The sequence below is a fragment of the Miniopterus natalensis genome, chromosome 7, assembly GCF_054644295.1.
Source record: "Miniopterus natalensis isolate mMinNat1 chromosome 7, mMinNat1.hap1, whole genome shotgun sequence".
NCBI classification, from domain to species: domain Eukaryota; kingdom Metazoa; phylum Chordata; class Mammalia; order Chiroptera; family Miniopteridae; genus Miniopterus; species Miniopterus natalensis.
In genome coordinates this window covers 4,176,000-4,464,357 of record NC_142087.1, presented here as the reverse complement: position 1 = coordinate 4,464,357, position 288,358 = coordinate 4,176,000, and the positions used below count along the sequence as shown (strand labels likewise).

General features: G+C 45.8%; 1 protein-coding gene across 2 annotated transcripts; it reads left to right on the top strand.

Annotated features, from left to right (window-relative positions):
• The first annotated feature begins 79,293 nt into the window (after positions 1-79,293).
• Positions 79,294-280,642, top strand: EYA2 (EYA transcriptional coactivator and phosphatase 2). 2 transcript variants are annotated; one of them, XM_087818703.1, is made up of 16 exons: positions 79,294-79,389; positions 148,087-148,202; positions 160,772-160,817; positions 163,671-163,813; positions 168,688-168,804; positions 209,547-209,614; positions 211,345-211,522; positions 216,958-217,100; positions 222,858-222,941; positions 248,851-248,940; positions 261,565-261,623; positions 266,143-266,303; positions 270,173-270,287; positions 270,543-270,664; positions 274,009-274,109; positions 279,826-280,642. In XM_087818703.1, the coding sequence occupies exons 2-16, from the start codon at positions 148,097-148,099 to the stop codon at positions 279,904-279,906; spliced, it is 1,614 nt and encodes a 537-aa protein (XP_087674829.1). In that variant the 5' UTR covers positions 79,294-79,389; positions 148,087-148,096; the 3' UTR covers positions 279,907-280,642. The 2 variants fall into 2 exon arrangements, with proteins under 2 accessions (XP_087674829.1, XP_087674828.1); XM_087818702.1 differs by lacking the exon at positions 279,826-280,642 and having other exon boundaries at positions 274,009-274,370.
• Positions 280,643-288,358: the final 7,716 nt, after the last annotated feature.

The following is a 288,358-nucleotide window of genomic DNA, read 5'->3' as shown; positions in this document are numbered from 1 at the left end:
GGCTGTGCTGTCAGAGCAAGAATTTTGGATTTGGTTTGCCTGGCAGATTTTCCCATCCTTTGCTTGAGATGCTGGCAGGTGCTGGGTTAAGCAAAGCTCAGAAGCCTGAGATTTCCAGTTGGGGGAAAAAAAAAAAATCCTTTGTATATGCTTTCTGCTACAGGATCTAATTTACTATTGATATTCTTGTTAAAAAATAATAATTTCCATTAGACTGAGGCCAGAATGCCCCGAGAAGCCTGGTATGGTTTGCCAATTGATTCACAGAATGAAATCTTATCTAAAATCTTTTTATTTTATGCTATTAAGGACACAGGAGGGAGCAGCCGAGTAAAAAATCTCCCTGCCAGGTTAATGCACAGGGTCAGCTGGAAGTGGCCCCAGGGCTGTCTTAAAGAGATTGTCATTTGCGATTTCCCATTATTTTGTTTCCCGTTACTAGTAATTGAAAAATTATTTTCTTCCCTTTGGGTGAAGTTAGTGGATTGACGTCTCCTTAGGAGCACCTCTGATCCTTACTGGCGACTCCTTCCCAGGGCTGGCATCGCCCCCAGGGCCCGTGGGAGGCCTGGTGGTCAGCGTGGTCTGCTCACATTTCTCTCTGCTCCTCTGGGCAGCAGGCAGTGGAGAGGGGTTGAGGGAAGGAGGGGGTGCAGCCCCAGTCCTGAGACCACAAGCCACACCGCACCAAACCCTTGCAGAGGGGCACTTCTCACACTGACCACGCGATGACCAGGGAAGGGGGCCTTGAAGAGCTGCTCAGGTCTTCCAGAAAGCCCGCTTGTGTAGCAGAGAAGAAAGCCATGCGATGTTCATGGGCCAGAAAAAGGCAATATCTTCCCTCCCTGCCTCCTTTTCAATTCTTTTAAAGATAATGAAGGGCTTTTATTTCTATGATGCAAGTTCTATACTCTCATTAGAGAAAACACAGAAGGGCAGCAAGCTGCTGTCCCCTCGCTGCCTCTGATGCAGCTCAGTGGCCACCTTGGTGTTTTGCACACACTCCCGCACTTGCCGGGAACCTCCTTCTGCCGGGAACCTTCTTCCCCCCAATATCCCCACTCCCTCCTGTCCTCCCAGTCTTGGCTCAGCTGTCACCTTCTCAATGAGGCCTTATCATCACTCTACCTGAACTTACAACCCCCACCCTCAAACCTGGCACTCCCTGTCCCCCTGCTGGCTTTATTTGGTTTTCCCAGGCACCTGTCAATCCCCAAGCTGCTGTACATTTTACTGATTTGGGTGTTTGTCTATCTCTACCCACCAGACAAATTCTCTAGTTGCTGCATTTTTTTTCAGTGCGTAGAACAGCGTCTGGCACACAGTAGATGCTCAATGTATATTTGACAATGAGTGGAAGAAGGGGGTGGGAAAACACACACACACTTTTCCTTCACATTCAACCTCTGGTAGTACTTTGGTACATCTGCTTCTTATTTTTTTCTACATATAAGCTTATGTTTTTATTTCTACAGTGGAGTCATCTTATACACAGGGTTAGGTTATAAAGATAAATGCCTAAGGAGAGAAATTGCAAAAATGCCCAAGAAAGCCTGTTCAATTGCTCCCAAATGGTTTTCTCTACCCAGGGGCACTGGTTTGTGTTTAGGAGGTAAGTCTCGTGGAAGTCATGTATCCCGAGACACAAGAGGTGCTATTTCCTGATGATGTGGTATTTATTTTCTATGCCATTACCAAAACTCTTCATAAATATCATCTCTAAAGGCTACATAATCTGCCATCAGGATATGCCCTCATTTACCTAGCCCATCCCCTATCCTTGTACACTGAGGTTAGTTTCCAATTTTTCATAATAATAAAAAACTCAGGAATGAACACCTTTGTGTGCAGTACTCTTTACTCGATTTTGGGTTCCTTTCTTGTCAAAATCAGGGAGATTTCTGCAAGTGGGGACCCAGGGAATCAGTGTCAGGTTAGCAAAGTGAGTAAAGGCCAAGGAAGAGTTTGTCCTGGAAGTGAGGTTGGGGGTGGCAGCTGGGAACTGCTTTCCAAGGAGAGAGGACTCCAGGATGAACTGGAAGGAGAAGCAACCTGACCACTAGGGGGGCCAGATGGGAGTATGGGTGACAGAGGGATGGTATCAACCAAGGTATAAATTGGAGCAGATGAGAGTGAGCCATCATAATATTAAAAATAATAGTGTCTTACAAAAATAAGATTTTAAAAATCTAAAAAAAAAATAGTGTCTTAATGTACTGAGTACCTGTGAAGTTCCAAGCACTATGCTACTACCATATGACCATCATGTCTAAGCCTCTGACAGCCTTGTAAGGGGGGGAGGTCACTGTCCTCCCTTACTATTGTTACAGAAGTGGAAACTGAGGCTCAGAGAGGCTTGTTGACTCATCTAGCATCACACAGCTAGTGAGCAGCAAAGCCAACATCCCAACCCAGTATGTCGGACCTCAAGGCCCATTTGTATTTCTAAACTGCCTTTCCGGGCTAGAAGGCTCCAAGGTTGTGGCCAGGAAGACACAGGCTGTGACTGATCTAAAGGACAAGATTTGGCTGGCAACACGAGAGTAAATGATTTGGAAACGCTGAGAGGTGACATCGACACAAAGGCTCTTTGCATTTGGCCAAAGGTGGTTGACTCGGTGGCTATGATAACTGCAGGGTGTGACCGTGGCATAGGGGCTTCTGCTCCTGTCTTCCGTTTACCTCCTTCCCTTTTCCCAACACTCTGCCCAAGAGGCTCACCTGGGTGCACTCTAGCGACAGGGTTTTATGGCTGGTGGGTTCTGGGTGGGTTGGGCCAATGGGGACCTTTAGCAGGATTGGAGGGACATGTAAACAATCTTCTGCCTCTGTACCCAAGGTCATGGCTCTGTGAAGTGGCCCCTCCACCTCGCTTTCTACCCAGGTTCCAGTTCCTGCTTTTCCCCTCGGGTCTCCAGGCCTTGGGGTGATAATGGCACCCCTATGTCAGGGGCACTAGTCCTTCTGGTTTCCCTCCACCTTGCCCACGCTTTGTAAATAGAAAACTCCCTTCAGATGACCCCATTTCTTCCTTGGACCCCGACTGGTACAGACCTCCATTAGTTCACATTTATTCACTCCTCAGCTTTCTCAGCCCAGATTGCAAACTAGTGGTCCTCATGGGTTGAATGTGACTGTCACACGTGCTTAATTGATGCATGCAAAGGAGCCTGCAACCTTTGACATGGGGAGAGTTCATGTAAATAGACGTTCACTTCCAAGCTTAGATCTGGCTACACCAGGCCTTTTTCCATGGCAATTCTCAGGCAGCACAGAGGAGCTGACGCTTCCGTTGCCTTTTTAGAAGGTGACCTGAGCTCTCCAGTACCACAAGGCCACCTAACCCACCTTTATATTTACACCACCAGCCCGGCGTTGCGTTTATGACCTCTCGAGTCTTCCAGACCTCAGCTGCCTTTCACCATGAGCTGCTCTTGAGAGAAACCAGGCGAGGATTCCGCCCTTGGGCTGGGGAAAAAGCTCAGGTAGCAGCCAACATCGGAGGTAATGGAAAAGTAGTAACGGCCCATGAGCTCGGCGGCTGGGGGCGGGGGCAGCGAGGCGGGCGCGGTGCAGACCTGCCTGGTGGAGCCACTGTGCTTTGATCGTGGGTGAGGCTACTTAGATTTGGGAATGAAGGGAGCTCTCTCGCAAATTAGCAGCCTCGGCCTCGGAAATTAGCTGGCGGGAAGAGCGGAGAGGGAACCTGAGAGCCTCTCGTGGAAGTGCCTCTCTGTGATATTGAGTTCAGATGAAACCAAGGAAATACAAGGCTCTGCATAAAACGGCACCTTTGCCCTCCTCTGGGGCTTCCTTTGGAGCTCTGGGAACAGGTAAGAGGGAGAAGATCAAGGCCCTTGACCTTCTAATGAGATGCTGCTGCAAATTGCCCCCGGTTCGCTTATCAGGTTTACCAGCTCACACTCACCAAGTGCAAGGTTAGGCCTGGAGAGAGCTCCCTTCATTGTCAATAAGCCAAGAAAGCTTTCTGGATGGTTCCCAACACACAGAGAAAGTGCCCAAGCCCTCTGCAAGAATGCTTAGGGAGAGCACAGAGAGCCTTAGGGCAGGGCAGGCTGGGGGTTGACAGTGCTGGCTCTGAGTCGCCCTCCACAATAGCCTCTTGGGGACACTTTAAAAAAAGTATCTTTATTGTTGAAAGTATTACAGATGTCCCCCTTTTCCCCCCATTGACTCCCTCCTCCCCACTCTTGCCCCCTCCCCAGACTTACACCACACTATTGTCTGTGTCCATGGGCTAAGCATATATGCATATAAGTTCTTTAGTTAACCTCTTCCCACCCTCCTTTCTCACCAGGGACACTTTTACAAGCACCTGAGGGTCAGCTTTCAGCCCTGGGATCTGCAGTCCGCTAGGTGGTCCTTAACATCAATGTTGGCTTTGGGTGTCTGGCAGACTTTAAAACCCAGCCCATCCCTTAAAGCTGGGGGCCTATTGCAATTGCATCAACCTTTCTGATCTGGTTTCACTCAGCTGTAAAATGCACGCGGATCATCGGATCATCTTAGCGGAGTCCATGCAGGTCCCCGTGGGTGAGGACAAGTGGCATCAGATCAGATGGCGTGGGAGCCGATAGACTTGCGGCATCTCTGACCCCACCCCAGACCTGCTGCTCCAGAATCTGTGTTTTGACAAGATCTCCAAGGGATTTGCATGCATGGTCAGTTCTGAGAAGTTCTAGTGGAACTCACAGGGCTTTTATGAGGAGTTCGTGCAATTCATTGATTCCACATATATTTATTGAGCACTTACTATGTGCCAGGCTCTGGGGCAAATGCTGGAAGGACAGCAGAGAACCTGATGGATAAATCCTAACTGTTGAGTTTACCTAATAGGGAGAGACAGAGAAACAGACAAGGTAATTACATAATGCATGGGATATGTTAGATCGTGATAAGTGTGAGGGAGAAAAATAAAGCAATGCTCCCAGACGGGAATGACACGGAGGAGGAGGAGGACCCTTCCTTAGGTAGAATGACAAGAAGGTGACATCTGAGCAAGGGTCTGATGGAGGCGAGGAAAGGTATATTCCAGGTGCCCCGAGAAGCCCATGCTGAGCCCCAGCGGCAGGAGCATGCCCGAGGTGTCTGAAAGATCATCAAGGAGGCCAGCGTGGCTGAAAAAGGGCGAGTGAAGGGAAAGTTCCAGAAGGTGAACTGGGAGAGAAGTGAGGGCAGGGGGCAGACGATGAAGTCACTGAGGACCCTGGCTTCTCCTCCAATGAATGGGGGGCCCCTGGAGAGGTGGGAAAGAAGCAGCCAGCATATGGTAAGTGTGCAACTCAGCAGGGCCACCACTGTTGCTGCCATTAGTCAGAGGTTATGGAAACAGGCGGGACTCACCCTTGAGGTTTCAGCTTCAATGTCCCTTCCCCAGAATTCCTTCCCTGACTGCCCAAGCTGGAGGGGGTGCAGCTGTCCAAGCACCCCGTCTTCTGAAAGCTCTTGGGGAGCTGGCCAGCCCTATTCACAGTCATATCTCAGAGCTCCGCTCCATACTTGGCATGTAATAGGTGCTCAATAAATACTTGTCAGCTGAAGGAATGCATATACACCAAGTCCTGGGATGTGAAAGGGCTGGTGTGCTCAGGAAGGGTGAGCATGTGGCAGGCGAGGAGTGGCAGGGTATTGTTAGAAGCAAACACCTGAGCTTTGTCCATTCATAGCACCCTCTGGAGCCTGACGCCCGGGAACGGGCGTCTCTGGTCACACAGCTGGGAAAGGTGACCCAGAGGCCACAGGGACTCTGTGCCAAGAGATCCTGTTTTCTGTGCCAAACTTGGCATGGCTCTGTTCCTCCAGTCTCTGGGCCACCATGTGCTTCAGCCCAGGCTCCTCCACAAAGCCTTCTCCCCAATGGCAATGCTCGGACACTGCTGGCCAGAGGATGGCCACTCAGAAAGCCAGCCAGCTGCACTCAGAGAAAGTAAGTGTGTGCACACTCTCTGCCAGGGCAACCCACCCCCAGGACCAGAGCCCAGGGAAGTGGTTCTCAACCAGGGCAACCTTGCACTCCAAGGAACACTTGGCAATGTCTGGAGACATTTTTGGTTGTCACAACTGGAGGCATGCAACAGGCATCTAGTGGGTGGAGGCCAGGGATGCTGCTAAATATCTTACAATGCATAGGATGTCCCACAACAGAGAACTATCTGGTCCAAATGTTAATAATCATTGTCCCCGAAGTAGCCTTTTTTGGCATTTTTCCTAATTGCCCCCAGCCAATGAAATTTTAATACCACAGCGGCATTGGACATACATTCCGTGTATCTGTTTTTGTGCTGTGGTTTATACATAAAGCTGCGCTTTATACATTAAAAGAGCACATGCTACAGCATGGATGAACCTGAGGACTATGCTGAGTGAAGTAAGCCGGCCACAGAAAGACAAACGCCGTATGATTCCACTTACGTGAAGTAGCTAGAGCGGCCCAATTCCCAGAGAGAAAGTAGAACGGTGGCTGCCAGGGGCTGGGGGGAGGACGGGGAGTTCTTGTTTCATGACTGCACATGTCAGTTTTGCAAGTGAAAAGAGCTTGCTCTGGAGATGGACGGTGGTGATGTTTGTACAACAATGTGAATGTGCTTAATGCCACTGAAGTGTATGTTTAAAAATGGTTAAGGTGGTGAATTTTGTGCTATGTGTATTTCACCACAATTTTTAAAAGGAGTCATATTTTTCCAGCCCCCAAGAATCAATTCTTGCCCCTCGGGGGCATATCATACGTGTTCAGGATGCATGGTCAAGAGAGGTCCTTGCAAAGGACACACATGTTTGGATGCTCATAGCAGCATGGTCCAAGGAGACAGAAGGTGTGAGTTGTTCTCTGAAGGATGGGGCCCACCTGGCCCTACAGGGTGAGGGCAGAGCTGCTGATGGAAAGACCTCTGGGTCATTGCTCAGAGACAGCCTGTCACAGGTGCTCCGCAATCATACTCTCTAGGTTTTCAGAAAGTCTGTAAACACCCCAAATGATCTTTTGTTTCCTCAACTTGATGACTCAACAACAATCTTAAACTGACCTCTTTGCTAGATGCCAGATAATTCACTTATCACCCCACAAAACACAAGATACCCTGCTTTTTGCAAAATTCTTTCTCAAAAACAAGATTCCCAGTTTCCAGCCTGCAGTTTGCTTTCTTTTCACTCACTTATGCATCCTGGGTTTGCCTCTGTTCCTTGAAAGAGACTAGGAAGTTGAGCCTTCCTTGTGTGAGAATGAAACAGCATGCAAATAACTAACTCGATGTCTCCGGATTATTCTTTGGCAGCAAGTAAAGCATGCCAGGCACCCGCCGAGCAAGTTCCAGGCACTGCCCCAGGTGTGCACACAGCAGTGCCGAGAGGCCTAAGCACACCACGCAGCCCCATTGCACAGAGTCAAACACAGACGCATGCAAAGCAATTAGGCGTGTTTTGCAAAACACATCCCCGTGGAAGGATGCACTCAGACATGCCAATGGGGGGACGGGGAGCGGGGAAGGGAGATTAGAGGAACTAAATAGGTTTCTACAACAATACTGGACCTTGCCTAGCCAAGGGTGACCGTGTGACAGAGAGGGAGATGACAGACTCAGCCCTCTGCACCTGGGGTGAGAAACAAAACAAACAAATCAAAAATAAAGGAAATAGGGACAGTTGTCTATCACATAACGCCATATATGTAATTTTAGAATTCATACACAGGAAGCAACGCTTGCCTATTGTAGGCAGAATTACACAAAGTAGAAGACACACATCTGAGCAGCTGACGGTGGCGGGAGTCGGAAATGGAGGGTAGAATAAAGGGAATGGATATGCAGGTGGACAGATCATCTGAGGGTTGGGGCTTGTCTGGACCAATTATGATAAAATGTCATTACCTGAGGTGTTTGGCTAACACTACTCTCACCACTTAAGGTCCAAAAAAATCCCCAAGTAGGCATAAAGCATCATGTATTAGCTAAGACTGCTAGTTTCAGCTGATGACCACTGAATTGGCTTAAACCCGTGCAGGGCCACTTTCCTGTATAGAAGCCCTGCACTCTCCCAGACTTGAAGGCTGAGAGGCCGGGGTGCTGTGCCAGCCCCAATACAGAGGGAACCAATCTCTGGGGCTTATCTCAGTTTCTCTGAGTTCCTTCTTCTTTCTCCTCCATCTGCAGACTCACTTTCCCTACTTCTACTCTGAGAATAGCCATTCTTTCTGGCACTGACTCGACCCACACCATCATGTCACTTTTGCCAGACTGAATCAGAGCTTTATCAGTTGACCTGCAGAGATTTATATATTTTTGAATAAGAGAAAAAACCAACATGCAGAAAAGAGTATAAAATAGAATCCCATTTTTATAAAACAAAGAATAATTGGAGAGAGAAAAACGGATCCATTTGCATATTTTTGTATGTATCACATAATTATAAACATAGATATAAATATAGGCACAAATGAAAATATTTTGAAAGGATACATTCAGTGCTGTTAATGTGGGTCACCTAGTGCTGAGTTACAGGGATGATGTAGGTGAAAGTGAGAGGAAATAAGAACAACGAAATTAAGTACTGCACTAAAAAATGCATATTATTACATCTATCCATTTATGTAAAATTGTGTGTAGAAAGGAAATTAAGCAGAACAATAAAGAAAGAAACAGAGAGAGCAAAAGAGAAAGACATACAAGTACAGCCAGGCTGAGATTCGAATTCTTAGGTCACATTCCAAATTCCTAGGGAAGGACTCTGATTGGTCAAGTTTGGATCAGAGACCGCCTTTGGGCCAATCAGTTGTGACCAGGAAGCAGAATCATCAGGTATAAATATGCCTGTTCCCACTTTATCTGTGTAGGTGAGGGGATGAGAGGAAAGGTCCAGAAACCCGGGGAGTAGCTAGTCACATAAAACAAGTTTTCTACTAATGTTTATTTTTCCCTATGAGTTCCTAGGAAATTTAAGAGGAAGAACTGGGTGGGGGAAAGGCATGAACCAAGTAAGACCTGGGGGCAGCTTAGGAATTGATCAGGTAAATGAGGCAGGAAAGAACATATGCAAAGGTTCTGGCAAGGCAGAATGTGGAACCTTCGGGGACCTTTCAGTACTCTAGGTGGTGGGAGTAGGAGAAAACAGTGAGAGACAAGGTGACAGTGGAGACGTAAGCAAGGATCACACCATGAAGGACCTTGGTCGCCCCTGGTGAGTGAAGAGGTCAGCAAGTTTAGGGGACAGATCACATAGGGTCTTGGCACCATTGTATGGACTTGGCTTGTCCCTAGAATGAGATGGAAGCCACTGGCGGGCTTTGAATAGAGGTGAGACAGTCTCACAGGAAGAAGGTACCACTGCCATCTGCCCCCAAACTCAGCCAGGCCATAAAACAGGCTGAGGTTTGTTACTCTCTTATCTCGAGTTTCCAAGATGAGAATTTCAGCCAGTTACCCCGAAATACAGTGAGGCCATTAGCCCTCCATCTTAATCAGATCTCTCCTATCCTATTAAGCAATTTGGGGCCGTTTCTAGAGAAGATTTTGTTATTTCCCTAAATCTCCGGCTGCTTCGTTTAGGCCTGGTGTTTAGGCGGAATGCAATTAACACATTCCAAACCTGGTTTCCCCTGAAATCCAATCAATTGTAACTCGTTTTCAAATCACACGCTTTCTCTAATTGTGAGCTGCGCCTCCGCAGGATAGCGATTTAAGTCAATTATTGCATCGCCTGTATGAAAATAATGCTATTTATGTTGGCAGCTCCCCACATTACTGATGAGCCTCCTCGAGCTAATGAAATAATGAAAACACAAAACAGATTTGCCGTTCTTAATAAGAGAAAGAGATAATGAAGGCAAATTAAAACAGAGGCTCCGATCTGCGCAGAGAACAGGTAATGCAGTTTCTCCTTTTAAATTAACACCCGGAGTCTCAAATGCTGCTGGAGGGGAGGCGGGGAGGAACTCAAAACTCTGTTAGATACGGTGTGTCACTTGGGCTCAGTTTCAGTGATCCTGGTCCTCTGTCACACTTCCCAGAGTTTAGTTATGGGACACTGTAGGAGTGCACGGCCCTCCCCAGCTTTCCAGTTTCAGCTCCCTACATGCATTAGGCCATGTAATCCTCCCCAAATGCTATGAGCTTGCTGGTGTTATTATCACCGTTATCACCAGAAAAGGAACGTGGGGTTAAAGAATGTGTCACAGGTTTAAATTTACATGTGCCCTTGACCAGGGTTTCTCAGCTTCAGCCCTCTTGTCGTTCGGGGCCGGGTAACTCTGTGTCGTGTGGGGCTGTCCTGTGCATTGTAGGACTGTTTGGTAGCATTCCTGAGCTTCACTCGCTAGGTACCAATTAGTGTCCCTGCCCCCTCCATTTGTGACAACCAAAATATTTCCTGACATTGCCAAATGTTCTCTGCAGAGCAATCTTGCCCCCCATCGAGACCCACAGGTCTAGGCTCTGGGTGCTCAGCCACCACCCAGCCAGTTTCTCTTGCCAGGAAGAGCAGGAAGCATGGGGCTGGGAACCAGGAGACCTGGGTCTGTAGCCTGCTCCTGCCTCATTGTGGGACCCAGGACAAATCATAGCCCTTTCTGGGCCTGGCTTCCTGACCTGTCAAATGGGTGCAATAACACTGGGGCTCAGAATCTGGCTTGGCTGAAGAAGCTGGCCAAGGTCATGGGAGGCTTGGTCAGTGAGAAGCAATATCAAGGGGGGTCAGAGAGGAGAGCATGAGAGAGTCACCAGGGGCCAGCCAGAGGGTCCAGAGGGCAAGAGCAAGCCAGCTGAGGGCAAGGGTGGGCTGGGGGAAAGGCAGGGCCAGACTCCAGGAGACAGGAGAGATGGACCTCCCTCCCCCCTCTTTTCTTTCTACACTATCCTCTTTCCCTATTCCACCTCTTCTATTCCAGGAACTCAGTGTCTTGGACTCATACCATGACTTTGTATCTCCATTTCATAGAGAAGCACAGAGAGGTGAAGCCAGTTGCCAAGTTTGCCCAGCTAATACGCGGCAGAGCTGTGATTTAAATTCTGGTGATCTGGCTCCAGAGTCTGTGCCCTTGATACCTGCTTCTCAGAGCTGATGGCTGCTCAGTGCACCTAGGGAATCTAGGCCTTGGTTAGAGGGGTCTCTAATCTCAACAAAGGTTTCATGCCCTAACAGTGGCATGAATGACTGGGGTTTCCTGTCCTAAAGGGATCAAGTAGGAACTGGACATCTCATTAAGAGGAAACTGTACTGGTAAGAATGGCCCCCCGTGACTCAACTAACCCAGACCACAGGATATTTGCACAGGACTTAGATGGGAACAGCCAGAGTTAGGCTTTCCCAACCATTCATTGAGATAGCATGTGGCTTGAAGACCAAAAGAGAGTGATAAATAAAACAAGACAAAGCAAAAATATACCTGAGTGTATGGACCAAGAATAACCCAAGAATAACAGTCAGTCAGTAAAAAAAGTGGCCAGTATGGAGGTTGGCCCAGTGAAGGTGCTTAGTAAATTCTTGCCTTCGTGCCATATCACCCCAATAGGGCGCCGACCCTGCAGGCTGGGGGTCTGCTGAGAGTATCTTTTGCCACCTTCCAGCTGCTCCCTGCTATCACTTGCTGCAGATCGCTCTCCCTTGCTGGCTCACCTTTCTTTTCTGAGGCCAACACTGAGCTGTGTGACCTTCAGCAGATTGCTTGACCACTCTGAGCCTCCACTTCCTGAGGGGTTGGGCAGGATCTGTGGACTCCCTTCCAGCTGTAAAATGGTAGGAGTCCTCCCTCTCTCCTCTTTTCCTACCCCCTCCTCCACCTCTACTGTCCTCTTTCCTTCTCTCTATACTCATCTCCACACGCCTGCCTCTGCACACAGCTCCAAGCCTCTGTCTCGATCATTTTTCCCCCAGGGACAGGGGACAAGATAGAGAAGACCCCTCCTTTTCCGAGAGCTTCAGGCTAAATACCAGGGCACTCAGCTTGCCTCGTCAAGAATCTTCTAGCACAGGTAGATCTCAGGTGACGTCTGCTCAACAAGCTAAATGTTTACGAAGCTCCTAAGATTTCCTGCCACATCAAGCCTGTTGCTTTATCTCTTGTCTGCACACAGCTCTCCTCTGTTCACCTTCAGTCAGACATTCACCAGGATCCTCTCGGTTTCAGGCACCATCTCGCAGGAGGGTGATGAAACCATGTCCGCCTCTAATCACTTCCAGTAATAATAATAGTTCCTAACGTTGTATAGGATTTCTCAGAGCACGTTTGTGCACGTTATCTCACTCACTTCTCACAACTGCCCTGTGACTAGGACTTCATTTTGCATCCAGGCCTCACAGCCAGGGCGGGCAGGGCTGCCAGCAGCCTCCCTCATCCCTCCACGGTGGCCGAAGGTCACCCCCCCTGGCCCAGCTCACCTGTGGGCCCAGGACAAGAGTATGAATGGAGACCCACATACCAAATTTCTAATATGTAAAAGCTATAAACAAAGTTAAAAATGGTTTTCCTCCTCCTACCTTGACAACTATATCTGGAAGGTTTGAACTTAGTTTCGCACCGAAATGTTCTAGAAGCCATACTGTGTGTGGCTTTTTTTAGTTTCATGAGCCAATAAATTTTCTTTATGCTTAAGCCAGATTAAGTTTCTGTCACTTATGACTGGATATCCTGATAATACATGGCTGTGGAAGCCAGACTAGGAGACAGGCCCGAGAAGGTCAGAGACCGACGGTAATTTATGACCAGAGCTTTCAGATAAAGGAATAGTAATATAAAGTTGAATCAAAGAAGGGGACCGAGAAAACTCATAGCTCCTTGCACAACATGAACACACACCGCACACTCTTTTCAGGTAAAATCATACAGAAACACTGTAGGCACCTTGAAATTCCCAGCCACAGAGTATCACAGCTCATCTGCTCCAATCTCTTTATTTTACAAATGAGGAAATGAAGGCTCAGAGAGGAAGTCACTTGCTCAGTGTCTTACAGCTAGTGAGTAGGGAGAATCATTAATCAAATCAGCAAATATGTATTGACCACACACCATGTCCAATATCTCATAGTAAGCACTGGGATGCCACAAGGCAGGGGCTGGCAAACTGTGGCCCACTGCCTGTTTTTGCAAATAAAGTTTTATTGAAACACAGCCCTATTTGTTTATGTATTGTCTGTGGTTGCTTTTGTGCTGCAAGGGCAGTGTTGTAACTGCAACAGAGACTGTGTATCATGAGCAAGTTGGGCTCAACCTTGGGTTCTGACCATCTACAAGGTGCTACACCATGTCTTGATGCTTCCATCATCCTCTTTGGAAGACCCAAAGACCCCAGGGCCACAGGGGCAGGCTTTCTGGCTCGTCTCTCCCCCTGGAAGGGGCCAGGGTGGCAATCTTGACTTCAGAATCTTTATTGGAAAATAAACACCATTAATGTTCAAGAAATCCCATCCAAGGGTCCAGTCAAAACATCCCCATGTGGGATTGATGCCATCCTAATATGCTCCAGATGTCCCCCCATATCGGTGTCCCAGTGACCTGAAGGAGAGAGTCAGACCCTGGGGGGAGACATGTGGCTGATTAGGAACCCAAAGAGGTGTCTTTGCCACCCCAGTTTCTTTCTGCATAGGGAAGTTTGCGGGACCCCTTCATTCCCCCCTGCTCAGCTTCACCAGACCCCATCCATCTCTGCCCTCTGTGGTCTCTACAGCCCCCTTCTCGAGTTTATTTGTCCAATCAAAGGAAATGGCCGGCTTTGTGGTTATGATTCTACTTGGAATTGGAGCTGAGGGTGGCTTCCTGCAGGCCAGGCCAAGCTGGCACCCTCATCGTGTCCTGACAGACCAGGTATTTTACTTATTTTCATTTTATGATCTTTCTCCACCCTCTGGGATGTCAGCTTCATGGAGCAGGGGTTCCTGTCTGTTTGGCTTTCTGTGGTACATCCAGTGCCAGGCATACAGGAGATGCCCAACACACCTTTGTTGACTAAATCAATGTCCAAGGGCATTCCATTTTACAGGTGAGCAAATTGAGGACCAGCAGAGTGCGGGGCTTGCCCAAGTCCACGCAGTCAATTAAAATCTGTACTAGTGTCCTACGGCTGCTGAAACAAATTACCACACACTTGGTGGCATAAAATAGGAATTTATTCTCTCACAGTGCTGGAGACCGGAAATATAAGACCAGGGTGTCGGTAGGGCTGCTCTCTCTCCGAAGGCTCTAGGGGAGGACCCTTCTTGCCTCCTCCAGCTGCTGGTGGCCCCCGCAACCTTGGTGTTCCTTGGGTGTAGCTGCATCCCTCCAAGCTCTGCCTTTGTCTTCACAAGGCCTTCTCCCTGAGTCTCTGTGTCTTTCTCCTTCTTAGAGTCATTGGATTTAGGGCCCATCATGAGATTCTTAATTAATTACATCTGCAAAGACCCTATTTCCAAAACGGGTCACATTCTGAGGTTCCAGGTAGGCATGAATTGGGGGAGGGCACTAGTCAACCACTCTGCTGGCAGAACTAAAAACTCAGGTCTCCCTGAAGCCCAGCCCCCAGGGGGCTCCACAGGAACTCTGCTTTGGGAGGTCAAGTTGGCAGCCTACGGCTGTGGCTGTCAGTCTCCCGTGAACTTGTCAAGAAGGAGAGGGAAAAATAAACTCTGGGGTTAATGAAAGCAGGGGGATGATCTCGGCTGATCCCCATAATCCCTGCTCTGAGCTCAGCTTTCCATCTTCAGTTGAGGGTTCTTTCTTTCTTCTTCAGAGTTTCCCCAGAGAAGCACACTTCCAAATTTAATAAACCGCCCCTCCCCCTTCTTTCCCTGAGATAATGTAACAGCAGGATGATTTTTAAACGCCTGTCTTGACCTCGTGATTAATGAACCCCAAGGAGAAAAAAAGGAGTGATGGTGGTAAGCGGGCGAGAATGTGGCTATTTGTGTGTTTGGATCTGTGCCCGAAGTGGATGTGTGAGCAGTCAATGTGTACATGTGTGCAGGAGTGTCAGGCCAGGGACCTGGGGCTGTGTGTGGCGAGTGTGTGGGCAGGCTGATACTGCTGAGTGTGTGTGAGTGAATAGAAATGAGTGTGCCCATGTATTTGGGACTGTGTGTGTGCTAGTGTGCACGAGCACTTGTCATAGAGAATGTGGGCAAGTGTATTGGAATATGCGTACCCAGGCGAAGGATGTAGGCGTGCTTGTGTGGGGAAAAGTGCGGATGTGTGTCCATGTGTGAGTGTGTGTGTTCACGTGTCCATAGGCCAATGTGTATGAGGTCTGACTGGGTATATAAGGGCCTGTGGGAGTTTGGGTATATGCGTGTGATTATGAGTGTGTGTAATTCTTACAGCATGGTGACTATGGTCAACACAACTGTGTACTTAGAAGTTGCTAAGGAGCCTGGCTGGTGTGATTCAGTGGTTGAGTGTCCACCCGTGAACCAAGAGGTGGTCGGTTCGATTCCCATTCAGGGCACAGGCCGGAGTTGCAGGCTCGATTCCCCAGTAGGGGCATGCGGGCTGCAGCTGATTGATGTCTCTCTCTCATCAATGATTCTCTCTCTCTCTCTCCCTTTCTCTCTCTCTAAAATCAATAAAAACGTATATATTTTTTAAAAGTTGCTAAGAGAGTAGAGCCTCAATGTTCTCACCTTAACAACATTGTAATTATGAGGGGTGAAAGATGTGTTAACTAACCTCATTGTGGTAAGCATTTCACAATCTATACATGATCAAATCATCACATGTATGCCTTAAACTTACACAATGCGATATGTCAATCATATCTCAATAAAGCTAGGGGGGGAAATTTATGGGACCAAAAAACTGTGTAACTCCAAACACCATGCTAACATAAATACCCAACCCCCTAGACAGTTTGCCCCCTCCCTCATTTCCTCTCTGACCTTACCTTGTACCCCTCGACCCCTCATGCTCTTCCCTCCAGGCTCACCGGGCTCCATGAACACAGCAGGCTCACACCTGCCTCAGGATATTTGCACATGCTGTTCTCTCTGCCAGGAATGCACTTCCTCTAGAAACCTACATGGCTCCCTCCCTCACCCGTTCCTGGCTCTGCTCCAAAGTCACCTTATTAGAATTTCCTGATGCTGTCACCAGTCATCTCCCAGCACTCCCAATCCTCTGTCCCTGGGGTGGGACAGAAGGACAGACTAGGAAGAGGGGCTGGAGTGGTAGCTAAAGTTGGACAGTGAGTTGGTGATTATAAAAAAATTTTACAGGCTTGACAAGATATCCAAGACAATATAAAATTCTTTGTTGTCAAATTTTGGAAGGGAGGTTTTTTTAGAATGTTTGGCTGGAGGGGAGTTTAAAAATTATCTAGCTTCATGCTTCTTAAATGATTTGTGGTCATGAACTAGTATTAATCCTCTTTGGATAACAAGTGACAAAATATAAATCCTCAGACTGGCTTAAGCCAAAAAGCAAATTCATTGGCTCACATCACTGTAATATCCCCACAAGTAAAACTAGCTTCAAGCTGGGCCGGACCCAGGGACTCACCAATGTTATCAGGACTCCATCTTTTAGCTCTGATTTCCTTGGTTTTGGCTTCAGACCTGGGAGGCCCTCTTTGCATGGTGGCCTCATGTGCCTTGGGTCTTTCATTCAATTAGCTTAGCAACCCAAGTTTATTGCACTGCAGCAAGAATTCTGGGATGACACTTGCTGGCCTGGATGGAGTCATCTGCTCACTCCCGAAAGATGGCTTGAAGTGTAGGGTACAGTGACCGTGTGTTATTTTTGCCAAACAGCAGGCTTTCACCAGATAACATAACCCCTGATTTTCCTCTGGGAAGCCACCTTCTCTGGCTCTCTCAGTCCACAAGCCAAAGGGGTCATCAGTGCCCCTGACCACAGGGATTGGTTCAGGGGATCACATGTGTCTTAGCTCGGGCTATTATAACAACATTCTTTAAACAAAATATATTCTTCACCCTTCTGGAAGTTGAGAAGTCCAAGATCACGATGCCGTCAAATCCAATACCTGATGAGAGCCTACCTCCTGGTTTGCAGCCAGCCATCTTCTCCCCCTCACATGGTAGAGAGCAGTGAAAAAGGAAGCCAGCTGCCTCATGCCTCTTCTTACAAGGGCACTGAACCCAGTGGTGAGGGCTGCACCCTCCTGACCCAATCACTTTCCAAAGGCCCACCTCCTAGCACCATCACGACGGGGGTTCGGTTTCAACAAGTGAATTTGGATGGACGCAAGCATTTAGTCCACAGTGACATGAATTCAGCCAAGCCAGAGAGGCCGATCCAAGCAAATCCCACGGCTTTGGCTTGAGCAGCTGTCAAGGGTGCTTGTCTCTCTCTCCCTCTGGACCTGGTGCTGTGAGAATATCAGGCTGGAGCTCGGTCAGCCATCCTGACAACCCCAAAGGAAGCCCCGCCTCAGGTTCAACTGGAGGAGGCATGAATGAGAACCGAACTGGCGTGAGCACCTGCAATAACCCGCTCACTCTCCTGCTCTTGTTCAGTCCCCAAGGATTCCTCGGGGAGTCACTGGGGAACGGGCACAGAGTTTCTGTTTGGGACGATGGAAATGTTCTGGAAATGGATGTGGTGAGGGCTGCACCACATCGTGAAATGTACTTAATGCCACCGAACTGCACATTTTAAAAATGGTTAAAATGGTAATTTCTATGTTATATATTTTTTACTACAATAAAAAAGTTACCAAAAATACCAATAAATTCCTTTTGTGTTTAAGCCTGTTTGAATTGCATTTTTCTTCGTACCATCGCAAGTCCATGGTAATTCTAGTCACATGCCTTTAGCATATCGAAAAATATCCGTGTCCCATCCCCTCATGGGTTCCTCTGGCAACCAACAGATTCTGGATGAAGATTTTGGCAGGTGCCAACGTGCTTCTCTCTTCTGTGTTGTGTACTTACAGGGTCTCTGGTAGGACAGCTCAAGCCCAAAGGCGTGACTCCAGTGGTGGGCGTTTAAGCACAGCGACACAGAGTGAGGAGGTTTCCCCGAAAATCATTTAACAAACAGCACTTCCTGAGACGCCCTTCCGCGCCGGGCCCCTAGCAGCTGGGCTGCAGGGGTCTCCAGAGGCACCCCACCCCCTGGGAGCAGCCTCTCCTCCCCCTACAGGAGCAGGCCAGGCTCTCCCACTCACCCACTCTGCTCAGCTCTAAGTGCTTCCCCAACCAGATTTTTATTCCTTAAGGTGATTACATGTGATTTCCTGGTGACAGATGCTGTCAGATTTTCAGGCTCTGGTGGGGCAGGCAGTTGGGGGTTCCCCTCTCCTTCTCCCCACCTTGTCTGGCAACCTTCCTCCGCCTCCCAGCCTCCAAACAGTTATGAAAGCAACAAGCAGTACTTCTGGTCCAGCTGCAACATTTCTGAAGGGTTCCTGCTGCCATTCTAGACGGCAGACTCCCCTCTCCTGTCAGGGGCTGGGATAGATCTGCCCCAGACAGTCTCCTCTTGAATTTCTATAGCTCTAAGTCACCTGCTTGTTTTTTCATTCATTCACTCACTCACTCACTCACTCATTCATTCTTCATTCTGGCCACTGCAGCCTCTCTGACCTCATTTCTTACCTGTTGCTTTTATCTGAGGGCTCTGTCACACTCACTCCTCTCTGCTCCTCCAACATGCCCAGCTTTCCCCTTGCCAACCAGCAGCCTTTGCACTAACCGTGCTCTGGGCCTGGAGACCCTTCCCCAGAGCTCGTCGTGGCTGATACCAGCTCAGAGAAGCCTTGCCTGACCACCCTGACTATGTGAGCCTTCCCCCCTCACACATCTTCTAAAGTGTCACTCTGTTTATCTCTTAGCGGCATCAGCATTATCTGTCGATTTTCTTGTTGATTTGCTGGTATGCTTGTTTAGGCCCCAGTTTGGTGCTCAGGACCTTTGAGTGCCTTCGGTTGGGTCTCCCCAGAAGCAGACCCTGAGAAAGGGATTCTAGAGCAAGAAGTGTATTTGGGAAGTATGGGAAACACCAGGAAGGGAGTTGGGGAGTGACATGGGAAGGAAGGTGACCCCCCCCAGGGTGTGGTATACAGCAGGTTTCCACAGTGGGCAATTGGAGTTTAATCGCATTGGGGAGCTCAGGGTGACTGTGTAGCACACTCACCTAAGAGTTAGTAACCTAGTAGCCGCCTTGGTTATCAGATTTGTCATCAGAGAGAGAGAGACCACATAACTTTAATTACAGTATTTGTTATTACAATATTTGTTCTATTTTATTAGTTAATGTTAATCTCATACTGTGCTTAATTTATAAATAAAACTTTATCATAGGTATGTGTTTATAGAAAAAACATAGTATTTATAGGGTTTGGTACCATTCATGGTTTCAGGGATCTACTGGGGGTATCCCCTGGGGATAAGGTGGGGACTAATGCGCGTGTTTCTGCAGAGCCCTATCTCCAACTGCTGGCCCCGCACCTCCACTGGTTATCTAGTAAACATCTCAGATTAACATGTCTGAAAAAAATTCTTCGTTTTGCACTCCCAAACTTGCTTTTCCCACAAAAGTTTTCCCCGTCTCAGTCAATGGCACTTGCACTCAAATGTCACCTGTCAGAGAAGATCCCTCTGCGGCACCTTCTATTTCTGCACCCTACTTTGTTTCTTCCCCGCTGGTATCACCACCTGACCATTGCACATGCTTTCTTACCGTCTGCCCCACGGAAACGTCAGATTCTTAAGAGCATGAACCTTGTTATGTTCCCTGTGATATTTCCAGCCCCTAGATCAGGGTGTAAGACACAGTTAGGGCTTCGTAAATATCTGTTTGAATAAATGAACACACGAACAAAAATATGAACGAGTCATTCTGTCTCTACTACCAGACTTCGAGCTACATGAGGACCAGGACTATGTCTGACTTGTAGCTGAGGCTGCAAAAACCCAAATTCCCAAACGGCAGTGGAGTAAGCGATCTATATAATTATAGCATTTTACAACATTTCTAGAGCAGTCATCCTCAACTATGGATTATTTTGCCCACCAGGAGACATTTGATAATGTCTGTGGAGACTTTTTTTATTGTCATGACAGGAGTATGGGTGCTACTGGCATTTGGTGGGTGGAGACCAGAAATGCTGTTAAATATCCTACAATGCACAAAACAGCCCCCACAACAAAGAATTATCTGCTCCAAAATGTTAATAGTGCTGAGATTGAGAAATCCTGGTCTAAATGAAAGTGGTTTCAAGGTTGGTTCAATCATTCTGCAATGTCAGGACTCAGAGTCTGTGCTTCTGTGATTTTCTTGGGTTCCCCCACCCTATAATATAGTTGCCATGGCTCCGAGCATCACACTCATCATTCTAAGTAGAAACAGCAAAATCTATCAATCATCTATCTATCATCTATCTATCTATCTATCTATCTATCTATCTATCTATCTGTCTATCTATCATCTATCTACCTATTTATCTATCATCTATCTGTCACAGAAATGTCTTTTATTACATGGCCAGTGACACATACACAAGGTCACATGTCCACACATAGTCCAATCACTGTCCAAGGAAGACTGAGTTGCCCTGATTGGCTTGTATCAACTGACTCATACTATGGAAGTGGACCCAGTGCCTCGGAACGAAAGCAGAGTTATGAGAGCTAGAAAGAAGGGGAATGGCTATTGGGTAGTCAATGCAACCAACAGTATCTGCCATTAAAATTATTTAATTTTTACTTCTTATGGATTCTACCCCCAAAATGCAAACCAACCAAACAGGTAAAAATGGCTCGCTCTTTCTTCCCATTACTTCCCACTCGGAACTCCGCTGTTGCTGACCTAGCCCCAGTTCCTCAGCTTGCTGAAGAGAGGAGGGGACTCTTTCCACTCTTCCATCAGACAGCGGATCCTAGATTTGCCTTTGAACCAGTTCAATCGGGCACCCCTTCCAGTGTCCCTTCAACAAAACCAGGACCCCTCTTCTGCAGAAATCTCTCGCTGGCTCAGCAGATCTAGGCTCCTGGTAGCAGTGGCACAAACATCCAAGTTCACCAAAGAGGACTGACCCGAGGAAAGCAGGTGGGAGTTAAGCAGCCTGAGCCGGTCTGCAAATGCCAGACAGCTGTGCACATCCTTGGGGCAGAGACGAAAAACAGATACTTAATGTATCTGGTTAGAAATGAGGATTTTCTGGTTTGGTTATGCCTGTCATTTCTGATGTGTCCCCTCTATTATTTACAGCATTCGCGCACCTGACCTTGTCAATTTCACCCTGAGAAGCAACTTGGTGAGACCCCTCGGGCCCACCCAGCGGCTCCGGGGCTCTCTGCCCAGCCTCAGCGGGACAAGTCTGGGGAAGACGCTCATGCAAGAAAAGGTTTAGGAAGCTGCAGATAATGCATCTCATTGCCGGGCAGAGCCAGAGAGGACTGATTTCTTTTTTTTTTTTTTTTTAAATATATTTTTATTGATTTCAGAGAGAGGAAGAGAGAGGGAGAGAGAGAAATAGAAGCATCAATGATGAGAGAGTCATTGATCTGCTGCCTCCTGCACACCTCCGACTGGGGATCAAGCCCACAACCCGGGCATGTGCCCTGACCGGGAATCGAACCCTGATCTCCTGGATCCCAGGTCAATGCTCAACCGCTGAGCCACGCCCGGCTGGGCCAGACTGATTTCTTGATTCCACCCCCTCTGCCTAAGCCCCAGACCTGTTGACGGCCTCAACATCCAGTCCCACAATCTCAAGGTTATCCTTGTGTCCCTTCCTTCTTTCATACCGCACAGTCTTGCCAGCAGTAAATCATGTTGGCTCTTAATAAAACTTATTTCCCAAAGCCCCGACACCCCTCCTGTGCAAGCGGACGGAAGGAAGAGGTCTAGGGAGGCAGGTAACATGGGCCTCCTCAGCTACACCTCCAAATCCACCCTGAAGGATGACCCATGGAGGGGGGAGGCCCCAGCAGGTGATGGGGGGCAGAAGCAGAGTGAGGGCAGGATTTTTATCCCCCTTACCCCCAGCCAGGCACAAAGGATTCCCTGTGTCCTTCTACTGAGGACCACAGTCTCCCAGTCTGGTCTGGTGACCGCCCCCTCCCTGCATCCCTGTGGCTCACTCTTTACTGCTTTCCCAGCCCCCACACCTTTGTAAATATTTCATTCATTAAACTCCCCCCTATTACTCAGACTGAATGTGCCATCTGTTTACTGCGGGATCTTGACAGACACACAGGGTATCATCTCATTAGTTGTAAAAAGTAAAATTAGCCATGTGTGTAGGCACGGAGAATGGTCTGAAAGCAAACACCAAACTGTCGATGTCATTGCCTGCAGGAGGTAAGATAAGGGTGTTTGTTTGTTTGTTTATTTGTTTGTAATTCATAATGAATATGTATTGTTTTTGTACTTTAGAAAACACAGGACTGGAAACAAAACACCACCAGCCCCTCCAGACCCAGAGTGGCCTGGACTAAGCCCACACTGTCCAGATTGGCAGAGTTGACAAATGTCCTTCTTGGGGAATTCATGTGGAGTTCAAGGATGGTCCGATCCGGGACAGTGCCCGGGTGCATTGAAACACCAGCTTCTAGAAGTAGCTGGAAAGTAGCTCAAGAGAAGCATCCATGGCCAGGTTGCCTGTCCTTCCCCAACACCTGAAGCTTCATTGTAAGGAGACGATGAAAGAGACCAGCCGTACACCGGAAGCTTCAGAGCTCTCTCCTCAAATTTTCCAACAATCGCTATGCTAGGAAACCAGCATTTCCAAAAGTTAAAGCTATTTGCCTTTTATTTTCTAAAATTCCAAATGTCCATTTCTGATTAAAGTTCACCCTTCTACAATGATACATCGGCAACCACTTGGGTGTGTTTCAGATGTCTCTTTGGCTTACATGTGTTCCTACACAATTTGTATTATTTTGCATCGATATATATCTGAAGCTTCTGTAAATGGTGTGGTGCTGTATAGCTCTCACATCTTTCACTCTACACAGGACTAGGTTCTTAGGATGCGGCCATGTGGTGGTGTTTCTGCCTCAGCCGTTGCCTAACGGCTGCTCAGAGCCATGAGCTTCCACCCACATTTTATCCATAATGGACACTCAGGTACCCTCCCTCCCCTCTCCACCACCACCGATGCTGGGATGACATCCTTAATCAGGTGCCCTTATGGACCCCACAGGAATCTGTCTGGGATTGACACCTAGGAGGAGGGTGGGTCCTACCCTTTGGCTCAGCGGTTCCTGTTTACTCTTCAGAATGGCTGCATCAGAGTCCGCTCCCCCCAGAAAACACTGCTTTATCAATTTTTAATTACTTTCAACATTCTGAGCTTTCATTGTTAAGTGCCCCAAAATCCATGACTCCTTTCAGTGGGTTTTCCTCTCGTCCACTTGCGATTTCCCTTTGTCTTTTTCAAAGCTCTTCGCCTTGAATTCTAGTTTGTTGGCCCCAAGGCTTAAGCGCTTCCCAATTTTCCATGCTGCCTTTCTGACTCAAAACTCGTGCCTGCTAATCCTGTGTGATCAGGATTTATGTCAGTGGCCGCAGCTCACGCATGCCCATTGTCAAGATGGGGTAATTCCTCCTGACGGGTTCTTCAAAACAGCAGCCTTTTGTGGACAAAGAAGAGATTGTCTGTCCAAGGGGAGTAACGGACATCTGTTGTTTATGTCTGCTCAGAATCCATTTTTCTTCTTCTGCCCATAGAACCCCCGTTTTCATCTGGGGATCCGTCCCTCCCCCACTCCTAGTCTGTGGGATCCATCTGTCCTCCACTCCAAGTCCTGACCCATTGGAGTAACCCACACTCACTGCCAGTGATGGGCAACTGACCAGGTTATCTGGGAAAACTGTAAGCGGGATAGGAGCTGGAACTTTTCAGGAAGAGGTGTTCTCTTTCTTCTGAGGTTTCCGAGCTTGGAGAATAAAGCGTGGAAGTGCTGGAGGCCACCTTGGCCATGATGTGAGGAAAGCCCACTTGAGAAAGGAAACAGGGAGGAGGGGAGGAGAAGGGAAAGGAGGAGAAGAGGGAGCAGAGGAGAGAGGAGGGGAGGGGAGGGGGACTCACAGATTCATTATTATATCAGCATCTTCTGAGCTGCTGGATTTAACCATGCCTGAAGCCCATTACCTCTGTTGTTTTTGTTTTTGTTGTTTTAGAAACATGATCCAATATATTCCTCAGTTTCAAATAAGACAGCTTGAATTGGATTTCCATCACATACAGCTGAAAAGGGCCCTGACTAGTACAATGAGTGGTAGGCAGTTTACCCCGGTGCCTATGGAAAAAGAAACCCCTGCCTATCAGTCATCTATTAGGCACTGCCCACCTTTTGAACTTCAAATCCTACCTTGCATTCCCTCTCCCACTACAATCCAGCCATTGAAGCTCACCCAGCTTGCTGGGCCTTTGCACTTCCTGTGCCCTCTGCCTCAAGTGCTCTCCTGCCTGATTGTCATACAACAGTTTCCTTCTCATGATTCAGGATTCAGTTCAAATACTGACTCCTCAGAGGGACCATCTTGATGAGCTGAGCTAGATGGTCTCCCATCAGCCTGCTTTTCAGCTTGGCAGGGCAGTCACACCTATGCGATATCTTCTGTTTATTTATTCCTTTACTTGGTTACTACTTGTCTCCCTAGTAGAATTAATCTGTTTTTTCACCATTGTAGCCCTGATGTTTAAAACAATGCCTGGTTCATGCAAAATGCTCAATGAATAATATATTTGAAATAATGAAGGAAGGAAGGTTGGGAGGGAGGAAGGAAATAGGGAAGGAAGGAAGGTTGGGAGGGAGGGAGGAGATAGGGAAGGAAGGAAGGAAGGAAGGAAGGAAGGAAGGAAGGAAGGAAGGAAGGAAGGAAGGAAGGAAGGAAGGAAGGAAGGGAGGGAGGGAGGGAGGGAGGGAGGGAGGGAGGGAGGGAGGGAGGGAGGGAGGGAGGGAGGGAGAAGGGGTGGGGAGGGTGGATTCATACAAAGATTCCAGGTTTAAGAGCCATTGCCTATTTCTGGGTGCAGAACCAAACTCAGAAACAAGAGCCTGTGAAATCCCATCTTGGAATGTCCCTCTAGCCTCCCACTTAATTAAATGACCCCATAATGAAATTTCTCCCCGTTGAGTCTATATTTAATAATTAATTGACCTCTTCAGCCAGCCAGGCTTGGAGTCTCATCAATTATGCATCTCTCTCTTCTGCACTGAACACTCATGTCCTAGGAAAATAGGGCCCAAATTGGAGCAGCTCTGGGTGTTTGGAGGCTAAGAAGGCCCTTCTGGGGGGGTGAATGGCTCCAAAAGTGTTGACCTGCTGGCAATGGATGGGGAGGGGTAGGATAGGTTCTCACTCAGAAGACAACATTGGACAAAGATCTGAAGATTCCAAGCATGTGAATTTCTAAGGAACAGTGTGATAGGCAATGGGAATAGCATATGCAAAGGCCCCAAGAAAGGGCAACTGTGATGATTTTGAAGGACAGAGAGTTAGCCACACTATTATAATTTATTTGTTTCTTGTCTGTCTCTCCCTCTGAAATGCCAGCCTTGTGCAGATGGGACTTTTGGTTGTTTTGTTCACTGCTGTTTTCCAAGAGTTTAGAGCAGTGCCTGGCACTGAGTGGGCACTTTATTGTGGAAGACTGCCCGAATGTAGCAGGATTAATACATATCAAGAAAAAAGAGGTGTCCTCAAGCAAGACCACCCTGACCCATGGGCCATGGTAGGGGTCAAAATTTTATTCTTGTGAATAGGGAATTTTTAGAGGGTTTTCAGCAGTGGGGGGGACAAGCTTTGATTTTCATTTTGAAAAGATCACTCTGACTGCTGCTGGGAGATGCTGCTGCAGGTGAAAACCTGGCACTGTGTCTTTGACACTGAGAATGTGGGTTCCATTCAGCTGGCCCCTGGTGCAGTCTAATGAAGAGGTGTTTTAAGAAGTGAGGGATGGGATCCAGAAGATCCCTTGTCCCTGAGTTGCACTGCTGAGAAGGATCATATCTTGGGTCTTTGGAAATTACATCTAAATGAGCTCTCCTCTCAGTCACAAGGACCAAGGAGCAGCAACTCATGCAAACAGGAGGCTTGCCATAGAGAGGAGCGGCTCACCACCCAACGGGGCACTCTGCCACATTACTGGCCCACCTCTCGGCAAGGCTTACAGACTATAGTTGTACAAATCAGCCCTGTAAACATCTGAGGAAAAAGCACAATTTGATTGCATTCTGATTGGTATTTGGCGGAAAAGGTATGCTCAAAAAGGTTGATGCAGTAAATATAAACGTGTAAAATAGAACAGAATTTCAAAACCCTCCTACAGCATTTCATATACATACGTGAAGTAGCAAAATAAATAAAATATAAATGGAGGGGGTCACTCAGTACCACTGAGAATCTCTTGGGGACATCCCTGGATTGGGAGTCCCCGGTGGCACTGCCACTTGCCGCGTGTCCTTGGGTGTGACGCTGGTCCCACCCGACTTCAATCTTCTCCAATGAGAAAGGTCACAGGAGCTAATGACCTCCTTGGAGATCTAAGGTCCTGGCGGGAGGAGACTCTAGGTGCGACAGAGAGGCTAGGGGTCCCCTCCCCATCCCCTGGCCACCACTTTTCCTTCTATCTTCCTTCCATCGCTCGCTCTCTGGCTCCACCCTCGCCCCCCCTCCGGGCTGGAATGCCCCGGGGAGGCCTCCGCGGTAATGACCCTTCGACAGCTGCTCTTGCACTGAGCAACCACCCCCTCCCGCCCCGCCGCCTCCGGAGACAGGTTCGCACCTGCTTGGGGCCATTTCTCATCAATTAGGCCTTGGCAGCGCTTGAATGGGGCCCGACGAGGGTGCGTCCCGGCGGCCCCTCCCAGCGCCGCCCCCCACCCCCACCCCCAGCCCCAGCCCCACCCCCACCCCAGCCCCAGCCTCCCCCTTGGCCTTGTGCGGGCAGATGGCAGCCAGGGCGCAGCTGCCCCGCCGGGCTCGCGGGGCCACAATCGGCCCAGTGTTCGCAGGCCCAGGTTGGGCAGGGGCGGGCACACCTGCGCGGCACAGATGGCGCCGCCTGCGGCAGCAGGCCCCGAGGGTCCTCCAGGGATCGGGAGGAGGGGCGGAGAGCCCGGCCCCTTCACCGCGAGGAGGCTCCTTCCGGGCTTGGAATCTGAGGAAGGGGCCGCGGAGAAAACGGTACAAGCCGTGGGACCCAGCCACGGCCTCGACCCTTCACCTCGCCCTGCGCCCCGGGCCAAGTGACGTCCCCTGTGCCCTAGCTGCAAACACCGTGAGCCCCTTTTGGTAATCTAAATGCCCCACAACAGATGATTGACTAGAAAACATGCACTACAGTTCTGCAGGGCGCTAGAGAAGACACGCAAGGCACAGAGCAACACAGTATTTGGTATAATCCTGCTCTGGGGACCCAGGTTTGAATTCTGGCCGCAGGGCGTTGGAGCTCAGCAAGCTTGGTCAGGTCCCTGCACCTTTCCCAACATCAGTTTTCTCATCTGTAGAATGGTGTAATAACAGGGCTGCTGGAGAGTTAAGTGCCTTGAAGGTGTCTAGCATAGGACCTGCTATACAGTAAGTACTTAATAAAGTATTTTTCTCATTTCTTCCTTTTAATATATCTTTTATTGATTTCAAAGAGATGAAGGGAGAGGGAGAGAGAGATGGAAACATCAATGATGAGAGAGCCCTCATTGATCTGCTGCCTCCTGAACACCTCTGGCTGGGGAATCGAGCTGCAACTCGGGCATGTGCCCTGACCAGGAATTGAACCGCGATCTCCTGAACTGCTGAGCTTCACCCTGCCGGGCTCATTTCTTCTTATTAAAATAACACATACTCATTATTAAGAATTCACACTTTATCAAATTATATAAGATTCAAAGCTGCCCAGCCGGGCGTGGCTCAGCAGTTGAGCATCGACCTAGGATCCAGGAGATCAGGGTTCGATTCCCGGTCAGGGCACATGCCCAGGTTTCAGGCTGCAGCCAATTGATGACTCTCTCATCATTGATGTTTCTATCTCTCTCTCTCCCTCTCCCTTCCTCTCTCTGAAGTCAATAAAGATATACTTAAAAAAAAAAAAAAAAAGATTCAAAGCTAACGTCTCCTATCTTTCACCTGCATCTGAGATAACCATTAGTAAGAGTTTTGTGTTTGCCCCATGATTTTTTTCTACATTATATGTATATACATAAATATAGACTCCAAAATCAAATGAGAGGTAGTTTAACTTGGCGGTTAAAATCTTGGACTCTGGAGCCAGACTGCCTACATTCAAAAAACCCAATTCTGCTGTTTCCCTGCTGTGTGTCCCTAGGAAAATTACTTAACTTCTCTGGGCCTGGGTTTCCACATCTATAACCTTTTAGGAAGGTTGTGAGTTTCACTGAGCTAATGCACACAAACCATTTCAAACAGTGCAAATAGGAATATTAGCTTTATTGTAGATGTGATTTTGTAACTTTTTTTCTTAATATTTCTTAGACTTTTTCCGTGCTGGAAATGTCAAAGCAATCTTTTTTTTTTCTTTTTTTTTTTTACAGCTGTAGAATATGCCATCTGATAATGGACCATCACATATTAAGCAGCCTTCTCTGGGGGGCTTTGCGATTGGTTCCCCAACACTACAGTGAACAACACTGAATGCACATCTTTGTGCCCTGCGCTGTGAGGTTTTTCTGTAGTGTCAGATCCTAGGGAAGCTCTTTTGGGGTGAGGTTCAGTATGGTTTGGCTCCACCAGGACTGGGACTAGGGTGAGGCAATCAAGGCACTGACCCAGGCACAAAATTTAAGAGGACACCAAAAAAACCTCAGTAATCAAGATAAATCATATTGAATACAATATTTTGAAAAAGCAAAATGAATGTTAAAAACAATCCCCAATGAATAAAATATCGAAATTTTACTGACATAATCCAGCAGCACCATACTGAGCGATATTGGAGCCTGTGGCCAGAGGAAATGTGTGCCTTTCTCTCTCTATTTTTATGTATTCTTTAATGATCATTTTTCCGAGAACATTAAAGTGTTTGAAAAAAAATATTGAAAAGTTGAAAGCTAGGCATATTAAACTCACAGCATTATTTTATATTATTTTATTTATGCCCCAAACAGAATTTATACTTTCCTGGCTTCCATAGAAGCAAACTCATTACTAATATATTCAAAATATTCTTCTGGAAAGAAATTAACTATGAAAAAATTACCCAAAAGCATATATATTAAGGATGCACATTCTTCCTTTGGTCTCAGACTCCAACATGGCTCAACTAGGTTCTGTATATTGTCTGCCTTTTCAAAGGGTGGTAAGAACCACCACTCCCACTGGCAGCGGAATCGGTTTTTCAAGCATCTTTTGGGATTTAGATGTTTTCAGCAAAGGTTCATTATCTTCACATTCAGTCCTTGTCTAAGGGGAGCCAGAAGCTGGCGAGTCTGCCTGGCCTATCTTCGCTCACTGGTGAGAAATATCCAGGCAGCTCTGCCAAAGCCCGGGCAACTCGGGTTACAGGTTCCGCGGGCTCTGCGGCTGCCTTACCTCAGGTCCGCAAGGACCCTGCACTGCACCCTTCATTCTCCGGAAAACCTTTCCACTCTAGGGCAGACAAATTCTAAAAACCCTGGAGCTGCCTTGGGGGCAATGAAAGCAGCTCCTGAATTGATTAGATCTGGGACCCCTGCCGCCATCATCTCATTAATGTTCCCTCACTTGTGGCCAGCAAGAGCTACTCTGCTGGTTCACTTACTTATTCTCGCAGTGGACACGCCGAGCTGCTGCTCTGTGCGGCCCCCAGTCCGGCCCTGGGACCAAGGCGAGTTAGTCACGGTCTCTGGAGCTCAGAGGGGCAGACAGTAGGATAAACAAAGAGTTTCCAAGACCCTTTCATGTCTGTTATTATCTGACCGCACTGCCCCTGGAGAGTTAGAAACACTTGGGCCAGATATAATTGGATGTCAACAGGCATCTCAGTCTTATGTCAAAGCAGTAATAGTAGTAGTAGTAGTAGTAGTAGTAATAATAATAATAATAATAATAATAATAAAGTGATGACGATGATGGTGATGATGACGACGACAGAATGTTTACCACACCAGGACTGTTCTAGGGCTTTACGTATATTAACCCATTCAGTCCTCATCAGCACCTAGTCTTCATTAGTACTTTTTTGTTCCATTATACAGATGAATAAATCGAGGCATCGAGGGCTTTCATCACTTGCCTAAGTTCCTGCAGATGATAAGTAGCAAAGCTAGGATATGAACCCAGGGGCCTGGCTCCAGACTCCGTGCTTTTAACTGCTACACTGCGATCTTCTATTCCTCCTTACTCTCCCACTGTCTTCCACATCTCAGAAAATGGCACCACCAAAAAATAAATAAAAATTTTTTTAAAATCTAGACACCATTTTTATTTCACTCTTACCCAATTCTTTTCTTAACTGACTTCTTCTCATCACTCAAATAGCAGACACCTGACATTTGGACTTCCCCAGAAGCAGTTGCCAAGGCAAAGATTGGAGGGTATGTCGTTTATTTGAGAGATGAGAGGTGAGGACCCAAAGGGAAGCAGGGAATGAGGCAGGAGAGGGAAGCCTCCAGTAGAGCATGCCTTAGCAAGCCAGGGACCACATGGGTGACCGCAGCTCCTCCCTGGGACAAATCCTGGAAAATGGGGCAGAGTACACACCTCAGAATTATTCTCTTACCGAGGGGTAAGGGAGCTGAGCTGTTTATACACTAAATCCTAAGAATCACTGGTTAGTAGCTGCTGGAGGTGCAGTGTTAGCTTGTGGGTCCTTCTTCCTGCCAGCAGCAGGCTTTCCAGGTTCAGAGTATGGCCCTCCCAGGCACAGATGGCGATACTGGCTGTTAGAAGCTACTAAAGCGTCCGGGGACCATTTCCTTGTCCCTCCTGTACTCGTCCCTTCTCTCCTTGTGCATTCGGTATTATGAACTGAACATTTGTAATGCCCCACAAAATTCATATGTTGAAATCTAACCCCCATTGTGATGGTATTTGGAGGTGGAGCCTTTGGGAAGTAATTAGATCGTGAGGGTGGAGGCCTTATGAACGGAATTAGCGCCTTTATGAAAGGGGCTGCAGAGAGCTTATTCTTTCTCTGTGGACAAGTTTGGTGGGGAATGGGGGGGCGGGGAGAGGTAGGGCGGTCACTTTATAAGTTATATAAATGTCTAACCACTGTACTGTACAGCTGAAACTAATATAATATTGAATGTTAACAGTACTTGAAAAAATTTTTTTTAATTTTTCAAAAGATTGTTACTAAGCAAGTTACCACCAGGCAGACATCGTCATCCCACAAGGGCACTCTGGGAGGCAGCACAGAACAGGGTGAGGGAGCAGAGGCACTTATCCTCCGACCCCCCCGCCGCTGGGCAAGGGCTGCTTCTGGGGGCATGAGCTCATGGGCACTCTGGCTTGCCCTAAACATGGGCCAAGCATGCTGCTGCAACCAGAAAAGGAGCCTCGGGTAAAGAGCCACAGGCGTTCGCAGTGCAGTGAGCATCGTTTGGTGAGATGAGGTCAGAGCCAGAGGACGCAGACAGGACACCTACACGCGCAGCTCCACGTGGCTTACTCATCAGAGGAAAACCCGACGCGGCCCCCATTCACCAGGCAGCTACTGTTTGCCTGGCATCGCGCTCCGTGGTTTCCTTGTATAATTTCACTGCCAAACTTGCTCACATGGTCCCATATGTAGATGAAGGAGGCAAAGCTTAGAGGAGTTAGGACTTTGCCTAAAGCCAAGTGCCCAGTTAAACGTGGCAGATTCAGGATGAAAATCAGGTCTGTTCACCAGACCCAATATTTCCCCCTCACGCCCTTTCTCTGGACCCCTCTGCATCTCTGCCGTGCGTGGTTCTCACCAGGCCGGCCCATCAGGGTCCACGTTCCAAAGCTGCTAGGAGTGCCGGAGTGAATAAAATGCTAATCCTCATCAATAGATTAAACTGAGAAATGCTTAACCCAGAAATCTGCCTGCAATAAAAGCAATTGAGTTCTTCCTTTGTAATTTGACTGCTCACATGAGCCCAGGAACCTGCCTTATAGCTTTACAAATCTGTGATAATTTCCTTCAACTTTTCCATTTTATTGCTGCCATTAAAATCCCGTTGTGTTCTTAAAACAAACAAAAAAATGATTAAAACAGATGTGGCTCTTAAAGTTACAATATGAATTTTACAACCCCAGGTTTTATGATACTGAGAGAAATTTCAGCCACCAGGGTCAGAGGCAAGAAAAATGGGACCGGATTTCTGAAATGGGTTTGGGGAGGGGGTGAGAGTGGGGGTAAGGGGTTCAGAATGACAAAGACAGCCAACAGAACTAATTTCCTGACGTTTACTTCTCTCGCCAAACTCTGGGGACCAACTGCAGAATGTCACATTTGCAGCACTCTACAGCTCAAAGCCAAGTCCCCACAGCTACTGAGGTTGGACTAAACTACTTTCCCTCACTCGAGCCTCACTTCCAACCCCCTTGCCCCAAATCATACTTTCCAGGTAAATAGTTTGCAGTAGTCTGTTTTATTTTTCGAGGGAGCGTTTTGTCATGAAAAGAGCGCAGAGATCCAAGTTGTGGCTCCAGATCTTCAACTAACACAGCATTTGATTTGGGCAAATCACCGACCTCTGTGCTTCAGTTTTTTCATCGACAAAACCAAGGACTTGGACCAGATCTCTAGGTTCTGTCCCCGCTCTGCAATTCCATGACCTCATCTGCAGGAGCAGAGTGCCTGGCACAAAGGACGCTCTGAATATTTGTCTCCTGAAGAAATAAATAAATTCCTAAATTCGTTTCCTCTTTTTTGTTTTATAAAGAAAAATAAAGGGGTTATTGACTTCTACTAATGATCAAAAAAAGAATTAAAATAATCTTGAGATTGGTTCCCCTTTTTTAAATAAATAAGCAATCGCCCTGGCCAAGTAACTCAGTTGCTTGGCGCATCATGCCGATGTGCCAGGGTTCGGGGTTCGATCCCCAGTCAGGGCACATGCAGGAGTCAACCAGTGAACGCATGGATGGGTGGAACAACAGACTGATGTTTCTCTCTCTCATTCTCTCTCACCCCCTTCTATCTCTAAAAAAAAAATCAATAAAATAAAAAATAAAAAATAAGCAATCAGACTGGGAAAGAGTTAAAAGAGCCATACACAGTGCTGGCAGAAATATGGCAATATGGGGATTTTTTAAATACTGCTGGTGGGAATGTAAAATGGTATAATTATATCATCTGCCAAGAAAGAGATTAATTTTGCTCCTTTATTTTCAATATTTATGCTATGTATTCCATTTCCTTATATAATTACATTAGCTAGAAACTGAAATAGCAGTGTGGATCGTAGACATCCTGCCTTATTTCTTATTTTACTGGGCCTCAATTTCACGTTTCATTTTATCATAGTATGTCTACTGTTAGTTTGCAGTAATTATTTTTATTCTATTCAAAGTTTCTTTCCATCCTTGGTTTTATGAAGAGTTTTTCCTAGAAATAGCTGTAGAATTTTATCAAATGCTATTCTAGCATATTTCTGTATAACCTCTGGTTTTCCTCTCTGAATTTGCTGATGTATTAACGTAATGAATTATATCGTCAGATCTTCTAATGATGAACCACTCCTGCCTCCCGAAACAGGTGCTATTGGCTCATGATATATTATTCTTTTAATATGCCACTGAATTATATTTGCTAAAGTTTACTGAGAATTTTAACATCTCTGCTCATAAGCGAACATGATCCAGAGCTTTCCTAATTGTACTGGGAATGATAAACCTCGGCATTAAGGTTGTTCTTTGCTTTGATAAATAATAGAGTAAAGGCAGAGAGATAGATATGAGTATAGGAATTGGCTTGTGCGATTAAAGAGGCTGACAAGTCCCACAATTTCAGGGTAAGTTGACAAGCTGGAGACCCAAGAGAGGTGATGGTTTAGCTTCAGTCCAAGTCCGAAGGCCTTAGAACCAGGACAGCCAAAGGTGTCCTTCCAGTCTGAAGGCCAGCAGGCTCAAGCACCAGAAAGAGCCGATATTTCAGTTTGAGTCCAAAGGCAGGAAAAAGCTGATGTCCCAGTTCAAAGCGATTGCACAGGAAGAATTCCCTCTGACTTGGAGGAGGGTCAGCCTTTTTGTTCTAATTCAGGCCTTCGACTGATTGGATGAGGCCTATCTATATTAGGCACAGCAATCTTCTTTACTCTGTCTAACAATTTAAATGTTAATCTTATCCAAAGCTCTGTTATGGAAACATTCAGAATAATGTTTCACCAAATATCTGGGCGCCCTGTGATCCATTCAAATTGACACACAAATTTAACATCACATTAGTCATTATGGGCATCACCTAGCCCAGACTATATACTCCCATAGCATTCTGGGCCTCTCTACCTGAGCACCAATCATACTTTATTTTTATTTCATTTTATTGTATGTTGTTATTTATTTACTATTTTGCAATCAGTCCTCTCCCCTATGTTATGCATATTCCTTGGACAGGTTAAGCTGCAGGAAATAAGCCTTGGTCGCCATTAGGGTCTCACCAGTTCAGCACTTATACATATTACAAATGAACAAATGGCTTTGAACAAATGGATTTTCTACCCTTATCACAATCTGAAGTTTGCCATGATACGCTGTGGATGTGTCTTCCTGAGGGCAGAGGATCATTGTTATTTGTATCTGTATCAATAAGACCAGCTCTGGGACTGGCACATAGTAGGGACTCAAAAGACACTTGTTAAAGTGAATTCGTCTGAAGCCACTGAGTTGGGTTGAGAGTCATTCTCTGTATGGTGGGACAAGCTCTTTCGTATAAAGCAGGATGTTTTCAGATGCAAGGGACAGACTTCATCTCAAAAATGTTTCACTTAGAAATAAAAAGAAGGGGGATATTATTGATTCAAGTAACTAAAAAATATGTATCTAGACATGGAGTTTAGGCAAAGCAGAATTTGGGTATTTCAATGACATCATGAGAACTCATTCTTTCTCTATCTTATAGCAGAGTCCCCATGTTTTAACACCAGCAGTTCTAGGCTTCCAGTGTGAAAGCTTAGCACACTCCATAGAAACAATACCACTTTCTCAAGAGTCATCCTGGAGATGCCTCACATTGGCTCATCCCTGAACCTTTGGCTAAGAAGGTGGAGTGTTCTGGTGACCAAGCCTGAACCACGTGTCCGTTCCTGGAAGCTGGGTACAGGGTCATCCTTTCCTGAACCTGACTGAGAGTGTGAAAGGTGGGGGTGCACTTTACTGGCCATAGCACATGACATGGCATAAGAAACCAAGAGGAGCATTTGAAATCTATATGTAACACATATACATACATGAATTGCTGAAATTGAGAACCATGTCCTATTTACTAAAACATCATCTGGGCAGAAATATCAATCTTCCCTCATGACTCTAACAAATATTTGGAGGTGTAGGGGGGTAATATTTAGCCAAGAATAACTCTTATTTCAATCTTTATGTTCATTCTCCATCACCCTAAGACTCTGCCTCTCAGTTACGTTGTGTCGTACCTGCTCTGGGAGCATGCCCCCCTCTTCTGCTTTGAGAAATTACTCAAATGGCATTGTCCTTTCTCTTCTCTGGACAGCAGTAGGGTGATTTTGCCACCTCTTGGTGGCAGCATACCTGAGAATAAAACTAGCAGAGCAGAGCAGAACCATGCGGTGTTGTGGGCCTGAATTCTTCCCAGACTACTTCCACCTTGGCTCTAAGGCTGAGCATGTGACTCAGGGAGGCCCAAACAGCATAGTTTATTCTCTTGGCCCCAGTGATGGGTTCAGAGATGGATACATGACCAAAGACAATGGAATGAGACTCAATCCTTGGAATTTGTTTCGAATTATTGAGAGGAAAAAAGCTCTCTGTGTATTGGAGTAGTTAAACTAGCAGGAAATAAGCCTGGCGCTCCTGGGGGCCATTTGACCACTACAAGCCTGCTTGAGAATGAAGCCAATGCAGAGGAAAGCAGATCAGAAATACAGAGTGAGAGCAAGTGCTTAGGACCTCCAATGAGCACCTGGATCCAGCCAGGCCTGAACACTTTACTCTTGTACTTACCCATTGTGTGAACCAATAAAAGTCGGTTTTAGTTGAGTTTCTGTCACTTACAACTAAAAGAGAGTAACTCTGAGGAGTAACCTATGTATTCATTAGCAGTCAATTTTTTAACCCAAGGTATTCATCCCCTCTGCTTCCACAGCCTTCAGTGCTTCCATCACTGTGTCGCTGATCACAGGCTATAGTAATGACCTCTTCTCTTGTCTGTCTCCCCCAAAAGACTACAGCTACTTGAGGCTAGAAACCTGCCTTTTTCATTTGTGTGTCCTCTAAGCCCTGTCTAGACTCCAGAACCAACAGTTCCTGGGAGTCTACAATGTGTCAGCTCATTCCCAACATTAATGCTTCCCACCCCCTGAGAAAGTAGGTATCATCATTCTCAAGATAGGGAAACAGAGGGAGAGTGGACACTTTCTTAAGGATTTAATAAGTGACAGACTCCAGATTTCAACCCAGGCCTTTCTGATTTCAAAGTATCATTTGATGAACCCTTGTTGAATGAAAGGATGACTCCACAGGCTGACCTTAACATTGATCTGAATGAAATTTTAGATTGTTCATTAGCACCCACAGATTCTGACACTGTAGAACCTTTGGAACTTTGCCAGGATGTGCCACGGGGTCTGGAGTTTCTGGGACAGCTGGGCCACAGCTGACTTGGGGCCTCCTTCTCATCACTTCTTCTGGGCCCCCAATCTGTGTCTCCCTGAACAGCTGCCTCCTATCCCTCTTTTCCCTAAACACTGGCATGCCTTCCTTCTAAAACAGCTCTTAAGTTTTGTTTTGTTCCTTCTTAAATTCACAAGGCCTTAATGCTACTTTTTGTCCATCTGGGACTCCAGAAGACCGCAGCCTCTGTTCTCTGCAGCCTCTTTTCAACACCACTGTCCTGAGGCCCATGTTCCCTGTCTTCTGTTTGATGCTTCCCTCCTCTGGGTTCCTCAAGCCACAATGAATTTGTTCCAGTCCTCACACAAGGCCATGTCACCTCCCAAACCAAGGTCTTCGCAGATTCCCTGATATCCACCTGAAGTTCTCCTTGACCTTGTGCAGAGAGCTGGCCCAATACACCGCCCCAGGGAATTCTCCATGCACCCCCTACCCAGGTACATCAGAGTCCCCATTTTACCAGCCCTTAATGTTCAGTATTTCTCCTTAATACCATCCAACACACCTATAATCACCCACCTGTCTAATGCATCCACAGCTCTAGGCTGTGCACACCATGGGGACAGAGGCACTGTCCCACTGGTTCTCAGGTCAATCCCCAGCCCTAGAACAAGGCTTGACACACACCAAGAACTTTATCAATACTTACTGACTTGATGAATGAATTAAATAAACTAATTTGTGCTCAGATTTGGAGAATTTTGATGGGTTAATGGGTGGCACCCACTCAGATTATGAACTGATCAGCATGTCATCAGGCATCTCCCAAATCTTCCTCTGGAGCTGGAACAGGGAGCACCACTACTCTATAGTGTGACTTGTCATCTGGCCTGGGTTAGTATAAGCACACCTCCCACTCCCATCCCACCCCTGGCTGTCTTCCCTTCTCTGAGCTGAGGCCACACTTCCTGTTTGTAAAAACTCCCAGTCTAACCTCTGCTCTTTCTCCCCTGAAAATTTCACCCCCTCTCCACCTTTAAAGGAATAATAACAATAATATAAACAAAGATAATAGCAGCGTCCATCATGTCCCAAGTAATATGTGAAGCACTTAGTATATTTCAACTCATTTAATCTTCCTAAAACCCTAAAAGGCAGGGTACAATTATTATCTCTATTTTAGAGACAAGGAAACTGAGGCCCAGAGAGATTAAGTCAGTTACTCAAGGTCACACAGCTGGTAACTGATGGAGCCAGACAGTCTGACCCCAGAAAAACCTCACAGAACCACTAAACTATATAATAATAACTTCTCAACATTTTTGACTGTGACTCATAGTAAAAAATACTTTTTATATCATGACCCAGTTCACACATAGGCACTTACCCACAAAAGACTGAAACAAAAGTTTCATAAAGCAATACTTGCTTTTATTATGTGCTATGCATTCTATTTCCTTAAAAATAAATGATGATCATGACCCAGAGAAACTGTTGGTTGTCCATTTTCAGTAGATTAAAATTAGGTATATACTACATTTGAAAGTACAAAGCTGCTTTTCATTAGGTTTTAAATGAAAATACATGGCACCTTGATTTTAGCCAATAAGATCTGTGTCAGACTTCTATCCTACAGAAGGAAAAGATAATAACTTTCTGTTGTTTTAAGCCACTATATTTGTGGCAATTTGTTATAGCAGCAATGGGACACTAATACACATAAAGAAACTCATAACATTTGTTGCCTCTGGGAAGGGGAAATAGTGAGTTGAGGAGCAGGAGCGGGAAGGTATGGAGTGAAAAGAGTATGCTGTTTGAGTTTTGAACCATGTGAATGTATTATTTCAACATAAAATGTTTTGAATGTTTGGAGATCCCCTTTAAGTCTCCCCTGAACCCAGTCGATAAGCCATTGATCTATCCCAACTTCTTCCCAATAAAATAATTTTAACTTTTCCCACCTAGACTCTGTCCACATGGTTTAGGTAGCCCTGATCCCATGTCCTAGCTCAGGGCTGAGCCTAGCCCAGGCTCAGCCAATCAGAGTATTCTTCACCCAGCCACAGCGATTAGTGCAAGAGTGGACAGCTGACCTAAGCCTAGCCAACGAAAATACTTCCTCTACCTGTACAGGGTGAATGGTTGAGGGACCAGCATGTGATCCAAGGAGAAAGACTGAGAAGAAACAATTGGAGTCAAGCTCAGTGGTTTTGCTATAAGCGTCAGCAAAGGGGGGGATGATGAATTAGTGAGAGGTAAACCTGAAAGTGCTGGGTCCATCTTTGCCACCAACTTGGGGGAAAGCCTACCTGAGAGCAAAATCAGAGCAAGAGAAGAAAAGAGATTTCTGTCGCAGGGACAGGACACCTGGGTCTACTGGTGCCTGAAGCCACATAGATTTCCATAGGCTGATAAAATCCCCTTTGTGGTTTATGCGAGCTTCAGTTGTCGTTGTTTGTTTGTTTTTTGTCACTTGCAACCAAAAGCCACTGATGCACTCCTTATTTTGCAAATAGGGAAACAGAGACCCAGAGAAGGTGCATGACTTGTCCTTTTCGCCAGGGAGCCGGTGGCATGGCTGGAACAGAGTTTGTTCCTGATTCCCTTCTGTTGCTTTTGCCTTCAGACCACAAGTGGCCTTTCACCTGACCCCTCTCCCCTATGCAAACACATAATTCTAGAATCTCATCTTTCCTTCCCTTACCTTGGACCAGATCTCCTTTCCATGGGTAAGGGGAAGAAGTAAGACATGCCCCTCAATGCAAAACAGAAAAAGTTGTACTAGGCACCCCAAATCTCCATCTTCTGGGGGACGATATGGATATAATGTCCCCCAAACCTACCCAGTTCATACTCAGCATGGATGTGAGATCGTAAGCAAAATCGCACTTTGACAACTGTGAAATGTGTTAAAGTGCTTTGCCACGGGCCTGGATGACTCCTAAACTGGCAGGACATGGGCCCTAAGGTGGGGGATGGTTTGCTGGTGACACAGGACCTTCCCAGGGTCCAGAATGTCAGGGATATGAGAGGGTCACCTGCTTAGGAGAACACTTGTAAGCAGGGGAGAGAGCCCCATTGTTTACAAACAAGTACTGGCCAGGCATCGACCAATCAGAACGAATGTAAACAACACACAAACCAATCAGAGCCGTCCCCGGGCAAAACTCACTGACTCGCTAAGCAGAGCTCCAGGTAGAATCCAGGCTCTGGGCCGCTGAGCGCTGAGCGAGTGCCTCCTGTGCCAGGGCAGGCCGGGCGCTCCACGGGCATTAACCCAAACCACCCTCACTCCCGGCAACTCTTGGACTGAGTGTCGGGTTATGCCTCTTTCACAGGTGGAGAAACTGAGTCTCGAAGAGGTGAGTTAATGTGTCTGTGTCAAATATCTGATGGGTAGCAAAGTTAGGTTTCTACTGATAAGCACTGAAGCCCCAGGCTGGACTGGTTACGGGATCGTAGGGCTCGGTGCAAAAAGAAAATGTGGAGTGGAGGGTGGGGGGTGTCCCATTTTAAAATTATTAAGAATTTCAAGATCGTGACAGCAGAGCATTAACCCAAATGCAGGGCCATTCCCAGCACAGGTCCTGTGTGACTGTGTCACGCCTATGAAGCTGAGCCTTATCCATGACCGGCAACGGCTTTCCCTAAAGCCACAGGCCACCCTTCCTTGGAAGAGCACCACGCTGGAGACAGGAGGTGGGGCAGGAAGTGTGCCTTCTCCCGAGGCTGGGGCGTCTGAGAGGAGATCTTGGCGTAACAATAATGTCTAGACCAGCACTGCACCATTTTTCGTTATTGCCTCCCTAAAGAGCCTTTTTAAGACATCTTCCCCCTAATTTCACCTCCCCTCCACGGAATTTTAATACCACAGATGTACTGTATATCTGTGTTTTATGCAGAAAAGAGTAGGATTTTTTTTTTTTTTTTTTACCACCCAAGAACCACTACACAGCGCCTCACTCGGTGGTTGTGAGAATTAAATGAGTGAAAACATTCAAGGCCCTCAGGACAGGGCACCGCACAATGAATGACCAGCTCAATAAAGGTTGCTTGCCTCCACATCTGTGCCTTAGTTCACTTAGACACACCTGGCTGCGTGCTTCTGGAAACCTGGCATCCACGGGTCTAACTCAGGAGGAGGCTGAAGTCAGCCTACTCCTCACAACTGCTCTGGAGGAGAATTTCTCTGTGGTCCCACCCCAGAGGTAGCTGGGCCATGTCTCTGAAAACCCAGGCAGGGCCAGAGAGCAGTGCCCCAGCCCCAGGCAGATGACCCAGGGAACTGAAGTTCAGAGTTGAAGAGTTCAACCCAGCACAGTTCGTGAATGTTCCTGGGCCCCAAAGAGTAACCTGAGAAATTGTTTGTATCAGTGAGGAATGACTTAACTCTTGGCAAATCCTAGAAAACAGCCTCTCTTCCTGTTTCTAGAGGCCTTCCAAAGAAAAGAAACAGTTTAGGTTTTGCTCCGCTCTGTGGTGGACTGCAGGCTCCCACCCATGCGACATGGGGGACCCGTGGGTGAGGTCTTAGCTCCCAGGAGCAGTGGGAGGGAACGTTCAGGGACTACAAACCAGACTGTTTGGTTTTCTCTGGCCAAGGGGGCTCTGAGTCAGCTTCAGAGACCACCAAGGGGTGGAAGGGTCTTCAACACCGATCCCAGAATGTCTATTCTAAACTGCACCTCCAACCAAACAAGGCTGATCTTACCACCCCTGACCCCACCCAATTCCCTTTCCCACCGCCTGGGCTTTGCACATGCTGAGCCACCTTCCTGGAATGCCCTCCCTCCCATGATGAAATAAACCCATCTGAATTTTCAGTACCTAGGTGGAGCTCTCCATCCATCATGTGAAACCTTCCCTGAGAACCACAGTACAACAAAAGCTCTCTTTCTCTCCCTCAACTTGCTACCCTACTTAATTCTTCATTCATTAATTCAACAGATACTTTTTTTTAAAAGCTCTTCTCAAGGCTTTCAGCCTCATGACCCCTTCACACTCCTAACAAGTATAGAGGACCCCAAAGGATTTTTGTCTACATGGATTATAGCTATTGATTTTTACCATATTAGAAACTGAAGCTGAAAAATTTTTGAAATATTTATTAATTTATGTGAAACCCATTACATGTTAATATCAGGGGGATGACATCATCACATGTCATGTAACCTCTGGAAAACTCCACTGCAAGCTTGTGAGAGAATGAGAGTGGCAAAGGCAAGTGACACCTTAGTATTGTTATATCAAACCAAAAATAGTTGTAATCTTGTGGATTCCCTGGTGGATCTGGGGAGCCCAGAGTCACTGAAGCCACTTTGAGCATAGCTGTCTTAGGGTATTTAGACACACTAAGCTCTCTCTCTCTCTCCCTTGCCCCAAACCTTCTTAGCTTTTATCTGTCATTGGTTTGTGGTGTAGCTTCAGTATTTATTTTACTGATCCTGATTAGCATTTTTCAAAATTAACATTTTTCAAAATAGACAAGGATAAGAAAGGGAAGGGAATGAAAGGAAATAATATCTATGTGCAAAGCACAAATTCTTAGTAACAAATGTGCATATTTTCATAAATACTTTTGTTATGCATGGCTCCAGACACAGACAAGGATACAGATATAGGTATAGATATGGATATTTTTGTGGATTTGTATTTGTTACCATAGGTTGTGATCATAAATTTTTGAAAAATAGTGTGTTTCAAGACCTTCTATGGAGGTTCCTCAGTGTAAGACAGTGTTTAGCAAAATGTAGGGCATTTTCCCCTAAGTTATGGGAAATGATGTTTGGATGCTTACAGTACATGGATACAATATTAAATAACATTTTATCACATAGTGATAGCATTAGTAATCCCTGTTCAATTATCTTTCAATCACTCTGGTTACATCCAGGAGAAGTCTCACCTGGGGACTAGGACGTCTTCAACACCCTCTGACATTAATTTCCCTTTGTAACCAAGATAGAGACAGCTTCAAGCTCAGAGCTCTCCGCAGGCCACAGCATCTAGATGAGATTGAACAACATTGTTTTGTTTTCTTTTTAAAATATGTATGTATATATACTGACTTATATATAAAACATTACAGTTACTATCTTTGTGTTATAGTGATGCTGGTTTTCCATTTTGAGTAGAGATGTAACGTGTCTTAAGTAAATTTATTGCAGTAATAAAAATCAGTTGATTTAAAGAAAGACTTTAAGAAAATAATATTGCAGGTGGTATGCATATCTGGCAAAAAGTGAGAGATTAAGGTGGTGGAAACTACAGAAATACTGATGTACTGGAAAGAGCACTAGATGGAGTCAGACATGTGTAGGTTCAAATCCAGGCTTTGCCACTCACTGGCTTTGTGACCTTGAGCAGGTGAGCCAACCAGTCTGGAACTCATTGCTGTTTTGGGCTCTGAATGTTTTCAAGGATCAAAGACATCCTGAGGTGACATCAGATGACCTCAGTTGAGAGAAAGAGCCCAACAACTGTGTCCCACACTCAGTGCTAAATAAACACTTTATGGCCATTCTCTCATTTGGGGCTCACAACAACTTTGAAATAAGGACATTATTTCTACAGTTGAGAAAAGAAAGGCTGAGAGAAAGGTCACACAGCTGGAAAGTATAGTAGCAGGAATTTGAACCAGAGTCCTTTTGGATATGAAATCTGTTTTGTTCCCACTACACTTGCCCATCTTCATGGGGACAGTTACAGAAGCAGGAGTGGCCACCTGGCCAGGACTTCCTCCACTGCGCACTCTTTCTACCTCTTCCTCCACTGGTGCCACTGAACATGGTTGGGAAAGTTGAGATCATTTAAATTACTTCTTCTATAACCAATACTTATTTTTACTTGCTTTAATTTATTAATCACAACTTAATTTATGCATGGAAAAGAGACTAGGAAGATCAGTGAAGTCATTGTCATTGAGTTAAATATTAATAGGTTGGTTTATAAATTCAAACTCAAGGTTACATTAAAAAACATATAGTTGAATTAAATTTTATGAGGACAAGTTATGCATAAATCTGGTAGGAAAGAAGCTCCCCATCCACCCTGCTTATATTTATATGTATGAAGTCTTCAAGGTCTGACTTACAAATGTCTAGCAGCTTCCACCCTTATTTATGACCAAATGCAATGACTGGGTCAATGCTTTGTCATTTGAAGAATTCACATCAACAGTTCAAAATTTCTCTTTCTATTAAGGTGTTATTAAAACTGTGTGACCTCTGATTGTAAATGTTATTTTATTCAAGACTAAATAAAAGAATTTCAGAAGCACCATTTTCATTGCTCCCAACCAAACAATGATCTTAGTTTCAAATTTAACTTCCCCCACGAGAGGATCATGGCTGGGCATGGCTTTGGCATCAGGCCATAGTATAGGGGGAGGAGCATTCAGGCAGAGGGACAAGCAAGGACAAGCAAGGACCAAGGTCTTTAGCTGGGAGTGACCCTACAGTATCTAAGGAGCAGCCAGGAGGCCAGGGTGGCTGGAACCAAGGGGGTTGGAGAACACGGGGTCAGAGAGGTGATAGGAGTTGGGAAGGAAAGGCCATCCACGATAAGGACTTTGGCTTTGACTCTGAATGAGATGGGAAGCAGCTGGAGGGTTCTGTGTGAAGAAACAGAATATTCTGTCTTAGAATAGATCATGATGGGGGAACTAGTGAGGGTTCTATACAGTGAGCCATGTGAGAGAGTATAGCAGCTTGGGTCGGACCAGGACTTAGTCTGGGCAATGCAAAGTTTGAAATGCCCATTAGACACATAACAGCAGATGCTGAGAGGACAGCGAGGGACCAGATCTGGGCTGGAGATAAACACTGGGAGCTGTCACTGTCAAGATTGTATTCAAGGCCCCCAAAGTGTTTACTGAATGACTAAAGGTTGCTGAGGGAAGAAAAATTTTCACTGAAAAGGAAATTTGAACACTAAAAATTCTGCTGTGGACTGAATGTTTGTGTCCTGCCCCCTCCAAACTCATATATTGAAATCCTAGTCCTCAAGGAGATGGTTTTGGGAGGTGGGACCTTGGAAGTTTTGGGATTAGTGCCTTCATAAAAGAAGCCCTCACCCCTTCTGCCATGTGGGCACAGCAAAAGTCACCAGCTATGAACCAGGAAATAGGTTGTCACCAGACACCACATCAGCTGGTGCCATGCTTTTGGACTTCCCAGCCTCCAGAACTGTAAGAAATAAATTTCAATTGTTTATAAGCCACCCATCCTCTGGTATTTTGTTATAGCAGCCTGAACAGACTAAGACAGGCATCTAGGCCAGAGCAAACCATGAGCCCTGGCTACGAATTACACCAGATGTGTCTCCCAGAATTGTAACTGAATCACCAGCCTCTGCCTTTTCTTTAAAGTATTTTCCCTGAGACTCTGCCTGCTTCTGGCTTTCCTATCCCTTTCTATGTCTTTCTTGCCATAGACCCATCAAAAGAGTTCACCTTTCATGGTTGATTATTTAATGTGCACAATTCCTCCCATCCAGCAGGCATGCTCCTTTGCAATGTGACTGCTTCATCTCCCATCCAAAGGTACCATCTATTTCTCCACCCTTTGGAATTTGGGCTTGACCTTGTGACTTGATTTAACCAATATAATGTGGTGAAAATGCCACTGTGTAAGTCCCAGCGCTTGGGTCTTAAGAAACCTTGAAGCTTCTGCTTTCACCTTCTTGGAAATTTGAGACTGTAAAGCAGTCGGTATAGCCTCCTGGGGGATGAGACACTCTGTGAAAGAAAATCGAGGTGCCCCTGTCAGCAGCCAGCCAGACATAGGAGGGAGGCTTTGGTCCTTTTAAGCCCTGTAGTCACATTGGTAAGGCTAGCAAATCAGCAGAGAAACTGCCCAGCTAACCTGAAGAACCATGAGAAAGAAGAAATCACCATTGTTTTAGAACAGTTAATTTAGGGGTGATTTGTTACAAAGCAACAGATCACTGATACACCTTTCTTAGCCTCGTTTTCCTCATCTGTGAAAGGGGGATAGCCATCCCCATCTAATAGAGCTATTTTGCCCAGTAACCAATTTACAGGCTGTAAAAATACTTGCAGTAGCCAAAAAATTCTTAATTATAAGTATGTCCCAAACATTATTAAGAAAAAATTAGCTGAGCAAGCTTTTTTGTTTGGTTAGTGTTTCCTCTCCTGACCACCTTCCCCTAATATTTCAGACATACTTATACTAAACAATTACTTTATCTAAAATTCACATTTAACTGGTCATCTTATATTTTTATTTGTTAAATCTAGCAGCCCCACCTTCAAGATTGTTACCATAACCACACTCTACCTCATATATTTTATGAAAACAAACCAGCTGTTCTAACATTTAGTTAGTATTTTCTTTAAATCCATATCAGATTCTCATTTAGATTAAGTTATTATTAAAAAGAACTTTATGTCACTAATACAAAATGGAAATAGCCCTTTAAAATATAACAGACATAACTGAAAAAATGATATTCAATGACAGCCAAGCGATGTTAATAAACTCTAGCTAAGGACTTTGCTCCCCTCTTTCCCAAGGTCTTTCCTCTCTGTTACAAAAAGAGATGGTCAAAATTAGAAAGGACAGCGTTTAGGACAGACGAGCACCCCAGGGAGACTTTGTCCTTGAAGGACTATAGAAAAATTAAAGATAGAATAAATATCTCTCGTGTGAGTCTATGTTATATAAAGCCAGGTCCATGTACCCAAACTGCTCTCACTTAAAATTATTTTAGCTTCACATACTTCGGGAAATATTGATTTCCAGAACATGAAGAAACATGGCATTTGTGGCTCACCTGAGTTTGTGGCTCACCTGAGTTTATTGGCATTTATTTCTTATGACTGACCAAGTTTAAAAATAATAAAAAGCATTATCTGCACCAGACCCTGTTCTGGGCATTTTACGTGCTTGACCCCACTTTCTCCTCCTGGCCAATCCAGCAAGGAAGGCCTATCATTTCCCCCATTGTTCCAATGCAACAATAGAGATGTCACTTCATAGAATCACCTGGGCGGTAGCAGACTCTGTGATCTCAGCAGCTTGCTTACGTTGCCTGTCTCTCTGAACACACACCCCCTTCCAAGTTACAGCGATACAAGCTAAGAAGTGCCTGAATAAGCCTTTTGGGGCTATTTCACCCATTTCTCTTCCTATTACCCCCCTCCCCACAGCCCTGCTCCCAGATTTTGCTCAAAAAACTCAGAATGTCCTATTCCAAGGCAGTAAAAGTTTCCAGATTTCCCCAGAAGACAAAAGATTTTGATCTGAGTGTTTCCCACAATTTGCAATGATTTGCCTTTTGAGACACTCGAAATTCTTCTCGCTCCTGACAAGTTAGCAAGAGCCAGATCATCTCTCAGGAGTGCTGAGTTTTAACCCGAGGAGAAAACACTTGTGTGTTTTGCAAACACCATCCAACTCAAGCAGAGATGTTCCAATTATTGTTTCAGTCTTTACAAATCCAATCAATTCTTTCCCGGGTTTCGGCACCAAAAAAAAAAAATTCAATCAACTTCTTAATTTGAAATTTTATTTATTAGGACAACTTTAAGCTTCCCATCCCTTAGGGGGAAAATCCAGATCTTCCATCTATTTGCTTAAACATGTATATACATTTCTCTCTAGTCTTGTTTAATCATCATGCATGGACATCATTTGGTGGGGGCAGCGATATAGTTCCAGTTCTGTGGTTTGCTTTTTTACACTTGATAAAATATTGTGCATATCAGAGGTCAGCAAACTTTCTCTGTAAAGGGCCTAATAGTAAATATTTTTAGTCTTTGAAGGCCATACCGTCTCTATTGCAGCCACTCAAGGTTGTTGTACGGTAAAAGCGGCCACAGACAATACTACATAAATGGGTGAGGCTGTGTTCCAATGAAACCCTTTTACAAAGACAAGTGTCCAGTGAATCATAGTTTGCGAATCGCTGGTATATAACTTTTAAGTATGCAACATGGCCACGTGCTTAGGAGCTGAGGTTTGGTACCTGGGAGCCTGAGTTCCCATTTGGGCTGTTCCAGTATGAGTTATAAGATCTAGTTCTGCATAGAACATCTCTCTGCCCTGGTTTCCTCATCTGTATAATAAGGATCGTAATAGCTAGATCACAGTGTTGATGGGATTAAATGAGCTAACGTGTGGACAAGCTCAGCCTGGGCCCTGATGCACCGTAGAATCTGCTGAAGAGGTGGCTGCTATAGTGACTTACTGCCCTGAGCCAGGCTTCTTGTTTGTCTTCCTTCGTCTGCATGTTAGTCCGTTGAATAAATACACTTTAATCTCTTTCATTGTTTCTCCCAGACTGTCTACTTTAAACATCATTCAACACCCTTGAAGAGCTGAGGATGATGGGGGGAGGCTGATTTTCATTTTTGGACTAAATGTCTGAGTAAATGTATGTGTTGGTAGGGGACTGCTTAAAGACACAATCAACAATGAAATGTTTGTGCTTAGGAAGAATTGTCCTCCCCTCCCCCAATCAAGGACACATCTACTAAAAGGTGTGAATGCATTACTGAATTCTTTGAGAGGTGGGTTGGGTTAAGTAGGCTCTTCACTGAAAGTAAGATAAACTTAAATAAAATTGCAGTGGGGTCCTTCTAAACCAAACAAAGAAGTTTGCTACAGGGAATCGGGGTGTCCCAAGGATTCCAAAGTCCAAACATGCAGGCGGGCCTCAGCAGGTACAAGACAAGAATGAAAGTCTATTGGGGGCCAGGCGATGACACCTCTCATTCTGGGCAACACAAGTCTTTCCTCTCTGCAAGTTCCTGCAGAAATAAGAATCTGTTGATTTTGCCCTTTAAATCTTGTTCTATGTACAGTGCCCTTCCTTGGATCCAAGCCTTGAGATTTATCACAGCCTGAGGGCAAGGAATCGCTTGACCAAGACAAGGAGAGAAAAGCAAACATCTTCATTTCCCACCTTGGGTTTTGGCCAGGAGATGGGGGCCTCTCATCAGACAGATGTGAGGAACCTGAGGAAAGAGAACCTCCTGCCTCAATCCCTGGGTAAGGCTCTGGATCCTCTATCTGGCTTTCGCTGGCAACTTGTCTGCACCCAGGGGAAGTCACATGGAAGTGAACTTTGAACTGCAAGTTGGTGAGGCCAAGGGCAGCCTCAGTGCTTTTGCTTTCCCCTGCTGTTCCTGGTTCCTATGTTGTAAGGACGAGGACTGGCAGTCCCTGTGGTTTCGTAAGGTAGGGCTCAGGAGGCAGCTAAGTCTACACCTAGCTCATTTGTCATGCGCCCCAGGTGTGGAGGACAGGGTGACCCATTGCAGAGCCTGGAGTGAAAGGTGGACTGTCCAGGCCAGAGGGCCAGTGGAAGGTGTAGCAGCCACTAGGGGAGGGAGGAGTTTGGCTCAAAGAGTCCCAAAGCTAAGGAGAGAGCAAGTTACTAGTCGAGTCCTGGCCGAGCTGAGAAAGAACAGATGTCCTGCTACATCAGCCATCAGACTCCACTGCAGAGGCCCAAGAACCCCCAGTGACCCGAGCAGGACAAGCTCTGGGTGCAAGGACACTTTCCCTCCAGATCACTCAGGCCACCTGCGCTCACCCTGCCCCCAAACACCTGGAGGTCATCTCAGCAGAGCAGGCACAGAAATGGGGGACCCTATTAACCCAAAGGCTGAGCATTACCTAGAAGAACTATTGTAATTACTGACTCTTTTGTAAGACAGTTTTAAATTTTTTTTCTTCTTTAATGTGATATTTAGGGGTCAGCAAACTTTTTCCATAAAGGGCCAGATAGCAAATATTTTCAGTTTTCCAAGCTACATGGTCTCTGTTGAAGATACTCAGCTCTGCTGCTGCAGAGCAAGAATAGCCGTAGACGTGTTGAATGTGGACAAGTTCCAATAAAACTTATGGACACTGAAATTTCAATTTCATAACATTTTCATGTGTCATAAAATCTTCTTTTGATTTTCTTCAGCCATTTGAAAGTGTAAAAACCATTCTTAGCTTGCAGGTCAGATTTGACCAATGGCGCATGGTTTGCTGGCCCTCTAATATTTGATTCATACAAGTAATCATATACAAAATATATGTTACAGAGCATACTAATAAGTAAAACACCTGTGAACCCAGCACCCAACTTACACTTCAATATATTCCTAATACCACTGACCCTGTACCCTTCTCCCATGACCCTGCCTCCCCTGCCCACACTGCCCCAAGGGGAACACATCAAATTCAAGTCTATGTTTCAGCTTTTTTTTCATAGTTTTATCAAATATGTATGTCTCCCTAAGCAACATTTGTAAAAATTTTGCTTGTGTGGAAGCTTTATAAAAATGATATCATATCATCTATATTTAAAGGGAATTGTTTTTCAAACACATTTTATTGCTAAGATTTATCCATGTTTCACAGAGCTGTGGTTCATTCATTCTCACTAGACAAAGTTTTAACCACATAGAGAGGAATCAATTTTTTTTTCCCCACAGAGGAGGGCTCACGAGGAACCAGTTAATTAGAAAATAAATATAATTTCTCTGCACATCCACACTCATGATCCACCACCTGCCCTACCCACCGCATGAGTCAGAATTAGTTCCTCTTTCACTTCCAGCTATGTTTTCCCTTCCTAGCAGCAAGTGGGCAAGCATGGCCACCTCCAAATCTCCAGCCCATATATCCTCACAACTGACGTCTTGGACAGGATCATTCTGTGTTGTGGCCGTCTTCCTGTGCATTGCAGGATGTTCATCCGCATCCCTGGCCTCCACCCACTAGGTGGCAGTAGCACTGCCCGAGGTGTGATGACCAAACATATCTCCATTGACATTGTTCTGGGAGAGGCAGGGTCATGCCAGGTGAGACCTGCTACTCTGCACAGATGGACTTGTTTTAAATTTGAGCAATAACAGAGACTACTCAGTAATCGTGTCACATATTCTAATTCCCTGGAGAGCAAATCCGATTGGCTCAGTTTGAATCCAGTGAATCAACAATGGCCAAGGAGGGAGGGGTTCATATAGTATACACGTAGCCTCAGGGCTCCATACACATCGGCCATTGTAAGATATTCCCAGCGAATGGGATCAGGGGCTAGGTAGACACCAGGAAAGTGCATGTTACACCAGTTGTCTTTATCCGTAAGTGTCTAATGTCGGATTTCGAAGACGGAATTTAATGCAAGGAATTTATTGCTAAGGTGTTGGAAGGGCTGGAGGGACAAGAGGGGGGGTGTGAGGTTACCAGAGTCCACAAGTACTGTCCCTCTGAGTCTGCTGCTGATCAGAACGAGCTGCCTGAGCAGGACCAGAAGCCTCATGTCACCCCTGCCACCACTGCTGCTGTTGGTGCTGCCACTGTCACCTGTCAGAGGCATCACCAGGAGCTGGGAAAATGGCCTCTCCCCTCTCCCACCTTCCATTAACCCTTCATCGGTAGAACCTGTAGGAAGTCAGCCTGCAGAGAGCTTGGGAATGTGGTTTGCAGCTTTCTAATCCCTGTAGTACCCAAGAGGTCACCTACATCATCCTGCTCATTCACTGATTAAGTTCCTAGGAATTCCTGAAACTTGTTCATTTCATTCTTAGGAATTATTCAACTCTTTCATTAGTACAGTAGCTTGTGTTCGTAAATGCCATGAAATAGCACCTGCGTTGTATGTCAGGGTTCTCCAGGGAAACAGAAGCAGTAGGATAGAGACAGAGATATAGATAGAGAGGTAGAGATAGATAGAGATAGAGATAGAGATAGAGATAGAGATAGAGATAGAGATAGAGATAGAGATAGAGATAGAGATAGAGATAGAGATAGAGATAGAGATAGAGATAGAGAGATAGAGATAGAGAGAGAGAGAGAGAGATGATAGATAGAGAGATAGAGAGATAGATGATAGATAGATAGATGATAGATAGATAGATAGATAGATAGATAGATAGATAGATAGATAGATAGATAGATAGATAGATAGATAGATAGATAGAAACAGGCTTCTGGGGTCCCAATGGGGCTTTCACCTACATTACAGGAAAAAAGCCTCATTTTGCTTATAGGGACTTTCCCGTGATAGGTCATGCTCACAATATTCAAGAAAAGGTAACAAAAAAATCCCTGCCTTTCAACAAGAGCCAGTAAGTCCAGTGATTAAGAGCAGGGGCGCTGGATCCAGGCTGTCAGATCATTCACAGGTTGGGAGACATCACATGGATCATCACCCTCGGGGACTCAATTTTCTAATTTTAAAATTTCTAATAAGTCTTCAATTGCACCTACCTCAGAAATTCACTGTGAGGATTAAATAAGTTAATATATGTCAAGTGCTTAGAACATTGCCAGCTCATGGAAAGTGCTACTTAATTGTTAGCTGTTCTGTGTTATGGCACAGTGTTTAGTTTTATATGTGCCTATTTAGTTTCATCATTAAAAAAATGAAGATTAAAATGCTTCAGGTTAGCAAATGTGGATTTAGCAAGAGGCTATTGAAATGTAGGCATCACTCACATGGTCTCTTTCAAAGCCCTAGGAGGGCCCCTGAAATAAGCTCATGAGATCATGTGTTGCATTTATTGGCAAAAGTAAGACCATTTCTATCTTTACTTTCAAAAAGGACCCCCAACATTATATAAGCTTCAGAATTCACAAAACTGGATCCTTCCCTGGGAGTAGAGATTCTTACCCCGATTTCACAGATGAGAAACAGGTTCACAGAGCTAAGGTGACCTTCCCAAGGTCATACAGCTAGAGAGGAGAGGAGACAAGATGCCAACCCAAGTCTGTCTGTCTAGCATCTGCTCTACTGCACCGCCTGTCTTGAGGTGTGGACAAATTCAGCCACCAGGTCCCTGCCAGACAGGACTTGCTTCCTCTTATCTTTCCTATGTGGGTCTGGCCCAGGTCGCCATTGCAGAGCTTGGCTCCTGGTAGGTGCAAATCAAACATTTTCTGGATGGATGGATGGATGGATGGATGGATGGATGGATGGATGGATGGATGGATGGATGAATGAATGATTTTCTAACCTCTCTTCCCATTTCTTGTCCAAGAACTATGACATTTCCCTCACTGCATGTGTCTTAGGGACTACAGAGGTGTCGTTATTCAGGTGTGACTCTCCTCTGGCCTAAGAGAGGGCATGGGAGTGACCCAAGCTAGGACAACTGGGGACTCCCTCTCTGGAATTTGAGTTCAGAGTGACCACAAGACTAAACACAGGTGAGTTTGTTCCTGCCGCCCTCCAGAGTGTCCTTGGTTCTGCCTGTTTCTCTCCCCAGTTCTGCAGCATTCCTGACAATTCCATGAGCTCCTCCTGATGACTTTACTCTAAAGTCTCATTTACTCAAGATTGCCAAGAGCAGGGTTCCAGGGCTTAAAATCAAGATTGCAATCAAGTGTCCCATGGCCTTTCCCAGCACTTGACGGCTCATCACTTATCTGTATAAGTGATGATTCAGATATTTGACGGGTGCAATTTATCTTAATCGTTCTGCAGCCCACCCTTTGAGGCTTAAATCTCTCCCATAACATCCCCCCACCAAATGGTCATACTGCTCTTTTTAAATCTTTCTAAGGAGTTCATTTTACCTTTGAACAATTCCCTTTGAATGCTTCCTCATATTAGACTAAAATCTATATTCCCTCTTTGCGCTCTCACATTATTTTGCCAATTAATAAATAAAAGAGTCAAATGCTTATCTTGCCTTTTCTGTGTGTATTCTATTTCAGGATTGGAAATCCAGGATGGTGAGTCCAAGAAATCTATATTTCTTTCTTCATTTCTTCCTTCTTCCCTTTCTCCAAATTTCCTTCCCTTTTTTCTTTCTCTTGGGGGAAAACTCACTTGTCTACCCACCAGAATCCAGATGGGTCCTGCATAAGGCAATACAACTACTAAGACATAGGTAGCAAAGTTCTTGCCTTAAACACACACCTGCCCTATGAACTAATCCCATTCTTATTTACCCAAAAGAAATGAAAGCATGTGTCCACACAAAGACTTGTGCATAAAATGTTCATAGCAGCATTATTCACAATAGCATTATTCACAAGTAGAATAACCCAGGTGCCCATCAACTGGTAAATGGACAGAATGTGGTATATCCATACAATGGAATACTACCTAGCAATAAAAAAGTAGGAACTTCCATTCCATGTAATAATATGGATAAATCTCAAAAGCATGCTGAACCTGAGAAGCCAGATACAAAAGAGTTGATATTGTACCATTCCATTTATATGAAACATTGGAAAATACAAATCCAATCTGTGATAACAGAAAGCAGACCACAGTTTCCTGGAACCAGGAATGGGTGTCAGCATTGACTGGCAAGGGGCATAAGAGAAATTTTGGGGTGATGCAAATGTTTTGTATCTTGATTGTGGTGTGACTACACAGGTATAGGCCTCTGTCAAAACGCATCAAACTGTAACTTAAAATGTGTGAATTTTATTGTATGTAAAAGGTACCTCATTAAAGTTGATTTAAAAGAAAAAAAATCACCTGCCTTGACAAGTTCACAATCTGATTAGACTCTTATCTGGGCATCATTCAATGATAAAATAAGTTCTGAATTTTTTAAAATTTTTTTTTTTAACTTCAAGATTACTTCTTTAACTCTAAAGTTTTCCAATAAAATAAAATAATTTATTTGGAAATACCAAGTATTCATAAGTATGTGGAGCAACAGGAGTTGGCACAAGCTGCTGGTGGGAGACCAAACGATTATTATCTGGTTTATTCCAAGGCCTCTCTCCTTGGTTTATATACAGATGTCTTCACAAGGTGTTTTTTTCTGTACCCATCTGTCCAAATTTCCTCTTTTTATAAGGACACCAGTCATACTGGATTGGGGCCCACCCCAATGACCTTATTTTAGCTTAATTACCTCTTTAAAGACCTTATTTCCAAATACAGTCACATTGTGGGACGTTAGAGGTTAAGACTTCAGCATATGGATTGGGGAGGGGGACACAATTCAGCCCATAACAATTGGTTATATAACTATATATTTAAATTTTTATATTAACTTTTAGCTATATTTCTTCACATTATTTTTAGTGATTGCTCTAGGAATTGAAATTTATATCCTTAATTTTCCATAGTCTTGTACTTATAATTAGTCTTATACTACTTCCTATAAAATGTAGAAATATTGTAACCATATAGGTCCACATTCTCCCATCTTTTATGCTAGAATTTTTATATGTATCAAGTCAGCATACATTGTAAACACAATAAGACAGTGCTATATATTTTTTTTGTTTAAACAGTCCTATGTATCAGAGATGATAAGAAAAAAAAGCAAAAACATAGTCTTTGGTATTCATCAGCTACTTAACACTTGCAGTGGTCTTCATTTTTTTCTGAGGCACAAAGTTTCCATCATTTCTGTTCGGCTTGAAGAACTTCAGTCAGCTTTTCTTATAGTGCAGGTCTGCTGGCAAGGCAAATTCTCTTAGTTTTCTTTTACCTGATAATATCCCTCATTCTTAAAGGATATTTTCCCTAGATATAGAATTCTAGGTTAACAGGGTTTATTTCCCTTTTTTTCATCATTTTAAAAATGTTGTTCCACTGTCTTCTGTGTTATGCAGTCTCTCAAGGAGTGTCAAACATTAATCAAATTGTCCCCCGTATGTAACATGTTGTTTTTCTCTTGTTGCTTTCATGATTTTCTCTTTAAGTTGACTTTGGCCTGGCCTTTATCATCTTTATCCTTCCTGGTGTTCTTTGAGCATCCTGAATCTGTGAATTCATGTCTTCCATCAAATTTGAGATATTTTCAGCCATTATTTCTTCAAACATTTTTTTGAGTCATTAGCAGGGTGAGAGATGGGGAAGACTTGTCAAAAACCCAGATTCTTGGGCCCTAACCCAGACCTATTGAATCAAACTCTGGGACTGAGTCCTAGGATTTTGTACTTTAATAAGTCCCTCATGTAATTTTTATGCACAAAAAAAGTTTGAGAATGACTACATAGGATTTTATAGACTTTGAGAGCAGGGCCATATCTTATTTACCTTTATGATGTTCCTTACTTGTTCTACAGTGCCTCACGTCAGGCCTTGTACATAGAGGGAACTTAATATACATGGGGACTTGCATGTAATGTTTGTATAAATCTGTGGGATTTTTGTTCTTTATCATTTAAAAGGCCTTTCTCATGCCAGTCTTCACCTCCACAGGTCTCAAATTGAGGTGGTTGTAGTTCATACCGAGTTAATTAGGACTCAACTGGTTTCTGGCCACAGAAACACAGCCCTAACTGGTTTAAACAAAACAAAGGAAATCTGTTAGACCATGCAACTGAAAAGTCCAGTGGTCATGTCAGCTTTAGTCATGGCTGAATCCGAGGCACTAAAAATATATCACTATTACCTTTTCTCTCCAGCTCTCATCGCTTCTTTCTTTCAGGTTGGTTTTATTTATAGGCAGGCCTCTTCCCATGTTGATAAACTCTGTTGTAAAGTTCTGGGCTCACGTGGTCCTCACACTTGTGTTCCCAGAGTAAATGGAGCAACACTTCCCCAACAGCTCTAAGCAAAGCCCAGAAAGGACCCTTGTTGGCCTGGCTTGATTCATGTGCCCATTCTTGAACCAAGCACTCTAGCCAGGGAGATGGAAAACTGTGATTAGCCCTCCTGAGTCACGTGGTCAGCCCTAAGGTGGGAGAGATGGGCAAGGGAGTAGGTGGTGGCCATGAAACTGACAGCCCCTACATAGGAAGATGAAAGGATGCTGAGCCCACAAACTAACTGGTGTCTCCTACCACAGTCTCAACACAGTGGATGTGAACTCTCGTCAGTGCCTTTCAGCTGAGAAACTTTAGAATCACATTTATGAAATGGGCCCCCTTCTTACTCCAGGGAGGTTAAAACAAATTCCATAAACCAGTCATTCCCAATCCTGGCTGTAAATCAAAATCCCCTTGGCATGCTTCCTAAAAACACAGATTCCTGGACCCCTCCCCAGACCTAAAGCAGCAGAATCCCTGTGGGTATGACCAGGGAGGGTACATAAAATTTGACATGCAGAATGGTAATAAATTTTCCCAGCCAGCAAACATTTCCCTTTCCTCTAGAAACCCAAGTTTTCCTTCTGAAACCCCCTTTACCAAGTCTCAGCCCATGCCATTAGGGACGGGGGTGATGATCCCTCCCCAGTAGCTGAGCACATGACCTAAGCCTGGCCAATCAGAGAATTTGGTCCACTGTGCACAGTGAATGGTCAGGGATGGGCAGTTGATTCGACCTGAGCCAATGAGCCCCAGTCCCAGAATTTTGCTGGAAATCTTGGGAAGGAGAAGTCCTCTCTTTCCTTTGGAAACACTAGCTGTGAAAGTGATGTAAGTCTGCAGAGACAGGGACCACCACCTGGTGAGGATACACCTGAAAGGGAAGCCTTCCACGGGCAAAATCGAGCTGAAGACGGAAAAAGATGTTCTAGAGATTCTCTGGGGGAGCAGCCCAAGAATGGGCCAACATGCAGAAGAAGGCCCAGGGAGCTGAGACTGTCACAGGGACATGAGTACAGAGTCCTGAGAGCATCCACCTGTAGTCTGCCCCACCTCCAGACAGTCTCTAACCTCCCTTGAGAGTAAGGCACTTTGAGTTGTGTTTTTGTTTCCTATAAAACAGAGGTAAGTCTTTCATTAGTGTTCCAAAGCTTATTCATTCATTCAACAACTGTGGTTAAGTGTCTACTATATGCTCAGCACTGTCCTAGACACTGAGGATACAGCAGTGATCAAAACACACAGACTCCCTGTCTTCTTAGAGATGACAGCAAGGAGGGTTGACAGGCAATCAGTATCATCTACTTGCACATACACATAAAAAAATCAGTAAAAATAGCATGTCAGGCACAGAGAATGAAAACAAGGATGGAAGATAGAGAGTGCCAGTGTTGTGGGAGGGATACATAGGGTTGTCAGGGAGGGCCTCACCACCAACGTGACATTTGAGCAGAGACTCACGGAAGTGAAGAAATGAGCAAAGCAGATATTGGCGAAGGGGAGGGGTTCCAGGCTGTGGGAAAAGCCAGTTCAAAGGTCTAGAAATGGGAGCATTTTTTAGGAACAGCAAGGAAGTCACTGTGGCCCAGGGACAGTGGCTAGGGGGATTAGTAGGGCATAAATAAAGAATAAATAGGGGCTCGATTGTGGGCGGCCTTCAGGATGCTTGTCAAGACTTTGGCTTTTCCCAAGATGGGGGCCATGGCAGAACGGCGACCAGAAGAGGCTCACGGTTTTGATGGCCTTGGGCAAGTCACTTCAGCTCTGTGAGCCCCACTTGCCTCATGTACAAAATGAGGGTGAATTTCATTAGGCAAACACTACAGTAATAATTGTTATAGACATGATCCACTCATGAATGCTAAAGTCAGTGGGCGAAAGTTTGCAGGAAAACAGGAGACTCAAATAGCCTTGAAGTATCATATCCGCCCCCCCCCCTCCATGTTTATTAATTACAAAAGGAAACCTGGTAACCTCACAGTAGAGAAGCCCGGCAGATGCCACCTTGACCAAGTGATGCAGGTTTAACATCACCAATAATGACACAATTCACACTGCTAGCCCTCCTGAGGATGCAGTATCGCTTCTGTAGTGTTCTTGCCAAAATGCACAACCTCAATTTAATCATGAGAAAGCATCAGACATTCTTCAAGATAACTGACTTCTGCTTGTCACAAGAGCCGAGGCCATGAAAAAAAAGGCGGATAAAGAAGTTGTCACAGGTTGGAGGAGACTAAGAGACAAAACATTAGCAATGTGGGTTCCCAGGCTGGATTTTGGAATAGACAAAAGGTGAGTGGGAAAACTGGTAAAATTTGATTAAGGTCTATAATTTAGTTGATAGCATTGCACCAATGTTAATTTTGGGGGATTGGAGCTTGATGCTTGTACTATGGTTATGTAAACTGTTAACATTAGCGGAAGCTGGGTGAAGGGTAAATGGGAACTCTCTATACTAGCTCCACAATTTTTCTGAAATTAAAACGATAGCAATTTTTACTGCTAGTGCCTTTCCATCTGTTATCAAACACTTGTGTAGCACCAACATGCTCACCCCTGCTTGATGGCTTCCACTGGCCCCAGCCCTCAGCAGTGACTTCTCTGTTTGGGATTGAGTAAACAGGATTCCGCAGATCAGTCCTAAAAACCAAGAGTTTAAACAAAAGCAAACTGTGCCTTCTGGCTGCCTGCATCCCTGGGATTATGAAATAGAAACCAGAGGCTCCCGAGTGCTGAATGCATCAGGCTAACGACCCCACTCCCCCGCCCCCGGAAGCAGATGGCAGAATTTATTTGAAAAGGTCTAAAAGGAAAATGAAAGAAAGCTTCCACTCTCAGACTGACCTGCCATGGTGCCGATGACAGGGGCCGGCCACGTTTAGTTTTACCCTGGATCACACCCTACCCTAAATCAGGGGTCTCCGAACTTCTGATCAGACATAGTATTTTACAACAGCTCCCTCAATATTTATTTATTTACTTATTTAAGCATACACATATTCTACTGTATTAACATATTCTGTGAATGCTAAAGCATTTGCAAGACAAAAATGTAAAGAGAGTGATAAAGAAGAAATAAATGATATTTTGAAACATTACTCAAACATGTTAAAAAAAAACTTTTACTCACTAAATTATTATTACTATTTGAATACTGAAAACAGTATGACTCGGTATCTATCCTTCATTATTTTTAAATTCTTGGTGTATGATTATATGGTCCAGTTTATACCAACATTTGATTTTAATGGCTGTTGTAAATGAAAAAGTAACCTCGTAAAGATATGGCTTCCAACTGGAAGAAGGGTATCATTTGCTGTATTTTTTTAAAATGATTATTTCCACCCTCCAATTTCATATATCAATTTTTCAAAGGTTTATGTTGAAATTTGTTGGATTGTTTCTCTCCTCCCAGAGGTTAAACATTCTTCTCGAAAACAAATTGAGAAGTGTTGAATCTTTATGCTTCTAACACAAGAGTTTAAAATCCACAGATATACTAGGTTGGGGTGATTTAAATTATATCAGAAAATTCTGTTTCCAGGTCTTTAAATTATGTACAGTTTTGAGCATTTCTATAGGTAATTTACATAATTTTCAATAATGTAAATATGTCAACAGCAACCCTTAACAAGGATACTTCAAACATCTGTTTTCACATTGCTCTCTCCATAGTCCAATTTTCTTTTAAAAAGCAATCCCTTTCTCTCTCATTTTTCAAGCGCCACCTTTACCCTGAAGGCCCGGAGTAAGCGTGTGGCTAACCAGGGGCCTGGAGTGGAGGAACGTGAACTCTGCCCTCTTCCCGTGCTTACATTATTCCTGTCGTCTTCTCCCCAAGGAATCTCTCTGGCCACTTGTCCATTGCCTTTTGGGAAAGGTTGGTTCAATTAAAAGTAGAGTGGCCACTAAGGTCTCCACTGTGCCCTCTTCATGGAGGAGGGGTGAGCAAGGCTCGGGGAGGTGCACATCCACAGTCACACTCAGTCTTTCGGACCATGCACCCTGGGGGCCTGGAATTTCCTTCCAGGGCTGTGTGAGCTTTCTCCCTAGGGTTGACCTCCCAGGAGCAGATTGCATCAGCAAGATACAGGCAGGCCCTGCAGTACCAGGGAAGGCCAAGGGGGTGGGACAGAGCTTGGACATTCAGGCTGGCATGTGCAAACGCATATGCACAGAGCCCCTCATAGTAAGTACTAAGATGGAGCTGGGGATAGAAAAGGCAAGTGGGTTGTGGGCTGGGTGACATTCCAGCCAGAACATGGAGAAGCCCAAGAGTCCTAAACCTGAACCTGGCTCTCCGGGCCATCATGAAGGCACATCTGTAAAAGTAGGAGGCTAGGACATGCTCTGACACTTAGACATATGGTAAGTGGGCCTCCGTTTGTATGACTGACTGTCTTGCAAATCAATAGGGGCAGTTGATTGGGACAAATTGATGTCACTCCGATGCCTCCTTTACATGGGCAGCTCCTTCAGGAGGCCATTTGATGGGGCCCCTCTTTTCCCATAAAAGCACTGGGCACACTCTAACTTGAGCTCTTGTTCCTGAGGTCTCTAGGCAGCTGCTGGCCTGCAACAAGACGGTGTACCAGGATTTATGCTGTCCCAGTTAGAGACCAGGGTGCCAGCCTACTCAGTGAATGGTGGACTGGTGTGGATCTGAAGGTCTAGACTGATCAAAAGGAGGTGATTCTCTTCGGGGAACTGGGAAAGAGAAAAGTTTTAGCTCCTCCCAAAATTGGAAAATCCATTTTAAGGGCCCCTCTAATGACTTCCACTGCCAAGGTGAAAGACTTTCTTAAAAATATGGGTGCGGGGGGGGGGGGGGATGAAAAATTGTCTGAGAATGGAGAGGGCACACACATCATTTCTAAGGAGCATTTGTTAATCTCTAGCATAAATTAATTGACTTACCATCAACACATCACAAGTGTGTTGCTCCCCACCCCTCAGCATTTGGAAAGTTCCAACTCTTCCCTCTGGGTGTCTCAGACATGCCCAGGGACCCAAGACTATTAACACAGCCAGAGGGGGGCACCACTGCCAACTGTAATATTAAGTATTAGTAAAGCTGAATGTCTTTATTATTATTTTAGATTAAAATGATACATTAGAAATAGAACGTCTCCTAGGTCCCATGGATGATCTGGTCTACTCCACTTTGGTGACACTGCCCTAAGTCATGAATTCCAATTAAAGGTCACTGAGGAGCCTCAGAGCAGACTTTCCTCTCCAACAGATGCCAAGCAATTAAAGTGTCTCAAGAAGGAGGGGGAGGAGGAGGAGGAGAGGAAAAGGAAGAGGAAGGAGAAAATTCAATAAAACATTTTAGTCCCATAGTTGGAAAGAAATGTAGGGAATGTGAGCTCCTATTGATGAGTGCGGACGGAGCAAGAGAAGCAGGGCAACAGCAGAAAGAGATCACTGAGAAGTCAAAGAGCACAAACTTCCAGTTAGAAGATAAATAGTTTCTAGAGATCAAATGCCCAGTACTGTGATTACAGTTAATGATACTGCATTATATGCTTGAAAGCTGCTAAGAGAGTAAATCTTAAATGTTCTCACCACAAAAAGAAATGGCAATCATATGACGTAATAGAAGTGTTAGCTAATGTTATAGTGATAATCATATTGTAACATAAGTGTATCAAATCAACACCTTGCATACCTTAAACTTACACAGTGTTATATATGTTAATAGTATCTTAATAAATATGGTGAGGGGAGTAGGGAGACTGGGATCTAGTTCAGTTCAGTCTCTACCTAACTGTGTGATTGCCTCAGTTTTCCACTTGTAAAATGAGAGAGTTAGACTTGATGTTCTCCAAGTTGAAAAGCTTAGCTATGCATCCACTTAAGGGCAGCAAATGCAAATTCCTACAGGGGGCAGTGAGTAAAGATAAATGAATGAAAGAGGCCAAGTATGAGACAATAGGGAGTGGTGGAGACTGCAGTGAACTGGAGAGAATAACCACCACTCAGTATCAGTTGATGCCAGTTAGGCAGGAATATAAGCCTAGAGTTGACGGATGTTACAATTTTTTTTGTTTTCAGGGAAAGCTAGGAATCCAGATATTACATGAGCTTTTCTTGTTATTAATGATGGCATCTAATTAAAACACACACACACACACACACACACACACACACACACACACTCTTTTTTGAAACACTGTGATGGACGAACAAAATCCACCCTGAAGTCAGCTGCTTTAGGACACTTTCACACATAACAACATTTCAGCTTCACTGGCAACATTAGCTGGAAAGTACTTTATTTTGCTCTGTTCTAATACCCTTGATGTTTACTTCTGCTCAAGATGTTTATTCGCCGGGAAGTAGCTCCCTAACAGAAACATTTGTTTTAACGGTTGTGGCAAATCGTTCGTTTGCTGGGAGGCCAAGAAGAACAGCCAAACCTTTCCCCCCACAAACATTTCACTGGGCCAGCTTAGAAAAGCGTTTGCAGATTTGTTTGTTTCTCTCTGTAAAAGAGGCCAAAGTTGTCTAGGGATAGAAGATGCCCGCCTGTACAGAAAGGGTGCGAGTTTACATCTCAGCGCTGCAGATTCAACACCTGATGCCAAGGGGAGGCCTTGATAATCACAATAATCACGGTGGAGTCCGCTTGATCCTAACACACAACTGTCCATGCGAAGATCAGCTCTCCCTTCCTCTTCCTGCCACCCATCTTTATTTCCTGGGCCTGCTCCTTGGCTGACATTGCCATATTTCTCAAAGCATATCAGGTTAATTCCTCTCCTTCTCGCTTCACACAATTCCATGCAAATGATCTCAGCCTCAACACACATTTCAAAGGGACTCGTTTTATTTGATTCTTTCATCTTAACTTTGCCCTCCAAGCATGCCAATCACCCAGTGCTCAATTTTTAATATGATTGTACAAAAAATTATGGGAAAAATGGAATCTAAATGATGGACTTGATTTTTTTTTTTAATATCAGGCAGGAATTAATTTTTCAAAATAATTGTCTAGAGGTGATTCAATTTCACCTGCTCTTTAAATATGCATTTTTCAGTGCTCTATGGCTTGAAGGGACGACTAACAATTAGTGTATATAGGAGGCTCTGAATCATAAATAAAATTTCTAGCAGTAAAGTGTTGTCATCTTTGCTACAGAACTCCACTTTGAAAATAAAATTTCACCTTCCTGATAAACCCCCTCTGTCTTCCCCCTACTCCACTGTCTAGGTAACTTTATCAATGGAAAGACAGAAGATTGTTGTTTTTTAATATTGCAACTCAGAGATGTTGAGGAAGGCAGAATCCTAGGTGGTCCCATGATTTCCACTCCCTGGTGTTATGCCCTGCAGATTGCAAGGGTGGGGGCACTTGTGACTTGCTTCAAGCCAGTAGAATACAGCAAAGGTGACAGAATGTCACGGCCTTAATCAGGTTACATTCTATGGCAAAGGCAAAGGAAGTCATTCCTGTGATTATACACATACACACATACACACACACATATATGTATATTAATGTATTTAACTTGTATATCTTCGAATCACAGGAATTTTATATATAAAAATATATGTAAAGATTGTGTGTATGTGACCCTGTCTTGCTAGCATACGCTAGAGTAAGAGAGATTCTGGCCTATAAAAGTGAACAGCTATGTGTGAACTGACTAAGGTGAGTGTGAACTCCCTGTGGTGAGTGTGAATTGACTAAGGTGAGTGTGAGCTCCCTCTGATGCGTGTGAGCCTCCTATGGTGAGTTGAACTGCCCATGGCGAAGATCACATGGCAAGAAAGTGTAGGCAGCCTCTGGGACCTGAGGGTGGCTTCCAGCCAATGGTCCTCAGTCATACAGCCACAGGAAATGAATTGTGCCAACAACCCAAATGAGCTTGGGAGTGGGTCCTCCCCTAGTTGCTAAGCCTCCAAGTGGAAGTGCAGCCAGGCCACACCTTGACAGCAGCCCGGGGAGACATGCAGAGGACCCAGTGAAGCCGAGCCTGGACTCCTGACCCACAGAAACTGTGAGCTGGTAAATGTGTTGTTTTAAGCCACTTAGTTTGTGATCATTTGTTCCACAGCAATAGAAAACTAATGCAAAATTCATTTGTGTGGACTTTTGCAAAGTGTGTCTAATCACAGCATTTTAATGCTGAGAGAGACTTTAGTCCAACCCCTGCATTTTACGGAGGAGCAACTGGGAATCAGAAATGGGAACAGTAACAGAGCAAATTAGTGACAGAGCCAGGAACCTGGAATCCTGCCTCCTGGGAAACAGATTTTGTCAAAACCCACTGAAGATAGAATAACAATGGCTAGCATTGCATTATGGGCCAGGTCTGTGCTATGCAGTTTGCATATATTATTTCTTTTAACCTTAAAATAATTTCTCTTTTTAAAATGATAGGTTTTACAATTTATTTTTAATTACCCCAGTAATTCATTTAAAAAATCAAAGACTACATCTAAATTGAACTTTCCCTTATTCCTCTAAAACCAATCCCCTTCCCTTTTAAGTAACCACTAGTATTAGCGTTAGGTGGACATTTCCAGAACATATGGATGGGGTGGAAGAGGGAGGGAGAGTTGTGTTTTGTTGGATTTTTTTTTACATAAGTGGGACCATATTTTACATATTTGTTTTGTAATTCCTTTTCATTTGATGATTTATCAGGGGAACATTTTATGAACATACACCTCTGTTGGTTTAACTGGTTTCTAATTTTTTGCTATTATAATATTTTGATAAAGATCCTTATATATGCTTCCTCGTGGTCCCTACATGACTCTTTTTTCTGACATAGGTTAATAGAAGTTGAAAGGTATGCACACTTTAAATTTATATGAATATGTAAAAAATTTTAAATATAAAAGAATATAAATGTATAATTTATAAATATATAAATATATTTTATTGTTGAACTTTCCTCTATAGATGCTGAGTAATTTCTATATCTCCCAATATTTTATGAGCACACCCATTTTCTTACAACTTTACCCAAACTGGTTATTTCTAATCTTTTTCATGTTGACCAATCTGTAGGTACAAAAGAATATTTGAGTGCTTTATTTTGCATATTCCTGATTTTTAATGAAGCTGGGCATCTTTTTCAATGTTTATTGGTCATTTCTACTTCATGGTTTATTAATCACATACTCATACCCTTTATTCACTATTATACTGAATTGTTTGTCTTTTTCTTAGTGATTTGTAGGAACTCCTGATAAATGTATTCTGAACTATTAATAGTTTATCTGTTTTATATTTAGCAAATGTTTCTTCTAAACTGTCCTTTGTTTTTTTCATTTGAAATTTGTTGATGATGGAAGAGAGGTAGGAACTAACCTTTCCACATGGAGAACCGATTGTCCCGACAGCACTGAGCAACACGTGCTTTCCCCATTGCACAGAACACATCTGCACAAACACGTGCTTGTGCCTAGAGTTAAATATTATAACTCCACTACCTGTTTTGATTTTTGCAAAAGCAATTTGTTATTCGTTTTCAAGATGCTCTTATCAGATATTTCCTCTTTCAAGTGAATTATAGAATCAGCTATGACTCTCAGAAGGAATAATGCTATGAGTGTCTGCATGCGTATATGCATCTGTATGTATAGGCGTACATGCGTCTGTGTGTGCATAAGTGTCTGTATCTGTACGTGTATATAGCTCTGGCCACTAAGGGGCCTGAAATCAGAGACACAACAGCAACGCCAGACACACTTAGCATTCAGATCTTAGTTCCTAAAAATTATTTTCCACTAAAAGGAACCAAAGATTTGTGGAGAAATGGCTGATTCCAGGACTGGGTCAAGACAAATAGAAGATGAACCTGAACATCCAGTATTGACAGGAAGGAAGGGCATGGTCACAGAACGACGGGAACATGGCAAATGAGCACAGGAGCCAGCATGTGTCCCCTGGCCCTGTCTGGGGCAGTGTGGATATCAAAATAAGTACGGCAGTAATGGATTATAACCACTGAATAAAACAGTAAAAGCAAGTTAATAAATTGCAAGGTTGATGAGGAACAGGATATACACATAGTCTCAAAATATATCCCCACAAAATACTTATTAATTACAAGGGAAAAGAGTAACTTGATAGTGAAGAAACCTGGCAGACACCACCTTAATTATTAGGGTTAATATCACCATCAATAGGACAAATTGAAAACATGTGCTACGAAGGACACATCATCCCTTCTATGGTATTCTTGCCAAAGATGCACAACCTAAACCTCAGCATGGGAAAACATCAGGTTAACCTAAATGAGGGACATTCTGCACATAACTGCTCTGTTAATAGTATATTATTTAATGTATAATAACACTATATTATAGTATATAGTATCATGCATGTTATATATTGGAATATATAGTTTCTTCAAAAAATACATATTTTAGTTGGAGAAACAAGATGGCGGCGTAGGTCACAGCTGCACCCGCCGCCTCCTGCAACCACATCAAAATCACAACTAAAATACAGAACCACCATCACTCAGAGCCTCCTGAGATCTGGCTGAACAGAAGCCCCACAACCAGGGAGCTGAAGCAGCACCGAGACCGGGAGGAGAGGCGGAGACGCGGGCGGATCGGGGCTGAATCGCGGAGACGCGGCCGCGGGCCCACACTCGGTGCCCCAGGGTAAAACCCGGGAGGGAACCGCGGCGGTGGGGGTTCCTGGAGGAGGGAGGGGTCCCAGCCCCACAGCAGGCCCCCAGCCCAGGGCTCCAGGGCCAGGGAGAGACGTCCCCACAACTCCGGGCTGTGAAACCAGCGGGGACTGTCCCTGAGGGTCGCGGAGGCCGCGGGAGCCCCAGCAGCTCCTCTAAAGGGCCCGGCGCGGACTCACTCGGACCCTCCCTCTGAGCCCAGCGCCGGGCAGCAGCTGAAAGGACCCGGGACACTCGGGGAGGAACTAACCTGCCTGAGATCCGGGCGAGAGGCGGAGGGCGGCTTCCTCCCAGGCAGAAGGGCTGGCGGAGGCCATTGCTGCTTTGGCGAGTCCTCCCCGCACGCAGCCGGGGGGGCAGGCGCCATAGTGGAATCGCCAGCACCTGACTCACCTTCGGCCCCGCCCCGTGATTCCCGGAGGCCCCGCCCCTCCCCACCTGCAGCTCATCCAGGCCATTTCCAGGGGCTTTTCTGTGCAAGGGGCCTCTCGAGCCTCATGCTTAGGACTTTCCTAAAATCTCTCAAACAAGCAGCAGCGGGCCCCATACGGCTTGATAAGCGGCCCCAGGCCTGGCACTAGCGGCAGCTGCATTGGCTCATAGCTTGGCCTCTCCTGGACACCTCCAAGCCCAGCACAAGTAGCAGCCATCTACAGATTGCTGTGTAGCTCATGCTGGGTGGCCCTGGGCAGGGCACTGGCACAGGCTGACTTTGCACCTCCCCAGAGGCCCCAGAGACAGTGCATCTGGTGGTCAGACTCGACCACGCTGGATTACAGCCCTACCACATCCACGAGTGACACACTCAAGGGCGTACTTGGTGAACATCAAAGCTCCACTGAAGTAAATCCTGCTTCACAGGGGTGTCTCCAGCACAGCAGCTCTTTGGCTGTAGTTGTAGCTGGTCCTCACAGCTGATTGGCCTGGGGGTCAGTTCCTCCCAGGGATGCCAACAGCAACCAAGGCTCAACTAGAACAGGACAGTGCACAAAGCCCACACAGGGGAGCACCTAGAAGGCCCAGCTCAGGTGACTGGGGAGGCTGAGCCACTGGACCCTACAGGACAAAGCCACTCTACCAATTCCAGGAGACACAGCAGCTCTGCCTAATACATAGAAACAAACACCTGGAAGCAGCCAAAATGGGGAGGCAAAGAAACATGTCACAAAGGAAAGAACAGAAGAAATCTCTAGAAGAGGAACTAAATGAAATAGATCCAAGCACACTAACAGATACAGAGTTCAGAATTTTGTTTATAAGGATGTTTAAGCAGACTATTAGGGAAATAACTGAGAAAATCGATAACATAATAAAGAACCAATTTGAAATGAAGGCTACACAAACTGGAATGAAGAATAATTTACAGGGAGTCAACAGGAGAGTAGAGGACGCTGAGAATCAAATCAGCAATTTGGAACATGAGGAAACAAAAACACCCAACCAGAAGAGCAAAAAGAAAAAAGAATCCAGAAACATGGAGATAGTATAAGGAGCCTCTGGGACAACTTCAAGAGGCCCAACATTCGTATTACTGGGGTGCCAGAAGGGGGAGAACGAGACCAAGAAATTGAAAACCTATTTGAAAAAATAATTACAGAAAACTTCCCCTTCTTGGGGAAAGAATTAGACTTACAGGTTCAGGAAGCACAGAGGATCCCAAACCAAAGGAACCCAAAGAGGACCACAGCAAGACATATCATAATTAAAATACCCAAGGTTAAAGACAAAGAGAGAATCTTAAAAGCAGCAAGAGAAAAGCAATTAGTTACCTACAAGGAAGCACCCACACAACTGTCAGCTGATTTCCCAACAGAAACGTTGCAGGCCAGAAGGGAGTGGCAAGAAATATTCAAAGTGATGAAAAACATGGAACTACAACCAAGATTGCTCTACCCAGCAAAGCTATCATTTAGAATTGAAGGTCAGATAAAGAGCTTCACAGATAAAAAGCTAAAGGAGTTCATCACCAGCAGACTAGCACTACAGAAAAAGTTGAGGGTCTTCTTTAAGAAGAAGCTAATGAACAGAAGAATCTGACGAACTAAATAGATCCAGAGACATTGATGCATGCAAGAGACGATCATATTTCAGAGGAAAGAGGGAAGGGGGGTGGAGGGTGGGAAGAGATTAACCAAAGAAGTTATATGCATATATGCATAACCTATGGAAACAGTCAATGACGGGGAAAAGGCCTGGGGACGGGGTGGGAGTGAAGTGGAGGGGGTCAATTGGGGGGAAAAATGGGACACCTATAATACTCTCAACAATAAAGATAAATAAAAAATAAAAAATAAAAGATACATATTTTATATGAATATGTTTGTTTTTAAAAATATAAATCTTTCCAGATCTTTTCAATATACGAAAGTTGCAGACAGTTCTGTGAATATTTACACGTACATGTGAGTACACATGTATTCTTTTTAAAATATGTAAACACTGTCACTCATACTGTTTATGACATTCTACAAACTACATTTCCCACACATATAGATTCTTCTCTTTCTCAAGTACTCTCAAATATGGATACGTCAGGTCATTTAGCCATTTCTCTTTGACTGCCATCTATTTACATCTTTTTACTCTTATAAAGAAGACTCAATGAACAGCTTGCCTACGCTCATTGTGTACTACTTTATGTGTGTCTCTAGAAAGAAGAGGGATAATAGAATTCCTGGGTAACACTTTACATTTTAATGGGTATCTCCAAATTTCCCTCTTAAGTAATCACACCAATTCGTGCTTACAGGGAATGTTGCAAAAGAAAAATCACAACGCACACAAGATTCACTGGCATGTAGAGTTTCATGTTGAATGGGCTGAGACTGACAGCCGTCACTCAGTATCGTTCTCCCTTCCTACCATAGTAATCCAGGATTTAGCTTGGCTCTGTCTGTCAGCTTAGATAAAGTTTACATTTCCCATTCTCCCACGCAGCTAAGCATGCTCATATCATTAGGCTCTGGTCAATAGGATGTGAATGGAGGTGATACGTTTAACTTCTGGGCAATTCCTTTAGGATAAAGGAGTGAGCCCTACGGCTCTTTTCCCCCTTCCTGCTGGCTGGAATGCAGATGTGATGACTGGAGCTAGGGCAGTCATCTTGGACTATAAGATGGAAGCCACTTGTTAATGATGGCAGAACAATAGAACAGAAGGACCTTAGATCCTAGATAATTGTGGAGCCACCAAACCAGCCATCGATCACCTACTCAGACTTTTAAATGAGGAAAGCAAAAGCCACTTTTGAGAGATGTCTGTTTGTCACAGCAGCCAAACTGGTATCTTAAATAATACAGTCACTGAATGCTGAAAGGGAAATATCTGGTAAAGGAAGAAATTATCTCAAATTGGAAAGATCATAAAAAGGCTATTTTGTTTTATATCTTCCCAGTATTTCTGTGAGAAGGGAAGTTAATGTATTGGCATTTAGCGGCCATTAATGTTGTAGATTGTTAAAAATGTTTATTGTAAGACTTCTTTAATCCTGTTGGGACTCAGCTCTGCTGAAGAAACCAGGGGGAAATGCTGTCCAAACCAACTGGGGTTTTGGCAATGAATGCACATTTGTTCACTAGTTTAGTATTTGTTTAGATTCCACTGTTTTGAAAAATTAAGTGGTTCGGTAATTTAAATTTGTTCCTAAGCCCAGGGTAACGAGTGACCTTTCTTCTCCTCAGGTCACTGAAAAGAATTTTCTTGTGTTTGTGGCTAATTCCTCAATGGCAGAGGCCCAAATAAGGGGACAGGAGGGACGCATAGGTGAAAAATAAACACGGGATTACAGAAGGATCCTGGATTTCCTGTGGCTCATCCCATTTTCAGTCATCCAACTATATTAAGTGAGTTTGAGAGGGATTTGTAGCAGAATAAGCTGTGTACAAATTCTAGGAAATAATTTGGAATTACTAAAATGACAATTTTCCCAAACCTAGTTTTCCCGATTGAGGTTTTAAGTTTTCTTTTAAATCTATTGCTCCGTTTCTAAGAATAGAAAACCAAAATCAGCCATTGTTCTTAAGGAAGTCATTGATTAATATTTGGCCCCACTTATAAGCTTAGCTAATTCAATGCTTTTAAACATTTTAAACTGCTTTTCTAAATTTGATATTCTGGATTTTCTTTGCAAGCACTTCAAACATCCACTGTTTCTACTTACTCAATCCATTCTTATGAATCCAATAAATCACACTTATACAGCAAATCTTTTCTCTTCAGCATTCCAATGATTGCATATACACTTAGTAAGACTTTAATTTAAAAATTGAGTGTTTAAACAGTGATTCGATTGTATTTTAAATTATACTCAACAAGTCTGACCAATATGTTACATTAATAGTCTTATATCTCTTACACATAAGTCTCTTAAAATATGTAAATTACTAAATATAACAGCTTCCTTCTTAACAAAAGTGTTAATATCAAGATTTTTGACCCTGTCAAATACGTCCACATTTATTTTTGAATCTTATCTCAGTTGAAATATGCTTACTGATAACATTTCTTTCTCATTTTGGACATTTCTATAATTAACTCTAAATATTTCTGGAGTTTAAAGATGCTTACCTTCCAGGGAGATTATTACCTTCAGATAGCTGTGGCATCTTCCAACTAAACTCTTAACCTGGGGTTCATGGATGGAATTCAGGGGTATCTGTAAATGTGGATGGAAAAAAGTACATTTACTTTTTTTACAGATATCCTAAAATATCTTTTATACTCAGCATTATTTCCAAGTTATGGAAGCTATTTGCAGCTAGATCTTGTTTATTTAATGTATTAATAAATTCATATAACTATAACACAATATTTTAATATTTTTATTGAGGTTTAATTGAAGCATACTAAACTTAAAATTTTTAAAGTGTTATATTTTATCATTTTTGACATATATATCATGAAACCATTACCACAATTAAGGCACTGAACTTCTCCACCACACCCGACATTTCTTTGTGTTCCTCTATAATCTATCCTTCTATCACACCCATCCGCCGGTGATCATTGCTTTACTTTCTGTCACTATAAATGAGTTTGCATTTTTGAGAATTTTGCATAAATGAAATCATGCATTATGAATCTTTTTTGAGTGGCTTTCTCACTCAACATAACGATTTTGACACTCATCAATGCTGGTGTGTATCATACAACACTTTTATTCCTTTTTATTGTGAATAGTAATCCGTTGTATAGATAAACCACAATTTATCATTTACCTGCTGATGAACAATTACACTGTTTCTAGTTTTTAGCTGTTACAAATAAACTTGCTATTAACATTTGTATACAAATCTTTGTGTGGACTTATGTTTTTCTTTCTCTTGGGTGTCAAATGTCTGGGTCATATGGTAGGGGAATTTTTAAGAAACTGCCAAATATTTTCCAAAGTGGTTATACCATTTCACATTTCCACCAGCAGCATATGAGAGTCTAGTTGCTCCGCATCCTTGTCAACACTTGCTATAATAAGTCTTTAATTTTAGCCAGTCTAATGGATATGTAATGATATTTCATTACAGTTTAATTTACATTTCCCTGATGCTGATGATGTTGAGCATCTTTTCTGTGCCTATTGACCATCTGTATATATCCCTTCTTGAAGTGACAGTTCAGAAATTTTGCCCTTTTAAAAAACTGAGTCGTTGTATTACTATTGAGTTGTAAAAATTCTTCATGTATTTGTTATATATTTGTTGTATGTTTTTATATCTGTCTGATAGACGTATTGCATTTTTCCCAGCCTGTGGCTTGCCTTTTAGTTTCTTAATTTTGTCTTTTAAAGAACAAAGCTTTTTTTTTTTTTTTTAAATATATCCTTATTGATTTCAGAGAGAGGAAGGGAGAGGGAGAGGGAGAGATAGAAACATCAATGATAAGAGAGTCATTGATCGGCGGCAGCCTGCAACCAGGAATCAAACCCTGATCGCCTGGATCCTAGGTCGACGCTCAACCACTGAGCCATGCCCGGCCAGGCTAAAGAACAAAGCTTAAATTATGTTGAAGTGCAACTTATCAATGTTTCCTTTCATGGTCTGTACCTTTTGTGTTATAAGAAACCTTAACCTACCCCAAGGTGGCAACAATTTTCTCCCATGTTGTTTTCTAGAAAATTTATGGTTTTAGACTTTACCTTTTTAGGTCTGTTGTCCATTCTGGGTTGATTTTGGTGTATACCATGAGGTAAGAATCTATGTTAATTTTTTTCTTATCTACATTCAGTTTTCCTGCACCATGTGTACATTATATGCATTTTTGTGTACTTAGAAACATTGTTTTGAGATGATGTCCTTAGACTTCACCAGACTGCCAAAGAAGTGCCTGGCACATATTCTAGAGATTCCAGCAGAGCAGAATAAGGAACTGCAGATATCCAAGGAAAGTGTTTTCATTGTTCACGTAGGAATCCATTATTTTATCCCATGGGTCTGGGGAGACCATTTCTCAGCGTCATGAGGTTGCATAACAACCAGCGATTTGGTTCAGGGCACTAGAGGATTGTCAGAGATGTGGATGAGATGCCCTGAACCATAACGAGAACTGTTATGTCAATTTCATAGCTGCAAGAAGGGCTGCTCCTGGAAGTTTGCAACTATCTCCCATGTGATTACTTGATTGAATTTGACGTGTCTTTGGTTCTCAGGACGTATCTAAGTCATCAGCTTATGCAGGGTTGCTATCTGTCCTTGTTTGCCTGGGACAGTCCTGGTTTATGCTCTATTATTAATAGTGTCTCTTTCACTCTCAAAATGTTCCTCTCTCAAAAGGTCTCTAGGCCTTTGGTACATGGAGAGCTCAGATTTGGGGCCCACCTGAACCTGCTGCTGGATGGGGAAGAGCTGAACAAAGGAGCAATGGCACTGGGCCACTCTTCTGTTGCCAGAGAGAGCCGCCCTGACCCCTGCCCCTCCACCCCTCACCCTGCAGCTAGTCAATTTAGTTATTTCCCGTATGCTCCTGGCACTTTTCAAGCTGGCACTGGAGCTCAGAGTCAATGAGTCTGTGAACAAACGAGTCTATTGGCAAACTTCTCAAGAAGAAGGCCTGGGACTACAGCAGCCCTCCACCTCACTGGGGTGCAACCTGGCTGTTTTTCGCAGCTACATGTATGAGGACTCCTCTTCCTGGCACTGGTGCCCTGAGCTGGGGAGCCTAGTGCGGGGCTGGGATCCCTCGCTTCTCAGGGGCCCTTGGGCTTTTTAACTGCCACACGTGGATGTGGTACCAGCCCCTTTCAAATCTCTGTCCCTCCTACCAGTTTCAGTGCGGCTTCTCCTTTACATCCTTAGTTACAGGACTTCTGTTCAGCTAGACTTTAGGTGGTTCTCAAGGCAGTTGTCTTATAATTTAATTGCACTTTTGATGTGGTCATGGGAGGAGGTCAGCACAGAGTTTACCTACTTTGCCATCTTGACTGGCAGTCTCTAGATCTTTAAAACTTTGAGACTTCTGTAACCTCTTTGGTGCTCCCTATGTCTTCAGGGCCATAAATTCTTTTAGAATTTAGAACAATATCTGGTTGGATCCTGGAGACCTCTGATGTTTCTCAGTCAGAGTTTCCAAGGTCATTCCCCTGATATATAAAGACCAGTCAGCTTTGTTCACCACTAGACATAATATTTAACTAAAGGCAAAGGTACTTAAAAGCCACCCTATATGCTTTTTCTCCTTATGGAAAAAAGAAAGCAAAAAGTGGCATGTCTTTGAAGGAAATGCCAAAGAGGTAAGGGGTAGAAATTCTGGGGATTAATATTGCAAAGCCAGCTGACCCCAGCTTGGCAGAGAGAACCTACTTGGAGCAGTGTGAGGGCTCTTCACATACAAATCCATTGGAAAGCTGTTCATAACCAGAGGATCTGGGCCATTGCATAGAGGCAGTTGTTCCATTGTTGGATTTTACCATCAACCGGCAAAAGCTTCCTCTCATTCTCCTCTCGTTTGGCAGCTTCTGTTGCCTCCTAAATAGTCCCTGAAGGGAAGAGTGGACTTTAGCCATCTGGGTTACTCTCTGTTTCCCATTTGGATCCTCCAGGTCTTCGCTGAAGAACAAAGAGAAAGAGAGCATAAAAGAAAAAGAGAAGGAAACCTTGACCTTATCTTCAGCTCTTTGTGGTTCTTCAAAGGAATGGGCTTCTCAATCACCTTTATTCCTTTTTATTTACTTCAGGGTGGGCGGTAAAGGAAATTAGAAAGGGCAGCATGACTGTGGTCATTTTGGGCAGAGCAAAAGCCATACCCTTTCATTTGTATTTTGTCTTCATTCATCCACTATTTATTGAGTTCCTCCCTGTGCACCAGGCACTGTTCCAGGCACCGGGGACATAGCAATGAGCAAAACAGTCAAGTCTCTGCCCACATGGAGCTGATATTCTGGTGGGAGAGACAAACAGTGAACAGATAAACATATGTGATGTAGTGTTGTGGAGTGATAAATGCGTGTGCTGGCTGAGGATGCTGTTTTGGACAGAGTGGTCAGGAAGGACTTTTCTGGAGTGGAGACATTTGAGCAGAGACCTGAATGGAGTGAAGGTGAGATCTACAGGACTGAGTCTGGAGGGGTGGTGCGAGCCGAGGGACAGCATGTGTGGGTGTCTCAAACGTCCCTCTCCATATGGGAATAAGTGTCTCCCACTGAACACTGGTGATCCTGAAATTCTGATGCTCTGCCTAAAAATATGTCCAAGAGTTGATTGCTTGTGATTTTAAATGGAAAAAAATTATAATGTATGACACGTCAACCCAAGCCCCCAGATAATTTTCTAGAATGGAAGTAAACACTTAAAATGCCTGCCAAGTGTCAAACTAGCTTGTTAGGATATGAAATGCTTAAAGCACGGCTTCCCGATCACCAGATGATTCTGAAAGTTTTCAACAAATAGTTGATGCACATGCGATGACACGGCCGCATCCGACTGCATGTCCCCTTCTCTGCTTCTTGGTGCATTTTTCCAAATGTGGTCCAGATGTTCTCTCAATAGTCATTGAAAAGTTACTTTCCCTGTGTGTTATTTTGATAAAAATGTTACACTGAGTTTTGGGGATACAGATATAAGTTTTTCTTTATAAATACTGGTCTGAAGATTATGAGAAATGTGCCTTCTATGAAGTTTGGGTATTAAAAACAGAGGCAGTCTATTGGGAATCTGTTTACTAGGGACATATTCAACGTATGCCTGCATTTGTGTTTTTGGGATAGAGAGTATGTGATATAGAAATCAGGCACGTGTATAGAAACAAGGCACGGAGAATACACGTGTGTGCTTGTAGGATGTGTATATGCGTGTTGGATATGTTGCGAAGGCTGTAGTTTTCAAGGTTAGGCTGGTCTCTGGCTTTAGAGGACATTTACTTGGAAGACTCTGGGGGGGAAAAGTGTTCTATTCCAGGTAGGCGTGCCTGTGGTCTATCCTCCAAAGAATCTGCTTCATGGTTTAGCATTTTCAAATTTTGCCTGCAATTATTATACCGGTCATTATAAAATGAGCCCAAGTACTTAACAAGAAGAAATCAAGGGAAAGAGAGACGAAAAGCGGGAGCTCCTGCATAGGAAGGTGGATGGATTTCAAGGTCTTGAATAAGAATTGGGAGCCTTAAGTCTTATCTCAGCTTCCACCTCATCTCCTGTGAATCTGGGGTCAAGTTCTTATTGTCTCAAAGACAGGACAATCTTATTGTCTCAGTCTCTCTCTGCTCCACACTGGAATCACCAGGGAGCTTTAAAAAATACTGATGTCTCAGTCCCTCCCCCAGAGTCTGGTTTAATTGGTCTGGGGTGGGGCCCCAGGGTGGGGACTTTTAAAAGCTCCCCTGGAGATTCTAATGTGCAGCAGGGGTTGAGAATCACTGCCCTAAGAGAAGGAAAAATAAAATTAATAAGCACCTGCCTCCTGTTGATCTCTCAGGAGGTTGGGGTGTGTGGCCGTGATGTATGAGATAATGGGCCAGATTCTGGTGAAGGAGTAAAATGGTTGGACAGAAACTGATTAACTCTTTGTATTCCACAGAGTACCCGTAGTTAATAAATGTTCTTCAACATTGTCTGCATGATCTGCAAGAATAAATACATTTCACATCTTGATCCAGTACACGCACGCACATGCGCGCGCACGCACACACACACACACACACACACACACACACACACACTCTCTTATTGCATGGAATTCATTTGGTATTTTCTATTCCAGTCTTTTCCATTCTATTCCTTCAAGGAAAAAAAAAATCTGTCTACTACCACTGTTTAAACAACATTATATTAAGGTTCATGGGCCAAAATAAATTAAACACCTCTGGAGAGCATTAAGGCGCTCTATTGATAATGACTTGGAGCTTTTTGCAAAGGTGTGATGGGAAGTAACGTTGTATGTGCAGTCATAATATTTGTTGAGCAATTGCTAGTGCCAGTAATAGTCACAGTAGAAAGTGTTTTTAAGAGCATGATCTCAGTGAATTGTCACAATAATAATACAAGATGGCTACCGTCATCTTCATTTTAGAGGTGATAAAATCAAGACCAAGTATCTATGTCTGGTCTGTATCCAGACAGCAGAAGAGTCATCTTCAACCAGAAGCAGCAGGTCTAACCCTTACCCAGCTCCTGGGAGAATGACTGTGCTTACTGAATACATTTGCTTGTCTGAAGTTTTGGGAGTAGAAAGGGGTTGGAATAAGCTATGGGCAGACGTGGATCCAGGTATAGTGGGGCCTGCTGCATACACAATTTGAGATCTTATTTAAGAAAAAGAATATGAAATTTTGAGTCCAAAATTAAGGCACAAAAGTGAATAGCTCTTTGAGTTAATAAAAGAAATCCCAAAAAATTCAGGTTTTAAGAAGCTGAAAGATACCACAACTCCCAAATCAACTTTCCCTTGGCTGGATCCCCAAAATGCCAGTGGCCTCTTCACACCACCCTACTCAAGGTCAAGTGCTACAGTAGGGAATCTAAGCAGAAAGATATGGTGGTTTCTGCTGATTGCTGTTAAATGTCAAAAGTAAATGATTTTTGTTAATTTAACAAACATTTAACTGAACAAGTGACCATGTGAACACATTTCTAGGCCCCTATCCTGGCCTTAGAAAGGGGCCCAGCAAGCGAGGGGGCAGGAGCTTAAGTTTCATCAGCTTCCCGGTAACCCTACAACAGGACTTGAAGGCTGTTATATCATTATCTCAAAATCAAGAGCTTTTGGAGTCAGCTGGATCTGAATTTCAACCCTGGTTCAGCTGCTTTCTGTCTTCTTTGAACTTAAACTTGATCATTTGTAAAAGGGGCAGGCTAACAGCTTCTACCTCTCTGTCTCTTTGGGAGATTAAAGGAAATAAGGAAGGGTGGAGCTTAGAGCTGCCAGATTTAGCAAAGAAAATTAAAATAAGACACCCAGTTAAATTTAACTTCAGAGAAACAATGAATACTTTTTTAGTGTAAGTATGTACCACATATTGCATAGGACATATACTAAATTTTATACTAAAATTCATTCCTTGTTTCTGAGAAATCCAGATTTATCTTGGCATCCTTTATTTTATTGAGTTTAATAAATGACAGTGGTTGGTATTGTCTTCGGACTGAAGCATCCTGGGTGTCTAACAACAGGGTTCATAAACATTAGAAAGTGGGTGGGAGGAAGAAAAACGCTACACAGACTCTGTTCAAGACAGTTTATTGTGGGAAAGATGGAAAGAGGTGGCCATGAAAGGACAAGTCAGTGGTCTGCCTTAATTTGAGGGTGTATGTAGAGGGGATTATACCTCTGACTTTGGGTAAACCTATTAAATTTGGGGGCCTCAGTTTCTCTGTTTGTAAAATGGGTGAAAGGAGATCCCTGAGATATCACCAGCAATGGCACTTTCTCATAATGCAGGTGGCACCTCCCCAGAGCGGTCTTCCCTGACCACACTGGCTAAAATCACTGTCCCTTTGCCACAACACATAATTTCCCCCCTCCACAGTAATTATAACTTTCTGAAATCGTCTTGATTCTTTACTTGTTGTTTGTTTACGGTCTGTGTCTCCGTGTGAACGTAAGTTTTGGGAGGACAGAAAGCGAGTCTAGCTGAATTTCCCAGGTGCCCTACCCCGCACGGTAGACACACACTTTGAATGACTGGGTGGATGAATGAATGAATGAATGAATGAATGAATGAATGAATGAAGTCAGTGTAATTGCTGAGGTTCCTTCCAAGCCGTTTTTCCGTTTTCAGGGGCCGTGCCTGGGCTGCAGGGGGAGGAGGTGTGGGGTGTCGGTGGGTGGGGTGGAGGCTGGGCCCTCGCCTGCCTCGCGGACCCGCAGGAGCGAGCGCGCTCGGCCCGGCTGAGGCGCCGAGAGCAGCGCGGCGGCAGCTGCAGGGCCGGAGCCCCGCGCCCCGCGTCCCGGCGCCGAAGGTGAGCGCCCGCCAAGCCCAGCGCCGCGCCTCGGCGCCCCCACGCGCCCACGCATCGGCGCGGGGACCCGGGCGGGGGCAGAGGGAGGGCCCGGCCCAGGGAGGGGAAGGGGCCGGTCCTCCCGGAGGAGGCAGCCGCGGCAGCCCAGGAGGCGGAGGCAGCGGCGGCGGCAGAGGCGGCAACGTGCCCGCCGCAGTCGCCCAGCCGCTCCGGACCCGCGCCCGCCGGTCTGCCAGCCCGCACCACGCCGGGGCGCTCTCTCCTCTGCGCGCGGTGAGTACCTCCCGCGGCGCCCACCCCGGGCCGCCCGCCGGGATTCGCCCGGCCGGGGTAGACGCGGACCCCCTCGCCCGGCGCCTCTCTGCGGCACTTGCCGGGCCCGGGCCTTCGCAGCTGTCGGGGCGCACGGGCCGAATCGGGGCTCCCAGGGCTCCTCAGGCACAAGGGCAGCCCGAACAGCGGGCAGACCCTCTCCCGAGAAAGTCTGTCCCAGTCCCCGGGCCTCAGTTTCTCCGTGCGCCCGGGGAGCAACGACCCTGAAGTTTGCACTCCCGCGCGCGGGACAAGTGCATGTCGCGCAAGCGGTGTGGACGCCTCTGGACGGGCTGCGTTTGCTTAGTTTTACGGCCCCGGCGGTTCCCTATGAGGGGCGCTCCCCCAATCGGACCAAAGAGGCACCGGGAGCCGGGAAGCCAGCTCGCGCCCTCGGGCACTGTTTGTGGGGCAGCCGAGGAGCAGCCTCCAGGATCCCGGGAGGGGCAGGGACGGCCCCTGAGCCTTCTCCTCGAGGCTGCGTTTTAAAGTTCGTTTGCGCTCGGCCTGCGCTGGTCCAGCTCTCTCCGGGCTTTGTACCGGAGCCGGCGTCCTGGCACTTGCTGAAAGTTGGAGTTGAAACTGAAAAAACTTTACATCCAAAGGATGCTTAGAGGGAGGCGAGGGTTTTGTTGTAATGGGAGAAAGTAGAGAATGGAATTTTTAGTCCTGCAGTCTGGAGGTTAAACGTCCGTGCTGGCCCTAGCTCCTTAAGTATATTTCCTGCCCCCAAATAAATAGTTTATAAGCTCAAGGAATGCTAGGAAAGCTTACTGGTAAAAATGCTCGCATCACAAAATCCCAATGCGCATTTCTCAGCTGTGGAAATTGAGGCGCTTTGGCGGTGCGAGGTCCCTGTCACCCCCAAGCGAAGCCTCGTCTAGGAGTGACAAGAGTGCAGGAGGCTGCGTTCTGAATTATTATTTAAAAAAAAAAAAAAAGACCGATCGCATTTTTATGGGTACTATTTTCTTTTCTTCCCCCTTTCCCCGAAATGCTACGTAATCTTTAATTACTTTTTTTATAACGTGGAGGTATAAATCACTCCTGGTGGAGGTACCTTTTAATTACGAGGTGCAGTGGAATGAGTGAATATCAGAGTGGGGAGCTGTTCGCCAGAGCAGAGGGGAGGTAGAATGATTTACAAACATCAAGTAAGAATTTGAGTGCTGAATTATGTTTGAGTTAGGGAGCTCCCTTCCAAAGGAAATTATGACCAGCGGACAATTGTATTTCAAACCGAATGTATTAATTTCATGAGCCCTTCTTTTCTTGCTTGAGTGAAATTTCTGCTACCAGAGTATGAGTTCTGAGCCAGTAGCCGTATTACCCGTCAATGGCCCATTTGGGGGAAGAGAGAGAGGAGCCTCCTTTTAAAAATAATCTTTGTGGAAAAAAGCTTTCCCCCAACTTTACCCTATTTCCCCCCACTTTTCTCTCCCCATCACTTTAAACCCCTTAAACTTTATACTTCCTTGCATATAGACATCCTCAGACTAAAAAGAGTTAACGAAAATTTTATATAACAAATGAGGATGGTTTGAATCTTGCTTTTGACTACCCATAAAATGGTGTTTGTATTCAAAATCTCCTTAACTTTGGAGAAAACTCCAAATTTTGCAGTTTCAACCAATGCTGGTTACATTTGAAAGGACCTGAACTTTTTGAATGAGTTGATTTATCCCATACATAGTTGATAGTTACTCTGTTTTCCTCTTGGAACTTAAACTTCACAATATTATTATTTTATCTTAAAGGAATTAACATTTTTTCCTCCATCTTGAAATAGCTCACCTAGTGTAGTGGCTGTGGGTATGAGACTACTCTATAAACACTTAAATCTCTTTCCTAAATATTAAATAACCAAAGGAAGCAAAATAAAATAAATAAAACAAAGATGTTATCCCAATACTTTGGGATTTTTAGAAAACAGATGCTTTAATCACTTAAGTTTTAGGATCTTCTTTTCATGCCTTTTGTGTTGTATTAAACATATAAAGAGATATGATTTGTTGACTTGTTATAGGATTACCATTTGGCAAAAAACACCCAAGACTCGCTGTTTCAAATCTGTGGTATCGCTTCTGCTTTCAATTGCATGTAAGAGATTGCAAGCCGTGTTCCAGACGGATAAATTGATAAAATGCTAGCTGCTGTTGGGAAAACGAAAAAGTCCTCAGCAAAAATGCCCTGTGGTGTAGCAAAGTACATTTTGAATTAGGTTTGAGCAAGCTATTGAGATCCCGGCAGCTTGTGAAAAAGTACACACAGTCCAAGCACGTCCACCTTAAGACATTTTTGGTTCCCCCATGACAAGATGACTCCGTTCCCACAAAGAAGAAACCGTTTCCTTATTTTTTCAGTTACTTTTCCAAAGATAACTTGTGTCCGGCGCAGGAGACTGGAGTTATGCAGAAATCCAACCATAACTAGCTCAGAACGAGGACTCCTTCTCGCTCCTTTCACCAGATGTTTTTTAGGTGTCCTCAGCTGAAATGCCCAGTTTGAAACTAATTAGGCCAGCAATAAACTCCTTGTATAATAAAATCACAGGCCGTTATGGTGCATAAGTGGGGTTCCCAGCAGCTCGTGACAGATGCCTCTCTCAGCAGAGAGAGAGCCCGGGGCTGTCAGGAGCAAATGAAGGGAGTGGAGATATCTTGTTTCGATATTTGCTTGTCCCTTAAATATCCACGCACACCATTGGCAGAGCATTAGCTTCTATATGGGGAGGGGTGGGAGTTACAGCTGGGGTTAGGTTTTGCCTTGGCTGGGTAGGCCTCCTCAACGGAGAAATGCTTGGGGGAAAAGGAAAAGGGTCAGTGTCAGGCAGTGGCCGCAGGCCAGAGGTGCATGAGATGTGTGCTTGAGTGCTTGAGTGGTGTGTGTAGGCTGGGTGAGAAGACGTAAATTTCTTAGAAGAGAGGGGACCCTCGTCCCCCAAAGATTTCATATGAAGGAGGAATTCGCCTAGTTACGTAGCCTTATCTGCGGAGTCTGTGGACGTGATGCGGCTGGTATTCAGTTACCTCCAAAGGCTCAACCCTCTGACTCTTGCCAAGTCTGGTTTTGTTAGTGGAAGGAAACTTTTCTCCCAGCTAGCTGCTCTGTGAAAGGAGTTGGTGGACTCCACTCAGAAGGGATCTCTTTAAAGAGAATTAACCCCAGAGTTGAGAAAACACAGCCTGTTGACAGAAAACACACACGTACACTCACACTCCCCACCTTCCTCTCTGCCCCCCTCCCCCAGTATCATAACAGCTTTCTGAATAGCCCACGCCCCCTCACCCCCATCATTTGTGGCAGTTCAAATAGTCCCAAACACACAAAACAAAAAGAAGATTCTGGCAGGGAAACAATTGGTGGAGAGACAATGCTTCATTTTCACTATTTGAAGATCTTAACTGGCCTAATGGCCTTTGGCTAGCACCTCTTCTAATCCGAGGACAACCCCCTTAGTCAGGTGGCAAGTACTTAGTGTAACTGGCTCCGACCCACTTGTCTCCTTGTAAATTAATCAGAAGGGCAGGGACTTGCTCTTTATTGCGTGTGATTTAAAACCAATTTCAAGGTATGAAAGTACCTGCCAGGTGTCTTTAGGGGAAAGAGTATGAAAAAAGCCACAGGCTTTTACATTCATTTTTGCTGCCTTTTTTTTTTTCCTTTTCACTCACTTTCATCATATTGGTGCCTTTGCCATTTCTGTCCATTTGCAAATTATATCCTTGTGGGAATGATCATGATGAAAGTAGCTGCCATTTATTGAGCACTTGTATGCCAGGCCTGAAGTCAACTCTTGGACATGTGTTTTTAGGATGGGTCCTCACAACAACACTTTGAGTTAGGCATTTATTATTATTATTATTATTATTATTGTTCCAACTTTGTTAACGAAAAAACTGAGTCTCAAGTCAAATGGCTCGAGAGAGGCCACAGAGTAAGTGAAACCAGAATCTAGGCCTTCGGACCTCTGCCTTCTCCATGTGCTGTGAACGCTTGGCCCAGAGGACATTTCTGCCCTAGTTCCCCTTGCAGAGAGATGCTGAATTTGGATGGTTTTATGTGCATGGGACACAATTATTTTCTCACTCTGCCCTGAAGTTCTTTGTTGTTTTAAAACAGAAGAAAAATCATATTAAGTATTTGGAAAATACAACTATATGGCTTTGTGAGCCGTGATATTTAGCAGGTTGTGTGTATATGGGTCCGTAAAGGAAAATGACTGCTCATTTACAAGGGTTAATTTGATTTGTCCCTTCAATACTGTAACACCGCACATTTCAGTTCCTAAAAAGAGTCAATAAATTTATCGGCAGTGGCAAGGCCCTAAAATGTTACGGGAGGGAGCCCAAATTGAGTTTACTGGAAGGTGCTGGATTGCTGTGGGCGGGTTGTTGTTTGAGGGTTAGATTATAAACATTTGGAGAGCGAAGAATAATTTGGAACAGGTGGCCCCAAGAGTCAGGTAACTGGAATAATTCCTCTTTGCCACTTTGAAGGTTAAGGGAGGCCATCGGTTGCCTGAATCTGGGACAGGCTGGCTGAGGGTCAGGGGGCGCTGCAAGGGCCCCCACTGTGGGACACAGCCTGGCAGGATGGATGAGAGGATCTCTGCACACAGTCCCGGGGCTGTAGCAGGGGCTTCGTCATCGCTGTCATCGCCCTTCTGATGATACTATTTAGGGCACAGATGTGTGTGCTCAAGCCTCTTTGCAAAGCCTCCCTGTTTCAGATACACACGGAAATTTACAACAGGAACTTCGATGAACAGCTAGGCAGGGAAACAGCTTTATTCTTACCAATTTTCAGAATGTGCCCATGGCCCGACTGTCTTGGCCTGATAATGCTAATTTTAGACATATTTTTAAATGAGCAAAGCATTTAAAAGAGGTTAGAAATTGTTGTCATTTAGTATCAATAGTGTTGTGTCGATAACAGGAAAATGTGTGTGATTTCAACGGCTTTGGATTTCACCGTTTTCTTTGTGAGCACGTAGTAAAGTTAGATTTTAAAACTCTGTGCATTCCCAGATGTAACATATCCGTACATATCTGCTCACAGTCATTCGAGGGACAGTTGTCAATTCTCTGTGCATTTAACTAAAGAAAAATTATAAAATCGACATCTCTTTTCCCCAAAGAATGAGGCACTGGAGAGCCCGACTACTGTGTGTATATAGCAGCTTACTTTTGTCTCACATCGGCTGAATCTGCCAGTTCCCCTTTCTTCTCTAGTCATCTCCCAAGAATCGTCTTTCATGACTGAAATATACAGTGTGTTAGCCAAAAGACATTTTAATTTCGTAAAGAAAAAATCATGCCTGAGACAGCCGAGTCTGTTTCAACCATTATTGTTCCTGAAGCGTGCATTCTTTGGGTTTCATGGTAAGATGTGGGTTTGCCAAGAAAGAAAATTACAGCAAGAAACTATGTTGAAAACATATACACTTCTGTTTAAGAAATGGGAAAAACACGGAAAATTCCGCACGGTAATTGCTTTAACGCGAGTTTTAAATGTCATTGTTTGACTTATGTCAAAAAGTCCCTCTTAGCTAATTCTCACATATGCTGTTACCAAATATCTCACCTTAAAAATGACAAATGTTGGTCTGAACTTTGATGATCTCTGAGGCTTAGGAGATATCCTTAGCCCTAGTGGAAACATTCCAAATTTTTAGATTGTGCAGACCATTTTTTTAAGGGTACTTAGATATCGATTTTATTTTCTTGACCCAAAATAAGAAAACACGGGGAATTCTCAAAAGCTTTTTACAGGCTGCTATTATGAGAAGAGAAGCCAAACCAACATGTATTAGGTCATGGGCTTGAAGTGCATAAATAAGCCCTATGAAGGTCACCAAAACAGGGGGGAAAATCACCAGTTCTCCTTACCTCAGCCAAGTCTAAATTCCTGCCTGATAGACGTGTTTAGTTGAAGTGGACACAGAAAGGGGGTTTCTGAGCCCACGGTTTGAACAATCTCCATTCGATTTGTATTCTGAGGACAAGACATTCTTGGGGTAAAGTGAGATAGGAGGGCTGGAATTTCCATCTCCTTTAATCACCCCTCTTACTGTTCAGGAGAAAAAGCAGGATCAGGGGCCACCCCTCACTCCAAAGCACATGTTTCATTCCTGGTGTTTGGATGCACAGAAGCCAAAGGTCAAAAATGTCTTGTGTTCCTCTGGTCAGTTTCCTCACTTTCCAGCACCTTCCTGTAGTAACGTCATGGTGAAGGTAGTAGTAGTTCCCCAAACAGTTTTTTATTCCTGCGAACATGTACATGTTTTTGCATTTGGGGTGCAACGTATAAGTACCAACCTTTAAGTCTTCGTTGATTGGCAGCTCCCTGAAATACAGAGAGACAGAGAGACTGTTTCTCCACGTAGGGAGAAAACTATTTTTTTAGGAGAGAGAGAAAGGGTGCCCATGCAGAGAGGTTGTTTTCCTTTGTGGGTGTGCGCTATTTGCATGTATAGGGACTTCGGTTACAGTGTGTTCTAGAAGCATTTGTCTCTCTAGCAAAGATCTGAATGTCCTTGGTTGGAAAGGGGGTGGCAGCGAAGGAGTACAGGGGCCAGATTCCCGCACATCTGGCCTTTTGTGTGACTGGTACAGTAGCAGGAAACACCGACTCGGTGCTGGGATGGTGTCATGTGGCATAACAAGTTGTGACTTGCCCCTTGTGTTGTAAACAGAGTTTTGGTCCCATCCAGCCGTGAACAAGAATGGAGCCGAGAAGATTATTCACCTCCGGTCTGCCATGGGCCTGAGCTGTCCTCTGGCTAAAGATACCACGCTCCCTGGAGACATTCATGTTGGGGTGTGGAGGGGAGGGGGAGAGGAGAAAGAATGTCTTAAACTCAGCAGATGGCCGAAACGCTCAGCATGTCTTCAGCATTGCTCTGGCACTGACAAGAAAAGCAAAGTGATAAAAGGACATAGAAGCAGGCTTTTGGGGGGCAAAGAGATTGGGGAGCTTGAGCTAAAGTGGAGAATTTTCTGACACCTTGGGACCCCTGGAATGCCTTGCTGAAGTGTCTTTAGAAAGCTGATTTTGGAAATGTCTTTTCCTGCAGCTTTGCTGCTGTGTGTGTGTGTTAGTGAATTAGGTTTTGTTTTTCAGAGAATACAAGACTTGTTTGGAAATAACAAGTAGCCCATATTTATTGAACACTTATTATGTGCCAGGCATTGTGCGAAGCAAGCACATATATTTTTGTCTCCGAATAGCCTCGGATGGAGCGCGCTCTTATTCTTATCCCCATTTTACAGATGCGACTAGTGAATCTCAGGGAGGTGAAGTAGCTTGTCCAGGGCTATGTGGCTTGTGTCGTAGCCAGGATTGAACCTTGTTTGGATTCCGAAGTGCTAGGATATCCAGCCTGTCACTCTGGTGTTATAAGAGCTAACTTTCCTCTGAATGCTGGCCTTGGAGAGCTGGTTTAGCCTCGGGGATACTAACCAGGTACTAATCAGGTACAAAAGTTGGGCTCAGAAATGAGACATCTGTTGATTTTCACAAAATCTCCAGCCTACCCTTGTAGGAATTAAGGAAAGTGTATAATTGGAGTCCATTGAAATGCTGGTCACTGCAGTTAGCTGGTCTAAGCTGTTTCCTATGGCTGCGTTTGTGCTAAAATAACAGAGTAATTAACTCAACTCAATAACAGAGATCACATGGCTTGCAAAGCCTAAACTGTATTCTGTCTGGCCCTTTACAGAATAAGTTTGCTCACTCCTGAGGTATTGCAGTTTGACAAGACAAATTTTGTTGACAAGGAAAAACATGCTCTTGAGACGTTTCATATACCATTGCACTGATTTATTATTAACCAGGTGCCTCCGACATGCCTGATACATTGCAGGTTATGGGAGAAAATTACAAATGCATTCATTCTTTCACTCATTTTTTTCAACAGTATGTACTGAGCTGTGTTCTAGGCTCTGGGCTAATTACTGGGGATCCAGAGGCAAGAAGGACCCAATCAGGCACCTCTGATAGCAGGATCCCAGTATCTCACTGCCTCGTCTTTCCCACTGAGGTTTCAGAGGGCAGTGATATGATTTCTTGAGCTTTCCAATGTTTAAGCAGCAGGACAGAGGAAAAGACCAACCCTGCTCACCCTCACCCAGTAAAGCAATGCCTGAGTCAGTAAGAGCAGTACACCGGTTTCTGTGCCTAGAACTGTGTCAAGCAACGCCATGATCCACTCCCTGCCTCAGACTGATGACAACCTTCTGCTTTCCTTAAGAGGTGGGAGGGAACAGGTAGGAGTGGGAGGAGTCAGACTGCCCAACTCTGAACCTGGGCTGTGACTTACAGTCTAGAGATGAAGAGCATGAACCCAGGAGCCAGGCTACTTGAGTTCAAATCCCTGCTCAGCATTAACCAACTACTTAACATTGGGCAAGTTACCAAACTTTTCCGTGCCTCGGTTTCTTCATCTGTAAAACAGGTTTTATAATAATATGCCTTCTTCAAAGAGCTATTGTGAAGATCAAGTTAATAAATATAAAATGTTTGGAATAGTATGTGGCAAATAGTATGAATTTTATCAGTGTCGGTTACTGGCTTATATTATCATTATTATTGTTGTTGTTGTTATAAGCTGTGTGACCCTAGAAAAATGACTTAGGCTCTCTGGATCTCTGTTTCCCTTTTATGAAATTAGAATAATATAATAATGATAATAACTGCTTCAAAGGGCCTTCGTGAGCATTTAAATGAGGTAATACATGTAAAACACCTCACTTTGCTACAGTGCCCGTCTACACTGAATGCTCATTAAGCTAGCCACTGTGCTCAAGTGAGCTATTACTACCCTTGAGGTTACAGGCAATTGCATCCTGGGTCAGTGATGTGCCTTTAAGCTATTGGTCAGTAAAGTCCTTTTTCAGTATCAAGAGAATGTATGGCTGTCATTAATAGCACAGATCCTGAACTCAGATCTGCTCTGAGCCTTAAGGCTACCTCTCACTAACTGTGCTGCCTCGGTGGGCTAGGAGTTGACCCTCTCAGCTTCCCAGACAGTGGAGGCAACAGGGCTGCTGTTCACCGGGTGGTTGGGAGGGTTAAAAGAGGTTGCACACATAAAGCACGTAGCGGGGTGTTTGGCACATAGTAAGCACTCAATAAATGGGAGCTTGTATTATTATCACCCCCACTCCTTGCTGCACCCCCACCCCCAAGAAAGTACTGAACATTAGTAAATTTTAATTTGAAAATAAAAGAACACATTTTAAAACTGCCAAACAGATTTAAAATAATATTCATTAAACAAAATTAAAATATTCTATTAAAGCCAGACTTTGGGCTCAGACCAAATTTTTATAACCCAAGCTTAAAGGCCAAGGAGTCCCCCAGCCACAATGGGGACATTGTGATTGAACTTGAGACTTCAACGCAGCTATTGAGCAGGCTTTGAAATGCACGTTTCCCCGTTAAAATAAAAGGGAAGTCATGGGAAGAAAAAAATGAGGCTCTTGCTCACCCCAACGAACCTTAATGAATTGAAAAAGAAAAACAAAAGTTTTCTCATTTTTCTCCTGCTACCTTATCCTGCCAAAGACGCATGGCCCCCACCTAACCCCAGTGTTGAATGGTACCCACTCAGAATGTTCCAGATCTGATATGCTCTACAAGTTAACCTGGTCTAAATCCTGGTCTTCCACAGATTTATAGATGGTGAAGTACATCATTGAGAGCTGGGACTTGGGACCCCCACTGCCAGGGTTCAGATCCTGGCTCTGTCACGCCTAGCTGTGCCTCAATTTCCCTATTCACAGACGGAGATTAAATGTTGCATAGGGCTATGAGAGTGTGTAAGAGTTAGATATCTCTGTGGATGGTCTGATCTTATGTTATTATCTAATGAATGAAACTTCTCCAGACCTCTGGGAGTTTGAAGAATTAAAGTATACCAGTATGCCTTTATCTAAGAGTTTTGAATCAAAATAATCTCAATAATCTCAGGGAGGAGAATTGGAGAGGGAAGGAGTGGATTTAAAAGTCCCCCACGGGAGTTATGATGTCTCAGACACTTTCACAAAGCTCATTTAATCCTATCAACAACCACAACAAAAATCCCATGACATATGTGTCCATTTAACAAATGGGGAAACTGAGGCTGGGCAGGTCAAGTGGCTGCTGTCCAGCGACATTCCATTCCAGGCCTCTCTGACCCAAAGCACAGGCCCGTCCCCCCACACAACCTGCAGACAATTGCAGAGGCCTCTCCCTGACCCACAGTTGGTTATTTACCGTTGATTCTGACATTTCTGTCCTTCATCCTCAGTGAGCCTGATCTGTGTCTTTGTGGACTTTCACCTGCCCCAGCATTGAGAATGAATGGGCTCTTTCTCAAAAAACAAGTGGAAAAAGTGACGGCAGTGCTTGTGACATCTTCCTCTAGGTGACAGTCTTTTTAAGAACCTCTGTGCTTTAAGAACCTCTGTGCAAAAGTGGTGCCCAGATACGGCAGATTTATGAGTGAAGTCTGAGATACACAAGTTTGAAAATGTGACATTTTCCCAAGACCTGTTCATTTAAATGAAATTCTTTGCTTCTAAAGCTCATCCCTGCAAGCTGCTTACATGAATGAATGTCCAAATGACATCCTCCTAACCAGAACTTACTTCTGTCCTCTGTTCTCAGGGAAATAAAATGAAATCAGTGAGGTCTCTCAAGGATGTCGGTAAAGTTGTATCAGGGCACACTAGTGTCTGAATACATTTATCTGTGTCTCATATCTTTAAAAGAAGAGTGACTACCCTTGGATGACTACGATGTTAATAAAAATAACCTCTGAGTGCTTACTTGATGCTAGGATCTGTTCTGAATGAGTATAGGCACCAACTCATTGATTCCTCACAACAGTTCTACAAAGGAAGCGTTATTAGTATTCCCATTTTAGATAAGGAAAGTAAGGCACAGAGAAGTTAAGTCACTTACTCAAGGTCACACAGTGAGTAAGCAGCAGAGCCAGGCTTTGTATGCAAGAGTATGGTTCCAGAGGTTGTCTTTATAACTCCTGCACTCCCTGCCTCTTTAACCACCACAGAAAGAATGAAATCACCCTCTGTTTCACTTTCATTTAACTGGACAATTGATTAACTAATTAGTGATGGGCATGAGAGGGAAAAGATGGTAGCATTTGTCTTAGCAGTAATTCTTCGGTGTTTTACAAGGATGTATCCACGTGTCCTGTTAGCTTCAGGTGCAGCATAATGCAGGGGTTAAGAATTGGTCTGTCCAGGTTCAAATCCAGAATCTACTACTTACTAGCCACATAACCTTGGGTTTATGTAAGTTTTTACAGCCTCAGTTTCCTAATTTATGAAGGGAAACCACATCATAAGAGTTAACAACTCTGACCTGCAGAGAAGAGCACCTGAAAACACGGCAGAAGTGATTGTTAAATGCTGTTGATTACCTGCTGAGGGAAAAGCAGCGATAGAAATCATACTTCTTATGGGGCACAAATGCAGTCTGGTGTGCAAGAGAAGGGAAACGTGCCTGGGACATGAGGCTCAAGCTGGAAAACAGCTCAGGTTTTTCCAGATGACTTAAGACCCAGCCAGAGACCCTGGCTTTTTGCGTCCCCACATGAGACGTTGCCGGGACAAGTCCTCAGTAGGCAGCCTGGAAGTCCCAGCCGTCACAGATTAGAATCTGTGCAGATGAGGACCCTGAGGCCCCCGGGGCAGGGGTTTGCCACAGTCACATGGTCAGTCCGTGACAGAGACCCCCACCCTGTCCCAAGAAGAGTTGGGACTTCGGGTCACGTGGCCCAGAGGTAGAGAAGAACTCTTATCAAAACCCTTGCACTGCAACGCTGCCCTAGGCTCCAGTTTCAGGATTCTCAGTTTTCTTTTCCTTCCCTTTCGTCTTGCGTGGAAAATGTCTTTTTCTCTAGAAGGGTCTGCCTGATTTTCAGTGACTAGGAGGGCAGACTTCCTGGGGTTGCCTCCTTCCACCTTCCTCCACCTCACTCTCCACCTCCATTTCCTCCTGAATATGGAAAACTAACTTTTTCTTTCTTTCTTTCTTTTTTTCTTTCTCTTTCTTTTTTTCTTTCTTTCTTTCTTTCTTTCTTTCTTTCTTTCTTTCTTTCTTTCTTTCTTTCTTTCTTTCTTTCTTTCTTTCTTTCTTTCTTTCTTTCTTTCTCTTCCTTCCTTCCTTCCTTCCTTCCTTCCTTCCTTCCTTCCTTCCTTCCTTCCTTCCTTCCTTCCTTCCTTCCTTCCTTTCTTTCCTTCCTTCCTCTCTCTCTCTCTCTCTCTCTCTCTCTCTCTCTTTCTGTCTCTCTGTCTTTCTCTCTTTCTTTCTTCTTTCCAAAATGTTTGCCAGGCCCTAGCCACTTTTGCTCAGTGGTTAGAGCATCGACCCAGGGACTGAAAAGTCTCGGGTTTGATTCTGGTCAAGGGCACATACCTCGGTTTCAGGCTTGACCCCGACCCTGGTGGGGGTGCGTGTTGGAGGCAACCAATCGATGTGTCTCTCTCCCATTGATGTTTCTCTCTTTCTCTCTCTCTCTCTCTCTCTCTCTCTCTCTCCCCCACACACAGACACTCTCTCTGAAAAGCAATGGGAAAAATATCCTCGGGTGAGGATTAAAAAAAAAATTTGTGCCAGGCACACTACTCAGGGTGGGGGGCATGAAGAATACAGTAGTGAACAAACACAGCCTAAACCCGCTCCCTCGTGGAGCTGTAGGTGGGTGCGGGAAAACCAAGTATAAACACATAAATATGTAAAGGACACGGACTCTCAGATAGTGAGAAGCCTGTGTGGGAAAATCAAGAGAAGGTGGATAGAAAGTACCTGGGGCAGGGAGGCCTCACTGAGCAGGCAGCCACTGAGCACAGCTCTGACGGAGGGAGGGTGCCCATATCTGGGGAAGAACATTCTAGAGAAAGGAAAGGGCAAGTTCAGAAGCTCCGAGATGGAAGCTGGCTGGAGGCTGGTGGGACTGGGGGAGATCAAGTGACTAAAGGGTCAGGGGGAGATGAGGTCATGGTGGAGGGGCCTGATCTGGTAGGGCCGTGCTCGAATCCAACGGCCATTCTGTGTCAATCAGGCATGTCTGAAGTCGAAATTATTATAATTTTGAAATGATTTCTTAATTGATACACAGGACCTAAGCCTGAAATCAATAATTGCAAACTCAGATACCCAAAGTAGCCAGACAGGTAACAAAGTTAATGAAGTAGGCAAGGGGGTGAGGAATGAAGACTATATTGCCATGTATTCTGATTTCTCAAAAGACACTGAACTCTGAATTTTTATGAGAATTGTCTTGATTTTTAAATTATCATGAGGAGCCACCGAAATGCATGTACTTGCTCACAGTTTGTGACCACTCTCCCAAACATGGCCATAGCTAGGAATCTAATTTCATCGAAAGGCATTGAACCTTCTCTCGCTCTTTTCTTTTTTACCAATTCCTGACCAGAAAGATGCCAAGAGATGCTGAAAAATCGTTTCCAGGAAAAAATAGGACTTGAGTCTCATGGGGTTGGGGGCTGAGCCTTCTTCCAAGGAGCAATCAGTTTGCTTCATTTTTATGTCTTTCTCAAGACTTTTTCCCGATCACCCCTCATCATGGGTAATGGTAACGAGGCCCAAATTCATCCTTCTTTGGGTTTCATTAGTTTCATGAGGATGATGAGTTTGCATCTGGGGTTGATTTAGGAGTGGTGAAATGTTTGCAGGTTTCATCAGTGCTAGTCAGCCACTGTTTAGAATGGCAAAGCACTTCTTGTGTTGTTCCCATTGCAAGGACTGGGGTGATAGTTTCCAATGGCTACAGACATGAAAGTGGAAAAAAGGGGGGCCTTGAAGGATTCCACACAGGAAATTGGAAAGTTGAGTAATTAGGCAGGGGAAGTGGGGTGCGGAAGTGAGCTCAGCTCTCAGAGCTTTAAAGAACAGAGATGTCGAGGCTGACGGCACTGAATTCAGGGTCTGCCTTCCCCACCCCGAAGCTGCAGGTCAGCAAAATCCCGGCCAGGTGGCCACATAGCCATCGAGATTGTTCTGCATGTAAATAACAGAAAACTTACTTTGGAGATGGTTTAAGTGAAAGGAAATTTATTGACATGGGGAAATGAAAAGTTCTGGGGAGTTCGGGGTTCAGGCAGGGCTGGTTCAGGGGCTTTGTAGGTGATATGCCCATCTCTTACTTAACCCTTACTCAGAAGGATCCTGTACTTTGTCATGTGCCACCTCTGGAACTAGGGATGGAGTAGGAAAGGGGTAGATTTCCAAACTACAGCCAGCAACGTTTTCTGGGAGTGGGGGGGTGGGCTGGTTCCGTGTGGACCCCAAATCTGCATTCTGATGCACCTCTAGATATGTAGTCTCCACTCTTCTTCTACTGGGCTGCAGTGCCGTTTGTGAAATCTGTCATTTTTCCAGGTGTCGTGCTATACTCTGGGTGTATCATCTGCTCTTCTCCTCAAACACTCTGTAAGGTTGGAACTTTTAAGACATGCTGCTGTTCCCACAGGCCTAGAGGGTTATCTTTTATTTCAAGTAAGGGTATTCAGGGAGAGTCATCTCTTTCATGGCTGTGTCTTGTACAAAATCTGTACTCGGTCTTTGGGACCCTCCAGCCCGGCGTGGGAGATGCGCTGGATTTCCGCAGAGAAATTGGAAATGCTTCAGTAGCACTTGGAGTGGAAGGAGTGAACTGGGCTGTGCTGGCCTTACATTCCTGGTCTTCGGTGATCAGCCCATGTTTCCTTTCCTCCTCTGAGCTTTGCCCTCCATTCTTGCCTCCACTGGACTTTTTCACGTTCCATCTAGTGACACTGCAGCAATGTCTGATGCAACACAGAGGTTGCACGCCAGCAGCCAAGATACATTTTGTTTGGTCTGCGGAATATTTAGAACAGAAAATGGAGCCAATAAGTGAAAATCTGGACATTTCACACAAAAATGCAGATTTCTGGCTTCCATTAAAAAAAATCAGATCTGTCAACACTGTGCCCACTTTTCCACATGACTTCAGTTGACTGGGTCTGGGTAATGACTGTCTCTTTTAGATAGATCAGTTCTCAGTTCACCACAGTCCCCACCTCTCCCTATTGTCTCACTGACCCTGGGCTCAGGACCAGTTGCCATTCACTGCTGGGATGGTTGTCCTAGAGTAGATTTAAGAGGAAAAGGACATCTTTCCTATATCCAGGTCCCCATCAAAATATGAAAATGAATTGTAAACCACGCTGGTCATTAGTGTTAAGAAAATGAGAAAAAAAGCATGTGTCATTGGGTAAGTCAAAGTTAGGTTTCTCAACCTTGGCACTCATGGGCATTGGGGATTGGACAATTTTTTGCTGTGGAGGTCCATCCTGTGCATTATAGGATGGCGTTTAACATGTCCACATCTGGGCCTTACCCCTTTCAGAAGTAAATCATTTCCTGAGCTCCAGGCACCCACGACCAATTTAGTAAAAAGAGTTGTCTCACTATAAGTGAGAAAAACTGATCTGAATTGTGTCCCCATGAGCCCAGATTGGCAGTGAGGTTATGAGTTAGCTGATTTTGGCTTAATCATAGGTGGACTTGCCAACCGTTGAGGCCGTTTATGACAGCCCGTTAGAGAAGGAATTCAGCATTGGATGAGAGGTTGAACAATCTTAGAGTCTTTAGAGAATTTCTCAACTTGTACCTTAGAGAGGCCATGGTAGACGCGACTTTGAAAAATTTTGCAAACAGTAGGTTTTACTATGGTGAATGGGCAGCTATCAAGGCTGGATGCCTCCTCCAGCTCTAGTTCTGTGAAGCTACAGCACCAAGAGTGAATTTCCCCAAGACTGGTTCAATACGTTGCATATTGCATCTTTGCAGCTGGTAATGGTGGTCTGCCATGGAAACCCAAGGAGACACGAATGTCCTGGGAGGGACAGCGAGTCCCATAGGCTGGTACGTGGACCACGTGATGTTTTCTTTTTTACTTTTACCAGTGTTCCAAATCCTATTCAGTGTCTGAAATACCACCCATGCTTAGGTTTCCTTCTAATAATGATAATAGGTGCCAATCAACCACTCAACACATATTTATTGAACAACTAGTATGAGGCAGTTACTGTTCCATGCACTCGACAGGAAGCTAAGGGAAAAACTGACCTCATCCTTGCCCTGTTAGAGCTTGTGTTTTTGGTGGAAGGGAGGCAGACAATCAACAAGAACATAAGCAAATATATATTTAGTATAACACTATGTTAAGTGCTATGAAGAAAATTAAGCAGGGAAGGGTGAATAGGGAGTGTTGGGGGAGAACAGGGAAGAGTGGTGTTTTTAGTTTAATTTTAGTTTAAAAAGATGGTCACTGCAGTGGTGTGCTGGTAATCTGGGTCTCTTGAAAGAAAAGGCACTCATTTATAATGTTTACCACTTCCTCTTGTGTAAATACTCTCACCATGGCCGATTCCAAGCTACCAGTGGTTTAACAACCAGCTGGTCCAGGCCAGCTCCCACACATCGGTGTTAGGAGAGGCCTCTCTAAACTCTCTGGTAGAAGAACATGTGCAAAGCTCTGCATGGGATAGAGCCTGATGTGTTCAGGAATGGCCAGGAGTCCATTGCAGCTGAAGCAGTGTGAGGAGAGTGGGGCAGGAGATGTGGTCAGGGAGGTAGCCAGAGCATTTTATGCCGTGGTTAGGTTTTTGGCTGCTTCTCTGAATGAGGTGGGAGCCTTCAGAGGCTCCAAGCAGAAGAGGGACAGGATCTGACTTCACCTTGAGCAGAATCCCTCGGCTGCCGTGGGAACAGACTGCAAAGGCAGAGGAAACTGTTCAGGCAAGAGGTGACGGTGACTTGGACCAGGGGGTGGCAGCAGGGGTGGTGAGAAGTAGTTGGACCCTGGATATATTTTGAAGGTGGAGATGATGGCATTTGCTGAGGGAATGATCTGGGCAAGGTTTTTGGCCCAAGCATTTGGGAGGATGGCGATGGTAGGCAGAGGAGCAGGTTGGAGCACCTCCTGTGAACCTGGCCTTGAGCAAATGCTTACATGCACCACAGTCTCCCATCCTCACTACTGGTTTCTTTCATTATCCCATTTTAGAGAGGATGTGACAGTGACCCGAGGAGGTTAGCCAGCATGACGAGGCCAGACTCCCACCACCCTATTGCTGTGCTGTCCTGCCACGTTTGCTTGGCTCTCCCAGCCCCATTCCTCCGTTTTGTTTTGAGGACATGGAGGCAAAGAAACCCTGAAAAGGAACTAACAGAGGAATCGAAACCCTCTCCCTTGTTCAGAAAGAGCTCTCCAGCATTTACTCCAAGCACACGTTGGTTCTGCTCAATGACTCCATTGCCAGCCTCTTTCTTGACAATTTTGTTGATTAACCCCATGAAGATTAATATTCCATAGTAGAATTTACACTTTAAAAAAATGGGTGGTCAATAGCTTAGAAGGCTTTGGTTTTGTGCAGACATAGGTTTGAACCCATCGTTTAATAGCTTTACCCGCCTGAGCATCAATGCTTTCATCTGTGGAGTGGGCATAGTAAAGGGCTCCTCTCTGATTAAGTGACATAATGCGCAGAGGGCAGCACTGTGCCTGGCTCAGCGGCCACACTTGGCACATGGGGCCACGGCAGGGAGTGCTGGTGTCTCAGGACTATTACTGTTTGAGAGGGGGAATTAGAAAGTTAAGTTTAATTTTAGACAAAAGCTGAGTTACCTTAGGAGCTGGGGTGAGTCGGGGGTTACAAAGCACATGGTGACTGAGAGCTCTGGGGCTTGGCCTTTTCCTTTCTTTTTGGGGGGAGCGGGTATGCTGGAGATCGGAGGCCTCCTTCTGTGTTTTGCTGTGCTCACCAGGCGGCCAGTCCTTGGCCATTTTCTGCTCCCTGGACTCCCAGAGGAGCCGACCTCGGCCCCGCAGAGCCTCCTGCCCTGAGTTGTCATTTGTCGAAGACAGAACGGCATGTTCTCTCAACAAGCAAATCCCCAGATGTGAGCCCATTCATGGCTGCCACGTTTTTCCTGATGAAATTCCTGACTTGGTGTGTTGTGTTTTCTTAAAAACACTCCCACTGCCTCCAAAAACCTCAGCCGGGGAAGAGAAACATTTCTCGTTGAATTACCAGTGTTTGAAATGGTGTCAAATTATGCCCCGCTTTCATGGCGTCCACACGCCAGTCTTTCCATTTACTGCTTTTGCAGACAAACCGAGATGGCAGAGCGTGGCTGTTATGTAGGCCCACCTGGCATTATACAGATGGGAAAACTGAGGCTCAGAGAGGCCAGGGAGGAGAGCCACACACTATGTTGGTCTGCAAGCCTCCACCAGACCCAGATCTCTGGATTTCAAGCTCGTTTTCTTGCTCCTTCATCCGAGGTCACAAACAGGCAGCCTGTGGCCACCTCTGCCCCATAGATGTATTTTTGTTGGCCCAAGAGTGTTTTAATTTGAATGAGTTGCCAGCATTTAAAAATCAGGAGATTCCATATAAAAACCCAGATTTCTGGCTTCTCTTGGTCCAGTGGGAGATCAGCCAAATGAGGTCTGCATTCTTGCACGGTGACAACTGGGGATCTCAGTAATGACCACTTCCTTTAGCAGTGCACGTCTTCAATTTGCCACAGTCCCCACCCCTCCTTCTAGTATCCCTGGACACTGAGGCTGAATGTCAGTAGCCATCATAGAGCTTCCGTTCCTGGTCCTCTTATGGTGGAATGAAGAGGAAAGTAAAATATTTTGTGATCTTGTGTCTTTGTCAAAAATGAAGAAGTGAAAGACGAACCAAAATGGCTCTTTGCTTAAAAACTAATATTACCACCCTGGCCTGCGTGGCTCAGCTGGTTGGAGTGTCATCCTGTGCACTGAAGGGTCATGGGTTGGATTCCTGGTCAATGCACATACCTAGGTTACAGGTTCGATCCCCGGTCTGGAGGCAACCGATCCACGTTTCCCTCTCTCTCGCTTTCTCTCTCTCAAATAAATTTTAAAAAAACCAAATGGTACAGAGCAATATGTCTTTGTGGTAAGGAAAAAAATTTCTATGAATTTAATACACAAACAGAATACATCAGTGTTGAGAGAGCCAGGCCTCTTCGCTCACTGGCGCTGCCTCCCCCTTTTCTGCCAGCATTACGCTGCAAGCCCCGCGTGCCAGGGCCATCATTCCCACTTCTTTTAAGGCAGAATTAAACTTCTTTGACCTTAATCTGCCCCACTTCTTTGAAACTTGAAATGCTATTAAACCAAATTTAAAAGTTTAAATAATCTTTAATTGCTCAAGAAAGAGTGTGAGTATGAGTATGCGTGCATGTACTTGTATGCGTCTGTGCAAGATCCTATGTGATGTGTTCTTGACTTACGGGATTTCCCCTGAATAGAATTGGACGACAGTGGTTTTTCCCTGGCTCTGGGATGGCCACTTCTGGACTTTGCAGCAAATTTAAGCCAGGGTACAAAACCAAGGTGGTTTTAACCAGGGTGTATCCATGAGCTGAGTTAAGGTTGCGTTAAAATTGACTTTCTGGGGCATATTGAGAGGCTCATAGAGAGAAGAGTTGGAGACACCAAATTTTTAAAAATGACCATCACTCCTTTTCCAGGGGAGTTGTTGACCAAGAGAAAAGAGAATAACATTTTTGGAATACCTCTGTGTGCCAGAGCTTCGTGTGAAGAGCATCTTTGTGCTTTCCAAAGTGGGCTTTGGAACTTTCTTTGACTACTGACATGTTCATTTTAGCGTGTGTCAGGGAAAAATAGAGCAAGATAACCTGCCAAGTACATAAATCAGTGGTATTTCTTAGAACAAGGCTCAGTTTACTTACGGAAGAAAAGGAGTCCATTTAAAGAAAAATATGTAAACAATACAGGTGGTTTAGGGATATGACAAAATCATGAATGATTGATTTAATTCAACCCTCACAATACTCGGAAGTGGTCAGAGGGTCAGCTCACCCTGAAGTTTGTCAATCCTCCTCACATCTTGTACTTCCTTAAAGCACTTAAACTCATCATTAAATACATAATTGTGAGATCTTTTGCATAATTCTTGTCTGACTTTTAAAAGCTGTGCCTGTCATTTCATTGTTGTATTCCCAGCATCCAGCAGTGTGCTCACAAAATAACAGCGAATGAGTGCATGGACATCGTGCAGGCAGGAATTGCAGTCCCGTTTTATAGGTGAGGAAACTGAGGTTCAGAGGGCCAAGTGACTCGGTAGATTATGGCAAAGTCAAGATTCGAACTCAGGATTCCCAGGCTGCACACAGCCTCTGAACTTTTTGCCAAACACCAATACATGGGACTCAGGTCAGATCACTGCATCTGGCCCATAGCAAAGTGAGGGAAAGGAGGCGGATACGAGCATTTTATAAAACTAGACAGGTTCCATTTAAAGAATGGCCTGTTATTTTTATTTTCTTTCCATTTTAAAGGTATCATGTTTTCTTTTTATGGCTATACAATTTCTCATTTGTTGTTTTTAAACACTTTACTTGGCAAATCAAAATGATTTCCTTGTTTTTGAGACATTCTAATTGCTGGAATCCTGGAGTCTGAGAATCCTCAGACAACTTCAGTTGCCTCTTGAGATGTTATGAGGTCAGTTGGTGAAGTCCCTGACCCCCACTCGGACTTTCTCCAAACTCTCTTCACCATTTCCCCTCCTCGGGGGTGAGGGCAGGTGTGTCTCCCTCACTCCAAGTGCCCATGTCACCAAGACAGAAACCGGAGCAATGTCTCCAGGACTTGTCCTTGGACCTGTCCAGATGGCCGGAACCTGCCCTTTGCAGGTTGTCTGGGGAGGCGGCACCCACCATTCCTCTGGGAGAAACAGGAGCTGTCGGAATGCCTGTGGTTGACATGACATCGGTCCTGGAGCTCTGCTCACCTGTTTCGATTTTAGCACAATGTGGATTGTCTTTGCTTTTTCTAGGCCAATCCAGAACCCTCTCATCTAACACGTAGTCATAACTACCTGCCGAGCAGGGTTTCACCTCTGAAAGTCCCACTGTGGATCCCTATCACTTCTTCCCAGCTCAGAGCCTGGCCAGGTGCCACTGCTCCACACCCTGCCAGGACATCTAGCTGTGACCGAACTTTGGCTGGCTTTTACCTGGGGAGCCTCCAGGCGGGGAGGCTGTGACAACAGCTATGGAGATTTGGGGCTGGAAGGACCCCCACCCTCCTGTCAAGGAACTTAGAGACTAGTAATTGAGACAAGACGGGCCCAGATGCTTACTTGGGACTGGCTTCTAGGGCCTGTGCTGCAGGCTGGAGTGTAATCTCTTATGCCTGTCCAGCACTTTACAGTTTAAAAGGACATCCATAACTTATTTTCTCTTGTTTCTGTTTTCAATCCTCTGTAGTGAGTGGAGACTGGCTTCCATTCCACCTTCTGGTTTTCCTCTCTTTCCTTTCCGTTTTGGTTCCCATTGCACTTACAGGACAGTACCTTACTCCCCAGCTCCAGGTGTGGATCCCACCAGGCACAGCAGTCCGTCCCCCGGCCCTCAGGGCTTGGTTCGAGTCGAATGGCATCCAGGCCTGGGAACTTCACCAGAATTCTTGGGGGAAGGTACCTTCTCTGCTCTGGCTGGCTAGCCTCGCCGAATGTGGCCATTTTGCTTAGGACAGGCCAGCCTGAGGATGAAGGCAACCCGGAGCAAAGCGAGGGGCTCCTGATGACATCACTTGAGCACCTGCATGCAGCTGTTCTGAAAGCTAGAGCCACAGGTTATTCAATTCTTTTTCAATTGCTTCACGAAAGTTTGAATGGACTTTTCTCCCACTTGCTACAGACTAATACAGTTGGTTCCATGTGCTGAGTTGCCCTCTTTCCGTTAATCACAGTAAAACTCTCTGTCACTTATAAAGCACTCTCTAAACCCTTTGACAGCGATTGGACCCATATTTCTTGTAGACAGCCTTGGCCTAATTTTGTTGATGAAGGATCTGAGGCACAGAAAGGAAGGAATGCAAGTTAGCTTTTTTCCTCTTTGGAGCATCATCATTAGTTTTCAGTTTTTGGAAGAATAGTTTTTAACAGCCAGAGCACCTCTACCCCAGGGGAGGGGAGTGCCAAGAGATTTGAAGGATACCCAAGCGAGGTCAGGGAAGACCCTGACTGCATCACTCTTTAAAAAAGTCATAGTAAGCCCGGCCGGGCGTGGCTCAGCGGTTGAGCGTTGGCCTAGGATCCAGGAGATTGCGGTTCGATTCCCGGTCAGGGCACATGCCTGGGTTGCAGGTTCGATCCCCAGTCAGGGGTGTGCAGGAGGCAGCCGATCAAGGACTCTCTCATCATTGATGTTTCTCTCTCTCTCTCTCCCTCTCCCTTCCTCTCTCTGAAATCAATAAAGATATATTAAAAAAAAAAAAAAAAAGAAGCCATAGTAAGAGTAACACCCCTAGGAATTTTAGATTCGTAGACAGGAAGTTCTGGAAGATAGCAGGGAAATCATTAACTGCAGGTACCTATGAGATGTGGAATGGGGATGGGGAAGAGACTTTTGTTTTTCACTCTATATACTCTACATTCTAAAAACTTTTATAGGGACCTGGATGGTTTTATACTCAAATAAGTGAATTTTGAAACCTAACAGCTGGCTTTCATCTGGGACAATTAGAGCATCAAATGGTGACTTCTAAACCATTGAGAAACTATGAATCCATGAGTCTATACCAATAATAAATAGATAAGTCAATAAACAGGGGGGAGAGAGGTTTATTGTTGACAGTAGAATGATAAGGACCAGCTGGAAATGTTGGGGGAGGGCTGGGTTAGAAACATGTCATGTGGCAACCATTATGGTAAAGACTGGTTCGGTCGGGAATCATCCGTAGGTACTAAATCTAGGGTGGGCGGTGTTGGTGAAGACTGGGATATTTACATGCTCTCGAAGGATCTCCCCACAGATGGCTTGTTAATTTCAAGGTAGGAAATAGCCAGTGTGCAGTGGCAAAATCAGATGATACAGGGACTGGGTATTAACATCATCTTAAGGGGAGAGCAGCTGTGTGATACCCTGAGAAGGACTCACTGTCAGTCAAGTAGTGTTCTGGCCGAGAATGTATAACCTGAACCTAGTCGTGAGGAAACCAGCGCACTGACCCAGCTGTGGGACGTTCTATTTCCAAAAGGGCACTTTATTCTTAAAAAACACCGATGTTGTAAGACAGAGAAAGGCAGGAGGAATGTTAAAGGAGCCTAAAGAAATATGACAACTAACTGCAATTAAGTCTGGACCAGATCCTACACGGGAGGGGAAATGCCATCAGGGACATGAGTCAGTTGACAAGTTGTGATACAGAGAATGGATTAAGTGAGATATTGTACTGGTGTTATTGTCACTGATGTTGGTAACTCCTGTGATTACTTAAGAGAATGCCCTTATTCTTAGGAAAGACACACTGAAGTACTTAAGGGTAAAGGTCTATGATGTATGTAACTTATTATTAAATGGTTCAGAAAAAATAGATGTGTATGTGCATGTGCATGTGCATGCATGTGTGTACCTGTACATGTGTATGTGTAGACAGAGAGAAAGAGAGAGGGCAATTGACGAATCAAATGGGATGAGATGCTAGCGGCAGGTGCATCTGGGCAAAAGATACACAAGTGTTCTTTGTACTAGTAAGTTTGAAATTAATTCCAAATAAAAAGTATAAAAAATTACTACCAGCAAAAACTGTATATCATAATAATAGTAGTACATGGCGCTTATTGAACACCGAGACACAGGCACATTATGTGATTTGCTCCTCAGAGACCCCTCACATCAGGCACGGTTAACGTGCTCATGTTCACAGATGAAGTGGAGGCTCAGGGAGGGGAGGTGCCCCAAGACCCACAGCCCATCAGTAGAAAGCGGTGTTCTCACATAAGTCAGTCTCTCCAGACCCCACTCTTATCTACTAACCCAGGATGTCCCAAAGCACGGGAAGCCTTCCCTGTGATGGTTTTTAGGTGACATGCCAGTAGACGATTGGATAACATTAAATCACTTTGTGATTTTTAAAACCTCGTTTCCATTCACTTTCAATTCGTTTAAATCCAGAAGAAAGTCTCAAATTGGTGCTAGATGGTTGTTAACACCAAACACTTGCTGACTGATTATCATTGAATAACAAAAGGGGTCACCAGGCAGGCACAGACTCTGGAGAGAAATTGATGAGGAAACGGTAACAATAATCTGTTAGAAAAGTGGATGAAAGATGTGGTCAGGCAATTCACAAAAAAAGTAACACAAATGACTCTGAAATATGTGAAAAGATGTTCAGTCTCACTTAGTAGAAAAGATATACAGTTAAAACCACACCCAGAAGATTGGCAAAAACTTCAAAGTTTGCCTGCATACTCTGCGGGGGAGGCTGTGGAGAAAGAAACACTCGTTTATTGTTGGTTGGAGTGTGTATCTGTAAAGTCCCTTTGGAGGGCAGTTGAGCAGGATCTATCCAAATTACACATGCCACCACCTAGTAATCCCACTGCTAGGAATTTATTGCAATTGTACATGTGCAAAGTAGCCCATGTAAGTCTTTATTGTAGCCTATTTATGACAACAGAAGTTTAGAAAAGACCCAGATGTTTACAGACAGAGAACTGGTTACACAGACCATGGTCAGTCCACACAGTGGAGTACTATGCAGCAATGAAACAAATGACGATACTCTCTAGGGGCGAATTTGGTAAAAACCTCCAGAAAAATGCTACAAAAAGGAAGTGGTATAGCATGCTACTATTTGTTTAAAAAAATAGGGGTGGAGTAAATAGCAATATGCATTGATATTTGCTTCTATTTACATAAAGGCATTTTGAAAGGATACACAGGAAACTGATGGAAGTGGCATGAGGGGATAGTGGGATGGGAAAGAGGCTTTTCCTTTATATTCCTTTACAATGGGGCCTGTAAAATCGCCAGTGCTTGGGATGGTGATGTTACATGTGCTCGTGCAAGACTGGCCTCAGCTGCTGAGGTCTCCCTTTCCTTCTCTGCCTGGTCAGGGTATGGATGGAGGGAACAGGACAGCTTTCGGGGACTGCTATATGGAAGGGTTCTAGAAGATTGTGTGGCCCGGAAGTGGCACTGCACTGATGTCGGGGGCCTCTGCCTCTGAACTACAAGCAAACTCTTCCCTGGAACAAGAGCACATTGTGTTCTGGCCCCGCTCTCCCACCCAGGCTACTTTAAATGCGGATCCTGCTGCCAACAGCTACTTTTAGCAAGGGCAGACCATCAGAAGGAGAGAAACGTGAGAAAATTGCAAAATGGAAGCATTGTTTCTGAGGGTTTGGAGCAGGCTCAGGGAACTGTGGGGTGGGACAGGCCTGGAGACATGCTTTGCCATCACTAATAAGTTGTACCAATAATAATAATAATAATAATAATAATACTCACCTAAAGTTTGTCCTTAAAGCTGAAAGGAAGAGAGGGCCTTAAAAACTAACTGCCGAAGGGTCAGGATCCCATAGTCCCGTGGAATGTGATCTGAAGGAGGTGGGGGATGTTTGAAGAAGGAAAATCCCGTCCAGAAGATGGAAGGGGCACAGTGAGATTGGAGTGATCTTTAGTGAAGGATGTGAGGCAGGAGAATAAGCTTGTGGGTTGAGAGCATAATGGAGAAAAGACACTTTTTTTTGAGGAAATTAGAGTTCTCAGAGATGAATTGGTATCATATGATAAAAGGTTCTAAGGACAGTTCCAACCCCACACTAGTTAGAGCTTCTAATGCTGCAAGGAGGCTGCCTCGTACAGTAGTGAGTGGACCGTCCACAGAAGCATTCAAGCAAAGCCTGGGTGATAATGATACAGCAGTTCTAGCTTTGAGCTAGGATGCAGGACTGGAGCAGAGGTTCACAAACACTGCCCCACATGTCAGGGCAAAGAGGACTGAGTAGTGAAGCCTTAATATGAAAAATTAAATTGATGTTTATTTAAAGGATTGTCCTTTGAGGCTATGCCCTTCCTATATTTGGCTGTTCCTGTGTCCTTTATAAAATTACCGGTTTGTGGAATGGAAAAGTCTAGAAGTATCAGGATTAGATAATGTCGAAGTCTTTTCCATTGCTAAGATTTTGAGATTTTGTGAAAATATGCTTCTGATTTGGATGAAACAGGATAAGGGGAACCCGGGTAAAATCAAACTTAAAACTGACACATCAAGAAATGAAAAAAGAAAAAAAGAATGACTGTGTCAGCACATTATTTGGAGATGTGGAGTTCATTACCAGAGAGAACAGCTAAAAAAGTTGACAGTGGTTACTCCTCAAGAACTGGGCTGGAGGTGAGATTTCTCTTAAATATCAATTCTGAATTATTATATGAATTTAAAAACTACATGTATATTCTACATAAGCTTTGATAAAAATATAAAACTTAAAAAAATAAAAGACAGATGATAATAGCTGCCATTTATTGAATTCTGTGCTAAGAGCTTTTTTTATATTATTGTATTTAATTAATACCATTTTAGAGATGAGGAAAAGGGTTCAGAGAGTTGAAGTGACTTGCTTTGTTCTACAGAGAGGGTGGCCGTCAGGTTTTTTTAAATTCGAGAATCCAACTCAGACTCATATACATCATATTCTGATGTCTCCTGCCCAGGGTGAGACTCCTGTGTGGTTTGAGGAGAGGATGGGGAGGTGGATGCTGCTGCAGAAAGGACCAGAAGATACCTGGAAGAGAGAAGAAGACAGAAAAGGAGTTTGTGACATGGTTTCTAGACTGTATATTTGTCCAAACCCACAGAACGTACACCACCAAGAGTGAGCCCTAGATGCCAGCTGTGGACTTTGGGTGATAGTCATGTATCCATGTAGGTTCACCAGTTGTAACAAATATACCACTCCAGTGAGGGATGCTGATGGTGGGAACTGCTAAGGCTAAGCATATGTAGGGGGCAGAGAGTATAAGAGAAATCTCTGTACCTTCCTATCAATTTTGCTGTGAACCTAAAACTACTCTAAAAACATTAAGTCTTTAGAGGGGGAAAAGTAGGCTGGTAGCATGGTGGCTGAGAGCACAGGTTCTGGAGCCAAATGCCTTTATTTAATCCACTTAGCAGCTTGGAAACACTGGTGTGTTACTTAACATCTCCAGGCCTTAGTTTTCTTCCCTCTAAAATGGGGCTAATGATAATACCTTCTCATATGGTTGTTGTGAGGATTAAATGAAATAATGTGAGTAAAACAGTGCCTGGCAGATAGGTATTCAGCATCAATAAATATGAGCTGTTACTCTTATTTGCAAGCTTTTAAATCCATTTCACATACTCAAACCTGGAACTCGGGCCCCAGTGATGTATTTCAGGGCACCGTCTCTGAAGTGGCTGACTCTGCTTCTTTGCAGATGAGCCCAAGGGTTGCAATTTGGGTCGATTTTTCTCTGACCACTGAGCAATCATCTCCGGCCTGCAGGAGTAGCCGCATTTGGCTTGAGTGTCCCGAGGAGAAGCCATCCAAGCATTTTCCTTCCCCACCAATAGGAGTCTCAGTAGAATTATGGAAATATCTTTGCACATGGAAGAGATTATTAATTCATGTGGCCACAAATAGCTCGAACACTGTGTCCTCAGCGCTCTGATCTTCTATCCCCAGAAATTTCCTTAGGGTGCCAGCTCGGCAGCCAGAAAAGCCACAGGGCTGCCTTAACGATTCAGTGTGCCTAGCTAGACCTCTCAGGAATTGAGGATGGTGGGATGAGATTAAGTAGTTAGTTTTTAATTTCACACTCACCCTCCCACAACCAGAGCCAACTTCTGTCCCACCACACATTGGCCAGATGGAATTGTTGTAGGCCCCCCGCCCCGGCCTGGGTTCCCACCTCCAGGCCTTTGTCTTCTAATTCTCCCACCTTGTATACCCTCTTTTTATCTCCATGACCACCTCCTTGCCCCCACATGGCTAAATACTTCTATCCTTCAAACCTGGTGCCACCCCTCTGCCTCCCCTTATCATCAGATCATACCTGGTTTTAGAGGGTGTGGGACCTGGAATGGGGTTTAAACCCCAGCTTTGCTAAGTATATGCAAAGGGTTTACTTCCTATGAACCTCAGTTTCTGCCCCTGTAGAATGGGACGACTGATTGGTACCTTCCTCCTAGGATCATTTTAGACTTAAAAGAAGGTATGCCAAGTGTTTGGCACTGCTCCTAACATGAGGTAATAAGGACTCAACAAATGTTAGCTCAAGAAGGGTGAGGCAGAAAGGGACCCCTTAGAGCTGGGGGCGGCAGAAGGACATGTGAAGAGGCGCTAGGAAATGCCCAGTGGTCACAGTCCCTAAGGGGCAGCTCCCAGTTGGTTAGCCACACCTCCGTGAACTTGGCAGGAAAGGAAACTAAGCACCCACAGGGTTTTAGATACCAACAGTGGCAATGTCAGCTTGACACCAGCTCCTGCCTCCCCCAGGGTTCCTCTTTCCCCAGAGCTCTTCCAAAGTCACAGGATTAACTCTCACTGGTCAACATTGGGTCCATGTCCATCTCTGAACCAGTCACCATGGCCAGACGTGGGAAAAAGCTCGGTTTGGCTAGGTTTGGAATACGTGCTTGGCCCTGAACCAATTGAAATGTCCAGGGATGTAGCAAGTCTCTGGCCAGGCTTGAGACGTGGACCTTTATAAACCTTGGTGTGGAGCTTGAGGTGGGTCAGCTCTGTCCAGGTGATGTGGTTCTGCAAAGGAAAATCGGGACTCTGCTAGAGATGACAGATGGGGGCAGGTACAGGCACCAGGTGTCGAGTACACCCTGGAAGAACACAGTTTCTTTGAGCCTGACTGTGTGGATCGAATGAGCATTTATAGGATGGGACTCGGGAACTGAAGCAGGAGAAGGGAAACTTAGAGAGAACAGCATAAGAAAAGGCCCAGAGGTATAAACTGACGTGTTTAGGAAACATAAAGGAGCTCATGTGAGTGGAGCACAAGGAGTTGGACTGGGAGATAGGCAGGTGGGCAGGGCTGGAGAATTGAGCAGGGCCCAGGTGACCAGCGTCCTTGAATGTCAAGTGACTCAAGGAGGAAACTGCTGTGGTCCAATTTGTGTTTCAGAATTGATTCATTCATATTGCTGAGCACCTAGTGTGTGAATAAACAAGGTCGCTAGTTGTGTTCTAACAACAGGAGACCAGAAGGGAGACAGTGAGTCTGGAGGCATGCGCCGGGGGAGGCTGGTGCAGCAGTCCAGGCAGGAGAGGAAAGACTTCGCTGGGGTGTGGAGCGTGTTTCCCCTGCATCACAGCTCCACCCTAAGCCAAGCATGTGCTATACAGAGTGAGTGCATGAGGCAGATTTTCAGTCCTGTTTGGTGCCCCTTCAGGGCAGCCTGCTGGGGACAGTTTTGTAGCATTTGCTTGCATAGGCTGCCACCAACAGAATTACTCAGCATAGGTTTGAATCCTGGCTTCTCCATGCGGTACTGGCTGTGTGACCTGCCTTACCTCTCTGGGCCTCGGCGTCCTCCATTCAATGGCTTAATGATAGCACCTTCCTTGTGAGGCCATGGCAGCAAAGTGCTTGGCGCAGTGCTCGACACATAAGAAATGCTCAATAAATCTCAATAAATGGTGATGTTATTAATTCCCATTATTACTATGACTGACTTCAAGGTGCATCACCTCCCGATATTCCTCTCCCTCACTTGGAAAAAGGTGACCACAATAGCATGTACTTCAGTGGAGACGTAAACCACTTAGTGACTGTGTGACCTTGGGCAAATGACATCACCTCTGTGCCTCAGATTCCTCACTTGAAAAGATAGGACTAACATTAGTACCTCCTTACAGGGCTGCTATAAATTAAATCATATTCAGTGCACATGGAACAGATTCAATATATGTCAAGTAAATAGATATTATTATTATTATGAGGAGCAGTAATAAGTGTATTTTTAATAAGTAGGAGTGATTGTGATAATTAAGTTATGACATAATAAGGGCTTATTAAGTAGTGGCTGTTACAGTGTTATCATTTTCCCATCATATGCTTTAAGGGGAAATGACAGCATTTGAGGGGAAATGACAGCATTTGGGACAAAAAGGACACGATTTCCTCCTACAAAGGCATATGTCTTTCCCCCCAGAACACATGGATATTAAATATTGCTTCTTGGGTGGGATGAAAGATATTGACGGAGGAAAACTTGCCCAAACTCTCTTTGAGCAGGACAGAATGAGGCTGGTTCCTCCCCCGCCCACTTCTCCAGCATAACCGGAGGGGTGTCCCCCATGCCCCAACAGTCCTGTCCCTCCCAGAATACCACTGTAGCTGGCATTTCAGTTTTGTGACTTGGAGACATCTTCTCTTTCTTGTGCCGGGGATTATTTGTGGCTCCATTTACATGAGTAAAGCTCTTGTGATCAACTCCCCACTCAGGCCCGGAAGCAGCGGCTCCTGAAGAGCAGTTTGAAAAGGTCAGTTGAGGGCAAAGTCCAAAGTGATTTTAAGTGGCCCAGCTAAGTGCCAGGCCAAATGGGGAACCCTTTTAATTTATGACAGTCATGCCCTGTGAAGAAAAAGACAACACTACTCTGGAGCAGTTTGACTGCAAAGTAATGGATCCCTTTGTGTGTATAAAAAGTACAGACATATCTAGCTCACCTTGCCAAGGGAAATACATCTCTGCTGGTTGGGGCACTGGATTAGACTCATGTGCATGGACCTATAGGAGGAGCTTCAGGGAGAAAAGGATTTTATCATTGTCACACATTTTTAATTTACAAGGACTTGATCCTAGATGGCCTGAGATCACAACTCCCAAAGCTGTGTGACCTTTGTCTGAGTTACTTCAGCTCTCTGTGCCTCATCTGTACAATGGACAGAATAATAGTACTAGTTTCTAGGGTGGTTGTAAGATTAAGTGAATTTCTAGATGTAAGGCAGTTAGAACAGTGCCTGGGACAGTGGACACACTTGGTAAGAATTAGTTACTATTGCCCGATACAGACTTTTGTTTGGGGGTTGGTGGTGATTTTCGGCTTGGCACACGGGAAAGCCAGTCTAGAGAATGGCCTTGTTGTTTGCAACAGAAACCTATAATTGTCTGTTCCTCCTTGGTTTTCTAGCTGGGAGTCCAATGCATGCATTTCATCATGCCTTGATTTTTTTTTTTCTTTTTTAATCCAACCTTTCAGGACATGCTTCCAGTAAGGCCTTTTGAAATTCTTGAATTCCAGAGAGATTTTTCTGGCCACATCAGCTAACAGAGGAACTCTTCAAAACGGAGAGAAGCCTGCAAACTACTGGTTAGAAAATTGACTCTTTCATTCATTTATCCTACAAATATTTCTGGTGGGCTTACTATTTGCCAAGTCTCTGTGAACGGTTCACGGCACAGAGTGAGAATGATGCAGTAAACCCGACTCTTTGGGGAACCAGGCCCTGATTGAAGATCTGTATGCACATCAATTCCTGTAACCATCACCACGATCCTGTGAGAGAGATGCCATTTTCATCCCCATTTACAGATGAGGAAACTGAGGCACAGAGACGTTAAGTAACCCCATGGGCACACATCTGTAAATAAGAGTTCAGGTAGCCTGGCTGCAATGTCTGTACTCCTTTCTTTTTCTCCCCAGCTTTATAAGCTGGAAAATATCAAACCTAGAGAAAAGTTACCAGTATGGTACCATGAATATCACATGTCTGTCACATGGGTTTACCAATTGTTAAAAGTTTACAGCATTTGCTTAATCACTCTCTGTCTCAATACATTTTTGCTGAACTATTTACTTGCAGATATCCTGATTCTTCACCCCGAGATGTTTCAATGTATGTAGTAATTATTTATTGCTGCATAATAAATGACCCCCAAATTTAAAAAACAAAATTAAAAAGCAAATATTTATTCTATCATATCGCTGTGGGTCAGGAATCTGGATGCAGCTTAGCTGGATCCTCTGCTTCAGGGTCTGTCCTAGGCTGCAGTCCAGCTGTCAGCTGGGGTGCTTGCAGGTTGGCCATCGCTGAGCTCACTCATGTGGCTGTTGGTCGGAGGCCTCAGTTCCTGTCCGCATGGACCCCTTCCTAGGGCTGCTCGTGATACACCAGCTGGCTCCCCCCAAAGTTAGTGGTAAGAGAGAAAGAGAGAAAGACGCAGGATAAGGTGCCAAGGTGGAAGCCACAGTCTTTTATAATCTAATCTCAGAAGTGATGTATTTTCACTTCTGCTGTATTCTATTGGTCACACAGACCAGCCCTGGTACCATGTGGAAGGGGACTTCACAGGGGTGTGACACAGACCAGAAAACAGAGGTCACTGGGGCATCTTATCTGAGGCCAACTACTAAGGTTTCCAGTTATGTTAGTCAATAAGTTCCCCTTTTCAACCAATTTGAGCCAAATTTCCTGTCCGTTGCGATGGAAAGGGTCCTGGTGAGTAATACATGCATCTTCCAGGGAAAGAGAATGACTTACTGTAAATCTTTACCACAAAAACTAATTTGTTTGTAGCAGAAGTTTGCTATGAGAAAGCAGGGTTGATACTCTTAGAAGTCAGAGTTCTTGGCTTCCCACCTACTATTTTTAAGAGATGGTGCCACAAATACTCTAGCCTTCCTACCTTCCGGAATGGGTTTGCCCATCCCCTCCAGGTTTATCAAGTCCCAGTCCCACTTACTATTGCTGAGATGTCAGGCAAGTCGCTTAACCTCTCTAAGTCTCAGTTTCCTTACCTGTAAAAATGGATATATTTTTAAGACATAAAGTTTGAGGGGAGAGTAAAATAAGATACGTATGTTCAGCATAGGGACAGTCCTGGCATATAATAAGTGCTCAGTAAAATGTAGCCATTCATAATTATTAATAGATGAAATATCTGCGTGTTCAATATTGTGCATGGATTTGTGAGAAGATATAGGAGAAGTATAACATGCTGGCCCTGAGATCTCAGAAATCTTCCTGGAGGAGAAAGGCTTGATCTGGCCTTTCAAGGATTCACCCATAATTAGATCTGCCCCCAGTGGTGTCTGGGCATCTTAACCACTCTGCAAATACTATTACAAATAAAAAATAAGTAAAAATAAAAGCAGTTATTAAAGTCACACAGTAATAGGCACAAAACTTGAATGATGATAAGGATTTAAAAGAAAAGGCACAAAGATCACCCATCTAGCCCGGACTCAGGCCCAGCTCTGTGGGCCTCTGTCCCCCAAGGGGTTAAATGCTTTGTTCTATGAGGGTGGCCAGGCCCAAGCAAAGGACTTTGGGAGGGGAAGGTGACAGGCAGCTGAGGGAGGGATGAACAGCTCCAGGCAGCTGGTGGCATCGGGGGCTGTGGCCAGCTGTCTCCCACTGACCAGGCCTGAGCACCCCAGGCCTCTCCTGGGTGAAGCCCTGGCAGCTGTGGGAGGGCAATGGTGCGACCTGCAGAGCAAGCCCATGACCCCGAGGTGAAAGACTTGCCTGCCGGCTCCTCAGCCTCCTGACTCGCCATCTGTCTCACCACCTGGAAGTATCAGTTCTGATTGTTCCCTGTGGTGTAAACTGGGAAACAACTAAGAATAATAGGAGATGTGCAAGACATCCCATCTTTCCAAAGCCCCGAGCCTGCTGGCTGCCAGGTGTGTTAGGCGGAGAAGGCCGCTCAGGGCACCAGCACAAAGGCCAGCAGACTGTATGGTGCAGTGGGAGGGGCTGTGCCTTGGAATCCCCTAAGCCTGGATTCAAATCCATTAGAGCTGCCTGACTTTGAGCAGGTCACCCCACCTACCACATATGTCTTCTGTAAAGTAGGCACAGAGCCCCCCAGAGAGGTCTAGTAGAACTTAATGACATGATGTAGGCTACACACAAATTCCTAGGTCCAAACCCCGCCTCTGCTCCTCCTTAGCTGTGTGGCCTGGGTGGTCTCTAATTTTTTTAAGGCTTAGTTTCTAAATTTCCCAAATCAGGCGATAGTACCTATATGCCAGGGCTATGGTAAGAAAAAAGTGCACTGCAATGCACAAAGGGCCTAGAACACTTTAGTAAGCATTAGTAAGAAAGGAGTTTGGCATGGTGGTTAAGGCAGGCTCTGCCACCTATCAGCTGTGTGACCTGGAACAAGTTACTTCCCTTCTCTGTGCCTCGGTCTCCTCATCTGTAACATGGAGATGCTCCTAGCCCCTACCGCAGAGGCTTGTTCATAAGGAAGAGATGAACTATTACAAAGCTCTTGGAGCTTAGTGGTGAGTACACTATAGATATTGGCCCTTAATGTTATGAAAGTACTTGTTGATCATGAAGTGATTGTTAGTAGCATTCTTATTAACATTCTTTCTAGAACATTCCTCACCAAGGAGGGTACAGTGGACAGTCCGAGGAAAGGCACCACTTTATAACAGAAATACCCTTTGAGAGAAAAGATGGAGAATGGGGCAAAGGGCCCACTGACACTTGGGGGATGTTTCCATGTAGTTGAGAGAACCTGAGAGTTGGGTTTATCCAACTGCAAATTGGAACATCTCGAAGGCCTCCAACAACCAGCCTCGAAGATGTACTTACCCATGTGGTCAGGTGTGAGAGGAACTCCATACCCAGGCTCTGGGGCGAGGCTCACTGGACTCTAGTTCCTTCTCTGACACTAGCTGTGTGACTTTAGGCAAGGACAGGCAAGTTACCTTCCCCAAGCCAGGCTCCCCAGCTACGAAGTGAGGACACCAGCAGGCATGCCTCACAGGAGCATTCCAAGTCAACCCATGCAGAGCAGTGCTTCCCAGCCAACCAGGAGACCCTCAACAGTGTCTGCAGACACTCGTTTGTCACAACTGGGGGCTAGGATGCTACAGGTATCTTGTCATAGATAGAGGCCAGGAATGCTGCTAAATGCCTGCAGGGCTCAGGACTGCTCCTACAACAAAGAATGGTCCAGCCCTAAATGTCAGTAATGTCAGCAGAAACCCTGACCTCCCCACAGTGCGGTTAAACAGTGAGTGCTCGTGTTTGTTGAATGACTGAATGAACTTGCTCTCTCCAAGTCGTAGCCTCTCCTGGAAAGAACATATAAATCTCACAGACTTGTCATGAGATTCAAGGGGGAAAATCCATTGACGTGCCTGGCCAAGGCATGGCCCTCTCTGGGCCCAGTACCAGTTGTCAGCTGTTGAATGAATGTTGCATCCAGGGGGCACAGACAGAGCCAGGTCCCAGATTTGGGCAGGACTCACCCAGAGAAAACCAAAAGAAGGATGGCAGCTAAGTGAGCAGAAGGAAGCTAGAATGGGTTTGGCCTCTGGCATTCCCCTCCTAGCGAACTTCTGAAGCTGTAAGAAGTTTAGGAAACTTAACACACATGTTGCCTCATTTTCATGTAATTCACCTTTTAGTAATAAACCCTCTTCGTGGTTTGAAGCTCTTTGCACACTTGCATTTTTATCTTTTTTCCCTCTCTCTCCCCCCCACCCTGTTCTTTCTCATAAAAAAGATGCCTTTCCTCTCAAGTACAGGGAGTTGGCATGTGCTGAAAACAAACAGGGGAGATGCTGAAAGCTCCTGGGGTTAGTGTGGCGCCTCCAAACACGGCCCTGAGCGGGTTTCTCTGGAGGAAACCTCCTCCCTGTTCCATCTCCTCCGGCTGCCCCGGGGAACCTCAGGAACAGCTGAGACAGGGGAGCAAGTGTGTTTTTGGAAATGCTCACTCCAGCCCTGAGGACAGGAGTCAGGGCTGGGGACATGATGCCAGGATGGACGTCTCTGATGCTGTGGCAAATTTGTGAGGACTGCACTAGCTTCGGGCCAGTGGCAGCCTCAGTCTCCTCATCTGGGCAGTGGGAGAGTGAGGGCACTGTTCAGAGTGTGGGGTGAGGGGTCCGTGAGGAGGGGGGTGGGAAGCGTGTGTCAGGCACCTGGCAGTGCATGGTGAGGGCTGAGCATTTGCCAGTTGCTGACGTCGCTGCATCTTCAGGGTACTTTCTGAACCTCAGCCTCTTCACTTCTGAGATGGGGGAAATAGCCTTCACTCTATAGCGTTGTTGAGAGAATTCAACAAGCTCTTTGCTACAAAGCTCTCAGTAGGACGAGATACACAATTGTGCTCAGAAAAATGTTTGTTAAGTATAAGTAAGTATATGTCTGCCTTGGTCCATCCGGGCTGCTATAACCAATTACCACAGGCTGTGTGGCTTCTATTTCTCATTTATTTATTATGCATTTATTTCTCACAGTACTGGATGCTGCAAGTTCATAATCAAGGTGCCAGCAGATTCAGTGTCTGTTGAGAACCCCCTTCCTGGTTCAAAGACGGCCGCCTTCTCACTGTGTCCTCAAAGGAGGGGGCAAGGGAACTCTCTAGAGCCTCTTTTATAAGGACACTAGTCCCACTCATATCCCATTTTACCCTCAAGACCTGATCACCTCCCAAAGGCCCCATCTCCAGATACCACCACACTGGGGATTAGATTTCGGTATATGAATTTGGGGGAGACACAAACATTCAGACCATAGCATTTCGCAGATCTTACCTAATTCGTGCCTACTGTAAACTGAGCAAGGGGTGTGAGGTGGAAAAGAAGAGCATAAAACGTAAAGATGCAACATTTACTGTCTCCCGACAGTTCGTTTGGTTCTTAAAAAAGAGCATGCCCCGTGCGGTTAGCAGTAGGAAGCCCCCCTCCCGTTTTCTGGGTGTCCTTAGCCTCTGGGCCTTAGTTTCCTCATCTGTAAGATGGGGATAATTACAGAATCTGCATCAGAGGGGTATTGTGGGTTAAACGAGATATTCTATGTAACGTGCCTGCTACTGGTTATGTGCTATGTAGGCCACGTTGAGCCATGGCAGCTGGGCTGGACTCTCCATGACTGATGGAGTTTTAGAAATCTCAAGCTCCCTGATTTTAACTAACTTCAAGACATCTCTGAGAGTTCAATAACCTCAGTGTTTCTGTTCTGTAAAAGGGGAATTATTCTGCCTGCCTTCCACCGAGTTCCCCAAGATACACTGTGGGGCATTTACTGAGCCCTGGGAGCCTGCAGGAGTGCAGGCCGCCACAAGTACCATTATTGTCACCCACATTCTCCAGTGCTCAGTGGGGACTTGGGATGCTCAGGTTTGCATAGACTTTTCGTGACTCCAATCCGGTCATTAGGGCATTTGATGATTTTGGACGGGTTCTGTCTTTCACCTCTGTGGCCTGCTGGGCCCTTCTGGGTATGGTGCCAGAAGGTAGTGAATCGTTGCTCCTATCTGCCTAGTCAGCTTTTGTAGCAAGCTCTTGATATGACAGTGCGTTTTGGTTTAGCTTTTCAGACCTTTTGCAGGCTTCACTGCAGAGGATGGAGGAGCTGGAACATTCCAATCAAGCCATCAGCTGACAACAGTGGTCCTGGCGAGGTCTCACAGTGCAGAAGGCACTGAGCTGTCTCACTCTGGCTGGCAGCGGGGCAAGCCAGTGTTCTGAGAGCTGGCTCGAAACTCAGGCCAGACCCTGAGCACTGAGGGTCTCTAGAGTAAGTGTTGACCTTGGGCCTGGGTTCTGTTCCCCAGTGGGAGTCCGAGCCTTCATGACTGAGGTCATCTTTCTCCAGGGCCTGCTTGTATTTGAACTTCTTCCTCTGTACCTCGCCCGTTGGGTTCCTGTAGGACCGTCAGACACTCTGCCAAGACCGACCATCAGTGGCAAGGGCTGCTCCCTTCTTACTTCTGAGCTTCAAACCCTGGGAGGTCTTGCCCGTGGAGACGGGTGCGTGGCTTTGTGTTTTATTACTATTTATTGTTCTTGTTATTTTAACATTTATGGCACACATCTTAGCTGTGAACTCATTTCTCGAGCGTCACTGTGGTCAGCAGCTCTCCAGGGTGCAGGGCCAGGCGTTACTTTGATTTGTTTTTGGTCTCTGCCCTATTTACTTTATTAAAAATATCATTCTGCTTGGGTCTCCCTTTGTTCTAAGGATTTTTCTGGATATAGCCCTGGGTCCACCCTAAACCCCTAAACACCACTGTTTGAATATGAACCTGGGCATGTATGAGGCCATGTAGGCCAGAAATTAGCAAACATTTTCTGTAATGCCAGAGAGTAAATACTGGAGCCTTTTTGGTCCAATGGTCTCTGTTAGAACTACTCAGCTTCACTGTCATTGCATGAAAGTCGCCATAGACAATGCGTACATGAATAAAACTTTATGAAAACAGACAGCCGCTGGACTTTGGCCCACGGGCCATAGTTTGCTGACCCCTAATGTAGATGATGAGGGCTTTGTTCTAATAGGAACATGTTTTTAGTTCTTGCGTGGACCTAAAATGTAAGTCCTTCCTACGCTTTCAGCCTCTTTCTACTTCTTTGATTCCCCAGAACAGGAGTCAGCAAACTTTGGATCAAATCTGGCCAGCTGCCTATTTTGTCAATAAAGTTTTATTGGAACACAGCCACATCCACTCACTTCTGTATCATCTGAGGTTGTTTTCCCCCTACACTGATGGAGCCAAATAGTTGCAACAGAGACTCTTGGCCCCAAATATTAACTATCCAGCCCTTCACAGAAAATGTTTGGCAACCTCTGCCCTAAAGAGTTGGGGAATGGCTGGGAAGCACTCTTGTGTGTACATGAGGAGCTTACCCTCCACACTCAACACCTTAGAACTTTTCTCTCAAGTTCTCTTTCTTGTCTAGTTCTCCAAATATTTTAGATGCTTTTTTCTGGACGCTAAGTATATCTCGAAGCTCTATACCACTACTTTTAAACATGTTTTGACTATGACCATCAATAAGAAATATATTTATTACAACCTTATAATGACATACCAAAAAATGCTTAGCACAGACATACCCCCCCCATACACATGTCACCCAAAATGCTTATGTAAATGAGAGTTTGAAGAAGCAATACCTACTACATGCGATACACTTTTGTATTTTCTATTAATATCAGTCAGGATAGGCTTGATTCTGCTGTTGTGACAAACAACCCCAAATCTGAGTGACTTAGATCAGCAGAACATCACGCACTGTCTCTCCAAGCATGTGTCCAGAAGGGTCACTTGTCATCTCCTTTAACACCTCTTGGGCCAAAGCAACTCACATGACCATAACTTTAAACAGGATAAAGAAGTGCAGTCCTACTTTGGGCTCAGAGGTGTACCTGAAATATTTGGTGAACAGCATTTATAACTGCCATATTAGTTAGTTATCCTGAGAGTTGACAGACTTTTTGTGTCATGGGCCAACTGATAAATATTTTTGGCTTCACAGACCGTACAGTCTCTGCCACAACTACTCAACTCCACTGTTATAGACAGGAGATGGCACGTATGCAAATGGGAGTGTCTGTGTTTCAGTAAAACTTTATTCATAAAAACATGGAATGGGTTTAGTCCATGGTCTGTGAATTACTGACCTCTGGTCTGCTCGATTTCATTTTATAAAAACACTGGTCACAACTCCCTAAATTGATTTCATTAACCCACTATTGGGTGTGACTCCATGGTTTGCAAAACACTGAATAAACTCTTAAGCTGCATGAGGTGAGGGCCTAATATGTCTTGTTATGTCTTTATCCTCAGTTTCCAACACAGGTGAGGTGCTGAATAACATTGGTGCAAGAAGCAATTCAAAGTCCTCTCCATTTTTTTTCCTGCTAATAGCTAACCTGTCCAAGACACACACACACACACACACACTGCGCTTAATTCTTAAAACGTTTACCCTACTTTCAAAGTAATTGTCAATTCTGAACTTATAGACACAAGTATAGCCTCACTTCCCTGAGAACACTCATGTTTTTCATTCAAGTTTGAGATGATCACTTCGTAAACGTAGTGTTGAAATCTATACTTCTGGAAGCCCAGCTCATTATATAATTTACTATTTATTATGTCAGGTGGTTCATATACAGTATCTCATTTCATTTTCCCAAAAAGTACAGGAGGTAGGAACTAACATTATTCCTATTGTGCAGATGAGGACGCGGTAGCTCAGAGTAATGTGCCCAAGGTCATGTAGGTCATGATTGATAGAGATGGGATTCAGGCAGGTCTCTCTGACTCCAGAGTGTAAATTTTAACCACTAGGCCATTCATGCTGCCTCCTGAGCATGCACCAGTGTGGAATGGAGCAGAGTCTACCATGCTCCAAACACAAGGTTGAATTTCTGTCGGCACATGAGACCCTATTTTTAAGGAGCTAAGGGGTCAGCTCAGAAATGTATTATAATCTGCTTCATAAGGTGATACCAAAACCATAGATAACCCAGCTTCTTTTATGGGAAAACATGAAGTTAATGGGGAAATTTAGGGAGTTAGAAAGAGTTTAATGCTTTAGAAGCTGTCCTGCTACTAAACATGAGAATAAGTTGGGCCAAAACTACTCTTACAGTCAAGACTTTCAGTTACGAGTGACAGAAAACCCAATTCAAACTGGTTTAGCAAGTCAACAGAATGTATGGGCTCAAGGAACTGAAAGTCCAGGGTTGAGGCTGCATTCAGGTGTAGCTGGATCAGGGCTCAGATGACGCAATCAAGATTCCAGTTGCTGTCCTAGCAGGTTGTTCGGTTGGTTGGGACGTCATCCTTGCAGGTTCAGTCCCCGGTGGTCAGGACCAGTACAGGGAGGCAACTAGCGGACGTGTCTCTCTCACATCAATGTCTCTCTCTCTCTCTCCCTTTGTCTTTCTCTAAAATCAATAAAAACATATCCTTGGGTGAGGATTGAGGAGAGAAAAAAAGATTTCAGCTGCTTTCTGACTATTGATTTTGGTCTCCACTTTTTTAGCTCCACCTTCAGACTGCACTAGGAGCTAGATGGAGGGGCAGCTCCACCCCACATTCTCTCAGGCACACAGAAGGTGCTCAGTAAATACTGAATGAATGGACTGCTTGAGATTGGCTTGAATGCTTCATACTTTTATTTAGGTGTTAAAGTTGATACTCATTTTCAGACTTTTGTGCACTTGTCTGTGTAAAGCACAGAGGTTAGGAGTGGAAGCAGATTGCTTTGGTTGCAGCCTCCGGCTGCACCACTCACTGTGCGGCTTTGGGCAAGGGTCTTAACCTCTGCTTCAGTTCTTCATCTGTGTAATGGGAGCTAAGAATAGCACCCACCTCATAGAGTTGTCAGGAAGTTAGTTCAAACTCGGTCATAATAATATTTTCCACTTACTGATGGCTCACCAAGAGTCAAGGACGGCCCGAAGGGGTTTGCATGTATTAACTTATTGAATCCTCCCAACCACCTGATGAAATAGGTACTTTTGTAATGTGTTTATGACACGTGAGGAAAGTGTGACACAGAGAAGCCTGATGGCTTGTGCAAGGTGAATCCTGGAGTCGGGGTGTGTATCCAGCAGTCTGGTTCCAGAACCCGTGTTTTCCTCCACTGTGCATGCAACATGCTTAACACAGTGCCTGGCACAGAGTAAGTCCTCGCACTGCCAGCCCAGCCCCACCGAGCCCTATAAGATCACTCACTCTGAAAGGACCTCACGCCAGGTCAGCCCGGCTGGCATGGAAACCGGCCATCCTAAGACTTTAATGGAAGAGGTTGCAGTCCCAATTATTTTAAGATGCAAAACTTAAGGGGTTTCCCCATGGGAATGAAAGTAAGTCATTCTGTGTCTAAATGCATGGAAAATGGGACTTCAAAAATATTTTCATTTCATTCTGTTTCAGTTTTGCACAACTCATGTAATTCAATTTTTAAATATCATTCCATTCTACAAGACCCAAGTTTGAAGTCCTGGAGCTCTATTTTTTTAAAAAATTTTAATAGCATTGTTTCTAATATTAAAACTTAGAAAAAGTAAAAGAGAAATAGCTGAGTAATGATAATAGCTAATGTTTTTCCAATACTTAATAATGTGCCATTGTTTGATGCTTTTCATATACTAACTCATTTAATCTTTATGACAACCCCCTGAGGCAGGTTTACTATTAATCCCATGTCATACCTGGGGAAACTGAGGTCACAGGGCTCAGTAACTCCCCAAGTTAACCCAGCTGGTAGGAGGGGCCCAGAAGCTAGGCCCGTAACCACCGCAATATGGTAACCCAGCTATGATACCTAACCCTAATGAATGTGATACCATCATAGGTATTTGTAAAAATCTTTGGGAATAGTTGTTTTCACATTCTGTGCAAAGGGCACATCAACATAGAAAATTCAGTGGGAGCTCATCTACATTAAAAATAAACATATAAAGGAATTAGTGAGGTTAGGGGTAGGGGAAGTGCTTCAAAACATTGGCCTGAAGCAGGATTTCTCAATCTGAACAATACTGACATTGATTCTTTGTTGGAGGAGCTGTCCTGATCGTCGTAGGCTGTTGAGCAGCATCCCTGGTGTCTGTCCACTAGACGCTAGTAGCATCCAGCACACCCAGCCCCTCCCTGGTTATAAAACCAAAAATGTCTCCGCACATTGCCGAGTGTCCCCTGGGGGGTAAAGTCATCCTGGTTGAGAACCACTGGTGTAGCTGCTAAGATCACGGGTGGCATTTTTCCTCCCTTTTTCTTTCCTGTGATTTCCAAATTTCCTTTAATAGGCATGGATTTCATGAATAAACAAAGACCCTCTCATTGGGAACGATCGTGCCTCTCTCCTGTGCAGACCCTCCCAGTGAATTCCCAATATTCTTAACCTTGACACGGCCCACAAAGCCCTGTGCAGTCTTGCCCCTGGCTGCTTCTTGGACGTGTTCTCCTAACCCTGTTTCCTGTCCCTTTTTTCATTCATCATCACATTCCAACTATCTGTTATCCTTTCTGTTCTTTAGACATGCCTGCCTCATTTCTGCCTCGGGACCTTTGCACATGTTGTTCTGCCTGGTTGTTCTTCCCTATCTCCTTGTCATATCACTTGTTAATCCACGTCAACTGTCTGCTCAAAGGTCACCTCCTCCAGGAGGCCTTCCCTGGTCACCCTGTCTAGAATATTTGTGTCCCCCAGTTTATTGTCTATCTCTCCTACCAGGATGTCAACTCCAGGAGGGCTGGGACTTTGTTCTGTTTATTTTTCCATCCCCTAAACCTAGAACAATGCTTGGCACATGGTAAAAAGTCAGTAAATATTTGTGGAAGGGGAGAAGGAGAGAAAGAGAAGAGGGAGGGAGAAGAACAATTAAGAAAAATAAAATCAGTAAATTCAGGAGCTTACAGTAAAGGAGCAATCCTGAAAGCCACACAGCTGTGTTTCTCTCTAAATTCCATTTCATTTCAACTTGTGGTTTATGGACAAAAGACTTGCATAGCAGACAGGCTCTGGGCAGCTAGCTCCCTGTGAGGGATTACATTAATGTGATTTTTGTGCTGCCTTTCTCCAGAAATACCATGCTGATGAGTGACCTGTGTTAAAACAGCAATAACATAAACAGATGCTCCTTCCTCTGAACTGCAGAGCGACTGAAGAAGCTTGTGTTTCCTGGTGCCGTTCCCCAAACACCAGGAAGCACCCAAAGCCACTGTGCCCTCCTCGTGATCTCACTCTCAGCCTTGAACAGTGTGAGCTCACATCAACCCTGAACTGGGCCCGAAGGGCAGTGGGCTCCAGTGATGCTAAGAGGCGTGCGTGAGGCCACGGGGAGGCGGGACTGGTGGTCTGCGGGCTGAACATTTTTGGCAGAGGACTTATTCTCAGTGTTTTTGTTTGTTTGTTTGCTTTGATTTGGGGGTGAGGAAGAAGCAATGACAGTAACTTTGGTTATTCTAAAGGTCAGACTGGAATGTCAGCACGCCCTGTGGGCATTTTCTCAGCCTGGGTTGATGTCCTGGCACTTGCTGGGTGAACAAAGAGAGCTGGGTTTTTCCTTTTCTTATTTCATTTTTTTCATTATTTTTTCATTCATTTTCTTTAACATTTGTTCCTGCAGGCATCATACATTTAATGAGCACCTACTATGTGCCAACCAGGCCCCAGCCTGGCATTTAGAGACTCTAAAGAGGTTTAAGAACCACCCTCAACAAACTACTTCACCAAGAACATTTACATTCTTTGGGGTTCAAGTCTCTTGTGACTGTTTTTTCCTTTACTGGTTTTCTTTTTAATTACAAAAATAATTAACATGCTCATCATTGGACATTAATATGACCCTGAAGTTTATAGAGTAAAAAGTGGATGATCCCCAGGTTTCCTCTTCAGCAGGACTTCCTTTAATTGTTGGATGTTGGCACTTGTAGATGGGTTTTAATATATACACACACCATCCTGCTAATTCATATCATTTTCTTTTTACAAAAATAGGATCTGACTTTGCACCCCATAACTTACTATTTTCCATTTCAGTGTTGTGGACATTTTTCCATGTCAGCACATCTAGATCTATTCTGTCTCATTACTAATAGTGGTTCATTTGTGGATACAGCATAATCTTTATTTTTCCTTTGCTGGTCACCTAGTACAAGGGTCAGCAAACTTTTTGTGTAAACGGCCAGATAGTTAATGGCTTCTTAGGCCATGCAGTTTCTGTTGCACCTACTCAACTCCATCATCATAGCATAAAAGCAGCTATAGGAATATGTGAACCAAAGGGCATGGCTGTGTTTCAATAAAACTTTATTTACACCATAGGTAGTGGACCAGATGTGACCTTCGGGCCATAGCTTGCCAACTTCTGACCTTTTTGATCTTCCACACTTTTCCCCATACTAATATGTACCTATGATCCAGAAGATTTTGGTTCGATTCCCAGTCAGGGCACATGCCTGGGTTTGGGGCTTGATCCCCAGCAGGGAGCGTGCAGGAGGCAGCCAATGAATGTCTCTCATCACTGATGTTTCTATCTCTCCCTCCCTTTCCCTTCCTTTCTCAGAAATCAATAAAATATATATATATTTTAAAAAGACAACTGGTATATGGTTATGGTTTTCAATGACTGCATAAGATTCCATTGTGTGGAATAGACTATCTGTATTGATTATGGTAACGCTAGCTGCTGTAACAAAACCTATAGTCTCAGAGCTTACGACTATCACAACTGATTTCTCACCACGTAAAGACCAGTAGCAGTGTTCCTGGTAGACTGGTGTCCTGCATGTAGTCCGCCAGGCTCCTTTTATTGTGTAGCTCTGCCTCTAGTGCTTCAGAGGCAAGTCCAGGCAGCAGGTAGATGCTGTCAGTTGTGGCAACCAGAAATGTCCAGACATTGCCCAGGGGTCAAAATCGGCCCCATCCCCGTTTTAGCTGATCAGAGTGGGGCACTGCCCTCTGTTGGACCTGACTGCATCCTCGTACCCCCGAGTGTCCTCTCCACCCCCCCCCTGCATCTCTCTGCCACTTGTAAGCACTCCCAACACGCACATGCGCGCACACACCCCCCTTCCAGCGTTCCCACTTTGCGTATAAAAGTGTCAGAGAATGATCGTTCTCTCTGACCCTCGCCCTCCCTCATTACTGACCCTGAACCCAAGCACCATCCAGGGCATTCTTCTCCCCTGGAAGTCTCCAACCACCCAGTCTCATCGGAATCAGCAGGAACTCCGGATGCAGCAGGGTGGTGTCGGGGAGTGTCCGAAACTGCCGGCCCTGTGTTTTTCTTTGCCTTCTGAAATCTCAAGAAAGGGTTGTGTGGAAACACTTGCAAGAAAACTACTTTAAAAAGGGCCCCTCCAGCCGCACCTACCAGATTCAGGCCAGGTCAGGAGCCCGAGCTCAGGGCAGGGGCTGCAACACACCCAAATTTTGTTTCAGTTTGTTTTGGTTTTCTGTCGGTATCACTGTGGAATAATGCAGCACTATGGACTTTGGCTGTGGAGCACTTACTATGCACTCGGCATGTAGTCCTTCATTCCATCCCGCAGCAACCCTGAGGGCGGATACTCTTATGATCCCATTTTACAGCTGAGGAGGTGCGTGTGCGGGTACCTTCCTCAGCCCCGGGGGAAGAGACAGGGATGTCAAGAAATCTAAGACAAGCAAACAAATCAACAAATACATAAGCTACTTTAGATGGTCGTAAGTGCTGTGGAGGACATGGAACAGTGACTTCCTGGACTTGGGGGGGGCGGGTCTCTATATACTCACTGGGGATTTTTTAAAATGCTGATGTTCAGGCCTCACGCCCAGAAATGTCTGATTTAATTGATCTGAAGTAGGGACTGGGCACTGGTTTAAAAAAACTATAACAAATCAAAAACAAAAGCAAACGAAAAACATCCCAGGATGACTCAGTGTGTAGAGAGGACCTGAAGGTGGGTCACAGGTGACGGTCAGGCAGCCTCCCTAAGGAGATAGCCTTTGGCTAAGCCACATAGACAAGTAGGAAGAGTGCTTTAGGCAGGGGGAACAGCATGTGCGAGGGCTCAGTGGCAAGGGAGAATCTAATGCTCGGGCTTCAGCATGCCCAGAGCTTGGGCTGCCAGGTGTGCATGAGGAGAGATGAGGCCAGAGGGCTCCCAGGGCCTGTGTCTGAGAGTTCTTAAGCCAGTGTTGTTTGGACTGCAGGTCTTAACGCCTCAGTGGGTCATGAAATGAATTTAGTGAGCCACAGCCAGCACTGGGAAAAAATAAAAAAAAGAATAGAATAGAAAGCGCTCATGTGTGTCGCACATGAGTTCAATGTGGTTTCTTGAAATTTTTATTTCAAATTTTATAAAGGTGTACACTGGACTGCATTGTAAAATGTGTTTCTTACTGTGAGTCTCAAAGATTTTGAAAGCCACTGTTTTTAACCCCTGTGAAAGTTTGGAATTGAGCCCAAGAGCGATGGGGAGTCATTAAAGAGGTTTTAATGGGGGCATGACAAGGTCAGATTTATGTTTAAAAATCTCACTCCAGGAGTGTGGAGGCTGGGCAGCACCCCAGGGGCTGCTGGAGTCAGTCATCGGGGATTGAGGAGGAGACTGAGTGATGTCTAGTGCACAGAGGGCCTGCAGGTAGCTGTTGAAGGGATGCAGGTATCCACAAGAAGTGCTGGGGGAGTGCAGGGACTGAAGGGTTAAGTGTCAGGTTCTGCCTCCCACCCCTCCCTGGGGAGCCCGACTTGTCACCTCTCCTATGGACCAGGTATTGCAGGCGTGATGGATATTGGGCTCTTCTTTGAACACTTTCTCTTTGCCAGACCCTCTGCTAAACACTTTCAAGTATTAACTCATTTAATACCCTCACAACAACCCCATTGGTGTGTGCTGTTATTACTCCCATTTTCCAGATGAGGAAACTGAGGTCCAGAGAGGATAAGTTCATAGCTACCACCAAGTTGCATAGCTGGGACTCCAGCCAGGCAGTGCGGCTCCAGAGCCTGTGTTCTCCAGCCTCTGTAGTGGTTACATGGGAGCCGTTTTGCCTGAGTTTGAATTTATGGGGCAATAATAGCCAAAGGTTGTCCTGAGGATTCAATGAGAAATACATTCAGTGAGTAATAATACACTTAAAGCAGTGAGTGACCGGAGCTTGTAAATGTTGGATAAATCATAGTTATTGGTGCTACTGCAGTTCCCCAACTTGATATAGCAAGTAAGTAATAGAGATGGGGTTCAAACACACCTAACGAGTGAACAGAACTGGAACTGCCTGGGTTCAAAGCCTGCCTCCGCCACTTGCCATCTGGGTTGCTGACCTGCGGTATGAGAATTAACTCTTGTTATTAGGCGCTGTATGTCAAATACTTGGCACTGAGCCTGGCCTCAGTTCTGAACCCTTTCTAAGTGTGAGATGTTGGTCTTGTTCAAGGTCAAACAGTAATTCGAGCGCCGGGACTGGGGTTCAGGCTCACAGCCAACTTGCTCCTAAGCAACTAGAACCCCATTTAAAAGGAGCCAAGACACCAAGCTTGGTTTCTCCTCTGGCCCCACAAATCCTTAATCCCTTCTCTCCACCCAACAGTGGGTCCAAATTAGAGCTGCGGGCCCTGGTCCTGGGAGGGGCAGCTTCCAAGAGTGATGCAGAGTCACAGGGCCACTCCTGTGCCCAGGCCTGGGCCCCCACGCTGCGTGGCTCCTGAGTCTCACCTAGTGTATAGGCTTCTCATCTCGTCTCGGAGAACTATTTTCCTTGGCATAGAACAGAGACAAGTGACCCCACCTGGTTGGTTCGGGCCCAGGCTTGCTCAACCTCCCAGACACTTGTTCTTGGCCTCTTGACTTCCCCAGGTTGGCACAGCCTTGCCCTCCTTGGCTCCCGTCTGCCACACCGTTCCCTGCAAGCCTGAGTGGCCCTTCCTAGAGCATGTTTGTCCAGTCAGGGTTGACAGACTTCCCAAGCCACTGTCTGTTGACTTTCGTGGGAGACTCTGGCTGCTTCTCTTGGATGTTTCTCTCAAGCCTCATCTTCTCTCTTAGGATGTGGAGTCAGCTAAGGAAGCAAGGGGACTGGCTGTGGTCACGATTGTGTCCGAAGAGAAAGCTGTTGACTAGGACCAGACAAATGAACTGTAGCCCCTGGTGAATGTTTGGAGAACTTTAAAATGCAATATACATGCAAACTATTCTTGACAGTCTCTTACGTTTCATTCATTCATTCATTCATTCATTCAACAAATATTCTCATTCTCTGTGCCAGGGACTGTTGTAAGCTCAAGGGGTAGGTGGGGACAGTCTTTTTTTTTTTTTTTAATTCAACCATTCCCCTTTTGTTTACTTATTTTTTATTTTTATTAAATTTATTGGGATGACATTGGTTAATAAAATTATTTTGGTTTCAGGTGTACGATTCTATAATACATCATCTGTATTGTATTGTGTTCACCACCCCAAGTCAAGTCTCCTTCTATCACCATTTATCCCCCCTTTATGCTCTCCTACCTCCCCCACCCTCCTTTCCCTCTGGTCATCACCACCCTGTGTCTGTGTCTATGAGAGTTTGTTTTTTGTTTAGTGTTTTAGCTTAATCTCTTCACCATTTTTACCCCAACCCCCCTCCCTTCTGATAGCCGTCGGTCTGTTCTCTGTATTTAAGAGTCTGTTTCTGTTTTGTTTATTTTGTTCATTCTATTCCACATATAAGTGAGATCATATGGTACTTCTCTTTCTCTGACTAGCTTATTTCATTTAGCATAATACTCTCCGGGTCCACCAATGCTGTCACAAAGGGCAAGAATTTCTTCTTTTTTATATCCGTGTAGTATTCCATGGTATAAAGGTACCGTAGCTTTTTTATCTACTTATCTACTGATGGGCACTTGGGCTGCTTTCAAATCTTGGCTATTGAGTGGGAACAGTCTAGTTAGGATCTCTATTCCTGTGGAACATATTAAGGTCTCAAACAGCACTGTCCAACAGAAATGTAATGGGAGTTCAAAATGTGAGCTATATATGTGATTTTAAATTTTCTAGTAAACACGTTAAAAAATATAAAAGGGCCTGGCTGGGTGGTTCAGTTGGTTGGAGCATCGTGCCATAGACCAAAATGGTTGTAGGTTCAGTTCCCAGTCAGGGCACATACCTGGGTTGTGGGTTAAATCCCCAGTCCATGTACATGTGGAGGCAACCGATCTCTCTCTCTCAAATCAATAATAACATAGTCTCGAGTGAGGATTAAAACATATATATATGTGTGTGTGTGTATATATATATATATATGTATGTGTATATGAATATATATGTGTGAGTGTATATATATATGTGAAATTAATGTTAATAATGTATTTCATTTTACCTAAATTGTTGAAAAATATTATCATTTCAACACATAATCAACATTTCTGTGATTACTGATGCATGACTTTACATTATTATTCTTTTGTACCAAGTCTTTGGGATCCAGGGTGTGTTGGGACACATCTCAGTTTAGACTAGCCATGTTCCAAGTGTTCAAAAACCACACGTGGCTCATGGCTACTGTATAGAGCCTAATGGGGGAGGTGAGCATTACACAACTAAATCCTCAGCTAATTAACGCCATGAATGCAAAGCTCAGGGTGCAGTGACAACTAATCCAGTAAGGGAGGGTGGTGGTGGCAAGTAAAGGTCAGGGAAGACTTCCTGGAAGCAGTGACATTGTGACATATACGCAGAAACCTAAAGGTGAGGGAGGCAGGATGAGCATCCAGGGTGAAGGAAGCGCTGTGCATAGACGCCAAGGCGGCAAGGAACAAACATTCCTCAGAAACAGGTTTCTCAGCCTTGGCACGTAGGACATTTTGGGCCAGGTGCTTGTCATGGGGACCATTCTGTGCATTATAAGATGTTTAGCAGCATCTCTGACCTCTACCCATGCGATCCCAGTAGCACCCTCCCCAAAGTGACAACCAGGATGTCTCCAGATATTGCCAAGTGACCCCTGGATGGCAAAATGAGCCCCCACTGGGAACCTCAGCTCTGACACGTGTCAGTGTCGCCATTCGCACAGCTCGGTTTCCTTGTGCAGATTGTTTCATCTTTCTGCTCTTCAGTTTCCTCTTCTGCAAAAGGGGGAGACAGTACTGTTTATGTCCTGGGTTATTCTGAGGATTAAGTGAGCCAGTAGATGTAAAGCACCCAATGCAGTGCTGGGCGCACAAGGAGCCCTTTCTCGACAGGAGATCTGGCTCAGCGGTCCCTGTCCTGTCCGTGTTCAGCTGACAGGAACTGCTAGCTGCATTTTACCAGCAACAGCGAAGCCCGTGGCCCACAGTGAAACCCACCGGGATGCTGATTCTGGGCGTCAGCGGTGCCATCTGTCTTGCCCCCCACCCCCGCCACTGGATTACCAGGCATTAGATCAGAGCCCGGCACACATGGGTGCTCCGTAGTGTGTGTAGAATGAATACATGACTTAAATCCATGTGACTACCAGAAATGGCAGATCCCGGGGTTCTTCAGGGCCGCTGTCAGCTGCAGCATCGTCAGATGAGCCAGCCTAACTCGGGGCCCCAAAGCACCTTGGCCTGTTTCAGCTCCACGATGCACCCCTTTGGGAGTTTGTTTAATTTTTTCCCAGCAGGTTCTGGCTGGATTTTAAACCTAGCCAAGGGCAGATCTCAGCAGAGGGGGCGTGCTTAAGACTGTTGACCTTAGCTTTCACTTAGAATTTGGAAACTCCTTCCCCGTTTGTGTACAAACACCATGATAATACAATTTATTATTAAATGTAGGAGAGAAAGGGGATGTGGAGGGTCACACATGTTCCCTGAAACATAATCCTACAATAGGAAGCGTGACAGACCGTCAAAGTTAGGATGTTGTCCCATCTCTAAGCCAGTTTTATAAAACACATCTCATGTTCTTCCATCAGATCCCAATCTGAGGCATGAAGTTAAAAAACAGAGCAACTCAACAGGGTCTTTCGTTGACATGAGAAATTTGCAGACGCTAACTGCAGTTCTTTGTGAAGACTCAATTCTCAGGTTTTTCATGGTAAGCTTGATTGAAGCACAGCTAAAGTATTTACTAAAATCCAGGGCAGGTCTGAACTGATATTTTCTCAAGTGGCTGCCATTGTTGAAAATTTCTCCGTTTCCATTTCTCTGCTGACCTCCATTGTAGAAATTAGAGTGTTCTACTTCTTAAGTGGGTATCTTTAGAGGAGAGGTTCTCAGTTGGGGTGATTCTAACCCCAGGGGACATCTGGCAATGTCTGAAGACATTTTTGGTTGTTATGAGTGGGGGAGAATGGTGCTCCTATTACCTAGTGAGGAGGCAGTCAGAGATGCTGCTAAGCAGCTTACAGTCTGCAGGCCAGCCCTTCACAGCAAGGAATTGTCCAGCCCAAAATCTCAGGAGTGCCAAGGCTGAGACCTCCTGAGATAGACAGAGGTTTATTGCATCGTTAATTAAAATAGAAAAAAGAAAAACCCTGTAAATAACCTGAATGTCCATAGTTGGCGAATGGCTAAATGAACCTTGGTACATCATTTCAATGGAAAACTCTGCAGCTATTAAAAAGAATTAGGTGGCTCCTTTGTGTACTGATGCTGAAAATTGCCCACAGTGTATTTTTTAAATGGGAATAAAAAATACACAATATAGTTTTTGCTAAAATAAATTAACATCTCCTTTGGTAATATTAAGGAATTTCATAGACTTGATAGCGGTATTATAACTGTTTTCAAAACAAGTCTTTGGGGTTTTTTTAATTGATTTTTTTAGAGATTCATACTGAAATATTTACAGATGGAAGTATATACTGGTTAGGACTTGCTTCCAAGTACCATAAAGAGAGAAGTTGATGGTATGGAAACAGGACAGGATTGGCCATGAGTTAATGATGGCTGTTGGAGCTGAGTGATGGGCTTAGGGAGGTTCATTAGATGAGTCTGGGTATTTTTGTGTATGTTCTGAATTCCCCATTAACATCAAGCTGCTACACAAATACATAGTTAAATGCACTGAAGAAAATCTGGTAGATGATAGATAAATAAATAGATAACAGACAGACAGACTTGGCTCTGTGTAACAGAGAACTGAACTCGGTGCCATAAACAGCATAGAAGAGTATTTCCCTCTCATATAAAATCCGAGCTGTCACAGCAGCTCTGCTCTATGAGGTCATCAGCACCTCAGACTGCTTCCATGTCCTTACATCATCCTTAAAGTCCCCAATGGCCCAAGATGCCTCTCCCATGACGTCACATATTAGCAAGTAGGACATGACCTGCATGTTGAATGCATCACTTTTGATTCCATCCTGATCATAATTTAGTCACATAACCACAGCCTAACTGCAAGGGAAGGTGGAAAATCATTCTGGGCGGCTGCATGTCCTGCTAAGAGTAGGAATTCCTTTATGGAAGAAGAAGGGGCGAAGAGAAAGCATGCGGAGACTACCTAACAAGCCTGCCACAGTGTGCCTCAGACGTACGGACCAGCGGGACTACGGGCACTTGATGTTGCACTATCCAGCTCTTTACTATGGGCGTGGATTTGTTTTTCTTTTGTAACAGAGAGTTAAATATTGAAAGTGCTGTTGATAAATGGAGCATGCGTGATTCTGTGCATAAGGCTATGGGGCTGTAGGGTCCTTATTCAGCATTCACTTAACTGCTACTTATTGGCTCACGTTTAGTGCCAATTACAGTTACCGCCCTGGATGCCCAGTGTGCAGGACCCCACCCTACCCCTGAGAGTGACACACATAAGTATGCGGCATATTTTAAGATATCGAAAGGACAAATACAGCAGGGTCAGGGGATGGAAAGCAAGGGGCTGTGGTGCGGTGGGGGGTGGGGAGGGGGAGAATGGGTTTGATAATATGACCAGGGAAGGCATTCCTGAGGAGGTGACATTTGAGAAAACACCTAAATGGAGTGAGAGAGCGAGTCAGGGAAAGATCTGGAGGAGAGGAATTGTGGCCGAAGGAACAGCAAGTGAAAAACCATGAGATGGTTTGGTAATAGCAAAAAGGGCAGTGTCCCTACAGGAGAGGCAGTGTGGAGATGAGATTGGAGGGGTGCTCAGGCCCACATCCTGTGGGGCCTCGGCTTAGGTGTTATATTAAGCCATTCAGAAGTCATTATGGTCGAAAGGTGTTTTTCCTAATTATTTGCGATTATTTTCCAAATGTGGGAAAACATTCCATTGACACCACGTAATGCAGGGGACCGAGGTTTCTGCTCCAGCTCTGCCCGCCATTAGCTGCAGACCTGGGGACGTTTCTTTCACAGGTTGGCCTCTCACTTGTAAGGGTGGAGAAGAGTTTACTCTGACCCTGTTCTGTTCTAAGCACTGCACAAGCTGTAAGCCAGTTCATCCTCAAAACAGCCCTAGGAGGTGCCTACCGTTTGTATCCCCATTGGAAAGATGAGGAAGCCACAGCAGAGACACCAAGCCAGACCCCATCCCACTAGGAAGTGGCCGAGCTGGGATCTGACCCAGGCGCCTAGGCCCCCCGAGGGCTGCGCAGCCCCCCACTGCCCCCAGATCCTGCCGGCTCCCCCCGCCTCACAGGCTGGTTGGGGAGTGCAGCGAAGAAAGATTTGTGACAGCAATGTACAAGATGTATTAATATTCTCGTAATATTCTTCTCTCTCCTTTAATTATTTTAAATTTATAAACACTTAATGAAATGATTGATTCATCCCCTGAGTGATGAAACCATTAGATCAGAGGTTTATGGGGAAGAGAGAGTGTAGCCACCCAGACCCACTGACCCCTGTTAGTGTCGGTAGACGGGGCACCTGGAAGCTGTACCCCTTCTGATGCGGTGCCATGGGAAGAACTTTGAGGCACTACTGCCCCCCCTTCAATGACTCTGAACCTAATTTAATTTTAAAGTAAATATATGGGAAATACGGGAAATAAGTTAACACCACCATGAGGAAGCAAACAGAAAAATCCAGAACATGAGATACTCTGCAAAACAATTAACCTAGTTTCTTCAACATGTCAACAGTCTGCATAAAAAGAAGGGGGAGGTTATACTCGATTAAGTAAATGTAAATAAGCAAATGTAACATGTGGACTCTGTTTAGATCCCGAATCTTACAAACCAAATTTAAAAGGCCATGTGGAGAAGTTGGGGGGATTGAGTAGGGGCCGTGTTTAAGATGGCACAGGAATGAATGTGAAATTTGTTAGTTGTGATAGTAGAAAGTGTCCATATTTTCAAATGCTATGTGGCAGAGAGAAGAGACTTCAAGTTCGAATTCATTTTAAAAACTTCACTGAAGAGAAAAGTAAACAAACCAAAAAGCTTGGAAGAGACCCATATGGTAAAATCTTGAAAGTGGTTAAATCTGAGTTATAGGTGTTTGCGATTCGTTTTATTGTTCTGTCTGCTTTTGCATATGTTTGAGATTTTTCTTTAAAAAAAAACCTTCTAGCCCTCCATGAAGCATCTTACCCCCAAAAAAGGGGGAGAGGAGAGACCTCACTGGATGAAATTGCATAAAATTGAGGCAACCTCAACACAAGAAGAAAAACATTTAAAAACTCATGAATCACTGCATGGGCCTTCCAATTTCAGGATAACGATGTAATTAGAGGAGATCAGTCATTAGGGAAGATTAACTCTAAGACATCTGCTGCTGTCGGTGGCAGATGGCAGGAGAGGAGAACACTGAGTCAGACATTCTGGCTTTAAGTCCATCTCTGCCACTTATAGGTGATTTTAGGCAAGTGACTTAAACTTCCGGTCCCTGCTTTCCTCATCTGTAAAATGGGGTCCAAGTCCTGCCGCTCCTATAAGGGCTACTGGGAAAATTAAGTGAGCTTGAACGTGAATAGCGTTTAAAACAGTGCCTGGCCCCTAGACAGCATTTACAGCATGTGGACTGTTCTAGCCCCTACATGGCATTTATGCATGTGAACTGTTCTAGCCCCCAAACAGCATTTACTGCATGTGAACTATTCTAGCTCCTACACGGCATTTACTGCATGTGAACTATTCTAGCTCCTACACGGCATTTACTGCATGTGGACTGTTCTAGCCCCTACATGGCATTTACTGCATGTGAACTGTTCTAGCTCCTACACGGCATTTACTGCATGTGGACTGTTCTAGCCCCTACATGGCATTTACTGCATGTGAACTGTTCTAGCTCCTACACGGCATTTACTGCATGTGGACTGTTCTAGCTCCTACACGGCATTTACTGCATGTGGACTGTTCTAGCTCCTACACGGCATTTACTGCATGTGGGCTGTTCTAGCTCCTACACGGCATTTACTGCATGTGAACTGTTCTAGCCCCTACACAGCATTTACTGCATGTGGGCTGTTCTAGCCCCTACATGGCATTTACTGCATGTGGACTGTTCTAGCCCCTACACGGCATTTACTGCATGTGGACTGTTCTAGCCCCTACACGGCATTTACAGCATGTGGACTGTTCTAGCCCCTACATGGCATTTACTGCATGTGAACTGTTCTAGCCCCCAAACAGCATTTACTGCATGTGAACTATTCTAGCTCCTACACGGCATTTACTGCATGTGAACTGTTCTAGCCCCTACACGGCATTTACTGCATGTGGACTGTTCTTATTTTCAGTTTTGTGACAGCCGTTGCTTCCTGGGGGCACAAGTAAGGGTTGGGTAGAGTGAAGATGCTCTCATATTCAGTTTTTAGCATTCAGTTTCTCTTACCGTTTCTCCAGTGTTTTTCTTCCAGCCATTCCCTGTCACTCGAATTGAAATGCCCTGCTCTGTAGTCTCCGAATGAGTCTCTCCACGGTTCAAGATGTTTAAAATGGGTCTAGGTCATTGCGGCTGGCTGCGGTTGGGTGAGCAAGGAGAGGAGCAGTGACTGGCAGAGATGCTTGTGTGGTATCGACTGAGGGCAGGGGCCGCGAAGTCAAAGCAAAATGCCTTTGTGACCAGAGAGAATGCAGCCTCCAGCCTGCTGCTCGCTTGTGTGTCTCTGGGAGGGGGCGGTCCTGGGGCTCCCGTGGCCTCCAGCGCTTGACGCTCTCCAGCCATCCTGGCAGGGGCAGGCCTTCCCTTACAGTAAAGGTCATGGTGTTTCGTTTTGTGCCTTGTTTTGATGGTTGTGGGTTGCGTGTTTCTTTTTTCCTTTTCTTTTTCTTGTTTTTTATGGCTCTGCATGAGAAATGTTCTATAAAGTTCTGCATCTCGCTCCAGGGCCCTGTTGAACCCAACCTGAAATCAGCAGAATGTGTGTGGTCCTGTCCTGGTCGGTCACCGCACTTTGGGTACTTTTTTGAAGGTTGCCTCTGTGGGCCTAGTGAATATTGGGAAAACGCATTGTAAAATGCAGGCATATGAACTTGAGACGTGTGTGTTTTTTTTAAAAAGCCAATCTCAAGAGGTCATATGCTGTATTCCATTTATATAACGTTCTCAAAATGGCATTTTAGAGCTGGAGAATGGATTACTGATTGCCAGGGGTAGGGGCTTTGGGGGGGTGAGGTTGGGTGTGTCTGCGAAGAGACAGCACAGGGAGGCCTTGGTGGTGATGGAATAGTTCTCTGTCTTGACTGCCATGGTGGTTACACTTGTGATAAAATGACGCCAAGCTACACGCAGACACACACTGCACCAATGTCAGTTTCCTGGTTTTGATATTGTACTATGTTGTGTAAGATGTAATCACTGGGGGGAATTGAGGGAAAGGTACCCAGGACCTCTCTGTGCTATTTTTTACAACTTCTTGTGACTGTATAATGAAATCGAAACAAAAAGCTAAAAATATATGTATCCCATGGACCCCAAAACTGGATTAGCCAAAACAAAGGACCCTTGTTTTATATGCTATCAAGAATGAGGGAAGCGTAATAAAACTCTCCCATCAGCCATTTTCATTCTCCACCAGGTTCACACGGTGAGAATTTATCAAGCCTGAGTGGGAGAGCTCAGTCTGAAGCTAAGATTCTCAGCCTGGGCTGGTTCTCCTTTCTGACAGGGCTCCCTGCAACATAAGGCTGGAGGGTAGTGCTGAGGAGTGGACTGCCATGGAGGCCTATTAAAATAATTGCTATGTGTTCCTAAGAGAGTTTTGCATAAAAGTTTTCAGATCAGGGAATAGAAACAGTTCAAGGGGCGAGGACAGGACACAGCCATCAGGAATAGAAATTGAATCAGCCACTCTGACAAAATCCTTGACAATTTCAAAGGTAGACCCAGCAGTTTTACTTTGGGGTATCACTCCTAAGAGAGCTACCTGCATGTGCACCTAAGAAGGCTTGTCCCAAGCAGTGTGGCATTAGTTATAATGACAAAACTTGTGAAACCTGGGGACTGGCTGAAAGGAACTATGTAGACATACCTGGGAATGCTATGCAGCAGCGAAAAAGAATAGGCTAGATCTCTGCGTCATGAAGTGGGAAGAACATCAAGATATTTTTATTATTAGAGTGAAAAAAGTCTTAGAACAGGATATACAGATCAATGACATTGATTAACACATTAATCAAATACTGTACATAAGGACATATGTGGCTGTTTGTGTGTGTGGATGACCAGAGAAAGGTCTTCAGAGCTATTCATCTTGTTAGTAATTGTGGATACAGCTGGTGGGATGTAGTGACCAAAGGCAGCTTTAATTTTACCTAAAATTTTTAAATTTATTTACAAACTTTTTGAGATATTACCTGGGCGGGTAAAATTTTATCTTAAGAAAGAAAAGTTAATGCAGTTATTTTCTCAGCTCAAGGAGACACATCTGTGCAATTAGGCTGCCTATATCCCAATTCTCTGGGGTCACCCACTAATGAATGCCACCCAAGACTGGAAAGCAAGTCCCACTCTAGAATGTTGACTTATGAGAGCAGGGAACTTGTCTGTCTGACTTGACACTATCCCCAATGCCTGGAACAGTCCCTGGCCTTCAAAAAAAAGTAAAATAAGTTAGTAAAAAAGAGCCAGCTTTCTTTTTTGGTATGCAATATGAATAAAGGCAATGATTCCAAATGATTGGCAGCCTGACTCAATGAATGAATCAGTGAATGAATTTAGTATGGACTGTGTCCCTACTTTATCTGCCTTCTTCATAGCCTTTGGAGAGGAGATGGAAAGTACCTCTTTCATCAGGGGAGATGGTTGCGTATGTATCCCAGCCCTGCCCCCACAACTTCTATTAAGTGACACCTTCCCTGTTATAAGGGAGATGGGGAGGGGGGATGGAGATGTAGACAGGAGGAGAGGCTTGTGACCACACCATTGTAGCATGTGGGGTCTTCCTGTGGATATAGAAGTTGGCCACAGTGACAGCGGCCCCCAAATTTCACTGGTAGGTAGTTTATTCCTACTCTAACTTTCACACTGAACTCCAAAGATGTGATGCATATGTTATCAGAATGGGGGTCACAGTCTTCTAAGACTGTGCTACTCAAAAGTAAACTGTGTCTGCATTGCTAGCAGCTCCCAGTAGACACCTTTTAAGGTACATGTCCAGTGGGAGAGAGCGTCTCTTCTGCAGGAGTTCATCCTGGGCCTCTCATTGGCCCCCATTGATTCGTGATCACTGTCCCCGAGCCAGTCACTGTAAACCGAGGGGTGGGAGATGCTAATTGCCAGACTCAGAGTCAGCCTCACCCAAGCCACATGGTCTGAGAGTGGGGGAGAGGCAGTTCCCCCAAAGAAAGAAAGGATGCTATTGCCACAAGATCCACCAGGACAAACCCAGGTTCCCAGTGCTCCTGCCATGCTCCTTCTTAAGTGATGGCTTTCTCCTCCATGCCGTGGCTCTGGAAGTTTCCACTTTCTCCTCCTGCTTTTTTAGCTCAAAGCAGGACCACCGAGATCATTTTGCAATATATACAAGTATCAAATCATCTCTTTGTACATCTTAACCTTACACAATACGGCAATTATATTTCAGTAAAGCTGGAAAATATAAACCTGGGGGGGAGATAGGACTGCAAAAGACATGACAACCAGGCAGAGCTTAATAGCATCATAACCACAATTAACAAGTAAGTACCTTGCGTCATCTGGACAGGAGCTTTTGGACCACTTCTCCCTCCCGGGGTGGCCTGGGGACAGTAGCATCCAACATCTATGTATTTCTTACCATGTCCTACATACAGTGCTAAGCCTGGGAAGTCTCAAACTCATGCCTAGAGGGGCCAGGCAGGAATGTAAATGAGCCTCCCACCTGGAGTGGAGACAGTGGCAATGATGGGCACATAGAGCAAGGCACTCCATAAATATTAGTTGAATGAATACATTTATTCATACAGCATATTCATCAATTATGCCACAAATGTTTATTAAACAGCTCTTAAGGGCCAGGCCTGCAGAAGATTTTGGGAATGTAATGATGGACAAAACAGACAAAATCCCTACCATCAGGTTGATTACAGTCTGGTAAGGAAGACAGATGGAATTAAATAACTTACACACATGTGTAAAAAATGGTATAGTGACTGCTGTGTGAGTGTGGGACTTGAACATGTGGAAGCTGCTTTAGGGGAATGGACCCTACTCAGGGAGGGCCTGGGGAAATCGTGCTAGAGCTGAGACTTCTGAAGGGCAAGCAGGAGGGAATGGTGTTCCAGGCAGAGGGAACAGCATGTGCAAAGGCCATGGTGCTGGAATGAGGCATTGACTGAAGGAAAGCCAGATCACGTCTGTGTTCAGAAGTCTTGGCTTCATTCTAAGAACAACAGAAAGCAATTGGAGGTTGTAAGCAAGGATGAGGTGAGGGCGCAGGTTCATTTATGTTGTCTGAAGTCCCTCAGACCACTGCGAGGAGAACAAACGGGAGGGAGGCCCCAGTGGCCCCAGGGAGATGAGTGCAGAGGCCACGGCAGTTGTCCAGGGCGGAGAGGGAGGGTGGCTTGGCCCTGGGCGATGGCCATGCAGGTGCAGAGCAGTTGGTGAGCTCCATGGATGATTAGGAGGTAAACTTGATGACACCTTGTGATGGATTGGATATGAGAGTTGAAGGAGAGGAAGGAGGGCTTTTGGTGTGAGCAACTCTCCCCCTGAGATGGGGGAGACTGGGGCAGAACCAGTTTGTGCTTAGCAGATGTATTAAGAATTGAAATCAAATGGGGGTGGTGGAGGCGGCCAGAAATGTCCAGGTTGGGGCCACGGCTGCTGTCTATCCAGAAGCCTGTGATTGCTGTCGGCAGGTTTGGATTTCTAAGCCTTTGAAAGATGCTGGGAGTTGGCCCTCTCTCTAGTCCCCTTGGCCGACTGGCCATCTGTCCTCTCCATCCAGCAGGCAGGGCCACTGTTCTCAGCAAAGGTAGCTAGTGCGCTCAGGGGGGTGTGGAAAGGTGAGCTGCCCACCCGCCTGGGACCCTCCATCTGCTTTTGATCCCTCCCAGCCTTTGAAGTCTCCCCCACCCCCCACCTTCCAGCTGTCATCTCTCAGGCTCCTCCAGCAGCCTCACACTCCCCCAGTGCTTCTCAGTCCCTGGGGACAGGGGTGGTGACAAGGGTAACAAATGGTGCAAGCCGCTGGCAGCAGCCGGCCAAGGAAAAGGCCAGAGGGCGGGGGCTTTCGAATGCCTCTTTCTTTCTGCTTCTCTTGGCCTGGTTCTGAAGCAGCCGGGGTATCTGGGTTTTGCAACTATGCAGCGCAGGGGAGAAACTTTTTTTATAAATGAATCCCATGCTTTTGCTTCCTTTCCCCGCCTTCATGAAAGAGAAGCTAAGTCTTTCTCCTCCCCCCAAATTCTGTTAGACTGATTTCTCCCCCACCCCCTGCAAAGAGGATAAGCTGGTCTCCTATTTCAGGTAATTGTGAGGAGGGGAGAAGGGAAGACAGGAAGGAAGCCTCCCCCTAAATTGTAAGAGAGCTCAACTCAGTCCATCAGGCCACAATAGAAACCAGTAGTTGTCGGATGATCTTCATGGCAGGTCCCAGTGTCTACCTGGAATGTATGTCTCAGGCTTTTGTCCGTGCGAATGCGAATAATGTCAGAAGTAGCCGCCCTTTGTTGAGCACCCACTCACTCATGCCTTCTCTGACTTACTCTGTAGGATAACCTGCAGGAAGGGCACTCTTATTGTCTCCATCTTTATAGATGAGGCTCATTGAAGTTAAATAACTTGTCCAAGGTCATACGGATGGTAAGACACAAGGCTAGGATTTGAGCCCCTGTGGCAGATGACAGAGCCGGTGCTCTGACCAGATGGCTTAGGGGACACATTGGAGCTGGATGGGCTCCGGATTCAAATTCTGACCCAGTTTTACTTATAAGCTGTAGTTAAGATCACAGACCCTGGAGCCAGAGCACCTGGTTGTGAATCCTGGTTCCAGCACTAACCACCAGATCACTCTCTGAACTTCAGTCTCCTCACCTCTACTGACTTCATAGGATTAAATGAGCCAATATATGCAAAGAGCTCTTGGCTTCAGAGTAAGTGCTTATTAAGTGTTAGCTATTTTTATTAGTGTTATCTGTAAAATGCGCATTATCATCAGGGCCAATTAAGACCTTCAGTGGCCTCAAAAAAAACCCCAAAGAGATCAGCCTCCCTCCTCCACTGCTTCATGTAATTCAGAAATAAAACAATATTACCCATAAAACATAAACATAAAACTCACCCTGTGCTGAAGTTTACAAAGATTCTTTTTAGATCTTCATGGCAGAACACAAGTTCACTAAACAGGAACGATTCACATGTCCTTCGTGCCTGTGCTTTACTCAGACCTAAGTCTGTGTTTGGTCGGCCTGTTGGGAAATAGAGGGTGGGTAGTCATCATCTCCCCGGGTGGCTGAGAGAATTAAAGGAGATGTTGTAAAAGTGATCAGGAAAATTGCCTGGCATGTAGCAGGTGCCTGGGAAACAGGAGCTATGATTAGAACTTTTGGGAGGGTTTTTCTTGCTCTGTTCATGTTGCTATGCTTTTGGTTGCTCTGTTCATGTTGCTATACTTTTGGGAAATGGTTTGCTTCTGCAAGATAGCAGTGCCTCCTAAACCACAGCAGGAAAGAATCATTGTCAGGTTCTTAAATTAAGGTCCTGCTTCCTTTGTGAGCATAACATTTCTACTGTTTCAGCTTGTTCGTGATATTTATTTGCCTCCGAAGGATGATGCCTGAGTTGCTGTAGGGCTGTTTGATTCGATCTTGCATTGCCTACCAAAGACCTAGACTCGGTCAACTGGCTTATTTCCTTTTGGAGCCAATATCATGCGAATTAATTGGGGGGACAAACCTTTTAATTGTTATAACTTGGTGGATGGATTCTTTTGCCATTACTCTATGTTCATCTCTCAATCTCTGTAATGGTTTTTATTTCCAAGGCAATTTGAAATGATTTCTGCTTTCTTTTGATTAGTATTTGCATCATATGGATTTTTGCAATATTTTGTTTTGAATCTTGGTGTATCTTATTATTTAAAAGGGTCTCATATAATCATGTAGTCAGTTTCTTAAATCCAGACTTGCAATCTTTGTCTTTTAATATGTTTTGTTTATATTTCATGTAATTATTGCAATGCAGTTGATAACTTTGAGTTTAAATTTATCATTTAATTTTTCTCTATTTGTTCCATCTCTTCTATGTTTTCTTTCTCTACCTTCTTTTGGATTAATCAAGTATTTTTATTATTCCATTTTCTCCTCTATTAGCTTGTTAGTAGACATTTTTTTATTATTACCCCCTAAGTAGTTACCCTTAACATCATAGCATGCATCCCTGGTAAATCTTTTACTATAAATTAGTACTTTTATCACATCCAGGAAAATGCAAGGCCCTTAGAACAAGTTAACTTTGTTTATCCCCCTTCTACTCACATATTCACCTTTTTATGTTGTTCCCCATTCCTTGCTGAATTTTCATGCTTCCAGAGCATTCTTTTGTAGTGTAGGTCTACTGGTGGCAAATAATCTTAATATTGGCTTGTTTCATATTTGAAGGATTTTCTTGCTGGCATAAAATTCTACATTGGCAGATGAGATGCCTTCTTCCCCCCCTCCCCCCTGCCCCAATATCCATCATTTGTTGAGAAGTCTTATTTCTCCTTCTTTAAAGATGACTTGTCTTTTATTCCCCCTCTGGCTGCTTTTAAGATTAATGTTCTCACACATATGCAGTTTGACTAAGATATATATGCCCAGGAGTGTTTTTCTCTTTGTTTATTCTGCTTGGGATTCCAATAACTTTTTTATTCCATTAGCTTGATATCTTTCATCAGCCTTGAAAATGTTTCTGTCAGTTTCTTTTTAAATATAGTTTCTGACTTGTTCTCTGTCTCCTCTCTTTCTGTGGCCTCTATTACACGTATGTTAGATCTTTTCTCCATATCCCATGTTGCTTTTATGTTGTTTTAAAAATCTATTTTCCAACCTTCTTTCTGACATTTGTCTACTGACTTATCTTCCAGCTCATTAATTTTTTCTTCTGCTATGTCCAGTCTGTGGTTCAAATGTTCTATTAACTTCTGAATTTCAATTATTGTATTTTCAGTTTTAGAATTTTCATTTGATTTTTTTAAGATTTTAGTTCTCTAGTAGCATTCTACAGCTTAAATCTGTTTTCTTGATCATATTATCAAAGTTGATGGGGATTCCATGTTTGATAATCCCAGTATCTGAATCTTATATGAATTTGGATTTTCGTCTTGGTTTTTTGATCATTTCATCTTGTCTCCTTGCATGCCTGGTAATTTTTATTAAATGCTGAACATTGTGTATAAAAAATTATGGAGACTGGAAGATGATATCTTCCCCAAGAGGAAAGTTACTTTTCTTCTGGCAGGTGGTGATAGTAGGAGGCAAATCACTTTGATCCAGCCAGGGATTAAGATGACTCAAGGCAGGATCTATTTGGTTTGCCCTTACTTCAAGAGAATAACCCTTCAGGGGTGTCAATTAAAAGCCTGGTATGTGTTAAACTATAATTGAAAAATAAAATTTAAAAAATTAAAAATAAAAGCCTGGTGTATTTACTAAGGCCTCTCATCCTTGATGGGCCATGAACTCCAACATTTGCCTTCATAGTACTGGGAGATTGCCAAAAGCTCTGCTTCATTTCTTGCCTTCTTAGCTACCCCTTTCTGCTTGGCTTCTCTGCGTCTCACCCCACCCAGCTTAGGTATCAGCAAATGCCTCAAAGGTAGTGACTGTCAACAATATTAGGCTCACTTCTCTATTGTTTTCATATCTCTAGGATCTTTGCTAGCTGCCTTAGTTCAGTAGCCCTGAATGCCAGTTTTTGTCTCCTCAGCCCAATGAGACAGGAAAACTCTAAGCCCTTACTTTCTCCCTCCATGCTTATAAATTGGCAAATGTCTTGCAAGGAAAAGTGATAGAGGTCAGGCTTAACTCAGTTCATTTCTCATCACTCTGGGATCCTGGGCCCTCAAGCCCTGCCTTGGTTGTCCTCCAATGCCTCAAAACAATGTTTTGTAGCTTTTATTTTTGTTTGTGTAATGAGATTGAACCAAAAATACAAACTATCCCAGAATTTCTGGGGAGTAAAGTCAGTTAGAGAGTTGAATACATATTAGGAAAAATGGCTTATTTTCAGTTTCTTCAATATTGGAGGAAAATGCAAAACTAAATTATACTAAGTGGAAGGCTTCACATGAATTAAAGACTTAAATCTGAAGGGTAAAATTCCATGTCAGTAGCTTAAAATGTAGTCAAACTTTAATATCCCAGGGTTAGGGAAATGATTTTTGCACTTAGAAAAAAAAGAACTTATTGGGCAAATATATAAGACATCTTTTATTCTATAAGACACCATAAATAAAGAAAACAGATCATTAAAGATTAAGAAAGGAAATGTGCAGCATCTAAAACCAACAATGAACCAATGCCTAGATTCTACAGGGCATTCCAGCAACTCAATAAGAAAACAAAAGAAAAGAAAGAAAATGCAGAAGGAAAATGGGCAAGGATAAAAGCTATAAATAGGCAGTTCTCAGAAACTCATATGCCCCATAATTAGGCGAATATATGCTCAAACTCACTAGTAATCGTAAAAATGCAACTTAAAACAACTAAGATATCATTTTCCACCCCATCAGCTTGGCAAAAATTACAAAGGTGGACAATGCCAAGTGTTAGCAAGGATTTATGAAACTAGAATGCTTATGCACTTCTGGTGAGAATCTGGACTAGTACAGAAATTATGAAGAGCAGATGACAGAATGAACAAGATTTTGTGTCAGGTGCCGTGGGGGAAATATAGATGATTTCCATGTTGCTTGGCCTGCAAGGATATAAGGCAAGGGGTGAAGACACCAAGAGCTTTAGCAGCAATACTCTGTCCCAGAGTTAAAACTCGCAAACACATTCCTGCTCTGCTGTAATGTCAACAAATGCTGTTTGGATGTGTTAAGAGCTCTTGAGGATGACAGCGACACTCAGTAAAATAAATAAGCTATGTGACTGAGGCCAGAAGTCACATTGCTATTTCTTTTCTTGTTAGGCTTTCCTGATGATAATATGATGAATTTCAAATGCAAAGGCCTATATATAGACCAGGAGGAAATATAAATGGAAAAGGAGGGTCAAATGTAAGACACTAGGGAGGGGTGGGGACTGTGGCAAACTGGAGCCCATATGCCTTGACTAAGTTGGTCTGCCACTAATCAGCTCCAGCTAATTGTTGCCATGCAGAAATGTGTCACTATTCTTCCATTTTCAAGAAAAGGTGAAAATCTAGGTTTTTGTATGAAATTGCTTTATTTTAAAATATTGGCAATGACTTTTAAACCCTGAGGGTGTAGAAAAACAATTCATTTTGTTTTTTACAGGATTTGGTCATTTAGCTAACAATTTGCTGCCTCTAATACACATACTTATAGCATCTGGATATTTAGAGACCAGTGCTATTTTTTACATCATTGTTTATTTTTTAGCCTCGAATTATTTGCATTCACCCGAAAGGATGAAGGGAATGAGTTTGGATAAAATGCAAATTTCTGGCACCTACAGTCAGATAGTAGGTTCAATGTCTTCTATTTACTGGGCTCCATACAATATGTTTGAAGTATTAAAAGAATGAAGACTCCTAGGCCTCTCCCCTGGGGTGCCTGTGGCATTTGGGGGACAGGAAAATGGGCACATAGCATGCATGTATACCTGGGAACATTTCGGAACCCAATGTGTATAAACTAATGTAAAGATATAAGCAGTAGATGCTGTTTTGTGTGGAATTCTCTTATCAGATTAAAAAGTATATATAAAGTGCTTCTTATATGTAAGTCCTAGAACAAGTGATTTATTTCTTTTTTTAAAATTAGGTGTTTCAGCCCTGGTCAGTTTGGTTCAGTTGGTTGAGCATTGTCGCCTGCACCAAAAGGGTCACTGGTTTGATTCTCAGTCAGGGCACATGCCCAGGTCTTGGGTTTGATCCCTGGTTGGCGTGTGTGCAGAAGACAACCAATCGATGTCTCTCTCTCATATTGATGTTTCTCTCTCTCTCTCCCTCTTCTTCCCTCTCTAAAATCAATAAAAACATATTTTCTTTAAAAAAATTAAGTGTTGCCCAGCCAAGCATGGCTCAGCAGTTCAGCATCAACCTATGATCCAGGAGATCTCAGTTCGATTCCCGGTCAGGGCACGTGCCTGGGGTTGTGGGCTCGATCCCCAGCAGGGGCGTGCAGGAGGCAGCCGATCAATGACTCTCATCATTGATGTTTCTCTCTCTCTCTCTCCCTTTCTCTCTCTGAAGTCAGTAAAGATATATTTTTTTTAAAAATTAAGTGTTTCAGGAACACAAAGATGTGTAGTAAGCACATAACAGTGGATAACAGTGCTATGCCCATCACCCTGTTTACAAACTAAAACAGATTGGTAAATATTTTCTGCCAGATATTAAATATTTTCAGCTATGCAGGTCTCTATCACAATTACTTAGAAGTTGCAGCATGAAAGTAGTTCATGGGCAATTCAGTAAACCAATGAACAGAGCTGTGTTCCAAAAGACTTTAGTTATGGACACTGAAATTTGAATTTTACATAATTTTCACATGTCATGAAATGTTATTCTTCTTTTGATTTTTTTTTCAACCATTTAAAATGTAAAAGCCATCCTTACCTCACGAGTCACACAAAAACAGATGGTAGGCTGGATTTGGATGGGCCACAGTCAGTGTCAGCCCCTGAACTAAAATGTTACTCACACGGTTGAAACCCCCAGGGCACCACTTCCCAAAGTGCATCCCCCTACTATTCCCAGAGTTAACCATTGTCCTGAAATTGGTGTTTATCATTCCTATACATACTATTTTTATTGTCTGTCTCCCTAAACAGTATACAATATTGGTTTGTGTGTTTTGCCCTTCGTAGAAGTAGTATTACACCTTGGGCACCCTTCTGCCTCTTTGCTCAGTACTTTGCTTGGCAATCTGTCTGCTGTGCGGAGCTTCACTCAGCCTTTTTCACAGCTGTATTGTATTCCATTATGTGAGCTGCTCGTTCCCGTGGTAGGGAGTGGACATTAGTTTGCCACCTACTAAGACTTTTCTTCACATGTATCATCTCTTTCCGCCTCACCATTACCTTGTCAGGGAGGTGCTTTGATAATCCCCATTGCCCAGGTGAGAACACTTTTGACTTAGAGCAGTTCGATTACTTGCTCAAGGTAGGGAGTAGTGACACTGGAATTTGAATCCACAACCTTTTCACGATGAAATCTGAGTTTATAACCACTCCGCCATCGGTCAGTACATTGCGTTTCTTAACACAATGATAGCGGATCCTGACCTTGGATACGGATGTGCAGTCAGTAAACTTAACCTTTCTCTGAGGACAGCTTGAATCAGTGCCAGACGTTGTCGGTTGTAGTTTAGTCCCATGCACACTGCCGTGTGCAATGTTGTTCGCATTAACCGGAAACCTCATTTCCTAACCACAGTCGGTAGGAATTTGGGAGGAATAAGTACTGACACAGTGCAAGAGTTAGAAAAGTTTTAAGTAAAACAACCCAGCACCCATCACATCTTATCTTTCCCTGCCCCCATCACATCTTACCAAAATCTCGAGTAATTCAGGAGCTGGTGTATTCTTTCTGGGGAGGGAGCACAGTGATGGGCTGTGAGTTTTGCTGCCTGGAGGGACTTAAATTCAGTGATGCCTTTAGAGCATTTCTCCGTCTGAACAAGTCACACCATGTAACACCACGTCCGTTTTTCCCTCTTAGCTACAGGCAGCTCCGACTCTTCCCCTTGCCTCTGGAGTTTGGGAATCGAAATTCCAACACTCTCTCCCTACCTGTTTCTCCCTTCCTCTCCTGGGACGTCTCCCTGGCTCATCCCAGCTCATTCAGATAACATTTAAAAAAGAGACCAAAATATAATTTTTCTCATGGCAAAATACAGTAGGAAGGAGGGGCAGGTTTTAATCAAGTGGGCGTATTCTCCCAAGGGGAGTGAGCACTTCATTTCAATGCCTCATTTCCCTTTGATGAAAAGTTTAGTGAATTTTTATTATGTAGAATTTATAAGACGGCTGGGTTTAGGTAATCAGCTTTCATATATATACTCTTAGGGCGAGAAATAGAAATCATTAGTAAGCATGCATAATTGCTGAATAAATTACATTTCCCTTTGTTTTCTTTCAGGTACAAGGAAATGCTAGAACTAGTGATCTCACCCAGCCTTCCTCTAAACAGCACCTGTGTGGGTAAAGTGAAGCTCACGGCCGACGCCGATGTCCGGACTCTGAGTGACACAGAAGGTAGGCCTCCCGGCGTGAGCTTTGGTGGACCGGAGGTGGTCCCCGCTTGCCCCACGGAATATAGAAAGGGGCTGTCGGCCTTAGACACCCATCCTTTCGAAAGTCCTGTCATTATAACTAGATTTCTTCTCCAGCCGTTTAGATCATTGCCTCTGAACCTGAACTTGAGCGTGCGTTGCTGACAGTTTGTCTTGTCGCTCGAGGTGAAAGTGTGCTCGTTCCTGCTCTGAAGTTTCTGTCCTGGTCTCCAGTCCCAAGAACGCTGCCACCTCGGCAGATGATAGCCAGTGTCGGGTGTGGTCCAGGCCCGGCCGGGGGTGTCCGCTCTGTCCCTCAGCGCTCTCCTGCCGTCGTGGCAGCCAAGCGGGCGTCTTGTCCAAAGGGGGTTGGTGCTGTGACAAGAATTCGTCCGTCTTTTGCTTTCAGGTCGGGTTGGAGTCAAGGAAGCAGAGGAGAGTTAAGCTGTTTTTAAAATTATTGGCAAATGATGCGGCTGGACGAGTTTTCATTTGAACAATTCCAGCTATTGTTTGCTTGTTTGGGATCTGTCAGCCTTCCTGGTAGAGCTGGAGTTAACAAAAGGCATTAAGCTCTTCTGTTTAACCATTGGGCTTAACCCTTTTTTGGACCAGCTTTGGGATTTGCTGGTATTCTGGGAACCCCCACCCCCATCTGTGTTGAATGCCAGCTCATGGGGCACAAACGCTGGTAACTGTCGTGGAAAACCAAAGAGACGTGTGTCTAGTCATATATAACATCACAAGGAATTTGTTTTTAAGCAACTCCAGGCTTCTGGGAGTCATTATTGATGTCACCCAGACAATGACATTTCCTTTCCATGCCGGTCATGAAGCTGGAACAAACCTTCTCTAAGTGCCACCAAGAGGGGCTGGGCTCCCCTGCCCAAACCGCACGGCAGAGAACACACCCTCATTCTTCCTGGCACTTAGGAGCGTGCGCGTAAACACCCCTGGGCTCTTTGAGAATTTGAGAAGATGGATTGAGCCCTGTTCAAAGGCAGTCGTCCTTTCCTTTCTATAGAGGCACAAGTCGCCTTAAGACTGTCTTCACTTCAGAGCCAACAGAGATGGGACAAGGCATAGACTGCCGAGCAAGGAAGATCCAAGTCTGAGTCCCAGCTCCACTGCCGACCACCCCAATGATCTTAGACAAATTAGTGAGCCTTTCTGAGCCTCAATTTTCTCACCTGTCAAATGGGGGCATAATCATGGCCCACTTCACAGGGTGCTTTTTGCAAGGATTAAATGAGGTTATGTTGTGTACAGTGCCTGGCACAGCTTGGGGACTGGTGCAGTGGTTAAACATATTAGCCCATTGTCACTGTGCTCTGAATCAAACAACCACAGTGAGTTCAAAGCCACGGTTGCAAACTGGCAGCTCACAGCCCAGTCTGACCCTCAGGTATGCCTTTGTTTGGATTATACTGTGTTTTAAATAAAAGTTGTAAAACTTGGGACTGTTCAGATGAAAATCTGGATTTCCGGTTTCTCTTGAAATGCTGTTTTAGAAATCCTGGGTTCTTGCCTGGCTACCATAGTGGGAGCCTAGGGACAGTTGTCCCTTAGATGAGCCCCTGCCTTGTGTTTTTAATTTTTGTGAGCACATACTCTGTGCCAGGCACTGCTCAAAGCAATGTAAATCTAGATTAATTCCCCTCCTCTTCCATCACCATTAGCGCAAACACTTGGCTGTGTGCCAGACGTTAATGTCTGAGCTCATTCTGTCCCCACAACTCTGAGAAGCGGATACTGTTATTAACCTCCTTTTACACGTGAGGAAACTGCGGCACAGAGATGTTGTGCAACTTGATCCAGATGGTGCAGTTAAGTGACAGCCAAAATTGAACCTAGGGAGTCTGACTCCAAAGTCTGTTCTCCTGTCAGTACACTGTACTGTTTCTCATATAATCATCACGCTCTTATTAGGCTAGGATCCCATTTTACAGGTGTGGAAGTTGAGACTTGGTTCAGTTAAGTAACCAGCTTGAAGTCACACAACTAGTGGCAGGGCCAGGAATCAAAGCCTGGCGCTCTGGCTCCGAAGACCCCACTTCTAAACTCAGTAATTTATTTCTGTTAAGCTCTGGAGAGTCTCCAGGCCCCAGATGTCCACCCCCCACAGTAGGAGCACCCACAAACTATCTCTCTCCTTATTGTGACTTGGATCTGCCTGTGCCCTTTCCACTGCCCTGGAGCAAGCTGTCTGCCAAGGGAGAGGCTGTGGGGGTGGAAGCAATGGGGCAGAGAGAGGTGGCGTCTTAATTCTAAGCAGGCAGGGCCCAGGGGTCAGGTCACACAGAGACACATTTCTTTCTCTTCACATGGGCGTGAGCTCTGGGACTCTGTAGGGGACATTCCACCCTAGCTGTGGCCTCAAGTGCCAGGCCGGCTGCTCTTCCTGCCTGGCCTCCCTGTCTCCCTCCTCCTGGGCCCTTCCTCCTGTTACAGAGCCGTTATTGAGTAACTCAGCTCCAAGGGTCCAGCTCCAAGGAGTACCCGAGGGAGGTGTGAGCCACAGGGCCTATACCCAAGGGGACTCTGCAGGGAACAGGGGCTCAAGAAGGCCCCACAACAGCTCCCAGGGCATCTGGCTCCACCTCTTAGCAGTTGTGGGTCCCTGAGCTAGTGGCCTAACAACCTCTTTGGGGTTCACTTGCTTTATCTGTTAAATGGGAATAATTCTTTCACTGATCTCACAGAATTGATGTGAGGATGAAATGAATTAAACATTGAGGGGATTTAGTGTTTAAAAAATTATAAAATACAATCTAAATTCCTTACCCCTGGCCACCAGCCTTTGTCTTTGCCAGCCTTTCCAACTCACCTCATCCCCCGGCCCCTTTGCTCACTGGGCCCAGGCCCTGGCCCATTTCCTTTGCTCTAATTCACAAGCATGATTCTGCCCTCAGAGCCTTTGCACTTGCTGTGCCCTCTACCAGGACCAGTCTTCCCCCAACCTGCAGGGCCATCCCCATACTGCAGTTCTCATCAGAGAGATCTTTTCTATCAAAAGTAACTGTTCATTCACTCAACAGATGTCTACTCAGCCATGTGCCCAGCATTGTTTTTAAGTACTAGGAAGATAGCACAAAACCCATTTTCTCAGAGCCTGCCCTCTGGGGCTGTCAGGGCAAGAGGATGACAATAACAATAAATAAACAAAATGTATCACATATTGGATGGTGATACATACTATGGAGAGAGCAGGGAAGGACAGGAAATTCAGTTTGTTAGGGTGGCTAGGAAAGATGTCACTGGGAAAGTAGCACTTGAGTAAAGACCTGAAGGAGACAAGGGAGGGCACTTCATGGTGACATGAAAGAAGAGCCTTATGAGCAGAGGAAGCAGCAGGCACAAAGGCCCTGAGGCAGCGTATTCCTGGAGCACTTGAGGAGTAATAAGGAGGCTAGTGTGGCCCAGCCCTGGGAGCAAGGGGGCAATGGGGGAGATGAGATCAGAGGGATAACCATGTCCAACTTTGTGAGCTATTGGAAAGACCATGTCCAACTTTGTGAGCTATTGGAAAGACCATGTCCAACTTTGTGAGCTATTGGAAAGACTTCGGCTTCTATCCTGATTGAGATTGGAGCCTCGGGAGGGTTTGGAGCAGATGGGGGGTCTGATTTACATATTGACAGGATCCTTCAGGCTGCATATGACAGGGAGTGGGGACAGAATGGGAGCCCGGAGACCAGAGAGGAAGGTGCCACGATAACCCAGTGAGAAGGGATGGTGGCTTGGATGGAGTGGTAACAATGGAGTGGTGAGAACAGGTCAGATTCTGGACCAGTTCTGAGGGGACGACCAACAGAACACCCAGCCGCGCTGTTCCATGTCCTGTGTTCTTTCCTTCACGTTCCTCCTCTCTGTCAGAAGTTGTGTGTCCACTTATCGTTTGCTGTCGCCCCTAGAGTGTAAGTTCTCTGAGGGCGGACCTTGCTCATTTTAGTTGCTTATGTATCCCCACTGCTGAGAACAGGGTATGACACATAGTAGGTGCTTAAGAAGGATTTGTTGAATGAGTGACACAGAAGACAAAGCACTCTGCAGGACTGTGGGACTGAATGATTGAATGAGCGACACCCTCTGTAAGCCCCAGGTGGTTTCACACTGCACAGCCTTTGCAAGTGCTGTACCCCTGCCTGGAGTGCCCATCCTTTCCTCCTTTCATAAAGACAAATCAGTTGTGTACACAATCCTTATAAAATCTTGAAAAGTTAGGCCAAACCCCCCTCTGCCGCATCACCAGATCTTAGTCTTTTCCTCTCTTCTCCAGAAGTAGCCAGTTATCATATTTTGTATGGGTGCTATTTAAGACCTTTCTCACTAAAATTACATTTGTCTAAATGTATATTTATATAATTTATATATTGTATTTATAAATGTATATTTACTGTAGAAATATAATAGTCTTGCTGGAAGAAAAATTTGAAAACACAAAGCTATCATACTAAATATATTTTTTCTATAATTTGTTCACTCAGGATACATTAACTAATGGTCTACCTCTTTTTAAAATAAATATATTTTTATTGATTTCAGAGAGAGGAGGGGAGAGGGAGACAGAGAAACATCAATGATGAGAGTCATTGATCAGCTGCCTCCTGCACGCCCCCCACTGGGGATCGAGCCCGAAACCTGGGCATGTGCCCTGACCGGGAATTGAACTTTGATCTCCTGATTCATGGCTCGACGCTCAATCTCTGAGCCACGCTGGCCGGGCTACTTCTTTTTTTGTAAACTCATAGTATAACAAAGGATGAGTGTGCCCCCAGTTCATTTAGCCACTCCCCTACAAATGAACACTGAGGTTATTTTGAAATTTTTTGCTCTTGTGAGCAATGCTACCAGGGGTATTGTCATGCAGGCTGCAGTTTGAACAAATGCACTCACTGATTCTCTAGGAAGACTCTGAGAGGTGGATCTGCAGCCTGTAGGGCCACAGAGAGAGTCGGTAGTTTCTCTTTTGTTCCTTTATTTCTCTAATCATGTAGTCAACAAGTTGTTTGATGTACCTACTGTGTACGAGGCACTGAGACCTGGTGGGGATCCAAGCCCTTCCACTGCCGGCCTTCAGGGACTTTGCCTGGTGACCATTACTCTGCTCCCAGGGGTCACTGCACATCACATCCTGCAGGGTGTGGGCTCAGCAGGGCACATGTGTATCCCAGCCCTGCGCTCAGCTCACTGTGTGAACCTGGGCAGATGTTTACCCCTCACTGAGCCTCAGCCTCCTGTCTAGATAAAGAAGGTTTATTCAGTAAATTATCCCCAAATGCCTGCCTTGAATCAGGCCCTGGAATAGGTGCTGGGAATATAATAGAGAACAAGACAGACACGTCCCTGCTCCCAGAGATTATGTTCTAGCAAAAGGACAGGTACTGAATTTTTAAACAAATAAGGGATTTCAGATGGTGGTAATTTCTGTGACAAATAAAGCAGGAATGTGATGGAGAGTGGCCTGCATGTGGGCCAGAGGTTAGAAAAGCTTGAAAGTGATGTTAAAGGCTTTGCAGAATGCTGACCACTTAGAAAACACTCAGCAGTGCCCGGCCAGCATGGCTTAGCAGTTGAGCATCAACCTATGATCCAAGAGATCACTGGTTCGATTCCCAGTCAGGGCACATGCCCAGGTTGTGAGCTCAATCCCCAGTAGGGGGCGTGCAGGAGGCAGTCAATCCATGTCTCTCTCATCATTGATGTTTCTATCTCTCTCCCTCTCCCTTCCTCTCTCTGAAATCAATAAAGATACATTTTTTTAAAGAAGGAAGGAAGGAAGGAAGGAAGGAAGGAAGGAAGGAAGGAAGGAAGGAAGGAAGGAAGGAAGGAAGGAAGGAAGGAAGGAAGGAAGGAAGGAAGGAAGGAAGGAAGGAAGGAAGGAAGGAAGGAAGAAGGAAGAACTCAGCAGAGGTTAGCTGTGTGTCACCCACACTCTAATGTGCATAGAATTACCTGGGGACCTTGTTAAACTGCAGGTTCTGATCCAGCCTAAGAGTCTGCATTTCTAACAAGCTCCCAGGTGATGCTCATGTTTCTGGTTGACCAGCCACTCTGAGTAGCAAGGTGCTAGCTGGGTGGTTCTCAGATCTTCTTGTGCATCCAAATCACCTTGGCAGTTTTGTTAGCATGCAGATTGCAGAGACCCGCCCCCAACATTTCTGATTTGGGCAGGGACCCTGAGCATTTGCATTTCTAACAAGTCCCAGGTGTGCTGATGCTGCTGGTCCAGCAACCACACTCTAAGAACCAGGTTCCAGTGCTAGTTTCAAACCTGGCTACACATTGGAATCTCCTGGGAAGTTAAAAATGATAGTAATTTAATGCTAATGTCCAGATCCCATGCCCAGAGAGTCTAATTGGTCAGAAATATGACCCAGGCAACAGGACTTTTCAAAGCTCTCCAGATGAGTTTATTGTGCACCCAAGGTTGAGAACTATTGTTCTAGATGCTGAATTCCTCCAAGACAAGGACAATTTTTTATATCTATATATGTATTTAAATTTCAGTTCCAAATAAGTACATAGCTCAGTCTCTGGCTCGTGATAGATCCCTAAAAATTGTTTGTTTATGGGTAGGTGGGTGGGTGGATGGATGGATGGATGGATGGATGGATGGATGGATGGATGGATGGATGGATAGGTGGATGGATGGGCAGGCGGATGAATACAGAGCAGTTCTGAGGAATCACTGATAATTTCAGGTTGATATTGGCTTTGAATCTTTAGTAAAGTTTCCTTTACTTCCCCACCTCATTTTCCAGGTCTGTAAAGTACCGATAGGAACTTATGGGGAATAAAAGCGATAAGGCCCATGCAGGCCTTCAGCACAGTGCCTGACCTATTGGGACCACTCGAGAAATGTTAGCTATCCTTCAGTACCATTCCAGGGAATCGCATCCCATCTTCTGGAAGGAGATGGAAAAGTTACAGAACTAAGAAAGTAAAGCTGAATAGAGACATTTCTTTCTTTTCTTTCTTTCTTTAACCCTTACCCAAGGATATTTTTTCCATTGCTTTTCAGAGAGAGCGGAAGGGGGAGAGAGAGAGAAAGAGAAAGACAGATGAGAAGGAGACACATCCATTGGTTGCCTCCCGCACAAGCGCAGCCCAGGGGTTGAGCCTGCAACCGAGGTGCATGCCCTTGGCCAGAATCAAACCTGGGACCCTTCAGTCCGAAGGCCGACACACTCTAACCATGGAGCCAAACCGGCCAGGGCCAGAAATTTTTTTTCTTTTAAAATGCAGATCTGCTATGTAAAAGCTGAGGCTATAATCTCATTAAGTGTTTCCTCCAGAGGTGAAGCCGCCCTGTGGACCCCCTAGGCTGTCCCTCCCCTGACTCCTGCCCTCCTCTGCCCTGGGCTTCACCAGGTCTGACTGTGAGCTTCAGCCTCCGGTCCCGGCCTGGGGCTGGCAGATTGGGATTTATTTCACCCAAGCCCGGCTGAGCTGCCCAGGGCTTTGCCCGGGTCCTCACCTGGGGAGCCACAGGTCACTTCTGGATTCCTAATACAGTGCTCCTTCCTGCTGTCTCTGTCCTTGGTCTGGGAGCAATTTATACCACCCATGTGAGGGAGATGAGCTGACAGTTTATAGACATGCACCTTTTATGGCAAAGACCTGCCTTAAAACATAGAAATTGTCACTAGAAATTGTTTCATCTCACAGGGATCAGTTAGAAGTGGCCCCTGGGGTCCAATTAGACAACATGATAGTGGTTGCTGCTTTCAGAATCATTAGCTTCTTAATGCTCCCAGTGAGCGGTGAGAAAAAAAAAAAAAAAAAAACGTGAACATTCAAATTGGGCTCCTGGATTTAAGTGGCTTAAGCAAGGCCCCAGGAGAATGGAAAGCTAATAATAGCTGCTGCTCGCTGAGCAGTTACCATTTGGCAGGTACCTGCCTGTGTAATCCTTGCAGCAGCCCTGCAGGAATGAGATGTTGCCCCAGTTTTCAGATGTGGAAACCGAGGCTTAGAGAGAGAAGGTGACGGTCACAAATTCACACAGTTTTATTGCAGCAGAGCAGGATTTGGACTTGAGTCGGACCCCTTCTTGCCCGCATGCTTCCTTCGGAAGGAATATTAAGTTAACAAACGCTGAGATCTGGGCTGCAGATCTAGCCCACAGCAGGTGCATAATACACATTTGTTGAATGGATGAATGATGAACAGTGTGTGCATGTCCTTGGGCAAGTTACTTCACACAGTCACACTCACAGTCACACACAGTCACATACACTCACAGTCACACATCAGCGTGCACTTACACACAAAGGCCCCAGCTTTAGTTTCCTCGCATTAAAATTGGATCTGTATTTTGCTCACTTATATTACTTTCTTGGCCCCAATATGCATTCGAGTTTATAACTTCAGGAATGGAGATTTATTTTTATGAACCCAGAATTGTGATACTTTTTAGTCATTTGCAGTTCTTTATTAGCTCATGGTCTGAACTCTTGCTGTTCAAAGTGTGGCTTGTGCGCCTGCTGTGCCAGCATCACCTGAGAGCTGCCTTGCCCTGCAGACCCAGAGTCTGCATTCTAACAAGATGCCCAGGCCAGTGCTGTGCACACTAAGGTTCCAGGTGCAATGCTCTATGCCATCCACTTTCTTCCTTGTACCTTGCTATAATTATAATTTAGTTCTTATTAATGTAATTTTTGTTTGCCACCCATCTCCCTGCTAAACAGGAGCGTCCATGAGGGCAGGGACCCTGTCTACTTCTGCTCACTACAGGAACCCCGTTCCTAGCATATGCCTGGCACGTGGTAGGCAACGAATGAATGAATGAGCCCATCCCAGAGGCTCTGGCCATCCGCTGAGCTCATCCTTCTGCCTTCACCCTTAGGAAGCTGGGGAGGAAGAAGAGGCTCAGCTTTAAATTCAGAAGTAGATGGAGAAGGTTCTCTGCCCCTCCCCACTTGAGAGCTGCCTGCCCCATTTTATGTGCCATCCGCCCCTCTGAGACACATGGGGAAGCCCGGAGTAAATAGATGTGGCTCTGGTGAGCCAGGCCACCTAGGGCTGCTTCCACCACTGGCGACATGGGTATAAGTCGCCATCAGTGACTCCTCCACTGACCTCACCCTCGCCCATCATAGCAAGTTCAGTGACACTGACAAGGTTAAGAACAGGAAGCTGTGATCACTGGGAGGTCCATCTCCATCTACCAGGCAGCGGATCCCACAGACACCAAAGGAGCTGCTGCTGCTGAACATGGTCGCCTTCACCACCCCGAAGATGCGTGGAGCTCACTTGAAGAGTGGAGTCAGAGGCTTATCTGCCCCTTGTGTGCCCATGTTTCTGATAGAGTGCCCAGGAGCAGTATGGCTACTCCCCCTAGATTGCCAGCATGCTTGCCCCACTCACACCTGCTGCCAGGGCCTGTAACACTTCGGCATCGTGGAGAGACTCGTTACCACACTGTCTTTACCGCCACTGGCAAGCTGAGGCCCGAGGGCCATGCTGCCGCCCAGAGCATCGTGCCTGCACCCAGTGATGCTGCCAAGGCTGCGAGCAAGATCACTCCCGAGCTGCATGGGAAGTGCTCTGGCCCGGCTCCCTTGTCCCCCCTCCATGTGTCTGGCTGGCTCTGACTGCCATCAAAAACAGTGCATCCCAAAGTGGTGAAGCAGGTATCTGGGGCATCACCGAGAGACATCCCAGGCTACACTGAGCACAAGGTTGTCACCTGAGAGTTGAACAGTGATGCCAACTCCTCCACCTTGCTCATCACAGCTGGCATTGCCCACATGCCCACTTCCTGGTATGCAGGTGTGTGGCTACAACTGCAGGTGAACCTACCAGTCCCCATGCCAAGGACTAACAGCCCTGGAACACAGCAAGAGCACCAGAGAAGAGAGAGGCTCTCTGCTCCTGGGAGTCCCTGCCCCACCTCTGCACCCATCGTCATCCTTAACACAGGCCCCGCCCAGGCACCTGAAGGAGTCTGAGAGCCTTATATTGTCACATACTGTCAGGATTCTCGGTGACACCTGTGCCATCCTTCGCTGGGAAAAAAGGAAGGGAGGAAAGATCATTCCATTTATAATCCACTCATTTTCTAGATTCTCAATTCCCCCAAGTGCCTCAGGATGAAAAAGTTAAATGGGATACCAATTTTAAAAATAAGAACAACCCAAAAAACCCAGGTAAAAGCCCGCGCTTTCCCCTAATCACACAATCTGCAAGAGGAAAATCTCTTTGCACTTCCTGAATGCCTGTGCCTGGCTTGCACAGCCTTCCTGGGCTTGCCGGGGTGGGGATGGGAGAGATTACAGGTTTGCACAGCGGGAGAGGGAGGAGGGCAGATCTCTCTACAGTTCAGAGGAACAGAGGAAGCTGGAGTGAGGGGAACATGCAGATCATGGCAGAGCGGCTGTGGGGCAAAGACTCTCGCTTCAGATTTATGGGATGCCAAGTTGATGCCAGCCCATAGGAACGTTTCCATAGATTCCGGTTTTTATGAATATTTACATATTGATTAAAGAAAACATGTTCAAAGTGTTTAATTCAGTAACTTATGTACTAAGCACACTCAAATCATGGGGTTTTACCAATAATGAGATTGTGGCTGCTTTGGAATGAGACAGTTCTTTCTCCAGTCCTGTGGGAGGGTGAAAAGGGGAAAGCAGGAGGCCCTGCCCGGAGCAGCATTGAAATTAGCATTGAATGAGCACCTACTGTGTGCCAGGGGCTTCCCTTGGTGTTAGTCTGTTCCAACTTTTCTTTTAACAAGACATATAGTAAGAAATCTGTTTTTACACTGCCATTCAGTACCCAAACACACACACACAACACACAACACAGTCTTACATCTGTAGCTGGAACAAAAACTTCGCACAGTTCCTTCTTACTATGAGCCGTCCACGCTGATAGTGTCTCTTCTATTCTTTAATTCCAGTGGTAGCTCTCTAAATGGACTTCAGGACTCTAACCCTAATCCTGGTGATTTGGGACTCGAACAGAATTTAACTCATCTGGCGATTAGGGGATCGGACCTGGCAGTCCAGTAGCCCTTGGATTCAAGCCCAGTTCCCATGCCCATAGCTTGTTTGGCTTGAGCAAGGCACTTAGCCTTCCCCAGTTTCTCCGTCGGTACATTGGTGAGAATGCCATCGCCTGCCTTGTGCTGTTGGGAGGACTGAATGAGGTCATGCGTACAGGCAGTGAACTCGGGCCTGGCACATAGTGAACTTCTAAGTGGACAAGAGCTGCTCTTACTATGAGGACCATCATTGTGGGCTGCAGTGTCCTGGTTGTGACGACAAACTCTGGAGCCAGACCACCCAGGTTGAGATCACAGATCTACCCCGTATGACCTGTGTGGCCTTGGGCAACTTATACTCTCTGTGCCTTCAGGTTTTCATCTGTAACAGGAGGTTGTGACTAGAACCCTGCTCATGGGCAGATTATGAGGATTAAAATAATTAACCCAGATAACGTATTCAGAAGAAAGCTCGGTGCATCACAGCACAGGGTCAGTGACGGATACCATTGTCATCTCCTCATTTAATCCTCACACATCCTGGTGAGATAAAGATTTTCCCCATTTCACAGGAGGGAGCTGAGGCCCAGAGACTTTAGGCAGCCTGCCCAAGTCTCTGCTACTAGCTGGTAGAGTTGGAATTGCAAGTTGGTCATCTGAGCCTCCAGCTCAGGGACTGAGAGGCTCAGAGCTCTGGGGACCTTGGAACATCTCTCAGGAGGCACAAGGACACTCCAGCCACTGCCTTACATACCAAGGAGCATGAATTGGCAGATTGGTGCTAGCAATAGACGTGTTATCTAATATTTTCCAGGGACCCACAGTGAGAACACTGAGTTGTAAAAGATGACATAGAAGTGAACTGTCCATTTGTTAACCTATCTTCTTGCGAACATCTCTCCCCACTTAGTTCTATCATCTTTTCCTCGCTTCCTGCATTATTGTCTCCCACCAAAGGTTGGATGCTGGGTGCCCAGGGATACGGCTGAATCAGGAGCGCAGGCCATTTTCATGTCCCTGCTGCACACCCAGCTGGAGCCTAGGAGATGATCCAAACTATGTCTTCCCCTCAGTGCTGGGGCCAGCCCCACCTGAACCCCATGGAATGAAACTGGGGAGGGAGGGAAGAAACATCAAAGTGATATCATCGAAAGAAGGGAAATGGATGTTGAGAGTCAGGAAACCAAGATCAGGTCCCAGTTGTGCCACTATCTAGTCATGTGACCTGGGCCAATCACCTTGTTTCTATCCCTTTGGCCTCAATTTCTCCATCTGTACAATGCGGGGGGGGGGGGGGGGGGTGGATTTCACTCTGATGTTTTGAAATGCTATAGATTCTTTCTCTGTAGTCCTTCAATTAGTACCTGGAGACAGAGCTCACCCAGAAAGAGTTTTGCAAAGAGAGTGCTAAGATGCGCCTCAGGTAAACTCTTGTAGCTGAGAAAGTCCCTGGCAGCAACTCTCTAAGTTTCTCCCCACTTAAGCTGGCGTCTGAAGCCACAGCCTCTGTGGGACATCACTCTGACAGCTAAAGCCCTTCCACTTTGTCTTTTCCCCTCCAGGCATCACCACATCGGCGCGTCCACGAGTGTCCCAGCTCTTGGCGAGGTGAGTACCCTTGCCTCGGCCCATTGCCTTGTCTCCTCACGCCCTCTGCTTGCTTCTCTCTTGGAGGACAGACACCTCGAGCCAGACTCGCTGGAGAGGAATCACAAGGCCAGCAATGAGTGACATTGAGCAGTGGAGGCCACCTCCCGGGCCTCAGCCTCACCGTCTGGAAAAGGGGGACAGCCGTGATGCCTGCCCCATGAAATGAGCTAAAACGTAAAAAGCACTCAGGAGCGGCCTGGAATGGCGTTTTAAGAGTGTTGGCTGTTGTTTTCACCTTTCTTTGCCCTTTTTTCCCTCTTTCCTCTCTTTCTTCCCCCCTTTCCTACAACTAGACTTTCTCAGTGCCTCCCCCCTCCCTTTTCTCTCTTTCCCTTTCCCTCCTCTCCCTTGTCTCTCTTTCCCTTTCCCTTCCCCCTCTCCTTCCTCTCTCCCTCCCCGCTTTGCCCTTCCCTCTGTCCCTCTCTCCCTCCGCTTCCTCCCTCCCTCCGCACCCCTTTCTCTTTCCTTTCCTCACCTCTCCCTCCTGCCTTTCACCCCTTTTTCCTGCTCCGACACTCACCCAACACTCTTGGGTACCAAGCCCCACACACAGCCCTGGAGCCTCGGAGATCCCCACCCTCGAGAGCTTCCAACCTAGTGGGGAGACCGGCCAGTAATCAGAAATCTCCACCCTACGTGCAGGTGGCATGACCGCGCCACCAGAGGCTGCGCAGGGACAGTGGGAGCTCAAGGATGGGCGCAGCTTACCCAGGCCCTCAGCAGCCTGTCCCGCGGAGCCCTCCGGGTTTGGCCTGGAGGGATGGCCAGCATCTTATCAGGACTTGCACCTCCCAGAAACAGACCCTGAAGGAGCTGCTTCTAAGGAGCACCTTTCTCAGCCTTCCTTTCCCTCCAGATGTTTTGGGGGTTGTTAGTAGCAACTGAAGTCTGTTAAACCTTCCTTCTTGCTTTATGGCCTCAGGATTAGAGAGCTCCCCCATCTTTTCTCCAGGTTTTCATTTCAGCCTCAGTTTAATCCAAGTCAGGTAAATTGGTTTTAATGAGAAGCAGGAGCTGATCATCTTGGATTTCCACTTTCAACTTCTAAGGACGGGTGTCAATTGGGAACATTTCAGATAAGGTTCACTTAGAGGTCCCAACCCGCTGGATGCATTTCCAGACACCTCCCAGAGAAGGAACATTGGCCAATCAGACACCTTCTCGTATTGGTTCTGGCATCTCCAGCTCAGATGAGTTTCTTATGCATTTTGGAACCAGTTCCCCAACCCTGCATCACAGGAGAAATCAAAAAGAAAGACAGACACGAGAACATCTTTTTTATCATTCCATAAAGTATTGCATCCATCTCACACCTGCCGTGAGGCTTCATACGTAGGAGGAACTCTGGAACCAAGCAGGTTTTCACTAAAGTGACGTATCCAAAGTGGAATCAGATACTGATTGGGGAACCTCATTAACATTTGCTGGCAAGCGTGCCGGTTAGAGCAGTTAGATACAGGGTGTCAGGTACACATGGCTCTCGTGTCCAGGTATGTAACCTGAAGGGCGAGGGGGCAGAGCGCAGTGATTAAGCGCATGGCCTCTGCCACCAGGGTTCAAACTCTGTATCAGCTGTGGGATCTTTTGGATTGCTTCGTCTCTCTTTGCCTGTTTTCTTACCTGTAAAATTGGGATAAGAATCATAACTACCTCCAAGGGTTGTCACAGTTGTGAGGTTTAAATGAGCCAATCCGCATTGTCATTGGGACAGGACCTGGCATGTGAAAGGCACAAGAATGGTTAGCTGTTTTTATCATGCGGTGGGCCCAGTGGAGACTGTGGCAGACAGAGTGTGGTCGTCTGGAGAGGTGGCTGCTACTCAAATCCAGCTGGTGGCACTCCACCTGAGTGCAGACTCAGGCTTGCCAAAGCCTCTGCTTTGCAAGAGGAGATGGAAGTAAGGAGGAGCGGTTTTAAAATATTGGCAATGAATTCAAATAAATAACCGTACTGGCCAAAGAAATTATATCCATGGATGCAGGGACTGCACATGGCCCCTGGGCCACCATCTCGCCCCCTTCCTGTTAGAACAGCCCCCTTGGCTTTACTTACTGCTGCCTGTGGGTGGGAGGCAGCAAGTTTCATGGTTCCAAGTGCAGCCGTGGGCTCTGGAATCAGATTCCTGAGTTTAAGTTCTAGATTTCCCACTTTCTAGCTGTGACTTCAGGTCTCTGACCTTCAGTTCCCTCTTCTCTAAAATGAGAGGTGTAAGACCCACACCCCTGAGAGTTGATATGAACATCTGATGAGATTTCATGCACACATTAGGCCTAAGTGACACAATTCATAGCCTGTGGTAAGAACACAAAGATTGGTAGCAGCCATTATATTAGAGATGTCTCAAGGAAGGAGCCCTTTAAATCCTAGCCCTTTGTGGAATCTGTCATTCCCCACGGAGTGCAGAATCCATTTGTGTTCGTTCTCTGGTTGCAAGTAACAGAAATTGACTCCAGCTGATGTAAGCCCAAAAGGACTTTTTTTGAGGTTTCTGTGTTCTTTTTTTATTGAATTTATTGGGGTGGCATTGATTAGTAAAATTATATAGACTTCAGGTGTACAATTCTCTATTACATCACCTGTACATTGTCAAGCCTTTTCATGTTCCTATCTCCCAGTAATGTTGAGTGAGTGGTGAAAGTAGACATCCCTGCCTTGTTCCCAATCTTAAGGGAAACCCTTGCAGTTTTTGCCCATTGTCTCTGCCCAGGAAAGAGTAAATACCCAAAGGAAAATGGTGGTGTTGATACCAAAATAAGGGGGAAGGGATGCTGGGCTGGGCTTGGAGATTTAATTTTCTCTCCTTCTATACAGACCTTGCCCACGTGTCCTACCCAGCCAGCCTCCTGCAGCCATGGCAGCCTACGGCCAGACACAGTACAGTGCGGGGATCCAGCAGGCCACCCCCTACACAGCTTACCCACCTCCAGCACAAGCCTACGGGATACCTTCTTACAGTGAGTACCTGCCAAAGCCCTTGCTTTCCCCCTGAGGCCCAAACATCATGAATCTCCTGTCCTGTTGCCTCAGTTAAATGCAGAATGATAAGTGGGTCCAGCCTAATTTTTGTGTTGGAGATAGAGAAGGACAGACGCTTCAAATATGGTTCAAGTTCTACAGGCTATTTCAATGTCTCTTTTGATTGCAAGAGTAAGAAACTTAACCCGGGCTGGCTTAGGGGAAAATGTAAATTTAATGATTCACACACTGGGAACTGACATCAGGAATGGCTGGATCCGGGTGCTCAATTGATGTCAGGAGGAACACATCCCACTCCATGTTCAGATGTTTTCCCCTGAGTTGGTTTTACTCCCACACATGTTCTTCCCATGTGGCAGCAAAGATGGTGCCTATCAATTCTGAGTTTGCATCCTTTCGGCTCACCACTCCCAGTGGAAGGAGAGCTCATCTTTCCCAGTAGATCCACCAGAATCCCATATTGACCCTCACTGGCCCAAATTGGGTCATGTGACAATAGTTAGAGCAAAGCAAGAAGGTGGAAATGAGAGAGACAAGGAGGCCGAAGCATATGGATTGTATATGAGGGGGGGGTGGTTCTCTTCAAGGGAAACAGTGATGGTATCAGAAGGAGAAATGGATGCCAGGAAGGCAAAATCAACAGAGCTACAGACCTTGACTGTCAGAACCCTGCTGCTAAGAACTGAGACTCAGTGAACCAGGCCCACCATCCACTGCTTACCTGTCTGAATGAGTCAGCGTCCTCCAGAGAAACAGAACTGATGGGATGGAAATAGATATTTGAGATTGATGATAGATAGATAGATAGATAGATAGATAGATAGATAGATAGATAGATAGATAGATAGACAGATAGATAGATAGATAATAGATAATAGATAACAGATGATAGGAATTGGCTCACCCAGTTATGGAGGCTGAGAAGTTCCAAGATCTGCAGTTGGCAAGCTGGGGACCAGGAGAGCCAGTGGTGTCATGACATACATGCAAGGTAGAGGTTCCAAGGCCATGCTGGCCTTTTAGATGAGGGGCTGAGTCAGCTGAAAACTGAGAGATGAGCATGTGCAAGTTAAGGAGGGAGAACATCCAGGCAGAGGGGACCACAGTGGAAAGGCCTGGGCAGGGAAGACATTTGGCAAGTCCAAGAAGCTCAGTCATCTGGAGCACAGTGAGGGACAAGGTGAGCAGAGCCTGTGAGGCCTGGGAGGGATTTGGGATTTTATTACAAGTAAGAAAGGAACTCCCATTGGTACTGTATAAGCAGAGGGCTGTAGGATACAGCCTGTGTGCTTTCCAGACCACTGGAAAGCTGTGTGGGGAGGTTGGATTGCAGGGGAGCAGAGGAGAAGCAGAAAGGCCAGTTGGGGGACTGATACCCTGAGTGGGGTGATGGTGGAAGCCCGGGACAGGGCAGTGACATACAGAAGTAGACAGATTCAAGACTAGTTCTGGAGGTAGCAGTGACAAGTCCTATGGGCTTCACGTCAGGCACTGGTAATGGTCAGCATGGTTGAGCTGCTGCTACCCACAGTTTTCAGTGCTACGTGTCCATTCATTTCTTTAATCCCCCTGTAACCCTATGAGGAAGGTCCCATATTATCTTCTTTTGAGGGATAAATGAGTGGGAGCTCAGAGAAGGCAAATAACTCTCCCCAGGTCACCCAGCTGGTTGGTAGGAGAGGTGGAATTAAACCCAGACAGCCTGGCTTAGAGGTCCAAGCCCAAGACCACACTCTGTTGCAGGAGTGCGCGTTCCATAAATCCTGGGGATTACCTGTGACAGACCTTGGCCAACAGGTGTGGGCACCATTTTTAGCTTTCTGTCCCTCCTGTGCTAGAAGACTTGTGATACAGTCGCATGTAAGTTACCCGCCTGGCCGACAGCCAAGAAAAATGAAGCCATATTATTTTTCAGCATAAAAGAGAAACCCACTCCTGTTCCCAGACAAAACATGGCATTGGGTGGAAATTAATTTGGTTCAAAGTCATTTCATGGTCTCAGTTACTTTCAGAGAGTCTGTTCTCTGACAACGCAGCTTAGGTGCTAAGAGCACACACGTCCTGGGTTCACACCCCGCCGCTGCCCCTTGCTGGTCCTAAGACCCTGGGTGAATTTCGTCATTCATACATTGGAGCCAAACTAAGTCTGGCCTCCTTGCGGTTGCTGTGAAGATTCAGTGAGATCGTCTGCATAGGAGCGATCTTTTATTGTGTTCCAATAAAATTTTATTTGCACAAGCAGGTAGTAGGCCATATCTGGCCCATGGACCATAATTTGCCAAACCCCTGACCTGTATGAAGGGCTCAGCTCACACGGCCTGGCCCAAGGGAAATGCTCAATCAATGCAGTAGAAGCCAGGCTGCTATGTACACCGGGAATGTCCTTGTCACTGGATAATGCCAGGTGAGATGAAAAGCCATTGCCCTTCACATATGCCTGTGCCTGAGCAAGCAGTGTTTGCTCATGGTCTAGAGAACCCTTGTTGAATCTTGTTGGGAAACTTTTCTTACTGCTCCTTGGCAAATAGCATTATTACCTTTGTTTAAATAGTTGCAGGGAAATAACACAATTGAGTAAACTAGAGACAAGGAGGTTAGGAGGACTATTTTTTCTCAATTGATTATGCAACATTTAATTATGCAACATAAAAGAATAAAGAATAACCCTACAGATACCCATGAACTGACTGTCCAACTTAAAAAACATAAAGAAAATGGAGGTTCTCTCCCTTTCTTCTCAGATATACCCACAGCCCTGGAATTGATGTTTCTCATTCCTCTGTTTATCATTTCTTTGTGTACAGTAGGAGCCAGCAAACTTTTTCTGTAAAAGAGCCTGATGGTGAATTTTGGCTTTGCAGGCAATACAGTATTATAACTACTAAACTCTACCACTGTAGCTCGAAAGCATCACAGGTAATGCGCAAATGAATGGATATGTCTGTGTTTCAATAGAACTTGGTTTGCAAAACCAGGCAGAAGGTCACGTTTGGCCCGTGGGCCATAGTTTGCAACCAGTGATGGAGAGTATTATTTTGCACGTTTGTGGAATGAAAGAATGAGTGAGCATATTCTTGCAGTTTTGTCTGGATCTATTTAAAATAAAAAATGTACGCACTCTCGGACTCAGCGATTCCACTTCTCACATCCAAGCTAGACAAACATCCTAACACTGCGTGAGGAGGCGTGTCCGTTCTGTCACAAACGGCAATAGTAAGAAAATTAGAATCAACCCAGGGTCCGTCATCGGCGGGCTGGCTGAGTAAGCAGTGATGCTCATACTTTGGATTTCCACTTGGCCACTAAGACAAATGAGCCCACAGCTTGAGGAGAGTGAGCGAGGAAACATGGAGAAAGCAAAGGTCGGAGGGGCGAGCAGAGCCCAGCTAGGACCTGAGGCCACCCGGGAGTTTAGATTTGACTCCAGGCACACTAATACACCATTAAATCTTCCTAGCGGGCTGAGCAGAAGAAGTTGCCTGTGACGTTGCTGTCACCACGATTGTTCCTAAAGCCTTATACCGTCTGTTGCGTAAACTCCTTTCATACCCATTATTGACAGGCATCAAGAGAAGGAAAGGGAAAGCTTGGGTTCAAAATTACTGGCCAATTGTGAGACCCCAATTGAGTAACCTGGCTTTCTGTGCCTCAGTTTCCATGTCTTTAGAATGGGGAAAGCAATATTGCCAGTTCTGTGGGATTGTTGTGAGAATGAAGGAAATGTGTGTTGCTAAGTACCTCATTCAGAACCTGATATGTTTATCGTTTCCCCTTCCTTTAATCTCCCAACAACCCTGCAGGCAGGTATCAGTATCTTATTTTATAAGGAGGAGAAACAGTCCAAGTCACCAAGGAATGATGCAAACTTCCAGGACTCCACACAGACCCTTGACTCAAAATCCATCATTTTACCCCACTAAGCATTCTCTTCATTTATGGGAGTGGATGGGTGAGGAAGGGAGAAACCTCACTTACAAAACCATCCCCAGAACTAGAAATGTTCTTTTCAAAACACAAATTTAAATAGTATCAAAATCCTATTTTACACCTTTAAGATAGACCAAGATAATCAAAGTTTATTACATTTTCAATAAAAATACAATGTATGGGCTTTGGATGATGGATCAGCTCCCCTCCTTCAATACAGTCCCTTCTCCAGCCAGTTGCTCATGGAATTGGAGCGTGTGCTTTGGAGATGTCAGAGTTTGGCCAAGATAGAAGGAAGATTTGTAACTGTGGCTTTTGGATAAGCAGTAATCCCCCATCACAAAAAACAGAGAATGTGTCTTAGGATTCAGTAGAATCAGCTTTACAGAGGAAGGATGGTTCATTTAACACCTTCACCCAAACTCCTGATGAACTTTAAGCCATATGTGGTGCTGCTCCGGGGAGTAGGGGTTTGTAAACTCACTAGCGTCAGAGCCAGGCAGGAAGCATGAAGCTGGCCACATGTGCAAAATAGAGCACCTTAAACCCAGCTTCAGTGTCTCGGAGACAGCACAGGATCCGTAGTGGCCTGGGAAACACAAATTGGGAGGTCTCTAGGGGCAGGCAACTTGTCGTCACATGGGAATGCAGGCGTAACACCAACCCGCTGCTCAAGAGAAACCATAAGTCCAGATTTTTTAGTGAAATCTCATGATTTTTAAACAAAAACAATTTCAGATTTTCCTTAAAAATATGCAGGCCTAGCAAAATATGTCTGTAGACTAACTTTGACTCACAAACCAACAGCTCACATCTCCTGGTTCGGAAGCTGATAAACTTACAGGCCGTCTTGCCTCAGTAGCTCTTCTGCAGGTGACAAGGAAGCATCTTAATGGTGTCTCTGGTGCTTCTTCCTGCTTCCAAGGCATCAAGACAGAAGACAGCCTGAACCATTCCCCGGGCCAGAGTGGATTCCTCAGCTACGGCTCCAGCTTCAGCACCCCATCCACCGGACAGAGCCCGTACACCTACCAGATGCACGGTCAGTGTGGCGCTGGGGCCCCTCCCTGCCCTCCCCTGGCATTGCCTGAGTTGGGTGTCATTCACTCAGTTATGCGCAGATTTACTGAGTGCCTACTGTGCGCCAAGATTCATCTCAAGTAGTAGAGTTACAATGGTGGACAGAACAGATACGAGATCTGCCCTCATAGAGACTGACACTAAGCAAAGCAACAAATAAACCGACTAATTTGGGAGGAGTTAAGCGCAATGAAGTGAGTAAGCGTGGTGTTTGGATAGGGGGTGATAAGCAGTTGGGGGAGGCGGTGATCAAGAGATGTGGAATATGTAACTTTAGGTAGAGTCATCAGGAAGGCTCTTTGAAGAGGTGATGTTGGACAGAGACCCAGAGGGCGAGGTGGAGCCAGCATGTGCAGACCTAGGGAAGAGCATTCCAGGCAGAGGAAACAGTACAGATGCCAGATGGAGGGAAATGTCTTGACGTATTTGAGGCACAGAACTAAGGCCAGCGAGGCTGGAGCACACACACTAAGGTAGGAAGAGGAGAGAGTCTTGGAGAGAAGGTAGAGCTGAATCACACAGGCCTTGGGGGCTGTTGGCTTTGATTTTAAGTGTGATGGGACAGGAAGTCCATTGTACACTCAGAGAAGTGCTGGGTGGTGGGAATAGTGGCCAGGCAGGTAAAGGAGCTGTTTCGGCAGGAGGTTCAAGGCTGCATCCCCATAGGGTGGCCTTAGAAGGGGAAGAAAGAACTCCAGTGCATAACTCCCTCCTGAGATATACGAAGACACTGGCCTGCTAGATCCTCCTGTGGCCACCTCCACTCTTCTACCACCCATGGGCCCCTCCTCTTCTCCAGTGGCCCATTGGGAGCATGTTAGGGCTGATGCACGGAACAGAGGGCTAGTGGCAGTAATTTTGGAGTTCTTCATCTGGCATTTTTTCCTTCATGAAAGCTGGTAAAAATGACCACCGAGGGTCTGAAAAGTCATGTGCAAACCTGAAGGGGTAATGACAAGGTGGTGGGCTAATGAGTGATTGTACTTTTAAAAAATACTATTTGCATATATTGTCACTTTACCTTTTAAAAATGGATGTCAAGGGCAACCTTTTGGGGAAAAACATTGTGAAAGGACAGCAAATGATCGTAAGGGTATGTAAGAGAAATGGGGCAATGAGCACTGATTCCCAGCACTTGGAATAGCTCCCATGTAAAAGTCTACATCAGACTGTGCTGGCGACACCATCAGCTGACGTTAGCCAAACACTCACCACGTGCCCCCTGGTGTTGCTGGATCATCTTATACAGCCTTCATGGCACTCCAAACCATCGATGCTGGTATTGTTCCCATTTTCCAGGAGAGGAAACTGAGACATAGAGGGAATGACTGATCTTCAAATGCAATGGGAAACAGACTGAGTCAGGTCTCTTGGGGATCTGGTAGAATCCCAACCCCCAGCCTCGCCCAAAGCCCATGCTTTTTGTCATGGTACTGTCCTACCTCCTCTTCCTCTGCTGTCACCTCTGTCACCCCACAGTAGCCTTTCTGAGTTTCCCTGAAGGGTACAAGCTGCTGGGACCATTCTCTAAGTGAAGAGTGAATTGTGGTACCAATGCCAATAATAAAGACTTGTGAAGACACTGAACTTGAACTTGCATTTGGGCCAATCTCGAGCCAGTTTTTTTCCAGCTCTGCCCATAGCAACAGAACTTACTGCCTCAGGGCCTCTAAAGCTGCAGAGTTGAACAGCAAACACAGTCCACCCTCCCCATGTTGACACCTCCCTCCCCACCCCACTGTGTAATAAGTGAGTTATGTAGGAGTGTTTCCCCACCCACTCATCATTTATTCTGTGTTACTGAGCCCCAGCTGTATGCCTGGCACCCTTTTAGGTGCTAGGGGTACAGCAATCAACAGACAGTTCTCTCATGGAGAGAAATGGGCAATAATCAATTAACAAATAAAAAGGTGGTTACAAATATTAGTAAAGTGTGTGAAAGACAATAACAAGGCAGCGTGATGGGCATTGAGTTGGGGAGTGGTGATGGACATTACGTAGGTGGTTAGGGACACCTGAGCAATAAAAAAGATCCAACCATGTGAGCAGCTGGAGACAGGACAGTCCAGGCAGAGGGGACAGCCAGAGCAAAGGCCCTGAGGCAGGAAAAGGCTCTCGTTGTTGAAGGACTCCAAAGGAGACTCAGGAATCTGGGTATAGTGAGCAGGGGAAATGACATTGGAAGGTGAAGCAGGCGCCCTCCCTGGACCAGGATGTGTAGAATAATGTTATTTCCTCTCTGGTCCTTGGAGCAACCATGGGAGGTGGGCACCATCAGCTCTGCTTTACAGATGATGAAACTGGGGCTCAGAAGTGACTTGCCCAAGATCACAGAGCCAGTAAGTGTTCTGAGCTGGGATTCAGACTCGGGTTTCTAGAATTCCAGAGCCCATGCTGATCCTCCTGGTGCTGTTTCCTGGACTCCTTCAGGACTCCTGAGCTCTTTGTATGTGCCACTCCCCATCACCTTCCCATTAGCCCTCTGACGTAGGTTCTGTTGTGATCCGCACCTTACAGGTGGAGACACTGAGGCACAAAGTGGTAAAGTAACTTGGCCAAGGTCACATGGCTGTGGCAGTGGCGTTTAAAGCCAAGCAGTTGCACTCCAGATTCCAGAAACATAACCATCACACCATCCAGCCCTCCAACTCTTGTAGATCCTTCTAGAAGATGATTCTCCATGGGTTAGCCCTGGCCTAGACCTCACCCCGTCACCACCACAATCCCCGCCAGCCCCTCACACGTGCAAAAAACATCTCTTGCCGTGTCTCACCCACCCCACCCTGAGAATAATCCAGGTTATTTTCTTAATCTTCCTTATGGCCAAGATGCCAGAAAGGCTACAGCAGCAGCTGGACTTTGTCCCAATTAAGTGCCTTCCATCTAATGCTAATGGCCATAAACCGCTCCTGAGACAGCGCAGGCATTTTGCAAGGCTGACATATTCCTCCTGAAGTATTTTTTTCAAACACAAACACAGAACGCTCACACACCATGCCCATGTGCTTCCTATTAACTTTTTTTTCAAGTTGCTCCAGAGGAGAAATAAACTCTCCAACTACTCTGTGCGCATTTCAGGGTGGGAGGCGGTGGTTGAGCTTCGTGTTTCAGACGAAGAAGGGGATGATGAAGGAGACTGAGACTGAGTTTCAGGCCTGAAAGCACTGACGAGGAATGAAATCAGCCCCTCTTTAGAAGCTGAAATGCGTCTTTCTTTCCTAAGAATTAAAATTATAATTTTGTAGAAGCAAAAGGACCTAAGTAAGGATGACCCCATTGTTTTACAGATGAGTAAACTGAGGCACTGCAGCACAGTGGCGTGTGTATGGTCACAAAGCAAACATTAGATAAGCCCAAGGCCCACCCCTAGGTCTTATACCAAATCTCAGAAACTTCCAGAAACTTCCGCAGAGCCATCACCCGTCAAGGCCCTGGTTGGAGATCTGTATCTGTTTGGATAGCGCTGCCTCTCCAGCAAATGTACAATAAACGTAAAAGAGAAAAGTTCACAACACTCGCTCGCCTTTGCATGGTTGTTTATTTTCTTTTTTTAAGTTCACCCAGGGGTTTTTATAGCTGAAGTATATTTCTTATGGGTTGGATTTTTGTTGTTGTTTCTTTTTGGCTTCTCCTGCTAAAACACTGCTCTTCACGGAAATGACCGCAAAGATTAAAAAGAAAAGAAAAACACATCTTGAGAGTGTGTTGTAAGAGGTTAAGAGCTCTGGACCTGGGCTGCAGTCAGCCCGGCTCTGTCCCGCGCAGCATGGCATGACTTGGGTGAGGCTCTTGACTTCTCTGTGCCTCAGTTTCCTCACCTGTGGAATTGGCATCATAGTAAGAGAGATGGTCTAATGGGACTCTCAGGGGGACTAAACAGAATGATTCTTGGGCACATCAGATGAGGACATAAAGGCTGGTGTCCTTTTTATTATTCCTTTTGCAACATGGTAGTTAAAAGCAGTAACTCCCAAATCAGATTGCGTTAGCTCCCTAGTTCTGCAATGTGCCAGCATGTGACAGTGAGCCAAGCTACTGCTTAGTGCCTACGCATGGGGTGCTGTGCAATTAATTAAATGAGTTAATGGATGTGAAGTATTAAGATCACTGCCTGGTGCAAATTAAGTGCTCTACAGATGTTGCTGTCAGTAGTAGTAGTAGTAGTAGTAGTAGTAGTAGTAGTAGTAGTAATTTATTATTGTTACCCTAATTTCAGGCTTGATGGTCTGCGTTCTTCCCAAATTCACTTCTCTTTCCCAAGCTCTCAGTTTTTAGTAGCTGTGGTCAAAGAACAGAGGAATCTACATTTGAGACTATTGAATCATCATGTCAGCATAAATTCCTCATTTTAGGGGGGCTTAAAAGCAGTGGGAGCCCTCTTCAATGGAAATCCCTTTTGTATTGACCAAAGGCCAGGGAGCATTAATGCTGAAGCTCAGAACCCAAAATGAGCCATTCAGGAGCAACACAGAAGTATGTGATTTGAGGATGTGTAGGAAAATTATGAGGCCATGACAGGGTTTATAGCCAGTGGTCTCAGCCCAAGACTTCCAGAGCCAGTTTGTGTCAGATTTATGAAGTTTAGCACCATCTCTGGCATCAAAAACCTGTGTGACCTTGGACAAGTCAGTGAACTACCATGATATCTGTTTCACAGCTCTAGTGTTCCCAAATGCTCATTGAAAATGTAAAGAGGTCAGAGGAGGTCCTGGTCATGTACATCAAATACATTTGGTAAATAGTGTGTGACTCAAAGTTAAATAGATGTCTTTGCTGCAGGACTTTTCAGAGCCTTTGCAGACTCACATGCCTTGGGACTGTCCAAGAATGGAATTCAGTAGTTGATTTTCCCAGGTAGATTTGAACAGGGACCCTCTCACCAAACAAATGTTCTGGGCTCACTGGGAAGGCCTGGCTGCAATGATCTTTAAGCTTCTTCCTGTGTTAAAATTCTTTGATTCTCTAATTTTTTTTTTCATGAGGAACATGTATGTATTGCTTTTTTCTGTATTTTTAATTTATTTTGTGATGAGATATAATTCACATACCATAAAATTCATCTTTTTAAAGTGTACAAGTCAATGGTTTTACTATACTTACAAAGTTGTGCAACCATTATCACTAATTTCACAACTTTTTCATTACCCCAAAAGGAAACCCCATGCCCACTAGCCATCCTTCTCTAATTCCCCTCCTGCTGATATATTTCCTTTTATAATAAGGGGGGTGGGAGATACATTTAAAGTTACTCTTTCTTTAGATAAATGTTTTGAGCAGTGTTATACATTTACCTAAACATCCAAAGAAATCTCTCTCCCACCCTCATCCTACATTCACTCAATTTCCAAACCCCCTTCGGTTAAGCACTTGAACCAGGTTCTGTGGACCTATCCAGAACTTCCTTTTGCAAGTAGAAGCAAACATGAATACAGTCTGTTATATTGCACATTTCTATGACAGGAATTAACTCACGTGTGAGTCGTAAATAAGGAAATGATACCAGTATAATTCCAAAGGTGGATTGGTTCATTTGCTTTTAAGATTTTCTCCTTATTACTAGTTTTAAGCAATTTAATATTGATGTGCCTTTGTGTAGTCTTCATGACTCTAAGGCTTTGGGTTCATTGAGCTTCTTAAATCTATGAGTTTATAGTTTTCATCCATTTGGGAAATTTTTCAGCCATTATTTCTTCAAATATTTTCCCTCTTACCCTCATGTCTTCAAGTTCACGAATTTTTTCTTCTGCTGTATCTGCTCTGCTGTTAATTACAGTTTTCATCTCATGCATCGTTCAACCAACCGAGCCACACCAGCTGGGCTGGGCTGTTACTTTTATTGGGATTGTATTGCTTTTATTAATGCCTTGGTTACAAAGTTGCATTGCTTTTGAGAAATCTGCCCAAGCCTACTTTTACTCATAAGCCACCCCTTTTTTATGTTTTTATTGACTTCAGAGAGAGGAAAGGAGAGGGAGAGAGATCTAGAAACATCAGTGATGAGAGAGAATCATTGATGAGCTGCCTCATGCACACCCCTTACCAGGGATCAAGCCTGCAACCTTGGCGTGTGCCCTGACAGGGAATTGAACCATGACCTCCAGGTTCATGGGTGGACACTCAACCACTGAGCCACATATCAGCTGCACAGCCCCTATTATTATAGTGAACAGATTTGCACAATGCATGGCCTTTCCGGAAGATATCACATTATAGCAGAAACATTTGTATGTATTCCTATTTTCATAGGTAACATACTATACACACTCTTTTGCACTTTGCTTCGTTCAGCTATATACCTTAGAGAACTAAGTCAGTATATAGAAAGCACTTCACCATTCCTTTCACAGATGCCTGTTATTCCACTGAATGATGTGCTGTAAATGCTTTTGCCAGTTCCTCGTTAGGTGTTTCCAGTCTTTTGCAATTACCACCAATATGTCTATGAATCAACTCTGTCTGTATATCATTTTGTTTTCCTGCAAGTATATCTGAGGGCAAGTTTCCCAAAGTGGAATTCAGGGTCAAGGGAAAGCCCACATTTAAATTCAGTAGATAGTTCCAAGTAACCTTCCATCTGGAGTCTGCCAGTTTAAATACCCACCGGCAGTGTCTGAGTGTGACTGCTTCATCAGCCCTGTGTCACCTCATTATTGGAGTTTTTGCCAATCTGATGCATGAAGGGCTTCTCAGCATAATACTGATTTGTGTGTTACAAAGTGGATCATCTTTTCAGATCTTTGACCAATTTGTGTTTCCTGTGAACTAGGAGATTAGACTTGGAAAACAATGTTAAAGAAGAGCGATGAGGTGCTAGGCCTACCAGTGTCTAAACATATGCTAAAGCTACAATAGTCTGAGCAGCCTGGCTCCAGTGTACGAACAGATACTGATGGCCTAAGAGGGGAATGTGATCCTGAAAGAGACAAACATAGCAGGGAATTTAGAACATGGGGCAGATGGCATCTTAAGTCGGTGGGAAAAGACAGAATATTCAATGAATGGAGTTGGAATAACTGGTTGGCTATCTGGGAAAAGAGATCCACTCCTATTACTGTATACCAGAAAAAAATCCAAATGGATCAACGCTTAAATGTCAAAAGTAAAACTGTAAAACTGCTAGAAAGAGAAATGAGCAAAATTTTTATAACCTTGGAGTGGAAAAGGCTTTTCCAACCGTGAATCAGAAATCCAAAAGCCATTGATGAAAAGATTGACAAGTTTGACTCTGCATTTTTAAATTTATTTTTTTTTACATGGCAAAGAATACCAGGAGTAAAATCAGAACAACAAAAACAAATAAACAAACAAACAAACAAAATGGCAGACTGCAAAGAAATATTTACATCTCAAATCAGAAACAAATTGCTACTCTTAAAAATGCCTCTACAGTTCTATGGAGTGAACCTACTCTGGGATGTCATTCTTCTAAATAAAAGGGAGACGTGAGGAGGTTTGATGTTACAGGAAGGCATGGGGCTGTGCAAGCCCATCAGAGTTGGGGGTCAGGGGTTCCACCAGAATGGAGACCCAGAGAGGCCAAATCTTTCCATTTTTCAAGGTAATCCTCAAAACTATATTTTAATGTAAAATCTCAGGGTTTTTTCTATCTTGGCAACTGATTTAAACACTCTCTTTAAAATACCTTATAAAGCAGATGAACATGTATAAGGCTAGTCTTTATGCCTCTATCTTGCAATTTGGTTCCTTTTTTCCCATTTTTTATTGATTTTTGAGAGAGAAAGAGGAAGGAATGGAGAGAGAGGGAAACATCGATCTGTTGTTCCACTTATTGATGCACTCATTGGTTAATTCTTGTATGTGCTTTGATTGAGGATTGAACCCGCAACCTTGACGTATCAGGGTGACACTCTAACTAACTGAGCTACCTGGCCAGAGCCATATTTTAACTGAACCACGGTCATGAGACCAGGAATGGAAGGAGAAAATTACTTCCCAAGTGGTGACTTGGGAAGCCAGAAAGCTCACCCCTTTTGGTCCTTACCTCTGGCTTATTTCAGCAGTGAGGCATGTCCCAGAGGACTTGAATGGTGGGTGTGGTTAGAACTGAGTTGGAACCCAGTGGCTTCCTGGTGAAGTAGATTATTTCCCTATTTCTTCTTGGCAGCAGTAAATTTCAGGCTGTCCTGGCCCAGCCAGTTCTGAGCAGGCTATGTCTGTCTGGTCTCACTGCGTCGGTCAAGACAGGAGCCGGGCTTGGCATCCCACGGGCTCCTGGACTGAAGTCTGATTTCCTGCTGTGAATCAGCAACTCTTCTGCACACGATGACGTGGGTGAGGTTTTCTGACACATGTCAGCACTCTTGTGCCATGCAGCACCTCCCCCCTGGTGGTCACCTTCCTGTCACCTTCACGTGTGTTGGTAGGCTTGCTGCCTCCTGCTTGAGCTGAAGTCTTCTGGATTTAGGACATATAGAGGTTAAATGGGCGGTCTGTTTTTCTGGCTATATAACTAGTTTGATTTGGTAGCCCCCATCTCCAAAAGCCACAGGACATGACCGATGAAAACAGCTGGAGAGCCTGACAGTTCGTTTTGAGGGCGTTTAGTAAACAGTTCACCAAGGCAACACTTCTGGAGGCCTTTCTGTGCTGTCCACTGTGGTAGCCGCTAGCCACGTGTGGCTACTGAGCATTGACATCCGCTAGTGCGACTGAAGAACTGAATTTTTAATGTTGTTTAATTGTAATTCATTATAATTTAAATGTGAATGTGGCTAGTGGCTACCGTATTGGGCAGCACAACTCTAAAGAGTGATTCCTAGCCTGGCTACTGCTGGGGCAGGGGAGGGTAGCTAGTAGGTGTTTGGATTGAATGTTTGTGTTCTCCTAAAATTCCCGTGCTGAAGTCTTAGCCCCCGGTGTGGTAGTATTTGGAGACAGGGTTTAGGGGAGGTGATTGGGGTTAGATTAGGGATTGGTGTCTTTATAAGGAGAGGAAAAGAAAGAGTGCTCTCTCTCCTCATGCACACGTGAGGACACAGAGAAGGTGGCCATCTCTAAAGAGTCCCTTTACTATCTTGAAATGTAATTCAGATATAATTTTACCTACTTACACATATTTTTTTAAAAGTCAAACAGGATGCCCTTACTGTAAAATGAAGAGGTTTATAAATTATATTTTTGAACATGTAACTGCCCAGGCATGGCCACGCGAGGTTATATCATGAAATAGTCAGAGACACGCATGTGAAGACTCACAAGAACATGCTGTGCAGGTAACACAGACATCACCAGCAGTGTGGCCATCAGCAACACGGCTTCCCATCATGGGAGACAGCTCTCGGCATGTGCCGAACGAAGGACAGCCATCCTTCTATGGACAGTGGTGGTGGTGTCATCAGGAAATCACCCTGATGCAGTGACAGCCTCCAGGGATGTATTATCCCAGAGGTCAGGAGGCTAAGGTCATAGAGCAAATTAAGATACTTAAATATCACGGTTTATTAAATCGATTTAAAAGAAACTGAAAAACAGTGAGAAAGAGATGGAGGTTAGCACATTAAAGATAGGGTGCAAGGAGGTGAAAGGGCCATACTGTAGCTCCCCAGTTACCCTGATGGGCAGCCATGACTTCTATCCATATTTCTAGGGCAGGGGGCACTTGGGGCCAGAATGGCATCATAATGATTGTCACCAATGAGTGGCAATCAGTCCGTCATTCACTCAGCAAACATTCATGAGCACCAGCTCTGTTCTGGGCAGCATGCTAGGTGCAGGTCATACAGCTGAGCTGACAGTCAAGCCCTGCCCTTATGGAATGCATATCCCAGTGAGAGGACACAGACAGCGTACTAGTCCACTCAAGCTGCCATAACAAAATACCATAGACTGCGTGGCTTGAGCAACAGAAATTTATTTGCTCACAATTCAGGAGGCTGGAAGTCCAACACTGAGTTGCCAGTAGATTCCATTTCTGGTGGAACTCTCTTCCTGGCTTAAAGACTGCCACCTTCTCACTGTGTCTTCACATGACCTTTCCTCTGTGCCAGAGAGGGAAAGACGGGGTGGGGAGGGGAGGGGAGGAGAGAGAGAGACTGGCAGAGAGAGAGAGATCTGTTGTCTCTCTTCTTATAAGGACACCTGTCCTATTATTGGATTACAGCCCCACTCTTATGACCTCACTTAACCTTAATTACTTCCCTGAAGGTCCCATCTCCAAATACAGTCCTATTGGGAGGTTGGGACTTTAGCATATGAATGGGGGGGCACACTTCAGTCCATAACAGTGAGCAAGGAAATGACCGACCCCCAACATGATGTCAGCTGTGAGGAGTGCTCTGAGGAAAATAAACAGGGAGGTGTAGCCAGAGAAACTGAGAAAGGAGGGTCTAATTTGGGGAGTGGGCAGGGTCTCCGAGCTGGTGACAACAGAACTGACAGATGCAAATTGAGCGGCTTGGTCACCGGGGAGGAGAGAGGCAGAGGATGAGGTGAGAAGACGGTGAGGCAGACCTTGCAGAGCCTCGTGGCCGTGTAGACACCTGGGTTTTGTCTTGAGAACACGACAGCCATCAGGGGCTGTAAACGGAGGGTGATCTGGTTTGCATCTTAGAAAGCCCAGTTGGCTGCTGTGGGGTGAGTGAGCTGTCTGAGGGTCACGGGAGATGCAAGGAAACCAGGAGGAAGGTCTCCAAGAGACTAGGACCACCCCGTCCTCGGCTCTCCCTTCCCTCCAGTCCTTCTGGGGGACACAGTGGAGCCAACGTTCACAGAACTTGCCTGTAACAACACCCACCAAAGGTCCTGAGGACTCTGTCCAAAAAATTCTAGAATCATCTTTATCTTTTCACTCCCAAAGGAGCAAGGACCCAGAGAAGGGCTTTGATGTTGTTGCTCTGATGTTATTTGTTTTCATTTTCATTTCTAACATGGCAGTGAAATAGGAACTGAGCTCACACCAAGGTCTGTGTCTGCAAAATTTACTAAAAATGTCGCATAATAAATCTCTCTGATAATCAGGGGATGTTGGGGGTGGCGGGGGGGGGGGGGGGGACAACAATGAACCGAAAAACAAAAACAAAAAACTACAGACACAGAAATGGAAGGTCCTCTTCCAGGTACTTGTCCCAGCATGGTAATTATTTAGAAATAAAAGTGGAGAGCAGCCTGCTTCCAGCCCCAGGCAGTGGCCTTCTGCTCAGGAACTGAAAGGGATCATTAAGGGGCTGGCAGAGAGGACACGGAGGAAACAGCCTCGGGCAAGGAGCCATTTATTAAGAGAGAGACACAGACAGACAGACGGACACTGCAAATCCATCTTTGCTCAGAGAGAAGCCACCTTCAGGCTGTGGGATACATAATTTGCACCCTTAAAGCAAATTTCATTTTATCAGCTCCTAAAAGTTCAGTTGATAAAGAGGAATAAGGGGATTTGCTGGGAATTTCTCTGATTACCTCATGGTAGGGAGCTCTCTCCCTGTATTATTTCACATTCATTAGTATCCACAGACCCCAGGCTTAAACTTCAGACCCTAATCCCCCTGCCCTTTTGTATTTCTTTTACATTTTTTATATATTTCTTTTAAATTACATAAGTAATATTAGTGCGTACCTTTCTGTAATTTCTCTATGCGTGTGTGTGTGTATTTTTCCTCCCACAACTGGGAAATTGTTCTTTTTTTAACAAATAATATCTTGCTGTGCATCTTGTTTTAAAAATTGCCTTTTATATTTTTTCACTAAATAGCATATCTTGGAGATCTTTCAAAGTCAGTTCAAATAAACCCTCCCTATTCTATTTTCTGGCTGCTAGTCCTCCATAGAGAAAGCAGACCCCTGGGTTTGAATCCCAGCACCAGCACTTACGGTTGCATGACTTCAGGCAAATAGCATCTCTGAGACTTGATTTTCTCATCTGTGAAATGGGGTCTATAAGAGTAGCCGACCTCATGGGCTCTCGGAGAGCTGGGTGCAAGGTAATACATGCATGGGGTTTTTAGGACAGTGCCTACAGTAGTCAGGGTTCTTCATTAGTGTTGGCTTTTATTATTCTACGGACTCACCATGGTATTTAGCCATTCCCCTTCAGATGGGCAATTAGGTTGTTTCCAACATCTCACTATTTTTACCTCCTCTGAAACTCACAGTCTCTATACGGCTTCTGCCCCAGAGTATGGTTATTACCGGGAGGACTGGTTGCTGCACTGGAACTTTGGTTGTTGGGCCATTTGCTGTCCCTCCTACTTTGTACTGAGATCCACATCTCCGTGTGTGTTTATCTCAACCAGGGACCCCTTCCAGCTTCTGCAGTAAGCCTCACCAGACCTTCCATCTCTGCCACTCCAGCCCTAAATTGCAGTCTCCAAGAGCTAGCAGCTGAAAAGGATTGTGCAACCCCAAAACCATAGCCCAGGGCCATCCCAGCTGCTGCTGCACTTGGGCCCCAATCAACTGCCTGACCTTTAAATTCTCCAGGCTTCTCTGACCAGTCTCGTTATAGACCCCTGGGACCAAAACAGGGATGTGGCTAAAAAGATGCACAGGAGGAGTCCACCTTGGGGAGGGTGGGATTTGTGACCTCGGAGGCCCAGATTTTTAGGATTTGCTGTTGCTGAGGCTTTAACTTCTGTCATGCCTTGGGACCTGCCATGGGGTCATTAATCATGTGGACATTTGATACTGCAAATTGGAAGGGCTGGCCCATTGCCCTGGCCTGGAAGGTTGAGAAGAGCTCTTAAAAGAGGCAAGTGGGCTCATCTTCCAGTGTTTGCCCAGCACGGGACACTATTGGGGTAACATACCTTCTCACTGGGGCTCTGCTTTCCCATCTGGAGACTGAGAGAGTTGGACTAGAAACCAGCGGCTTTCAGCCTTATGTGATCACAGTCCACACTAAGAAAGACTTTCTACGCCACAGCCCAGTACACACCTAATGTGCAGATATTTGCATGCACAGCCAGTTACAAAGGTTCTACAGAAACACCCACTTGACCTATTCTGTACTCTGATATTTTCTCTTCTGTTTCACTAAAGGGGAAAACAAAAAACAAAAAAAAACAGAAACAAAACACGGTCCTCTTCTATTCCATTTAAAACATTGCTGGTCAGGACACATAAATTGATATGCATCTCACTCATGGGTTATAACCTACAATTTGGGACTCTGGACAAGTTGACCTATAAAGTCTTTTCTGATAATGGCTTGATGAGAAGAAGGCTGGATTTTCTTTAAATAATAATTTCTTTCTGCTTGACCTTAAAAGTATATGTTCATTGTGGAATCATTAGAAAATACCATAAAAGTACAGTAAAGGAATTTTTATTAGTAATCTGTATTCCCACCATTCAGTTAAGCTGCTTTGTTTTATCTTTAGTTCTACCAGTTCCCTTTATGTTTTTAATTTAGCATATGTATAGTCTGGAGCAAATTTAGATTATGCTGAATCCATAGATTTAGATTTTATTGGTTTTAAATGTTATGTGCGTTTTCTCATCTCATTGAACTTTCTTTGCAAATCTGCTTTGGAATGACCCTATAGTATTCCATTGAATCGGAGTGCCATAATTTATTTAATGCATCTCATAATGATGGGCACTTAAGGAGTTACCAGCATTTTCCATCTCATATAGGGGTCAGCAAACAACAGCTGACCAACCTGCAGCGGAATTTACAAATAAAGTTTTATTGAAACCACCACACCCATTCCGTTCATATTGTCTGCAGCTGCTTTCTCACTACAAAGGCAGAGCTGAGAAAGCGCAACAGAGAACTCATGGCCTGAGAAACCTGAAATACTTACTATCTGGTCCTTCACAGAAAATGTTTGCTGTGAAAATGTTTGCCCCTGGTCTAACAAATGATGCCACAAAGAGCATATTTGTCTTCCCATTATTGTGACATGTTTGGCTAGTTCCTCCTTCTTAAGAACATATATTAAAATGGATTAAAATTTAACTTGGGCTCTGGCCAGTGTGATTTGGTTGGTTGGTCATCACCCTGTGCACTGAGAGGTCACCAGTTGGGTTCCCAGCCAGGGCACATGCCCGGGTTTCAGGCTCGATCCCCTGTGAGGGGGTTGCAAGAGGCAGCCAGTCGATGTTTCTCTCTCTCATTGATGTTTCACTCTCTCTCCCTCTCCATTCCTCTCTCTCTAAAATCAATAACAATTTTTAAATATATATATTTTTAAATGTAACTTAGTAAGCCCCTTAAGTTTCTGGCTTTCTTTGAATGAAATGTAAATTATTAGGTTAAAATGAAGAAAAAAAAACTTTGTTTAATTGAATAGTGCAATGGTTGGAGTGACCACATAACTTATTGCCCAAACCTGGACATATTTTTAGCATGAAAGGAACACCACTAACATTATGCCAGAACAACAGCATAATACAGGGTGGCATGGGTCCATAGGACACAGCCTAGCCGTGGAGAATGCATGGAATATTGTAGAACTCATGCTCAAATGGTTCCAGAGAGGGTTGGGGACCTAGTCTACCATTAAGTGCTGTATGACTTTGAACAGATCAATGTGCTTCTCTGGTTTTTATGTCAGCTATCCCCGGGTCTTTTGCATGTTATGGAAACCCAGAGGAAAAGAGGCTACTCTTTCCCAGATCCAGTTTCAAAAATTCCATAGAAGCTCTTTGATTGGCTCTTCAATCAGCCCTGTGGTCAGAGATCATGATTGCCCCCCCCCCAGTCACATGCCCACCCCTGGAAGAAGATGAAATAGGGATACATGGTGGGTAGACCAAAGCAGTAGATGGCCAATGTTTAGACCCTTCTGTCTACCAGTGAGCTAATGAATGGATATGGCTTTTCTAGATAAGAAGAGCCATTTTTAAGTCTTGTTGAATTTCTATAAAACATGCTTAATATATAAAGTCACTGTGGAGAAACTGAACAGAGATGGGGGACTCACACCTGAACTTTCTTTGGGGAAATTTTCTCATCCTTTATATAGGTTCCGAGAGTTTGATAGACATGGTAGGCGTTTTAGTCACTATTAATAGCATTAACTGGTAGTGCTACTGACTCCGGTCTCAAGAAGCAAAGCCAAGCAGTGGTCGAGTGAATGTGTAACCTCTGGAGCCCAACTGCCAAGGTCTAGATTCCAACTTTGCCCCTTACAAGCTGTGTGATCTTGGTCAAGTTACTTAACCTTTCTGTGCCTCAGCTTCTTCAGCTAGAAGGACAGCAGTTGTCCCTGCTCATAGGATTGTTGTAAAGATGAAAGGAGTGTCTATGAACTACATAGAATAGTCTCTGACATATAGTATGTGCTTGATAAACATAAGCCATTGTGTTTGAGGAATTCTGTGATACTTTTCTGGGAAGTTGTCTTATGATGCCAGTTGAGACTCAGGTCCGTGGAGTATTTTTGATCACTCAAGGGCAAAGAAATAGAGGCCAAGAAAAATCTAATGTCAAAACCTACTAGATATAACTCAAGATTCCAGAATTGTGCTTGTAGAAGGGATGGGAGGGATCATCTAGGTCATGGGTCAGCAAAGTTTTAATGAAAAGAACCAAAAAGGAAATATTTTGAGGCTTTGTAGGCCATACAATATTTGTCAGAAGTACTCAGCTTTGTTTTTATACCATGAACATTGCTGTAGGCAGTATAAACACAAATGGTGTGACCGTGTTTCAGGAAATCTTCATTTACACAAACAAGTGGCCATCTCACAGGCCATAGTTTGCCAACTCCTGATGTGGCTTGATTTAGGTCAACTCATCCTTAGGTCTGGGTGAGTCCCTACTTTGACCCAAAATGACCTAGAATGGCAGGATTGCATTTCTGGCCCTTCTTACGGCTGGGCAACTGATTAATGCTGGGAAGATGCAACTGATTAATGCTGGCCACTGAGTTGAGGGTAGAAATGACCATGTCACTTCCAAGCCAGGGCATTCAGCAGCCAATATGAGACCCTCCAATATCACTGACAGTGTTCAGATTAGGGGGATGCCCTGAATGCCCCTGAGTAACTCCAGTGAACAGAGTGAGACCCTACTGAGCCTCAGGGGATATACAGCATGAAAGAGAAATCCACTTTGATTGTATTTAAGCCACTGAAATATTGGGGATGTTTGTTACCACAGCATATTATGACCTATCCTGACTGATTTATTGACACAGAGATTATTTTACATAGTACATGAAAGTGGCAATAGAAGTCATTGGTCCACATAGTGAGGAAGTCGTGTCTCTTTCTATTCTCTTTCAGGCTTTCTGATTCAGTAATAAAGCAAATAGGCAAGTCTCTATTTAGTGTTAGTATGTCTTTAATGCCCCCCAATCCCTGCGAATATTTATTCTTAACAAAATGAGAGAAAAAACCCAGGTTTAGGGCCTTTCTTTGGCAGACAATAGTATTTAGCAGGAACGGTGAACATTTGTTTTGTATGTATTGTTTATTTTTATGTTTTTATTATTGATGGTGAGTGGTATTGATTTTCTCTTTACAACAGTGATGTAAAGTCTGCTTCTCAAATTTAAGTAAAAACAAGGAGTAATTTTATGGATATTATTGTTTAAGAAAAAGCTAGATTTTACAAAACTGTGAGTCAGTCTAAAGTAGATTTAAGGGAAATATTAGGTAAAATAATAGAACAGGTTGTTTGAAGGCATGGCAGAAGCATAAAGGGTCAGGAGATGACTAAAGTCTGGATACACGACCTTAATTCAATGTCTTCCTTGCACAGATATGGCTCAGAGAGGGGACAAGCTCTGCCTGGGGTCACCCAGCTTCCCAGTGGCAGGGCCAGGAAGCATTCCTGAATTTTACCATTCAAAGGCCAGGCTGTCCTTGTGCCCATGGCCCTGTGCCCACCAGAGTTGGAAAGAAAACTGATAAATACCAGCAGGCCAACAAGATCGCCTGTATCAGTTTCCTAGGGCTGCCGGAATAACGTACCACTAACTCGAGCCTTTAAAGAACATAAATTTATTGTCTCACAGTTCTGGAGGCTAGAAGTTTGAAATCAAGGTGTGGGCAGGGTTGGTTCCTTCTGGAGGCTCTGAGGGAGAATGGGTCCCATGCCTCTCTCCTAGCTCCTGGTGGCAGCTGGCAAACCTTGGTATTCCAATGTCTGCCTTAGTCTTCACATGGCGTCTGTGCCCAAATCTCCCTCTTCTTATAAAGACACCAGTCATTGGATTAGGTCCCACCCTAACCCAGTATGACCCCATCTTAACTAGATCACATCTGCAAAGACCCATCTCTAAATAAGGTCACATTCACAGGTACCAGGGGTTAAGAGTTGAACATACCTTTTGGGGGCTACACAATTCAGCCCATAATGTCACCCACCCAAGGACTTGCATGAGCAGCAAGAGGCTTAGGACTGGGAGCTGTGTTCTGTCCCTGCAATAGCTGGGCTCTGCAAAAATTGAAACCACCCAAGCGAAAGAGGTAGGTCAAGGCCCCTGCCGCTCAGCTGGCTTGCATTAGTCTCAGTCTAAGACTGTGGCGGCAAAGGCGGCCCAGACCCCCGCAAGTTCACCGAGGAGAGGCCGCTGCCAGCAAAGGTCAGGGCTCACTCTTTACAGTATAAATATAACCCCGTCCCCGGCCACCCCCCTCCCATAGCCACACAATATCTCTTTCAAAGATCTCAAAACACTGAAGCAGACCGTACCAAATTGACTTTATTGTTTTAAAACCGGCCCCTTCTGTCTGCCACCATCCGCCACCCCTCCCCAAGGGGAAAAATTTTCATAATAGATGTCTTTGCAGCATGTGTCCCTGTTCTCTCCCGATGGCAGCTTGGAGCCTGGGGCAGACTCTAATCGTGTGTCCTAATATCCAGCATTTGTTTGACAAATATTGAGTGACTCCCAACCCATCATGGTACCAGGTTAGTGGCAGGTGCTGAATAATCGTGAGAACAGCTAATACAGGGTGAGGGTTTCTGGGGCCGGGCACCAGGCTGAGCACTTTGCCCACATTCACTCCCTCAGTCCTCACTGAAGTGCTCGTAGCAGGTTCATTGCCATTTGACAGATGAGAACACTGAGGCTCCGAGGAAGGAAGATCGCAAAGCTGGGAAGTGGTATAACCAGGATTAGGGCCAGGACTAAGGTGAGGCAAGCAAGACATTCTCCCAGGAGGAAAGTTTAAGGGGATGCCGGAAACTCAGGTATCAAGATCAGTATTATAACACAATATTTAAAATAGTCCGAGTCAGTGCCAAAGAACCCTGATGAACAAAGTATCAACGTTTTAAATAATGACAGACTGTGGGTGTGTGTTTGTTTTACAACCTTGCGTTATGGTGCAAGGGGAACAGCTGTTTCCAAACGCCCCGTCGTCAGGGTCCTGCCAGGTGGGCCTGTGAGGTTGTGCAAATATTTGGCAACACGGGCTTTATGTATAGTGAAGCTTTTTGATTGTAGGGTGTTTAATAACTTTTTCCACTTGGTTTAAATATGGGAGGATATTTTGGTAAATGAATATAGGGACAAGCGTTTTCCCTTTTGCCTCAGCCACAGCACCAACCAAGATTCTCCTCCAGGCCTGAATCAGAAGGCCTTGCCTTAATTGTCCCCTTCTGGTAGGTCCTACAACTTTGCACACACAAGCTCAGGTAATCCTGATGACCAAGTATGGAGGTTCACAGCACGGTCTCTGAACCCAGACCATCCAAGTTCAAACCCCAGCTCTGCCATTTAATAGCTGTGTGACAGGCAAACAGTTTCCCTTTCTTGGGCCTCGTGTCTTCAGCTATAAGATTCAGACCATAGGAGTCTCCACCTCCTCACTTTTATTGTAAGATTGGCGTAAGGATTGTATGAGTCAGTATGGGTAAGACTCTGAGAACAGATCATGGCACAGAGGAAACACCACATTTCATGAGCATTGTTATTGTTGATGAGTATTATTCTATAAGTTTTCTGTGACTGCTGTAACAAATCACCACAAAATCAGTGGCTTAAAACATCACCGATTTATCTTACAGTTCTGGGGCTCAAAAATCGAACATGGTCTCACTGAGCTAAAATCAAGGTGTCGGCAGAGCTGCGTTCCTACTGGAGGCCCTGGGGGAGAATGTGTTTCCTTTCCTTTCCCAGTTTCTAGAGGTGCCTACATTTCTTGGCTCGTGGCCCCTTCCTCCGACTTCACAGCCAACAACAGTGGGTCAAGTCCTGCTTGCACCTCATCACTCTGATCTTCTGTGTTCACATCCATCTCTGACTCTCTATCCTGCCTCTGTCGTCCACTTTTAAGTGGTAACATGGTGTCCACCGGGATAACCCAGGATGCTCTCCCTATTTTGGGGTCAGCTGATTAGCAACCTTAATTCCATCTGCAACCTTAATTCCCTTTTGCTGTGTAAACCAGCATATTCACAAGTTCCAGGGTTCTGCTCAGCACACTCACTCACTCATCAGTCAACAAACATTTATTCATCTAGTCACCTTGCACCAGGTTTGGGGTCAGAGCAGTGACAACACAGAAAAAAACTCCGCATTCTCACAGGGAAGGTAGACAGCAGATGAGATTCTCTTTTCAAAGTAAAATCACAGTGTTTTGGACAGTGATGGATTCATGCAGAAAATAGAGCAGGAGAGATTAGGAAGCTGGTACAGAGCAGATCCTATTGGGGGGGGGGGGTCAGGGAAAGCCTTGCTGAGAAGGTGAGTTTGAGCAAAGACCAAAGGAGAGGAACGGAACCCAACAGGGATGCCTGGGGAAGAGCATTCCGGGCAGGAGGACCAGCACCTGCAAAGGGGGCAGTGCACTTGTGTGTCTGAGGAGCCGCAAAGGGACCAATGTGGCTGGAGTGGAGGCAGTGAGGGTGGTGGAGGGAAAAGGTGATGCCAAGAGCTGGCGATGGGCCTGGTTGGCCGGACCTGTGGGGGCTGTGGCTTCGCCTCAAGTGAGGAGGGAAGGGCGGGAGGAGGGACAGGATGGGACCGGCTTCTGTCTTAGTTTCCTTGGGCTGCTGTCAGAAATTACCACAAACGGGTGGCTTAAAACAACAAAAGTTTATTCTCTCTTAGTTCTGACAGCCAGAAGTCTGAAACCGAGGTGCAGCAGGGTCATGCTCCTCTGAAGCTGTAGGCAAGGGTTCCTTCTTGCTTCCTCCAGCCTCCAGGGCCCCCAGGAGTTCTTGGGCTTGTAGACTCGTCCCTCCAGTCTCTGCCTCCATGCTCACATCCTCTGTGTCTCTGTGCTTTTCTGTCTTTTATTGGCTTTAGGGCCCACCCTAACCCAGGACGATCTCGTCTCAGTCCTTTCCTTGATTACTGCAAAGACCCCATTTTCAAATAAGGTCATATCCTGAGGTTCTGGGTGGACATGAACTGGTGGTTTTAGGAAACAATTCAACACCTTGTAGGCTCTAGCAGGACCTGCGAAGCGGAGAGGACTCTCAGCCAGAGAGGGCTGCTTGCAGGGAGACCAGCGAGGTGGTGACTTCAGTCATCCAGGGGAGAGGAGGGGCAGTGACCGCAAGGAAGGGCAGGAGGGGGCGAGCAGCTTCTTAGTGGCCCCGTCCTGACCGAGGCTGGGAGACTTCTGGCTTCCTGTGGCCCTAGGCAGGAGGGTCAAAAGTCAGGGAAGGGCCATATTGCTTCTGCCCACACGAATGCTCCTGGGACAAATGCACAGAGGCCAGACGGGGCCTTGAGGGGTGTGTGTGTGTTTATTGTGGTAAAAACACATAACATAAAATTTGCCATCTTAGCCATTTTTAAGTGTACAGTACTGTCACCTATATGCACATTCTCGGGCCACCGATCTCCAGAACTTTTTCATGTTTCAGAACCGAAACTGTATCCACTGAATAACGTCTCCCCATTCCCCTCCTCCCAGCCCCTGGCAGCCACTGTTCTACCTCCTGTTCCTAAGCGTTTGGCAACTTTACGTTCCTCGCAGACATAGAATTGTGCAGTCTCTGTCTCCTGCGGCCTTTTGAAGAAGAGAATAGAGACTTCTAGAAACAAGAGGGCAGGTGTGGGTGAAAGCTCTGTATCAGCGAGCTTCAAATGTTTCTGACCTACACCAGGCGTGGGGCCCACAGGCCCAGCCTGCCCACCATCTATTTTTGTACAGCCCAGGAGCTAAGAACGGTTTTTACACATTCAGATGGTTGGGGAGGGGGGTAATCAAAAGAAGAATATTTCATGGCACATAAAAATGATCTGAAATTCAGGTTTCAATGTCCACAAATAAAGTTTTATTGGCACACAGCCACGTCCATTCATTGACACACTGCCTGTGGCTGCCTTCACACTCCAGGGGCAGAGTTGAGCAGTTACAACAAAGACCATATGGCCAAGGCAGAAAATATCAACTGGCCGACCCTTCCCAGAAAATGTTTGCAAGTCCCCTGATCTAGACCCACAGCAAGAAGTACAGTTTATAGTTTAACACTGTGCCGGCACTCACCATGGACATGGATATACACGATTGACGGAATGTATCAAAATAACACTTACCCCCCATCTGAACTAGATCCAATATTTTCTGTTCTCTTCTCTTCTTTTTGCAGAGTATCTTGTAGTGATAAAAGACACCGATTGTGGAGCCAGATGCCTAGGTTCACATTTTGGTTTTACTGCTCGCTGTGTGACCGTGGGAAATTATTTAACTTCTCTGGGCTTCAGCTTCTTCGTTAAATTACTTAGGAGAGTGCAACATTTAGCCGTACTTGGCGCAGACCGTGCACCAGACAAGTGTTAGCCATTTTAAGCACTGAAGTCTATCTATTTACAGTGGTGGTTGCATCTGCTGGATACATTTCATGGCCCACTGGTGGGTCTGCCCAGTTTGTCAATACTGTTCCATAGGGGAGTGGGAACAGTGTGGTCTTTGAAGAATTATATGATCCATTTGCAACCCACCTTCACGTCTTCCTGAATGGGGGTCTTTGGGTAAGTCCCCTCCACAATGTGAGCCTTGGTTTTCTGATCTATAGAATGGAGATAGCAGTGCCTACCGTGTAGAGCTGACCTGAAGGCTAGTGGGAAAATGCAGAGTGAGGGCTCAGCACCCAGCCTGGCCTCTGAGACACTCAGCATGTGCAGCCCCGCTGCCTCTGTCATTTCCCTTTCTGTGATGCACTCTTATCACACAATAAAAGTCACAACCATGTAGCAGTAGCTGTTCTCGATGCACTATATGGTTGACAACAGTGCCAACACAGCCTCATGTGACAGAGGAGAAAACTAAGACACAGAGACGTTAAGTCACTTGCTTGAGGTTGCACAGCTAGGAAATAGTGGAGCTTGGATCTGAGCTCAGGCTCACTGGTCAACATTCAATGCTGTTAGCACTGTTGAACTTTCCCTAGAAATGGAAGTATCTTGGGGGCAGAAGAGGGGAGGGAGATCCAGGGGCTTATCACTGAAAGCACATGTTCAGTTAATCCCTTGATGTGCCCCTGGCTGTGTGCTCGGAGCTGCAGGGGGCCAGCATGCCAGGGAGCTCCGCAGGTAAGCAGCTTAGGCTTGGTTGGAGGCATAACCATCCCCCACAGGGAAGTTAGGTAACCAGCCTGGCCACTACACCCCCTGACCTGCCAGAACAGGACCAGGAGCTCAGCTGCCACCCCCAGCCCTGGGAGCTGGAATTCTGTAGACAAACCTGCTTTCAGTTCTCCAGTGTTTAAAGGACCCTCTGATTCTTAGGAAAGTCAGAAACAGGCAACTATGACTCACCGGAACCCTCCCACTCACCCCATGCCCTTTCCTTTCATGGTATATTAAGGTTGTGAATAGTTCAAATATACCTCTGCCCCACAGCCGCTCATGACTCTTACCCAGGAGCGGCCCCTTGTCACCAATTTCTTGGGTGTCCTTCCAGAAATAGTCTGTGCAAGTCACAGTCAGCGCTTTTTATGAGGATGGTAAAAACCCAATCCTAAACTTACCAGGACTCATAGCCTTTCGGCTGCTGACAACAGCCCACTCTGGTCTTTCCATCACCAAGTTGCAGCGTCAGGTACCAGCTTCTGTCAGAGAAAAGTGGACCCATCGAGGAAGCCGTTGGTAAATTCCGATAATCAATCCCCACGCACCTTGTTGGCCACCGTGGGGAGGCGTGCGGGGATCGATTAGTGATGTTGGCCATACTGTGGAGGTGGGTTGCAGGGTGGGTGCTGCAGATGTTTCTCCCTTGGTCCAGAAAGTGCTCCCCAAACCACAGGCACTCAAATATCGTATTCGTGATTTTGTAACATTTAAGTACCAACTGTACTATTTTTTTTTTATTTACAGACTTCTTTTGGCTTAAAATAATTTTATACTAAAAAGCAAATTTGTAGCCCTGCCTTCAGTGGAAAGCCAGCATTGTTTTCCATAAATGGAAGGAATCAGTAAAAATAAAATCACTGAAAATAAAACAGTATTATCAAGTTCTAGCCAAGGCTTCAAACTTGAAGGCTGTTCTCTCTTAGCTGAAAAGGGAGATTAGTGGGTATTAGAGATTTTCTCCCTGACCTAAAAATTAATATTTATTTAATGCTTACTGTGTTCCAGGTGCTACCTCATTAAATGATCACAGCTACTGTATAATATAGAAATTATTATTGTGTCCATTTTATAGGGGAGGAAACTGAGCCACAGAGAGGGCCAGGAACATGTTTAGGGTCACTCAGCTGATGAGTAGTGAAGCCAGGATTTGGTCCCAAGCCGTCTAGCTCCAGAATTCAAGCTCTTAACCTCTGAGTGAGACTGCCTATGAGAGAGATTAAAAGAGAACTGAAAAGGGAGTCATCTGAAATTATCTTTTCTAGCACCACTGTGGATTCCTGTCACACTGTGGGACCCCTGGGCTAGTAGAAAGCCTAATCTTAAGACTTAAGTCTTAAGACAAAACTAGACTTAAGACATAAGTCTGGGTTGTAATTCTGTCTCTGTCTCTGATCCTCAGTTTCCCCATCTGTAAAGTACAGGAATCGGGCTATATTTGAGCTTCTAGATGGCAGAAACTACCCCTTATCTCACAGGGCCCATAGCCCCTGGCACACATTGTTAGAGTTCATCCAGCCACAAGCAACAGAAACCCAGTGTCCCAGCTTCCCTCTGTTTTCCCTGCTGTCCTTAGCCTGCAGCTTTCATCTTAGTTTGTGCCACCTCATAGTCATAAGATGGCTGCTTCACCTCCAACCCTCACCTCCATATTCCAGGCAGGCTGAAGAAGGGAGAATCCTGAAAGAGCAAAGCCATGATCAGGAAAGCAGAAGTTTTCATGTTTTGTTTTAGTGGCCAGGTTTATGTCACATGGCCACCATTGGTCATATTGTCCCTTGGTTAGGAAAATGGACATTGGGTAGGCAACCATTAGGCAATGATAAATGCTTAAAGAAGGCAGGGAGGAAGAGAAGGTTGACCCCTAGGACCCCCTTCAGCTCTTTGGGGCTGTGATAGAAAAATGTTCACCTCCTCTCTCCTACCGAGCTCCGTGCCCAAGAGCATGAATGTTACATTTTTCCATAAAAGGGCTTTTCTGTGAACCTCTACATGTTGAGGCCACTTTTGTTTTTACTGGCAAACTTATTCCAGGGGAATGAAAGTTCACCGTGGTGCAGATGTATATTTAAGTCCGACAGGAGGCATAGGCAGGGAACCCATGGAAAGGGAATGTTTTAAAAGGGGAAGCAAACGTTCAGTCTGGGGAGGTCACATAGAAGTCTCAGGAAGAATGCATCAGGTGCCTTCCAGCTATAGCCAAGAACAGGAGGTGGCCTTGGAGCTGGTCTTACTTCTTCCCAGCTGCCCATGGCCATGGGTTGCCTACCCAAAGTCCATTTCCTGCCAGCACCCTTCTTACAATGCTGCACTCATAAGGCAGTGTTTCTCCTTTCATTTATGACTTGGCCTGACTTAGCATTTTTCCCCATCACTTTCTAGCTGGGTAGCTTTAGACAAGTTTCTTAACCTCTCTGATCCACAGTATTCTCATCTGTATAATGGGTTGATGATAATACCTACTTCACAGAATTGTTATGAGGGTTACATGAGTTAATATGTATAAAGCTCACAGAGACTTTCCTGGCACATAATTTTTCTTTCTTTTTTTTTTTTAATATATATTTATTGATTTTAGAGAGAGGAAGGGAGGAGAGAGAGAGAGATAGAACATCAATGATGAGAGAGCCACTGGCCGCCTCCTGCACACACCCCTGCAGGAGATCAAGCCCGCAACCCCGGGCATGTGCCCTGACCGGGAATCGAACCTCGATCTGGATCCTTGGTCAACGCTCAGCCGCTGAGCCTCGCCCAGCCGGGCCGGCACATAATTTTTCAATTAAGGTTGTTACTGCATCATCACTGTCCCACATAAGTGGATCCACAGAAGTTGACACCTGCCCAGTCAGTACTGGGCAGCATTTGAGTAATTATCTCATTTTTGCAATGGTCGGGTAAAACAGTTCAACATTATGAGATTTCGGATCCCAATGAAGGCCAGAGACAGAAAATCCTTTTAACCACAGACCTAATCTGTGTTTCTTGAGAGGGCATTAGGAAGGTGTTCGTGCACCTTGTTGGTGTAGAGCAGAGCAGTGCAGTGCTTACCAGCATAGCCCTTCTCATCGGGGCTTTGCTTTTGGTTTTACACAACTCCCAGGGGCACCTTTCGCATCAAAGTCATCAAAGACTTAGTCTTCAGGACCATTTTCAACATATGGCTCTGAAGTGTCTTGAAAAAGTGAAGGGCCTTTTAATACGGCTGCTTCCCATATTCTCATGTGTACACCTCCAAAAGCCAGGATCCCCATGAAAACTTACTACATTTATTCATTCATTCAACAAATGTTTGTTGACATCTGTGTGCTGGGTGTGATTCCAGACACTTGAGGTACATCAAGGAACAAAATAGACAAAAAAATCTATTTTTGTGGCGGGAAAGACAGACAAAAACCAATATAGACAATAGGATAAATAAGCACATCACGCTGTAGGGTGATAAATGCTGTGGCTGAGGAACGGAGTCATCAGGAGGATTGTGGATGTGGCAGAAGGGACAGCTAGTTGCGCCTTTCCATCATGAGGTCAGACTAGGTCTCGCTAAAACAGTGACAGTGAGCAGTTGGTTCATTCAGCCACTGAGTATTTGTAGAACTCGTTATGTTAACTCTTTCATGTCTTCATCAACAAATACTATTTAAGGGCATGCTATGTACCAGACACTGTGCCAGGTGCTTAACTAACATCCTCTCATTTCATCTCACAAATATCTTGTGGTGTAAGTATCAATATTTCTCCCATTTTGCAGACGAGCAAAGTGAGTCTCAGAGAGGCACAGTGACCTGCCAGAAGGTCACAAACCAGGGAGTGGAAGAACCTGGTTCTGAATCCAAGTCTGAGTAACTCCCAAGTGCATACTTCTTACCACTTAAATATACTAAACAGGTAATCCCACTAATTAAGTTATTGCCGTTGTGATCATTGCTATGAAGAGAGTAGAGGGGGCTTTGAAGAACTATAACTGGGCCTGGGGAAATACAATGAAAAATAAAACAGTTCCCATGTATGGATTGGCTATTGCTGGGTAACAAACCACCCCAAAACTTAGTGGCTTAAAACGGCAGCAGTGTATTATTCCTCACAGCTCTTGGGTTGACTGAGCTCAGCAGGGTGGATTTCTGCTCTTCCTGGAGATGCCTGGGGTCACTCTGGCACCACATTCAGCTGAGATGTGTCGCCCTCGCTCACCTGGCAGGTGATGCGGGCATGGGCCAGGCACCTTGACTCTCCTCCACGTGGCCTCTCTTCCTCCAGGTGGATAGTCAGCCTCCTTATAGCATGGCAGCTGGGTTGCAAGGCAAAGAAAGGTGGAAGCTTCTTAAGGCCTGAACTTGGAAGTTCCAGAACAGGACTTCTGCCACATGCTATCAGTCAAAGCAAGTCATAAGTCCAGCCCAGATTCAGGAGAAGGGAAGGAGGGAAAGAGGCCCGAGCCCTAGATGGGAGGAATGGCATCCATATACAGGATTCAGAAGGATTCCTTGCAGCCGTACAGGGTGCGGCAAAAGTAGGTTTACAGTTCATATGGAAAAATAATACGATAATAAATAATAATACAAGAATAAACTGTGTTTTGCCTACTCACAAATGTAAACCTACTTTTGCCCCACCCTGTATTTAAAGGTAACCTACCACATTCTATCTTAATAATTTTTCCTAAGTTTTCAGAGTAGCTGGAATGCAGTGTTCCCATGGATTTGTCACTGGAATAAACTTTTGTCTGGGGCTGCCCTGTCTGTCCTGTTCCCCAGCTTCTTTTCCTTGACATCTACATAAGTAATGGAATTGCTGTCGAAGCAAGACACTTTTTTCAAAAAATTGGCAGCACCTTGTCTTTGAGAGTTGACTTTGGCTTCAGTGGTGTGTGAGGGTTTGGGAATAGCACGGGTGTATGTTCAGCTGCTATAACAAAGATCAAAATTAACGGTGGTTCAACAGAATAGCAGTTTATTTTTCTCTTAGGTAACAGTCTGAGTGTAAGCAGCTCCATAGAGTTAGGGACCCAGACCCCTTTCATCTTGCTCTTCCAAAATCCCTAGTTGCTGCCCTCAATCACATGACGCAGGATGGCTCACATCAGGCTTAGCCCATCCAAGGGGAAGGGGAATGAGGGGGAAGGAAAGAGCCATACCTTCCTTTTAAGAACACAACCCAGATGTTGCATCCCACACTCCTACTCACATGACACCAGCTAGATCTTAGGCATTTGGCCACACCTAACTGCAAGGGAAGTTGGAGATGTATTTACTCAAGATAGTCATGGGCCCCACTTAAACTTGCCAGCTTTGTTACTACAAGAGAGAAGGAAAGAACAAACACTGGGAGCAGTTATCTGGCTCTGCCACTCATGGCTGATGAGGGGAACCAGCATGTGGATGCCCCCAAGGATGACAGTGACCAAGTCTGTTGTCATCTCCGCACAGAGCAGTCGGCTGCAGGCTGCCCACTGGAATTCCCAGCCCTCTCTAGGTAGAAATGTCCAGTAGGTGAGCTTAGATGGAATGTTCCTATTGGGGTGGATTGGGTCCAACTCCTCCCAGCCAAGTGTGGAGTCTGTGCTACTTGCTTTTTCTGGACTAGTCCTTCCATCTGCTAATAATGTGTCACAAAGTGGCTGCAACCACAAACAACCCAGCCCAGGGCCAGCTCCAGACCAGGTTTGTAACTATGAAATGTGCCACTGCTTAAGTGCAGACCGTTAAGGCGAGTTCAAGCGTTCAGCAGCCTGGTGTGTTCCTGACAGAGAAACAGAACAAGCTTAGGCTCCTACTGGAGATAGCTTGCCACTTACCAGCTGTGCAACCTTAAATATGTGCAAGCTTATTACTTAACTTCTCTGAGCTTCACTCGTCTTACTTTTAAGATGGTCAGGTTAGGGTATGATATCTGTTTCCTCCAGGCTGTTGTGAAGACAAAACTTAAATAACATTGAGGCAACTTGCACATTTGCTAAAATTTATTTTGTGTATCTTTCAAGGAATATGATTTTTCTTTTAGAAACTTAAATGTCATGTTTAATCCCCTTGAATATCCGCTAAGACTGTAAGATCCTTAAGAGCAGGGATCATGTCATTCTCCATTGTATCCTCAGTGAGTAATTATAAAACGTGCATGAATGAATGAGTGAATGAATTAATGAATGAATGATATGAGGCTCCTGGCCTGGGGACAGCAAACACAAATGCCCATAGGAACAGGACATGTCATGCAAGTGGGTAAAGTGGGCTGAGCCTAAGAAAATTGGGTGGCCTCTGCTGTATTTTTTCTCCCTTATTTTTGGTAGAAACATGAGTACTGTGTTAATGTCCTATGGATGTTGTAACGAATTACCACACACTTAGTGGCTTAAACAACACAAATTCATTATCTTATAGCTTTGGACATCAGAATCTGAAGTCAAGGTGTCAGCAGGGCTGTGTTCCTTCTGGAAGCTCTAGGGGAGAATCCATTTCATCTGGAGGCTGCCCTCATCCCTTGGCATGTGGCCCCATCCTCTGCCTTCAAAGCACATCACTCCAACCTCTGCTTCCACGTAAAATCTCCTCTCTCATGCACAGCCTCCTACCTCCCTCTTATTAAAACCATTGTGATTGCATTGGACTCACCTGGATAATCCAGGATAACCTCCCCTTCTCAAAATCCTTAATATGATCTCATCTGAAAAGTCCCTTTTGTCATGCAAACTGACATATTCACAGGTTCTGGAGATTAGGACATAGACATCTTTGAGGAGCATTATTCAGCCAACCACAGATACACAGAAACATTTTTTTAACTGTAAGAAAGATATTAGGCCAAGGATGGTAGGATTTTTCCTTAGTGTTGGGGAGGCAATAGGGAGGGAAGGGGAGTATGGTCGCATGGAGAGCATATGCTCCATCTAAATGAGTATACACTAATCATTTGCTGTGTATGATTACTTATGAGAAAATAGGTCTAATTTTCCAGAGCTTCCCTCACATTTTTGTTCAGTCTATTTGTTTATATAAAATTATTAACTTGTATTCGTTTTTAAAATATTATGCAGCAGTTCCCTAGCAGATATCATGAAATGTAGCAGGTTGATATGCTGACAGAGGATACTGAATTGCTGTACATATTTCACCTCATTGTCTCCCAGCAAAAGGGAAATAGCAGTGTGAGAGTAGTAAGAAAAATGATGCTAACAGTGGATGACATTTGCTCTGGCATTTTTGAGTACCAGATACAGTTCTTCACACATTACATGTATTAATTCACTTGAGTCTCACAATAACCCTATCAGATGGGTGCTATTTTTAATACCCATTTTACAGATAGAAAGATTGAGACACACAGGAGTTAAATAACTTGCACAGGGTTACGTGGCCAGTAAGTAGCAGATTCAAACTGTCAGTCAGAATCTGTTCTTTTTTTATTTTTAACTTTTCATGTTAAGAGAAGTTTAGACTTACAGAAAAGTTGCAAAGACAGTATAGAGAGCTGCCGTGTACCATGTGAACATCTTTCAGAACCCTAATGCAGCCATCCAAAACAGGAAATTAATAGCGGTGCGAACCTTACCCAAACTACAAACCTTATTTGAAATTCACCAGTTTTTCCACAAACGTCCATTTTCTGTTCCAGGATCCAATCCAGGATCCCACATGACATTTAGTTGTGGTGCCTCTCTGGTCGTCAGTCTGTGACAGACCCTGTCTTTCATGACCTCGACACTTTGATGGATACCGGTCGGGCATTTTGTCAAATGGCCCTCAATTTGGGTTTGTCTGATGCTTTCTCGTGATTAGATTGAGGTCGTGCATTTGGGGCCAGGAGACCACACAAGTGAACTTATACTCTCAGTGCATCTTATCAGGAGCTGCTACATGACATCGGTCTTTCTTATTACCAGTGATGTTAACCTTGACCCGCAGAGTCCATGCCCTGTACCCCTTGGTTTAAATGCTTTCCTTGTGTGGAGAGGGGGGGGAAATATAAACACAATATCCAGCAAGGCCCCTGGTCAGGCCTCTTCTGTCCTTTAGACTGACCTCATACATAGCATGTGCTTTGTAAATGTGACCACCCCTCTGAGTTTTAAAACACCCACTAGTGCTGGTGGGAGTGGGGAAGAATGACACCCAAATTCTGGAACTTTGGGAATAACTTAAGCTACAAAGATCGGAAGAACTGACCAGAGAAGGGGAAATAAATCCAGCCGAGATGAAAGCCAAGGTCCGCAGCTGCTCGGACCATCAAATCTTTAAAAGCAACGTGAGGTTTTAGGGCAAGGAGTGAATTATAGCTGTGAGGACCGAGGACAAGACGGCTTTGATCTGAAAGTGGGAGACATCTTAAGGGAAGCTGTGGTCTTTGCCTAAGTTATTCCCACATCCTCCTGGGGTGCATTAGATGGACCCACTTGGAATTTACAGGTCTGCGGAAGGAACCTTACTCCTAATGGTAAACACTTGAAACGGGCGGCCTTGGAAGTAGGAGGGCGGAGCTGACAGTGGAGAGGGCGAGCCCAGGGCTTCGGCAGGGGCACCTGGGAACGGGGCACCATTTTACGAGCCTCTTTGCCTGTGAAGTCGGACAGATGTAGGATTTGTGATCTCATGAGGCATGTGAGGATTGCCATGGGAGGTCATTTTGGTGAGCACTTGACCTCCTTATTTGAAAAAGTATCAATTTGGAGAAGCTTGTCTTTACCGCCAGGAAACTTTAGACCAGAGGCTGTCCTGTGGCTTTTTGGATGGCCACCGTGTCACAAACCAGATGCTGGCCTCTTTGGCCCAGGGCGAGCCCCTGGCCTCCGGGAGACCCTGCCCTCCTTGCCCAGTCCGGCCGCCAGGGACTTGTAAGCGCGCTCTCTGCAGGGCTTCGCCAGTGCAGCGCGGCCACCGTGCGCGCGGCTGGCACCGCAAAACGCGATGGAAACACGCCAGCGGGCGGCCGCCTGCTGCAGAGGAATCAGAACCCTGAGCGGGGGCTACGGCAGCAAGGCGCGCACTGCAGGGAAGGGGCAAAGGGAATTTTTAGCTAGGTGATTCAAACACCCATGGAAACTTTATGAACCTTCCAGTGGGGGGGGAATTCCAGCAGGTTGGAAGTAGAAGAACACCAAGATGAAAAACAACAGGCCCCAGAGTCAGGCAGTCCCGGGTTCAAATTCCAGCTCTGCCACTTTTAGTCTCTGAGTTGTAAGTTACAAGTGGCTTCACGTCTCTGGGCTCGATCTTTACTGAAATGTTGAGCCTTCCCTGTATGTACCCCGCGTTCCTGGCTTCCATCCTCGCTTTGGTTGTCTCCAGCTCCTATCACCATCTAACATTATTTTGCATAGTTAGTCCCTGTCATCCATTTCCCACCAGGATGTCAGCTCCACGGAGCAGTGATTGCCGTCTTCTTGACCACTGCTGTGTCTGTGGTGCTTAGGACAGACTGGCACATAGTAGGTGCTCAGTAAATATTGGTAAAATGATTGAGAAGGGATCACAGTAGAGCCTTTGTTTAGTTTTTGTCAGAGGGGGATAAACTAAGATCACCAAGGTAGGGAATTAGCAAAGGTCCTGGCACATAGTAACTGCTCGATAATCAGAAACTGTCATGGTCCATTCATTCACTTTTTAAATTTAGTCATTCAATAAATAGCTACTGAACGTTTGTTATATGCCAGGTACTGTGCTAGAAGCTGAAAACAGCGCCAAGAACAAGAGAGACATTCCTTTCTGTTTTCAAAAAGTATTTCCAGAGAGCTGCCTGCTCTTCCAGAAACTGGGCATAAAATAGCAAACAGAAGACAAAGCCCCTGCTCTCGGGGAGCTCACATCCCAGCGGGAATGAGATAAACAATCAGCGTGTATCTAAGTGCATATGATGATTTCGGAGGGTGGCAAGTGCTGCCAAATGAAAAAACAAAATCAGTAATGTGCAAGGTGTGGCTGGAGTGGGGCGAGGAGTGGCCAGGCACTGTCACATCTGAGCTGAGACCTGACAGCCGGTGTGGCAGGGGTCAGGACCTCCAGCTGTGGCCCCCAGTCTGGCAGCATTGGCATCACCTGGGAAAGTGTTAGAAATCTCAGGTCGCACCCTGATCCTGCAGAATCTGGTCTTTAACAAGATCTCTAGATAATTCCTGTGCACACTAATGTATGAGACACGCTAGGCTACCAGAAGGGATTCTGGGCAGACAGAGGAGCAAACTTAGACATCCTAAAAGGCCGGGCCCCTGGAGGGAGGCAGTGTTGCAGGGGAGGTTCCTAGGGCTCCTGTAACAAAGTACCACAAACTGGCTGCTTTAAAACAACAGAAATTTATTCCCTTACAGAGCCAGAGGCCAGAAGTCCAAAATCAAGGTGTTTATAGGGCCAGTTCCTTCTGGAGGCTCTAGGGGAAAATCCTTCCTTTGCCTCCCTCCTGGCTTCTGGTGGTTACCAGCAGTCCTTGTTTTTCGTTGGCCTACAGATTCATCACTCCGATCTCTGCCTCCTTTTTCACATGGCATTTTCCCCTCTGTGTGTCTGTGTCCAAATTTCTCTCTTCTTATGGGAGCACAGGTCATTGGATTAGTACCCATTTAATCCACTATGACCTCACCATAACTTGCTTACATCTACAGTGACTCTATTTCCAAATAAGATCACATTCACTGAGGGCTAGGACTTGAATATAACTTTTTAGGGGATACAGTTTAACCCACAACAGGGGGAAAGGTGGGGCTCACTGAGGTCAGAGAAGAAGCAGGTCACACTAGTCCCATGGACACAGGGAAGAGTTAGAAATGCAATGGGAAGCCAGGGAGCCTCTTACTGGCTGAGAGGATAATGACTGAACTAGGGTCAGGACAGATGCAGGAAAATCAATGAGGAGACTGAAGACCCCAAGCAAAGAGATGACAGAGGCATGGAAGTGGAGGTGGTGGTGGAGGAGATGGAGAAAAATAGATAGACTTGCAGGGTATTTAAGAGGCCCTATTCACAGAAATTGGTGATGATTTTTAGATCTATGAGGGGGGAGGAGCATCAAGGATAATGATTCCATCATCCATGCTATTGTTTCAACAGACATTTATGGTATCTCTGAACAGTGAGAAATGGGTATGTTAACTCTTTTGTGAGGTGGGCAGTTATATAAATACCAAGAGCCCTCGTGGTGGCCACACGGCTGCAGCAGCTCTGGACTCTTTACCAAACAACATCTGCAGATTTCCTTTCATTTGGATGTGCTCAGTGCAGATGCACATCCCTAAAGCAATCATGGTGGTCAAGGGAATGTGCTGCACTGATTGGTCCAGGTCACATACTCCATCCTTGCCAGATTTCCACCAGGAGAGTGTAAGGTATGTCTAACCTCACTGCTTTCCCTGGACACTATATCAGTGAAATCTCTCTCCAACATATATAGTTTGTCTCAGAAACTCTGATCTTTATGGGTGACCATTCTCAAGAATCCCTCCAGAGGAAATCCTTGGCAGTAAGAATAATGTGTTTGGCCTTGGGATCCACTGTGACCCCCTGATCTGTTTCCACTGCACTGAGTCAAGAAGTCACACCGTCAATCCTTCCCTTTGTTGTATCAGATCATATCACTCCCCTGCTTAAAAGTCTCTAACTTTCCATTGCAATTAGAAATAAATGCCAGTGCCTTGCTGGGACTCCCCCCTGCCAAGCCCTGAATGATTCAGTCCCTGAAGGCCTCTCTGACCTCATTGTGGGTACTGCCTCCCCACTTTCTCTTCCTTTCATTCACACTGGCCTTCTTCCTATTCCTCCCACCTCGGGGCCTTTGCATTTTGCTGTTTCCCCCAACCTGGAATGCTCTTTCCCCAGACCGTCATGTGGCTGGCTCCTTCCCATGCATTTAGCTTCTGTTCAACTGCCACCTCCTCTAAGAGGCCCTCCAACTTCATCAACACTCTGCACAACTGAAATTAACAAATAGCAACATTTAGTCTCGTGTGCTCTCAGAGCAGCCTCACGATTCTGCAACTGGCCTTTTTCCGCCTAGCTCTGCATGTTGGACATCTTTCTACACCAGTATGTATGGATCCACACGCGATAACTTTCTCCTCTGCAGCGGCATCGCCCCCCTCAGCCCCCTTCTCCCCCATCTCTGCCGACTCGTGTGGCAGAGACACAGTGACAGGGCAGCCTCTCTGAAATGGCATTCTCAGGAATGTGGATTGTTTTATTGCCAGTTAAATATGCTTTATGCTACCTGTGAATGAGGCCATTGTGACATTTAGCAACTGATTTGATTAAACACAGATGTGGGCTGGACTCCACGTGGAGCAAAGATGCAGGACGGGCTCTGGGTGCATGTTTGGATTGTTAAGATAGCAAAATGGACTAGATGACTCAGTGTCAGCCAGACGGATGTGGATGCCTCTCTTCCTGGCATATGGGCCATTTGGCACTGTTGGATTCAAAGCTGATAGCTCAGACTGGGTCCCCAAAATCCTTGTTTTCATGCAGGGCCAGCTGTTTGGTCCTATCCAAGTTGTTTTGTGTTTTTATTTTAACCTTCCCTGAATGTTTTTATTCTCATGAATATACAAATTTGGTGAATCAATGAAATACTGGGTTGTTGACATCTCCAGTGGTGATTACTAACACACAAACAATAAGAATCCCAGCTACCATTTATTGAATGCTTGCTTTGTGCTGGCCCCTCCCCCTTATATGATTATCTCACAGAAGCTTCATAATAAACCAAATAAATAAACTATGCTTAGTTCTGTTCTACAGGTGGGAAAACTGAGGCATAGAAATTTCAACCACTTGTCTGTGGTCACCAGGGCAAGTAATCAATTACATATGGATTCTCTGTTGTCTTCCACCCCCTTCCATGCTCTAAGACCCAAGAAGACAGGACCCAGCTCTTTCTCGAGATAGAAATCTTGACACATATTAGGCACTCAGCAGAGATTTAGTGAATAAATGAGTGAATGCCCGAATGAATGAACACAGTAGGTAAATGGCAGGGCCAGGGCTTGGCCTTCACCACTTTGTATTCTAGGTAAAGAAAAACAGAAAAATTGACCTATGCGGATCTGTGATCTGTCCCTTTCCAGAACCTGCGCCATGGTTGGGGTGTGTGAGCAGGTGGGGTTTCATAACAGGCTCACCTTTCTCTTCCCACTGTGGCCTTTTCATTTTATGCATTAACTGCTGACTTCTTTCTATATCACCTCCTAGTTGCAAATCCAGATCTTTTTCACTTGCAGCTCTGTTGTTTTAAGCAATTTTACTTTAATCCTGGCATCAGTAAGACTGATCATTCATTCATCAGTAAGATGGATAGTAAGATGAATGAATACGTGCATTTGAGTGTCTCCATGGACCCAGTATAGTAGGTCCCTTTGCTGAAAGGGAAGAAATTGTTAGGTGGATTCCAAGCAGGTAACATTGAAGAGGGAACACTTGTTCATTGAGATTGTCTGTGAGGCGTTCTTTGTCCTGCCTGGGATGGCATGTCAAACCTGTGGGTGACAGTGCAATCAGGTTGACCTGAAAACGCTGAGGCAGGCAGTGACCTGTGCCATTTCCCATAGCTGCTCAAAAGGCAGGACTGCACGCCGGCTGGGAGCCTGGGCTTCGGAGTCAGGGTGACCCGGGCCTGAACCCTGGCCCTGCCACTTCCTAGCAGGACCTACTTCCTAGGATTGTGGTGGAGATTGAACAAGATAAAGCATGTAAAATGACTCGCCCTGGGGAAGGTAATAAGTTCTCAGTAAATTGAGGCTATTGTTGTTATTTCTCCAACTGCTAATGCGAGTGACAGAGGCTTCCAGGGGCTTGATTAAGTTAAAGTTGAGCTTGGCCCAGGAAAAGAAGGAGAGGTTTTCATGGTGATTGTCACCATCTCCTTGAAAAGAGGAGGAAATCTAGGAGACGACAAGCCCAAGGAGGGGTGGATGTGCAGAGCCCTTTAACCTGAGAAATATAAATTAAAGACAACAGATGAGCTAGAATGTTAGTCCTATTAAGACAGCAGAAATCAGCAAGAGGGATTATGCCAACTGTTGGGGGGACAGAGGAACGGGGGCATCTAGGAACCGTTGGCCTACAGGTGGGAACGCACACCTGGCAGCCATGCCCAGAGCTCTCACCCAGACCTTAGAGAAATGAGGTCTGTGCAACCTTGGGACCAGCAGTCCCACTCCTGGGAACACATCCCGAGGAAACTCACAGGTGCACCAGGGGGCAGCTCCAAGGATGTTCACAGCAGCCTTGTGGTGGGAGGAGATGGAGGGATCCCACATGATCTCCAGGACAAGAGCGCAGGGAGAGACGGAGAATGCCCACGAGGCAGGCCTGGGCAACCGCCAGGGTGGCAGGTGAAGCATTCTCACAGCAGCATGGATGGGGCCTAAGGACTAAGTGCTGGGTGAAAAAACTAAGAAGCCATGTGAAATGTAACTTACAGAATTTACAGAAATTATATACCTGCCCACAAAACACCAGCGCTCTCTCCGCTAAGAACACATACAAGCAAAAGGATATGCGCAGACACTAGAATTCTTACCGGTGGATGATGGGGAATGAGAGGAAATTAGTAGAAAAAGAGGGATCTTTGGTGGACTAATGAGGAAATGTGCCTGTGAACTTGAATTAACCCAACATTAGCACCTAATGTTCTACAGAGTAACAAAAGGGGGTGATGGGCTGCCATCACAGGGGTCCTGATATTGCTGGAGGCAAGTTTCCAGGGACATAAAGGACTCTTCTGTCTCTTGTATAGAATGTGTGAATCTCAATCTTCAAGCTCAAGGGGGTGAAAAAATAGTACTGACTTTATTTTTGGCATTTCAACATAATTTCTATTTTGAGCCACCCATCCCCTGGGCTGGTGGGAAAGTTTCATCTTAGTCTTTCGGGGCTTTCCCCAGACTCTCCAGAATTTTGGCCAAGGTTCTGGACTCCTATTCGGTGCATGTGTGTTGCCAGGGGCTCCTCCTGCCCTCTAGCTGTCATTGGGACCCAGGCTGCTGCCCAGTCATCCATTCTCTTGGTCTATGAGGCCCCCTCCCGTCACTGCTGTGTCTGCCACATGGTGGGCACAGGAATCTTTTGTTGTTTAGCCTGCTTAGACCAGAAGTCACAAACTGGAAGTCCATAGGCCACATCTACCCTGCTAACATATTTTTGTTTGTTTTTTGTTTGTCAAACTATTTTGAATTTGTTGCCTACATTTAAAAATTGGGAAATTTCATGTACAAATCCAAATTTTTTACTTCTCTTGGAAAAATCAGAAGCTCTGGCGACATTTGACTCACATTTCTAGGTGACAGAGGTTGGCTGGAGCTGAGTAGCATTATATCAGTTAGGAATGCTTTTGGCTGCAAATAACAAAAAAGCCCAACTAACATTGGCTTAAACTATAATGCTATTTATTGTTGGTTTGGCAGCTCAATTATGTCTTCAAGGACCAGGTTCTTTTCATTCTTTTACTCTTTCAACCTCAACATGTAGTCCTTTTTCTTTTATACTTGTGACCTCATGTTCCAAAACAGCTGCTGTAACTCCATGCATTGCATCCTCACATAATCCAGGGGAGGAGGCAGCAGGGGAAAAAAGAAAAGTCCCAGAAAACACCCCTTGGCCAGAACTAGATTACATGGCCATCCTGGGGCTGCAAGGGAAACTGGGAGAGCAAAGAAAGATGCTAGCAAGGGAGTAAGGAATTGGAAATGCCAAATACTGTCTGCCACAAACTGCCACCCCCTTAGATAGAAACTGTGTATTCCAGTTTGCCACAATCTCCACCATCCCCTATTGTTCCTCAACGCTGAAGCCCTGTGTCAGTCGCCATTTATCATTGTGCCTGTACCAGCTCCTTCCCTCACTTGCTGGGCCTGCAAGGTTTGAGCTCTCCCTTTCTTAGATGAGCACACACAGCCACTTCTGATGTGGGGGTCTTATGCTTTCTCCTCAGCTCTGTGTGGGTACAGAGAATAGAATACCCCTGCCCAGGACTACATGCTCACCCTCATTTGCTTTTTCTACCCACTCCTTTCCCTTCCCTCTTGCCCTACCCCGTTTCTCTAGCCAGAAGAAATGCTCCCTCCTTACATTTCTTATTAAGCTATTTGCCTACATCAATCTGATTCTTAGTTAGACTCCCAACAGGGGCCGGTCCACAAGCCTGTGATACATAAATATGGAACTAAAAGAAAGAGTGAGAAACTTTCATAGCAATTAGATGTTGCCCCAACTGCTCAGGGACTGGTCTAGCACAGGGTGTAGACAGCTCGAGAGTTGTCAGGTCACATGGTGAATTGCCTGTGGCATGCAAGGTGAACCCATATCTTCATCCCCAAAAAGTTAAGCATTAGAAACTTGCCCCCCACCCCAGACAGTTTGCGAAACATTAGCCTGTTCCTTAAATTCTCCCAGACTCTGCCACCTAGACTTTGGAACCTAAGAACTGGGTGACTCATTTCTGTTATTTCTTCTGCTCACCTGGGCATCCCAGCTCAGGGTCCATGACCCCAACATGACAAGGGGAGGACAAGTCCCAGTGTTTATCAAAACGCCCCGACACGCTTGCCTTCCTCCCCTAATCGAGGACTGGCTTTCCACCGCCCACCTGTGCTTACCCGGTGGGAGTCACTGTGGAGCAAGGAGTGAAATCAAATTGTCCACCGGGGCCCAGCCACCGTGGGAGCGCTTTCTCCGCGGGGAAGCGAGGAGAAACGTCCAGAAAGCGCTCACCTCCTTGGCATTTTCTGTAGGATCTTGCCATTAAACATACCCATTCACATATGGTTTCCAGTTGTCTAACCCACCCTGTAAAATCTGCTCTGGAATTTGGCAGGCTCTGCAGCACCCTCTTGATTGCACAGCCTGGTGCCAGGCTGGCAGGGGTTCCCACAGGCGGGCGGCCCCCCTTTTACGCAGTTACAGCAGGTCCTCGAATAACGCTGTTATAACATTGATGAGAAAAATACCAATTCCCAGCCAGGGCCACTGTTTGTGAAGTTTGCATGGTCTCCCCATGTCTGTGTGGGTTTTCTCTGGGGGACTGCACATTCCTCCCACATCCTAAAGATGTGCACATGAGATGAACTGGCGTATCTACATTGTCCCAGTGTGAGCAAGTGTACGAGTGGCCCTCTGATGGAAGGGTGTCCTGTCCAGAGTGGGTCCCACTTTGCACCCTGAGCTGCCAGGATATGCACCAGCCTCCCCTGACCCTGAACTGGAATAAGTGGGTTGGAAAAGAATTCTCTTGTTTTTATTCATCTTTCTTAAGTGTATGTATCGCTCATATTTATTTTAATGTTTAATATTAGAAGTGTTTGGGATCTTTTATTTAAAATTTCACATGAGCCCGGCCAGGCATGGCTCAGCGGTTGAGCGTCGACCTAGGATCCAGGCGATCGGGGTTTGAGTCCTGGTCGGGGCACATGCCCGGGGTTGTGGGCTCGATCCCCAGTCGGGGGCATGCAGGAGGCAGCCGATCAGTGACTCTCTCATCATTGATGTTTCTATCTTTCTCTCTTCCTCTCTCTGAAATCAATAAAGATATATTTTTTTAAAAAATAGTTCACATGAGAGAGGAGTGAGTGGATATTGGGATACCCCCTAGCAGGACGTGCCACCATCACCCTAAAAGAGGATGTTCTCCTCCGCCTGTCCTTGCCCTCCCCAGTCCTCAGTGCACATGCCACCAGCCAGACAGAAGCAAGAAGTCGGCGTCCAGCATGCCAGCTCAAGACGAGTCCATTACAAAGCCCTCCCGCGGCCGCACACGTGGCACAGGATCTCTGCGGCCGTGCCCCTCTTCCCCCTTGGTCCTCTGTGGCGTGGGATGGCTCTCACTGCAGGGGCTCTGTGACTGCCCTCAGCAAAATGCAGTTTGTCCAGCTGGCCATTCTTCAGATGCCTCTGGGTCACAAAATGAAAACAAATGAAAGGCTGTCTTGGACAAAGAACACCGAGGGATAGGACCTGGTCTGTGTGTTTCCAAACCTGCCCCAAGGTGTCGTTTGACATGAAAGAAAAGTGAAATCAGGTGAGAAAACACTGCATCCAGGAGAGTTCCTAAGGCAGGTGTGTTCCTAAATTTTGGCAGGTAGGGTTGCCATGGTAACCAGGACCCCAGTTCTTTGATGAGGTATTTATTTTATTTGTGGATTGAGGGAACTGAGGTTCAGAGACATCTGGGAACTTGCCAAGGTCACAGGTTCCATCCCAACCTGTCAGACCTCAAAGACCCCACCTTTCCGCCACAACCTTGTCCTCCCCAACTCCCTCTAACTGTGAGAAACTTCATCTGTACCCCTACTTTTCCCCCACAGGCACGGCAGGGATCTATCAAGGAGCAAATGGACTAACCAGTGCGGCGGGATTCGGAAGTGTGCACCAGGTAGGCCCACCAGCTCTCGTCTTGGTTCTTTCCTTAAAGAGTCCCCTTAAATCAGGGCACCCAGAATGCCTCCTCCTGCCCACGATCCCCACCAGAAATCCAGTCTCTTATTCCCTGGGTTTGGATACCACAGAGGAGATTGTGTAAATGACCATTGGAAAGATGCAGTATAGAGGCAGAGAATTGGATGACAGAGGTGATATTATGTTATATACCAAGCTGAGCCCAAGACACCCATTGACTAGAATCTAGAATGTAGGAACGCAAGTGCGTCTGCTCTTTCACAGACCATGAGCTTCTCAAGGGTGAAAGCATCCCAGTGTGGAGTGCCCGACACACAGTGGGGGCTTTATAAATGCTGGTTAAGTCGGACTAAGTCAACTCTGTAAAGATGAATGCTGGCTTATAGTTTGATTCTCTTGGTTTCACTTAGAGAGTGAATTCCAGATTACCTGCAGAAGATGTACAGGAAGCTCTGCTATCTGTGCACCTTTGATCTCAGTCTAAAATTACTTCAAAACAAAGGATTAACATGCTTTCAGGCTAGTGTTAAAACTACCGGAGGTAGATGGGCTTTAGGAATATTGAACATATTTAAATATGGGGAATGCATTACTTCTCCAGTGAGCTGAAGAACCTAAATGACTTAAACCTTGGAATACGTGAAAATTGTTTCACATATTTTTGTATTATTTTCAGCATACTATACACATATATTAAATACTTATAAATAAAATAGTACTTTTTAAGGCACAGTTCTTTACTCTGGGTGTTTGTTTATTTCACCATGGGAGCCTGTAAAAAACACAGACTCCCTAAATGCCACCCCCAGAAATTCTGATTCAGTAGGTCCGTGCTGGGGCCAGAGAAGCTGAACTTCCCACGAGTTCCTTGCAGGGTTGAGAAGCACTGATTTCTGGTGACAATGAAGCAGAATGCTTGAAACAATGACCACTGTGGGAGAGTTGGAATGTCTGGTTGGTTTAAGCAGAGCTTGATAAAACAGGATTGGCATTCTTTGAGTTGATCTCCGAGACTCCCTCATAGAAGATTCTGGAACCCTAATGCCATATAGGTGCTGCTGTATTTGCACCCTTTATGAACCTAAAATGTCACCTAGTCTCCTGGGTACTTTGGAGTGTAATCTTTACTACTCATTCATTTGTTCATTAATACCCAGTATTTACTGAGCACCCGTATGTGCCCGTCACTGTCCCAGGCACGCAGCAGTGAGCAAGATGGATGCTGTCAGGACACACCCATGTCCCTCAGGGTGCACCTGCTCACCTCCATCTGCCAATCTCTGCATCCTGGATCCAAGGGTGTTTTTTAGAACCAATGCATAGGGCGGGCAGGAAGAGCCAGGGAACTGAAATCCCCTGGGAGCAGCCCTCAGGGCCTGGCTGGAGTTGACGTATGGACGATGCGGCTCCTTTGCTCCTTGAGATATGTATTTTATACCGTCCCAGCATTTCCTTGGGAGGATCTCCCCAGGCCCCACCTGAAAGCTCCTGGATTGGCTGCCTCCCCCTCTTCCACTCCCTCCCTCCCTTCCCCCCCGCTCCCCAGCTGGTATCCGGCCCATCCCCACCCTTCTCTTGGGGCGTCCTCCGGGGCAAGCCCCTGCCCTCTTACTCCCATGGGAGACAGGGCGGGCCCATGCCATCAGGCCCCTCGCCCTCGCCAGCCCGGCCCACCTTCCTCACGCCACCTGTCCACTTCCTTCCCAGGACTATCCTTCCTACCCTGGTTTCCCGCAGAGCCAGTACTCCCAGTATTACAGCTCGTCCTACAGCCCTCCTTACGTCCCAGCCAGCAGCATCTGCCCTTCCCCCATCTCCACGTCCACCTATGTCCTCCAGGAGGCATCGCACAACGTCCCCAACCAGAGTTCTGAGTCACTTCCAGGTATGTACAGTCACTGTCACGTGGTTATTCATGGCTGTGGGCTGAGCTCTTGCCAGAAGGAGGGACTGGACGGAGGTCTCAGTCGTAATGGGCTGGTCACCCAAGAGCTAAATCTAGCCTTCAGATATATTTTGTTGGCCTTTCTCTCCCTCCCTCTGTGTGTGTGTGTGTGTGTGTGTGTGTATTTAATTGCATCCATATTTAAAAGTCAGAAATTTTTACCTAAAAATTCTAATTTCAACCTATGGAACCCACCTAGATTATGAGCAACACTTGGGAGAGGCACACCCTGGCCCCTTGGTGATGCAAATCCCTGTGCAACTAATTCATCAGCCTGTGGACTCATTCATTCATTCATTCCACAAGCCTTCTGCACACAGGTCTCCTCTTTTATGAGATGGTTTGGACTTATGAACATGAAATGACGTGACAGCAATAAATTAGAACATCCAAATGGAAAGAAATGTCAGAGTTTTGTTCTTTTATTTTTTTCTTGTCTGAAACCTGCTGATGTTATGGAGCTCTGTAGAGCTAACCTAGCATGATGGTGTGTGGACATTCTTTCAGTAAATACCCAGTGGTTGATGGTTAGAAAAAGAACAATAGTGAACACCCACCTCTTTGTTTCCTGGGGTTCTCTGTGCAGTTGTTGCTTTTAGACCTTGTCTTTTTCCTCCCTGGGGGTGAATCAGTTGTCCTTGGGTTGGTGATATATGGAGACAACATGGCCAAGCATTTTTAAGTCAACTTTTGAGGAAATGTAGGGCTTGAGCATTGGTTTTGGTCATTGTGATCTCATTACAGAGTATTTAATGAATGCATCATATCTATTTAACAACTTTCAAATTGCTTCCTTTGAAGGGTATGAAATTTAACAAACTTTTTTTGTCATAATCCTGAACTGGGTTCAGAAAGGAAATATAATCAGGAAATCATCAAGCAAATTCCCATCTATCTGTAATTTGGTGCTGAGCTGGATTCCAAACTTACGTCACAAGAATTTGGGTTGGGTGGGAAGGTCGTTTTTGTTCCCCATCAGGGAGCGAACATAAAGGTTCCTTGGGTCTCTTTGAAATTTTTCTTTATTGTTTCCCCCTGTTCTTCATTTGTCCCTTGGTTTAAAGTTCAATGATAAGTGGTTGAGTTGGTTTTTACTGTGAGTCTAACGAGCTCACATAAAATCTAATGACATAAATAATTGTCAGCTACAACCGAGCTCTCTTGTCTCTTTTCCCCGGTGTTCATTGTAAAGGAAGAGTATTACACATGCACGTGCACACACTCACTCTCTTAAAATTTCCCATAAAAACCCCACTTTGGAAATTATTCAGGATCTCCCTGAGAGGACGGTTCCAAACTCCAGAGGCTCAAGAGGTTTGAGTATTGTGGCTAGATCACGCTCGCTCCGCATTGCCTGACGCTCGTCTGCACCCCAGCTCCCACCCCGCCGCAGTGCCGTCCGCGTGGACGTGCATCACCAGTCATATGAAGCCCCGACAATTTGCAGATGATTGCAGGGCAATTTGCTGATCTCGAGGGCAAAACCTGAACATCTGACGTTACTCAAGAGGAAAAACAAATCAGTAGTGGTGGCTTAAGAACTTTTTTCCTTTTTAAATTTTTAAGTGTGATACAAATTATCTGAAAAGAAGTGGGAGGATTTTTTTTTAAAACTTCTTAGATCATTTCCTCTAGTCAATGGAAGGAGAAAAGTTTTTTAAATCTCTGAAGAGGAAGAAACTTGGAAGGCTCTCCCATGCAGTTTGGCAACCTCTAACAACATTAAAAATACGTGTACTCTTTAGCCCAATTTTTCTCCTTGCAGGAATTTATTCTGAAGATAAATTCCCACATAGGTCCAAAGACTTAAGTGAAAAGAATATTTATTGCAGCAGCAGCATAGCAAAAGACTGGAAACTACATTAACGGGAGTTGGGTTAAATAATTTATGGTGCATCCAGCAGTGGCATATATACATCTCTTAAAAAGAGTAAGCTCCAGCCCTGGCCGGTATGGCTCAGTTGGTTGGGCTTTGTCCCGGGCACTGAAAAGTTCCTGGTTCGATACCCAGTCAGGGCACGTGCCCGGTTTGTAGGCTTGATCCCTGGGAGCGGGCATGCAGGAGGCAGCCTGTCGATGTTTTGCTCTCACATCGATGTTCCTCTCTCTCCTTCTCCCTTCCTCTCTCTCTAAAAGTCAATTTTAAATCTTTTTTTTTTTTTAAAGAGTAAGCTAGATATATCTACATTAATATGGATCTCTCTCTGAGTGATTATGAGAGAGAGAAAAAAGCAAGGTGCCGAACTATGTATATAATATGATCCTGGGGGGTTTTTTTAAGTATAATTTAATACCAATATTTGCATAGGAAATTTCTGGAAGGATTCAAAAGCAACAGTTAACATTTTCTCTGGGGAGGGAACTAGAGTAGAAAGAAAAGACTAGATGTTACAGACAGTCTATAGTCTACTCCATTCAACAACAGCAAAAGACTTTTTTTTTTTTCCAAGTACACATGAGACATTCACCAACATAGACATATTCTGGGCCTTAAATCAAGTTTCATTACATTTAAAAAGATTCAGGTCATACAAATAATGCTCTCTGAAAACAGGAGAATTAAGTTAGAAATAAATAGCAGTAGTATTTTTGGAAAATTCCCAAATATTTGGAAGCTAAATAATACACTTTTAATAACCCATGTGTGGTGGTTAATTTTGTGTCAACTTGACTGGACTAAGGCATGCCCCATCACTGATAAAACATTATTTCTGGGTGTGTCTGTCAGGGTGTGTCCAGAAGAGATTAGCATGTGAATCAGTAGACTGAATAAAAAAAGATCGCTCTCACCTACATGGGGGGCCAAATCTAATCCACTGAGGGTCCATATAGAACAAAGGGGCAGAGGAAGGGCAACTCACTCACTTCTTGAGGTAGGATGTCCATCTCTTCCTGACCTCAGACAGTAGGGCCCTAGGTTTTCTGGCCTTTGGACTCTAGAACTGACATCCATGACCTCCCAAATCTCAGGTCTTCAGCCTCTGACTGGGAATTACACCATCAGCTCCACTGGTTCTCAGGCCTTTGAACTCTGTGTGATTCCATTTGTTTCAAAATTCTAGCAGATGCAAACTAATTTATACTGAAAGAAAACAGATCTGTGGTTGCCTGGGAGCAGAGGAGTAAGAGAGTACAACAGGATTATAAGGAAACTCTTGGAGTGCTGGATCTGTTATTTTTATCTTGACTGTGGTGATGGTTTTCTAGATTTATACATATGTCAAAAGTTATCAAATTGACATACAATAAACCATATATATTGTTTTATTGTATGTCAGTTATATCTCAGTAAAGCGTTAAATAAGTAAAAAACATTAAAAGGGAGACATAAAAAGAGTAAAGTGACTCCAAGAAAGGTTTACATACATTGTTCTAGCCTGTGTTCCTGACTGTGACCTTGAACTTTGATCCTTGCTTCTCAAGAATGTACAGTATAATCTTGGAAAAGGGCTGGTTATTTTGACACCTCTAATAAATTGACTTTACATACACTTTATTTAGACGTTTCTAGGTAGCTGGTGTTTCCCCTACTTTTTAATACTATTTGCATGGATTTTAATGGTGTCTACAAATATTTTCCAAGCTGCCATCCTTAGAACCACCAAGTAAGTGAGTATAAACTTGATTTACATGACTCTCAAGCATCTGCGAATATGTTTACTGCTGTTCCTCATCCTCCAGAAGAAAGTCTTCGCTAGATCGATGTTTGGGAACCTCTAATGCTGTATCCTGAAAATGATGGGGAGTTGGAGACAGCCCAGCAGTCCTGGCAACTCAGAATCACGTCTTTTCTTACTGTGTTCTTAGTCTGCTAAGAAGTTTTATAAATATTAAATAAAGTTCAGTCCTTGGGGTTTTGGAGGGAAATAGTCCTTCCGGGGTAGGGAAAAAACTCAACTCATTGCCAAGTATTTTTAGACAAAAGCATTTCCCGCTGATGATCCAAGCACTGGCAATTATGGAAGGAGAGGTGGAGTCCACAGGATACATTTGGGAGCTAAATAGGCAGCTGGACAATGGAAAAGTGGGATGGGATGTCCTCTAAGGCTCCACGCTGGTCTACAGTTCTGTTACTCTAGTGACAAGGGCAGGCCCAAGTTTTAGTTCCAGCTCTATCACTAATTTGCATGGAAACCACAGACTTCTGTCACTTCGCTAAGCCTCAGTTCCCTCATTAGTTAAAGATAATAAAGTACAATTTTAAAAACCATGTATTTAAAACGTATGTGTTTAGCCCAGCCAGTGTTGCTCAGTGGTTGAGCATTGACTTACGATCCAGGAGATCACAGTTTGATTCCAGGTCAGGGCGCATGCCCAGGTTGCAGGCTCAATCCCCAGAGAGGGCATGCAGGAGGCAGCCGATCAATGACTCTCTCATCATTGATGTTTCTGTCTCTCTCTCCCTCTCTGAAATCAATAAAAATATATTTAAAAAAAAAAAAAGTGTGTGCTTAAAAAACAATTCAACTTGGCACTGGCTTGGGGATCTGAGTCCCAGGAGGATGCTGCTCACTTGTTCAGGGTCCTTAGACTGTTGCCCAAGGGCATGAGCTTGGAAACGTCTCAAAGCCCCGTGTCCAAAAACACCATCTCAATAAGAAGCAGCCAGTGGCTGCCCTCTGTCCTGCACCTTCTCACTGATCCTTGAATGTATGTGGGTCTAGTTGAGCCAGACTCAATTCAGATCACTTATTGACATCTCCTAATTGCCAGCCCTGTGCTGGATGCTTTCGAGTATATAATCTCATTTAATTCTCAAATGGACAAATCTCTCAACAAGTAAAGCTTAAAGGAGCAAGCTGCATAGGGACAGGAACATAGAGAATTCTCCAACACCCCCATTAACCCCAAGGGATGGGGTCTTTAATGGTAGAAGAATTTGAGGCCCAGCTACATATAAATATTTATTTTCTTCCTTTATTAGTCTGTTAGTTACCCTGGTGGCCCCACCCTCACTTTACTGAGATCCTTGCTCAGATGTGCCCTTATCCACGAGGCCTTCTCTGACTAGCCCCATATAAATTAGTCACACACCCCCAGCACTCCCTGTTCCCCCATGCAATTTATTAATTCTCTGTAACACCTGTCCCCACCTGGCACATTACATATTTACTTGTTTGTCTAATGTCTTCCCTCTCTCTAGAATTTAGGTGCTATGAGAACCTGTGCCTGGAACCATGCTTACTCAGTAAATTTTTGTTGGATGAATGAATGAGTATGAATGGGCAATTCAAGCGACTTTCAAGAGTAATTTTGAGTCTGCATGGTCTTTGCCTTTGGTGCTGCCTTTGGGACTTACCACTTTGGGGTTGGATAGTTATAATGTCATATTTCCTGGAGGAGACTCTCAGCAAAGCTTCCCTTTTCTCCACCAGGAGAATATAACACACACAATGGACCTTCCACACCAGCAAAAGAGGGAGATACGGACAGGCCGCACCGGGCCTCCGACGGGAAGCTCCGAGGCCGGGCTAAGCGGAGCAGTGACCCCTCCCCAGCAGGGGACAACGAGATCGAGGTAACTCCAGCTGCCTCTGACTTGGTGAATATAATCTCCATCTGTGGCCAGAGCAGAAGGGCAGGGGGCAGAGCTCTGTCCAAGTGCATGGCCTCTTGTGTTCACAAAGCACAGTGACAGAAAAAGGAGCACTTGGAGGGAAAGCAGGGAAGAATTCGGCTGGCCGTACGGAAACACTGTTGGTTGACGGGCTAGGAAAAGTGCCCCTGCAGATGTAAAGAACAGTGTGGCTCTCTAGCAAAAGCAGCAGCAGAATCACTGGGGACTAATGAAAGCCGGGTCTGCTGGGCCCCACCCCCAGAGTTTCCAATTCGGCAGATCTGGGGCGGGGCTCGAGAATTCGCATCTAACAAGTTTTCAGATGCTGCTGATGCTGTTGGGTTGGGGACCACACTCTGGGAGACCCTAATAGAGGTGACAATGGGCAGTGACCTTCCCAGCTGGGTTGGAGTGGTTCTTAACCTTAGCTACACATTGGAATCACCTGGGATGCTTTTTAAACGATAGATGCCCAGACCCCCCACCACCACCACCACCCAGGGAGTAATTAAATAGACATCGCAGGGAGTTCTAAAAGCTCCTCTAGTGATTCTCATATGGCTCATTTATCTACCTGGAGACAGGAGGCTGGCTCGGATGAGTGCACATGGTTTCTATGACTCTGAGTTTCTCAGACAGAGGTCCTCAACCTGGGCTGCACCTTAGAATCTCCTGGGGAGCTTTGCAGAACCTTCGCTCTCAAGCTGTACCCCAGTTCAATTAAATCAGACTCCCTGAGGATAGGACCCAGGCATCACCTCTCGAGGTGATTCCAGCATACACCCCAGGCTGAGATGGCTGGTCTAAGGGATGCACCAGTCTTTATTGTAGTAAAGCAAGTGTAGGATTATTGGTCAGGCACTGACATTTTCTAAAAAAACAAACAAACGAAGAAGAGCATGAGAGAGGGAGAGGGTGCCAAAAAAACAGAAGTGTTACCTACCAAGAGAGACAAACGGGCACGTGCTCTAGTCTGTACTTCTTTGCAAAAGGCAGCCATTCATTGGCTTGAGTGTGCCGTGGGCCTGTGCACAGTATTTCAAAGCCAGCGCCAGTGCCAAGGAATCCAAGTGCATCACCATCGCATCCCTGTTCCTAATCCTGTCTGATTTATGTAGAAGCTACAAAGCTCAGCCCACAAATTCAGATCTGCTGAGGAAGACCATTGTCATCATTTCCTTAAAATCAAGGTAGTTTTGGCTCAGTTCCCATCCCATCTGGGTAGGTAAGAAAAGCCTTATTATTGGGGCCCCTCTCCTCCCAGAATTGTATGAGAATCTCGGGGGTCAGGTGGTCTCAGAAAACAAAATAAGAACTAATGTCGAGCGTGGCTTGGTCACTGCTACCTTCCTGCCCGCTGTGGTCAAGGGACATCGGGCATAGAAATCCTTGTTGAGGACAAGAACCTTGGACTATTAGCTATAGTCCTTTGGTTGTAAGCAACAGAATCCAGTTCCAGTTACTCAAACCAAAAGGAATTTACTGGGAGGAAGTCATGAAACTAAGGTTAGAAAGAACAGTCACAAATTGTGGCCATGCTGAGGAATCCAGGGAACCTTCAGGGTGCCAGCCCCTGCTGGGGAGCAAACCATTTGATTCTAGTGCCGCTTCACTGCATGTTCCATTCCAAGGAGACAGCATCCCCTTGGCCGGGCTTGGCTCTTACGCTTGCTCCGGACTGATAGTCCCTCCAAGACAGCGCACGGTGGGAAAAGAAAGCGAGCCCGGTGCTCTTGCCAGGAGGGGGGTGTGCTGGGGGCCCAAATAATAGATGCTCACCGCCAGGGCACTTGATATTTAGCCAGATTTCACTGGTAGGGCAGTACTAGTTAGGCAGAGTTCACTAGTAGGGCTGTAGTGGCTGTTTACAGCTGGTGCCTGCTCCAGCCTTCCTAGGTGTTAAACGTTTGGGACACCATGCTTGTCCCCTGCACTTGGTCAACCTCCAGCAGCCATCTCCTCTGAGAGCTGACCGCCCTGGGCACCTGCCCCATGGGATTATTCTCAATCCAGGGGATGTTGTCCTTGCTTTTCCTCTAATTCTTAAAGGCCCGCACCTTCCAAAATTGAGATGTCGCACCGTCCCTTCAGCAAAAGGCGAGAGGACAATGCTTTGACTCCAGGCTGTCCTTGTTCTCTGCCCTTGCGTGTTCCTGAGGGTTTTCTACCAGCTCGGAGTTGCAGAGCTATAGAAACCACCGGGACCAAGGCACACTTTAATATTTAAAAACAATGATTTGGCCTCCTAACAGGGTTTCTACTCTCAGTAGGGGACGGTGGGGGTAGAGAGACATTTTTCCATTAAACTGAGAAGGAGTGGAGGTGGCCTGGAAGTCGGGGATTACGGGGTGATATTATTCTGGAAACATCTGCTTCTTGGTTCCAGAGTCAGTACCACTGGGCAGGAACAGTTGAAAAGGTGTGAGCTGTTTCACTTCTGTGCTTAATGTCACATGGAGGGTTTGCACGGTCTCACCTCCTAAGTCTTGGCAGTTTTGCTAATGACTGAAGCCCATGAGACAGAAATTATGTACAGAGGTGGAAAGGAGGAAAATTCTGAGTGTGTATTAGTTTAAATCCTCGGCTTGAGGTGCCAGAAATCAACTTGAACTAGCTTAAGCGAAAAAGCAGAATATATTTTAAGGATACACGGATTCTCTTTGGAACCCAAGGGCGGGGACAATAGAGTATCAGCAAGATACTGGGACAACAGGGAGCCAGGGCAAGGAAATGCATTTACACCTTCTCTCCCCACGTGCCACAGTGAAGGTGCTAGAAGCTCCAAGCAATCATATCTTTTCAGTGCCCCATGCACAGGTTACTGGGCACAGCTCATTCTGCTTCTGACTGAAGCCAGGTCCTGCAAAAGTGTTGTCTTTTCTTCTTTCCCCCCTTTGTTTCTCCCTCCCCACCGACTGGCCTTCCCTGGCCTTTATGTGTAGCCACCAACAACCACCCAAAGATCATTAATTTCCTTCTAGGCACAAATTTCAAGTTCCCAAGGAAAGGCCTCTGACCCAGCTGGGGTTAGGGATCCACCCTAGAGCAAAGCCAGTGGGTTAGGAAATCGTGTCACCTGCAGAATGGCCACCAGGAACTTACCCACTAAGGGTCCAAGGCAGAGGAATAGAGTCGTAGGCTCGTGGAGGACAGGAACAGGTCTTTTTCAGAGGGGATATAGTAGGTAAATTAATTGAGCATGCATTAAATTTGAAAATATTTGCTGATTTTTTTAAATTCTCTTACCAAAATGTCTAAGTTTAACTGATCCAACCTAGTTCAGATAAATCAGGAGTTGGCATATTTAAACCACAGAAGCCCCCCTCAAAAACAGTGGTTTTTAAACATTTTTTTACCATGAACCAAAGTAAGAACTATACTTAAGTATCATGACCCAGCACATACATATACATAAATATATAACTAAACCAAAAAACTCACAAAATAACGCTCAGGTCTGCCAATTGTTTGAAAATCCCTACACTAACTAACCTTTTTACTTCTAGATATCACCCTTCTCTTTATCTTTAAAAGCATGGCAAATGCTAATGGATAAATACAGCCACTGATCTCCACAGAGGTTTCAAAGGTGGCTCAATGACTTGACACACTGAGTAGGTGCATTTGTCTCCCATCCCCTCCCACCCCCACCTAAGACCAGCTATATAAGTGATCACTAGGCCTTTTGTTCTTAAAAATAATAATCGCCAGAAAAATGAGGACAACCAACAGTATGAAAAATAAAGTCGAAGATAAATAAATAAGATAAATGTCAAGAAAGGTAATTTAAGAAACAGACAGGAAGTGTTTAAAATTCTGATTGGTTTTCTTACAAAGATTCAAGATCTTGCCTTCTTAAATTAAGAAGTGGAGGCTATTGGGAAAGGAACATTCAGAAACAAAGAAAGAGTACGTATAAATTTGTGACAGTAAGAATCAGAATTTTAAAAGAAGAGTTGGAAGAGAAAGTTTAAGAAATCTATCAACAAAAAAATAAAATTATAGGAAATACATTTTTAAAGATAAGCACTATCAATTCAGGGTGTCTAATTGGACTATTGGAAATTCCAGAAAGAGAGAACAGTGGAAAAGATGGAAGGAAATTATTTAAAGGAATAAGATTGGAAATGGGAACAGTGTGAATGAAAAAAAGAGCACACCTAGGGATATCTTTATGGAATTTTGAGGATGCCAAGTATAAAGAAAAGATCCTTAAAAAAAAATTCTAAAGAGAAAAAACGAAAAACCTATAAAGCACCGAGGACCAGTGAAACATCGGACTGCTCATCACTCATGCTGGACACTACAAGCTAATTCTTTCAAAGAACTAGAAGGCATTATTTTCCCATTGGAATTCTGTACCCATAGGAACTGTAGAGCAAAATAAAGATATCACCAGATATGCAAGAATTCTGGAAAATTATTTTCCATGCACCCTTTTAGAAGAAGACACTTAAGGATGTACTCAAGCAAGACAAGGTAGAAAACCAAGAAAGAGAGAGATTCTGGATCCAGAAAACAGCGCATCTGACCCAGAAATAACAGTAAAGGAATGTCTCAGAATGCTAGCTATGCAGCAAACCTAAAGATGCCAGCCCATATTGGAGCATTCTGTCACAGAGGATGGACAACTTTGATACAGAGGGTGTGGCTGAATTTGAGATTCTAATGAAGGCACATTATTGGAAACAAGAAAAAAATTAAAGCATTTAATAAACTCCAGCAAAACCAAAAAGTTATAACAGGCATGATTCCTATGTGAACAAACTGATATATGGCATGATTTTAATCATATGGAGTGCAAGAAAGGAGAATGTATATGACCTTGATAGTAGGAAAAGTCTCCTTAAAGTGGCTCTGGGTTAGAACATTGGACATATAGAGAAAGAAGTGATATTCTAGCACATTGCTTGGCTCTGCAGTGAAGTCTTCACAAGATGTAAGTGCTCTTCACTGGTTACCAACTTGTAAAAGCAACATATAGACAGAGCACAGAAGTCTTATGTGTAGTTATAAAACCAGATGCACAAACCAGTTTATCCACATTGACAATGCAAAAGTAAGGCTAAAGCTGATAAACATTAGACAGGAGAGGAAGTGGGGGAAAGGGTAGGGACTCCAGTATTCATACTTTCCCAATTGGGTTTACTGTTTTAGCCAAGAAAGTGTATCCAAAGCTGATTGAACAGAAAAGAGAGGGATTCATATATGTGAGAGAGAAACCCAAATCTTTCAGATTGCCAAGTGAAAAGATACTGTCCAAAGTTGGCACATCAATAAACAAAGGTATAAGCCTGTTATTTAGAGTTCACCACCAGAATTGCTAAAAAGAGAAATGGTCAGAAGTAGTTGGACTTATGGGGAGCCGTGAATGTAAAATGGTAATATTTCATTTTGTCAAATGAGTTATACATCTTTTATTGCTGTTTTTGGACTGAACTCCTCCTCTTTCGAGCTTTTATGTGGAAGGCAAGAGCAGGCTTCTTGGTTCTGGCATTGATTGGGTTGAGAGGAGCCCAAAACTCGGCCATCAGCATACTCTTTACACAGCTGAGGTTGCATGGGGACGCAAGGACTCGTCAGTAGGTCGAATGTTTTATAACTTAAAGATAATGTTTTTCAAGACTTCTTCTTCCTCCAGGGAATTAATTCCTGCAGACATTAAGTCAGAGGCGAGCGAGTCCATTTGTCTCCATTCTCTTCCTCTTTTCATCACAGCGTGTGTTCGTGTGGGACTTGGATGAGACAATAATTATCTTTCACTCCCTACTCACGGGGACTTTTGCGTCCAGATACGGGAAGGTAAGAATCCATTTGTCTCTCTTTTTTTCCAGCATGACTGTGTGTGCAGCTGATTTGTCTTGGGAATTGTGGGGGCAGTTTATGAGGCAGTTTCTCTAACAAAAGCTGTCCCCTTGGTCCACCTGGGTTGGAGAAAGCCTATGGAATTTTCCCTTGACATGTGAAAATTGAATTAGCTTTCCCTTCTATTGTCTCCCATGCCTTTTCTTCCCACTCGGAAGGCATTCAGCGACCACTTGATAGGATAGAAGTTCACGGTCGTTGGCCCTCTCCCTTCAAAGGGGGCCAGGATACGCTGCAGCCCAAACCAGTAACCCTAGCTTTAAATAAAATGAGGTGAATTATTTTTCTCCTTCCCTGCTGTTTATCTGAGTGTCTCCGGCAGATGAATTTAATTTTCCTTCCGTTTTTCTGAGATGAGGGGGAGGCATTTTGTCAGCTCCAGCACGGAACTTAGCAACAGCTTTGCAAATGTATCATCGACAAATGATGTTGGGGAGCCATCCAGTTAGAGTCCTGGGCAAATGCTATCGGCTGGTCGGTGGTGAGTGGAAGAAGCATTGAAACCACCTGAATAATGCAGAAGTGGACCAGCTGCTGAAACCCAAACCCTACCAGTTCTTTGCATGCACTCTGAGGGCTTCCCAACAAACCACATGTGGATGTGCCAGACGTCTTCCATCTCTCTCTCCAGGGAGACGGGCGGGTGGAGGGGCAGAGCTGCAGAGGACTGGGGAGTTACCATCTCATCGACCTGTTGGCAGCTGCTTCCACGCCTGGGTAGGAACCATGAGACTCACCAGCGCCTGGAAAATATTTCTGTTTCTGTTTAGAGACCAGGAATATGATTTGACATCACCTCATGGCTTTTCCAGCTGCTCGTGTTTTTTATGGGAGGTACAACAAGCTGGATGTGCAATTAGCAAGGTAGATTTATTGTCTGCCATTATGTTGTAAAGAATATAAAAATGGTGTTGGTGGTGCAGAAATCTCTTACAGTGTAGGAATGCGTTAATATGTCTAGCAGTGCCTGCGGGAAATCCGGCATGCTTGTTGGGTAAAGGAGGGCAGAGTCAGGAGTTGCAGAAAACACCCCGGTGGAGTTGGCTACCATTTCGAAAAGTTGGGCTGTTCCAAGGGGCTACTGTAGTGAGTTGCTCTCTGGGTCTGGGTGTCCTATGGTTTCTCTACCCACCCTGGTCAAGTCACCTCCCTAAAAAGCATTCCTTCCTTCTTCTTGCCCTTAGAGATAGCCTACTCTGAAGTTCTACGCCTTGTGCAACGATCGGTTCTCAGGGATTGTATAAGGCTTTTGTCGTCTTAAGGATGATTTTTGTGTCTGTGTCTCACCACCACTCCTTAGACCAAATTGTGGGCTCCTTCAAGACAGGGACAAAGCCCAGAGCTGCTTGCTGAACCTCATGCCACCTGGTCCATATGATTCCTCATTGCCAACCACCTCTCTCCAACCCTAACACCTATCCCAGCTACCTTCACTTCCAGCTGTCTGGTCTCCCAGCTTCCACTCTTGCCCTTTACAGCCCCCTACAGAGGACTCATCCTGAAACACAAGCCTGGTCCTATCACTCCCCTACTGAAAAACCATCAGTGGCCTCCCCATTGACAAACCCTAACCCCAGCCTCCAGGGCCCTTCACGAGCTGGCTCTTGCCCCACTCTCCAGCCCCGTCTCCTCCTACTCATCCTGAGTTGCTTTCTGTCCTTGAACCTGCTGCATTCTCTGCCATATCTGCTTGGCTTCTTCCAGAAGCAGAGCCTCAGACAGTGAGTGCAGGTCGTTTATTTGGGGGTAGATTCCAAAAAGCACCAGAATCAGAGCAGGGAAATGAGACAGGAAAGGGGAGGCAGCCCATGCAGCGTGTATAAATAGTTACTACTGTGGTAACTGGGGCTCGGTCCCACCAAGACCCCTGGGAGGCTACCTCAGAGTTGACCCACCCAAGGAGTGAGGGTGCTGGTATATTTATCTACAGATTCCTTTCCATCATGGATTGAGGGCAGGGAAAGCCTCTGCATGTACAGGAATGATGACAGCTCAGGGGACCTGGGGAAGAGGCACATCAGATGCCTTTGCTGTATCTAGAAAGTTCTTTTACAAGGTCAAATCTTATTTATCTTTTCAGTTCCTCCAAGACGACTTTTCTAACCACTCCTCTCCATCTAAATTGCATCTCTCTCCATAACTGTATTTTTCATTTATAATTATAATTCTGCACTTATTTTCTTTCTCCCTCCTAGGATATATGTACCATGAGGGCAGGGACCATGAACGTTTTTTTATCAACCCAAGTCAACGCATGGGCCAGAATTGCTCAATAAATATTTGTTGCATGAATGAATCAGCATGATTCTCTAGAATGAAAGCTGTATGACAACAGGTTTCTCCTGTTTTGTTTATTGCTTTATCCCCAGGGCATAGAACAGTCCCCACATAGTGGGGATCAAATAAATATTTGTTGAATAAAGGAAGGAAGGAAGGAAAATAATATTAAAACAAAAAATTTCTAACTGATGGCCACCAGCCACACTCAGCCTGCAGACATTTTTTGTTTGGCCTCTAGAGTGCTTGAAAAAATGTGAATTTGTCGCCAACATTTAAAAATCAGGAGATTGCACAGACCAAAACAATCTAGTTTTCTGACTCTTATTGAAAAATTAGAAAGTCTGGCAATCCTGCATTCCCAAAAGGTAGCAAGCAACAGGACCTGAGTAGCAACTGCCCTCTTAGTGGGTTGTATGCTTTCCAGCCCATCCACAGCCCCTACTTGGCCTATTTAACTTGTTTATGGGGTCCCTCCTGGCCCCCATTGGCATCTGAGTTTCAACACTCATCCTAGAATTACAGAGCCACAGAATGTCAGAGCTGGAAGGACCTAGGAGACCAACATGCCCAATTAGTCTCCATAGTACATAAAGAGAAACTGAGGCTCAGGAGAGTAAGATCATCCAGGACAGAATGAAAGTCAGACTTCAGGTTCACTTGCCTCCTTTTGTGCTCTCAGGGAAAATTGAGATCAGAATCTCTTGGAACCCTCAGGTGTCCTGTGCCATCTTCATTACTCTTCTAGAATTTCCCACTCCTTCCTCCATCTCTCTCTTAGGTGAAGAATGAGTATTTTTTGCTTACTAAATCCAGCAACCCTTAGAGAGATTAAAAATAACTGTGGATTAAACAAGACAGAAAATTCCCCTAGCCTAGCACTCCAAGCTGTAGCAATTCAAGCTGGTAAGGAAGCTACCAGGTGCCAGGGAACTTGCGCCTTACTCTCTGCCATCCCTGGAGCATTGACCTCATTGCCAAGATAAAACATAGATTACTCTGTGTCTGTATTCCAGCCGATTTGAAGGGGGAACAGGAAAAGGAGAGTTCACCCCTCTATCTTTCATTTTATTTTTATTTTTTTGTGTCCCTTTTTTTTAAGGGCCAGACCCAGAAGTTGCACATATCATTTTCGCTCACATCCCATTGGCTGGAACTTGATCACATGGCCATATCTAGCTGCAAGGGAGTCTGAGAAATGTAGTCTAGTCAAATGCCCCATTAAAATTCAGAGGCTATTATTCTCAGAAGGAGAAAGGAAGAATGGATATTGGAGGACAGCTACTAGTTTTTAACACAAAGTACCATGTAATAAAAGGAAGAACAATGAAAGAACAATATTGTGGGGAAAATAAAATCAGTTCTGTTCAGTTAGATTTGTAGGCCTAAGAATCCAAAGAGAAGTCTGGACTATAGCTATAAACTTGAAAGTCAAAGAAGTTAAAGATCTAAAGGAGCAGGAGAGTGTGAGCCCCATTTTGCAGACAGAGTAAGACACAGGGAGGTTATATAGTCAGGATATTTATAAGAGAGCTAAAATACATGGCCTTGACTATGAGCCCATAGCTCTTTCTCTTTGTGCTTTTCCAGTAGCTGCAGTCCTGTGGAGCTTATTATTAATAGCTAGTATTATCAACAATAAAAATAAAATTTTAAAAAATTAAAAGAAAAAATAGCTAGTATAAAACAGGACTCTCACTTTGAAGCATGGAATGTTTAAATTACGATGGAAACTTATTGGATCACAAGAAATGAAAAACCCAGGGGCATGTGGGATTCAGGTTGGGCTGGATCCAGGAGCTCACGCAATATTCTCAGTTTGGTGTTTCTGCACCCCTCAGCCAACTTTCTTCATATAGTGACTCCCTCTCAGCAATCCCAACTAAAAAAGCAGATTCTACTTCCCAGATTCCAACACAACTCCCAGGCTCGAATCTAACTGGGTCAAATACCCATCCATATATCAACCTCTGTGCCTCTGATTGGCAAGCCCAGATCAAGAGCCCACTTCTGGCATGGAGAGAGTAGAGAATCAGGTCAGCTCCATCCCAACCAAATGAATGGACTGAGGAAGGAATGGTCCCCCAAAGGAAACTGAAGTGCTCTTTCCAGAAGAGTGTGAGGACTGTGGAGGTCCAGAATTGGCTCTGAAGGCCAAGACCCCTGTACGTCCACACCAAGGATCAGAAGCCATTTGCTTGTGGCCATTGTGTTGAGCACTGTACAGGAAGCAGAAATCATATCGATTGTGGTCCCAACCAAAGGGGCGACTCACTGTTTACTTAGGGAAATAAGACCAACAGAGCTAAAATGATTAAGGAATGATTCGAAACAGAGCGTTTGAGTTTTAAAACAGAAACTGGGCTCTCTTCCTGTTCCCAGGCAGAGCATGTGCTGCTCAGGCTGTCATCTCTCCACTTCCTTTCCATTTCGTCCTACCCAGTTCTCAGAGCCAGAGCATCCCTTTGGTGTCTGCACCTTCCCACATGTTGTGGATCCATTAGAAATTCCCTGGAGAGCTGGAGCAGCCAGCAACTGCCACCTCTTTCCTAACCTCTCCCCCTCCCGCCCTGTCCCTGAACTCTGTTTTTTCCAGCTGAGATTAGGCAAGTGCAAGGTGGTCAGGAGTCCCTGCCCGTGGCCAGGATTCTAAGAGGGATTAATCAGCAGTCCTGGGTTCACAGTGGGGCAGCCCAGACTCCTTCTTTGTAACTTGCCTTCCAGGCAGCTCAGTACCAATTGGAAACTCAACTCTAGGTCCAGTTGCATGTTTTTTTAATAAGATATTTAGTGAGATATAATCACATACCATAAATTTACAGTTAATGTGTACAACTCAGTGGTTTTTAGTATATTCACAGAGTTGTGCAACCATCACCACCATCTAATTTTAGAATGTTTTAGCACCCAAAAAGAAACCCCATGCCAATTAACAAACACTCCCATTTCCCCCTCCCCACAGCCCAACGACCACTGATCTTTCCTTATAGATTTGCTTCTTCTGGACATTTCTTATGAATTGAATCATGCATTATGTGGTCTTTTGTGTCAGGCTTCTTTCCTTAGCATAATGTTTTCAGTAGTCATCCATGTAGCTGCATCAGTACTTTTTTCCTTTTTATTGCCACATAACTTTCCATTGTACCACATTTTGTCTCATTCATCTGTGGACGGCTGGGTTGCTGCCACTTTTGACTGTTATTAACGATGCTGCCGGGAACATTCATGTACAAATTTTTGCGTGGACGTACGTTTTCAGTGCTCTTGGGTATGTACCTAGGAGTGGCATTGCTAGGTCATATGGTAACTCTAGGTTAACATTTTGGGGAACTGCTAGACTGTTTTCCGGAGGAATTGCACCATTTTTCATGCCCATAAGTAAAGTATAAGGGCTCCAGTTTCTCCACATTCTCACCATCACTTGTTATTGTCTGTCTTTTTGGTTATCGACCTCTTAGTGGATGTGAAGTGGTATCTCATTGTGATTTTTATTTGTATTTCCCTAATGACTAATTATGTTGACTGACTAATGATGTTTTCTGTTGCTTATTAACCATTTGTAATACCTTTGGAGAAATAGTTATAGTATTCAAATTCTTTGCCCATTTATTAGGTTATTTGTCTGTTGAGTTGTAAGAGTTCTTTATATATTCTGGGTACCAGTCCATTATCAGACAAATGATTTGAAAATATTTTCTCTCATTCTGTAGCTTATTTTTTCACTTTACTTATAGTGTCCTTTGAAGTGTATGAAGTATAGCAGGGGGAAGGGGTTGAAAGTAAATTTAAGGAAAGGTGACCATGGAAGGAGGCCTCATGGAGAAGGTGAATTTTTAATAAAGATTTGAAGGAAGTGGAGGAACTGATATCTGGTAGAAGAACAAAGGGAACAGCAAGTGCAAAGGCCCTGAGACAGCAGCTTGCCTGGTGAATTTGAAGGACAAGAAGGCAGCTAGTGTGGCTAGAGCAGAGCAAGCAAAGGGAAGAGTAGTAACTCAACTGGCTTTTGCTCTGCAGCGGGAGCCATGGCAGTTTGGAGTAGAGGAAGGACAGATCTGAGCTAAAATTGTAAAGAATCCCTCTGGCTGCTCCCCTGGGGAAGTAGACAATAGAAGAGCAAGGTTGGAAGCAGGAAGGCCAGTGGGGAGGCTACTGCATCAGTCCAGCCGAAAGATGATAGTCATTTGGAAGGAGTGGTGGCAATGGGGTGGTGAGAAGTGCAGCAGTCTGGATATATTTTGAAGGCAGAACCAACCACAGATGCAACGTGATTCCTTATTCTCGCTCCCTGGGCCACAGAGATGTTTCTGTTTTCTGTCCATGGTCTCCCTCTGAAGGGACATGGTCTCTTCTCCCTCTTTTGCCAATTAGCAAATTCCTGTTGGACAAGTTCTCCTCCCCTTTTTTGCGTGTCCACTGTATGCCAAGGGCTCTGCTGTGAGTGTTCTTCCAAGCTGGACCTCAAATGCAGACAGCGAGTTATTCAGCATCTCTGCCCACACAGGCCCCTTTCTTGTTTCACGTAGGGACAGGTGTGTGCTTCCTTTTAGACCCATTCATGCTCTTCTCCCTCCCCTCCCTGTGGTTTAATGTGTAGCTTTTAGCTCGCTTTCCTATAAGCGTGCGTTTTCCTTTTGTGCGCATTAATTTGTATGTGTGTCAATGGCATTGTTTTAGTACCTCGTGCCTCTCACGGTTCACCCTCTGCTCTTGGTTTTAGAGCCTTCCACAGTGCCATATGTCCAACCCCATGGCTCTAACTCAGCGGCTCTCAGCTGCAGGAGTAGCATTTTTGGTTGTCACATCTTAGGGGAGTGCTACTGGCATCTAGTGGGTGGAAGCCAGGGATGCCGCTAAATATCCTGCCACACGCAGATGGCCCCCACAGCAGAGAATTATCCAGCCCCAGATGTCCATCCTGCTGCTATTAAGAAACTCTGCCTCTAACTGCTGCTCTGAACCCAAAGTTCCATGTTTTCCTTATTCCCAGTCCCCACGGGGAGGACACCAGGCTCCCCCAACTCCCCACCAGCACAGACAACTGTGTGGCAAGTATCCTTTAGGTTCCACTCTGAGCTTCACCCCTTCTCTCTTATTGAATCCCTACCACAAACCTATAAGGCATGGCTTCTCCTACTATCCCCATTTGTGGAGAAGCTGAGGCTCAGAGAGGTAGAGTGACTCAGCCAAGGTCACCCAGCTTGGAAGGAATGATAGCCAGGATGTGGCCCACTGCTCTTAACTATGTGTCTAAGCTGCATCCCCAGGAGTCACATGGATGTCCTCGGGCTGAAAATGAAAAGGCATTGGAATGAACTCCTCTGCTTGGCTGTGAGCTCTGAGAGCACAGGGGCTGGGGCTGATGTGTTCATAGCTTCATCCCCTGGCACCCAGCAGTGCCCGGCACATCCACTTGACAAATATTTGCTCAATAAACAAATAAATAAATAGTTTGTGATAGGGACTTTTCAGTGTGTATGATTGCAAGCACTGCAGAAAAGAGATTGGAGGATGCCTGCTCTCAAGGGAACAAGTATCCACACTGTGACAAGACAGGGGCCTGGCAGCATCTCTCAAGGGCCAGGATGCTGGGTGCCACCTGGTCTGGCCTCACCCAGAGCTTGGCCACCACAGGGGCTCAGCAGAGGCCATGGAGTGTTGAGCAAGTGGCTCCTCTAGGTTTCGGGCCAGTGACACTTTAGCAGGTGGGGAACCTGGGATGGAGCCAGGTGACCTTTGTTGTCTACCTGAGCAGAATCCTTTCCAGGGCTTCCTTCCACATCCTGCTTTTAACGGGCCAGGTGCCCTGCTCTATCTGAAGAGATTAGAGGTTTCAAACTGGCAATCCAGGGCCAGATTTGGTCTGAACACAGGTTTAGCTGGATCCCCTGACATTTTCTTAAGTTCTAAAATCATTGCTAATATTTTTAAAGCTGAATATTTTATATAAAAAGCTGGACACTTCAAAAGTGAGAAGGTATGGCAACACCAAGCCTGAGTTTCAAAGAGTGGGGACCCTTCGAAAGGACATGCGCCCAGGGGCTCACCTCAGCCCCCCTCACTCCCTGGGGTGGAGTTTCCACACGCTACCCCGCTGGGGGTCGTGAGCTGTCCCACTCGTGTGTAGTGCCTCCTTCACCTGCCACGGCATTTACATCTGTGACCCTCCAAGACTAGGTTGTGCCAAGAGTATGTGGGATACATGGGGCGGAGATTACTGGTCCCCTCGCCCTCTGGTCCTCTGTGTGGTGGATTCTGGGACATAAGGGTTCCCGGTTCCCTCCAGCGGGATTCCAAGCTTCGTCAGGTGGTTCCAAACCATGCCTCTGGGATCCTCCCCAAATGCAGGCTATCAACTTCCTAAAGATCATCTGTCTTGGGGATCTGTAGTCATGGCTGGGCATCCTGGTCACTCAGTGTGGTTTAAATCCCTGCCACCAGCTCTCTCTCTTCCAACAAATAGAAGGGAAGCAGTGACACTCATCCAGTGTCACACCCTCAGCAAAGTGCCTCCAACCTTCCTGACGAGGTCCACACGCCCGACTGGTGGCTCACGGCACCATGGGGCTGGCCTAACACAATTGCAAGTGTTCGTTTCCTGGTGTGTGACGTGATTGTCGAATGGCACCAGCGTCATCATCATTAAAAGGCTGGGATTGAATTTTCAGTTAGCAGCGTCTTTAAGGCCCCACCTTTATCCCTGTGGCCTCCCCATTTTCATAGACATGATGGCTGGGTACCTGTCACACTCTGGGACGTTCTTCACTGTCTCCCACATGTCACCCACAGCAGTGACCTACTCATTGACCCACCCTTGTTGACTTTTTGCCTCTCCCTCCCTCTTACATCCATGCTCTGCCACCAATCTTTCCAAGGGTCACCTCACAGGTAAACTGCTTGCACTTGAATCCTAGGCTGGGGGGTCTGCTTCAGGGGGACCCAGACTAAGACATCGAGGGGGTCTGAATGCTCAGACTTCATGATTGGCTCTTATCAGAACTGAACCTCCTCACTGCCAGACCCCTGTGGTAACATAAGCTCCCTTGGATACCCAAAGCGTGGTCCAGGACCGGCATCTGTTAGAAACTCAGAGTCTCGGGTCCCATCACAGAGGTACTGGGCTGGAATGGACGTGTAGACTTGACCTCCAGGGGGTTCCTTCACACATGAGCCTGTGAAGCAAGATGTAAGCCATGAAGTCACTTGGTGACAGCTTTGCTCATGGGCCCAGCCAGCCTCTTGTGTACCTAGAAGAGGCTGGGTAGGGAGCCCCTGGCCAGATCTTGGCTCCTGTGCCCCTGCCACCAGCCCCCAGCCGCAGTCCTCTCCAGAACCACCCATCCCTGAGCGGTGTTATTACGGGATCCCGGCTTGGGTTCTGGAATCTGGGCCCCAGAGCAGTGCCATCGGGATTCAATCAGATCCAGTTGGCGATACTCCGCCTGGCCTGTCCGTTACTGCTTTACAAACTGAGAAGAAATAAAAAACCCTGGTTTTATGACCCCACAGTTAAAAACTATTTGTAGAAGTTGCTAAGGTTCAAATCAAAAGTGCCCTCTCTGGAGGACTATTAGTTAATTCGGGGGACCGCAGATTCTTTCCTTTTCTTCCCTCCCCCCCCCATCTACCTTGAGATGCAGCTCTAATTCCCTTCTGCTGTTCAGCCATCTAGAGCTTTCCATCCTTTGACAAAACACAAGCCAAAGTGCTTAAGGACATCTGTTTATTTTATTTCTTTAATGAGAAAACCTTGCAGTTTCTCCGGGCTCAGCTGTGTTTATTTACATTGTGTTAGCCATGTGAGGCGAGCACCTTGGAAGGTTCAGGCCTGGCCGGGCCTCCCTCGCAGCGGCCTCCAGCTCTGCCCAAGGAAAACAGAGTCCTTGGAACTCTATAAAATAGATTTTCAAAATAAATACTGCCTAATTCACTCGGTAGATGTGGATTAAGTCAAGATGAATACAATTTGGAAAAGATTTTCTGAGGAAGTCGGAGATTTCTTTCCCCCACTGGGGGTTAAACCTTGTATTTAAATCTTTTTTTCCCCCCTCCAGCTCTCTTTCAGTTAAGTAAAAGGCATTTAGTCTTTGTGGCTAATAAAGAAATGATGACTTTGATTGGCCCTCTCCAGCAATGATTATTTGCTTTGTAGGACTAGGGTTGGTGACTTAACTCGTCACTTCTTTCCATCCAGGAAGGGCAAGGAGCAGACATCTGCAGTTGTCATTCTGGCGGGGGTGACTGAGGAGGAGGCTGGAAGCTTTGAAAGATGTCCTAGAGGTGAATGACAGTTGCAGGGGCCACAGGCTGGGGGATGGGGGGTAGGACCCTTTGTAGATTTAATCCCCTGTAATAGCACTTCCCTGAGCCAGGGGCTTCCATGCCAAGTGCCTCTGCTTATATATTTTAGAGCATTAAAGGATTATTTCCAACATAAAATATATTTTAGAGATGGTTTGGGGTTGTCAGAAAAGTGCTCATTAGCAAAGATTTCCTTTGAAGCGCCGCGCGCTCTGCTGCTTGGAGAGAGAGCTCGCAGAATCGCTCAGCTTCGGTTGAGAGTTTCGGGCTAGTTAAGACTCCTGAGGGCTCCTCATTTCCCGCCCACAAATCTAACACATGCCAACCGCTTCCCCAGGCTGCTTCTGCCAACTTTTTTTTCCCTTCTCTAGCCCCACCCTTCAGTGAATGCTGAAGGGCATCTGAAAAAATAAGAGTAATAAGAGGGATTTAAGTCTCCTATGCAAACCCTACAACAAATTGCCGGTTGGGTTGGAGTGAGAAGCCCTTTTGTCTTCTGTAAATATAGGGGTTGCTGCTCACAATGGTAAGTGGTGAAAAAATATCCCAGGCACCCTGCAAACTGAAATAATGGGAACAATTTTCCTTTACACTTAACTAGCATGTTGAGAAGCTGTCTCCCCCAACGCCCCACCTGCACTTTTTACGGTACTTATTTCCCAACAATAGGGCTCTTGAGCTGTCCAAAGATTGCTGGAAATCCCGTGAGCCTTTGGGGATGAGGGTGTCGCTTGGTGAATGGTAGGAAGGTGTCAAGGTGGTTGTATTAGGGTTGACTTTGACAGCAAAATAAGAGGTCTCCCCCCACCTTGCCTGCTTCCCACACTTCCTCTGTGAATAGTGAACTTGTAGGCCCTTCTCATGGCAGGGTGAGGGGGAAACTCCCATGCAGTTCCCCTGAGGGGGCCTAATTCAAGGTAGAAATATACAGTTTAAGAATCCCTTTGGAAAAGTCCATCCATGGATGAATGATAAACACATCATAGGCTGTTCATACAATGGAATATTTTTCAGCTATAAAAAGGCGTGAAGTTCTGATCCAAGCTACAATGTGGACAGACCCAAAAACGTTATGCTAAGTGAAAGAAGCCAGACACGAAAGGTCATACGTTGTGTGATTCTATTTATATCAAATGTCCAGAATAGGTAAATGCATAGAGATCATTTGGGGACCAACTGCCTCGTGGGTATGGAGTTTCTTTTGGAGCTGGTGAAAATATTTTGGAACCAGGTAGAGGTTTGTACATCTATAAAATGGAATAACCAGTCATGCCCCACTGACCTCAAAAGACCAGCCTGAGAATTGTATGTTTCCCAAAGGGCACTGTGGGTACTGCTGAGGGAACGTAAACTTTCTAGAGCTTTTACCAAAAAGATGAACATTTTTTTTACTTGAAAAATTAGGATTTTTTAAAAATATGTTTTTATTGATTTCAGAGAGGAAAGGAGAGGGAGAGATAGAAAAATCAATGATGAGAGTCATTGATTGGCTGCCTCCTGCACACACCCCCGCCGAGGATCGAGCCCACAACCCAGGCATGTGTCCTGCAAAGGAATCGAACTGCGATCTCCTGGAGATGCTCAACCGCTAAGCCACACCGTCCAGGCTAGGGTGTTTTCGTTTGTTCGTTTTTTAATACTCTCTTCACCTGGTTTTGGTGTTAGGGAAATACTGGCCATATAAAACAGGTTGTGAAGTGTGGCCTCCTCTTTTATTTTCTGGCCAAGATTGTGGAGAGCTGGTGCTGATTCTTCTGAAACCACCTGAGCCTGGATTCTTCTTTTTTGGAGGTTTTTAACTGAGAATTCAGTTTCTTTAATACTTGTAGCTATTTCATCCTGGGTGAGTTTTAGCAGTTTGTGGTTTTCAAGGAATTGGCCCATTTCATTCATTGTCAAATTTATGTGTCTGGAGCCAAAAAACAAGTATTTACTTTTACAGTGACTTTCAGTTAGTAGCATATAAGCCAGACCTAGACACCTTCAGTTATAGGGATAAAAACTATAAATCTCTCCCCACATGTAAGGTACTGGGTCCTGAGTCATATCCTTGGTCCTCAAGACATAACAACCAGGTAGACATGGTGACCATCATTCTACCCAGGAGGGCACTGAGGCCCTGGCAAGGCGACCAAACTAGTAAGTGTCAGAGAAGAGAACAGACCCAGAACTCCAGAGGCAGTTCTGAGCCCTCTGCATCTGGGCTGACCACAGCCAATCACAAGGCCCCCAAGTTCAAACTTTCAGTCCAACCTGTTTCTCCCCGTGTCAGACATTACACTGTGGGGGTGCTTCTCAGACACACAAAGCTTGTTCCCGACTCAGGGCCTTTGCACTGGCTGGCACCTTTGTTTCATTTGGGTCTTTGTTCTGATGTCACCTCCTCAGAGAGAACTTTCCTGACCACCCTTCTCTGATAGTCCTCTACCAAACACACAAACAGACACACTCCCCATGCCAGGCGACTCTCTCGTGCTCCAGCAATCCTCATGTTTCATTTTCTTCAGAACGCCTGTCACTGTCTGAAATGAGATGTCTTGGTTTTTCATGGCCCTCCCCCTCCAGTAGAATGCAAGCTCCCTGCGGCAAAGGGCTTTCAATGTCTGAGAGCAAGGAGCCAGTTAGCATAATGGTCTACACCAGCAGTCAGCAAACTACATCCATCTTGTGGGCCAAATCACCTGTTTTTTTAAATAAAGTTTTATTGGAACACAACCATGCCTATTCATTTACATATGGTCTACGGCTGCTTGTACACTACAATGGCAGAGTTGAGTAGTTGTAACAGAGATCGTATGGACCACAGAGGCTCAAGTATTTGCTATCTGGCCCTTTGTAAAGAAGTTCACCCTCCTCTGGTCTAGAGCATGGGCTCTGGAGCTAGAATGCTCAGGTTCAAAGCCAGCTCCACTCCCTAGCCAGGTGACCTCAGGCAAGTCACTTCGCCTCCCTATGCCTCAGTTTCCATGTCTGTAACATGGGTAATAGCAATGGTACTTACCTCGTAGGGTCTATGGGGGAGGGTTAAATGAGCTAATGTGACATGCTAGAAATATGCCTGGTACACAGTAAACAGCTTTTGTAGACTAAATTAACAAATATCATGATAAATAATAATGAATAAATAAATGTCTTTTAAAGTACTGCATCTTTAGAAGCATGTTGCTGGTTGTGTAAGAATGTCTCCTCTGTGAAAGGTATGCCAAAGTATCACTACTAATAATTAATAATAACAATAAGCAGTAGACTCAGCGCTGATGAGGAGTGTGGATGCTGGACAGACTCAGCAAATGCTTGCTGAGTGTCAGGCTCTGTTCTAGGCACTTGGAATGAACTTCTCTAAACTCCATGCCCTGAAATGCCCTTCAGTCCTGCACATGTTAGGGTGAGCATCTCATCTGGGTCTGTCTGGAACTTTTACATTTTAAAAATCAAGGTCCCCAAGAACCCCCTCCGCTGGGCACATCAGGACAGTTGGTTCCCTACTCCACCTTCACAGCTCCGTTTATCTATTTATTTATTGGTTTTGTCTTTAAATTTATATCCTAGGAAAACGCTTTAAAGTTTGCTCAATACCTCCAGCTGAAAGAACATTTTTCAAAGGAAAAAAAATCTAAGAGACTGAGCAGTTGTGTAAAGCTCCCAAAGAGAAACCCATTGAGACATCTTTCTTTGTTCTCTTGAATTTGACCGTGATTTTATCATTTGTAGTCAGCTTGACTCTTTTGTGATTCATGATGACGGGATTTATCTTACAGCTCTTTTGGCAAAATTCTTGTTAGTACAAATAGACCCATTTGCTGAGCTAAGAAGGTCTTTTCTGTTTTCTGTGTTCTCCTGTGAAACGGCTCAAGAAACCAGGTTGTTGGTGTGGTTCTTTTTTAACTTGACTGTTCAAACATGTGAATCAGCCTATTTCTTCTTTACAACCATCATTTTCTTGTCTTCCTCTTTTAAACAAGCTGATCTGTTTTCCAGGAGTTTCCAAGTAATTAAACCCAATTAAAACCATTAAATTCTCTCTTTTAATGACAACTTTATTATTCAAAGCTAACCACAAGGAGGAGATTTAACTGGCAAAGCCCTCCATTGTGTGTTAATCCATCCCTAACCTCTGGCTGACACTTCCAAGAGATAAGCCCCACAGAATAGGGAGGCTGGTTTAATGAATAGCTTTAATTAATACTTTTCTTCCTTGTGGCAGAGTAATTATTTGTTCAGCTTGTAAACAGCTACTTGGCAATGATTTTTTTTAAAGACCCAGTTGGCTTGCATGGTGTGATGGCTTTGATTGGTTTTGTATGTGTGCGTGTTTTTTCTTTAAGTGGGGGGGGAGGTCTCCGTTCCAGGGGAGGTGCAGAAGCTCATTGTCCTGAAGTTTGGGGTGTCAGGGTAATCGCAGAAGAAAAGCGGGGCAAGCAAGTCTGCTCTTTGCTGCAAAAGTCTGCAAGCCCAGACAGGGCCCCACCGAGACACAAGCCTGGCTCGCGGCAGCCTGCGCGCTGAGATGACAAGGAAGGGCTGGATGGAAACATGCCAGGCCGAGCCCCAACCCTGCGCTAATCCCCCGACCTTGCCTTCAGGTGGTACCTGAGAGAAGGGTAGCCAGGTGCAAGTGCTGGACGTGGCCTGTGAGCCCCTAAGAAGCCGTTCTGTGAGTAAGGACTCACCAGCCAGGACTGCTTGCCCTGGGCCCTCCACCCATCTGAAGAGCTTTCCGTAATATATCAGCTCACCTGCTCTCCCCAGCACTTCAGGAGATAAAGACTACAGCCACCCACGTGTACCGACGAGGAAACGGGCACAGTGACTTGCCCCGAGTCGCCCACCTTCTAGCAGGAAGGGCAGAGCCTGGGTTTGCAGACAGGTTCTGGCTGCAGCGATGGTCCTGAACTCGCTGGGTCTCACTGCCCTGCGAGACAGGCAAACAGCATCTCCCACTCAGCTGGTTGTGAGATTAAATTTTTTTTTATTTAGGTCATCACTTAGTTAGAAAGCCAATTTCATTAATAAGGTTGCCCATTCTGCAAGTACAAAGTTGATTGACTCACAGTAAGGACCAAGCCTTTTCATTATTTTAAAATCAGAGCAGTGGTTCTCCACAGGGGGTGGAGGTCATTTTGCTTCCAACACATGTGGCAATGTCTAGGGACATTTTTGGTTGTCACGACTGGGCGAAGGGTGCTGCTGGTATCTGGTGGGTAGTGGCCAGGGAGGCTACTAAACACTCTACAGTTCACAGGACAGTCTCTCTGGCCCAAATGTGAACTGTGCTGAGGCTGAAGACCCTTGATTTATTGAAGGCTCACACTTTTCATTCGAGAGACATTTTACAAACACACAAAGCAATATTAATGCACCCACCTATCAGACCCTGTAAAGAACTGAGCCAAACCGCTTCTTTAAAATAAGTAATTATCTTAGTGATTTTGACTGTTAACCAGGCCACCAGAAGTTTTTCAGAGACACATCTAAGGAGCTAACAGTTCCCACCCAAACATCAGCTTTGGATGAACTTGCTAGCGCAGGACTATTTGGCGACCACTCTCGGTTCCCAGACACCCACCCCTACTTGTTATACAAGTTTCCTTCAGAAAAACCTCATGAGGAGCGCAGAGCAGGGTTAACTAAGTTCATCATCCAAGAAGCTTCGTGTTGAGAAGTGGTCAGGACTCTCCGGATGCCTCTTTGGAGCCACCAAGACCTTCCTCTGGGAACTCAGAGATGCATTCGGGGCGGGAAAGATAAGCACACGGTCCGGGAGGGCCCGCAGCTGGGACTGGGCCTGCTCAGAGCACTAGAACTGGCAGGGAGCTTAGTGTGTAGGATGTCAGAATTCAGGCATCTCGGAGTACAGACTCTGGGCTTTCCTGGCCTCATCTCGAAGGACTGACCATGGCATTCCACCCAAGACAGCCCTGACAAGGGTGCCATAGGCCTGGGAGCAGCTGACCTGAGGTCACTGTGAGAACAAGAAAGCATTTACATAGAGTTGGTTTTGCTTTTTGTTTGCTCGGTTAGTTGGCTGGTTGGTTGGTTGGTTGGTTTCTTTCTGAAAGTTTGCTTTGGAAACATTGCATTTGACACCATTAATGGACCCAGAGAGGCCCTAAAATTGATTACTAAAATGGGTCTTTCCACATCACACCTCTTTTCGACTCCCAAGATGATATCCTAAAAAGTTACAGGCTACCAGTAAGTGGGGGGAAAGGCCGGGGAGCAGAGAAGGGATTTGGAGCCCTCCAGGGCCGGCTAAAGTGATCTGATTTCCAATCTCACCAAGGTGTCTGGTTCCCGGAGAGCCAGTCCTGGTGTTAGGGGCGGGGAGGAGGGCAGCGAGGAGTGAGGGTTTAACAAGGGAGCTTGGCTTTTCCATATCAAGTCCAGGAAATGAAAGGCACAGATGCTCAGAGGCAATAAGGGAGGTCTTTCCCATCCCCGGGCCCTCCTTATATCCTCTGTGAAGCCCAGCAGTTATTAGGAAAGAAAGCCAGCCAGAGACTGGAGTCAAGAATCAGGGCTGAGTTTTACATGCCAGCTGCTTGTCATTTCTTCCAGCGATGGAAGTGTAATTTCGTTCAACGGATCGTTCGTTTCATTAAAAGGAGACAGTTTTAATCGGGCATTTATTTTTTTAAAATCTGATGATAATCTGCCTTAACCTTCTTTTCCCTAATAAAGTATTTTATTTGATATTATTAGTTCCTACAAAGCCATATTATTCAGTGAGTAAAATTATTAAGATTTAGGGGGGGAGGTTCTTCGGCAGATATTCCTGGGTTTGAATCCCAGCTCTGCCACTTACTAGCAGTGTGACCTTGGACAAGTCACTTCATTGCTTTGAGTCTTAATTTATCTGTGAAATAGGGAAAAGATATTTTGAGGAGGAACTGTAGTAATGTACACGAAGCTCACACACATTCATATATTCGTTTAAAAAATACTTAGCTGAGTACCTGCTGTGTACTAGACTATGTTCTGGGTACAAGAGACATAGCAAAAGCTCTCATAGAGCCTTCTGGTTGAGGTAGAAGCACCAAAAATCATAAGTAAATAGGTTATTTCATATAGTGATAAGTGCTGTTACAGACTCCAACAGGATAATGGGATGTAGAGTGAGTGGAGGGTCGACATTGGGGTTCATCCAGATGGAATGGTCAGAGAAGTCCTTTGTGGGAACTGAGTGTCACAAAGGAGCCAGCCTTGAAAGTGTCTGGGGAAAGGAAATTCTGGGCAGAGGGAACAGCAAGTGCAAAGGCCCTGAGGCAGGAGCAAGTTCGGCATGTTCCAGGAGCAGAGAGATGGGCTGGAGTGGAGAAGTAAATGGTGGCCACTGAAGGAGGCTGGCTTTACTCAGAGGCCATGGGAAGCCACTGGGTTTTTAATAACAGCATACAGACATGCCCTAAGGCAAAATAATAACTCAGACGGGGTGGGGGATTAGAGGTGCCATCAGAAGAGAAGACATTCAGTCTTTCTGAAGCACTGCCTGGCAAAGCTTGGTTGTTGCTAAAATGTGTAGAAGCACTTGAGCTTGCCCACTGGACATTGCCAATGTTGGAAACACTCATTTTTCTAAGGACCTGAGGGAGTGGAAGGCAGAGTCAAGAATCTTTCGATTATAAGCAACAGAAACTCAGCATCTATTAGTTTAAGCCCAAAAGGAATATGTATTTGCTCCTGTAACTGAAATGTCCAGAAGTAGACTTCAGGAGCAGTGGGATCTGATCCCCAAATACTTTCATGTGAATATGTGTGCACTGTCAGGAAGGCTCTGCCTGTGTTCGTAACAGGGATGGCTGCCAGCACCCTCAAGCTTAGGTTCTATCAGCTCAGCCACCCTTGGGCTAAGAAGGTTCCTCTTTCCCAACAGTTATAGCTGAAGTCCTAGAGCCAGTTTTCATTGGCTCCCATTGGCCACGTGACCATCCCTGAACCAGTCACTATGATTCTGGCCAGGCCTACCTTGTAAGATCATCCTGGGTATTATCTTTACTAAAAATGATTAACTGCTCATTTACAGACATGAAAATTCATTTCCAGAGAAATTATGTATCTCCACAATATCATGCCACCTCTTGCTCAAGGTGTCCGATAAAGACACTGGTGGGGTTCCCAAGACCACCCTCAGGCCTGATGAGCTAGAAGGACCTACAAGACTCAGAAAGGCTTTTATACTCACAGTTACAGTTTATTACAATGAAAACACAGATTAAGATGAACAAAGGGAAAAGGCATATGGAATGAAGTCCAGGAGAAGCCAGGCACAACCTTCCAGGTGTCTTCTCCCAGCAGAGCACCCACACTCCAGTCCATTCTCCCAGCACTGATGTGTGACAACACGTGGGAAGTGTTGCCAACCAGGGAAGTTCACCTGAGCTTTGATGTCCAGGGTCTTGTTGGGGTCAGTGACATAGGCATGTATGCCTTTGGGACTGACCTCAGCTACTCGGCCAACCCCCCAGAACAAAAACAGGTGTTCCCCATAAATCACATTGTTAGCATGAACTATTGGAGCAACTGGGATTGCGTCGCCTCGGGGCTCAGAGCTCATCTACCAGAAGCCAGCCAAGGGCCAGTCTTGAAGACAGACCTTTCTTAGGATTGTGCAGGGTTTAGCAACCCCAGCCTGCTGAGTTAACACTTTCCTGCGCAGACAGGGACCGCAAATGAAATCAACTAAATGGCTCAGCTCAAGTGGAGGCCACTAGATACTATAGAGGCCTGGGACATCTGGATATTCCAGAGGGGAGCTCTTCTGTCTTGTCATGCAGCTGGGCCGTGGAAGGCAGACACTCCCTCAAAGCAAGGAAACCAGAACAGGCATCATGGCGTAACCAGAGGACGTGGAATCTGGAGTCAGATCAGATCTGAGCTCCAGTCTGAACACTGCCTCTTACAGGTGACCATGAACAAGTTTCATACTAACAACAGTAATAGTTCTTAAGTAGCAATATAAGCACACACTCGCTCCAACTGAAATAGAAGTTCACCATTACTGCATACAATGTACTCTGACATTTTGTCATCGATTCTAGGGGTTGGCAAACTATTTTTCGTAAAGGGATGCTCTGTAGTGACTATTAACTCTACCATTGTAACTCAAAAGCAGCTATAAACATACATGAACAAATGGGCATGGCTATGTTTCAATAAAACTTTATTTACAAGCACAGGCTGTGGGCCATAGTTTACTGACCCCTGGATTCTCTCGTATTTCTTCCATTCTTTTTTCCTTTTTAATGCTCATTGTTAAAGTAAACTTTTACTAAAAGGATTATTACCTACACTTTGAAAAACTCGTTTAATCTTCATAATAACCCTGTGAGGTAAGTAACCTCATTTCACAGGTGAGAAACTGAGGCACACAGAGGTTAATTAACTTGTATAAGGTCATCTAGCTGGTAAGAGGTGGAACTGGCCTGGATTATAAGCAGTCTGGCTCAGAGCCCACCTTTTTCACCTATAGTCCAAAGCACTCAATCAAGATTAGCTATTATCATTGTTTATTATTATTATTATTATTTAATCAGCTGTGAAAGAACCCGAACGACCACAGCCATAGAAGCCAATTTCAAGATGAATGTGGGGTGTGCCTTTCTTTTGTTCAAAGGGTTGTGATGCTGAACAGTATGTGGATCTCACTTCTTTGAATTACACCCTTTAGAACCACCTATTATAAAATTTGGAAAACTCAGAAAAACTTTTTTTGTAAAATCTTGGACCTTTTTTTTTTTTAATGAAAGCAATTGCCTCCTAATCTGTGGGGATTGGGAAGTAGACCTCTAGGGATACATCTTAAATTGGGGAGCTTGTAAAGTTGGAGATGGTGGAGACCCTTGATAGAAAACAACTGCTCTCTTCTTAATGAACCTTGGTGAACCTTTGTGTTCGGGTTTTGAAACCTCCAGAAATCCACATGCCATTTTCCTCTTTTGTGTGTGACATCAGATTAATTTTGTTTTTAGAAAGACTTTCTTTTTTACACTCCTACCCTCTCCCCTCCATCCAGGAAATGCAACCATACGTCACAAGATAACTTACTGATCCCCAAGGCACATCCGAGAGCGGTCCATATGGTGAAAGTCCCCACCACCTCTAATTAAGAGAACTTCACCAAGGATGCATGATACTCAGGTTACCGAGCTGCACCCAGGTCCTCAGCATCCGCCTGCGGCCTGGCTGGGGCAGGGTGTCCAGTGCTCCAAGCCTCCTAAGTGAGTGGGTGCATAGCCCACCCCGCCATCATCAAAATCGACCCTGAGGACCTGTAGAACATTAGGGCAGGTTGAAAAGACCTGCAGTGCCCTAGCCTGACTCCCCCTTCACTGGGAGAGAACCACTCGCAAACTCTCGAAGATGACATTCCCTCCACCCCAACCCCTCAAGCCTCCAGCACAGTCCTTGGACGGACAAGTTACAAATTGAAGCCTGTTCTGGGAAAATTCCCTCTTCTCAGATCATTTCTTAAAAGCAAATCTCTTTCTGCTGTTACTTGTTGAGGAAATTAACCACTGCTGTTTTTTTTTTCTTTACTCCAAAGACTATGTAATGATGAAGAAAATGGATTTCATGTGAGATGGTACCATCTGATTGCGTGGCTGTTCCTGCTGGGTTTGCAGGAACAGGTTCTCTGCTTAAGGGTGCGAGCAGGGAACTGGGGGACTCTGACAGTGACCGGCACGTGCGGAGCTGGCTGCGTATCAGGCCGGTGTTTACACATGTGCTGTCTCATGTCATCCTCAGGCAACGGTAGATGGCAGAGGGATCAGAGTGGATTTGAGTGGGTCAGTGGCCTTTTGTTGGCTGGGAAACATGGTGTGAAGGCTCCCATATTTAGGCTTCATTTCACTGAGCGACGTGCTAGGTCAGACAGAAGGTCCTCGCCTTCCAAGCTGCGCAGGGTGACTGAAGCCCACAGACCAGGACAGTGTGTTTCTGGAGTATATTAGGGATGTATTCAGTAGGCAGCTCACGATGAAACCGATGGCTTTTGTCTTGCCCGTATGGATTTCACATTTATTAATGCTGAGTCTCCAACAATTTTTCCTTAGTTTCTCAGTCTCTGCAACCCTGGAAAAACATTTTTCTACTTGGATAAAGTGGCCTGGCCCAGGGTAACACTGTGTTACTTAACTCCTGGGACAGTTGTGCTTTTCTTGGGCTATTCCAGACTTTTCTGCCTTTGTACAACTAGTTTTTATCAAGTTCCTTGAAAGGAGGTCTCTCCTCTGCAGGTAGAAACAATCTAATAAGCAACATGCAAGCGGATTTTAGGAAAACCAGAAATTACAAGAATGCTTAAGGAATAGATAGGTTTTCTAAGGTTTTCCTCAGAAACATTTGAGCACCTTTGAATTTTTGTTTTAATTTTTTTTTAATAGAGGGAGGAAGGAGGGAGAGGGAGAGAGAAACATCAATGTCAGAGCGAAGCATGGATCAGCTGCCTCCTGCACGGCCCCTACCAGGGATCGAGCCTGCAGCCCGGGCGTGGGTCCTGACCAGGAGCAGAACCAGCAACCTTCTGGTGCCCAGGATGACACCCAACCAACTGAGCCACACCAGCCAGGACTGGCTTAATTATACAATAACTATTTGGATCCCTTCTCTTTTATCAAATTTTAGAATATTCTAGATAATGCTGAAGTTTACTTCGATCATCATCACCTCTAATTCCTGTCCCTGCCTCTGCCTGCCAGGAGTAATTACTGTTCTGACTCTGGGTATATCCTTTAGGATATTTATAAATGTATAAGTGCCCATGAAAAATATGTAGGAACATTTTATGTGTTTCTAGGATGTAGTAATAACATGCAGTATATAACTTTTAGAAGAGCGCTGCTTTCATGCAATAATATTTTTTGTATGTATCCATGTTAATACATGAAAATCAGGTTCGTTTCGTTCAATTGAATTTAGTTTTCCACTGTTGAATATACTACTATATTTTATTTCTCTAATCTCCTTTGGCTGGGCAGCTAAATCATTTCCAGTGTTTTGCTATTTACAAACAATTCTGTATTCTGTAAGGAACATCTTTTTACATGTCCCTTGTTCATACGTATGGGGGTTTTTCTAGGATAGATAATGAGAAGTGGAATTACTGAGAATGTTCTTTTATTTTTTATTTCGTTTTTTAATCCAAGAAATATAGTTATGCCTCTAACTATATGCATATAGTTTAAAACTCATCGCGTCCTCCAAAAGGGAGTAGAATGGAAAACAGCAGTCCCCAGTGACCCCCCACTCCTTTTTTTCCGCCCAGAGGTGACAACTGTCAACTCTTGCTGATTCTCTGGGTATTTACCTCCAAATTTCTAAGTAACTTATTTAAGTTACTGCATCTGGGTGTGTTTTTTCTACTGAGGCATGATCCCCGGCTTCCCAAGCTGGAAGGCAAGGATTCAGCTCCCTTTTCTCATCCTTGCCCCATCACACACGCAAGCTCTCTCCTCCCAGTGTCAATCATCATTTCAGCTTTATCAGCGTAGAGCATTTGCCTTCTTATAAGGACACAAATACGTGTCACAGATAAGCCATTCTGTCCCCAATAGCTGCTTTTCCTGTTCATGTCCTGGCCTGGGGGTTGCCGTTTTCCCCAGTCAGCCCTTCCAGCGGTGAGCCTGGTGGCAGCCGTGCCCGCTGCTCGCCCCGTGGGCGGAGGGCTGGTGGCAGCCGTGCCCGCTGCTCGCCCCGTGGGCGGAGGGCTGGTGGCAGCCGTGCCCGCTGCTCGCCCCATGGGCTGAGGGCTGGTGGCAGCCGTGCCCGCTGCTCGCCCCGTGGGCGGAGGGCTGGTGGCAGCCGTGCCCGCTGCTCGCCCCGTGGGCTGAGGGCTGGTGGCAGCCGTGCCCGCTGCTCTCCCAGTGGGCGGAGGGCTGGTGGCAGCCATGCCCGCTGCTCGCCCCGTGGGCTGAGGGCTGGTGGCAGCCGTGCCCGCTGCCTGCCCAGTGGGCTGAGGGCTGGTGGCAGCCGTGCCCGCTGCTCTCCCAGTGGGCTGAGGGCTGGTGGCAGCCGTGCCCGCTGCTCTCCCAGTGGGCGGAGGACTGGTGGCAGCCGTGCCCGCTGCCCGCCCCGCGCACTGGGGGCTGGTGGCAGCCGTGCCCGCTGCTGGCCCCGCGGGCGGAGGGCGGGCATCAGCGGCGGGTGTGCAGCCCAGGGGGGTGGCGCTCAGTCATACAGAGGTGGGACGGCTTGGGCCCGAGTAACCCGTGAAAACACCCCAGAACCTTTTCCCAGGCCACGCCGTGGTTCCCTCCTTGGCCCCGAGCAGTTTGTTTTCCTCATTTTCGCTTCATTTTTCACCGTGTCCTCGACGCCGCGACATCCAGCCAGGACGCGGAGCGCTGAGCCCTGGCGCTGGGCCCTGATGAGGTGTTTCTCCTAATGGCTGCGATCCTGGGCTTCATTCTTCACAGTTGTGTGTGTGAAGCTGAGATCACCAGCTATACTTTTTTCCCCTTCTTTTTTTAAAGGGTCAAGAAGGGTTGATGTCATTAATTATTTTTATAATAGAAGTTAAAAAAAAAAATTCAAACAGGAAGGGAGGGATACAGAGGGACAGTACACAGTCCCCTTTGTGCCCCCAGCCCTGACCCCCTCCAAGACCTCCTCAAAAGCAGTGCTGCTCTAGAACCAGATTTCCTGGGTTCAGATCCCAACACTTCCCAGCTGTGTGGCTTTGAGCAGGTTACCTAACCTTTATGAGCCTCAGTTTTCTCATCTATAAAATGGAGAAATAATAGTGCTCACCTCAGAGAGCTCTGTCTGAATTAAATGTTAATACTTATAAAGTGGCACAAAGAAAACACATAATAGATATTAATCAGGAATATTACTAAGTGTTGTATATCCTTTTAGACCAGTGGTTCTTAACCTTGGCTGCACATTAAAATCATGTGGGGGAGCTTTAAACATTCCTGATGCCTGGACCCCACCCTCAGCAATTCTGATTTTACAGGTGTGGGGTTCAACCTGAGCCTCAGGATTTTTAAATGCTCCTCACATCATTACAGTGTACAGCCAGGGTTGAGAAACCTTATGCTGCATATTTTCCATGTGTACCAGTTGGGATAGGTGAGGTTATGCTACAGTAACAAACATCCCCCAAATCTCAACCTCTCATTTATGGTACAGGTCCATTGTGGCTGTTGCAGCCTCAACACACATCATCTTTACTTTGGAACTCAGGGTGTCAGGGTAGCTTTTATCTGAAGCACTTCGTCTTGTGAAGTGGAAACAGAGAGAGCATAGTGAACTATGCACACTGACTCTTAAAGCTTCTGACCAGGAGCGGAACATTAGTTCTGCTCATGTATCATTGGCGAAAGCAAGTCATATGGTCACACCAGAGTTCAAGAAGGAGGGTCTGTGTCAGGGCCAGCAGACTGGGAATGGCCAGATAGTGAACATCTTGGGTCTCTGTTGCAACTACTCTCCTCTGCCTTCAAAGCACAAAAGCAGACAAACACTGTCAAAAAATGCAGAAATCATTCTTAGCTCATGAGCCACACAAAAACAGGCAACAGGTGAGATTTAGTTTGCCAACCCCTGGTAGACCTCACCCTCCTACAGGGAGAATCTCTTCAGAAAGGGACCCCCAAATATGGGTAAAGAGTGATGCAATCTACACGCCATGTGTATAGAAAAGAGAGAGAATGGACTGTTTGATTGCCCAGTGTGCTTCCCACGTGATACTGGGATACAGCTAGCTTTTGTTACTTAGTAGTGTATTTCTTCATGACAGCTTCATGTCAGTAGCACTAGCTCAACTTCATTTTTTTTAATGGCTGCCTTGTTTTCCCTGGTATGGATGCACCATAGTGGGTTTTGTTTGTGTGTTTGTTTTTATAATGAATCTCTATCATTAGATACCAGTGACATTTAAAATACCAGGAGGAATAAGGCAGCCTCCACGGAGAGACTGCTATAAAGAGAGAGCCAGCATCCAGCTCTCCAGTCGCTTATACATAGTTGATATTGCTCTCCCCTAAATCTCTCGGGCCTCCCTGAAGACACACATTTCCAAGAGGCCCTCCTTACTAGAGCCACTTCTGGTCCTTGCAACACTGCACACAGTTGCAATTCCAGGGGCACTTGGGGAAGTTTGAAATACTAAAGATGGTAAATATAAGTGATGAAAAACTAGAAGGGAAATCTCAGGAGTTGCACACTAGCATCCTGACCCCACACGGAGGCACCACTTGGGCCACGTGGGAGGCTGCGATGACAAGGCTCACTCACGCGTGACCCTCCCCTCTTCCTTCTGCAGGACACCACGACGTCCGTGCGCATCGGGCTGATGATGGAAGAAATGATCTTCAACCTCGCAGACACGCACCTCTTCTTCAATGACCTGGAGGTTTGGAGTTGCTTCTTTCATTTCCTATTCGCTGTATTTAGCCACCTGCATCTGGTTTGGGGCAAGAGATGCTGCCTTTTCTTTTTATCCCCTCTTTTTCCTTTGGAGGCTAGAAATGTGCGCTAGCAACCCCCAAGAAGGCACGAAACTATGGCCAGCGACAGTTTATTGAAAACACACTTGACCGGGTTATCTCCCCAGCTTCCCTGGGCCTTTCTCTGTGCTGTAGCGGCGATGTCCACTGGCGGTGCTGCTAATCCAATAAAGGCTGTGTAGTTGCTTCCTCCTGAAATTTGCTATTTAATAAGTTGATTAAGGCAAATTAGTACCCATCCTCCTGGGTCAGTAATAATTAGTAGTGGGCCAGGATGGAAGCTTTTAAAAACAATTTACATTCCCCTGAAAACATGTTTTACAGAGAGCAAGTGAGCAGAGGGACTATGCTTATTTAAAGTATCTGCTTCTGTGCCCCTAAGCAAACGTCAAGGGAGATAGTAAACAGGGGGAAAGGAGCTTCAGAAATAAATTCAATTCATTTGTTTATACGCAGCCTGTCAAAAAGATTTGGACATAATTTCAAGTGGAAAACATATTTTAATGGAGCTGCTAAAGCAAAGGAATAGAAAGCTAGGGTAAGGGGTTGTACCAAAAAAATTCGGCTCAAGCTAACTACTGAAGTTAAATTCAGTTAATCCCTGAGCTTCCTGATAGCCAAAGCAAAGAGGGAAATATGCATTACTTACCTCTGATGAAAGAGCAAGCAGCTTTCTCCAAGGTGAAGAAGGGTTTTTTGGCTGATACGAGGAGTAATATAGGGAGCTTCTCACTTTATAAGTTATATTCTCATTCTTGGTTTACCAGATTGAAAAATAAAGGCAACCTAAAATAAAATAAAATCATTTGTGAAAGAACAGGCCTACTTACCCTAGTAGGAATTTGTCCCCAGAATCTGGGAAATCACTGGAGACTAAACTATGAAGTAGAGATATGAAGGCCGTGAATTCCATATCCATCCTGACCAGCCCAGAGCGTTTACTATTGCTCATCATCAGAAAAGGTATAGGTTTTCCTTTCCAGCCTGCAGCCCGCGCTCCCAGAGGGGCAAAGCCTCGCTGAAAGCATCGGTCCTGTGCTCTGGGCAAGCCGCTTGGGCCTCCTACCTGTGAAAAGGAATCGCTCTCTGCCCGCCCTCTGTTTCCCAGAGAGGAGAGAGGTAGAAACTTGCTGACGAAGAAAGAGAATACCAGTAGCATGGAGGCCCAGGACCACCTCTTTAGCCAGAGGCAGCATGCGGGCTTCTTTTACAATGACCTCTCAGGTCCAGGGGGAAAGAGAGGCGGAGGGAGAGAGAAAGTGAGAGGGAGAGAGAGAAATTAAGAGTAAAATAGAGCAAAACAAAATAAACGTGGCAGTTGAACTCAGCAAGTACTTATGGAGCCCAACATAGTAAAAGGCACAGCTGGTTGCAAATAGCGAGACCCAACTCGCTTTATCAAAAAAATGGAAGTTATTGGCCCTTTTAGTGGAAAAGTAGCTTTAGCTTTTCCCTGTCTCCTCCTTAGAATGCCAGTTCATGAGAGCAGGGACCATGTCTGTCTGATTGACCCAAAATTTCCCAGGCCCAGGCAGTAAACAACCAAACAAACCCATAAACAAGAGAGTTTGTGGTAATGAAATGGATGTGAAAAAAATACAACAATGAGATATGATAGTGAGCGATGGGTGAGAGGGGGTCGGATGGGGGCCAGTGTTCTTAAGGGGGCCTCTGGAAGAGGTGACACTTGAACCAAGGCCTGAATGATAACAGGAGCCAGCAAGGTGGAGATCTAGGGAGGTGGGATCAGCAAGTGCAAAGGCCCTGAGGTGAGCACAAGTGTGAAATGATGTAGAATCAGAGAGGAGGCCACATGAAAGCAGTGAATGAGGGAGCGCAGCGTTGGCTGGCATAGATGATGCCTGGAGAGGGAGGCGTGGGCCTGATATGGTCACAGACATCAGAGTTTATTTACATACTGTGGACAACCACAGGGCTGGGGCACACACACAGCCTTATTTGTGTTTTTAAAAGACCACTCTGGTGGCTGCGTGGAGAATGAGCAAAGGAGGGGAAAGGTGGAGGCAGGGAGACCAGCAGGAGATCACTGCAGTTGTCCAAGCAAAAGAAGAGAGATGGGTTGATTCGAGGTGGGAAGATGTGGGCTCTGGGATGGAGGTAAAGTAAAGCCCAGAGGACTTGCTGATGGGCTGGATGTGGGGACGAGAGAGAGGGGAGTCAAGGGGGACTCCTGGGCTTGGTCCGACCAGGGAGATGGTGCCATTCTGTGAGGTGGACAAAACAGGAAAGACGTGGGCATGCAGTGGGGGAAATCCATCGTTCTGTTGAGGGCACCTGGGGTTTGAGATGTCTGAGACACCCCAGTGAAGATGCCAGATCAACAGGCAGATACACGAGTCTGAAGCTCCTATGCAGTAAAAATGCCAGACACACAATAGGTGCTTTGTCAATCTTGGTTGAACCTGAGGCTCAGAGCAGGTGTTTTGCGGGGTTGGTGTGTGTTTTAAGCGATGCTTCCAGTGTCTTGTCCCCTCTGCTGTTCCTCGCTGGCCCGAAGTCAAAGTTGCACCTCTTGGAGAAAGATCTTAATTACCAGCTGGAGCTACTCGGGGAAGCCAGTTTGTTTCATTCTCTAATTTTTTTCACAAAGGTCCCCAGTGCCAGAAGCCCCCAGGGCACCTCAGCAGGATTGAAGCCATGTTACACAGTGGAGAAGTTAAGACTCACACAAGTGGAAACATACTGCTTATGGTGCAGGGAGCCCTGTGGAAATCTAAAGGCAGCCTCCTGTGGCTTCCAGAGAGGCTGCTGGGATTGGGAAGAGGCCTGATGCCTGCGGGATGGTCGGGTTTAGGGAACAAAGTCAGACCCTTTCTGCTCTGAGCCTGTCATCCACCTGTAAATAAAAGGTCAGCTCTCGAGTGCAGCAGCCGTTTACTGAGAACTCACCCTCTCTTGGCCAGGCCCTACTCTAAGTGCTGTGGATTCAGTGGCAAACAAAACACAGCAAGATCCCTGCCCTCAAGGCATTGACCTTCCAGTTGGGGAAGCGGACCATAAACAACTGAATATATAATATCAGATGAGTGCTCCAAAGGGAGACCAGCAGAGGGATGGAGGAAATGGTTACACAGGCTGTTATTTTACTTGCCTTAACCAGGTAAGGTTTCTTTGACATCTGAGCAGAGAGGTGAAAGGGGTGAGAATCTGGGTGAAGAGTGTGTCAGGCAGAGAGAACAGCAGTGCAAAGGCCCTGGGGTAGGTTACACGAACATGGCAGCTGGAGCAGAAGGAGCAGGAAGGACTGTGGTGGTCAGTGGAGGTTAGAGGGCAGATCCCATGGGGCCTTTGTGCCATCATTAGGCTTTGGATAATATTCTAAGGGTGACAAGAAACTACTGGAGGGTTTTGAGCAGGGCAGTGATATGATCTGATTTATGGTTTAGCGGCTCCCTCTGGCTTCCGGGTGGAGAACAGGCCAAAGGCGGCAAGGGTGGAAGCAGGTATCTGCGTTAGATCAGTGGTCCCCGACTCCCAGAAGCACTCAGGAGAAGTCTGTGAGGGTTAAGGGCTGGTCAAAGACAAGGTAGTTGCCACGTTCAGCTTCAATACAATCTGCCTTTGAGTCCTGGTTCCCCTATCTCCAGGCTGTGACCTGGGCAACTGGCTCTCTCTCCTTGAGCTTCAGTTTCCTCATCTGTTACATGGTTAGAAGAAAAGCCCCTACCTTCCAGGGTTGTGATAATGATAGGAGATGGATGAGAGCAGTCAGCCCAGAGCCTGGCACACTTTACATGCCCAATAAATGGGCCTTTCCACCAGGGCTACAGGTGCCACTGGGACTATGCAAGGTGGGGGCGGGGGGGGGAGTAGTTTATGGTAGAGGGGCAAATTGTTTAATTTACATTGTTAGATATTTATTCTACTACAAGTTAGAAGAATATAACTAGCTTGCTGAACCTCCTATTTTACAATAATTTAATATCAGCACTGCAGTAGAACAAACCATGACCCACATAAAGGGTCAAGACCAGCATGATATCTTAAATAATTAAAGAGTAATGGATAAAATAGAATATAGGGTATACCACAAATAGTACTGGTGAATATTGCTTTAAAAATTATTTCAGCAGTAGAAATTATGTTTTAGTCATGTAAGTCTTCATGTGATAGAAAATGTATTTCTTACTGAAGGTCACAGTCAAAACCATTTGAAAGCCAATGCTTTAGAGCAGTGCCGGCCAATAGAGTTCTCTACAATGATGTAAATGTTCTAGTCTGCACTGTCCAGTGCAGTAGCCACTAGTCACATGTGGTCACTGAGCTCTTGAAATATGCCTAGTGTAACTGAGGTACTGAATTTTTAATTGTATTTCATTTTAACTAATTTTAATATAAATAGCCAGTGTGGCTGGTGGCTATTATATTGGACAGAACAGAGCACTTACATCATTGTAGAAAGTTCTGTCAGTGCAATTTTGGAGTTTTAATCTGTAAGATATGAACTGTATTTTCAGTAATGATGGTGATAACAGTAATCATAGTTGATATTTACTGAGCACTTACTAGGTGTTCTGAGCAGTTAAATATATTAACTCACTTAATCCCCACCATTAGTATCCCCATTGTATTAATCTGCTTGGGCTATCATAACAAAATGACCACAGACTGGATGCATAAACAACAAACTAATTTTCTTACAGTTCTGGGGGCTAAAAGTCCCAGATTGAGGTGCCTGCAAATTTGGTTTTCGGGTTTGTAGAAGGTCACTTTCTCACTATGTCTCCACATGGCCTTTCCTCAGTACCTGTGCAGATAGAGGGGGAGAGAGCGAGCTCTGGCGTCTCTTCTTACAAGAACACTAATCCTGTTAGGTCAGGGTCCCACCATTATGACCTCATTTAACCATAATTACTTCCTTAGAGGGCCCATCTCCAAATACAGTCACACTGAGGGGTTAGAGCTTCAACATATGAATGGAGGAGGGCCCACAAACATTCAGTCCATAACACCCATTTTACAAGTGAAGAAACTGAGGCACAGAGAGGTTAAGTAAGCAGCCCAAAGTCACACAGCCGGCAGTGACAATATTCAGACCCACGAGGCCCGGCTCCGCAGTCTTGATTTATCCACCTGCTACACTGCCTCTCCCGGGGAAAATCACTGCCATCTGGCTTATGGAAGAAGATTCCCAACAGGACACCTAGACTCATACAGTACTGTAGACAGTGGGTTCAAAGGAAAAGAGCGGGAAGGGACGAAGTCACCTGGAAGCCTGGAAGAGGAAGAGCAATTCTAACGCAAGGCGGGGAGAGATTCCTGGGCAAACAGAGGGGACGGGTGGAAGGTGGGGAACTCCGCCTGAGTTAGCACAGCGCCTTCACATGGTACATGCAAAACGAAAGTCACACAAATAGCAACCAACCCCACACTGAACCTAGACAGCACCCTCGCTCCCCACCCTGAAGGCGAGCAAAGCAATGCACAAAGGATCTGAAGGCATTTCTGGAAAGAAGGACCGGTTGGAGCTGAGTGGAGGGCCCAGGGGGGAATAAGGGACAGTCAGCTGACACGTATGGGGTGCTCGCCCCTCGCCCACCGGCCTGCCTGCACGCGGTCATTGAGTGAGCTCACAACAGCCGCAGAAGGTAAATACTGTGTATTCCCCCATTTTATAGCTGGGAAAACTGAGGCACCAAGAGGTTAACTTGCCCAGCACTGACTTGTATTGAGCTCTTACCCTGTGCCAGGCATCACACATGCATCTTCCCACTGAAATCTTACAACAACCCTGCAAGGGAGATTTTTTAAATCTCTGTTTTGCAGCTGAGGAAACTGAGGCCCAAAGAGGTCGCTTTCCCAGGGCACTTAGCTAGTGTGGAGATTTGATCCCAGGCCAAGCCCACTTCTAAGCCGACGCGTTTATTGTTCGCGGGAGATAGTTTTTGGATGCACTGCGGAGCAGAGAAGGAGCGCACGGGTCAGCAGAGTGGGTGGAAGAAGGTCCTCCGTAAGAAACAAGGTTAACCTAAAGGTCCCAGCAGAAGGTACCCCTGGTCCCGTCCAGGAGCGGCAGGCGGGCGGGCAGGCTGGAGGGGGAGCGGTTCCCCGTTTGGCCGGGGCTCGGAGCTCTGCGGGGCCGCGGAGGGGCTGGAGGCTGGGCAGGCGGCTCGTCCTGCAGGAGCTGCCGGGGGAGTAATATTTCACTGTGTCAGCGCCGCGCTGCTCTCCAAGGCGTCCTGCCCGACTGACCATTAGCGCAGCGCGGCCCACGGCCTCTTTAATGCTCTTCAGATAAGTTAAACATTTAGACAACACAAGAAAGATGGCCCGGGTTTCCCTCCGGGGAGCAGCCCCTCTCTGGCTAGTCTAGAAGCAGCATTAAGCGGTCTCACTTAAAAATATACTTGCCTCAAAGGAGGAGTGGCCAGGGAGTCCATCGGGGCTCTGGCAAGAGTCATTTTTCTCAAGCAAATTTGTCAACAATTTCCTTTCTGCAGTCGTGTCTCCAGCAGCCAAGGACAAAAAGTAATGGGATCGGACCACAGGAGGGCAGGTTGGGGAAACCCTGGCTGTCACCAGCTTAATCAGAATGGGTTTTGTTTGATAAATATTAGTCACTGAACTTACTGTTCAGAAATGAGCAACACTGAGCATACTAAGTATCAAAACTTGTGGGATGCAGGTGAAGGATGGTCCAGACAGACACGTCCAGCCTTAAATTACATTTCTAGGAAAACTATTAAGAACTGGTCATGGAAAAGACTGTGAAGGTCGTTAAGCCTTTGGCAAGCACAAACAAGAAAAAATAGAGAAAGGGAAGAAGGAAAAGAAGAGATCGATAAACAATATTCAGAGTGAAAGGGTGGACATGACTACAGATTCAGGGGAGACTCCTTTTTCTTTAACTATGAAAATATCCTGTACAATATTATAACAATTAATTTGAAGACCTAGATGAGTAGACACTTTTCAGGAAGATATAAATTACCATAATTAACCCAAGGGGGAATTTAAAAATAAATAAATTAAACCAGTGACCATGAGGAATTGAAATGATAGTTAAGGATGTAATCCCCAAAAAAGGCACCAGGCCCAGCTAGTTTTAAACATGAGTTCCACCAAACACTGAAGGAAAGAATAAATCTCATCCTGCACAAACTACGAAGCAAAGAAAAAAATCAGCTACTCTTCCACGCATTTTATATGACCAGTGTCACCCTGAAACTAAATCTGGACTTTGAGCGAATGACCAATAGATAAACCAGTGTCATTGCTGCTAAAAAGTGGGACATCCTTGCAATCCCTCAGATAAATTCACTGGTGCCCAGTGACTCTGTAGGTAATTCCACTTGGGCCCTGTCTGAGCTCAGTTTCAGACCCCTGGTGAAAGACGGGTCTGGACCATAACTGGGACCATTTAGTAGGCCTGCCACATGCCTCATAACACAACTGCAAGTGGATGCATTCACCCTGTTTCATAATTCTAAATTTTCATTTATCGATTTGAGAGAGCGAGAGACGGAGAGAGAGAGAAACATTGATTTATTGTTCCCCTTACGTATGCATTCATTGGTTGCTTTTTGTATGTGCCCTGACCAGAGATAGAACACACAACCTTGGTGTATTGGGACAACGCTCTAACCAACTGAGCTTTGCTGCCTGCGCCCCATGTTTCATAATTTTTTTAAAAAAAGAAAAACTGGAGACCTCGTTCTGTGGCCAGAGAAGGCCCTGAAGCAATGACACTCCTGCAACAACAAGAACACCTACCGCCCAGATCTTGGTTGCTAATACCATTTTCCAGTAAAAGGAACCAGGGCTCCTTGAAGAAATGGCTGATTCTAGGGCTGGAGCAGGAAAGACACACAATAAACATGGTGGAAGAAAATAGACATATCTTCCCTACAGAAAAACTCTAAATAATTTATTTAGATACTCCACGCTTAATTGTGAGCTTTGCATAGTGACTTCCTTCCAAAGAGTATAATGTGGAAAGGTGGGGAGAATAGTTTTACAGCGGAGAAACCTGACGAACACTACTGAGCCAGGTGGTCAAGGCCAACATCAACAAAGAAGTCATGTCTATAGCATGTACCCTGATATGATGTGATGAGAATGGCATTTCACCTCTGTGATCTCCCTCCCCAAAACTCATAACCCCAGTCCAACCATGAGAAAAACAGACAAATCCCAGTTGAGAGACATTCTACAAAATGCCTGACTAATACTCATTTAAATTGTCATCAAACCCAAGGGAAAAGTCTGAGAAACTATCACAACTCAGTGGAATGTTAAGAGACAAGATAACTAAATGTAATGGGGTTCCCTGGGTGGGATCCTAGAAGAGAAAAAAAGACATTAGTGGGAAAATGAAGGGTAAAGAACTGACATTAATTAATAATAACATAGTAATATTTATTTATTAGTTGTGACAAATTTCCTATACTAATATAAGATGTTAACAATGAGGATAACTGGGCTTGGATATGTGGGAATTCTCTCTACTATATTTACAGCTTTTCTGTAAATCTAAAACTATTCTAAAAATAAGAGTTTATTTAAAAAACAACAATAACTGAAGATTCAAGTGTATTAAGCAAGTCGCCCAAGATCACACACCTAGAAAATGGCAGGGACTGGAACCCGGGAAGGGGCATTTGAACGCCAATAGTACTGCCCAGGACATGTGGACCTGAATGTGTCTGCCCCAGTCCTCATCTGCCTGGTTCCCTGAGATGCACGAATGCAGAGCATCCAGACCTCGGCCTAGAGTTTGAGCTGAGGACTCAGTTTCCTGCTTTGCTTCTAAATGGCCTCATCAGCAGGCTGACCATCCATGAGCCTCTCTCAATGGTGAACTCGATTTAATTTGACCATGACTGTCCCAGGCACAGAGTTTGGGCCTATAGAATGCAAAAAAGTAATAATAGCAATAATTAGCAATTATTGCTAATAATAGCAATAATGCCAAATGTGTGTGTGGCATTTTCTGTGAGAGAGGCCCTTTGCAAAGTGCTTTACCTGGATGGTTCATTGAATCCTTGCGACACCCTCTGCGGTAGGTCCTGTTCCGTAGCTCAGTTACATTCTGCGCTTGCTTTTTTCACGCTGTAGGGTGTCTTGGAAATAGTTCCATGTGCTAACATGAAAATCTACTTATTCTTCTGAACTGCTGGGTAGGATTCCACTGAATGGATGGACCATATTTCATTTAGCTGTGATCCAGTTGCGGGAACTTCAGGTGTTTTCCAGTTTCTCACTGGGGTGATGGACATCCTTGCACAGGCTCTTGGAGAGTATCTCTCTGAGTCAGAAAGTGTGAATTCTTTGAGGCCAGGATTGCACTGTGCCTCACCCATGTCTCATGGGGCCCTTCGTCTGTCTTTGCCAGCTGGTTCTGCTCAGAGCCCCCAAGATCATCACACTTTGACCCAGGGAGGCCATTAGCACCCTGGGCTGTGAAAAGCCAATATTCTGTGCCTTAGAGACCAGTCCTCTATGCCGAAGAGTTGGGAGGCTTAGGATCCGCTTCCCCGGGGGCTCAGCACCGTCCTTACGTCCTCAGCATTGTCCCCCTCCCCTCATTGCCAGCTCGGCAGGTAACTCAATCCAGGTCAGCTGGCGGAGCATGAGGTAGTGTCTCGCTGAGCGTCATGGTATTTTACCAAGTCCGAAATGTGATCGCCGCTGTTGTCACACTTTAGCGCCCCCAACAATCCCCTTGCAAATGAGAAAACCAGAGCCTCCCACATACCTTTCCCCTGACATCAGGGAAAGAGCAGGGAGCCCTGCCCAGGGGGGCCCGGGCCTGTGTGACCCCCAGAGCAGCTTTTGAGCTTGCGCCAAGGACTGGAGGGCATAGGGAAGTGTTTTTCCAATTTCAGGCAAAGCAATGGACTAGGTGGAATCTGCTATTCATTTCGTTTTCTCTGTGCTGGGTCTGTGAAGTCCGTGTTGGCTTTTAAATACAGTTTTCATTAACATGTCGGGAGCGCTGTCCCTGAGATCCTTGCATCTCTGGCAGATGGCTGTGGGTCCCAAACTCGAATTTGCACAGGGGCCAAGTGACCAGGTGATGTAAAGTGAAGAAAACCCAGGAGACACGGGAACTGGAAGTGGATGTCCCTGCATTCAATTGTCGGGATATAGGAATCCAAGCCCTACATTGCCAGGCCGTGTGAATTCTCAAAGTAGCTGAAAATCGGGGGGGGGGGGGACTCCCTGCGTTTACACACTGGGTATGGTTTAAAAAAAAAAAATGTTAAGCGCACTGTGGCTAAATAAGCTATGTCTCCAGGCCAGCTTTCCTAATAGAACTTACCAGCATAGAAGAGACTGTGTCAGCCTAGTTCCTCTATCCCTCGATATCCCAATAGACTTTTCTGTGACGATGGAAATACATGCACCATCCTATATGGTAGCCACTGGCTACATGTGGTTATTGAGCCCTTGAAATCGGATAAAGGGGGGGAGGAATCAGATTAAAGAACTGAATTTTGAAGTTTATTTCATTTTAATTAATTTAAGTATAACTATAGATAACCACATGTGGCTAATGGCTACAATATTAATGTGACTGTAAGATTTTTTTTAAATTTGGGGTGTACCAAAGAGCTCAGCTACTTTGGGGAGGGGAGAATAAATTACATCTGAGGCCACCAAGTATCAGTTAGACTCCCGTACATGGAAAGAAAGGAAATATGAAATAAGGAGCATAAGAGGTTTAGGTGTAAGTCAGTTATCTGCTGGCTCAGGAGGGGTCCCTTACTGCCCCTCCCCCCAGTTTTTTCCAGCACTCTCCAAAGAGTTTCTCAACTGGGGTTGCCATTTAGCATCCACCATGTTCTTTGCAATAACATTTATGTAGCACCTACTGTGTGCCAGCATCTCACTTTTTCTCACGTCAACCCTGTGAGAAGGGTTCCATCGTTATCTCTAGGTACCAGCCCAACGTCTGAGGTTCAGGTGGTTATGTCATTTGAGCAACGTCACACAGCTGGCAAGTGGTTGGATCCAGGATCCAAACCCAGGCCGTCAGACTCCAGAGCCTGCGCTCTAACGGCCGGCACAGCGCGCTCACAGATTTTGCCACGTCAGCACATCCAGATGTGCTCTTTGATGGAGGTGGAGTTGACAGGATTGGTGTGTGTTGCTTGTAGCTTCTGTGGGGTGTGTAGCATCACTCTTAACTCCTGGTTGCAAAGTGACAGAAATCCAAGCCCTCTAGCTAAAGCTGAAAAGGTATCAGTTTCCTGTGGCTGCTGTAACAAATTACCACACACTTAGTGGCTTAAAACAACACGAAGGTATTCTCTTACAGTTCTGGAGGCCAGAAGTCCAAACTCCGTTCCACTGGGCTACAGGTGTCGGCGGGGTGGTTTCTCCTGGAGGCCCTGAGGGGAAATCTGTCCTTTGCCTCTTCAGCTTCTTCTTGTATTTCTTGGCTTCTGGCATCCTCTCCATCTTCAAAGCGTATCACTCCAATTCCTTATCCTCTCTGTCGTCAGATATCCCTTTCCCTCTTGTTTATAGGACCCTTGTGATTACATTTGGGGCCACCTGGAGAATCCAGGATAATCTCCCCACCTCAAGATCTTTAACTTAATCATATCTGCCAAGTCCCTTTTGCCATATAAGTTTCCAGGGATTAGGACTTGGACACCTTTGGGGGACCTTTATTCAGCCAACCACTGTCAGGGTGGCCTGGTTTTAGTTATGGCTGGATCCAGGGGATCAAACAATGTCGTCCCTCTTTCCCAGAAGTCCCAGCCAGAGTCCCAGGGCTGGTTCCCATTGGTCCAGCTTGGCCCGCGTGCTCTCCCTGAAGCATTCATTTTGACCAGAGAGATGCCAGGGCCCTCTGATTGATTGAGCCTGGATTATGTGCCCACCTTCGTTGTCCCTCTCCCTGTGATCTTAACCCACATGTGATGAGGTGTTTCCCCAAAGGGAACTGAGAGACTTATGGGTGGTGGCAAGCAGCAAGCTGTCACTGGTGTTCATTGAATGGCAAACCCATGGGATGGTGCCTGGCACATAGTGCTCAATAAATGATGATCACAGATCATGGGACACAGAGGGGGACTTGGAAAGGGGATACATCCAAAAGCTAATGCTAGGAAAATACAAGGTTCACTAAGCAGGTGAAGGTGAAAGAGCATTTTAGGCAGAGAAAACACCTAGAACAAGGCATAGGTTTCCACCGTATGTTTCAGTGTACCTGGGCGTGGAGGGAGTGGTCCCATTGTGTGCCTGTCCTCTTAATGTAACATTAATAGCAGCCCCTTTTACTTGCAAAACTATCTTGGTTTGCATGGTAAATTATATGGTCACCCCACTCTTATACTCAACCCATTTGTTTATAAGGAAACCAAAGATAAAAGGGGGGATGATACTTCACCCAAGGTCATCGACCTTGAGTGGCAAAGCTCAGACTAGAACTCAGGGCTCTGACTCCCAGTCCAGTGCTCATTCTACCCATCACTTATGAAACCAACTCTTAAAGGCGGCATCAGACTAACCAGTCACATTTCTCCCTTTTTCTCTTCTTGCCAAATTCTCCATAGGATTGTGACCAGATCCACGTCGATGATGTCTCATCCGATGACAATGGCCAAGATTTAAGGTAGGAATGGGTGGGGAAGCCAAGTATGCCCCTCTGGATTGGTTATCTCACTGGCCTTTCACTAGGAAGCAGAGAGGAGGGGCGGACTGGTTTTCAAGACAAGACACACCTGCCTCCAGCACAGCTGGGACTTGTGTTTCTCTGAGGGCAGAAATCATGGCCCCACCTTGCAGCCTCTTCCACATCCCCTGAAGTCACTGAGGCTGAGATTTCCACAAATTCTCTGTGACCCTACTTATGTTTATCTCTTTCCTGTTTACTAAACTAATACATGCTTACTATAAAAAATTCAGCTCTGGCCAGTGTGGCTCAGTTGGTCGGTCAAGCGTCATCCCATGCACCTAGAAGTTGCCAGTTCCATTCCCAGTCAGGGCGCACACCCAGGTTCTAAGCTTGATCCCCGTAGAGGGCGTGCAGGAGGCAGCCAGTCGATGGTTCTCTCTCGTGATGTTTCTCTCTCTCCCTCTCCCTTCCTCTCTCTCTCTAAAAAAATCAATAAAAACATTTATTTTTTTTTAATTCAACCACTCCTGATAAGAGTTTGGTACATTCTTCAAAAGCTTGATTGCATTCTTTAGCAAACATATATTATTTAATAGAAAAGTTAATACAGTTGATAAGCAAAAAACATATATTTATTGAGTGAATAAGTGGTATGTCTATCTGGTTTCTAGGGAAAAACACTCCTAGGACATGGATTCCAGAAATCAGGTACCCAGCCGCTCAGAACGAGACAGCTTTCAGGAGAATGTAACTAGAATGTTCCAAATCTGCCCCTGGGGAAACTATAAAAACGAACCATAGTTAATCTGTGCTTATCCAAAATTATCACAATTCAACGCCTCTTGGCCCATCAAAAATATTATTAGACCAAATTATATTTTGCTTATGGGGCCAGCCATAACTTCGCTTAGTGTTCGCTTCCTAGGTGTGTATCTTCCAACGACTCCAGAAAAAGAAATCAGTTTCTGTTACTGAGCCCTGCAAGTCTTTTCAAAGCCCAGCACAATCAGAAGTGATAGGTGGGGAGGCAGCTGCTTCGTTTTAATTAGCCATTCAGAAAATCCCTTTGCCATCAGGACTGGCAAGGAGCAAGGCTCCTGTGCCAGCCCAGACATCTCAATTTATGGAGTAAATAAACCCTAGATCAAGGTTAACTGTGCCCTTTCCATGAAGTCATCGCTGGGAACCCCTCTCCCTTTCAAGGCAACGAGCAACCGCAGTTCGGTTTTTTTAAGTTTCCCCTGTAGCTGGCTTGGAATTTAAAGCAATGTTCCTTTGAACCCTGTCTCATGCTGAGCTGTTTGGTTCTTCATGCCAAGAATTCACAATCTAAGGGTGTTTTTCCCCTTAAAAAACAAGTTTCCCACTTCATCATTCAAGAAATATTTATTGGGTACCTACTATGTGCTAGGCACCAAGCATCAGATGCCCCTTGTGTTGTTTTTTTCTTCAGTTAACAGTGAAAACAAACCTTGGTAACACCCTTATTTTACACCATGCCCTGTTCCAGATGGTTTATATGTATTAATTCATTGCATCTTCAGACACTTTTCTCATCAGTCCCGTTTTACAGTTGGGGAGTGGGAGGCACAGAGAGATTAGGTAACCTGCCCAACCTCACACAGCTGGTAAGTAGGGGCAACAGGATTTATGGACGCCCTCTCTGCCCTCCATCTCTTGGCAAAACATCCAGGCAGCTCTCCAGGGTATCCTCTGTGTTCACAGTGTTCTTTTTCAAAAGTAAATTATCTAGCCCTTTGCACCACCCTGAGAGGGCCACACAGCCTTTCTCTGGGTTCCCATCGGAACTTAAAGGCACACTCTCACAATGTCTGGATCCTTTGATGTCCTGCAAGTGACGGAGGAGTTCCTCAGATTCCCTGCAACAGGAACCCAGTTGGGTGGCACCAACCTTGGCTCCCAAATGGAGCAGTTCACCTACAACAGGAAGAAGGATGGCATCTCCATCATAAATCTGAAGAGAGCCTGGGAGAAGCTTCAGTGAACAGCTCATGCCCTGGCTGCCTCTGAAAACCCAGGTCAGTGTCACAGCCTCCGGGACCACTGGCCAGCGGGCTGTGCCGAAGTTTACTGCTGCCACCAGGGTCCCTTCTATTGCTGGCAGCTTCACTCCTGGAACCTTCACCAACCAGATCCAGATAGCCTTCCAGGAGCCGAGATGTCCCGTGAGTACTGACCCCAGGGCCTGCCTGCCATCGCTCTGTGTAGCATCTCTCCTCTGCACTGCGTGGACATTGCCATCCCTGAGCAGCAACCAGGGAGCTCACACGGTGGGTCTGGTGCTGGCCCGGGAAGTTCTGTGCTCGTGTGGCACCATCTCTGTGAGCACCCACGGGAGGTCCTGCCTGCTCTCTACTCCACACAGATCCTGAAGAGACTGAAAAGGAGGAGGGGGAAGTTCAGGGTGAATGGACTGTGCCAGCTCCTGAGTTCACTGCTGCTCAGCCCGAGGTGGTGGCCTGGTCTGCAGGCGCAGGTTCCCTCCATGCCTATCTGGTTCCCCACCGAGGGCTGGCCTGCAGCCCCCACTGCTCAGGCCACTGAGTGGCAGGAACAACCAGAGTGGTCTTAACCTGTCCTTCTACAAACTCTTAAACAGAAAATGGAAATAAGGTTGACGGAAAATAAAAAAGAATTGAGCAAGACGGGAGCCTTTACACTAGAGAGGAAGGACCACTTGGTGATTGAAAGTGTAGGGTCTGGAACCAAGGGGCGGTGATGGGATCAAGTCATGGAGCCCCTTCCTCGTCAGGGCAAGAACTTGCTGGAAAAGTACCCAGCACAGAGTGAGTCCTTGATAAATGGCTGCCCACCCCTGTGATTAGATGCTGTCTGCTGCCTTTTACTAGTTGGGTATATTTCATTTCTCTTTAGCCCCTGGTCCCTACCACCCAAGGTAGGAGCTGAGAAAGACGAAGAAGCAGCACGTCTGTAACCTTTCATGGGAAAGGGAAGTCTCTGTGCAGATGAGTTGTTAGAACAGTCACGTCTTTCTACGTGTGAGTCATTCAGTAAAGAGCAGAGGAGAAACTGAAACCGGCCACGTCCCCACCACCTCGGACCAACCACTTCCTGACATTAGGACTTCCTTGCTTCCAGTTTTGTGCATTCACACACATGTCTGTGGCAACACAGGCGAATGCGAGCGTTAGGGAGCAGTGTGTGCACGTTTATGTGGATATATGTTCATATGACTTTTCTTGTCCGTAAATGGGCAAGAATTTAACAACCGGGCACGGAGGCCTGGCCTCTGCCCAGGGTAAGGCGGAGCCCCAGGCTTGGTGGGTGACGGCAGCTGTCACATCACCCTGCCTTCTGGCTCCCACTCCACACTTTTCAGATGCCTTTTTATCTCTGCGCAGCAGTGGTGTTAAACGGGAGGTTCCTAAGATACTATTTCCAAGTGTTGCTTCATTTCTATTAACACTGCATCTTTTTTTAAAAAATAAAAATAAAATGCCTCTCTTTTTTTCACTCTTAAACTCATAGAAAATCCAGAAAGAGCAAAATAATGCAGAGAGAGAAAAAATCAGCGGAGACGGCCCTGTACCGTATTGACTGGTTTCCTCCCGGTCTTCTCTCCTGTCTTTCTTAGAAGCTCCCGGGCGCACTGTGCATACATCCCTTGTTACACTCTGGTTTTTCTTGCAACATCAAAGCATGAGTGTTACTCCTGTGATTTACTCCCAAAACTTCTGGTGGGGGAAAGAAAGTGGTGTTCTCCGGAGAGCTGGGGTTTCCATGCTCACACTCTAGCTGCTGTCGGCGGGAGTCCCCCGTCTTTGCCCGCTGCTTCCTGGCTGCCACTCTGGCTGTGAATCTGGGGTGCTGCTCTGAGTCTGTGCCCCAGTCTCCACACATGTAGAACTTCTTGGTCCAGCGATGCTGCGTGCAGGGCAGAGGGTTCTACCTGGAAAGCACCAGCAATCGACTCTACCTAATGTAACAAATAAAAAATTAAAATAGGGAATTTCTGTAGCAAGATATGGGGGTGCTCATAGAATGTGGAGAAAGGGTCAGCAGGCAGGCCCTAGAAGGGAGGTGAAAGCAGGGCAGATTTGGGGTCAAAGTAGGGGGAGCCGAGTTTTCATCTGGACTCTTCCATCAGGATGAACCAAATCCAACCTTTTTTTTTTTTTTTTTTTTTTTTTTAAATAATTCTTTTTCATCCACAAGTTCCAAAGGAAGAGAGAGAGGCTCTCCCTTGTGTGGCCACTGCACACAGCGGGTAGGGATAACCCCCCCAAAAAGAAAATAGACTATTTCATACCAAAAGAAAGGAAAATGGATGCTGCTTAGGCAAGAGCAAAGGACGCCGCCTTCTCTGGGAAGCTAACGAAGGCTGTGGCCCTGCGCCGCCCGGGCCCGCACGCGCACAGCAGCCTGACACGTCGGGGGGTTGTGGGCACCTGAGCCCCACCGCAGCTCCTCGGGCCTGTGGCCCCCCGGTGAGGAACCCCCACCTCCCTCACCAACGCTGTCTCTCCCCCCCCAGCACGTACAACTTCTCTGCCGACGGCTTCCACAGCTCGGCGCCAGGAGCCGCCCTGTGCCTGGGCGCCGGCGTCCACGGCGGCGTGGACTGGATGAGGAAGCTGGCCTTCCGCTACCGGCGGGTCAAGGAGACGTACAACACCTACCGGAACAACGTCGGCGGTGAGTGGGCCGGGGCGGGGGCCGGGGCCGGGGCGGGGGCCGGGGCCCTCACCAGCTCCCCTGCGTCACCGGCACTTTGAGGGGGAGGAAGCTGAGGAATAGAGGAAGCCTCTGGCCCAGGATTACAGAAGCCACCAATGGGGGGGGGTGCACGGGGTTGACCCCCCATGTCTTAATCACAACTGCTGCTTCTCAAAGTGGGGCTCTCCGCCCAGCAGCAGGGCCTGCAGGTTCCCTGGGCCCGCACAGACCTGTCGGGTCTGAAGCCCTGAGGTGGGCCCGACCATCTGGTTTTCACATCGCCTCCAGGCGATCCTGAGGCCCCCTCCAGTTTGAGGTTTCAGCCCTCGCTGCCCTGCTTGTGGTCGGTGGAGCAGCCACATGAGCATCACCTCAGTGTGTGTCAGATACCAGGACGCCCAGGTTATCTGTGGAAGCATTCAAGTCAAAGAAGCACTGGAAGCCACTGGGTCTCAAACTTGGCTCATATTGGCACCACCTGAGGGATTTCTGACCTGATTTCCTTGGTCTGCCCGCAGCCCTGGCATTGGGATACGTAAAATTCCTCGGGTGATTCTAATGTGCAGCAAAGGTGAAAACCACCAGCTTCGGCAGCAGGAGAGCGATGCTTCATTGCACTGAACAAGAAGTCTGGAAGGGACTGGAGGCAGGGTAGGCTCAGCAGTCACCAGGCCCTAGATCACTGTTTCTGGAATTCTCTAGGTCAGTGGATCTTAACAAGAGATGATACTCCTGCCCCAGGAGCATTTGGGGTATTTTCATTGTCCCAATATCTGGAACCAGCTACAGGCCCATAAAGCGAAAAGGTTTGAGTAGGCAGCTAATAGCGTCTGTCGTGTATACCTTGGCCCCAAAAGCTCCAAGAGCTCCCTCCTCCACCCCTAGAAAGAGTCGAATCCTGGGAAGAATTGAGGATCTCAAACCAGATAGAATCCACTTCCAGTCCCCATGCTGACACTTCCTAGCTATGTCAACTTAGGCAAGATAGATAATCACTCTGAGCCTCAGTTTCTAAGTCTATGAAATGGGGCTAAAAATAGTTCTGCTTCCCTGGGTTATGGAGAGATTTGTTGTTAATACATACAAAAGGCCTGTCTCCGTACCTGGTATATAGCAGGCACTCAGTAAATGGTAGCATTTATCACTAGTTCCTTCCAGTTTTGCTTTGGAGTTTTTCAGGTTCTCCTGTGTCTTCCACTTTCCCTGAGAGACTACCAGCCCTTCAGGACAGATTTTCTGTCCCGTCTGTGGCCGCAGCCTAATGCAGTCCTGAGAATAACTAATGTTTATTGAGCACTTACTCTAAACTAGCCTTTGTTTGGAGGGCTTTTCATCTCATAGTTTATTTGCTCTTCACAACATCCGTGTAAGCTAAGTGGTTTTATTATCAATGTTGTGTGAGGGTAGAAACTGAGATCAGAGAGGTTAAGTAACTTGCTCAGCATCACACAGCTCAGACAGCAGAGCCACCGTGGAGTTTCAGGACAGCTGCTCCACCACCTCTACCCATGCTCGTGACCTCTCACGCCCAAGTCTATGGACTACAGGAGTGAAGCAGAGCCTCAGGGTCAGCCCTGCTTGCTCACCACCCCTCCACGGAGAAAGGGGGGAGCAGGCATGCTTGGGGTGGAGGAGACAGGGATGGAGTCAGCCAGCGGAGGCCATCTGCTCCCCATCCAGGTTAAGCCCCAGGAAATACCCAGGGTTTCTGTCAGGCTGCTTTGCTTTCCCATAAACTGAGGGGAAATTACCTGATGTGTCAGCTGGCAGGGTGCCAGCGGGCAGCCCCCCCATGCAGCCCCCCCGAGCTGTTTCTGCATCTCAGAATAGCCTGGCGAGGGCTGCAGTGGAGACTGAGGAATGTAGCCTTTTCGCCTGGTGGCCAGGTGCTTAGCTAAGAAATTACAGTTATTACTAATGAGATTTTTATAGCTTTATTTTATTAATTATCAAAGAGAGAAATGGATAGTGGAAGGCAACTAGCAGTGTCTACCACAAATAGCAAATGAAAAGTCCCGAGAACAGAGGAGCTGGTGATTTTCAGGAAGATGAAGGCCAGTGTGGCTGCAGTGAGGGGCATGTGGTAAGGGCTGGGCTAGAGAGTGCCAGTGTCCAGGTGGCACAGGGCCTAGGAGGCCACGGGGAGGGGTCTTCTGCGCGGAGGCGATGATGTCTGAATAGCACCGGCACAAGGCAGCACTTTGTCCCAATGAATTCATTCTTTCTGCAGCAAATACTGACTTGTCACCAGCCATATGATATGCTGGCCCCTGCTGTAGGGGCTGGTACTGTGGCAACGAACAAGACCAACTTGATTCCTGCCCTCATAGAGCCAAGAGTCTAATGGCCGAGGCAGATGCCACCCACATAATCGCACAAATACGCTTTAAATTACAGTTGTGAGAAGTGCTATGAAGAAGAGATACAGTGTTGGGAGAGTATAAAATAGAAGGAACTGACTAGAGTACGCCTTGCAGAATTAATGACATTTATGATGAGTGTGAAGAGTCTAGCAAGGCAAAAAGGGAAGGTAAGATAAGACAAGTGGGCCCGGCCAGAGTCGCTCAGTTGGTTGAACATTGCCCCGTGCGCTGAAAGGTTGCCCGTTTGATCCCCGGTCAGGGCACATATGGAAGGCAACCAGTTGATATTTCTCTCTCACATCAATGTTTCTCTCTCCCTCCTCCACCCCACCCCCTTCCTCTCTCTAAGCATGTCCTCGGGTGAGGATTTTTTTAAAAAGATAAGAGTGGTTCAGGTTAGAAAATGAGGTGTGCAAAGGTCCTGAGGCAGAAACATATTTGGTGCTTCAAGAAACAAAAAGGAGGCCACCAGGGCTGGAATGGAAGGACATCAGGGCAGTGTCAAGAGATGAGTAGGGGCAGCAAGGTCATGGACTATCGAGTCTGACCTCTATCTTAAGGGCCCAGATGGCTGAGATATGACAGGTTTAGAAACACCATAAAGTGGGCTTTGGAGGTCAGCTGCCTGGGTGCCAAACCTGTCTCCATTGTTTCCTCTCTACTGTGAGCAAGTCTCAAAGCCTCACAAAGCCTCAGTTTCTTTACCTGACTAACCTAATATTATATGTCAATTATATCTCAATGTTAAAAAAATAGTCACCACCTCTAGGATCCCTGTGAGAAAAAAAGGAAATGTCATGCCCTAGACAGTTTTACTCAATGGTTAGAGCATCGACCCTCAGACTGAAGGGTCCCGGCTTCAATTCCAGCCAAGGGCACATACCTTGATTGCAGGCTGAACCCCTGGCCCTGGTCGGGGTGCATGCAGGAGGCACCAGTCGATGTGTCTCTTTCGCGTCTATGTTTCTCTCTCTCCCTCTCTCCCTTCCACTCTCTCTGAAAAGCATGGAAAAAATATCCTCAGGTGAGGATTAAAAAAAAAAGAAATGTCACATTAAATGCTTAGGGCCCTGTGCACAGTAAGCACTCAATAAATGTTAATCATTAGTATTTTTTATTTTATTAATTTTTGTCTCCATTGTAACAGTGTAAGCTCTATAATTGGGAGGCTTTGTTTATCCCTGTATGTTCAGTGCCTGTCACAATACTAACCATGCTGGAGGCACTTCTGAACTTTTGTTGGATAGATGGTGGATGGATGGATGATGGATGGATAGATTGCAGATGGATGGATGATGGTGGACGGATGGGTGGGTGAATGGATCAATCAGTGAATCCCAAAATAAGATTAAGATTACTGTATTGAAATTGACTTTGGGTGTCATCTGATTTGAAACCTCAAGGTAGCTAGACTCCCCTAACCCTAACCCCTCCCAGTCCTTTCTAAAGTGATAGCTACCACATCTTTATTTTCTTTGTCCATAGGCTTGATAGGAGCTCCCAAAAGAGAGACCTGGCTACAGCTCAGAGCTGAGCTGGAAGCTCTGACCGACCTCTGGCTGACCCACTCCCTGAAGGCACTAAACCTCATCAATTCCCGGTAAGTGGGAGCCCTCATTTTTGCTTTGTGCCACTAAACTTTCTCCCATTCACGGGTGGTGGCTCCTCCATTCCCACACTCAGGAGAATAGACTCCAGATTCTCACTTGCACACTTTCCAGACATTTGATAAAGCTGAGTTGTGCAAGGTTCTGTAGACACTTTGTGCCATAGCTGAGCAAGTAGCTGCAGTGACTCTCAGGAGCTAGCCTTGTGGTCCCTTGGAGTTCTGATCTACAGTCTCCTCTGTCCTCAGGCCCAACTGTGTCAACGTGCTGGTCACCACCACTCAACTAATTCCTGCCCTGGCCAAAGTCCTGCTGTATGGACTGGGCTCTGTGTTTCCTATTGAGAATATCTACAGTGCAACCAAGACAGGTAAGGGGAACCCAGACCTCGGGTGATGCAGGGTGGGGTTAGCGTTCCATCCCAGGCATGGAAAGTTTAAGAAGACGGCACTTGTGATGTTCAAGAACTTGTCCAAGGGCATGGTTCAGATCCCCAAAACAGCCCTTACAACCCACTTGCTTTAAGCTCTGCTTCTAGGGAAATTGGTTAGGAACTCAATTTTCCCATAGTTAGGATAACTGCAAACCTGCTCTAACAAACACCCCAAATGCAAGGGCTTACATCAGCCAAAGCTTATTTCTCTCTCACATGTCAACAGACCAGAGGGGTGCGATCCAGGCTGGTGGGGTGACCTCTCCTTATACTCACCCAGGAACCCAGGCTCTTCCCACTTTATTTTCCACCATCCCCTATGGTTTTATCCTCACAGATGTAGTCAAACCAGGTCCTGCCGCGTCGGCATTCCAGCTCATGCAAAGGTGGAAAAGGTGTAATGCCCATCCAATATCATAAAGCCAAGACTCAGAAGGGGTGCAAGTTACTTTTCTGCTCACCTTAGTCCGTTGGCCACAACTAGTTGCAAGGGAGGCTGGGAAATGTAGTCCGTAGCTAAGTGACCGGACGTAAAACTCGTGGAATTCCAGTACTCAGGAGGAGGAGAACAGTTCCCACTGCAGCATGGCCCATAAGGAGATTTTAACTTAGGTGGTACAGTCATCAAATAACCTTGAATTTAACCTTGGACCACACAGAGAGAAAAGTATTGTTTTTTAAATTCTCTTTCAAGGCGAGAGTCTCCATTTAGTGGTAGCCTGCTTTAACACCTCTCTAACACTTGGTAATCTCCCTTATTAACAAAGAGAGCAAGCCTTACTTAGGCTCAGAGCTTTTATAAGAGAATTTAGTAACTAGAAATTAACAGTATCGAGGCAAGTAGTACTGGTTCGTTGGTTGGTTTTTTTATGTGTGGGGGAACTGGGGTTTTCTATTCTTATATCACCAAATGATAAATACAATATAAATAATTCAAAAATAAATCTATGGGCCCTGGCCAGTTTTGCTCAGTGGTTAGAGCATCAGCCCTCAGACTGAAGGGTCCCAGGTTCCATTCTGGACAAGGGCCCTTTGCAAGCTCTGCTCCAAGTCGGGGCGCGTGCAGGAGGCAGCCAATCGATGTCTCTCTCTCTCTCACATCGATGTTTCTCTCTCTCTCTCTCTCCCTTCCACTCTCTCTGAAAAGCAATGGAAAAAATATCCTCAGGTGAAGATTAAAATCATTCAATCAATCAATCAATCTGTGGGGGTGGGGGTAGGGGTGGAGGAGGGGATAACTGGTAATGGAAAAAATAAAATAAAATAAGTAAAAAATAAATCTAGTTAAGATGTTTTTAATTAGAAATTTTACCCTTGTTTTTTTCTGGAGTTAAAAAACCAATTTATAGTACTACAGAAGCATTTTCTTAGAGCAATTTTTGCCTTTACTAAAATTCTAGGCCTGACCATAAAAGTGCCTTTAGATTTTGAAATTGTAGAAAGTCAGGCCCCAAATGGCCATTAGAGATTCTGCAGCAGGACCCCTATGGCAGAGGAATCGAATGCCATCAGAGAAGTGGTAGAGTGACTTTTATTTCCCACATGCGGAGCCTGCAGATCAAAGAACTGGAGGCAGTCACAGTTGAGATGGGACAGGAATTTAGTCGCCAGCTCCCTATTTTAACTTAAAAATCATAATATTTTTCAAGTCAGGTTCTGCTCTGATAATGCTGCATAACAAACATCCCAACACTCAGTGGCTTACAGCAGCCAGTTTTTATTTCTCACTCCGGGATTGGTGAGTCAGCTGTGGTTCTTCTGGGCTTACCTCTGGTTCTGATCTGCTCCACATATCTCCTCATCATGGGACCTGTGGTCATCCGGGGCCACATTCTTCTCATGCCAGATGGCAGAAGTGAAGGAGACCATGCCACTTTTCATGGCAGGTCCCTAACATGCCATTGGTCAAAACAAGTCACACAGTCAACCCAGCCTCATTGGGGCGGGAAACAGGCTCCACCTCCTCTAGCGGGAGGCACTGCAGTGGTGTGTAACTCTGTTAACTCAGAAGACAGTTATGACCCCCTGCTTTGACCCAGCCTCTGCTCCCACAGAGGAGGAAACAGGCCCAGAGGGAGGAATGGTCTGCAACAGAGTTGAATCCCACGAGAGCAGTATAACAGAGGAGTTCAGCGCTCAAGCGCTTGAGGCAGGCAGCCTGGGTTCAAATCCTGACCCTGCACTTGGCCTGAGGCAGGTGACTTCACCTCTGTCTGCCTCAGCTCCCCCGTCTATAAAGTGGATGCTCACATACCTCTGAGCATATGACGAATAGTGTGTATAAAACATTGAGCAGTTCCCAGAGAGCATAGGTGCTCAAAGATAGGTGCTATTTTATGATGATTATCATTCCTCCTCCCCCTCTCGCTCATCTCAAGGCACTTCACCAACCCTGAGCCTCAGTTTCTTTATCTCTAAAATGAGGATTATGTTGATTCCAATTCCACAAGGATTGCTGTTAATTCAATGAATTAATGTAAGTCAGTGGTTCCCAACAGGTAGCGGGGTGGGGCAAGTTGCCTCCAAGAGGACATCTGAGGACATTTTTTCATTTTCATAACTGGGAAAGTTGCTACTGGCAGCCACTGGGGACAGACCAAGGGTGCTGCTGACCCTACAGTGCACAAGATGCCCCACAACAAAGACGTGTCCGGCCCAAATGACCATACGCCGGGACCGAGAAGTCCTGTGTATGTGAAGCACTTAGCAGCGGGCCTGGCATATAGTGAAGTCAGAGAGCGGCAGGGACTCTTATTATTGTTAGTGCTGTTTTCATGTTGTTATGGTTACCAAGCTTGCTGACCCAGTCAGGATGAACCAAGATCTGAGTCCAATGTGTCTGGACTTACGCTGGGAAGAAGGTGAAGAGGAGAGGCGGTCACACAGGTGGACACGTGAATGCTGGCGCCTCTGCTTCCTAACTCGGGGACCCTGGGCACATCACCCCACCACTCAGAGCCTCATGACTGCATCTGGAAAATGGGTCCGTCGCTCTGACCCCGGACAGCTGCAGACCCTGGAGTCTGCTGCAGACCCCTGTGCTGCCTCTTCTGCTGTGCGCCCCTGGGCAGGCCACTTAACCTCTCTGTGCCTCGGCGTTGTCATCTCTCACGTGGGGATGACGACAGCACGCACCTCAAAAGTTTGCTGGAGGGTGAAATGATTACCTCCGACCCTTAGGAGGACCCTGCACCCAGCAAACGCTCCGCTCGGGTCGCGGTCGTTCAGCACCCCGATCGGCCCTCACCGAGCTTCTCCCCCTCCTGTCCTCCCGCCTGCAGGGAAGGAGAGCTGCTTCGAGAGGATAATGCAGAGGTTCGGCAGGAAGGCCGTCTACATCGTGATCGGCGACGGGGTCGAAGAGGAGCAGGGAGCGAAAAAGGTACTTCTTCCATCTCACAGCTGCTTTTCCTCCCCTCCTGGGCCCTCTTGTGGCTTTCCAGGGCTCTGTGCAGATTCCTCCGCCTCCTGTTGCTGGCCGGGTCCCCCCTTCCCAGGCTCTGCGGGCCGGTCCATTCCCATTTGCACATCGCAGAAGCATCCTGAGTAATTTCCTTCTGCAAATCCCCCTCTGTGCCTTTGGCTGCCGCCCCTGGTAGCCCTGGATTGTTTCTGGGACAACTGCTTGGGAGCCCGGAGACGCTCTGTCAGAGCAAGCTGGTGGGGGGTGCTAGTGCACGTGTGTGTTTTATTTAATACTTACTGATCATATGTTCCAGGAACCCTTCCCAGTTAATAAAGACAGCATTAAGCTAATGAAAAAGAAAGTCCCGCATTTGTGATCTCAGGCCCACGAGGAGAGGGGCAGGGGGTTCTGGTAGCCGCAGCTCTGTTCTTGGAAAAGAAACAGCTGCCAGAGGCCCAGGTCTGGACCTGTCAACAGCGTCCCAGGGAGCCTGCACCCCCCACCCAGAGGCCTGGGAAGCGGACTGTTAATGTCACAGAGCTTAATTTTGGGACCTGGTTTCCTCCTTCCCTCCCGGGCAACAAATTCCAAGAAAATGCAGAAATGTTTAGGGCCTCAGAGGATGAACCGCATAAGAAGAGGGAAGGCCCCCTAGGGTGCTGAGAGAGGGGCTCAGGAGAGGGGAGCTTAGAACCTTTGCATATACTGTTCCATCCACCTGGAAGGCGCTTCCCCTTCCCCAGCTCATCCTTCAGGTCTCGGCTTCAGCAGCACTTCCTGCATGACGAGCTCTCAGACCGGCTCCCACTCTACCCTTCCAGCTAGATCAGGTCTGCCTGGGACTCCCTCCCCGACTGTCCTAATTCTTTCTTCAGAACATTGTCCCCACTTGTCATGAAAGGATTATCTGTGTAATTGGCTTAATCACAAATCCTCCAACTAGGGTGTAAGCTCCTTTACCTGAGCACCTACTGTGTGCCAGCCACTGTAGTTGGGGATCCTGCAGTGAGCAGATCAGACAGGGCTCTCACCCCTCACTCAGCTCACAGACTGGGGCAGGCAATAGACACCTAAGTAACATGCATGTCAGGTAGTGAGCAGAGCTTTGGGGGAAAATAAAGCAGAGAATGGGAACAGAGGGGACTCTGGGGGTGGGGCAGGTTGCAAGTGTAGGTAGTGGCCAAAGCAAGCCTCCCTGCGAGGCAACATCTGAGTAAAGACGGGAGAAGGAAGGGAAGTGAGCCAAGTGGTTATCAGAGGGAGGGCATTGCAAGAGAGGGACCAAGAAGTTCGAAGGTCTGAGGGCTGGAGGTCCCTGCAGGGAGCCAGTGTGGCCACAGAGGTGGGCCAGGCAAGTGGGGAGTGGCAGGAGGTGAAGTGAGGGGGGTACCTGGGGCCCTTGGGAGGCCCTCAGCTTTTACTCTGAGCACTTCCTCTTAAAGTGGATTGCTTTCACATTTAAAAATGAATTGATTTAGAGGGAAAAGTATTAAATAAATGATAGTAATAGAAGTGATACACAAAGATATGGCCAAAGTAATGGCATGAGTCATCCCATGATTTACTGGAGTTCCAGAAGCCCATGCAAGGTCCAGAGTGTGGTCTGTATGGTGAGACTTCCTGAAGCCCACTGCCAGGGCCCGGAGGGAGTATTGAGGGTCCCTCTCCCGTCTTCCCAGTTCAGATAGAGTGGAAAGCTCTGCCCTAAACATGTGACAGTGACTACTGAGCTTTGCTTCTGTCAAAGTTGGATTGGAGAACAGCTTAGGCCTGTGGCCCCGAGCACCCCATACCTGCCTTCTGGTTCTCACTTGGAGAATGGCAGGGACATCCATGGACCAGTCACTGCCATATGCCAGTTGAATAGGGAGCAGATATTTTAAAATGACCCCTTTATTATCCTGAAATGAAATACTAGTGGATAGTATAACATATAACTGTGCAAAAGATCAATATCTAATGATTCTATTAGAGAAATAAAGGGAAAATCATTTATACTCATGCCTTTAACCACTACTCTTTATTACTGCCATCGTCATTTTATTTAATCCTCAAAACCACCCTGCAAAGTGGGTATCATTCTACTTCATTTTACAGGAGACAGATTTGAGGCTCAGAGAGGTTAATTAATTTACTTAAGGTCACACAGCTGGTACAAGCAAACTGATGCATGTTTTGCTCCAAACACCTGGCAGGAAGGAGACAGACTTAGGGGTTTCAGACACTGTCAGTCTACCCCCCTGAGCTTGTCAGATGAGATGGAGTCCACCAAAGGAGACTAGGGCACACCCCCCACACACCGACTCCCCTAAAATCCTCTCCAGTGCCCGAAGCAGCAGCCCAGCCCATTAGTGAAAAAGGCTGTGCGCCAGCAGCTCTCCTGGCCTGATGGATGGCAGTCATTAGCCCCAGCCGCCAGACACCTGAGCAGCATGAAATATGGCGACAGGACAAGGGGCTTTGTTTCGGCTGACAGTGTTGTTAATATCTCCATTTTAGTGGGTCATTTGTCTCCACCTCTCCACACGTGATAAATCCACCTGCCCTCTGGAGCCATCAGGCCTGGCATGGAGGCGACCAAAACATTCCCTCCCTCCTTTGCTCATTTCCTCCTGGAAAAATGAATTACACTCTTTAAAGGGGCACAGGAGGGGCACTGGACCAGAGTCCAGCCTTGCAGAGAAAGGAAGGCTTGGCCAGGGTGAGGAGAGGGTCGGGAGAGCTGGGACCCCTAGAAGCCATTACAGAGAGGCATCTGTTGCCCATGATGGATAGTATTCTGCTTCCCTTGAGCAAAAGAGAAGGTGCTAAATGTCGAAGGTTGGTTTGCCAGAAGCTAGCAGCCCTCCCTCTGTAAAAAAGAAAAAGAGAGAGAAAGAGAGAGAAAGATGTGTTCTTCAAGGACTTTGCTTGACAAACTCACCTTCCCTCTCATCCTCCCCCCTTCCTCTTCTTCCTTCCACGAATATTTCTTGAGCACCTATTATGTGCCGGGAGCCACGCCGTGCGCAGTAAACATGGCCTTCCAAGCTTGAACCCTCCTCAGGGCTTTGCGCTTGCAATCCTCTGCCTCCCCTGCCACCCCGCACATTTGTACGGTGCCTCCTTCTCACTCTCTGGGGCTGCTTAAATGTCACCCCCTCCAGAGAGGCCTTCCCTGACCCAACCAGCAAAAGTAGACACCTCCCCACAGCTGCTTTCCGACTGCCCCCCCATTCTATTTCCTTCATAGCACTTACCATAAGATAAAATCGTCTTGTTCATTTCTTGTCTATGGACTTACTATCTGTGACTCAACGAGAGCCCCATGAGTGGTTGCCACCTGTCCAGAAGGCCCCGTTGGGGACACAGCAGTGGACAATCAGACAAAGTCCCTGCCCTCTGGATCATCTCCCCACCTCAAGACCCTTTATTTAATCACGTCTGCAAAATCCCTTTTGCCGCGTAAGGTCACGTATTCACAGGTGCTGGAGACCAGGATGCCCATCTCTCTGGGCAACTATTAGTCTGCCCACCGTAGACCAGGAAGGTGAAGCTGAGCTATGAAGAGCAGGCAGAGGAATTAGTGCAGAGACCCCAGAGGCAGGAAAGGGTTTGATGTTCTCTGGGAACCGAAAGGACATCTGCATAGTTTCTACCCTGTGGACACAGAACCTCATGCGCAGCAGGAGGACCGCAAGAACTCTGGGCATCCAGATGTTCATCAGGCATCATCTGTCTACTCAGGAAATAATTTAAGGACAGTGACTGTCTTGAGGAGGCTCAGTATCTTTTAGCTGCAGGTGGCAGGAAACCTAGGTAATGAGGACTTAAAACATTTGCTTACCTGACAAGATGAGGAGTAGGTGGACCCTAGGATGCTCCAGGGGGTCAGAGATTCACCAAGCCTCCCTCTCTGTCATTTTGACCTACTTTTGGCCTTTTCCATTCTGATTTGTTGTGTCATGATCTCAAAACAGCTGCCACAGCTCCAGGCATCACGTACTAACACGACAGCATCCAAATAGGAAGGGAAAGTGAGGAGGAAGGAGTTCTCCTCAGATGCTTCTCTCTAATCGAGAAGGAAAACCTTTCCCAGAAGCCCCCAGCCAACTTCCCCATTGGCTTCAACAGGGAGGGATACGGGACAAATCCTGGCAAACAGGGACACAGCTGTTTATCATAGCTGATTATCAGCTGATGATCATAGCTCCCGTAGATCATCACAGCTCATCGCCTGCTCCTGGGCACGGCGCTGCCAAATCCAGGGTTCTGGACACGGGATAAGGGAGGGTGGCTGGGCCAGGCAACCACTTTAGCCAGTGGCTACATTTCCAGTGATAAAAATGCAGTCAGCTTTCTTCTCTGGAGCCAGACGTGACCTCCCTGTGCCTTGGCCTCCTCGTCTGTAAAATAAGATAAACGCATGGCTCTTGCGGAGGGTTGCTGATCCAGTTAAATGGAGTAATGCATTGCACTACGACTATGGTTACGACCATAGTTATTACTAGCTTGCCGCTAATTTAACTTTAGTTAAATCAATTCTCTTGTCTCGGTCTTACCTCTCACTTGAAAAAGATGTTTTTGTTCTGAGGTTTTTTTGTTTGTTTCAGTGACTCAGCGAGATAATAAAGCTCCGAGCACAGTGTCTGGCTCAGAGACAGTCAATTAAAAGACTGTTATTTCAAACATTGTGTATCAAAACATTGCATAGCTTCCTTATTATTTTCTAAACTGCTGAAAACCCATGAAAATTCATGCCTCCACATACACATACTGTTTGTCCTGCATCCTTCCTTTATCCTGTCTTATACAACATGTCCTTGTATAAAAGACACAAGGTAGGTAGACATAATCACAATAGCAGCTAATATTTATCGAGCACTTAGTAAATGCGCATTGCAAACAGCCACAGTGGCGGTGTAGGGCGAACACTGTCCCCGTCTGACAAACAGCAGCGTCGATGGCTTGAGGTCCCCCGTCAACCGTAGCTGCTGACGGCGGAGCAGAGCTTTGGGCAGGACATTGCTTCTAACCTCACGCAGTGGAAATAGTTTCCAACTTCCCTCTCACGTGAGTGATTTCAACGTATTAACTCAACACTTCGCGGAGCAGCCACCGCTGCTGTTCCACCTGCGTACTCCCTGGCCTATTACCTACTTAGTGTGTTCCTGCCAATCGACCCACTTCGCTTTAAAATGGAAAACTCGATCCCATGACAGTAACGCAAAGCGAGCAAAACCTGCTGTAAAGAAAAGATAAAAACCAAAGCGACAAAACAAGCAAATGAACGTGGTCCTGTTCACCGCGGCCTGCCCCGCACTCTCTGTTCAGAGATGCTCAAGGGTAGGGGGGAGGCCCGCGCCTCGCTGAGATTTGCTCCTTGAAGGAGCGGGATTGAGAACAAGTTTTAAAAGCAACAGCTTCCTCGCTGCACTGTGTGGCAATCCCACGCGGTCCCCGTGGGGGGGAGAGGGTCAGTCCCCGTGCCGGGCAGCGCTGGGTGAGCAGATCAGAGCAGGCTCAGGGGGCCGAAAGGCGGTGTGGCCAGGCTGGTGGGTGCCGGCGGGGGGGGGGTGCTGAGGTGATGCATCTCCCAGTTTGGAAAATGCCGCCCGCTCTGCCGCCTGGAGCTGACCCCGCAGGGCCCTCCGTGGGTGTGGCGGGGCGGCGGGGCCGCGGCCTAACCGTGTGGCGGGGTTCTGTGTTCCAGCACAACATGCCCTTCTGGCGGGTCTCCTGCCACGCCGACCTGGAGGCGCTGAGGCACGCCCTGGAGCTGGAGTATTTATAGCAGAGCCCCCGTCTCACCTGCCCTCAGGGGCGCCCCACCCAGGCCCCTCGCCTGCCCGCCTCTCGCCAGACGCTGGACGCTGGGCAGGGTCCCTACAGCCAGGCGGACGAGTCCGGTGACCATCCCAGAAGCTGTCCTGAGAAGCGGAGAACCCGACAGTGGCTTCGGAACATTTAACTTTGGGGAGAAGGGCTGACTAGGAGTCCAGACTTTTCTATGAGTCTCACAGAACAAAAGCAAGGACTTGCTGATCTGGGGGAGGGCCGGTGAGGAGGAGGGGACAGGCTCGGTTTTTCTTCTTTTTAATTTATGGACTAATCTCATTACTCCGGTATTATGCTCTCAGACCTGTGTTGTCGGTTTCCTTAGTCGCTGGTCTGGTTTTGTTTTCTAAACTGGCATGTGGGGCGGTACATGGTTCTAATTTAAGCATCTGCTCCAAGTTGTGAGTTGGGGGGACAATCATCTTTAAAACTTGGTGAGGGAGGCGATTTGGGGCTGTGGGGAGACTATTGCTTATTTCGTGTTTAAGGACCTAACCTGATGTCATGTGGACAGTGCACGTGCCTTACGCTGCCACCTTGTTTTCTAGGAAGAGGGGACCCTGGGGAGGAGGCGGTACTTTGTGATGGAGGAAAGGCATTAAATAAAACCACGTTTACATTTCAAAGTGGGTAGGGTGTCACTACTTCATTACCCCTCTTGAGGCTTCTGAATCTGTTGGTCTTTCCAGGACCTTTTCAGTTACAAAGGAATAAAGTCCAACTCCAACTTGCTTCAGCCAACGACAAAAAAAAAGTCTTCAAAAACTTTAGGTGATAGCTGTCTTCAGGCATAGCTGGATCCAGGTGACCAAGTTACTTTCTCCTGTGTGGTCTTACTTCCCCAGCAGGTCCTTCCCTGAATGGCAAAGATGGCTCCAAGAATCTTCTAGCTGGGTGATAGGAGGATGGGTGGGTAAATGGATGGATAACTATGTTGGGATGACTAGAAGGATGAATTTCTATATATAGGTTATGGGTGGATGGGTGGATGGATGGGTGACTGAATTGATGACCAAATGCTTGTGTGGTGAGATGAATGGATGGATGGCTGTTTGGGTGAGTGGATGATTGTGTGGTTTAAGGAAAAATGGATGAGTGAGTGAGTGAGTGAGTGAGTGGATAACTGGATAGATGTTTGGACGGTAAATGGAGCTTGTTTCTAGCCATAGTCTCCCCCAAATGACACCAGCCCTTTCCCTGTGGGCCTCACAGTACTGGTGTGAAGGCTGAGGAAACCAGTTCTGTGAACCAGGTGACTTCCTTCTTGCCCTGTCCCAGGAAGCCTCCCCCCAGCCGAGCCACCACTGAGCCACTGCCACCAAAGCAGGGCCACGGTGGTGTCAGCGGTCTGGGCCGGAACACCAGGGAAAGTCCTGGCAGGTCTCAGTGTGGCTGTGCTGCAGCCAGTCGTTCATCACCAGGTCAAGCGGGGTCAACCATTTACCAGGCGCTGTCCTCGACTTCCGGCTGCAAAGGGACAGAGCCCGTCCCTACCCGCGTGGAGCTGACGTTCCTGCAGGGAACCCACCAGAAAGCAGGCAGATGAACTGTGAGACCCAGACTTTCTCACTCACCAGCCTTGTCCCGCGAGAAGAAAGGCAGAGGCCGGCAGCCAGAGCAGGAAGCCAGCAGGCACCCCATTCCTGCACACCCGCACAGGCTTGCTTTCCTGCTTGAGTCACACCTCTGTCCCCTTCCAAGAACTGCCCTGAGGTCAGGAGGAGCGAGCAGGCCAGGCCGTGTGACCCTCAGCGGGAGGAGAAGGTGGGTCTGGAGGCTGTAGTCAGCCAGCATCAAAAAGACCAGTCGAAAGGGGTCCTGAGAGTGTCCCTCTGGAAGAGACCACAGTGTCTATCCAGTGAAACATTCAGGGTCCCGAAAGTGGCCCCCGTGCTTGTCCCAGGGGCAGTCATGGCGGGTCTTCGTGCTGGTTGAGATTTTGACTTTCATAAAGCACGGCCTGGCGCTGCTCGGCCAGCGAGGGAGGCTGCCTTCCTCCTCAGACACTGGCTGCAGGCAGCCTGAACAGCGTCGGGGAGGTGACCGCTGGGCTCAACCGGGTGATGAGAAGAGCCGGAGCAAGCGTGCCAGGGGGAGACACGGGAGGTACCGAGTTCCCAGGCAGGCAGGAGGGAGCTTTCCCGCTGCAGGAAAAAGAAGGAGACCAGAGTGGCCGGGAGCCTGGACAGAGGCCAGGGGTCAGAGGGAAAGGCCCGGCCAGATCTGGTTGGATCCTTCTGGTCATGGATTTTGGATTTTATTGGAGTAGGGATTTCATTCTAAAGCCAAGAAAAAGACACCAGAGAGTTTCAAGCAGGAGAGTGGCCGACGTGGGGAGAATGGCTTGGAGTGGGAAGAATGGAGGCAGGGCCTCTGGTCATGGGACTCCCCGTGAACTTAAAAGAGATTGTCTAGCTTTATTTTATAATCTAGACAGTTTACTGCACAAAGCGCAAGTATGCATCTTGATGTATTTTTACCCGTGGTCACACTTGGGTGATTGCCACCCAGATCAAGACGGAAGACACTTCCAGGCCCCTAGAAAGCTCCCTCATGGCCCTTCTCAGCCTCTGCCCATTCCACCACGCTCCTGAGTTCTGTCACCTAGTGTGGCCTGATCTAGTCCATATAAATGGACCCAGACAGAATGTTCCCCTCTGTGCCTAACTTCGTTCACTCATGATGCTTTTGAGATGCTTCCAGGTTGTGGCATTGCTCTGAAGTTCATTCTGGTAAAGGAGAGTCTGAGCTGAGGAGCTGGACCGGTCTCCCCAGGACCATTCCTCCCGCGGCTGCTAGCTCAGTGCAGGCGGAGCTGTGCCCTCCAGTGACCACCAGAGGGCAGTGCGACCCCGCAGCCCGCCTGAGCTGGCCGCAGGTGCCACCTGAAGTCGGCATGGAAACAGTGCCCTTGAAAGGATTCCCAAAGCATCTCCTTCAGGCCCTGCCCGGGCTTCAGTGATAAATTGACTTGCTGCGGCCACATGGGAATCCCAGCAGAGAGCAGTGTGTTCTGGGAGGCAAACAGGCACTGGTGGCCTCAGGAGCTATCCGGGACTGCAGGGCTGGGAAGCGCTTGTCCAACTTTAGAAGTTGCCTGCTCTGATTTTTAATAATGGGATTATAATAATAGTTTAAATTGCTTGAAAAAATTGGGAATATATTTTTATATCCAGAGAAGTTCATTTGAGGATGCTGATAAACTGGCTTCAGCCAAATATTGCCTTTTAAATTCCATCATTAAGTATTTGGCAAAAAACAAGTATTTGGTGAACTCTGGCTGTAGGCGAGGAGGGCATCCCTTTGCTCGTACAGCCCTGCCCCCACTCCACTGTGTCTGGGCCTGCAGAGACCCAGCCCTCCTCTCCCTCTCCCCCCACCTCAGCCCTGGGATCCTACTGGCCACCTGGTGTGATTAAATGAAAAGCTGCAATTACAAGCCCAACTTCTAACATTTAAGCGCCTGCTGTGTCTCTGGGCTAAGCCCTTGACCTGCATTAGCTCATTTCGTCTTCACAACCGCCATGGCCCTGTCTGGAGAGGAAGGATAGCACAGTGGTTAAGCTGTGGGCATTGGGTCAAATCCCAGCTCTTCCTTTTACTACCTGCGGGGATGTCACCTCTGTGAGCCCAGCTTTTCAGCTGTAAAATGGCGGTGACGATAGAACCAGCTTCACATTATTTGTTGGCAGCACTGAGTGTGTTCAGACATGAACAACACTTAGAACAGTGGCGCTCAAACTTGTTGACCACAGTCCTCAGTAAGAAATGCAGATTAATTACATCAAGACCCAGCATAACACAGACATGCCTGTGTGTATAAATACTAGTGATGCCTGTCGTGTGTGGAGCTAAAATACGTTTCACAGAGCAATGCCTCCCCACACTACCACGATGCATCCTTTTTCCATCCTGTTCTTTGAGTTTAAATGATGCAAGTCTAAATCCACCAATCAATTTCGCAGCCCATTGGTTTGGAAAATACTAGTTGAAAAAAAGGCTTGGCAAGTAATGCTGTTGATAAGCCCCATTTTACAGAGGGCCAAGCTGAGGCCCAGAGAAGTGTTGTGGCTCACCCACGACCTCCCAGCTGAAAGGTGGCAGAGCTTAGACCCCAACCCAGCATCTTTGACAACTAAAGTAATGCTCTTCAGCCCAAGGTTGCAGTCTAGTGGCTCACAGACCAGATCTGCCCACAGATGAGTTTTATTGCACTCGCATTATGTTTTCAAACTTTGATCCAACTATTTAAAATTTGGGAGATGTAACTCAAAATCTAAATTTTCAACATTTCTCCCAAAAAAAAGTGGGCAGTCTGGCAACACTGGACCTGTATTTACACATGATCAGCTAGAGCCGCACCGTGGCTGCAGCTACTGCTTTCCAGGTTTGTCCATTTGCCACAGTCCCCACCACACCCTGTTGTCTCCCTGACACACTGAGGCCAAGTATCAGTTACCATTTAGCATCACAATGCTGGCTGTGTTTTTCATAGTGGAGAAATATTTTTCTATCAAAAGTGGAAAAACTAAAAGTAAACCAAGGGACCTACATGTTACAAGAAGAAAAATTGATGCGCAAATCTATTCTAACAAGTTTAATTTAGAAAGAAAACATGTCTACGTTCTTCCTCCCCAACCTGTTCCACTGGTTTCTATTCTATGCCTGGCCCTGGGAGCAGTTTGAAATCCCCATCTTAACCACTACCCTATATCTACTTCTGTCTGTTTTGTCCACTACTGTGTCCCCAGCACCTGAAACTGTCCAACCAAGAATGAGTGCCTAATTAAGAATGAATGAATGAATGAATGAATGAATGAATGAATGAATGAATGAATGAATTAGTGGCTTTCATACAAAGATATAGTAATGGTTAAGAGCAGGCATTTTTTGTGTGTCATTAGACTGAGGTTAAGTCCAGCTTCTGCCACTGACCAGCTACATGACCCCAGGCAGCTTTCTCAATCTCTCTGGGTCTGATGTCCTCAGCTGCAAAATGCAGGTTATTACAATGCAATGTATATCAATTGCCTGAAATGTAAAAGATGCTGTGTAAATGGACTTCCCTTCTTCAGTTATCAAGGTGAACCACGGTCAGTACTCAATTGTCCTAACAATCTGTCTAGTGCCCAACTGGCCTGGCCTTGGACTATCTGCTGGGCCAGGGGGACAATGGTTTCCCATTAACACCATGTCCTGAAAAGAGCCCTGGGCATGTAGAGCCCTGGGCCAGATGGCAAAGCCAAGGGTTTAATCCCCGGCCACATCTCTGGGTGAAAATTGGCTTGTTCAACATCCAACTACCCCTCCTCCTTCTCTTGTACCTTCCTGAATTGAGGAGGCTGAAAGCTGAAAACTGTTCCCTAGACTCCCTTACAGCCAGGATCTGGAGCATGTACCACCAATCAGCTGTGTTCACAGGGACTGTATTAGGTACCGAGTTCAGGGGGGAGAAAGGTGTCTGCACACGGCATGCAGCCTGCAGGTGCCGACCAGAGCAAAGCTGGGCAGGATCCCTACCCTGAGGGAGCAGCACCCCCCCACCCCCACCCCACCCCCCACGTGACTCGGTCCTAAAGTGTGGCTTCCTCGCTCCTCCTTTTGATTCTGTAAATATTCATGTTTCAATCAAACCCAATCAGGGAAGCAGCCAGATCTGGCCCAGGAGTTTGGGGTAATTTATGATGGGAATTGGACCTTATACAGTGGGGGGAGGAGCTGGGGAAGTGAAGGGCTGAAAGGGGCATCAGGGGTCAACAACCAGGCAATCTGAGAAGCCATGAGGCACGTCCAGCCACCCAGGTGAGTCTGCAGAGGGGCAGTGGTGGAGAAATCGATGGGGAACCATCGCCCCTGCAGCCAAGCATCCGGGGGTGGGCCGGCACTGATAGCCGGAGGTCAAGAAGACCTGGACGCAGCACAGAGGACAGCAAGGACCAGGTGGAGCCTCTGGCACGTCGGCAGCTGTCTGTCGCCACGGCTCACCACAGTGACCTTGAAAGAGAAGAGGCTGCTTCCTTTCCACCTTCAAAAATCTCACACAAGGCCTTGGCTGGTGTGGCTCGGTTGGAACATCCTCCCATGCGCTGAAAGGTTGCCGGTTTGATTCCTGGTCAGGGCACATACCTAAGTTGAGGTTTGATCCCTGATGGGGACATGTACGGGAAGCAGTGATCAATTACTTCCCTCATACATCAATGTTTCTCTCTCTCCCTCCCCCTCTCTAAAATCAGTAAAAAAAATGAACAAACAAAATAAACATATCCTTGGGTGAGGATTTTTTTTAAAAAAAACTCACACAAGCTGCTTTTTGGGTCAATTCTGAGAACCATTCAAGAAAGGGATTCTGGGAAATGTAGTTCCAACCTAGCCTAATTGGCACCGTACCGATCACACCTGTGGGTTACCAACCCCTTCTGCTGCGACTGGCGGGGTGAATTCTGCTCTCCACAGCTGACCTGACAGAAACTTTGGACGATTCTGCAGTGGGTGCTGTCACCGTTTTTGTCAACCCGCGGGTTGTCGTTTGGACAAGTCCCAGCTCAGGAGTCGACACCAGGAGCTGGCAGTCTCACGGTCCCAGCCTCCCTTGCAGTTAGAGTGTAAGCCTGAGAACTACGCTCGCCAACCAGATAGGCCCAGACGCGGGCGCAGCCGATCAAACACCGCCCGGTGCTTAGACTCCGTCAGGCACCGCGTGGAACCCAGGCTCGGCCAGGCCAGATACACCCATCGCGCCTCCCACCTCGGCCAGAACTCGCCCTCTCCAGCTCCTCAGCCCCACCCCACCCCACGCCCCCCTCTGGCCTCAGGGGCCTGCCTTCTCTTCTGGAAGATGCCAGGCCCCAGCCGCAGGCCTGTCACATCTGCTCTTCCTTCTCCCTGGGATGTTCTTCCAACCAGGTTAGTAGCTCAGTCCTGGCTGCCCACTAGGATCACCTGAGGAGCTTTACAAGGTACAGATGCCCAAGCCCAAAGACCGACGTCATTCTTCAGGGAAGGGGGTGGATTATTGGTTTGTTTTCTATCTCCCCAGGCGCTTCTAATGTTCAGCCAGAATTTAGAATCGCTGCCCTGGACATCACAGCTCTGTCCCCACTCTCTTCAAGGTTTTGCTCACAGGGTAGCTTCTCGGAGAGGCCGTCAGCAATCACACCATAACCTCCCCTCCTTACCCTGCTCATTTACCTTCAGCGTGTCTGTCCCACCTGGATTGTATTATATGCACGTGTGACTGCTTCCCAGCGAGAATGTCAGAAGAACAGAGGCCACACCTGTGTTGTTCAGCGCTTTCTCCAGTGCTCCGTAAGTCCCCTGAACAAGCAGCCTTAGCCCACCTTCTTGCTGGTCCAGCTCTTCTCTGGTGCAGTTCTGCATAGCGGCCAACAGGTGGCGAAAGTGCTTAATTGCATTCAAGGTCACCTCTAGACCATCCTGGGCGGGTCCTGTCCCCTGCCTGGCCATTGCTTAGAGAAAAAGAGCAAGGACCATGGTGAACCCACTGTGGCCCCCCCTTTCCTCCTTCATAGAATCAGACATTGAGCATCTGGAAACACTGGGCCCAGACTAAAGTCAAAGGAAGATGGCCCCACAGCCCTGTCTGGATCGTCAAAGTCCTGCCCCTTATGTGGCCACCCTTTGAGCCTCCTGTGCTGCTTGGGATGAGTCCCACAGGGCCCCTCACACAGCTCGACTTGCACGCGAACACAGGTCCGTGTGCCCTGCAAGTGTGACAATCTGCGTATCTATCAACTGGGGGCCGTGACAGGCATTGTCCTCTCCCACATTCCAGGGTTAGCTGGACCAGTACCAGCATAGAACAGTAGTCCAGGCTTAAAGTTACATAAAAAGGGGCACAGGACAGAAAAGTGTGTATCAAATGCTGCCATTTGTGCACTGAAAAGATGAGAAAATGTCCTCTGCATTGATTTGTAAATGCAGAGATCCAGGGATGCACGGGAAGGGGAGGGGGTGGCTGGGAGGAACTAAACATGTTTATATTTTTAAATGGTTGGGAAAAAACCCCAAAATATCACACATGAAAATTAAGCGACTGGGGTGGGCCTAAGCAGTGCCGACGTCATGTGCTGCCCACTTGGCTATGAGCTCAGGCCTCCATCTCGGACAGGGAAGGACAATTCATTCCCTTCCCACTTTTCTGAGACTGACCCAAGGTTTCTGTTTCACATCTCTGTCAAAAAAACTCAAGGAACTGGACTGGGGGCCCTTATTCATAATGTGCCCCCACCTGTGGAGACGTTCTTGCCCTCTCACGGCCTGGCCTCCTGTGTTCAGTCATGTGAACCTGGCACGGCCATCTGGACCAAATGGAAAACTGCAAATTCGAGGACGACCAAGCTGTATTTTCCAAAACAGTTTAATTAAAAAAAGGTGAAGAATCTGAAAAA

Bases quoted from the DNA above. Each gene is read 5' to 3' on its own strand.
- EYA2 (XM_087818702.1), top strand. From the start codon at position 148,097: ATGCTAGAACTAGTGATCTCACCCAGCCTTCCTCTAAACAGCACCTGT. The intron at 148,203-160,771 runs GTAGGCCTCCCG...TTTCCCCTCCAG, and splicing joins GACTCTGAGTGACACAGAAG to GCATCACCACATCGGCGCGT. The intron at 266,304-270,172 runs GTGAGTGGGCCG...CTTTGTCCATAG, and splicing joins CTACCGGAACAACGTCGGCG to GCTTGATAGGAGCTCCCAAA.